We start from the raw sequence: 227,227 nt of genomic DNA, 5'->3' as shown, positions 1-227,227 counted from the left end.
ATTTCCTATATCCTGTGCTTACCAGTTATCACGCTATTATGCCTTTTTCTTTGAATTGGGAAAAAAATAATGATGCAATATATCAACCGATGCCCTAATTATCTTCATTTGTTAATACGAAGTATGCAAACATATATTAAAACTTGATGGACATTGAAATGTTCACACCACACACCGATCTTGGATGACTTCAACTGGCCCCATTTGTTTTGCGTTTTTCCTATTTTCACGGCAAACAAGAAAGTATGGTTTCCCGGTGAAGCCATACATGGAAGAAACATCTGCAGTGACTACAAGTGTTCTTTGAGACTCTGTGTATGACTGTATAGCCAGCAGTTGCCTTCATTTTATTCAAAATATTTTTTTATTAAATTTTCAAAATTACCATGGTAACTTGCAAAAAATTTAAAAAAATTAAAAAAAATAAAAAGTGTGAATAATTACTGGCTTCAAAATCTGATTTCTATTTTTTTTTTCTCTACTTTTTTTCTTAATATTTATAATAAAGCGTATTAATAAACAGTGATAATTGAATCAACAAGCTGATGTTTAAATTTTAATATAAATAATAGTATTGATACGAGGGTTACAAAATAAAAATCTCAAAAAATATTAGAAAATGATATAAGGCACATGGCTTCTTTAAGCCTCTGTATTTTTCTTTAAGAATGCTCAGCAAAACATTCAGTCACATGATTTTGATCATCATGAATTGTGAATTGAAATAGCGTTTGATGAAACTTTTTCGGTGGGCAAATATTTTTTTATGGCCTCAACATTATGACATATTTTTGTACCTTGTAGAAATACCTAAAATACCAACTTTTTTGCATTTACAAGTGCAAATGACCAGTGGAGCATTACGTGTTTCTAAGTTTTGGTCAAAGAAGAGGAGACTCTTTGCTTGGCAAATAAAACCACACAATTTTTGTCTAGGGACTGTTTACATCGCGCACAGAGAGGTAAAAGATTTGCCACGATATTAGGGACACCTCGAAAACAGGACCTCCTACGATAGACCAAATTTTTCCCTCCCGAGCATTAGATGTCTCGATCTCGGGAGATGAGATCTTTGCCTCAGAAAGATGAGATCTCAGCCTCAGACTTAGAGGTCCTAACTCTCAAAATCAGCAGTCAATGAAAAAGTGGATATCTGCTAAAAAGCAGAGATTTCACATGCCAGTCCAACACTGCCCTCCTCCACACCCTTAGGACACCAGCCCCACACCCTTTGGACACCAGCCCTGCACCCAAGTCTCGCTCCTTGTAAAAAGAAATTTGTATTTAAATGACACCGAAGAAAGATTTATCGACAAGGCTTTTTTTAAGGTGTTCTCCCACATGGTTTAATATTTAATCATGCCTGCAAATCATATTTACAATTATTTTAATCGACTTCCCATTCCAGAAAAAGAAAACAACGAAACATTCCTGAAGAAATCAGAACCAAGAAATACTTAAAAAAAGTTCTGCATCAGTACAGACTTCCAAAGTGCTTTGAACTTGGTTATCATCCCAGACAAAAAACATACAAAATTGTTGACACATTTGACACATGTATACAGTGCATTTGATGCCAATCTGTAAAATGACCAATTAACAGACATCAATCTATCAAAATTATTTACATTTTCCATATTATTCTTCTCAGTATTCCATTGTGTATGCAGAAAACTCAGTTTTATGGAAGATTAGAAATTCACTTTATGGAAGATTAGAAATTCACCCAAATTTCTTGTCTTCCACAATATACACATCTGATTAACATATACCCGTGTGGAATTATAATATCTCTGAAAATAGTTTTCAAATTGTTGACCCCCTTATTCTCATTTCGCATCAAATTGCCCAAAAAATAGTCTTCCTTGAAAAATACAAAGCTTATTTTACACCAGCCCCCAGAAACAAGCATTGAAGACATGGTGTAATATTTCATATTTTTGACTAGGTTTTTATCTTTTTAAGGGGGCAGTTCCTTGTAATGTATTTTCCTCAACCAATTTTGTTTGCTTTGTAGTTTTTAACTGCAAGTTCGCCCTAAGCAAGGCTTAAAGTAGCTGTTGTAAGGGGCTACAAGTAGAAAAATATTAAATATAAAAACAACTCCTGGGAGCTGAAGGTAGGAATTGATATTCACCAGGGAAACATCCACCAGGCAAGGAGTTCCAAAGAGATGCAGTAATGACTCTGTTTTACATTTCAGCAAAGCAGGAGATGAACATTCATTTTAACCAAAAGGCGAGTGTCCCTTTTCAAAAGATAATGAATAGACCTTATGCATTGACGTCATCCAGCGGCCATCTTAGTGGAAAAACGGTGACGAAACAATCGAAACGCACAGATTTGTACGCGCGGCGCACAGGGTTGGCCAATGAACAACCTCCTTTTGACCTCTAGGTGAGGGCGCCCTACTGAAATGAAGTCATGTGCATAAGGTCTATACTAAAATCTGAACCAAAAAATAAAATTACTTCCTCGTTGGGTTACAAAATGTATCAGTGGACCTGCATTCTTTAATGAAGACCAAATTCACAATCATTCCGTTGACGGAGGTTAAACCTCCCTACGTTAATTTTCTTCACAATTAAGTTTTATTTCTTCAAAATTATTTAACACAATTTTAAGTGAGTAGAAAAAGGAATCACAACAAAAATTACGAAAAGGCAAAACTAATTTAAGAAACCAACCCATCCGATGCGGATATTCTTTCACCTCACAAACCAATTGACCCAATTCAACAGAGTGCAATTTCATAATGCCTGTAAGCATATAAAAACCTTGCTAAGCGCACACAAATTTTGCTTAAAGAGAAACTGGTTACCAGTAAAAAATTCCATAAGGTTAACATTGATCTAATTCATGCCCCACTTATGATTTGCTCAGCAAAGCAATTTGCTAAGCAGTATTTTCTGCTTAACAGCTTTATGAAATTGGGCCCAGATGTCATCACCTGCGATAAATCTTTGAGTCTGCGAGTCAAATTACCAGTGTGTTACTGTGCAGTGCGCATTGCACGCAGTTAGACACACATCGTATCTTACCATGCAATTTGACTTCCAAAGCGTAACATCAGAGCATGGGGTTTATAGCAGGACAGATAAGCCATTTATAGACTACAAATTCCGATTTGACCATGAAATTAAATATGCGGGTCCAATCAGAATTCACGTACCATTACTTTTGGTCTGAAACTTCCAAATGAATATCTTGATTCTCTGCTCTTTACAAAAGGGGAAAGACCTTCACCTGAATTAAAACTAAGATCTGTGTTTTATATCATAATACTTACATAAACCTGTTACTTACTTGAAAGTCTATAAATTTATGGTAAATATATTTACAAATGTACAATTCTGGTGAAATTAAGAACAATTTTGTCCATGACTTCTATAAGCCGTTTAACAAAGTGTTTGAAGATATAGATCTAACTGAATAGTTTCAATTATACTAACAAAAAACATGTCATATTTAATTTGAACTTTGACCCTCATTTGTATGACAACTAAAGTAACTTTTATACAGTAATAACTTAATGTATTCACCTAAACAAACGAAAAAGAAAACAGCACATGCAAAATGACAAATAAATAATACACATCAGCAGTATCTTTTAGGACTTAGATTTTTGAAAGTTTTACGCATCTTATTTGAATTGCGACTAATCATAATTTACCTTCTCAATTCGAGTACCCTCACTCCACTGACCCCCCCCCCCACCCTTCCCACCTTACATTTCTTGAACTATTTGCACAAACTGAAATCCACCCAACTTTTGCCAATGTCCCAAACTGCCTCGCAGGGCGCCTTTACAAGGCTATTAAAAAATCTAATCAAGTACAAGTTTTTGGTTTTTACCTCATACATTCACCCACACCTCTGACCCCCACCACGTCCCTGACCCACCAAAACAAAAACCCCAAAACCATCCACATCATGATCCTCATTGTCTACTCGAGACACAGTTTCCAGTGTCATGCAAGTCTCCAGTTTAACATTACAAACCTTCCTCACATTTAACAGATGTTAAATTTTCGTTTTGCATCGTTGATAAAGAATATTAATTTTGGTTTTACCCTTACACAGATGTGTGTTGGCATGTATACTCAGTACTTTCCCAAAGTTCTGTGAAAAAAAAAACACTGTCATATTACTCGGGTGGGATTTGAACCCACAACCTTTGCATATCTAGAGCAGTGTCATACCAACTAGACATCTGAGATTGACACCTTCCTCTGGTCTCAACGAGTTGCAGCCAGCCTTAGGTGAGGTTTTCCTTTAAGGTTTTGGAGGCTTAAAACCTCTTGAGCCTCCTCCCAAACTATTCCTTAAATGTTTTCATCTTCTGCAGGAAAAACTTCTCCAAGACGTCCGCACATTGGTAGAAAGAGGAATCGGAGGGATTGTAGTAGCGACAATTGTCAAAGATCTTGCTGATGTCGGTGTTAAACTCATGCAGCTTGGTGTAAACTTTCTTGGTCAGGTTCTCGTGAACCGTGGCGAGGTCTGGATAAAGGAACAAAGAGTCAGATTTTAGTTTCTTTTTTCTTTACAAAGAGGGTCAGAACTTAACATTTTTTTTCTTTTCCAGGGATATATCAAAAAAGGATTTCTTAAAAAAAAAATATGGTAGTACATTGACATAAAGCCTGTTTCGAATCTCCTGTGGCTTTGAGGAAATTAAGTGGTTTCACTTTACCCATACACAAAGAAGACTAAAGGGCTTTGTAGCTCACCATTTTACTGGACCAACATTTATTTTACAAGACCTGCTGTCGATTTCACAAAACTCTTCTCAACTTAAGACTAATCTTAGGACTTAGGGCGAGTCCCAACCCTTCACTGTAGCATGCAGACCTTAAGATTAATCCAAAGTTAGGACGAGTTACTCGACCTAACTCGAGATAAGACGAGTCCTAACTCTTTGTGAAATCCACCCCAGATTCAAAATGAGTTGAACAAGCACATAGAGAAGATCTATCTAACTTGTCATGCTACTTCGATATTCAACATAACTGAAAGATATATCTGATTCCTTGCCAACATTTTTCACAGAGACACTATACAGTGAGGTTTTACTGTTATTAGTCAATTGAAACACACAAGACCGACGACCCTGTCCAGTTGTGATTTCACTGGCCCAAAACTAAAAGTACTTGCCTCTGGCATGCGGTCTAGTGTTAAGTACGAGCCCTGATAATGTAATTGTTTCCCTTTTGTATTAAAGGCAGTGGAAACTATTGGTAATTACTCAAAATAATTATTGGCATAAAACCTTACTTGGTAACGAGTAATGGGGAGAGGTTGGTAGTATAAAACATTGTGAGAAATGGCTCCCTCTGAAGTACCATAGTTTTTGAGAAAGAAGTAATTTTCCACGAATTTGATTTTGAGACCTTGGATTAAGAATTTTGAGGTCTCGAAATCAAGCATCTGAAAGCACACAACTTCGTGAGACAAGGGTGTTTTTTCTTTCATTGTTATCTTGCAACTTTGATGACCGATTGAGCTCAAATTTCCACAGGTTTGTGATTTTATGCATATGTTGAGCAAGTGAGAAGACTGGTCTTTGACAATTACCAATCCATTTTCTTTAAATCTACATCATGTCACAATAGCAGCTTCACAATAGCATGTTTGTGTAGATTCAAAGGGGTTTCATTGCAGCAATAATTCTCACAAAAACACACAAATATAATCATTTCGGAAAGGGGTGTGGGTTTCTGTTTGTCTTACCCATGGGTTCTTTGATGATGTCATAGTAGTCTGGTGCATCAAGCTCACTCACTGGGTCTAGGAATGGCCAACCCATCTTATGGCTCTGAAAACAAAACAATGCCAACAGGCTTGTATTAATACAGGGTACAAGACCAATCCATTGTGGATGTCCTGAACAATTATTTTACACACTTTATAGATAATGATGGTAAAAGGCTTCCCTTAGAATATTACTTGCTGAGGTGCTGTAGTTTTAGAGAAATGAGTAAAAATGTCATGAAAATAATGTTCGTCTCAGGAAACAAAAATAATTTAAACATGTACAATCAAATTTAAGCAACTCTCCTGAAACATTGCTCTGTGATTTTCACTTTTTTTTCTCTAAAAAACTTGACGAATGATGAAGCTGAAACTTCGACAGGTAAATTATATTACATACACATCTTCAATCACAGTGAGTAGGGGTTTATGTCATGGCCGAAAACTTGATCAACAAAAGGTATGGAACCCTTTAAGACTTAGTGTCTTACCTGTAGCTGGCGGACGACTCTTCTGAGCTGATCATAGTCCTTGCTCTCCAGGGTTCGCTGGTGGACCTTCTGGGACTTTGCCGACTTACAATTTGGACAGATGTAGTTCTCGATGACCTCTGCCTCTCGCTGGGAGATGTTGACACAACGACCGTGGAACCAGTCATTGCAGCGATCGCAACCGATGTAGAACCTGCAGATGATGACAGAGGGCAAATCATTTTGATTTGTCTAGATTTTAAGATATTGGTATTTCCTCAAAATAATTGTTAGCATAAAAACTTACTTAGAAACGAGCAATGGAAAGCTGTTAATATACAACATTGTGAGAAACGGTTCCCTCTGAATAACGTAGTTTTTGAAAAAGAGGTAATTTCACACTCAAAAAATTTAAAGGCTTCAGCTGAAGACCTTTATTATGCAACTGAAAGCACACAAATTTGTGCAACGTTTTTTTTTCTGCTTTCATTATTCTTTTGGTAAGACTAGTTCAAGATAAGACTAGTCTTAACTCTTTGTGAACTCCACCCCTGGTCAAACAGACGACAGTAAACACTCACTGTGATTCATCGTAAGGCTGTCTGCAGAGACAGTACAGGTCTTCTTCGTTCTCTTGCCGGCGTGTATTACACTCATCGCATATGTAGTCATTCAGGCCCTCAGCCATCTCTTCAGATATATTGACGCATGCTCCGTGGAACCAGTTCTGGCACATGTCGCAGCCGATGTAGAATCTTTGAAACAAAAATGCCACGGTTATTTTTTTCACAAGACCCAGAAAAAGTATACAATGGTTAACACACACATTGGTGTCTGGATTAGACCAATTAATAGTCTTCATCCCCATTGCAAATTTAATGTTTATTAATTCATTGCACCGGTGTATGGATAAAACCAATTGGAGAGTCTTAACCCTGATTCAAAACCTAACGTTTATTAAGTCGTTGCAGATTCTACTAACTTAAAACTGCCTCTAGCTACTAGGCAATACCTGTGTTCTAGTGGTAAGACATCTACTCCAGAATGTCCAAGGTTGTAGGTTCAAATCCCACTCAGGTAATATGCTTGGGAATGTAATGAGTACATCATGGCATCTTTAAAAGGCAGTGGACACTAATGGTATGGACTCAAAATAGTTATTAGCATAAAACCTTACTTGGTAACAACAAGTAATGGGGAGCAGTTGATAGTATACAAATATTGACTGCTTCGAGTGCTATGGTTAAAACTATGACTCCCGAGGTGATCCCCGTAGCGTTCTGTTTTCCCGAGGCGAAGCCGAGGGAAAATAGAACGCTCCGGGGATCACCGAGGGAGTCATAGTTTTTAATCATTGCACGAGTAGAAGCAGTCAGTATTTGTTTTATAACACCCCAAACATTTCTAAATACTGTACTATTATTATTAAGTTACAGACCTGAATGCTACAATCCACGGACGACGCGAATACAGATTGCAAACACTTTTGCTGAATGTGTTGCATGTCGTGTCGTGCAATCCGAAATGGTTACAGACTATTAATTTATCATACTCGTACACGCAACGGACGTCTGGGTACTGCACGCCGTGTGCTAGTCTGTCGGACTAGCGCACGGCGCCATGTGCTAGTCTTCGGACTAGCGCATGGCAAACCGACGCTCTATCACACGGCCGTCGTCTAGCAAAACTAAGATATGTCATGTGACGCGCTCTAAACCAATGAGCAGGCACAATACTTGCAAGGGGTGTTATAATATAAAACATTATGAGAAACGGCTCCCTCTGAAGTAACGTAGTTTTCGAGAAAGAAGTAATTCTCCAAGAATTTGATTTCAAGACCTCAGAATTAGATTTTGAGGTCTCGGAATCAAGCATCTGAAAGCACACAACTTCAAGGGTGTTTTTTCTCCTCATTATTTTCTCGCAACTTTGACGATCAATTGAGCTCAAATTTTCACAGGTTTGTTATTTTATGCATATGTTAAGATACACCAAGTGAGAAGACTGGTCTTTAACAATTACCAATAGTGTCCAGTGTCTTCAATACGATTTTAAGTATCTATAGCGGAAAAGGTCTGTGATCTAGTGGTAAGACATCTGCTTCAGAATTTAAAAGGTTGTAGGTTCGCATCCCACTCAAATAATATGCCCAGGAACATAATGAGTGTGTCAATGTAACTTTTAACATGATTTTTAATTATTTATGGTAGGATGCAATCAAGGAAGTTGTAGTCCGAGACGTTTGCATCTCACGGTTGCCCTCTCTGTGACTTGAACATCTCTCAAAATTGATAAGGCGCATTACAAATTCCTATTATTGTTATAAATGTTACTATTATAAATATTAGTATTATTATTAACTATCTTACTTTGCAGCATCATAGGGCTTCTTGCAGACGCAGTACAGCTTCTCCGGGTCTTCCTCTTCCATAACATCTTGTTGACGTCTATCCAGCTTTTCGTGTCTCTCCTCCTCCTCTACCACAATGGACTGTTCCATCTTCTCCTCCGGCACTCTGGCAATCTCTCGGACCACTTTCGCCTTCTCCTTGGTCGCTGATTTGCTCGTCTCTCGCTTGGTGTCCTTCTTGGAGCTGACTTTGGGCGTCGGTGAGGTGTGGATCAGCTTCTTCTTCTTGGGTTTGGTGACATCCGTAGGTGTTTTCTTGGGGGAGTCCTCCAAGAGTTTGCGTTTCTTAGTTGCCTTATTTGTTTGCTTGATGTCATCCTAGATTTGAAGAATAGTTTAAAGTGTGAACTCATTTGCAGTAAGGTGAAAACAAATTGTTGTTTTATCTTAAACACTTAAGACACAAGTGGTAGGACTAGATTGAAGGATTGAGGGAAACGTGCACCAGTCAAAGAGTTTCAAAGGGATATAGTACATGAAAAAGCGTTGTTGGAATGGCTCTTTGTTCTACATCTCGGCAAATGAAGAGTGTATGGGTAAAAAACAAGCCGAAAGTCTGGATTCACCCTCAACATCCTGTGTTTTTGTACAACAGCGCCTACGGTGGATATCGGCGCTTTAAAATTGTCCATTCTTATTATTAAAAACTAAGATGTTTCAGGAAAACTTTAAGTGATCTAAGTACCTGGGCTTCCTTCAACATGTTCTGTTCCAGCAGCTCTCGCTTGGCCAAGATCTCCCTCTTGAGGGCCTCCTTGTGTTTGTAGAGGAGACCCACCATCTTGGTTGAGGCAAGCCGCTGCTTCTTGTCTGCCTGGGTCTCCTCTTTGCGTTTGCGCTTGAGGTTCTGGCGTTCTTCCCTCTCGACACGATCCAGGAGACTCTTCATCACTTGCTGACAAGACAGCATTCTGACAAAAGAAAAATTACAACACTGAATAATCTCGGATAAATATTTTTCATTTCAAATGGTTTCAAATTCACTGATGATTCCCGACACAAAATTTAAATACATTGCAATAAATAATCTTATTAGTAGGAGGAAAACAGCTCTAAGAGAATGCGGGGTGTCATGACCCAGCAGATAAGAGCACCGAACTTAAAGTCTGGTATTTCTGTTCAGCTGAGTGTGGGTTTGAGTTCCGGTCTTGACACTAGTAACCCTGAGCAAGACACTATAATTGCTTCTCTCCACTCTGAGGTAAATGGGTACCTTTTAGGGCAAAGTTGGTTCTTGTGATTTATTTAGCTAAGTAGCGCATATTTATTGCACAGGCTGTACTACTCCCCAGGGAGCTGAGATGGTTTAAGGAATTAATTAATGGGCCAGAGAACAGGGGTAATAATGTTGGAAGCGCTTTGAGACGCCTTTTGGGTGTGATAAGTGCGATATAAAAAACAATTATTATTGTTAACATTACTGTTTGTTTTACCTCTGGTGGTCAGCCTTCTCCTGGGGGCTCATGAGGCGCTGCTTTGCTCGCAGCGTCTCAAGCTCAGCCGCCTCTCGGATCTGTTGCTGCTGCTTGGCCATCTCCCGCTGGAACTGCAACTGCAGGTGCTGGTCCTCCACTTGCATGTTAGCGATCTGCTTCAGCTGCTCCTGGCGTTGGGCAATAGTCTGCAGCTGCTGTTGCTGCTGCTGTTTCTTCTGCTGTTTCTGTTGCTGTGGGAAGAAGGGGAATAACAGTATGGTTTGAATAAAGCAGGTGACTTTCCGAAAGAGAAGCAAGATGCAAGATCCACTTTGTGCGATTAAAATTTCCCCTCAATCTGTCCCTCTGTTGCGAATTCTGTCGTCTGTTGAGGTCGGTGAGGGTATTGCAGTACTGATATACTTAGAAAAAGGGAAAACGCCGTTTTAAACTACTATATTTTAAATGTAAATACCTTTCTCTGTGAACTGGAGGACTTTTTGGACGGCGACTTCGGTGTCACAGGCTTGGGTGTCTGTGCTTTCAAAGACTGCTGCTGCTGCAGTTGTATCTGCTGCTGTTGAGCTACCAGTAACTTCTGCTGCTGCAGCGCCACCGCTGCCTGAGAAGTGAGCTGTGCTGCCGGCTGGACCTTGGTGGCCGGTGCTACTACCGGGGTGGTGGTGGCAGGGGCTACCTTGGCCTGGGGTAAACTGATCTGGTGGGCCTGGGTTTGTTGCTGTAGAGCTTGGATGGTGGCTTGGATGTTGACTGGCTGGGGAACCTGCGACTGTTGACCTGCAATGTGAATAATAATATAATAATTTATATTGATTTATATTTTTTTCCATGTCATTAAATGACACTAGTGCATAACAAAACAATTTGACAATGATTTAAAAACCTAACAACTGGTAAAAGCAAGGAAATACCACAGTCCCCCCCCCCCAAAAAAAATGAAAACACATGACCCCTACAGGACTTCTCAAACAAAAACAGTTTAGATTCTTCGAAATTAAAGAATCACTAGATTTGTAAAGAATGGCTACTGTTGGATTCATATTCTTACAAGCATCTATCAATTATTAATTTATGAGGGCATCAGGTTGACTCAGTGGATTTCACCTCTGTGGACCCCGATTGGAATCCTACCACAGAAGCCTTGTATGTGGATTAGATTTTCAGTCCCTACCTAATGGCGTGGATTTTCCCCCATTTACCTTTTTTTCTCCCAAATCTAAAACTTAATTTTCTTCTTTTATGTAATTAAAATCCTGTTATATTGTCGCTTCCGCTGTAAGATATGTAATCAAATTGGTAAACAAACATAACGAGTGCAAAGTTCTGTGTTGCGTTCCAAAGAAAGAGTCAACTGTAAAACTTAACATCAGAAAGTGATACTGATATGACCCTTTTGTAGATTTGACCCCAGTCTGTGTTGGCTCATGAATATTTATGAGGTATAGTAACTGAGCTGGGCCCAATTTCACAGCGCTCTTTTCAAAGCACAAAAATTAGCTAAACTTCTATGTCATGTTGACCCATTTCACCTGACGTCATCTTGAATGCGCCATACTGGTGGGCAATTTCACTGTGCGTTTTCATATATAACTCTATGCATAGAGTATGCTGTGCGTTATGCAGTGAAGTGCGCATTTTAAGCGACGCGGCGTGATAAACGTAAACCTAACTGCCCACCAACATGGTGAGCGTGGCATCAGTCGCCACGTGTGACGCGTGACAAGGGGTCAATATACAGTTTGTGACAAGTATCCTGCTCATTTCTGCTTAGCAGACAATTGTTAAGCAACATTCTCTGCTTAAGCAGCTCCATGTAATTGGGCCCTGATGGAAATCTTAAACTGACCTGGAACAGTTGCAGCGTTGGGCGTCAATACAAGTCTCTGCAGAGTGGTTCCCTGTCCCGTCGTTGTCTGAATCAACTGGGCAGCAATCATCTGCCCGGTACCCTGCACCTGAACCTGAGCTGGAGTGATCACAAAGCGCTGTCCCCCGACCATGACCGACTGTGCCTGGGCGGTGAAGACGTGTGCCTGCCCGGAGATCTGGGTCTGGGTGGGGGCGACTGCGGGGGTGGTGGTGGCTCCGGGCGTGGTCGTTGGGGTAGCCGTTCGGATGATCTGGGTGGAAGCCGGTACCTGGGTGGTTAGTTGGACTGCTGGTTTACTGCCGGAGACTACATTGACAGCCTTTTGTAAATTGGAAAAAAGGAAAATGAAACAAAATAGTTTCTGGGAATCTGCTTTGGAAAAAGACGATACGAAATGGAGCTTTTAAACTAAGTTTAAGTAAAGCAAATTGTATTAGATTTTTATTCCAATTTCCAATTGTTGTAACATTGCCTCTAGCCATCGGGCTAGCTCGCTGGTCTTGTTTTTCATCAATTTATGAGGGGAAAAAAGAAGAAAACTACAGCACATTGTTTTCAAGAGAGTCATGTAAATTATTTGTACATGCTAAAATATTGTTCATCAATTGTTTTACACATTTCTCAAAAACTACAGTACCTTAGCAAGTAATATTTTAACTAAAGCTTTCTAACATCATCTTCTTTAAACAATGTAGGTTTTATGCAAATCTGTGGAAGTTTGTGTTTTGTGCCATACAAAAAGTAAACAGAGCATACTGGCTACACACCTGCCCTTGTGCCATAGTAGTGACTTGACCGACACCAGCCTGGGTTGTCCGGACGTACAAGGTCCGCCCAGTAGTCCCAGCTATTTTGGGCGTGACCGCTGCAACCTTCGAGGTGGAACCTGCATAAGTAGGGAAGCGATTGGCATTGACCTGGAGACCTCCTGCTGTCATGATTGTAGGGGTGCCAACTAATACAAGAACAAGAAAGGCGTTTAGTTATAAATTTGACTGGCTAAGAGGAACAATTTGTAACTTCATAAACAAAAAACTATCTCATATAAACTATTTCCTTTTGGAAGAGTCACCAAGGCCAAGACCGGGGCAACAGATGTCATGCATGGCCTCCGTTGTAATTCCAGGCATGGATGGGATCATCTTTTTAAAACTCCAGAGACAAAGTATGTATAAATTTGTTTAAACAATCCATTTCTACATTTGAAATTACAAACAAATTGCTGATTGACAAACAAATTTAACATTATATATTTGATTTGCAGTAACACCATATGTGTATCTACTTGCCAAGTAGATTATGTTCTTTGGAGATCTTGTCTTGCTTTATATTCTAATAAAGCAGAGTAGACTTCTGGAATTCAGGAGACTTTTTTTAAAAACTACTACCTGGGCGGAAGGTTGAAAATTGACCGAGACTAAGACTTTAGCTTGACATTTAGCCAACACTGCTTTAACGTTTCCCGTTTCACTTACCCGTTGCTCCAGTAGAAGCGAAGACAAACTTGGTTGGGTTCGTCGTCACCTTGAGCTGACCCGGTTGAATCTGGAGGAGCTGGGGTCCAGACAGGCCGCCCCTTTGCACCTTGACCACATTTTGGGCAACGTCCTTGGCGCTGATCACCTTCTTAGGTGCCTGCTTGCCCGAAAGCATCGTGCCCCCTCTGCCCTTCCTACTGGGGGTGGAGGTGATTGAGGTTGTTGAGATCGTGATAGGCGCTAGGATACGCTGGGTGCCCTTGATGGTAGGTGTGGCCGAGATGATAGTTCCAGACGCTGGGGAAGGAGCAAGCTGTTGGAGTCTCTTCTATCAAAGACAAAACAAAACCCATAAATGTTATTTCTCAGTACAACCACTTGTTTTTTTTCTTGTGACATGTTTACCGTAATTTTCGGATTATAAACCGCGCGGCGTATAAACCGCACTTCCCCAAAATATACAAAAAAATATTTAGGTGTCGGCGTATATGCCGCGCGGCGTATAAACCGCGACCCAAAAAAAAAACGTGAAATAACTAACCTCAAAACACGAAAGTGAAGTACGCAAACCTGCCGCGTTACGGGTGATTTTTTTTATCTCACACTATCAGTCCTGAGTTATACTTTTTTCCATCAACAACCCTTTTCAAGAATTTGCGATTTGATGATCGGCTGTGTTGACCATGTTTTGTGAACTTCTTTGGCAACAAACTGTCCGTGAATCAAAGATCGGTCGACAACGCACACCGAGAAATAGTTGAACTTTGCCCTGCATTGCATCGCCCTCTGTTGACAAAAGTTGTCCACGTTTGATTAGACTGGGCCCCGAGCCTCGAAGCGTGGGTCAGACGTTCAAGCTATTTGTTGTACAATGGGCAGCCGCTCTACTCGATCCGTCCGAAGTCTAGCCAAGATTTTATGAATGGAACTATCACCGGCCAATCAACAACGGCCAATCATCAAACGGCCAATCACCGCATGCGTACACACAAAGGGGCCGTGCTTGTTTGCGGTCCTCTTTGTGGCGATGTACAGTGACAGGCGGGCGGCACATCAGTCAGTCTTGTATAGTTGCCGCAATGTGGGAGTTGCGTTGTAATTAGAGTAGAAATGTATTGAAGTTTACACTATTGATCGTATTTGAAATGATCTATTATAGGATAGTATTCTTTTTGTAAGCTGGCAGCACCCCCTTTGCGGGACCACATTATTGTTTGTGTTGGATAATTATTGATGAAAGTTACAACTGAAAATACGTTTATTACTGTGATACTGAAAAACCCCAATAACAATTTTAAAAATTGACAAAGTTAAATCTTACTTTATTTGTAGGTAAGTGAGATCGTGTTGCAATAAAAATTAACTTCAGACAGTGCGTTGACTATCGTTTCAACATAGGATTCGTCTGCAGAAGCAGTGATAAAGAAACAGTGCGAAGATTTATATCCAAGGAATCCTTTGCCTTCCGTTTTGTTTAAATAGAAAATAGACAAACAAAACCAAACAGTCCTTTTCAGGGCTACCACAACTCAAACGAGAGTTGTCTATGACTGTTGTTTCTGTTTACAATGTATAAAGGAAAAATTTTTAAACATGTAAACAGCTCCTAAAAAAATTCCTTTATAAAATATAAAAGAAATAATAATGGGGATGGCTAAAGTTGTTCCCTCACTTTTATTGTATAGCGGTAGTAATGAAACAAAATGCGCTACCTTATTGTTTGCGTAATCATAAGAACAGAGGATTCACTTTTATTAAACATCGGAGTAGACGGGAAATAAGGTTGAAATGGGTCTTTCAATAAGGGAATTAAAGAAAAGTGGTTGTTTCTCCCACAACGAGGATCCACAACAGATATTGCAACGACGGACGGGCGGACGGACGTAGCGTGTGTGTAGTAATGTATCCTGCAGCGTGCACATTAAGCACATGTACAATGCTAGCAATCTGTTAATTGCGCTGCTCAATCTCGAAATTGCACAACAGATGTTGGGGGCACCGTCTTGAGCGATGTTCGCCGACGGGTTGCGCTACGCCCTCATATTTGTGCCGCCTGGAAATAAAATTCCCATTGTTACTGGACTCAACAATCAGGGCGGTTTGAAAACGTTTTGTTTGACCCCCGGCGCGGCATAGTTCTTTGCGTACGTCCATTCACCATTCTGCTGTTGCGGTGTGCGTGGTTGACCTGAAGAAACCGCTGGCTGACACGAGTGTAGTCTGGATGTCTGACGTCAGTAAAGATCGTGGGATAAGTAGACAGGGGACGAGTCTATTTCGCTGAGACACGAGTATAGCTTGAATGTTTGACGTCAGCATGTAGAGATCGCTATGATAAATAGACGGGCACCAGTCTAGTCTAGCCCGAGTTGCGCTTAGAGGGGGAGCTGAGAGCGGTTGATAAACGTTTTACAAAGGAAACACGGAATACAATTGTGGTGGGATTTTCAACAGGATTTTGTCATCACACAGGCAGGTTTTTGTTCTCGTTGAAGAAAATAAACATTATTATTAGAATAGTTTACGAACGATCTTTCTTTTAAAAAATGGCGTTTTTTCTCTTAAATATTTATACGTCGGCTTACAAGCCGCCCGGAGAATAAACCGCAGGAGTTCAAAAAAATGTCAAAATCAACATATAAACCGCGGTTTATAATCCGAAAATTACGGTAGTAACGAGCGGTTGGGTTTGACTGGGCAAAATATTCAAGTAATAAACAACAAAGGAAACTAACAGGATAAATTTCGACTCCTGAAGACGAGTTTGTTATTGAAGACAAGCAGAATATACTGTTTGAAACGTTGAGACCAAACCGGCTCTTTTTAGAGCGAACACTTCCTCAAAAGAGAATTATTACATGGCTGTACCTTCACAAAAAATGCCTTCAGGCTTGAAGTCTTGAGAGAGAAATTTCCTCTCTCTCAAAAACTTTGTTACTTTTGGGGGAGCCGTTTCTCACAAAGTTTCATACTACCAACACTTCTCCATTGATCATTACCGAGTAAGTTTCTAGTTTTTTAAAGTAATTACCAAAAGAGTCCAGTGCCTTGAAATGGCATTGGGGGAGGTTTAATAAATGTGTGTACCTGCTGTCCAGATTGCCTGGTGTTTTTCAGCTGTTCTTCTAACTGTTCTTTGACCTGTTGTGGTGTACTGACCGTTGATGATCCCCTGGCGCTAGAGCTGTGCTTGGAATCCTTGGCCTTGTTCTGCTGCTGCTGTTTCTCACGAGCTAATTTTTTCATTCTGAGGAAAAAAAGTTATTGTACCACAGGTTTCAATAAAACAGACTTTAACCCCAAAATTGGCAAAACTAAGATTATTGTAAAAATAAACTATAGGTAATAGTAAACTTGCAGGTACAAACATGTCATATTTATCTTTTGAGGGAGTGATGGCTCTGAAAAGAACCATGTCATATTTATCTTTTGATGGAATGTTGGCTCTGAAAAGAGTCGGTTTGGTCTCGCATTTCGAACAGTGTACTCTACTTGTTTCCCTCGTAAAGATGAGCAGAGTATACTGTTCGAAACTTCAAGACCACACCAGCTCACCCTCAGAAAAAAATTATTACATGGTTGTACCTTGAAGTTTTTATTATTTATAGCTTATTCTTATCCTTCACACCATGCAAAGCTTCATACATCACTTAAGATCATAGTGATGATGAAGGTGGGTCAATAAACATAGTGAATTCATAATCTGAAGGACAAGTAATTTTGTATAGTTTGTGAGTTTTGCCATCGCAAAGGAGATCTTGCTCTAATATTCAATTTGTCTTGCTCTTTATCAGAATCGAGGTGGATTTCCTCTGGGTCCACGTGACGCATACTTTATTGCATATTTTATTGCATATAATGTGTATGTTTGTAATGCAATTTTTACTCCATTTGCTTCCTTTTTTAACTCTTGTGTATTTTAAATCAAATTGCTACTTCTGCTCATGTTTTTATTCTGTTTTTAATGCATTTAATTTAAGTAAAGTTCAGTTAAATAAGACTTATGACATCTGCTTTTAAATATACATATTCATAAATATACATATTCATGAGGACTACAAACCTCTCGCCATACTGGATAATCTCCCACAGTTCCATCTCTTCCTCCCTGACCCACGTCTCGATAACCTGAGGGCCCTTTGGCTTGATGGGCTCTGGGGGCTTCATTGGCGCCGAGCTGGAACGCAGACCCGAGCGCTGGGGTTTGTGAACAGCTGAAAGAATAAATGTTGGACAGGAAGAGTTTAGACCTCATTGGCAACTTCTGGAGTTAAACGCTTCAATAAGAGCCTCGGGGAACAGGGCTCAATTTCATAGAGCTGCTAAGCACACAAATTTGCTTAGCATGAAAATTCTTCCATGATAGAAACAGGATTACCAGCCAAATTTCCATTTGTTGTATGTTGCTTCTTACTGGTATTCAGCTGTCGCTTGCTTGTCCTAAATTCACATGGAAATTTGGTTGCCATTCCTGTTTTTTCGAAGGGAGAAATTTCATGCTAAGCAAATTGTTTTGCTTAGCAGCGCTATGAAATTGGGCCCTGTAGCCTCAGCCCAAGAGAAGTAGTTCAGAGAGGAACATTTCTTCATCAGGCATGATATTTGGTCCTTGGGGAAAAAAAGGAGAAACGTTATATCAAGTACAAGGGCTGAACTACATGCAATTATGGTGTGTTGTTTGTTGCTTCATGTTTATTCATTAGCAATAGTCATAGCCAAGGAACGCAGTACACTGGTTCCTGTGGGTCTTTTTTATAATCTTGATTCAGTTGTTCACAAGACACCATTCTGTAAGGAAATGTTTTTAAAGAGAGATAGTTTTGTACAGCGCTGGCTGCTCGCTTATCTTCATCACAATGTTGTTTCCAGACTTGATAAAGAACTCTGTGTGTCACACATGGAAACAACTAAAGTTCAGAGAAAAATTATCATAATCAGTGTTGTGGCCATGGTGGGCAGTGCCGGGCACGCCTGACCAGAACTAACAAATTTCCCCCAAGAGTCTGAGCAAAATAAACTGTGCCACCCAGCACAGGTTTCCTTAATATTGCACGTCAGCAATTATAGCCCCCATAACTAAACATGAACAATTTTGTTGAACCGCTTGCCCTTGGTCGACTTAATTGGATTTAGAGCCCACCCACCACTAAAATTGGTCTAGCAACAACACTGATCACAATAATCGCAATCAACTTACCTATTTCTTTGTCATCCTTGCCCATGGGAGAGAAGATCTGCCTGATGAGATACTCCGACCTCAGCCCAGACGGTTGGATGTCTCTCTTCTTGCAGATCTCCGTGGTTATCCTCTCCTCCTCCGTCTCTATAGAATGAGAGATCCCATGAAGAGGTTTCTGAGACATGTCCTCCCACCTGATGCTTGCCCACAGGATATGCAGCATCAGTCCCACGGCCGAGAAGGAGCTCACCGTCTGAAGACGATACCGCCAGCATATTCTGAAGGTTGGCCTTGGAGAGGGGTACGGCCAGTAGTCACCGCAGTTCTTGAAGTTGTAACTGAATCCCTCCACTTCGTAGCGACCCCCTCTGCGGCAAAGCTTCTTCAGCTCATGCGGGGGCAGTATAAGGATGCTCTTGAGCTTGCTGCGGGTCGCAAACTTGCGACACATTGGGAGAGGCTTGGCTATTTTCTTCTGGGCGGCTTTTCGAGCTGCGTTTTGAGGCGACTTGGTGGTGAGGTGGTAAGGGTCACAGACCCTGGGGCGTTTTGGCATATCCCTGGGATTCTTCAAGTTCTCTTCGATGAATTTGATTTTCTCGTTGATATCGGCGAATGAGATACTTATGCCGCCGACCGAGGCAGCCGAGACCGTTATAGTTGCATTGGATTTTGAACTGGATTCTTTGCCCATGAAAAGTGAGGAGGTTGCTTCGGATTTAGTTATGGTCCTGGTGAAAGTGGAGACCTTGGACTGTGTAGTTCTCATTACTGTACTTGTTGCCACTGGAACTCCATTATTAGCAGTTTGTACTTTTGTACTGTCTATGATCTCCTTAAGAGTCTTCAGGGGCTTTGGTACAGGCTTAGGTACAGGCTTAGGGACTAATGTTGGAAGGGAGGCACTGAGACTGTTCTTAGAGGGGATGGCGGTGGGCAGGGTCTTTTGCGGGATCGCTGTTGATGTGGTGGAACCTTTCTGCGCATTGGCACTTACAACACCTTGTTGGGAGATATACACCACCTTGGGTCCAGATGGGCCTTGCTGCATTATCCCAACCCTTTGCTGCTGCTGCAGCGGTGAAACTCCCTGCTGAGCGATCTTTGGTAAAATTGACACATTCCCCTTGCCGGACTGCACAAGGTTTGCCGGCACTGGCTGCACACCTTGGACTGATGAGGAAACAGTTTGTTTGGCAGTTGTTGCTACTGCGGTATTGACACTCTCCAAGGTCTTACTGCCTTGGGTAATGTGAACTGTCTTTTGTGGGATCTTTGATTGTTCCTTCGAAATGACCACGCCACTAGCAAGTTGGGATATCTTTTCACTTATCAACGAATTGCCCTTGGCGTTTGCTGGTTTCTCATTGAGCATCGAGTCTGTGGTGTTTTGAGCCCGAGCTGAATTTACCACTTCCACCTTTTGGGTGGTCACTGTTGGCGCACTGGTACGTGGGGTCTTACAGACAGTGGTGTTGGTTGAAACTGGAGCAGCTGGCACAGCCGCTACAACAGCCTGCAAGCTTGCGTCTTTTATCAGCGCCGTGTGCTGAAAATCTAGCGAGTTTGAGACTTGCTTAGGCTGTTGATAGGAATTAGTTATATCATGTGTTACTTCCCCCACAACTGTGTTTATCCTCTCTTGATTATTTGTTTCAACACTTGGTGTTGTTTCTTGCTTGACGGTAAGATTCTGATCACTACCAACTTTGACAGGAACCTGTGTGATTTCATTTGATGCAATTGGTTTTTCGCTCATTGGTGTTTCCTTCTGTTGTTGTGCGTCATTAGCTGCGGTGGTAGAAGGCATGACGGATGCCTCACTTACAGGGAGAGATGATTTGTTTGGGGATGTGGAAGAGTTTGTTGTCTCTAGGACTCTACTGCTCCATTCAACAGGAACTTTGCCCTCCACTGCCTTCGGGGTGCTGTTGTCAACAAGAGTTTCCTTATTACTATCAACTCTTTCAGCAGACTGGCCATCCTGTGTTAAAATTTTACGGGAACTCTCATCAGCAGCAATAGACTCGGAGGATGCCGCAGGATTTTCCTCTTGTTTGACTGCAACATTCATGCCACTGTCACCTCCGCCACTTAGTTGACTGGATGTGTGGATCTGCTGAGAAATGTTTTCCTCAACCGAGGGTTTGTGAGGAGTTTGTAGGTTCTCTTTCAGGGAAGAGAACAAGTTCCGTTCACTGTTGACGCTTTCTGGATGTGGAACTGAAGCTTCACAGGAGATTTCCTTTGATTCCTCGACATCCATAGGTACCACAGGATCACCTATCGATTGTCGCGTTGCATTTTGGACAGGTTCAATTTTAATCGAGGCTTCAACATTCGTAGGCACAAGTAAACTCTTTGGTTCTAAACCATCCAGAATGTTTGACTTCTTTTGCGATTCCAAACAGTTTACTTTGTCAGAGAGTCCTTTCTCCAAGTCTTTAAGATGGGAACTAGCGACAACAGTTTCACTTGTGGTGCCCGTGTTTTGGTCTGAGTTATTGGCAAGTGTCTGTGAGGGTTTGGTCACATGAGACTGTAATGCATTTTCTCCGACGTGGTTGATTTCCTTACTATCTCCAGCAGCAAGTGCATTTTGAGCAATTGTAGGTGACGAAGAAGTTACACCTTCTTTTGCAGCTTGATCAACGAGCTTTAATTTCCCTGTCTGACTTAACTTAAACACCTGGAGGTTTTTGTTGTCTGGCTTTTCAAATCCCTCTGTGAGAGTCGGTTTGGAGGAAGAAAAATCGCCCTCCGTGTCCTTCTTGGTAGACAGGACCGGCAAATTGTGCTGGGCATCGTTTATAACAGCTGCAGGAGGATCGTCAACCCTGGACAAACATTTCATTTGGCTGATCCCATCCTCCCCACAACTGTTGTTCACATTTTGAAGTGATGGATTTAAAATATTGCTTGAAGTAACTGAGCATGAAACTGGTGGTTTGTCTAGGGCGACAGACTTTTCATTTGTTTCTTGCGAAGGATCAGATTTTAGAGCTGCTGCTGTCGCAGGAAGTTTTTTAGGTGAGGAAGTCACATTCGGTATACTACTAACACTGGCCAACATATTCTCATAGACGGCCTGATATGAAGGAGGTACCTTGGAAGGACTTTGAGTCGGGGGCTTCTGTGACTGAGGAGAAGAGAGGGAAGCAGCCTTTGGTTTTGAATTATCCTGAGAAGACGATGGTATTGCTAGTGATGGTTGGTTTGTAACGGCAGTTGGTGCTGCTGGTAAGACAGGTGTATTCAGCTTGGTCTCACTCTTCTTTGCATCAATGTTATTAACAGAAACAATTTGACTTCCTGTTTCTGTCGGCTTACCTCCCTGTGATGGGGTAGGCCCGACTGCGATGCCACCCACTGTTGTAGTGGGTGTTCTCACTGGTGAAGACAATTGTGGCATGGGTTTCACAGCAGCTGAACTGCTGTCTACCGGTCCAACTATTGGCTTTGCATTGGCTAACTCAGAACATAACTGAGGTTGCTTAACAGAGGTTGCCTGGGGACCACTTTGAACTACAACTACTGTGCGTTTTACTTCAGAGCTCAGGTCTTTCATAATTGGTGCTCTGTTCTCCTGCTTGACTACTAAAGGTTCCGATTTGACCGCAGTAGACTTTGCCTTGATGTCCTCTTTCCTACTATCCAGAAGCACTTTCAGCCTGTCCTTCTCCTTCAAGATCCGCTGGTAGGTTTCATACTTCTGCACATGAGACTTGTGACGTTCAATGTCAGCAGCTTCCTGCTTGACCCTTCTGTCCAAGAACCCCTCTAGCCGTGAGCGGTAGGCGATCTTACGATACAGTGTGTGGTTCTTCAGGCCTTCGCTGATGTCAACGTTGTCCCAATTTGCCTTCAGAGCTGGTCTACCAGATGTTGTTGCTGTTTCCTTATCCCGTTTCTGAGACTCCACTGTTATTGTTTGCTCTGTTATCTTTTGCTCTGTTTTCTTCTGCTCTGTAACTTGAACCGGTTGGCTGGTTTTCGAAACCTCATCCAAGGCTCCTTCACCTGGGGTTTCTTTACTCGCTGTTACGTCCATTGGTTCTACTGCTTCTTTACTCTGTTCCACAGTGTCCGAGACACCTTCCTTCTTGCTGCTTGGCTGCTCTTTCTGCAGAGAATCCGAGGTCTCCTTAGTAGGTTCTGCTGTGCTTTCTCCTACCTCCATATATTCTGCAGTCTTGTCCTGATCAGCAGAAACCACTGGTTCCTCCCCTTTGACGATTGGAGGTTCCTTTGACGTCTCAACAGTAGGCTCTGATGAAGGTTGAACCGACTGCTCCTTTGCAGACTCCTTAGATACATCCATAGCTTCAGGCTCCTCAGCATTGCCAGAAACACCGAGATTGTCCTCCTTGGTTTTTAAAACGTCTGTAGGTGCTAGATCCTTAGCATCCTTTAATGATGGATCTGTTTGTTCCTCTGATGGAGCTTTCTGTTCTTCTGAGTGATTTTTCTGTTTGTCTGAGTGAGCTTTCTGTTCCTCTGGATGAATTGTTTGTTCTTCTGACTGCTCTGTTTGTTTCTCTGAGTCAACTGTTTGTTTTTCCGGTCCATCTTTTGGCTTTCCCGAGTCAACTATTGGTTCCGAGTTAACTGTTTGTTTTTCCAGTTCATCTTTTGGCTTTTCTAAGTCAACTGTTTGTTTTTCTGAGTCAACTATTTGTTTTTCTGAGTCATCTGTTTGTTTTTCCAAGTCAACTGTTTGTTTTTCCGAATCAACTTTTGGATTTTCCGAGTCAACTATTAGTTTTTCCAAGTCAACTTTTGGTGTTTCCGAGTAATCCATTTGTTTTTCAGAGTCAACTGTTTGCTTTTCCGATTCAACCATTTGTTCCTCTGAATCGGCTTGTTTAGCAGCAATTTCAGCTGATGATCTTTCTGCAGTATCCATGGGAACAGGCGAGTCCTCTCGCACTTTCTCTTCAACGTCCTCCAAAGATTCTTTGATTGGTTCTTCTTTCTTTTCTTTGTCCTTCAGATCATTGACCTCGTTCTCAGATTCCACACTAGCCTCTGTTTTGTCTGATGACTCTTTCATTTCAACTTCGGCTGTTGAAGCCGTTCTGTTCTTTCCCCTTGCTTTGCCGTAGGCGTGTTTTATGACTGTTGTTTTCTGTTGCGCCGAGTCTTTTTGTCCCTGGATGCCATGTTTGTAGTTTAGTTCCTCTCCAAGTACATGCTCTGGGTGAGGTAACAAAAAAGTGGGAAAGATGGATTAAAGACACATTTCTAATACAATATATACAGCTTTGTTGTCCGGTTTAAACCAGTAATCGCTGGAATTTGTTTTTGCAGGCAGAAGGACACCTGATAAACCAGGTTTTCAAAACTCTCCATGGATGCTTTCAGCATGTAACAGTTATGCAATTTTTTTGCTTATGCTATTCTATTACAGGCATCCTCCAGAGGCAGTCGGAGCATACTGATCAAAACCTTGAGTTGTCAATCAACGGTTCTTTTCAGAACCAACACTACTCAAAAGAGATTTACACATGGTGCCTCCGCAAACCTCATCTAATTTCAAATCCTACTTCAGTTACCTATATAAAATACTGTGTGTGCCTGTGAGAAGGGCGAGAGGATGTAGTTAAAAAGCAGGATAGTTCTTTTCAGAACTGAGAAGTCTCCCAAATTCCTGAAAAATCTATTCCGCGGTAGTATATTATAAAGTAAGACAGTCTGAAACACATGGTGTTACCACAAACCAAATATATACAACCAGCGAGTAAAGTAACAATTTGTGTACATACCTTCACCGTAGGCCTTGATGCTACGTATCAGACTGACTCTAGCTGGGCTAGGGGGTGGCAGAGTTCGATTTCTCCTGGTGGAGCTGACCCATGCCCATCCATCACCACCAACGATACGGTACTCTTCTCCTTTCATCTTCCACACCTGAAACAAAAAACAAATCACACTCCAGTTTTGAAATTTCATTATTTGTGGAATGCATCTGCGGGCCTGTATGCTTCGTTATTGAAAGTGCAAGGGCAGCAAGGCATTCTCTCCTTTGTAAACGGCACCCTATGAGGAAATTGTAGATTTCTACTGTGGCATTTCAAGGGCACCAAGGCGATGACCAGGGGGCATTGAGGCAATCGCCTTAGTTGAGTGAAGTATCAGGCCTGCTGCATGATTATAAAGGGCTAACTTTTGAAATAATTCTGTAGCTGCAGTCATTTCAGCATTCTCCCCAGACAGGATTCTGCCGGCCAAATGCTACTTAAAACACCAAGATGGTGGGGGTGGCTGGTTTAGAGTTGAAAAGCATGCAGTTTAATTTCCCCAGTGTGGGATAATAAAGTTCTTATCATATCTTATCTTATCTTATCTATCAACATAAATTATGAAAAAGCTGGGGCACTATTGAAATAATAAGATAACTGGTCCGGCTGGCAACTTATTGAAAACAACAAGGCCAAACCCTGGACTTGAAATCAAATTCACAAAAATCATCTCGTAACACCATTTTGAATGCTTCAGATTGCACAGTAGGGGGCTTTCATTTGCAGGAAGTATGAACCGGGCTTTAGCGAGATGAAAAAGTGAGAGACAGAGAGCTAGCGTACCAAGTGCTTGATGGGGAAGGTGTACTTGACCCAGCGATTGTTGGGATTCTTGTAGATGTCATCCTCCTCGTCCTTCCTCTTCTTCTCTTGCTTCTTCTTCTCCTCCTTCTCCAAAGCTGTGGTCCGGATCAGCCGGATGTGCCCCAGGCCGTCTGCCCAGACTGGGGTGTACAGGACAGGCTTCATGGCACACTCCAGGATGGAGAGGGCAAGGGCAAACTCCTGCGGCTTGTTGCACATGTGGACGGCCTTGATCCAGTTGTTGCGGTGGACGGCCCAGTTGGAGTGCATTAAGGGTGCCTGGAATAAAAATCAATGTTGAAAGATTTTCTTGTTAAAGTCAGTAAAACACTGATTCTGCAAGGCTGTTTTGCCACATGAACGGACAAGCTACAATTTCAGTAGTAGACCACACAAATTGCTCAAACAGCCTGGTTTTTCTAAGGAAGCTAGAATTGTATTAAGTATCATGCTTCATGCCACGAACAAGCATTTCCAACCAAAACTCAGAACTGGGTTTATTTGCTCATTAAAGGGAAGGTATATGTTCGGTAATCACTCTTAAAATTAATGGCAATAAAAAGGTTTGGTTAGAAGCCTACAGCAGCTTTAGATAGTATAAAGAATTTTGAAAACAATAATTGCCCTTTTAAGTAATGTGGTTATGTAAAAAGATGCTGTGACTGGTACCCTACTCAATTCTTTCTTGGCAAAGAAATTTTTAAGCAGAATTATCTGCTTAACAGCTTTATGAAATTGGGCGTAGGGGGGTTTGAAAAGTTACCTGGATTTGACTCTCAAGCTGTGTTATGGTGAGCCTCAGTGTGGATACGATCAGCTGCTTGTTCCCATACACCGTGCCGTTCCATCGCAGCTTCTCCGAGCTGTTCAGGCTGAACTTGTGGGCAATGTACCTACGTCGGTCGCGGTCCTCAGCGTGCTGGGGTTTGTTCAAGGCCAGGTTGTTACTGCTGTACTGGTTCTTGTAGAGTTTGTAGTTGCCCTCCAAGCCCAGACGGAACATCTTATCTGGGTTCATGCTGCGAGTCGTTACGGTGGAGACGGTCACCTGTAATTGACATTAGAAGTGGAACTTTTAATTAGTTTTAACATCCCCCTCCCAAAAAAAAAAGCCAAATATAAATTCATATTTCTCACAGGCTCAATGTAAAATTGTGATGTTTCAAGACAAAGAGGGTTATGCATCAACGTTTGCTGTTTCGATTCAAAGTATGCGTGTTAAACGTAGAGTACACACGCCACAAGCACAAATTCCCTACTTACTCGTAAAATCAACTTGAAGCTCGGAAATCCCTGTTTCCATAGCACCAATTATTTGCTTACGGTAAGCAGAGCCATGAAATTGGGCCCAGGTCTGAACAAATCAATTTATTTGTGTTATGGTTCTTAGCGAAGTAAAAAGATACCAAAAATTGATTGGATACTGATGACAAATAGGGGCCTTCAAAGATTCCTAAGAGTGCATTCAGAATTGAAAAAACGAGGAAAGAAAAAGACAAACCTCCTTTTGAGTTTCCTCCTTCTTGATTTCCACTTTCTTAATCTGCCCCTTAGCGTTGATCACAAGACAAGAGTCCTCTTTCATGGTCTTGCTGGTAAGGGTTATGCCCCCAGGTGACGTCTTGGTGGCGTAGGTCAAGAACGGAGTGGTCTTGGGCGGAGGTGGTTTGTAGTTGGGGTTGCGGGATCGAGTCATGATGCCTATCTTGGCAGGCGTCTTGCCAGAGGAATCCTCCTTCTCCTCACTGTCTTTGGCTTCACTCTCCATGGCTTCAGGGTCCTTGTCTTGATCTGATTGCGAGGAGTTTGTTCCCGCTTTGGTTTCCTCACCGTCCGCCTCTTTGCTGCTGCTGTTTTCACCAGTATCCATAGGTGTGCCTTGGCCATCACCTTCTTGACTCAACTTAGGGGTTTCCGTTGCAGAGGTTACTGCGATTGTTTTGACTTGGGTGACCGATGTTGTCGTTGTTGTTACAGCGGTCTCCGTGGTGACAGCTGTGACCTTCACACTGCTATTGCTGCTTTCAGTGTCTGATGTCGTTGCGACTTCCATCGTCTCAGTCACCATTTTACTTTGTGTCACCGTCGTGGATGAGTGAGTGGTCTGCTCTGTGATGGATACAGGGACCTCAGACTGATCGACATGAATGTCCTGACTAATTTCCTCTGAGCTTTCCTGTTTAACTTCACCTTCTGATCTCACGCCACTTTGTTTTACAGTGTCAACATCAAGTTCCATCGGAGAACCTTCAGAGTCGTTCTTAACAGTCTCTTTAAGGTCATCAACTTTTTCTTGATCTGTCTTTGTCTCAGAAGAAGCCTGGGAACCTTCAGGCAGTTGTGTCTCTTCAGCCCGACTGTCAGCCTGAACCAAACAAGCCTCCTCCTCAAACGGTTTTGCTTCCCTTTCAATCTCTGCCTCCTCACCCAGTCTCTTCTCTTCCGCTTTCCTCCTGTCACTTTCCTCTTCAGTTATTTGCTCCTTTTCTTGTGCGATTAGATTTTCTTCTTCCTTTTTCCTCTTTGCCTCTTCTTCCTCCTCAATCTTCTTACGCTCTTCCTCCTCCTTGGCAGTCCTCGCTGTAAGGATTTCATCTGTAAAATAAAACAATAAGATCAGTTTGAATGATATCCGTTTGTGTATTTGTTTTTCATTTTTAACTGTTTATTTTTATATTTCTTGTAATGCGCAGTAGAGTATATTGATATAGATGTTGCATAATATGAATGTGCGTTTTTTTGTTTTTTTTATCTGCTTCAGGGGCGAGAGTCACAAAAATGACAAAAAAAGTATGAAAGTCAGATCCAAATCTTTAGGAGATTTTAAATGTTCAGGTCTGGAATTTTATCCTTCAACACAATGAAATGGCCTTGCCCTTTTCATTTTGCAAAAGGCACTTCCAAAGGACTTTTGAAGGACACAAAGGCCAAAGCCAGGGGCAACAGAGGTCATGGCCTCCGTGGCCTGAGTGTAATTCCAAGCCTGAATGTTGGCTTTCCAAGTTTATGAGGACCCTAGAGTTAAAGATTCCAATGAGCTTTGGAACAGTATCCTCAGTGTTAGAGAAGTATATCAAAGTGCTGGATTTCTTTACATCTGAAGAAAATAACAGCTACTTTTTTCGCCAGGCAGAAAAACAAAACCATCCGACTTCAGATGAATATTTGAATTTTTTTTACAACCCTCCTGCATTTTTCTTAAATATATAGCAGATCACTGCACATACTATACAAAAAGGATTCAGTGCTAACAATTTACTCTGGACCACAGGCTCGATCGAGGCCAGTGATTTTAGAATCAGGCCAGTAAACTTGTAATTTTTTACTTCAATAATAATACCACAATGGGTAATTAAAATCTTTAACTAAAACAACATGAGAATTTTTGGGAATGAACAATTCTGGTGCAGTGAAACTTTTGAGCTACAAGCCAAGTGAGAATATTGGTCTTTGACAAAGGTGTCCAATGCCTTTAACAAGTAAATGTGCAAACTGTTACTTTCTTTTGTTTTACATACCTGCAGCTCTCTGTAGCTCTGACCGCTGGTTTCCACGAGCGCTATTGGTCAGCACTGCAGTCTTATCCACATGATCTGTGATCTCTGGCAGGGACTCCTGAATGGCTCGACACAATGCCCCTTCCCATTCCAGGGGGTCAAGGGTGGATATGAGCTCTTCTATCTGGGGCTTGCTGCTGTAGTACCATATCTGGTCCTCACCCTCCCTGTGGAAAATAAACACCAACAATCATAAATATCATGGTCACTTTTATTTCATTTAAAAATGTGTTTCAGAATTTTCTAAGTTTCATTCAACTCGACATAACCATGCCAAAAATGTTGTCAATGGGGAAAACAGGCCGACAGGGCCTGGAATTTCATCTTTGAGAGGGCAAGGCTATTTTCATTTTTGATATCTTTAAGTCTTTTACAAAGGTAAAAAGCCAGAATGAATAATTCACCAAGTTAAAAATTCAAAGATTTTGAAACAGTCTAGATAGCTATTTAAAGATACAATTAGCTTACACAATAATACGTCGACAGAGATGCCAGTACTTCCTTCCGTGTCTGTCATATCCAAGTGGCTCATGACGAATCAACATTCCACTCTTCTCCACATCTGAGATACAATCATAGACGCCGTCTACACGGTGCTCCTTACAGACAGAGCACAGCCAGTCATCCTCGGGGACCTCAGTGAGAGGTGGGTCGACACACTCCAAGTGGTACACCGCGGTGCAGGTCTCGCAACAAAGAAGATCTCCGAGCTTGTGGCAGGCCCGGCAGTGATCATCGTATGTGATAGCGCCCTCGCTCAATATCTCCTCCCGCACCTTGTTGGAGGCGAGGAACTGATCGCAGAGAAACTGGAGCACTTTTAGTTTGTCGGTTGCCATGGCGAAAGGGTAGTTCTCAGCCTCAACATGAGGCAATACATGAAGGAACTCTTTGTCACTCTCGATGTAGCATCGGACCAACTCTGGCCAGGTCATGCCGTCAAGGAAAATCATCTGAATGTTGATACTGTCACGGACATCGTGGGGTCCGAATGTTGTACTGTTGCCATCTTCCTCCCTCATGAGGGCCCGAAGGAGGCAGATGTGCGATTCAGCGAGCAGAGTGCACTGTTCCTCACTGCTTAAAGCCGCACAGAAATCCTCAAATCGAAACGGGGACAGCCTTAGCTGCTGGTGAAAGTGTCTCAACACCTCGTACACAGCAAACGCGATCATCAGATCATTCCTGTCAATTGTCAGGTCATCGGCACTCTTGGGCAATTCCAGAGGGGTAATGTCCTTCTCTTCTAGCCAGGATGGAGAGGGTGGGAGGCTCAGTCTCAACTTGGAGCGCCTGCTCGGAGCACTGCTTGCCTCGCTGTATGAACTCTCCTCAGAGAATTCAGAAATGTTTCCCTCATCGTTGGACCCTGAACCTGAAGAACGCGACTCAAGGTCACTGTCTTCTTCCTCGAGCTCAAGCTCATCTGGACTGCTGTCCCCCTCTTCGTCTGAGCTGAGTTTGGGCTTTTTAGCATGTTTTTGTTTTCGCCTCCCTGATCCTTTCTCACCCTTTGTTGATGGCACTTTTGCAACCCGTTCACTAGAAATCACCTCCTACATCACACAAAAGAAATAAAAGAAACAAATAAGTATTTTAAGCTCCAAGAACAAAGAAACAATTGACCAATTTAAATTGAACGCTCAACTTATTTGTTTACTAATTTTTTTACAGCTTTCAAAAACAAATGTGGATAAAGGGTCATGCCGTGTCAAATCACCCAATGGGTTAAACCCTACCCTCTTCAAATTTGCTCAAATTTGGTTAATGGGGTAATCGTGGCTCAACAAGCTCAAATTTCAAATTTCAGCTCCATCCGATAAACGGTTTTCGCGCTACGGCATGCTCTTTCTTGTTGATTTCGGTCAAAATGCGCCTGACCTCTGACATTCAAACGACCGTAAATCGGTAACCTTTGTGTCAAATTGGTTGAAATTGGTGTCTTTGGAAAGGAAATTGTGTAAGCTTTCTAAATATGTCTTCTTCTTTTTTGTAGGAACACGTTTAGGTATGATAACCTTTTGACCTCTACTTTGACCTTGAATTTGACCTTGTGGATCACGTGACCCGGCAACGCACTTCGGTGAAAGTTTACCCTTATACGTTTTCTCCACAATATAGAAAAATTAGAAATACAATAGTTTTGACTTGCCTTCAGGCTCCACTCAAAGTTGCCCTACTTGCCTATTCCTATGCAAAGTACATGTACATATACATACCTGTTCATACGCATGTATATCAAGCAAGGCTATGGTCCCCAAGCAAAATCATGACATACATACGTATGGACATGGTATCAAATTTACATGTACTTTTACAAATGCACAGGAAAAGTGAAGTAGGACAACTTTGAGTGGAGCTTGAAAGCAAGCCAAAAATATTATATCTCTAAATTTTTGATATTGTGGAGAAAACATATAAGGGTAAATTTTCACTGAAGTTCGTTGTCGGGTCACATGATCCACAAGGTCAAATTCAAGGTCAAAGTAGAGGTCAAAAGGTTATCATACCTAAACATGTTCCTACAAAAGAAATAAAGACATATTTGGAAAGCTTACACAATTTCCTTTCCAAAGACACCAATTTCAACCAATTTCACCCAAAGGTTACCGATTTATGGTCAGTTGAATGTCAGAGGTCAGGGGCATTTTGACCGAAATCAACAAGAAAGAGCATGGCGTAGTGCGAAAACCGTTTATCGGATGGAGCTGAAATTTAAAATTTGAGCTTGTTGAGCCACGATTACCCCATAAACCAAATATGAGCAAATTTGAAGTGGGTAGGGTTTAAAATTGCCTTTTTGGGGGGTGATTTGACACGGAATGACCCTAAACCAGCTGTAATTTTCATCTGAAAAACAGAACATGACACAATATTTGACGCTTGAAAGCAAAACTGCATCAAGTTCAATGTTTTATGTCAGGTACTATATATTCTAGAACCTAAAACAGAATAAATCCAAACGATGCAGTATTGTCTAGAAAATATGGCAAACCTCATTTGTTTGATGGAATATATGCAGGTTATTAAAAGATGGCCTTGATATTGTTACAGATTCAACACTTTCACTTGCTTTGCCCCCACCCCCAAAAAAGTCAATAAATAAAACAAATCAATCAATCACTCAAGTCGAGGCAAGACAGCGGTATATCAAGCCTGCCCAGTCAAGATGGCCCAAAAAAAGTTTCTCATTTTAGTAAATAATACTTTTTCTGTTCAACATGTAGCTGAACAGTGGAGGTGGAATTCGGCGTCTTTAATTTCTGTAATTTCAATGTCCTTGTTAAGTTTTCATAATAAACAAAATAATTTCTAAGTCAAATTAGTGCCAAGATACTAAGTTTTCTTTTATAATATATATATGGGTTACTAATTTGTTTAATACAACCTTGACAATATTAAAGATATAATAAATACGTTTAAGTTGTTTACATGTTGTCGTTATTCACCAAGTCGAGCTTAAGTTAAAAAGTGGAGGTGAAATTTGCAATCATGCATCTAATTAAATTAGGGCCTACCTCCATAAAAAAATACAATTATCCTTGTTATAAATATAAGTTTTTATATCAAAACAAAATTTAGTTTTCTTGTTTAATATCTGGATTACTAATTTTTGAAAACAACCTTGCAAACAAATAATAAATACGTTAATTAAGTCGTCCAATTGCTGTCGTTATCAAGTCGTGCTAAAGTTAAAAAATTTAATCACAATATTAATAAAATATGCGTAAACGAATAAATCTGCAAATTCTGTTTTATGGATTGTAATGATCACCCTATCACCAGCATGTCCCTGGATATATTTACCTGAATTAACCTTTTGCTTTTTCTGGCTGCCTCCCTTGGCGTTCTAGGTGATTTGGTCACAGAACTTGCACCTCTTCCTCTCCCCCTCCCACGGCCACGCCCACGACCTCTACCCCTGCCAGAAGTTGAAGATGGGGAGGACATGTAACTTGAGGCCCTACTCATCGGGGTACTGCACCTCGAGCTGGAGGGACTTCCACCGGGGTCCTCTTGATCACTGTCCCCGTTGCTGGCTGCTCCACCACGGCCAATGTTTCTTCGTTTGGCGGCAGGCGATGGTGTTCTTCCCGCTCCTCGACCAACGACACCGCTCATAATGGATTTCGGTGGTCTCCCGCGCCCTCGTTTCATCATTTTGCTCTGATTTTTTGGCACCGAACAGAGCAACAGTATATTACCCGTGCGTTGAGATGGTTTCAGGGTCTGGATGCTTTACGGAGTGGCGGTATTTTGGAGTTTATAATCCCGCTTGCATGTTAAATCTACGGTCATCCGCCATTTTCCAAAGATTGACCACGTGACCTCATTTTCTTCTATTCTTTTACACAGCATCCCGCACTATTTTTTAATGCAAGCAGCATGCATTCTTGTTTTTAATAACTCTTTCGAAAGTTCGCTCACTAAACAGCCTAGAAGAGTTTTCTGCCAGCCGCGAAAAACCACAAAAAGTGTAAAACAATCGCATAAGACGTATATTTTACATGAAAATATGCACCATACTATGATTGGTTGAAAAAAAAATATCCGGGCCGATTATAAAAAACAAAAACAACCCACTAGAAATAACCATTCTATATTCATTTTTGCATAAAACAAATAAGAAATCTATCCCGACAATATCGTTTCCTCTTCCTTTAGTTTGTGTCGGGTCTTGTAAGGAAATGCCGTATTGAAGCAAAACGTTAGAAAACACAAAATAAAAACAGCAACATAGCCTAGGAAATGTCGTCCAATCAAAAGCGAGGTTAGAAACAGCCGATTGCCTCGTATGTCAGAGTGTGGATAATTTTCTACGCATTACATGCTTGTTTTGTGTGTAGGAAACAGTTACGCGCGGTGCACACTAACACATGGGTTGGGGTTTTGTACACATACAGGACATGTGTACTTCCTTTCCGTACTTCTCTGCCATACTCGGGCCGTGTTGTAACTCAATCGCTTCTCGAAACGATGTTCCATATTTAGTTGTAGAACAATGAATGGACCAGCAATGTACAAAGTTGAGCCATATTACGACTTTGATAAAACTCCAGTTGAGCTTCCTACGTGCATGTTTAAGATGGAAAGTTATCACGGTGACAAAACAGGCGAAAATGAGGTAAGCCCCCTCGCCTCGAATACCCCTCGCCTCTCTGTCTGTCTCTGTGGTGCGATTGCTGACGAAACACCTTGAAATGCATGCTACATTCCGCCGGCCGGCCGCCTCTATACACGGCGACTGGGCGGGCAGGCACATAGTATAGAATTAGACCGGCTGGACGGTGTTCAGACAACTTCACGTTTATTCAAACATGACTTAGATTTTAGACCTTGATTAGTTCTTTGTTTTCCCCTATTTGTTACCGACCTTCATTAAGCAAACTTCAATGTTCAAACTGTTGCTTGTGCATGGGATATGTTCAGAGATTTACTTCATTTTCATTTGGCTTTGCTTTTTCGTTTCTTTATTTTTAGTAATTTTCAAACTGAAAGTGAAAATTGAGTTTGGTTTGTCGTTTTTTTTCTCTCTTTCTGTGCAAAATAGAACCTAGGTCTACCTAAAATTTCAAAAATGTTATCCAGTGAGAGAAAGGAAATGCCCCCCTCCCCCCCCCCCCCCCCATGGCTATCATTTAGTCGTTAATAATATTTTAACATTAATTAGTTATTTAACCTTATTAATGACTGAATAAATCTAATTCTAATCTGGGGTAATTAAATGCAAAACATTGTGTGACCTTTCAAACAATCAGTGATTAAAGTAAACTTGACATACACTTTGTACTCCCATTCTTTCCGCTACATATTAGCGGAACCATGGAGGAATAAATTAGTTTTATTCCTCCATGGCGGAACGGACCTCGTTTATTTGTTTTATAGTTCAATATGTAGAAGTATACTAATGGGATTATGGTTACATTTGTGGACATGATCATATTTTTTAATTCACACCGAGACCACAAATCTTAAGAATATATGAGTTTTGTTTATTTATAAGTGTTTTTCTTGTGGGGTTTTTTCATCAAGGTCACAGAGGATCCGAAGCTTGTTGAGCTGGAACGACGCCAAGAGCATATTCTACAAGAGCTGAGATCTCTCGAGGGTGAAGTCTCATCTCTTGCCATCAAGCTCAAACCAGCAGCACGTGCAGTTACACAACAATGCACAAATTTGGTAAATAAAACAACACTTGAATTCAGAAGAGTTCTCCACACACACACACCCTCACAATCACATCAATAACAAGAAAAACAAAATTATAACAATAACAACAAACAAACACCATCTCCCAGGGAAAGGTAACTCCTCACAGTGAAAAACAATGAAGATTATATATTCATTGAAGTTATGACTTATGTATGTACTTTTGAAGAACAAAATAATGATAAGGAACCAGAGAATATCACGCTAAAATGCTCAACATTTTCATATTGACTTGTTAGGTGATCATGACCCTCCTCTTGGCAGCCCCTGCTGACATTGGTATTTTTTATGAACCAGTTTTTATTTTAAAATACCTTTTTTTGATACTAATTTGATAGTTTTTGAAATGTTTATCTCAACTAAAATTCTGAGATCCCTCCATATTTCATTTCCAGATTTGTAGTTGTTACATTGGAAATTCAGTCTGTGTGAACTGTATCGTTCGCAAAGTTCCTAATCAAGATTTCAGGAATTCATGGATAACCCTCCAATTTATACACAAAAGTTGACATTTAACATCATAAAAAATTCTGTGTTACTTTTAGGGAGGGATAATCCACGATATCGTTGTCTACGCCAACCCAGCCCAGCCACCGCATTCACTGAGCGTACTCTTTGAAATGCTTAGAGAACGCTACAGGTGTCGATCTTCAGTGCATGTGCATTCATCTGTAAACTCGCTACCGGACAAGCTGTGGGGTTGCCTTGGAAATGGAGTTAAACAGTTGGACAGATCCGAAGCTCAAATATCACTCACGTTGATATGGAAAGATGGTAATTTTAATCTTGTTTTATTATTATTTTCTTTTTGGGGGATTAACGGTTTTAGAGTGTGTGTGTTTAAAAAACTGCTCTACAAAGATGTGCATGCAAAAACTTCGTAAAAGTTGTTCCTTCCCAACTAGTTAACAAAATGTGCAAGGTGCAGGTCTGGAATTTCATCTTTGAAAGGGAAAGGTCATGTTAATTTTGCAAACAGCACTTTCATTTGAAAGTTTTAAAGTCACTGGGGAACTTTCCAAGGAGCACCAAGGCCAAGACCAGGGGCAATTCCAGGCCTGAAGATGGATATAAAAAATTGTGCATTTAGATAACATTATCTTCCTCTTTATTTTGTAGTGTCCCATGGTCCTATCATGATGGTAGCTGCACCTTCCCAATCGCCCATCCATGGGGAGGCAAACATTGCCCGCTATGTCACCCGACTCCTCAACCCAGGTTTCGATACAACAGACATTGCCCTGGCGTCATCAGTCGACCAGTGGTTGGATCTAGCAACGGGGGCTCTGCTAAATGGTAGCTCCAAGGAGAAAGCCGCAGCCGTTCGCTCGATGAATTCACGCCTCGGAAAGAGGGACTGGCTGGTCGGGTCGTCAGTATCCGTCGCAGACGCTGTCTGTTGGAGTGCTGTACAAAGTGCAGGACAGGTGGCAGGGGCACCGGCTAATGTACAGAAGTGGTTAAAAGCATGTGCTACTCAGGATTTATTCAAAATGGCAGCTTGCTGTTGTTAATAATGAATACCTTTGTAGTACCAATACGTATAGGCCACTTAAGATACTATTACTTGTTTCTCTCAATGTCAAATCTTGAAAAAAAAATGTATAAAACAGTACAGCTGCAGGCTATAGTGTTACTGGCCTGGACTTACACGCAGGTGCAGGGAGTCCATGGCCTGTGTTGACAGTTGACACTGGTCTTGGCCTTGGTGCCCTTCAAAAGTTTACAAATGACTTAACGATTTTCCAATGGAAGTGCCCTTTGCAAAATGAAAATGGCCTTGCCCTTTCAACATATTCAAAATGAAATTCTGGGCCTGATGTTGAAGTGCATTATTTTGTTGTTTGTGCATAAAATGTTGTTTTAATCAATGCCACTTGTTTGATACATTTTGAATGCTCATTTTTGTTTTAAGTTGCTTTATTTTTAAAGGTTGAGTTAGTCATGGTAGGCTTGAAAAAAAACCAAATCGTTTGCAATTTAAAAAAAGATAATTCCTGTTATTGAATTTTTAAGACAAACATTGTATGTGTATTAAAGGCAGTGGACACTATTGGTAATCACTCAAAACAATTATTAGCATAAAACCTTTCTTGATTACGAGTAATGGGGAGAGGTTGATAGTATAAAACGTTGTGAGAAACAGCTCCCTCTGAAGTGACGTAGTTTTCAAGAAACAAGTAACTTTCCACAAATTTGATTTCAAGACCTCAGATTTAGAATTTGAGGTCTCGAAATCAAGCATCTGCAAGCACACAACTTCGTGTGACCATGGTGCGACGAGGGTATTTTTTATTTCATTAATATCTCGCAACTTCGACGACCGATTGAGCTCAAATTTTCACAGGTTTGTTATTTTATGCATATGTTAAGATACAACAAATGTGAAGACAAGTCTTTGGCAGTTACCAATAGTCTCCAGTGTCTTTAAGACAGTAATTGACATTATAAGTGGTAGCAATATGATAAAGTTTTCAATGACTGATTAAATGGAATGTTGTTGTAGAGAAACATATGTTAATAAATTAAATATAGTAAAACTTACTACATTTCGTTTGTCATTGAATCTTTTCCCAACAAGGAAGGGAAATTCCGTTTGTCTATAAATAACTTAAATGTTTAATGTAGGAAGTTCCCCACTCGATAATTTTCACTTTTGTTTGTTTTAGTGTTTTTGTTTACAATATTCACAGAGTTCTTTAAAATACAACATTGTACAATAAGCATGAAGACAGGAATCTGATAATATCATATGAGGAATTGTCGAGGATAGCACAAAACAACTAGAAAAGGCTCATTTCCATTGCGGTCCTCATAATAAATTGGTTCAACCAACTTCTGTGACCCAGCAATACGTAAGCGCTACAGTGCGCCCTCTTACGGCATGATTTAACCAACTTGGCTGCAGTTGGTTAAATCATGCCGTAGGAGGGCGCGCTGGAGCGAGCAAAGATGGCGCCATCCCAGAAGAACATTTATTTTGGTTTATCCTATCCTTTTTGTGAAGCATTTACAACCCGTGTATCACATTGAAAGGTTGCAGTTTTTATGAGAAACTGATTGAATCAGTTTCCTTTTATAAAAAAAAAAAGAAGCCTTACCATAAAATCAATACACAAATAGTACAATTTTTCTGTAATGAGGTGTTTCAACAGCGTCGTCTGCTCGGCATTTGTGGTTTGTTTATTTTGGTTACAAACCAGTTTTTGTCACCAAACAATAAACAATGAACAAACTTTGCCAGCTGAATTGAAGGAACAAATTGCTTTGGTTGGTAAGTATGAGGTTAAGTATTTACATTTTTCAAACCAACCACTTGACACATTTAATTAATGATTTATATATTAAAAATATTGTTAAATTTTAAAACTTTACTTTATTGTAACTAAACCTATTCTGAAACAAATTCTGCGTTCATTTTTCTTGCACGTCAAGGTAAAGAAGACATGAATGCAGATTGCTGTAGTGTAACTCCAACTGATATTCAATTGACAAGATCTACTATCAAAAAGGGCTTTCACAGGTAATTCATGGCATAGTAATTTTAGTTAATAGTTTGTTTACAACAATTCCTATCTTATTCTTAAGCATATCATGATCTTGTATTTTATTATTTAAATCACTATCAGTATCATATCACTTTTTATTTTACTTTTTAATCTAAGTTCTTTCAATTCTCAGGATTGATCTTGTTGTTTAATTTATTCTGTTTTTGTATCGGGCCTTAATTGGGCCATATTTAAGCCACTTATGGCAGCTCTAGCCTAGGGCTAAATCTACTCCTAGAACTATGAGGTTCATTTGGCTATGATCTTCACGAACAGAAACGATAGCCGAACGAACCTCATAGTTCTAGCCTAGGCTAAATCAACCTCTGAATTATCTGGCAAGAAAATCAAATACAGTAACCGAGTATGGGAATATACAGAAATATTCTCAATCTGTTTTCGCATAAATTTTTACCATAGGTCCTTTTGTTGGTTGGTAAACATTTAACAACAGCTAATTTTATATGAAAAGAAAACTCATCTCACTACAACAATATTTTTTCCCTTCTTCTAGGGACGTCCAAACCTCATTGCGAGTGCTTCTTGACCCCAGACACAGATGCACAACATGTCGGCTTCTGATTATAGAGAGTCTACCCAAGGGTCTGTTTGTTGATCTGTACCAGGCAGAAGCTTCTGCCCTGTTTGGCGGTCCTCAGGTACACAATCTCACTCCGACAGAAACAATAGACTAGTTTGCAGGGCCCAATTTCAAGCTGCTTAAGCAAAAAATTCTGCTTAGGCAAAATATTCCATGCTTGGTATAATCAGAATACCGGCCAAGACTCCACTCAATTGTTATGCTAAGTAAACAATATAGCTCAATACTAGTCACAAGCAATGTATATGGCATGACATTTTGGCCAGTAACCTGTGTAAAATTAGCAAGCTATTTCCGTGCTTAACCAAATTTTTTGCTTAAGCAGCTCTATGAAATGGCCCCTGGTAGTGCCCTAATAATCAGGCCTGGAGTTCAATGGGGGCCCTGACATTACGTTGCCCCTGGTTTCCATTGCCCTAATCTTTTTTGCCATTTTTACAGTTAAGAATCTTCAATGGAAGGACCCTTTGCAAAATGAACATGGCCTTGCCCTTTCGACATCTTCAAAAATTAAGGTTCAAGGCCATTCTCCTAAATTTGTTACTTATGGTTATGCAAAGAACTACATATAGATAAGTAAGGTAAGAAGAAGTCACTAACATACATCACAGAGATTCTCTCTTGTAAGATGTATTAATTTTTCATTTAATTTTCATTTCAAGACATTTATTTCCATTCTAACAGAGAATCAAAATAACAGTAACGGACAAAACCATAGTCATGGGGCTGGTTCCAAATGGTCAACCACAGTATAGGCAATCAATGGTTGACCAGCCTGGGTTTGAGTCAAATTAGTAAACCTTTTGTTAACCATGGATCACACCTGAACTTTCTTCTAGATGTTCTGTCTCAGAGCTGTCCCTAACCTATCAAACCACTTACTGAAACTCACCACAGAAATGTGGTGGACCTAAAGCAAAACCATATGTAGTGGATTATGTAGGATTTATGTTAGTTTGGGTTTAATTAAAATATCAACATATTATCCGATTTCTCTGTAGATTTTGGCATTTGAGGACATTGACCTTGAGAAACCAGCCTACCTCTCCAGAGCACACACCATCCTTGTGTATCCTCCTAAAGTATCCTATATAACACCTTCAAGTCCATCCCATCTACACAACGACAATGATATGGTAAATTTCACTAGTGAGATAACGGTCCATCTAAGGTACCACAGGCCATCAGACCAACCAGAAAACCAATCTGCCACAGTGACTTTGCAGGCTCCATATCTCTTAATGCGTTGCAGAGGTAAAATGCTTTCTTTTCAATTTGATTACAAAATGTTTTAGCCTTCCCTCATGAATTTTGTTTGTAAAAGCTCAGTATTAATTACAAGTAAACCCCATTTATTCATGCAGTTCAATTCATGTACATGCATGACAAGTGCATGTAAGTATTCTAGCATGGCTGCGATAAAATAGTGTCGATATCTGAGCAGGGTCTGATAAACATTCCAAGGATTTATCTTCAACAATTTAAAATCCGATCTTACAGAAGTACCAAGCGGGAGATCTTCTACAGCTACAGACAAGACTGGTGGCAAGACTACAGTACAGCTCTACAAAGCTCCTTGTGATGGAACAAACAAGACACTCTGCAACTGGCAACTTCTACCTCTGAATAACAGGGTGAGTGCATGTTTTCTTGGTGAACAAAATTAATAATTTCAAATGCCACAAAACTGCCAATGCCTCATGATTTTGAATTTTTGAGACTTTGGAACCACCTGTTAAAAAAACACTATATAGTTGGCTCAATACTACACAAAAGGTCACTAACTGCAGTTTCACATCCGCAATCATCATTGAAGGTCATTAAAAGAAAAAGCACATTTTATTATACACCACTTGAAAAAATCAAAATCAACAGATAAATACTTAACTTATACATTCAATTTTTCCATACAATAATACTTTGAAGACCATTTTTGATCAATAAACTCGATTTACCAGGAGCCCAAAAATGTATTTTAAAAAATGTCTGAGATCCATACAAATGGCACTAATGATTATTGTGACAGGCACCTTTGCATAGCATGTAAAAATTCAAATTAGTGTAAATGGTTTTGTGCTTAGAGGGATGAAATGTGGTTCATAAAAGCACATTCTTATAATAAAAAAAATAGAGACAACTTCAAATTTCGTTTTTTTTTTCTTCTACAGGAGAGCAAGGAGCTCTACTTTGATGTTGCAGTGGGGCAGACGAGTCACACATTTGTTGTCATCACAGTTACTATACTAGCCACTGTACTAGGCACAGTCAGTCTACTCTTTGTCATGAGCCGAAGTACTGAAAAGAGCAAGCCAGACTGAGCAAGCAGTGTGTGGTGGTGTACTCGATCGACAATACCACCATCTTTCTCCCTTATAACAGTGGTTCACTCTGGCACCATGCCAGTAAAAACACGTGAGGACCATTCCAAATTCATTTTAAGTGGTCTTTCTGGCAAATTCAATGTTGAAAAGCATTCCTTTTGCATTTGAAATAAGGACTAGTGAAAACGCTGGTGGACTAGTGACAAATTGGCCAATCACTAAAAAAATGTTTGGGGTAAACCCGAAAACAGATAAAACAACGTATTGGATCAAACCGTGATAAATGTGGTTAATATTCCAAGAGTAAACCATTTTGAACCCTGGCTCATTAATTGACTCCCATAAATGGCCGACCGTGTTAGTCGACGAGGTAAAAAAAAAACCATGCTATTTCGAGGCATATTTGTGTTGATCATTGTATTCTACTTTTACAGCATCTTACTACCCATATGCATTTTATAACAATTGGTTACAGAATGCTTTTCAAAGACCAACTCGACCGATCCGGGGCATTGTGTTCCTTTAAGTACATATTGGATGATCAGTTGGCCAGCGCCAAGGTTATGGAAATAGTTAATGGCCTGACTTGTCGACCCTAGGAGTCTTTCTCGAAGGCTAAATGACAACACAACAAACATGAACAAGTAATTCATGTTTGTTGTGTTGTCATTTAGCCTTTGATTAGTTTCCTGTTCATGTTTGTTATAGTTTTTTTTTTAAATGGGTAAAACAATTTTGTTGAGGTTGAAAGACCCAAACTTGATGTTTTTAAAAAGCGCGTATAATGGGGGTTTTTTTTACTTTTTTTTTTTTTTTTTTTTGGTGCGACTCCAAAAATCGCTTGAGCTTAACTTTCACAGACGTATTATTTCACGTGTATGTTGGGTTGGGTCACACTAGACACTGCACACCAGTAGTAAACGAAAACTTAAATCTTTCAGAACCTTTCTTCATAGAAGCGTAACATGTTTATTATTATTATGATCTATCTGTGCTTCATTAAAAGAAAAGAAATCACAAAATAAACAAAAGTATATTTGTCAGTCTATTCAATGTTAAAGTTTTAACAGCAATTTAAATTAGACCATTGTAACCACTGACTCTACTTGACATTGCAACTTCTTATTGTTTCCCTTAAATAAAAGTCCCATCCCATTGTGTTGGACACACACAAAAGTATTATTTCTTTCTTTTTTCGTATTGAAACACAATCAATTAGCAAAATCCAGAATTTTAATGGGTCCTTTGATGAACTAGAAAAATTAAATTGGCGAGGTAACTTTGAGTGCATCCTCAAGAAGGAAGTTCTTGAGCTCAATGAATGCAGGTCTTGAACTTTGTTCTTGAAAGGGCACAGCAATTTTCCTTTGGTAGGGTAAGGGGCACTTCAATGAGGAAAAACTTAATTGGAACTTTGCAGGAGGCACCAGGGCAAAAGAACAGGGCACCACGCCAACAAGCCATTTGCATGTTTACTACAATGATGCGCTTGAGCACAAGTTACCACTTCAATTTAAATCCTCAGACTACATGTATTTAGTCTCTATGTGTCACATGATTCAGGGCAAGCTTTTAGTTAGGACTTTGCGTTAGAGATGGTGAACACCCGTACACAATTCTGAATGAATGTGGATGGCACACAGGGTTTGCTCATCTGGAGGGTGCTATGCCAAGGTTTGCCCTGAATCATTTGAAATAGCAACTGTCTCTATTGTCTATGGAATTCAAATGTAAGCCGTAACTTATGACTGAAAAGTCATTGTACAAGACATAAGTCAAATCTAAATCGCAGATGGCTTAGTGTTGTGGGTACTGTGGGTTATCATGAGGCCCTGCATCAACAAGAGTCCTATCTATCATCCAAGGAAGAGGTGTCAGAAGTGTCTCCTGCATGAGTCTAGCAAGCTCATCTTTGTCAATATTAGCAAGGAGTTGTTCCCCGAGTTGCTCCCCGAGGTGACCCCTTTCATGTTCCTCAAACTCATCTATCCCGTCAAAACTCTCGCTGCAAATCTGGCAGATGTAAAGAGACTTGAGCATCTCTAAATGACCCTGACAATGTCCGTCCAAGGTAGCCTGGTCCTCGAATCTTTCATGGCAAGTGTCGCATTCAAAACTGGCTTCTTTGGCATGTAGGGCTTGATGGTTTTTAAGATTCACCTTCTGGGTGAAACGCTTACCGCATGTATCACACAGAAAAGGTTTTTCGTCCGCGTGGACTTTTCGGTGCGTTTTGACGGCGCTCTTTTGGGAAAAGGTCTTGTTGCAGATCTCACAGGTGAACGGTTTTTCTTTGGTGTGGACTCGGCTGTGTGCGAGAAGCTTGCTCTTGCTGACAAAGGCCTTTGGGCAAGAGTCACAGCCGAAAGGCTTGACGTTGTCGTGAATCTTCTGGTGGCCACGGAAACGGTCAACTGTCTTAAAAGATTTCCCGCAGTCTTTGCATAAGAAGGGATTCCTATGGACTCTTTGATGTTTCTGCATGTTGGTTTGATTACGGAAGCCAGCACCACACGTATGACATTTGAAGGGCGTTTCGTTAGTGTGTTGCAAATGATGAGTCTTCAAATTGCCGATCTGGGAAAAGGCCTTTCCACACCAATGGCAGAGAAACGGCTTCTCCCGAGTGTGAGTTCGCAAGTGTTGCTGTAGGCCACATTTTAGTGAAAACTCCTTGGAACACACATCACAGACAAACTGTTTCTCTTTCGTTGCAGACATTTTGGGTGGTTTCTGGTATCACCAGTTTATTCTGATTAAGTGAAGAGTTTCACTTTTAACAACAGGTTGATCTCTTATCCTACCTCCTTTAGTCAAAACTTTTCAGTCGGGTTTCTTTGTTCATTGTTGACACAGGTTGACATTACATCAAATAAATTTCTTATAAACTTAAGGGTTGATGGATACAAACTCATTGTCAATCAATTGTGAAGCAAGACATTGGTTTTATAGCTTTCTAGTTATCTAGCAGCCACAAATTGCAGACAAATCCATAATGAAATCAAAAGAGGTTCATGGATTTCACTTTAGACTGCTGCAGCTACTCCATCAAGAAGAAAGCCTGCAGGATAGTGGGAAAGAACATTTTAAAACAAATTTAAATAACTTTTTTTTGTGTTAAATCCATTGGACCCTTTTGGTTCAGAAAAAAAAAAAAGTTCACAGATTTACAAATAACTTACAGGGTTTACAGAAGGCAATGGTGAAAGGCCTGCTCTGCAGTGTGCACAGTTGAAGGTATTTGCATGACACCCGCCCTCTATTGCTCAATCCTTCTTACCCACATCATAATGGACTGTTCCAAACACGTTTTTTTTTAACCAAGATGGCGTCTGACCGCTTTCCATGTTAGTTAAGTTTTTTTCTTGTTAAAAATTCACACTTTTCCTGAAGTTTTTCCATTACATTTCAGTTTATATTATAAAGCACACATATAGTTCTAATTACATCTTTGGTTTATTTGCTGTTTTTTAGGTATTTGAAACTTGTTGTCGACGTGTTGTCGGCGCTCTGGACTTGTTGTCGGCGTTTTCGGCTTGTTGTCGGCTTTTATTTAGTAGGACCGTAAACATTCCATGGAGAGGACCATATCCTGCCAACATTTTTCATAATGATACGTAAACATTTCCAAGATGATCAATTGCATGTAGTGTGTCGAACAATGTGGTTTGGCCATATTTATGGAGCTGCTTATGCATTTATTTATTTATGCACTGCTGTGTGCAAATCCTATCAGTGGGAGATATCCCATCAATGTCATCTTGATGTATTGTCATTCTGCATACGTGCATGATGTGTGTTCTGTCACACTGTCAGTGTCACAACTTTGATTTTCATATTTGACTTGGCTTGGGAACGAGTTATGCCATTTTTATCTCCAAGAAAATAAAACATATTAAATACATGATATTAACAAAATCTTATCTGATACATTACTAACGGAATACAACTCGTAACTCACCTAATCGTTCGGCCCAAAAGGTAGTTTTCTGCAGCTCTGCTCACACAACTTTGGAACAACATCGATCATTACAAACATTTGAAACAGCGCCCTCAAGCGGCAGCTGTACTATGTAAATAAATAAGGGGGCGTGGGGGAAAAGGTTTGTTAGGGGTGGTATACAGAAAGTCGTGTCTACATAAAAAAAGATATGCAAACTACTTATAAACCACATCTTAGGGGCGTTTGCCAGAAAGTTGAAATTCGAAACCTTTTGACAGCACTTGATGTGAGAGTCAAATAAAAAATTAAAATAATAAAAAAGCAGGGGAGAAAAGAAAACAAAAACACAAAAAACAACAATATTTTGATAATTTCACATATATTGCAACAAATGTCACACATTTGTTTGTTCCTTTTAATAAATACTTGAGAGGTGTACTTCCTTTGAAGAGCTAATGTGGTAGTTTTCTTTGCATTTCTAACAAAACAAAACAAAAATTAAAAAAATTCCGAACAACCAATGTTAGAAAAAATCCGAGACAATTATACAATTGAATTATATGGAATTATCTGAAACATTGCATCAAAATGCAGAAGATTTTTTTTTTATGAATTAATTTAATTTCAGTAATTTAATTTCAAGTTTTTCAAAAATAATTAATTTTATCAAGTTAATTTTTATGAAATCTGTTAGAAATGTGTTTAGAAGCGAAAAGGGGACTAGCTCTGGCCAAACTTTTATCAAATTCTTCAAAGAGAAATTAGGGTATTTGTTTAGAAAGTGAATAGAATTCCAAGCGTGGAATTGTTTCTTTCAGAACACATGGAGACTAACAATAGTCCATTGGGTCTCTTTTCAGAACAAGTATAGTTTCCCTAATGCAAAAATATACTCAGCGAAAGTAGAATAAATTAAAAGAGCAAGACAAGTTCTCAAAGAACAAAAGTGTTCAGTTTTACAACCAATTCACAAGAAAAGTATGGTATACCAATGCAATCATAGTATTTATTTGCTTTTGTTGTCCCTTGCCCATCTCGGGGTATATTGTCTTGTATTTTGCTTTGTACTATTATGGTGAATAAAATAATAATAATAATAATAACAAATTAATGCTACAAAATCAATCAACACAAAGAAAAGCACAATTACATTTATGGCAAGACCATACCACCGCCAGGACTTTATGTAGAGGCTGCTTCAGAGTAAGTACACTTTAATGTAAGCCGCATCCGAGTTAGAAGTGGCTACTGCCGGATTGCTGAAAAGGCTTACTTTTCAACGTATTATCACTGAAGCCGACAGCCATAGCCGTAGTCACTTGATACGGACACAGCCTTATTTCTTGGTCAACTTGTCAGTCTGATGTCCTCCTCTTGAATCTCAATTTTAATACAAACCTCTTAGAATTTCGTTTAATAGAAATTAAAGAAAACAAACCAAAAATAACAAAAAATAAAGAGTGTTTACACTCTGAAGAAAAGCAAACAAACATTGACAAAAAACACCATAAACTTCAAAAGTTTTCATAAGAACAACAGTAGAGACTCCCCAATGAAACAAACACAATCTTTGTAACTCACTTCTTACAAATTGGCTCGACCGATTACCAGAAGCAACACTGAGCTAGAAAGTTTGAATAACTGGACTTGGCTGTTATCAAGTTCTTCAAAGACCATAGCGAAAGGACCACAACAAAGACCAAGGTCTTGTCAAAGCAAAACGTTTATGTCTAAAGTAATGACTGTGAAGTCAAACAAGTGTTTGGGGGCAAAATTTCATAGGTACTGTACACGTAAAGCCTGATTCATACTTCCTGCGAATGCGAAACCAATTATGACATCAGAAACTTGCAACAGTTGAACTGTGGTCAAGTTTTGCTTCGGGTTCGCATTTGCAGGAAGTATGAACCTGACTTAAGCGAGCTTTGGAACTAGCCTGTGTGTTGCAATGACGTACCAACACGACACTACAAGCTGGTTTCACAGTTAAGTCACACTGACCACATGTATCCAAATAGGGTTTTCTAAATGATTTTCATGATTCGATACATATATTTGTCAACAAAATCTGATCAGAAAATATCGAGATACAAAAATCATAAAGAAAAACATATTACTGATAACTATGGTCAAGGGAACTTGAGTAATATGAAATTCTGTACTCTTCGAGTACAATAGATTCTGTACAATGACATAAAGAAAAGTTTGGTTCCCCTTCCCTGCCCCCCCCCCCCCCCCCAGGCACAGGCTATCTTAAATCTCCACATGATTCTCTGGATCAATACACTCCCACCACAAATCTGAAAATCGAAACAGTTACACACACTGTAGATACACTCCAATGTAATACAATAATAGTTGACATGTGCAGACAAACGTGAATAAAGGAAATAAGTACTACTATCGGTTTACAGATTTTGTTTGTGTAAGGAGCCATTAAGGGGCCAATGTTTATAAAATAATTCTTCTAAATTGTGGGTGGGTCAAAAGAAATAACTGAAAACCTAAATTTCAGTTTTATTAAAAAAATATGTGTATTTTTTGTACAAATGGAAAGAAGACAAAATACCTAGAAGGCCAAGATTGTCATTAATCATTCCTGATTAAACTAAATAATTTTAACATTGACTCTTCTTAAAGGAACACGTTGCCTTGGAACGGACGACTTGGTCAAAACAAAGGCATTTGTAACCGTTTTTTATATAATGCATATGGTTGGAAAGATGTTTTAAAAGTAGAATACAATGATCCGCACAAGTTTGCCTCGAAATTGCATGGTTTTTCTTCTACTGTGCGAACTAACACGGTCGGCCATTTATGGGAGTCAAAATTTTGACCCCCATAAATGGCAGACGTGTTAGTCGACAAGGTAAAGGGAAAACCACGCAATTTCGAGGCATGTTTGTGTGGATCATTGTATTCTACTTTTACAAAATCTTTCTACCCATATGCATTTTATGAAAAAGGGTTACAAACGCTTTTCAAAGACCAACTCGACCGATCCAAGGCAATGTGTCCCTTTAATGGACCTTAAGGGTATTTGCCTTACAATGAATTACTTTGAAAAATAGTGAATACATAAATGGCGGAACCAATTTATCGTGAGGATGACTTGAGCCAATCGACCCAAATAAAAAATGCTTATACTGGGCCAGGATCAAAGTCCAAACACTTTGGTGTTGAGTTTAACCATAGAGTGGAGGATATTGGAGGACTTTAGAAGGGTCTCTGGCCAAATAAACTAAGAGCAAGTTCGAGTGTGCGTCGTGGTTAACTAAAGGTTGACTGTTTTGTCTCAAACCTAGGCTGGTTGACCATTGGTCGACTACTGTGGTTGACCATTTGGAACCAGCCCAAGGACCATGGTTTCTTCTGTGGTCCTGATAGCCTGCTCCATGCTAACATGCGTAAAGCGCTGAAGGGAACTAACGACAGTACAGCAAAAAGGCAGAAGGCAATGAAAGTGTTGTATAGCACTGTGGTACCGATGACTGACTAGACTTCCAAACAATTCGTTACAGTGAGTGCGTCATCACTGTGCATGTACGTTGGTGGTCAGTGGTCAACCACAGGTCGACTGAAATGTGCGCATTCGAACTTGTTCTAAGGGATAAGGGCTACTCAACAGCCTCTTGAGAACACACATTTAGGAACTCTCTCGCTACTAGTCTTCAACAGGAACGTTTTTGAAGAGATGCGACATCGACTCGCCGTAGTGGATGCGACGAATGGACTCAGCAATGACAAGACTGATGTCAACAGAGCGTACTTTGGTGCACTGGAAACGCTGGAGGTCGTGGGGTACTGTATTAGTGATCACAACCTGTAAAAAGAGACAGTTGAACCAAAAGGGGGAGCATTTTGTTTAACTTTTTTCCATCAAATGATTTATAAATTGTTAAACAAGGTGGAAGATACACCAAAGCCTATTAGTATTTTTGCTTTGAAAGACAACCACTAAAGTGAGCTGGTCTGTATTGTTGTGAAGCTAAAGGTGTTTGTTTATGAAAGTCCACATGAGTAGGATTTGAAACTTTGCATGGTGGAAATACGATACAGAAAGGTTTCGCGGTAACACCATGTAATGACTATCTCTAATGAGTTGGGGTGGTTCTGAAAAGAACAACTCGACGTTTCTATCAGTATGCTCTGATCGTCTTCTGGAGCAAGCTGGACTCTGATGCTCCATTTCCCTCCTCTATTTCCCGCCTTCGTGCATCACCAAGCTATCCGCCTCCACAGTACTTAAGCAGCGTGCAGCATCAGAGTCCAGCTTTCTCCAGAAGACGATCAGAGCATACTGATCGAACGTCGAGTTGAAACCAACGGTTCTTTTCAGAACCACCCCAACTCATTAGAGATAGTCATTACAGGGTGTTACCGCAAACCTTTCTATAAAATCCACATGAATAGAATCGTAAAATGATCATCAAATTATGTGAGAGTTGCACTTCAGTTACACAAGCAAAAGATATCTCTGAAAATATGAGTACCTTCTTGAATTTAAACAACGAAACAATCTATAACTTACCATTTACTTTATTTTATTTTAATCTAAATGCCTGTGAATAATTGTTAATGCTAAAAATAAAACTTGTACAGTTATTAGGGGCTTTTTCCTGTTTGTTTGTTCTGACACCAATGCACAAAACCAATACTGTAAGTGTAGTTAAATTGAATTGCACATGTTAAGCACAGAATTTGCCAAAACAAATGTTGAACCTCCAAAGATCGCATTCGGGCAAATTTTTGAAATTTGAGTTGTGTCTGTTTGTATGCTGCCCTCAACACAGCCAGAGATACAGTTGAGTTGTTACCCGCTAAACGCAGATGGATTTTGACGCCCTTGATGAACAAACCTGTCGTTTTTTCAGCCGTTTTCTCAACAAGTAGGAAAAGTATTTAACTGAAACTGTGACTTTTATTGTATCTTAATTTCTTGATAATTTTGCATATAATTCAGCAAAATATTAACCCCATCGTGACATGGTTATTGGGTTCTTTTGTGTGCTATGCTACACATTTCTGAGCCTTTCCGAACTGGGCCCAATTTCAAGGCTCTTCATACCGCTGAATTTTGCGCTTACGTTCACACGCACACTAGCCCAAATTCCCTACTAAACTGTGAAATACGCTTGACATAATAAGCACAGAATTCCCTGCTTCAGTAAGCACCAATTCTTTGCTTACCGTTAGCAGAGCCATGAAATTGGGCCCTGGTCAGATGAAGTCAGCTCAAACTAGCACCATTTTAAATGAGCATCAAAATTTATCTGAGTTTTTAAAACTTTTCCTCAAGAGAAAATGCTTCGTCCCATGAACCAATGAAAGACTAACAAGCACAAACATAAAAACAAGAACGTTCAAAATCGATCTGGTTATTGAAAGTTAAAACTAAAGCAAACTAAAGTATTATTGATAAAAAATATTAAATAAACGGGTGTTTTCATGATTTTTTTTTCCAAAAATTAAATTCCATGGAAGTCTGAATTGCAACTTTAGTAGGGCCACCAAACTTATGAGGAAATATAAAATATTTAACTTAAAAATGTATGGGCAATTGGAAGGAATTTTACTAGGACTACCAAAATTATGGAACAATAAAACACCTTTACTAAGCCACAAAATTGCAATCTGCAAAGTTGCAAGCCACAAAGTTGCAAGCCACAAAATTGCAAGCCACAAGTTGCTAGTTTCAAAAATGCTAGCCACAAAGTTGCAAGCTGCAACCAAAGCAATGTTGCAAGCCACCGAGTGGCCATAGAAAAACATTTATCACAAACTTTTTAAAGAGCAACGGAGGCGATTTCCTACTTGCCCCCCTGGTCATATGCCTAGGTGCCCTTGAAATGCTCCGGTAGAAATTTACAATTCCTGATAGGGTGCCATTTACAAAGGAGAAAATGCCTTGGTGCCCTTGCCCTTTCATAAAGAAGCATACAGGCCACACAGTAATTATGAGGTGATTATGGCTGACTGGAGTTGCCAACAGTGAGAGGGGTTAAATTACAGAAGTGAAAGATCAATTGGAACATGGATGAAGTTATGTCTATGTTTGTGAAGGGTTAGTCACAAAGTGTGGTGAGTGCTGTGAATGTAACGATGCGTGCCTGGAATATGACATAACTGTTACAGTTTGGTTGCTAGAATTAACCCCAATATTGCTTCCTATTCCCATGTAGACTTAAACCTTTCTTTAATGACTTATGAATGACAGAAACCCAATCAAACTTTCACACTCGGCTTTCTTGAAAAACAATTTTGCAAATTAATTGCTTATAAATGCCCTCTTTCTCTGGCTATTTGTTGTCCTTGTCGATAACTGATATGGTCTACACCTTGTGCAACTACTTAACAGATAACTAATATGCTTGTTTGAAGATGGTGTTTTTTACTACGCATACATCTCAGAGGGATTCTGGCATCAGCGTCTCAAAGAGAACATCAGATCGCCAGTGAAATATATAAAGCATTTCTCATCATCTGTATGCTCACAAAAACATCATTTAAACTTAATAACAAAAGTATGACGTGTGCCTCAAAATGACACTGTTGTGGCATAGTGTGGTACGGGGTGGTTGTGGTATGGGGTGGTTGTTGTGGCAAAGCGTGGTATGAGGTAGTTGGTTGTCTTGAGAAACACAGTGATATAATATCAGTTATATAATTGAGTAGACTTTTCCTTCACAAGAAGTTGGAATTATCCAGACATATAATGTGCAAATTAATCGTGTTAATCGTAAATGGAGGTTAGTCAAATACACACACACCCACCACACACATAAATTGCAGCAATATACCTAGACATGCCAACTAGTCCTCCATGGAAATATTGCGGAATAGATAGGACATAGATTCCTTGTGGAAGATCCGACGTACGGCTTCACACAGGGCCGGACTGATATCTATAGTACGGATTTTATCACTCTGTAATTTCTGTAGATCGTGTTGCACTGTGTTAGTGACAATAACCTAAGAAACGAGGCACAGTGTTAGAAACAAACCTTTCAGGAGAACTTTTATAAACCAAAAATAACCCTTTTTTAAAGGTTAAATAATGACTGTGCAACTTTTTCAAAATCTATGTTAAATAAAACCAACGCTATTAACTCTAATTCTCTAAACCATATACGAAGAAAGTTAACCAACACTTGGTGAGAAACGTTCTGTGACCTATTTGATTGGATAAGAATAAATAAGGCGGTTTTGCATAAAATTAGCATGTTAAAGAGCATAATCACAAGCTCATGAAGAAGGCCAATCTAAAAGGCAACATTGATGACGGAAGCTTGCTTGATTGGATGTTGAGACATAAGTGGGCGGGCCATGCATAAAATTAACATGTTAATAAGCATAATCACAAGCTTAAGAAGAAGGCCATCCTAAAAGGCAAAATTGATGAAGGAAGCTTGCTTTATTGGATGGTTGGATAAAAGTGGGCGAGACAATGATTAAAATCAGCATCTGATTCAACAAAATGAAACTGTATGACTACTGCAAGTCTAACTGAACCAGGGCTCAATGCAATGGCTGTGCTTAAGCAGAGGTCTCCACTTACAGAGTCTACACTGGCTGCCCTGACACACAATGAAAATTCTTCACTAGACTCTTCCAGGCAGAGTCCTGAATATTGGGCCCAGATTAACAGCTTAAATGTGGTTAGCCTTAATCAGACTTTGGCCCTTAGAAGCAGGAAAACTTGATTGGGCACAAGGGCTCGCCTACATGTCGGATTTCATGTTTCATAACAGAGTAATGCCAGGGCTGGGTTCTTATTTTGGTGGGGGGGGGGGAGGCACACAGAATTGGGGTCTGATTATTAAAAGTAGAAGAATATGATGCCTGTTTAATGGTTTAAGATAAGTACACAAGAGCAGGGCAACATAACTTTGACCAGAAGAAGGGTGTGGGTAAAGATTTAAGCATCAAGAATAGCATGAGGTATTTAACCCTTTTCTAAAAATATTTTTCATTAACAACAAGATTGTGGGTGTTTCCCTTTCTAGAGTTGCATCTTTAAATTACCTCATCAATACAGGATTCTTCGATTTTCTTTGGGGCGTCTGCCGACAGGATGCCGTGGGTGGCCATTACATAGATCTTGTAAGCTCCTCTTTCTTTCAAGACGTCGGCAGCGGCAACGAAAGACTCTGCCTCATCAATCATGTCATCCTAAGAAAGGAAGATGGTCGTTAATCTTGCAATTAGCTTAACATTAGGTGCTCAATAAATATAATTATTTATCAATGGGTCCTGCAAACAATTTAAATGAATGTAGTTGTTTTATCGGCAGGCCTAATGCTATACTATTGTAAGGGCTGGTTTCCCTTAGTAGAGGGCACCTCAGTGAGGGAAATTTGTACCGCAGCATTTCAAAGGGCACCAAGGCAATGATTGGGGGAATGAGGCAATTGCCTCCATTACTTCAGTGAAACAACAGGCCTGCATTGGGATATAAACTTAACACACAAAAGCAGTGAAAAATATAAGATTTCACCCTAAATGAGTTATGCAATGTCTACTCTGATGAGATGACAATAGATGACATAATTAAGAACTCACTCGGTGGTAGTGAAGTTAACATTCCATCCTCTAAAAGCTTAAGTATATTGGTCCTGGCCGATTTTCTATCTTCAGCCCAGGTGGTAGTTAAAAGCCCGGACAGTTCTTTTCAGAACAAATAAGTCCACTTAATTCCGAAAACCTGAAAATCTACTCCGCGGTAACAAAATATACAGCAGGACAGTTTTCTAAAGAACAAGTTTTCTAAAGAATAAAGTCTACCTGCAAGAAGATACACCATGGTGTTACTGCAAACAAAATTGCATACTGAAAATAGATGTTGACACCTCACCATGCATACCTCAAATCCCATAAGTACCGTACAAGATTTACAACATAAAGTCATCTTGTGTTAAACACTCACCACAATGATGGCAATACGACCTCCGACATCGCCAACGACATCAATAGGAGGTTTCTCTTTAGGGGTGAACACTGTGCACAAAGAAACGAAACACACGTATATCATTTTACTTTTATCCTAACACTTTGCTCAAATGTTATCCTTTTCAACAAGTGTATCATAATTAACTTCATGTAACTGTCTTGAGGTGCCTTTTTTTTGGAGGGGGAATTGTATTGATTGATTGATTGATTGATTGATTGATTTCAGGGTCTGAAGAACCTTATCTTTGTAGATAATAAATCGCTGCATCAGCGCGATTTTGTTTCTCAGTTTTGTACTGGCGTTATATTGAGTTCAAATTTTTGCAGATTCGCTATTTTATGCATATCTTGGGATACACCTAGTGAGAATAATTGTCTCTGACAATTACCAAGCATGTCCACTGCCTTTAAGGCAGACTCGCAGTGGAAGTGTTTTTTCTTCTTTGGATATTCCAAAAATGTACACAGACACAATATAGTCTACTTACATGGGAGCATATCGAGACTGTGCCCAGAGAATGTCCTGACTGTCGGCGGTGAGTGCCTCCCATCAACCTTGTCCTGCTCAGGGACCTTCTGCTCTCCATGGATCACAGCCAGACCGAGACGCAACCTCTCAGCAAACGACGTGGCCCTCTGGGCTGAAGCTGGGTTTCTGGCGACGATGACGGCATTCCTCCAGTCTGGTATCTGTAGGTTTTATTTTACATTACGTGTTTGTTTTATTTAATTGACTGAAAACGTTTGGTAATTGTCAAAGACCAGTATTCTCACTTGATGTATCCCAACATATGCATAAAATAACAAATCTGTGAACATTTTTGCATCAGTTGGTCCTTATAGTTGGAGAAAATAATGAAAGAAGAAACATCCTTGTTGCACAAATTTGTTTGCTTTCAGATGCTATTTCTCACAATGTTTTATACTATCAACAGCTCTCCATTGCTCGTTACCAAGTAAGTTTTATGCTAACAATTATTTTAAGGAAATACCATTAGTGTCCAGTGCATTAATGCAGTTTTATTTAATGATCTGCAACCCCCCCCCTCCCTTACTCACATGTTCCTGGATGTACTGTAAGATGAAGGGTGATGCTCGGAGATTATCAACAGGGACATCAAAGAATCCTTGGATCTCTTTATGATGCAAGTCCATCGTGATGATGTGGTCCAACCCTACAAAGAGAACAAGCAAATGAACTCTATAAGCAAACTTAATATGAACATTATTTAGTTCTGCAGGCATGATATTTGGTCATTGGAAAAAAGTAGAACAACTTTTTTTTTGAGGTACAACGGCCGACCTACATGTACACCTAGTGTAGGCTCTAAAAGGCTTTTAAGGCCTTATTAATAAAAAAAACTCTGATTTTTCAACGGGCAAACAAAAAATGAAATTAGACTAAAGTAGGAAGTATCTGTATGAGTAGATGTGGGAGGAACAGAACCTTTTTTTCAATTGGCCGACACATTTTTACAGACAACCGGCTGGGCTATTTTGAAATTGTCTTTGTTTTTTGTCTAGATCAATAAAATGTATCCACTTTTTTTAATTTTTAAGGGAGACGTCATCTAAAACAGAAGCGGGCAGGGACGCTAAACATTTTGTATTCCTTATTGTTTACCAATCCTAACCTGATTTACAGAGCATAGTGGCTAGGAGCTTGGCTACAATGGAGCCTCTTTTCCTCATTTGGCTCTGCTTGCTGTAGGGAAGGTATGGGATGACCCCGACAATCGAGTTAGCACTTGATGTTTTACAGGCGTACGCCATGATCAGGAGCTCCATTATGGCGTTGTTCACGTCCCTAGCAAAATAAAAAGTATTCATTTATTCAAGAAGGTTTTTTTACTGGCACAAAATTATATCACTTGCAAATATTTTGTTTACTAAAGGTACTTGTTTTTCAACGATACTAGACAATACAAAAATAGTTCCAGATTGGCAAGGAGAAACAAAAGCAAATTAATTACTGTGGTCCATAGACTTGCCTCCCCACATCTGGTTGTAATATAGGTAATAAACCGAATAATAAAAAATATATAACAATTTATCAACAAAAAAGGAAAATGAACTATAAATAAAAACATGTTCATGTACATCCAAGGTTAACGACTTACAATATGGTTGGTAACTTGTTTGCAACAGTTAAGTCTACAGTCTAACTTAAATATAACATATAAAGCATGATATTTGAAAGCAAAACCAGTTTTTGCCAGAGTGTAAAATGGAGAAAGGAGAAACAGAAAACTGAAGAAAATTGTAATGTGAAATTCAAATGCACAAGATATGAATGTGAAAGAATTGATGAAACACACAGGTATAAGCTTGAAAAACAATGAAATTATTAATTAGTATAATCAAATTCACTTAATAGGTAAATAAGCAAACAAATTTGCAAGTATAAAACAAAATTAATCAACGAGTGTTGTGTTGTCATTCAGGCTTCGAGAAAGACTCTGCTGGGTTCAAAAGCTCAGGCCAATAATGATTGTTTGCAAAACCAATTATCAATAACAAATAGTAAATAATTAAGATGAGTCAACTCACTTTGCTCCCGTCTGGATGACAAACACATCTTTGCCTCGAACAGATTCTCCAATGTCAACTTTGGTTTCTGCGTTAAGAAAGGAACATGAGTTATTACAGAAAGGAAATAAATAAAAAACTAATTCACACAACGTCAGAGGCTTGATTTCACTGAAGCCCTTTTTGAATCTACGGCTTTGGCTCCAGATTCGGCTCAGCCTAGCTTGGCCTTGGTCCCGCAATTGTTTTGAAAATTGCATTAAGGGCTTCAGACAAGAAGAAGGAGCACTTTGCTTTAAAACCATTATACACTTTCGGAACAGAAAAAAATATATATAAAAGTTCACAGATTTACAAACAACTTACAGGGTTTACAGAAGGTTATAGTGAAAGATTTCTCTTGAAATATTGTTCCATGAAATGCTTTACTTTTTGAGAAAACAATAAAACAATTATCAATTCTCAACATCGAGAATTACGGATTTATAGTAAACACATGTCAGGACACGGCGAAACGTGCGGAAACAGGGTGGGTTTTCCGTTATTTTCTCCCGACTCCGATGACCGATTGAGCCTAAATTTTCACAAGTTTGTTGTTTTATATATAAGTTGTGATACACGAAGTGTGGGCCTTTGGACAATACTGTTTACCGAAAGTGTCCAATGGCTTTAACAGTTCAGATTAATCTGCATTTAATACCAAACTTTGGCCCTTTGTGAAACTAGTTTCACAAAGAATGACTTCACATTGATATTTTAACTAAGCGAACACAATATTTAACCCTTGGCAAAAAGCAGGAAAACTTTTTTGAGGGTAGGACTCAATAACCTTTAAAAAAAATTCACAACTGTTTCAATTTTGAACAAACAAAAAAAGTCTCAAGAAAACAAATGGATAGTCTTTTGACAATAAGCACATATATACTGTACCTTTATTGTCCTGGAGGTATACATCTACATTGCCAAGTTCAACACCAAGACGTCTGAAATTAAACAACAAGAGAAATTACATAGAAGTTTGGTTAAATAACCCTTCAATACTAGGGTGCATAAAGTTCCACAAAGTACCGTCTCTTCTAAGCTAGCATTGGATGCATGAGTTTCTATTGATTGTACAGTCCAACCCAGTTACATACAGCTGCCTAAGCACAAAAAGTAACAGACCACAACAAAATTGTGCTTACCAGAATGAGGTAACCAGCCAACCGACTGTACAAATAACAATGTCACATGCACCATCTTTGACCGGTATCCTGCTGACTTTTGCTTAGCACAAAATTGTGTAAACATAATTGTCTGCTTAAGCAGTTAAGTACCTCTATGAAATTGGGCCCAGGTAACAACAAAATCTTTCAAGTTTTCACTTAATGACAAATAAATTAAAATGGAGATTTCTGTTTTTCTAATTGCTTGGTTTAACATTTGGATTTAGCATGGTATCAAATTTGCACAACTTTTTTCCAACACACTCTGTTCTGTCTGGCAGGTGCGCTAATCGCAGACAGCAATAAGTAATTTATTTGATGTTTTTCTGATAAACTATTTTTGCTTTTAAGATGTAAGTTAAGTTTTAGATTAACATTGACAGGTAAAATGTTAATTTAGGTAGGACAGGTCTGAACTCCTATAGAAAAGCAGGCCTTTTTAGTAAGTACTTATTGTGTTATTTGTAACTAAATTAACGCTCTGTAATTACACTTAAAACTTATTGTATATTGGCATTGCCTATTTATCTAACTAATTAAACTTTGTTTATTTTACAGAAATCTCACATCCTTGTTTGTTACATATTATTAATATTATTTAATGTAAATCAGTACTGAACTTCCTGAAGGTAGGCTAGCCGTTGGATCACGGAGCAGCATGGACTGAAGACTTCAAGAGTAAAAAATAAAGAAAATTTTAGTCAAATTTGTGTTCGCATTGAGAAGCTTTATAAGCCAGGCCGTCAGTGCAGTGGCATTGACTGACGTCCTACCAGGGCTAAGACGAAGGTAGAAATGTCATCGTCCAGATTTCAATCCGAACGTTTTCATTATGGGATTGGTTTGGCAACAATAAAACTTACTTAATTCAAATAAGAATGAAAGAAAGAAGAGAACATGTTCAACTTTATATATCAAATAATAAATAAGAAGAATATAAATTTATTTAAATTTTATATTTAAATTTAATAACTAAATTAAAACTTTACAAATGCCAAATGTGCAGGTCTTTTCTTTGCAACCATCCATAACGAACATGGGAACTCATATAAGATGTGCCTTTGGTGGATCGAAGGTACTGTTGCAGTGCAACTTGCACATACGAATAAGATCTAGAACTAAACAAAACAAAAACAATATTTATGCAGTCACTACAGTAGATATTGACTTGTAACATGTGCTCTGTCACTGTTCTGTGGCTATTCTATTTATTGAATTGATTGTTGACTATTGTTTAAAAAAAACTCACGCTGCAACGAGGCGCGACAACTCCGGGTGAGAGTTGCCAGAAATGACGAGCAATGCCCCACGAGACATATTGTTCATAGCATGGACAGCGCGACGGGATTTAACCTGCACCGTCTTCAACTGCTTAGCTCGGAGAGAAATCTTGACGACTCTTTTCACCTTTTCTTGACAGAAAAATGTTTCTCGACGCAACAAACTTCAACACCGACCTCAAGATTCAGCATTTGACCTCAAGTGTCAAAGTTCGATTGAACCGGATTTGTTTCCTAAACATAAGCAACCTCACATCTTAAGTAATATTCGTTTTACGTATTTTATTGTATTAATTACATTATTTAAAACATAATGCTATATTGTTAATTACATATTTCAATAATAAATTATTTTAAATATAATTTATAAACTTTAAATCTCTTAAATAGCAGAATACTTATATCAAGATTATCAGTTTTAGAAAGAGGTACCTGGTTAATTTCACAAGTAGCCAATCACGTTAGAGTAATGTTAATTACGTCATTTTCGCGCGAAAGAAACACATGGCACACACCTCCATCCACTGGATTTGAAGAAACAGCCCATCACCGATGGATGATGACTGACTGCCTGCTGAGCTATACTGTGTCACAATAATTCTACCTCCATGGTCACAACAAGCAAGATTTTGTAGTTGACAACACAACCCATGACACTAACAGATTACCAGAATCACAGCTTCAGTCTTACTCTTAGTCTTAGGGAAAGGGAGAGAGGATCTTGTCAGCTTATTGACTTTTGGGGCTAGTGTATGGATGTTTATATTATAGTTTCAAATAAAGCAAGAAGAGCTTTAATAGCTCTATGATATAGACTTAGCTATCTTACTATAAGTCAATCACATTCTTTCCTGACCAACTGACTAGGGACTAGTAATAATACCGTCTATAAATTAGATAGGTCGCCTTATTAACCTAATATAACTCTATTTTCTTAAATCAAAATATTCATCTCCGGATTGATTCAAAATGTTTCGTAAACAATGAAAATTTAATGTCTGTAATTTCTAGATTATTTAAAGCTGCATCGTTACAAATATCAAAAAGCAAACCTTGGGAAAAACTTAACATCTCAAATATGAGTTCTAAGGCCCGCCCTACGAAGGGTAGTTCAACATCACCATACTTTGAAGATAACCAAAAGAGGTTGACAAGGTCCCAACAAGCCAAACTCCTATTAAGCGGTGCAGACAAAAATGAAAGTCGATCAAAGAGTGCACCTGAAACTACAGGTTCTAAACCCCGCATCTCAAAACTTAAGAGGCCATACACATCTGTGAGATATGAATCAACTGTCCAAGCCCCGCCTCAAAAGACCAAACAGATTTCTGGCACAGCGTATCAGAAACACTCTAAAATCGAAGATGCTTCTGAGATGGACCAAAAAACAACTGATGGAGATGAGCTTCAAGATGAAGATGCAGGTGCAAAGATGAGAGCAGAATCTAAGAAGGCTGGATGGGAACCCAAGGACTGGATGGAGATGCTAGACAACATCCGAGAGATGAGGAAGGAGAAAGATGCCCCTGTGGATTCTATGGGAGCAGAGAAGATATGTGATCATGATGCACCACCTGAGGTAGTACCTATTCTAAGAGCTATGTGGTTCGTTCCGCTATCATCTCCGTTCGTGGAGACGCTAGCGGAACGAACCTTTTAGTTCTAGGAGTAAGGTAGCCCCATAATAAATAATGCTGTTGAGCACAAAGTTTAATGCAAGGTCAAAACAAGTCCGGGCAAGTTTCGCTTGCAAACTTGCATGGGTTACAACTTCATCAGTACCAAACTCCAGACTTGAGTTGGGTAGTCATGAGAATTTGACACTAGGCCTGCACCTGAGCTTTGAAAGACGAGAAAAGACCAAGATGAAATCTGTCATTCTTTTAATAATTTGTGCTAATGTGTTTTCTTTTTTAACCAAATTTGGTTACATATCTTACAGAAGAAATGGGCGGTCAGGTTGGTGTAGTGGTATCTTGCCCCGCCTTCCACCTCTGGGACCCCGGTTCGAACCCCGGGGGGGCACTGAATGCAGATTAGGTTTTTCAGTCCCTACTTGATTGTGTGGGTTTTCCCTGGAAAAATTCTCTGTGGGGAGTCCATCGGAGTTGTTGGGAGTCTGTCGGAGTTGTGGGAAGACAGTTAGAGCGCCACACAACCCTTGACGGACAACTCACAACTTTGAGGCAGGCTGTCCTTTATGAAACACCAGATGAAAATGATATATTTGTTGTGAACTGCAGGTGTTCCGTTACCATGTTTTACTCTCACTGCTGCTGTCAAGTCAAACCAAGGACCAAGTCACATCAGCCGCCCTGGCAGCTCTGAGGAGTCATGGATGCACGGTGGACAACATCCTCAAGACAACAGATGAGAAACTTGGAGAATTGATTTATCCAGTTGGCTTCTGGAAAGTGAGGATTCAAACTAAATCTCATCATTGTTTTTTATTAATCAAGTAAATCAATTAAAGGCACTAGACACCTTTGGCAACTGTCAAATACCATTTTTTTCACTTGATGCGTAAAATAAATCTGTGAAAATTTTGACTCAATTTGTCATCGTAGTTGCAAGAGAACGATGACAGAAAAAATACCCTTGTTGCACAAAATTGTGTGCTTTCAGATGCCTTAAAAAGGTTTCAGGCCTAAAGTCTCTAAAAATTTCAGTGAGAAATTATCTCTTTCTCAAAAACTACGTTACTTCAGAGGGAGCCGTTTCTCACAATGATTTATACTACAAAAAAGCTCTCCATTGCACGCTATCAAGTAAGTTTTTATGCTAACAATTATTTTGAGTAATTACCAATAGTGTCCAGTGCCTTTAAATTAATGTCTTGATCTGTTATTCAGAAAAAGATTTCCTACATCAAGAGAAGCTCACAGATCATGAAGGATCAATACAAGGGTGACATACCGACCACGCTTGAAGGTCTCGTCAAGTTGCCTGGCATCGGACCCAAGATGGCGCATATTATCATGGACATCGCGTGGAACCAGCTGACCGGGATTGGAGTGGACACCCACGTGCATCGGATCTCCAACCGGCTGAAGTGGGTCAAGAAACCAACGAGTTTGCCTGAAGAGACCCGCAAGGGGCTGGAAGAATGGTTGCCAAGGTGAGGAAAGGCTCCTCTTGTTCCCCGTCTTTGTGGAGTGTTAAACCCGGTTCATACTTCCTGCGAATGCGATATGAAATTTGACGTCACAAATTCGCAATGAATAATTCGCACCAGTTGACTTGTACTCAATCTCTGCGAAAACATTTGCTGCGAAAACAGCCATGTGGCGTCAAAGTTCGCTTCGCATTCACATTCACAGGAAGTATGAACCAGGCTCTAAAGTTAATTATTTTGGGTTGAACAAATAACCGTCTCAATGCGCTTTAGGTTAGTACCCTGGTCATTGGGCCAATAACATCTTTAATTATTCTCAGCTCGGTAGTATACAACCTGGGCAACCGTAGCGCTCCAAAGGCTTTTTCATACCCAATATCAACCTCTACCCTTGCAGGTACCCATCAATTATAGTAAAGTATCTTGCTCAAGGACACAAGGCTCACAACCGGGACCCGAACCCACACTCCGATGACTTAACCACTGGAACTTGAATTAGATGCTCTTAACCACTCATCCACGACATCCTACCTGTAACTCTAAATCTTTCTACGATTCTATCAATTGTCAAATGATGGTTTGTTTTTCTGTCATTCCCCATCCAGGGAGCTATGGAGTGAAGTTAATGTACTCCTTGTAGGTTTTGGACAGCAGACTTGTCTTCCAGTCAACCCAAAATGTTCCGAGTGCTTAAGTAAGAACATCTGCCCATATGGGAAATCTGCTCTTAGATACGGAAGCCCTAAAGGAAAGAATACCAGCCCAAAGAAGAAGTGATAAACTGAACTATAAGCAACAGTTGTAGCCGCAGCTGAAGCCGTAGCCGTAGCTGAAGCCACCAATTCTAGTACGGCCTTACTTGTGTTATGGAAACCAATGGAATCAGACATTGTGTATTGTGAGCGGTTTTCATGAACAACCAGATTTTTAAAATAAATATTTGTAGTCAATGAAACGTACTGACAAAATTTCCCTTTAAGGTAGAGCTGCTTAAGCTGACTTACTTGCAACGAAATGACACACCAAAAGGATATTGCTCAATAATTTTCTGCTAAGCGAAAAAGAAGTCACAAGAGGTACATGTGACATGGCATTTTGTCTGGTAAACGTATTCTGGTAAGCATAAGGGTTTAGTGGTTCCCCTACTTTTTGTGCTTAAAGGGACACGTTGCCTTGAATCGGTAAAGTTGGTCCATGAAAAGCATATATTTGTTTGTAACCAATCTTTCTAACCATATGCATTTTATAACAAACGATTTCAAATGCTTTTCAGACGAACTAGCCAAGTCATTGTGTTCCTTTAAGCAGTTTCATAAAAATGAGCACTGGACTTATAACTCCCAAGGCTCAGTAAGAATTAAACAAACTACACAGACACTTTTTTAAGCTTTACAAAATTTGCACTTTATTTTCTTATTTATCAGCAGAGAATATTATTTACAACCATAACTTATTCTACTTTTACTCGAACATCGCCACACATGCAGTTTCTTCAAATTTGCACAAATTCTTCTCTTTACAAAATTGTTCACAGTAGAAAACATTTCAGGGATTTTTAATTTTGTTGTAATAAAAGTGAGAAGAAAAAAAAGGAAACATAATTTACGATTGAATACAATTAGCTTGATATGTTATGAACTGATCTGTTTTATTGCCCAAGCAAAAAATAGTACTCGCGTTAGCTTTAACAACACACCAATTAATAATTACATAAAATTTGAAACTTATTTTGTCTCATTATTTCAAAGTAGTACTCACAAATATACAATAGATAGAATAAGTTAACCAGAACACACACAAAAAGTAAACAAAAAGAACAACAGAAGTAAGAACTGATTACTGCAAAAACACTTCTGTGTAAGAAAACAGACATTGGTGGTTCGAGTAATAGCACAACATCCTTAATTTGAAAGGTGTTGCACACCAAATATAAACAACTTTATAGTAGAAACGTTCCCAGTATTTAACGGTCACATTTTGTCCTGGTACATAACCCAAACTGATTATTTGGATTTTGTTTTCATCAGAAGAACTTTAAAAAATAATAGAGCAACAAATATATTTCGCCACAATGTTGTGACATACAACAAAATATATTTGTTATAGGAAAATGTTATGATATGTTGGGTAATATTGATGAAAATAGAGAATGTTTTGGATGCTGAGCTGCTAACATTTACCATCTTGCAATCCGGGATATTTTTACACTCGACATAAATAGGGAACAAGTTTGTTGATCAGAAAATGGAAAGATTGGTGTGGGTTTTTTTGGTGAAATTTCTGCAGAATCAGGGAAAGTTGGCAGCTCTGTGGATGGTACAACAGCATTTCAAGCAAAATCAATTCTTAAGTCAAGGAAAAGGGTGAAAATTTGACTAATTTGAAGCAAGCTTTACTACGAATGATGTAACGCTCCCTGTCAAAAAAACTGTGAACTTAGCTAGTTTCGTCTTACAATATTGCCTTTTCAATGATATGTACACATTTTTAAAAAGGTATCCTCGCATTGCATACAACTGATAGCCAGTACTGGATCAACCACGAAACAAAAAAGGAAAAAACACTACTGCATAAAGATTGATTTCAATCTGGAAGTTATCAAATTACACTTGAAGGAATTTCATATTAGTACTGCTGAGTCCAATATACATCAGTGTCTGTTACGGTCAAAACAGGGGTTCAGTGTAGAAGAACTCTTAGTTCCTTTCCTTCGTCCTGGTTCCATTGCTGTTCAGACTTTACTACTGTGCAACCAAACCGTTCTTTTAGTGCCTATATTATCTGAGGTCGTTTTCACAAAGAGTTATGATTGATCTTAACTGTGTATCAATCTTAAAGGCATTGGACACTATTGGTAATTACTCAAAATGTTTGTTATCATAAAACCTTTATTAATTCAGAGTAATGGGGAGAGGTTGATAGTATAAAACATTGTGAGAAACGGCTCCATCTGAAGAGACGTAGTTTTTGAGAAATAGGTAATTTTCCACGAATTTGATTTCGAGACCTCGGATTTAGATTTTAAGGTCTCGAAATCAAGCATCTCGAAATCAAAGCACACAAATTCGCGTGATATGGTGTGACAAGGGTGTTTTTTTTTCTTTCTTTCATTAATATCTCGCAACCGATTGAGCTCAATTACCAATAGTGTCTATTGCTTTAATTGCTAATCAAAATGTGATGTCACAATACAAATCCCTGTGGAAAACAACTCATCTTAAGTTAAGATGAATCTTAGAGCTTTGTGAAATTGAACCCATGTGCTGGAGTTTCAAGAATGTTGAGAGTTTTTGAAGAAAAATGGAATTCTGTCGGTGCTCCCAGGGTTTTAATCCCCACAGAGGCTACCACCTTAACAATGGTGGGGGTGTTTGTGTGCTTCAATAACCCAAAGAGCTATGCTGTCCAGGGTCTAGTACAATTTTTCAAGAAATCAACAGGAGTAAAATGAAAACTATATCCCTTCTTAAAACGGAAATTTAAAGGAACAATCAAAAGATATGTAACAATATACATTATATTTTGGTTCTACTTGGTAAGCCTACAGCAGCAACTGCTTTTGTAAAATAAATATTTACAGCAAAGTTAACGATATGTTCATCTCTTGGTAAAAACAAACAATGACAAAAACAAAAGGACAACAAACAACTCTCAAAAAAAAATGATAAACAATTTGAAAGAATGAAAAAAAGAGTTGCTTGTGCTTTAAATTTAAAAGTACCCACATATCTTATCTTCCACAGCAATGACAACAATTTTTCTCTTGTACTTCTACAAAAGAAGAGTAAATCTACAATGGAAATAAAAATGAGAAAAACTACAAAATAAATTTAACTTCTTGTCTTTAGTAATAAAAAATTGGTGGGTTTCAAAGAAGTTTTGTTGCTTTATTGGGTATACAAAACGTTAGGGAAGGGGAAGTCTAAAATGGACAACATTAAAGGGAAGGTACACGTTTGGTAATTACTCAAAACAAATATTAACTTAAAAACTGACTTGGTAACAAGCATTGGAGAGCTGTTGAAAATATAAAACATTGTGGGAAACGACTCCCTCTGACGTAACGTAATTTTTGAGAAAGAGGTAATTTCTCACTTAAATAATAAAAGACTTCTGGCTAGAAGTCTTTTATTCTTATCTGAAAGCACACAAATACGTCCAACAAGGGTGTTTTTTCTTTCATCATTTTCCCGCAACTTCGATGACCAATTGAGCCCAAACTTTCACAGGCTTGTTATTTTATGGTTATGATGGGATACACCAAGTCAGAAGACTGGTCTTTGACAATTGCCAAATGTGTACCTTCCCTTTAAATACAAGGTATTTATTAAAATATAAAGTTTCATTCTTCTATCTAAAATATGGAAAAAAGATGAGAACTTCTTGGTGTTTAAGATGCAAATGGTACGATTCGTAGAAAGATCTATGTGAACAAACAAAACAATGCAAGGGAAAATAAATTGGTTGACTCTAAATGGCAATCGGTACCTGCGACCTCACTTGACCTCAACTATGACAATCATCATGAAGGTAGAGTGAGGTCGCGTCTACTATTTACCCTTTAAGAGTTGACTAATGAATCAAATCTGATTTACATCAGTCAAAATTTGACCTTGGTCATCAAATCGATGAAAATTTGCCAACATCTCAAAAATTCCGACCAATGGCTAAACCTGATTCTGCTTCACAGGGAAAGACAATCAGTGGATTTGAAAAATTTGCATGGTGAAGATACAATCTTTGAAGAACCAGTGATGTTTACAAAACTCTTTTAAAAACTACGGTTGATTTAATTCTACGGGAACATTTAATTAGTCTTTCTTTGGAAGCACCTTGATTTAAAAACTGACGTTACTAAAAAAGTGCAACCCTTAAGATAAAAGTGTTTTGTTTGTATGTAAAAGACAGGCACTGGTGGGTAATCCAGAGGGAATTTGCAATCCAGTCGTACAAAATTTGTTTAGATGACTGTCTACAGGGGGCCTTAAAAATGGTTTTCTTGTCTTGCATATTGGTAGAAAAAAAAACCCATAGAATTCTGCAAAGTGGAAGTACGTCCAAATGCCTTAGGACTTGTTTGCCTAACATAATAATAATGTTGTTAATATACCCCCCCCCCCTTAAAAACTAACTTAGACCCCGCTCATCATATGAACTACCTAACAACCTCACAGCCATTGGTTTTGATGCAAGGACTCGCCGTGAGTCTCTGCCACTTAGTTTTAAAGCCAAGCACTGACCGCATACAAATCACGGCTCAAATTTGAGGGGGAAGTCTGCATAAACCACAGGGTTTCTAACCTGTTGAGGTCAGATGCAATAAAATCTCTGATCGCTTCCTTTAAAAAAAATACATGACCAAACCGAACGCCAAACGGTGCCCCAGTTACATGCAGTACCACTTTTAAAAAGTCTCATCACAATATTGATTTAAAACATGACATAAATATCTTTAAAAATCAGTAATATTCCAGTTTCATCAATTTTTCAATAAAAGTCAAATTAAAAAACAACTGAATATTACAATTTTTGAAGATTTATAAAAGTTTTGGCAAAAATTTGCTATACAAATGAGGAGAAGCCATGTAGGGGGGCGCGAGACCCGGCCGGCATCCCAGCAAGGCCGTTGACATGAATGCTGTGCATATCAGACTCACTATCGGTGTAGCTATAGGCTTTGGGTCCCTTCTGCCTTCTCCAGGAGTGACTAGGGAAGGTAGGCACGTTGGTGTAGTGGTTGACAAAGGAGTGGGGGTCTTCGGTGTACTCCACATCACTCTCAGAGGCCTGAAAGGAGGGGGGGGGGGGGGAAAGAATGTTTCAAAGTTTTACGATAGAATTTGAATTTTTTGACAAGGGCTTTATGGTTATGATTCGTTGAGATCACTAATTCAGGCAGTTAGAAGTGTGCAATGTAGCCATCATGCCACCATCTTCAAGGCACTGGATACTATTGGTAATTGTCAAAGACCAGTATAGACCTTATGCATTGACGTCATCCAGCGGCCATCTCAGTGGAAAAACGGTGACAAAACAATCGAAACGCACAGATTTGTACGCGCGGCGCACAGGATTGGCCAATGAACAACCTCCTTTTGACCTCTAGGTGAGGGCGTCCTACTGAAATGACGTCATGTGCATAAGGTCTATTCTCACTTGGTGTATCCCAACATGCACAAAATAACAAATCTGTGAAAATTTTCACTCAATTGTTCATTGAGTTGCGAGAGAATAATAAACAAAACAAAACAATCAAATGACAAGGATCGGTGAGTATACATAAAAGTATTTATGCACAGTACAAGCAGGTTTTGAACGAACATTGTGAACACTGAAAAATGTCCTTGATTGTTAAAGGCAGTGGGCACTATTGGTAATTACTCAAAACAATTATTATCATAAAACCTTTCTTGATTACGAGTAATGGGGAGAGGTTGATAGTATAAAACATTGTGAGAAACAGCTCCTTCTGAAGTGACGTAGTTTTCGAGAAAGAAGTAATTTTCTGAGAATTTGATTTCAAGACCTCAGATTTAGAATTTGAGATCTCAAAATCAAGCATCTGAAAGCGCACAACTACGAGTGACCATGGTGTGACAAGGTTTTTTTGGTTTTTTTTGTCATTAATATCTTGCAACTTCGAAGACCGATTGAGCTAAAATTTTCACAGGTTTGTTATTTTGTGCATATGTTGAGATACACCAACTGTGAAGAAGTCTTTGACTATTACCAACAGTGTCCAATGTCTTTAAACAAGTTGGATTTAACTGCATGCATTCATACTTGACATGACTTCACTGAAAGATGTATTAAATCAATCTAAAGGCCACGTCACACGAGGCAATATTTTCAGGCAACTTGGAAGCAACAAACTGCACTGCATGCACAAGGAACACTTTGGCAGCACAAGAAGCATTCTTCTTGATGAAAACCTCACTATCCTCAAAAAAATAAGGAGTCAACTAAAATGTGATTGACTTCCTTCTTGAAGATCGCCTAACTGGGCCCATTTTCATGACTCTGCTTACCGCCGAATTCTGAGCTTACAATCATGATTCCCCGCTTACGTGCAAGGGCCGAATTTCCGCGCTAGCCTTGTAAGCATAGAATGTCTAGTAACGCGGAGTACGCACGCGCAGAAGCCAAAATTCGCCGCTTACCCCTGAAATACGCTTGCCATAAGCACAGAATTCCCTGCTTCCGTAAGCGCCGATTCTGTGCTTATGGTAAGCAGAGCCATGAAATTGGGCCCTGGTTGCTTTTAAATAGTTTCGAGTGACATGGGCTTTAGAAATCAAACACTTCTCACTTTACAAACCATTGTCATCTAATTCTATGTATAATAATGGGTCAGGTTAACCATTTTATTTCTGATTTGTTTTGCAAGAGGGTCGAGTAGGAAGGGTGTTAAAAAATAGGGCAGGGCGAGGGGTAGAATTCGCAAAGAGCCAACCCCTGGAACCCACGACCTTCACATTGCTTGACGAACAAGTTTATGTTTATCTATCCATAACGCATGTGGCTGCCCAAGATGGCGCAACAAGTTCTATTGCAGGTGACGTCTGGGCCCAATTTCATGGCTCTGCTAACCGTAAGCAAAGAATTACGGAATCAGGGAATTCCGTGCTTACATCAAGCGTATTCAGAAGGTTAGCAGGGAATGTGATGCGTACTTAACGTTACTAGGCATTCTACAATTACAAAGCTAGTGCAAAAATTTTGCTTGGTCTTGCAAGCGAAGATGATCGTAAGCGCAGAATTCGGCAGAGCCATGAAATACGGCCCAGATTAGTTAGGTCATTAGAAAAGAAAGATAAATCCAAAATTACCTTTGAATCGTAAGATGACTGTAAGAGCAAACCGCGAAAGGGAGCGGAAATTTGAACATGTAGAGAAAACAAAATCAAACCAAACAGGGTTAGTTAGAAGGCATTAATAGTCAAAGTTATTCAGACACTTTTTGTACTTATTTTTTTCACAGCACACAGATGCGAGAAAAGCTTTTTTTTAAATGGTTTTCCCATAATCCAATTTCATTGACTAATCCATCCTTTATGAAAGCATCTAGCATCTAGCAAGACAAAGAGAAACTGAAGCTATTTTTAAATACTTTACCTTGTATTGTTTTGGGGTTTTAAAAAAAGGGTTTTCGGGAAAGAAGTGCTTATTTTTTAGCAAAGGTTAAAAAGCAAAATTTTAAAGAGTCAAATAGTTGGAGAAAAAAACAAATTGAAATAGAAACATAGGGTGCATTCGTTTAGCTTCCCTGGGTCTACCCCGCGGTGCTCACTCGGGTGAGCCCCTGACAAGAGCTAATCGAACGATCACACTCGCCCTCTCGTGGTGACAGCATCCACCTTGGCCACCCCAAGTGACCCACTCCACAAGCAGGGCACTGGTGCTGACCGGGGTGAGCCCCGTCAAAGTTATTTAAACGTACCGGCGCAGACCGGGGTCGACCCAGGGAAGCTAAACGAACGCACCCATTAAAGGGGACGGTCATCACATCAGGGCCCTGTGGTTTTACATGGAACTATTATTTCTAACCCAGTTACTTGCACGCTGCACAAACTGGCGCTGTCACAGCCAGCGTGAGTACGTATACACATTCAAACATTCGGGGACCTATAACAAAAGAGGACAATAGAGTCCACGGTTCGGAAAAGGTCCACAGTTCAAAAATGTGTACAAAAACCAATGGGAGCTGTTGTGAAACAATTAAGAGCATAAACAAAAGAGGGACAAAAGGAAGTCCACGGTTGCATGTGTATACAAGCTTTTGTATGCGCATGCAGTAACTGGGATAGAAATAATAAATTCCATTCACAGAAAAATCCAGAAAATGCCATGCATGGGTTGCTTAAAAACTGACCTGAGAATCCGTCTGTGATTGCAGATCTGCCTTCTCAGTAAGGCTAGATGTTTCTTCCTGGTCAGGTCTCATCTGTCGATGGACAGCCTCGTAGTGCTTACTTTCCTCTTCTTCTGAGTATTCTATACTTCCTGGACTAGGTCTTGGTGGTGGTCTAAAGAAGGAACGAGCGGGGCGAAAAAATAGTTGGAAAGATCAAACCACCTGATGTTTATAGTACCTGGGGTCGATTTCATGGAGAGCTTTAAAGGCCGAGGACACTATTGATATTTTTCAAAGTCTAGCCTTCACAGTTGGTGTATCTCAACAATGCATAAAATAAAAAACCTGTGAAAATTTGAGCTCAATTGGTCGTCAAACTTGCGAGATAATAATGAAAGAAAAAAACACCATTGTCACACGAAGTTGTGTGCGTTTAGATGGTTGATTTCGAGACCTCAAGTTCTAAATCTGAGGTCTCGAAATCAAATTCGTGGAAAATTACTTCTTTCTCGAAAACTATGGCACTTCAGAGGGAGCCGTTTCTCACAATGTTTTATACCATCAACCTCTCCCCATTACTTGTCACCAAAAAAGGTTTTATGCCAATAATTATTTTGAGTAATTACCAATAGTGTCCACTGCCTTTAATCTTGAACTGTGTATCAATCTAAAAAAGCTTAAGCATTCCCAGGTCAAAATTCTAGTTGAACCCAGAAACTGGGGTCAACTGGTTTCAACTGGGGTCAACTAGATAGTGTCCAATTTCCGTATAAAACCAACTGGTTTGAACTGTGTTCAACCAGGGTTCAACTATGTTTAATTGTATAAAACAACTGTTTTTGTACAAATTCCATATTAAACCACCTGGTTTTAACTGTATTTAACTAGTTGATCAACTGGTTCTAGTTAAACCCAGTTTAACTAGATCCACCTGGATTTTTGACCTGGGCTGTGCCATATTTCTCCTACACTACTAAACATACCTTGTGTATGAGTTAGTCCTTGAATATGCCCCGTTCCTGGATCCGCCCCTGGCCCTGCCCCTCCCGGCACCCCTTCCATTGGTTCCGCTGTTCTGCATCTCATAGGCGGCTGAGAATCCTGCATCATCTATACTCATTTGTTCCTCTTGGGTTACTCTCTTATGGGTTTTACGATCTGAAATTAAGAACACATTATCATAATGACTCGTCTTCATCCTTACTTACTGCACTGGACGCCTTTGGTAATTGTCAAAGACACGCATTCTCACTTGGTGTAACAAAAACTATGAAAATTTGGACTCAATTGGTTATCAAAGTTGCAAGAAAAAACACCCTTGTAGCACAAAAGAGTTTATGCTTTCAGATGCATACTTAAAGGCTTCAAGCCTGGAGTCTTTTAATATTTGAGTGAGAAATTACCTCTTTCTCAAAAACTACATTACTCCAGAGAGAGCCGTTTCTCACAATGTTTTATACTATCAACAGCTCCCATTGCTTGTTACCAAGTAAGGTTTTATGGTAACAATTTGTTAGAGTAATTACCAATAGTGTCCAGTGCCTTTAATATAGGTTTTCTCGGTCAAATTCGGCAAATCAGCAGTCAATTTCATTTTCGTGCGTTCGAATTAAAGCTGTTTTGCCTCTCCAGTTGTTACTGCGTTTCAAATTCAGAATTCGGCCACTCAGTTTCGTTTTGAGTCGAGTCAAATTCCTTTAGCACTCTGTTCAATTTAGCGTATCGTCATTCTTTTTCGTGACACACACGCCCCAAGAAGCGTCTGCGAATTTGAATGCTGCTTTAATGAATTGTTAAATTGAATGACTATTTTGTTAAGTCGAATGACACAACATTACATTTGACTAATCATAAAACGAAATCGAATGACCCTTTTCAGTTGCATTCGATTTCGCGCGAAATAGAATCGCTTGGAGGTTAAATTGGCTGCTCATTTTCCGAAACTGACCGAGAAAACCTATACTTGACTGGAGTAATAATTGACTCAAGCTGGACTTGAATCTGTGATCTCTGGATTAACATGCCGGTGTCGTAGGAAAATCTGTCCCCCGGCGATTCTGTCCCCCGGCGATTCTGTCCCAGCGGCCTTCTGTCCCCCCCCCCCCATATATGGGAAATTAACATGGAGGCGGTTGATTCAAGAGAGGGCGCTATCAGAACAAGTTTGTACCCATTTCGCCATATGGGGGGACCGAATCTCTGGGGGGACAGAATCTCCTGCCACACCGGGCGCTCTACTAACTGAGCTTCTCTAGCCCTAATGTTGGCAGTCTCCCTTGTGGTTTATTTACTGATAAAAGACAGTCAAATGATAACTGACCAATACATTTAGTGCAAGTTTAAGTGTGCACCATGGCTGGTCGCCCATTGGTTGACTACCGTGGTCGACCATTGGTTGACTACCTTGGTCGACCATTGGTTGACTACCGTGGTCGACCATTGGTCGACTACCGCGGTCGACCATTTGGAACCAGTTTTATGACCATGGTTTCTTCTGTGGTCCCGATAGCCTGTTGCATGCTAATATGCGTAAAGCACAGATATGTGAACCATTTAATTAATCTTATCAAACAACTATTTATTTCTTTATTTCCAACTAATACATTGCCTATGATTTGATACTGATTGTGGTTTTGAAACTGTGGAAATAAACTGATTGATTGATTGATTGATTGATTGATTGAGAGACACTACAGCGAAAATGCGAAATGAGATGGAGTGTTCCCGATGGTAGACAAGACTTTCATGTAGTCGTTCAAGTAAGTGCGTCACTGCGCATGTTCGCTGGTGGTCAGTAGTCAATAATGGATCAACTAAATACGCGCACTCGAACCTGCTCTTAGCTGTTGAAAAACTTAAAAGGGAAAATTGTTTCCCATACTGACCTTTATAGAGACGGCTTTTACCGAGCATACAGAGAGTTGCAGTGATGAGAATCAAGACAATGAGTACCACCAATCCAACAATGGCTAAGAACCACATCTCCTCATAAAACATCTTCTGGGCAACTCCGTTGGCTGATGGAGGTCAAGACACAGAAATAGAGGGAGATATAAATGATTATTAGAAAATGTCTCAACACTGGCTGAGAGTGGATTAGTCAATTAGACGAGTCTAAACCAGGCGGCTATGACTATGGCTATGACATCTTCCAGGGTTAGGTCTTTTCAGTTATCCCGCCATATCCACTACCAAAGCCATCAGATCAGATGCGGCCTCAGTCTACAATGAAACAATATGACTCTCCTGAAGAAGAGCAGAGTATACTGTCGAGACCACACCGGCTCTTTTCAGAGCCAACACTTCCACAAAAGAGATTTACGTACCCGCAAGTTTACTATTTATTTATAGTTTCTTCCTATTTATCCGCACCATGCAAAAACAATACTTAAGATAAGTAGGATTTAAAACTTTGCATGGTGGAAATACGATATGGAAAGGTTTGCGGTAACACCATGTAATGACAATCTCTAAATGAGTTGGGGTGGTTCTGAAAAGAAACATAAGTTTCAACTCGACGCTTCGATCAGTATGCTCTGATGACTTCTGGAGAAAATACTTAAAGGAACGTTACAGAATTGGTAAGAAACAAAAATCGTGAAGATCACTGATTTACATAAAACTTACAGGGTCTAATGATGATGATAGTAGAAAACATCCCTTGAAATATTTCTGTCTGAAAATTTATATTTGATGAGAAATAAATAAGCTAATGTTTCATTAGGAGTTTATCGCTCAGTGAGCGTTTTTCCATTTTTGTTTTGGCATCGATGCAATGCAAAATTTGTAATCGGTTTTCACAATTCTCTTGTGACCCAGATGGCCAATCGACCTCAAACTTCTACAGGTTTATGTACATGGTGGATACATAAAGTGTTTACACTGCCAGCAACTTTTTTGCTAGCAAAACTGATTCTGTACTGTTCCTTTAAGATGACTCTGCTTTATCTGTGCCTGCTTCTTCAGCATTCCTTTCACACCCTTCCGTTCATGAGAGAAGCTTCAAGACCTGGGCCCAATTTCATAGGGCTGCTTATAAGCAAAAACTATTGCTGAACAATTTTGTGCTTAGCAGAAATGAGAAAAACACCTGTGACATGGTAGTTAAGGTAGTATTCTTATTCTGGTAAACATAAATTTGATGTTCTTAGCTACCTTTTGTGATTGAGCAGCTCTATGAAAGCACCATAGCACCTTCCTGCAACTTGACACTTCCATGTATGTCTACTAACAATCTTATGAATATTTTCTTTGCATTAATATTAGTAATAACACATGATCCTATACCAATTCCATACAGCTGTCATGCAGATTAAATTACTGATGGAGCATTCAACTATGCTAAGCAGAGTGAAGTTGTAAGCAGCTAACTGTTCATGCTTAGCAAAACACATCTCCGCAAAGGCCAAATTCATAAAGCCATTTAACAGAAAATACTTCTTAGAAAATGTCCTTGCTGAGCAGAGAATGAGTGGGGCACCGGTCAAAATAACCTATACTTCATAGCATTTTGGCTGGTAACTATTTCCGCAAAGCAAGTTACTTCTGTGGGAAGCAGTTTTCTTTTCTGACAGCCTTTTTGAAGTTACATCCAGTTGCCCTGGTGGAAAAGCTCTGCATAGAAACTATATGAAATTGGTACTGGCTAATGTTATTCTCTGTACACAAAACATACTTTATTGGCCGAAGCCTTTCATATACAAAGTATCACAACATCGACGCTTCTTGTTATTGTGACACATTCGTATCAGCAATGTATATGTGTGTGCTAATATTTACTTCTAACTGAATATAAGCCAATTGGGCTACTGGGTAGATACAATACATGTATATTGTTAGTACACAACTTATCAATCGTTATTACTGGGTATAGTTATACACTTATATAACAGACAACGTATGCCAAACTCTACTCCAGTGTATACAGGAGAACCCTGTCTAAAAAATAAAATTTAATTCAAAGCCTGTTTTTACAATCTTCTTAAAACAATCTTATGTGCTCATTAATTGACGGACATGCACCATTCATATATGTCCAATGATGCAATGCAATGTTAAATATTATTTCAAGAAACAAGTGACATAAAAGCATACAATCCACGTGTATGTATATATCTATTAAAAAAATAGGGGAACACTTGATACATGCAGTGAGTGGATGGTTGCATGTATATACCTGGGTATGGCTCGTCTGTAGTGCCTGTGATAGAAATAAGTATCAGACAAGAGATGTCAGATCAAGGATCCGAGGAGGGGGTAAAGAGGGGGCAAAGGGGGATAAAGGGGGGTCATTGTCAAGATCAGGCATGATATTTGTGGATATGTAGGAAGAATTCATCAAGTACATGGGCTTGTACATGTACACATAATGTAGGCTCTAATAGACTTTTACGGCCTTATTAATGACTATTGTTCCTGGGCAAAAACATTGGAAGACAGACTAAAGTAGGAAGAATGTTGTGCCTGAAAGATATAAAGAGGTACCCCTTCTAGATTCTAGCATAGTTTTGGAATCTGGGCGTTGGGCTGAAGTGGACCTGGAGAGAGGCAACCGAGTATACACAGGTTATTTTTTGTTTTTATTACTATTTTGTGTTTTCTCACACAAAACTCAATATCCCAAAAAAAGCTTCAACTGATTTGATGGGTTCTGTTAGAACAAAACCCCAAATGGTTGATGGATTAGTTTTTATGTGCTTTTTGGCAAACATATGGTGCTTGAGAAGTGGAAGACAAAAATAACAAATTTTATCACACAGAAAGAAATCTATTGAAGCGAGAAAGTTTGTATTCACCTGTACATAAAAAATAAACAGAGCTTTGAAAATGTGCCTTTAAAAATGCCTGCCTGCTGTTGTACAAGACCCATATGCCTGGTCAAAAATACTTCTTAGCTGGGTCAGTCCTTGTGCTCACCGGGGCAATTGCCTCAATGCCCCTGGTCATAACCATGGGGCAATTCAACTATTCGAAATTAAAGCAACATCCCTAGCCGTGACACTTGTGTCCTTAAGCAAGACACATAACCATTGCTTCGTACTTCGGATGGGACGTTGGTCCCATGTGTTATGTAAACGCATGTAAAAGAACCCAGTGCACTTATCGAAAAGAGAAGGGGTTCGCCCGGCTGTTCCTGGCTGGATTGGCAGCATATTGCGCCACAGCACCTTGTAAACCATTACATGGTGCTTAAGGATTAGGTCTTATATCTCAAAATTCGCCCCACTCCTTGCAGTAATGATACCTGGCGCTTTGTATCCTTTGGCAAAAGGCGCATTATAAATACGGTTATTATTATTATTATTATTATCACCCAGAAGTATGACCTGTCTTACCTGGTGTAGCATAGAAGTCTACCGTAGCCTTAGGGAAGCTAATGCTGTGTGCATTCTCTGCCATGATGCGGAATTTATAGTTAGTCAGAGCCTTGAGGTTGATGTAAGAGACACTGAAGGACTCCACGGCGGGGCTCACTGAGTCCGTTAAGGTCTCCCACTCAGCAGAGCGATCTGGGTAACAGAAAGGAGAAAAAAATGCATTGGAGAGAGACTCTACCAGAGTTCAATATCATAGAGCTGCTTAAGCACAAAATACTGCTTAAAAACTGCTAAGTTTAACGATATAATATAATAAGGGAATCAATGTGTGGTGAAGAGGTTTTCAACTAGTGGTTTAAACACAACGAGGCCTAGTTCTTGATAGTTTTACCTAGACGAAGTGAGATCCACCCCGGTAAATAGTACATGATTCTATGAGCTACAAGAGCAAAATCCTCAGTAGGCAGTAACTATTTTATTCTTTTTAGTGGTGACTGTATTTTTATGTAAGCAATAAGGCCAAAGGAATTTCCCTTACAGGGACAATAAAGTTTTATTTTATTGTACTAATGTAAAAATTATAAAATGGGGCCATGGTTTTATCTTTCAAAGGAAGATCTTTGAAAAAATATGCAGATCCTGAAATCAGATTTAATCCTGATACACTACACTCTGACGGGTTCATGATAATTACCTTCTTCTTGGTATTCGATGATGTAACCGATGAGGTCAGAGGCACCAATGTCTGATGGACGAGACCAGGTCATTGTCAAGTATTCTGCTGATGGCTCTAGCTTCAACATCCCTGGTGGACCAGGAGCACCTGATGTGTGGAACAGAAACACGTAAAGCCATTGCACAGTGTCAACAGGTTCTTCTTGTCTATAAATACTCACTAGCGGGATGCCGTGCTTCGCGCGGCACCCCGCTAGGATATAAAAATCCTTTACACAAATATTTCGAACTGTGGGTGAGGGTGTTATACGCCTCTCTCAATATTTATGCATGGCGTCATAATTCTAACCCAAAATGAAGCTATTTCGCACGTCCACCACTACTTGCAGTGGCTGTACCCACCTCGTTTTGGGTTAGACAACGTACCTTATGCATCTAGAAACTATAAGGCTCCCCCGTGATCCTTATAGGGGTCTAATATGTTGGGCCTCCCTAACGTTACACGTTTTTCAAATCAGCGTTGATAGGTGAAACTGACCGTTAGCCAGCAATAACTAAAGTTTCTTTTGTACTACACTACCAAAACTTTCTCCACACACTCAATATACATTCATAATGCTTGCATTTCCTTTTTAAAAAACATCGTCAAAAATGACATTTTTACGTCCCACGATACATAGCGTTGCTACAGCACTATAAGTAAAGGGAGTTTTTGGAACATGCTGTGTGCCACAAATCTAATTTATCTACTGTTTTTTTTTTCGGGGGGGGGGGGGGCGGGGGTGGTAAGAGCGTAGGCCTCTTTTTAGTTTATTCTCATCTGAATTGGTCTTGTAAACTTTCTGGTCAATAGGCTGCATGTATAACGGGAGCACTTAACGTGAACGTCAAAAAAGTGTTTTGCAGGCAGAGATGCCAAGGCTAGCTATGTGTGAGATTTTTCAAAGCTCAACCCCCATCCCCCCGGAAAAAAATTGCCAGTTTAAGAAGGCCTTTTTAAATCGCCGCCCAACCTTTTTTTTTTTTTTTTTTTTACAAATTAATAAAACAATGTGAAATTTAATTGTGGACAAAAAGTGTTTCATAATGCATCAAAAGCCTCCTCAGAATAATTAAAACTCACTTGAGGTACACAGGAGATGTTGATGGTAATGTGGAGGTTCGATTGTGTCAGATTATATCCTTCCAAACTTGAAAAAAATAGACTAAAAATGATGTCCAAAATCAATCGCTCACTTCTTCTGCCTGTTGTGTCTTCGCTAGTGGAGCGCATTTCAACGAATTTGCTAAAAGAATCGGAACAAACTTGTGCGCAATAAGCGTTTTGCGCTCTGCCGAATTTGAGCTGAACCTACTGGATGAGCAAAAGCGTGCGCAATCTGCAAATTTGCGCTCTGTTTGTACAAATTTTGTACACAAAATGTCGTTAATTTTTTTTCCCGATCTCGCCCCAATAATGGTTGATGTGCGTGTGAGCGTGAGACAGAGCCCAAATGCGTGAGTCTCACGCCTAATGCGTGAGACTTGGCAGGTCTGGTTTTGTTTTATTGTCACTTTGGGCTTATTGCATCTCGCGAAATTTGAACGACAAACGACACAATTTCTGACCGCGTTCATGTTCACGCTGCTCTAGGAACAAACCTCCATACATCCCATATCTCTGGAACCCTATATCGTACAAACTAAATAAAAACGATACACTCGTCCCCACTCCTTAATTTTCTCTAACTTATTTCACTTTCAGAAAGCATGTCAAGTCATGTTTAGGGTTTGTTATGTCCAGTTTGGGTCAATAGACAAACTCCTAAAAATGTACCCCATTCAGCCGCACGAGGTCTCTTTTGTTAATATTATCTCCATCAGTAACCAACCCGACGGGCCGATGGCTAAATTAATCTTCATAATGGATTTGGCAAAATGTACATTCTGAGACCTGACCGACACACTGCTCTAACCAATTTTGTGAATGGACTTATTCAAAAGGAAACTTAATGTCGTTTTGCTTAACAACTTTGACCAAATGCAAAGCAAAGTTCTTTTTTTTACAGCTTCAAAACAGCCTTTGACGTGTGTGTGTAAGTTTCACCATAGAGTAAGGAATGGTTTCACAATTCTACCGCCATGGTTAAACTCTGAAACTGCAACATTATACCTCCATGAACAGACCGTATTCTAAAACGGTATTCATGTACCCATTTGAGTTTACTGGCAAAAGGTCCAAGGTCGCCACCCACTGTCAACCTAAAGTGGTCCCACGGCGACCTTCTTCACCAAGCAACAGGTGGCCTGTCTCAAACCAGACAACACACCACTCACAATACACTGACCAGAATGGCTCTTTGTGTAAGGCCCCCCCCCCACCCCCAAAATGTTATTAATTGTAAAGTTCCCTTAGACACCTTCCAACCTATAGCCGGCCCTACCCAATGTTTCCAAATTATTAAGCTTCCGTTTGATCCCATCCTTGTTCATCATGATAATTCTCATGCCGTTTGGAAGTGAATGCTTTTTTATAAATATTCTCCATTTAATCTTTTCAACAAATGAGTCACCCGCAGAAGGATTTCTAGGAAGTCTGATAACAACGTCGACCAGTGGTTGACACATGGTCACCTGCGAAACATCAATCTACGGTACTTAATCCATTCAATGCAAATTCGGTCAAATTCGTGAGATTGGTTTCGGATTTGTCCTGGCACCCAGCCTCTTCGACCCTTTCGACCCTGCGCGGCAATGAATGGACCAATCCGGAGAACCATGCTTAGTACAACACAAAAGTAACCTGACCAAAAAGGGCGGATCGAATGGCGGGTGGGCGTTCAAGGGGCAATGAATGAACCAATCCGGAGCACCATCTGCGAAACACTGTCCAATGAGTCGCCTGTCAGAAAGATTTCTAGGAAGTCTGGTAACAACATCGACCAGTGGTTGACGCACGGTCGCCGCCCAAACTTCCTCCAATCACATGACTTGTAAGTGCGAGTTTGGATCCGGGTTTTGCAGACTTGCAACCCGACGTCTGAAACCACACAAACGTATTGAATTCCACACAAACAACCGTGTTGGATTCCACAAGGATGCCATACCACTGGACCTTCTAATTTTCAATCCAAGATGGCGCAGGTTACGCTTTTAATAGTATAGATAGTGTCTTGTCTTTAAATACTCATAGTGAGAAACGCACCATAGAAACATATTCTGGTATGCGCAGTGGCTTCTTATATAAGTGCTCATATCCGTCACTCAGTGACGCCCAAGGCACTCCAACATTCAGTATGTTCCTGCAAGCTTTATGTGGGACTATGTTTGAATTATGAGACCTACTCCTTTTACATAGCACCATGTAATGGTTTACAAGGTGCTGGGGCCCAATATGCAGCCAATCAAACTGGGAACACGAAGGCGAACCCCTTTCTCTTTTCGATAAGTGCACTGGGTCCTTTTTCTGTGCGTTACAAAACACATGGGACCAACGGCTTTACGTCCCATCCAAAGGATGATGCATCATGGTTAAGTGTCCGGCTTAAGGAAACAGGTGTCACGACTGGGACTCGAACCCACACTTATCCCTACAAAGCTTATGTAGTTTACTACTTACCCACTTGAGGTCCAGTTGTAATGTTGGCCTCTGCATACGGACCGTAGCCTCTGGCATCGCTCTTTGCCTTGACTCGGAAGATGTACTTGGCAAATTCTCCCAGGTTGTCCACGCCATACATCAGCAGTGGTTCATTAATCTCAACCGTTATAGTTGATATCTCGCCTAAAATATAATAAGGAAAACATTATTTAAATAAAGATTTTTTTTTTTCTTTGCACAATTTCCATGCAAATTATTTTCCCCGAACCACAACTTAAAGCAGGGTATACTTTTGGTTATTGTCAAAGACAAGTAACCTCACTTGGTGTATCCAAACAGACTGTGGCATGTCTCAGACATTGTTTGAACTTCTGGAACCAAGTTGGTCCCAAACAAATTTAGTTTTAGGTGTGTCATTCTGCTTCTTAAACTACTTTGTTCAATGTACTATAAATGTCTATAAAAATCATATCAAATTTTTGGGAAAGTAAAATTTAGACATAAAATATAAAAACAGGAAAAAAGAATTTAAAAAAGACGACAAAGAAAACCAGAGAATAATACTTTTAGTTCAAACTGTTTACTCTTTTTCAAAAGACGTGAGACTTGCGGAGTCTATTTTGAAGTAAAATTTTTTTCAATTTACAGCCAACTTTGAGAGCCATTTTGTTCTGGCAACAACGTTTGGCTACAACATTTGACCCGTACCGTCTATTGGTGTGACACTCTCATAGTACACCTGATATCCGGTAATTCTGCCGCAAGGAAGCTCCGGGGTTTCCCAGGTGACGTTGAGAGAGGACATCCGGATCTGACGGAAACTGACCAAAGATGGTACGCCAGGAGCTGTAAAGAGGAGGAAATAATAAAGATGTGGTTCAAAAAACAGAAAGGACTTGTTTCAAATTTTTTTCTGGGCCTTCAGGTTTGGGCTCCCTTTGATATTGAAGTACATAACTTGTACAGGGAAACTGTAACTGTTTGATTATTTAAATATAGTTACATACAATAAAACTAAACTGTGAAAACTCCATATAAAAGGCGGTTGTATTTTGGGGGTATTGCCAACATTTTCGGAGCAGAAAGAATAAAACTGTGCTTAACTGTTTTACATAACCACATTACTTCAAAGTGTTCATTAATGTTCATATATACCTTCCATTTAAAGGCAGTGGACCAAATTTGAGCTCAATCGGTCATCGAACTTGCGAGGTATGAATGAAAGAAAAAACACCCTTGTCACACGAAGGTGTGTGCATTGAAATGGTTGATTTCGAGACCTCAAGTTCTAAATCTGAGGTCTCGAAATCAAATTCTTTGAAAAAAACTTCTTTCTCGGAAACTATGGCACTTCAGAGGGTGCCGTTTCTCACAATGTTTTATACCATCAACCCCTCCCTATTACTTGTCACCAAGTAAGGTTTTATGCTAATAATTATTTTGAGTAACTACCAATAGTGTCCACTGCCTTTAAAGGAATATCAACTACAAACATTTCTTGTGGTGTTTTGCATATCTTTCATCAGAACTTCAAGTTCATATCAGATCTCAAACAAACAAAAACGTTTGCATATATAAACGGCACTCACCACTTGTGGAAGTTGTGCCTGAGGTCTGCGCGCTATCTGGTCCATCGCCAGCCGAGTTGAATCCAATAACAGTCAGTGTGTAGTCTGTGTAGCAATTCAGACCCTCAAGGTTGGCTTGGGTCTCTTGGCTCGGGAAGGTCTTGGTGCGTTGTGTGCCGGACTTGTCCGATGTCTCCCAGTAGGTGATCTATCCAATACAGATTATAATTTAGGACTCAATCTCTACTCTTTCCTTGTAATATTAGTCTGGATAAAGTCTGAATAATAATTGGGAACAGCGAATGGCAAACGTATAGCTGTATGGAGACTTAGCTGATAAGATCAGGAACTAGGGAACAAGATTTGCTGGGCAATGTAGTAAGAGCAAGATTTCAAATTTAAGCAGTTACTTGTGGTCAAGCAAGTCATTTTATCAGGCATTAATCCAATCTAACTCGCAACTGGTTTATAGACCTAATGCATAGACGCCATCCAGCCGCCATCTTAGAGTTAAAGCGACAATGATATAATGGAAAAACACAGATTTGTACGCACAGCGCACAGGATTGGCCAATGAACAACCTCCTTTTGACCTCATGGCGAGGGCTCCCTACTGAAATTATGTAATATGCATAGGGTCTATTTTTCTAAAACAGTGAACTCTTACCCATCTTCACACAATTAGCCAATAATAAGACACATACACAGCTCATGGGTTTATGTTGGTGTATTTCGGCACAGCGGTGCCTGCCTGAGACCAGGCAGCCATGGTTGCTCAACCGAACATCAATAAGAGGCATAAACAGCTCATGGGTTTATGTTGGTGAATTTCGGCACAGCGGTGCCAGCCCGACACCCAGCACCAATGGTCGCTCAACCGAACACTATTTCAACTTCTCGTGCTTACCTTATATCCCTGTAGCCCTCCATTCTGTGAGTCTAAGGATAGGGCATCCCATGTGACCATCAATGAGGACGGGCCTGTTGCTGATGCACCAACATTACTTGGAGCTGCCGAGGGTACTGTAAGAGAAGGTTGGACAAAACACGCAAACGATTTATTAATTTATTAATTTATTAATAAACTTACAGTTTAAAGACAAAGTTGTGTGGTTTTTTTTCATTGTTTACCCCTTTATTTTTCTGTGTGCTTACTGACTCTCTCTCTCTCTACGAACTGTGTACCTCTAACCTTAAAGTGGCCGTCTGGCCTTGTGAGTTGAGTGATATCTCATTTTTATTATTATTAAAAGAACAAAACACTTACTTGCGACTCCAACATAATCAGTAACTGGTAGACTGTATGGCCCTGCTCCCCTGACATTGTAGGATCTAACTTTGAACTCATAGTCTTGGTATCGGACTAGATTGGTCAGGAGAAACTCCAGCAGGGCGGGGTCGGTCGTCACTCTCTCCAACGAGGCAGCGTCGTCATTCTGGAGCTCCTTGTAATAGATGCGGTAGCCAAGCAGAGGGCCGTTATGAGTGTCAGTGGGTGGAGCCTATGGAAATAAACACATGGTAGTTGATTTAATAGATGGAAATTTGCATCGGGGATAAAGAATATCAGTTTTGGTTTTACCCATATACACCGATATGTGTTAGCACTGAATACTCAGTACTTTCCCCAAGCTCTGTAAAAAAAACACCAGAGCAATATGACAGGATAGTTGCTTTAAATGATTTATACGCATGGTAAGTGGAACCCACTGCTGGTTTCAATCCTGCATAGTTGTAAAATTAACCTGTGAAAATTTCATGGTCACGTTTTTGAGATATTGCTAAAAATCTGGAGCAGTTATGCCTGCAATACACGATCTGAGAAACTCTGCTGTCAGTAACGATCTCAGATTTAAATTTTAAGGGATAAAAAGTGATATCTTTTTCTATAACCACAAAACTTCAAAATTCTTAAAAAGCTTTCTACTATCCAAAGCTGCTGTACTACTTACTAAGTAAGTTTTTATTGCCATAAATTGTCAGAGTCACTACCAAACGTCTACTGACCCTTTAACCCCAAAAAGAGACTTTGACAGATAGAGTTAATTTCCAGGATATATCTTGACAAATCCAAGGTCTGGAAATCAGGCTTGGACCTGTTCACTTACTGTCCAAGACACCATGACAGACGTTGGAGTAACTGGAATCACTTCTTGGATGGAGGGCTGCCCATCAGGAACTGTAATCATACAAGATACAAAATTACATTCTTAAAATTGATCGAAACAAAAGTTGAGAACAACAAAACCTTCCACCCAATCGTGGGCTCTCCTCATGCACAAGCTTACTTATCTTGCTGATTCCAGTGAATTTTAGGTCAATACGTACAAATTACGGCGGATATGCGAACATTTAGATTACACAGTAAGGTTTTATAAAACCAAACATAACTACCCAGTAAAAATCTTTAGGAGGACCTCGTTTCAAGTCAGCGGGCTGCGTCAAAATTTAGGTTAAAGATACACCCCCACTTCAGAATAATCCTAGGGAGAACCCTCTCATCCCAAGAAACTGATCATTAAAAAAGTAATAAACACTATCCCTTAACAACCCAAAGCCTGTACCCGTTGAGATGGACATGTGACTGACAAACCAGACAACTGGGAAAGGGGCAGGGGGATGGAAAGAGGAGAGAAGGAGCTAAATTATAGAGGGGAGGAGGATTGATCCACAAGGGGAGGGGATTGAGGGAGGGAAGGGGTACTGGGGAAAGGGGAGACACACACAAAACAGTCTTGATATTTTTACCATCTTGATCCGTCGAGATCTTGTCGGAGTCATCACTGTAGTCGCTAGGTCCAACATCATTATGTGCTCTAAGGCGAAACTGGTACTCTGTGTACGGTGATAACCTGTGCAGTAGGGAATAAGGGTTCGATGAAACTTTATATTAATAAAAATTATAACAATAACAACAAACGCTTTTCACACCCCAGGGCGTCTCAAAGCGCTTCAAACATTATTGTAACCCCCCTTGGTGTTCTGGGCCCTATTTCATAGCACTTCGTTGTCTAGCCTGTTTCACTCCACTGCAGGAGGAAAGCCTCTGCGCTGTCTGTTGCCAAGCCCCTATAGAGCGCTTAATGGTAAACCAATTCTTTTGCTAACTGTAACAGAATTTTTTTTAAAGTTTTTAAGCATAAACGTATTTCACAGGTTAGAAAGAAAATAGGGCGGTCATCTTGCGGACGTATTGTTACGTCATTCATTCACAAACAGTAAGCACAAGTTAGCATGGCTTTTTGTGTGTTAACGCTAAGCAGCACTATGAAATGGAAATCTTACAGTAAGCACAAAGTCAGCCAGTTAGCAGTGCTAATAAATTTGGCCCAGACCAGATACAGTTGCAAACCCACCAAAGTGTTACACTCTATGGAAGCACAACACCCAAATTCTTGGACTCTTACAAGATTGACACATGCATAGCCTATGGCTTTCTGTTGTTGCTTTGCATTTATGGCCTTTGATTGGCAAACCTAAGTCGGCAAAAAACACTTACTCATCCACAACATAAAATATGACTTCTGGATCTACGTCGATGGCATAATCTTGGAAGTCTGCATCGCCCTCTTTGACCTGGATGCTGTAAGACCGTAGAGGGCCATTACCGTCCGACCCGGGGGTCCATGAGATGCGAGCTTCTCGGCTTTGGATGTGATCCACGTTAGGCTGGGATGGGGCAGTAGGGATGGCTGAGGGTAAAAACCAAACATGGGAGACACAAGTTACAAATATGTCCCCCCTTTCAAGCCTTGTTTATAGGCAATGTGACATGTGACACCACATGTTTATACTAGAGCCATAGAGCAGGCACGATCAGGGCTCAATTTCATAGAGCTGTTTAGCAGAAAATAATGCTTGACAAATTTCTTTGCGGCAAACAAATGGGGCACCAGTCACCCAATTCATACTTTAAGTAGTTTTGGCTGGTAACCTGTTTCTACTAAGCGAGACTGTTGTGTGCTTAGCAAGTTTGTGTGCTTACAGTCTTCATGAAATGGAAGATTACATAAAATCATTTTGTAGAGATTTGCATTGTCTGATTTCATTAGACGTTTGACTTGAAGAAAGGTGGCACATCTCAAAACTTGTTCAGCTGGTTTTTTTTTATGACTCTTGAGTTAGTATGGCAATTATGACACAAAATGTATGACACTTATATGACAAAATGTATGACAATTATGACACTGTATGAAAACACAGCCTTTCTCTTCAGGCTTCATGAAATTTATACCAGATTTTGATCCTTCTTTGGAAACTTACTCCTATCATTGGTGGTGTACACGAGGGCTGTGGCATCCTCGCCCCAACCTAGCCTGGTCTTAGCCGTGACATTGAAGATGTAGAACATGTTTGGTAAGAGGCTTGATACGGTGAAGTCTTGGTCCATTCCTACCTCGTTGACCTGGCTAAAGCTATCCGGGTATCCCATCTCTAAGTGACTCACCTGGAATGAGACAAACGGACATTAATAAATAATAATAATAACAAGTTCTCATATAGCACATTTCACAATAATCAGCAGTTAGCTTGGTAGGATTCGAACCCGCAACCTTGTGATTGCTAGTCCAGCAGTCTAACCACTGGACCACACCGAGCTTATACATTCTGATTGGTCGAAATGTGATCATGTGTTTTACTGGTCTTAATTATTATTTTTAGTTTCTGGTATTAAGACCAAGCATGCCATAGGAATTGAAATTAATCACTGTAGGTCACAAACCTTAGGAAACCTGTTTGGCTGCTTGGAATGTGGTCCAGAAACACCAGGGTTAACCCCTACTCTTCCATGATAAGTCTTCTAGGTTTCATTAAAAATCAAACACTTTCGATCTTGGCTGTGCTGCGTGGTCATAATGGGTTGATGTGGCTGGCAGCTGAATGCGCCCTTGCATGCCTGCTTCTCGAACACGTTGTAGCCGCGTCCTTCGCAATTCAGCTCTTAGCTGCGAGTAAGGATGATTAGGCCCCCCAAGTTATTATTATTATTATTATTATCATTACACGCACTACAAGGGACCTACAGCTATATATCCCATCCAAAGGACAGAGCAACTATGGTGAAGGCTCTTGCTCAAGTGCCACAACCAGGACTTGAACCCACACTCTGCTGATCAGAAACACCAGAGCACGAGTCCCAAGCTCTCAATCAATCTGCCATGACACGCCACTAAATAAGAAAAGTTGTACCAACCCGATAGCCCACTATCTCTCCATTGGGCTGCATTGGAGACTGCCATGTGATCATCACCGACGTATCAGTTACCACTGGAAATAGGATACCAGTGGGTGGTCCCGGAACTGTTATGAAGAAGAAAAGCATGATACATGATAAAACAGGCCCCAAAAATTAACCACAGCAACTGCTGTAAGCACCAATGTCAGTTTCCTAACAAATCGCATACAACAAGCAGGACAAAGGTCCCCGGATCTGAAGTTCAGCCCCTCAAAAACGAAAACTACACAACTCTTGGGCCTGACCCTCTTCTTAGACATGTGAAAAAGTCCAGTCCAGGATATCAAGGACCACTGGACACGTTTGGTAATTATCCCAACATGCATAAAATAACAAACCTGTGTAAAATTTTGGCTCAATAAGGTCATCGAATTTGCCAGAGAATAAGGAAAGAAAAAACACCCTTGTTGCATTACTTTGTGTGCTTTTATTGTTTGCGTGAGAAATTACCTCTTTCTCAAAAACTGTGTTACTTCAGTGGGAGCCATTTCTCAAAATATTTTATATTATTTTGAGTAATTACCATTAGTGCCCAGTGCCCACTACCTTTAAAGCCTAGGCTTGGTATTAGAGGTTTTTATCCTCTCTGAACACCCCGACATTGAGGATTCTACTTGAAACCTACCAGATTCTTCAGTTTCCACAATCACTGCCTGGCTGGATGTACCGTCTCCCATGCGGGTGTACGCTAGTACAGTCAGAGTATAACTTGTATACCCACGCAGCCCTGTCACCATGCCCGTTGAGGCGTCTTCACCTGGTACGTCCAGGACCTCTGTGCCCGAATTACTCTGTTGGTACATGTACAGCACCTGCACAGTGGGGGAAAAAATACAGATATTATTTCTAGGCAAACTACTATGTCAGGTTTTAAACCACTTTAAGGCCCAATTTCACAGAGCTCCTTACGCAGAAAAAGTAGCTAAACACAACACACATTTGCTTACTAGAATAAGGTTACCAGGCAAACTACTATGTCATGCGTACAATTTGTTACTGGTGTCCTGCTCATTTCTGCCTATTAGCAGAAAATTGTGATGCAATATTTTCTGCTTAAGCAACTCTAATGGCACCCTCGGCATCGCCTCAGGTGTACTAAACAACATGGACCCCGTCACAGCGTGCAACAATTATATAATGTTGAAAATCAGCATATTCGCCAGACAACAACTGAAAGCATAACCTTGTAAGATAAGGTTTAAAGGCAGTGGACACTATTGGTAATTACTCAAAATAATTATTAGCAAAAAATCTTTCTTGGTAACGAGTAATGGGGAGAGGTTGATGGTATAAAACATTGTGAGAAACGACTCCCTCTGAAGTGACGTAGTTTTCGAGAAAGAAGTAATTTTCCACGAATTTGATTTCGAGACCTCAAGTTTAGAATTTGAGGTCTCGAAATCAAGCATTGGAAGCACACAAGTTTAGAATTTGAGGTCTCGAAATCAAGCATTGGAAGCACACAACTTCGTGTGACAAGGGTGTTTTTTCTTTCATTATTATCTCGCAACTTTGACGACCGATTGAGCTCAAATTTTCACAGGTTGGTTATTTTATGTATATGTTGAGATACACCAAGTGAGAAGACTGGTCTTTGACAATTACCAATAGTGTCCACTGTCTTTAAGGCTATGCATGGAGGAAAATACTAAGTAAGTAAGGTTAACGGTGACATGATGTAGTGGCTCTGAGAAGAGGCCGTTTGTTCTGTTTGACGTTTCAGTCAGTGTGCTTTGACCGTCTACTGGAGAATGCTTGTCTCTGCTGTGTATGTGAGCTTACGTAGGGTTGGTTTTTTTTTTTTTTTTTTTTTTACCTTGTATCCGAGAATAGCTCCATTCTGATCAATCTTAGGCACTGGTCCCCACGTGACTGTAATGGTTGTAGCACCGGTGGCCTGAGCAGCAACGTTAATCGGTCCAGAACTAGGCACTGCGTTGAGAAGGGGATAAGAGTAGACAGGAATCAAGGAGAATTAGACAATACTGTTTTCAAACAAAACTACACTGCAAAGTTAGTTAAATAAGTTATGTTGCTAAGCTATGATTCCACAATAAAACTATCTCAAATGAGGTATACCACAACAATGATAACATCTCAAATGAAGTTTTTTGTTAAATGTTTTAATTTTGTTAAATAGTCTAATTTTTTACTAACACAGATCGCGCAATGTTCTAAGTTCGCCTGAGTTACTACTACCTCTGTGCAAAATGTTTAAATTCGTGCAGGGGAACAAAATTTGCCATGAAAAATGGCTTTACTTCGACACTGATGATAACTTCCAAACTGATTTAGACCATCACCTCCCACAGTGGAAATATTTGTCTCAAGGTCAATTTACCCCAGGGCTCGCCCTGACACTAGCCAGGTCTACATTGTTGAGTAAAACCTGCTAGGGCCTAGTAAACACCACCTCTCCAACTGTCCCTGTGAGCTACTAGAAACTTTGCAACCTACTTGCTTAAAATGCTCAGATTTTTTTCATTCAGATTTGAATAATAAATGTTTTAAATGTGTTCATTAATACATCAGAAAGATACATTTATGACAACACATATTTAAAATCAGGGCTACTAAAACTTCCTGGGGGCAAGCTAAACCTAGACTTTTATTAAGCCTTACTGGCTACTTAACAAAAAGCTTAGAGCAAGGTCTATTTACCCGTATCGCTGGTTCTCTCAATAAGGGCGCTACTGGCTGGTCCCCTGCCCTCCTCGTTTCTAGCCTCGATCTGCACTGAGTATTCAGTCCACTCCTGGAGACCGGTGATGATGTACTCTCCAACGTAAGGGTCAGGGAAGTAATAGCTCCCGGATGGAGGGTCAGGGGTCATCGTGTTGACCTCAGTCCAGGATATGATGTAGCCGAGGGGTTCGCCACTCCATTGGCTGTCCAGAAGTGGCTACAGGGAGAACAAAAACACGATTCAAATTTCATTTGATTTACTTTAATCTGACTGTGAAGCTGAGGATTCTCAGAAAAAGCGAACTTAGACACTGTACTATTTCAAGAACTCATTGGCACAAGACAAGGAATTATCAGTTTCTGATGATTCAACACATTCTTCAATATCAACCTTCACATTGTTCTAAATTGTCAATCCATACAAATTTGATGTAGACTTGTGTCTAGATAGATTTCTCCAAAAACTTCATCTGGAACCATTTTTGACCAGGGGCCAGTTTCATAGAGCTGCTATAAGAAAAAGAAAAAATGGTTGACACAGTCCTCCTCGGCAAAATAAGCAGAATACCAAGTGGTACATTGATATGGCTTTTTGTTGTGCTTAATTATTTTTGTACATATAAGCAGACGCATGAAATTGAACCCAGAGAGATACAAAAGAAATAACTATAAGGTCAATCCTCATGAGCTTACCACCCAGCGCACTCTCAGAGTGGTCTCACTAGTGGCACGGACTGTCACCTCACGTGGGGCGATTTCCGGAACTGCAAACAAAAACAACAATTTTGACAATAACAGATGACGAACTCTTGATCAGTTTTTACAAATAAAATTTTCAACATGTACATGTATGACTGAATGCTTTCAAGTAGATGGGTATTCTGTGAGCATTTTCTTTTCTCCTGAAGACAAGCAGAGTTTACTGTTCGAAACGCTGAGACCAAACCAGCTCTTTTCAGAGCCAACACTCCCTCAAAAGAGAATTATTACATGGTTGTACCCTCAAGTTTACTATTATTTGTAGTTTATTCTTATCCGTCACACCATGAAAAGCTTCAAAAGTCAATAACATTTACCGTGTCAAAATATTACTTATTGGTCACTGAGGGTTTTCTTGTTCTTTTAGGTAATAGGGGTCGGTCAAATGAATAAAAAAAAAGTGAGGGGGTCAAAACACTTTGAATTAGAGAAGGAGAACTTTGAAAACTCACTATCTTGCTCAGTCTGTATCTGCTCAGTGCTCTCACTCGCTGGACTTTTCTCGACGACGTTCTGCGCCCGGAGCCTGAAGCTGTAATCCATGTACGGGATGAGCTCGGGTATTGTGAAGCCATCAGCGTCTGGGTCGTGGTGGTTGTAGATTACCAGCCAGTCTTGGCTGGTGCCCACCATGGCCTCAACGATCCATGTAGAGATGCTGGTGTGACCTGCGAAGCCCGGAGTGAACTTGATATCCACACTGCGGGACTTGATGTTGGAGAGGGTTAGCCTAGTGGGTGGGCCGGGTGGCACTGTGGAGAGAGAGACAAACAAAATAGTTTATTATTTATATATTTCTGGCAATGAAATCAAGGATGCCTCGTAAATGAACTTAAGCATTGTATCTTGCAAGCCTGAGAAAAACTGTACACAATGGTGCTTGCTATGTGAACCAGAAACATTGGGGTAAACCCCTACTCGTCCACGATAATTGTTTGTGGTTCTTTAACGTGCACTACGAAATACTAGTACACAGGACCTATGGCTTTGGGGGGCCTTGTCGAAATTCCCCATCTGAAGATCTGAAGGACAAAGCAACTAAAGACACTGGACACTATTGGTAATTGTCATAGACCAGTCTTCTCGCTTGGTGTATCTCAAAATGTACTTAAAATAACAAACCTGTGAAAACTTTGTGTGACGCTTGTCACACGAAGTTGTGTGCTTTCATCAGATGCTTGAATTACGAGACCTCAAAATCTAATTCTGAGGTCTTGAAATCAAATTCGTGGAAAATTACTTCTTTCTAGAAAACTCAGTACTTCAGAGGGAGCCGTTTCTCACAATGTTTTATACTATCAACAGCTCCCCATTAATTGTTACCAAGTAAGGTTTTATGCTAATAATTATTTTGAGTAATTATCAAGTGTCCACTGCCTTTAAAGTATCTTGCTCTAGGACACAAGTGCCACAACCGAGACTCAAACCCACAAACACTTACCTGTCTATTGAATTATGTGATCTTTAACGTTCAAAGAAAAGTGTGCAAAGGAACTGTGTACTGAGATTGTGTAAGTATTCTGAAAGCAAGACTTACATGGTGGTACACCAGAGCTGAAGACCAGTTCGGTGGGCGGGCCTGCTCCCACTGATGTCAATGCCCACATGGTTAAACTGTACATGGTTGTGGCTGTCAGGCCAGTCACCGTGTACTGGGTCTGCCCGGCTAGTAATCTGATTGGCTGAGCCGTGCTGTCAGTTATGTTGTACTCCTCCCACTGGATCTCATAGCCTGAATATATGAATAAATAATTCATTATTCAAAAAGTCCTTAATTCTGCTATTAGAGACACTCAAAAAATGCTTTCCACTAAAATTGAGCCGGGTAGTGAGCATTATCTTTATCTTATCTTTATTATATTATCTTTATCTTATCTTTATTATATTATCTTTATCTTATCTTTTTACAAACTACTGTCAACCAAGTTCCAGTAGGTTTCAAAACACTGCCCTTCAACATGACAGCTTCAAGTTTCTGTTCTGTAAAATTATTTTAAAACATTTTTTAGCTGATAATTTTAAGTTTATTAGTCCAGACATTCTCATATTATACAAAATGTTATACCAGAGGTTTTTGGTCCAAATCACGCTCTTGTCGAGTTTTTTTGTTCAGCCCCAAAATAATTTAAATTTTACCCAGTCGGTTTCCCTTGTGGTTTATACTTGAAATTATACAAAATGCATGCTTAAGATGGCTGTAGCCTTTTTTCAAGTAGTTTCAGTTTGTTGTATCTTTACCTGTAAGGATGCCATTGATTTCAGTAGGCTCTTTCCATTTCACCTTGAGAGACGTGTCTAAAACATCCTTCAATTCGAGACTACCAACCGGACCAGGAGCTGAAAAAAGGAAACATAGATGTGTTATTTTGTCTTGTTCATGTTTTTAGCTTTCTAATCATAGTCTTTTTTCCTATTGTTGATTATATTATTATTGTTGATTAATTTGTGCAACAAGGGTGTTGTTTCTTTTCCTTATTCTCTTGCCACTTGGATGACCAGTTGAGTCCAAATTTTCACAGACTTTCACAGGTGTCCAGCTGTCTATTTCACCAAACTCTTCCTAACTTAGGATTAATCTTAGGACAAGATCAGTTCCGTATCTGAAGACATTAGAAGGCATTGAACCCATCCTAAGTTAGGATGGGTTACTCGTCCTAACTCCTGGCGTTTCGTGAAATCGGCTGCCGTGCATTTAATGCAGTAACTGCTACGGTCAAAACTATTTTTTTCCAAACACTGTTGATAAATGTACTTTCTCAAAGATCCCCTAAGAAAAACAGAGTAAAAGAAAAATCAAATGAGAAAACTCACTGTCTTGTTGAGTCCAAAGAGTGACCGTCGGACTAGCTGGACCGTCTCCTGGTCCAGTGTAGCACAAGACACTGGTCATGTATTCAGTGTACTTCTTCAGACCGGTAATGGTACCTTCTTGGATGATGTTGGTTGGATCGGGAGCAAATCTCACCTCAGTCTTGGAATCCTCTTGTCCTGCTTCCCAGGCTTGCAGCTTATGACAGAAAGAATCGAGCACAGAATGTTAACTTTTGTTCTGTAAAACGCTACATCCAATCATAAAGATCAATCAAACGTTACCCCAGGGGATTTGTGAAGTTGAGTTTTAGCTGGACTGTTTTAAACATTTGAGCCTAAAATGATAATAATTTAATAATAATAATTAGTCCTTATATAGAGAATTTCACAAAAACCACCTCAATACGCTTTACATTGAGTCTGATTGGCTTTAAATAACAGGCCCAACTTCATAGAGTTGCTAAAGCACTAAATTAAGCCAAGCATAAAACAATGGACCCTTCCCATAAAATATGCTAATTACATTCACGCATGCGTACAGATCCTATTGGTTGGTAAACGCCATAGAGTTGTGCACTAGGCAGACGCGCAATCACATCTTCGTCACGCAGCCATTAGCTATTTACAAAACAGCGCAATGTTCCCTCGTTTTGCCAACCAAAATGTTAGTGCGCACGCGCTATGTGCAATTTACATATTTCATGGGAAGGGTCTATTGAACTTGCCATTAAATAGTTACCAGCCAAAATACCATGTCAAACGTGCACCAATACCAAATGTGACTGGTTTTCAACACAAGAACCTTCCTCTTGTAACCCAGCCCCAATTCAGGACAGATTTCTTTATGCTTACCTTATAACCTTGGTTGATGCCATTAATACTCTGAGGGTCCGGGGCTTCCCAGCGGAAAAGAATGGCCGTTGAGCTTATCACATTTATTCGTGCATTTCGGGGGGCTTCAGTTGGCACTGACAATTAAACAGCATTTGATGGGTATTATTAGCACAAGTTTTATCGTAAACTTATTAATAAGTTGGTTTTTAAGAGCACTGACTCTATTTAACTCTTGTAGACTGGTCGCTAGCAACTGGTTTAAACCCCTTCAAGAAAAAAAAGTTAAAAACGAAAGTTTCCAGAATGGGAAAAGAGCACTCTTGGTAAATAATTATCACTGTGGTACAGTGGTTAGACTGCAGAAATTGCAATCACAAGGTTGTGGGTTCAAATCCTATCAAGCTATTAGCTGATTTCACAATGGCTAGAATTATTATTGTCGTCTAGTTACTGAATCACAATTTCTTTGTTTGTTCAATCCATAATCATAGACATTAAACCAATGTTTATATGAGAGAGATTGGCTGTTTCCAGCTTGGTGTTTTATCCTGAATCACTGAATCACAATTTCTTGATTTGTGCAATTCATAACCATTGACTTCAAACCAATGTTTGTGTGAGAGAGATTGGCTGTGCCAGCTTGGTGTTTATATCCCCTTATAAGAGTTTGTCGAGTTACCTTGACAGGAAGAATCATCAAAACAAACAAACAAACAAACAAACAAATGATCGCTCAGAGCATCCAATATTAAAACATACCTCCCTCCTTGGTGCGTTGCCTGACTGAGGGACTGAACACCCCGACGCCGGCCCCATTGTACGCAGCCACTTGGATCTCATACCGGTCCCATGTTGAGAGTTCGGTCAGTGTGAACGAGGTCTGCCGGACGCTGGTAATGTTCCTGACCATAAAGGGTATAGTGTCGTAACCACTCAGCCTGAAGCGAAGGATGTAACCCTGGAGAACGCCGTTCCAACTATCCTCCGGAGGCTCCTGGAATTTTCATAATGAAATTTTATAGAAGTTTTATGCTTAATCTTTGGAGTATACTGCAGGAATTTCATAAACGAATGTGAAGAAATTCTGATTATTCTTTTTCTTCTTATTCATTTATAGTGCAGCCTTCATTTTTGAAAACAGTCGCACTGCCAGACACACCGGGCGAACCCTTTTTGTTGCGATAAGTGTGTACTGGGTCTTTATGTGCTTTGATACAACGCACGGGGCTTCAGCTTTACATGTACATCCCATCCGAAGGACGAAATAGTGGCTTAGTGTCTTCTTGCATTCGGTGCTCTTAACGGCTCGGCAACGACACTATTTTGGAGAATACCAAAGAACTTGGGAAAGTACAGAGTACATGCACACAGTGCTTTCTACACATCAGTTTAAGGGTCAAACAAAATAATAATGCTTAATCTGATGCAAATTAACATCTATCAAATTGTTGCAGTACCCACTGCTAAGATATAACATTTGATCACAGCAATTCAGTTGTAAGACATCTGTTCTAGTATGGTAAAGATTGTGGGTTCGAATCCCACCTAATAATGCCTGTGGATTTTTGTTTCACAGGACTCGGGAAAGTACCGGTGTAAGGGTAAAAACAAACAGTATTCAGGATAGACTCATTGCAGTACATTACCTGCCATTCCACAATGATGGTCGTTGTAGAGCTTGCACTGGTGACAATATTATCAGGAGCTTCATCTGGCGCTGTAAAAAGAAGAAAACGATCAATCACAACTTGTCTGATTTAATCACAAGTTGTCTGATTTTTTCCCAGCAGGACAACAATTTGTACATTACACTTATTAACAATGATTAAAGGAAGAATATCATCAGAGCCACCAACATATTGCATCTTGCAATCAGGGAGATTTGGTCCAACAATATTTAGAATCACATTCAATACTAGAATTATGTTCAATACAATAGGGAACAAGTTTCCATAATCCAGGGAGGTTGTCCAAATTGTTCAACAGAACATGGAACATGGTTTTCAGGGATTTCGAGGGAGAGTTGGCAGCTATCTTTCTGTAAAAATGTATATACTAAGCGCCTTGAGTACCTTGTTGGTAGATACGCCTGCTATAAAAGACTTTGATATCATTATTATTATTATTAGCTCTTTATCATGCCTGGGTATTCCAGAGGATTCTGGTCAGTTGGGGGCAAATCAAGACTCTTTCTCTCTTCCACACTTACGTTCCTCCGGAATATGAAGCACCGTTGTTACATCGCTGGTCTCTCCTCTACCGAGCCAGTTCTCAGCGGTCACTCTGAACTGATAGCTCCTGGATGGGATCACGCCCACTATTGGGGAAGTGGTCAAACTGGGATCAATGTTGGAATCAATCTCTCGGAAAGATGACTCTAAAACAAGATAAAAACCATTCAGAATTTAATTAGCCTTAGTTTTAAAAATTTGTTATTATTATTGTTAATATTTTTTGTATTACTGTTATGTATTTGGCATAACAATAAGAACGATACAAAATATCGGAATAATAAAGCAAAGCCGCAAGGACAATACACCAATGGCACATTACTGGAATTAAAAAAAGTTAACTAAATAACTGTGACTCGGAAGCCTTAAGGCCCAATGCCAGTGGCTACATTCAAATTCCATAACAAATCTAAGAAAGTCGAGATTACAAAATGCAGCATCAAACTGTTTACATGAGATATTATGAGATATTGCCTAAACAAGGCTGAATGGCCACTTCAGGGTTGGGCTTCACTTAACTGATTTGGGCTATTGACCCAAATCGTCACAAGACCCCTACTCCTGTGGCAGATACCCCCTTTACAGTCTGTTAGGATATAGGCCTGGGTATCCTCCATATATTTGTCCATGATGCAAAAATCTCAAATAATTTCAATCAGTAGCTCGGTCAGGAACACTTAATTTCCTTACCGTCCTCTTTCTGCTCGATGATGTAGCGTAGAAGCGGAGAGTTGCCGTCAAATGCAGGCACCCAGCTCAGCAGGATGGTACGGGAATCAGTAGGGCTGATTGTTGCCATGACATTAGTTGGCATCTGAGGAAGCTCTGCGAAATATTGGGGGGGGGGGGTTAAAAGTAACGTTAGAATAGCCAGCTTTGGAACTTGAAAAAGCGAAAAAAGGTCCAAGCTAGAAATATGTGATTTGTTTATGGTAAAATACCTTAAATATGGGCTCCATGGTTAAGTTCAGTTTTGCTCCATGGTTAAATTCAGTTTTGCTTTGCAGTCACTTTTTCATTTGATATTCTTTCAGAGTGAAATTTAAACATCCAAAACAAATATTTGGTCTGTACATTTCAAAGAGGAAATCTTTGACACCAGTCAAAAGGTCAAATTTAATTCTGCTTTGATCGAATGTCATCAAAATTCAGCTATCTAAAAATTATCCGTACAACAATGTACAGACAGTAAATGAGAAATGTGACATCATAGATTGGAATTTTTGGAAAATGGATTGGAAAATGCAAACAAAATATTAATAAATTTTGGGATATTTTTTTTTCGAGAAATACACAGTAAAATTCTCACCAAGTATCGTCAGCGTAGCACTCGCCGCATCGTCACCAGCCACTGAAGTGACCACGCACTCATACTCCCCCTTATCACTCCTCCTTGCCTGTGTGATCTCCAATGAGCCGGAAGGCAGGAGGTTGACTCTACTAGTTGAATCGGGATCAATAGGGACCGAGTTATGGTACCATATAACGCTGACGGTGACTGCAGGGTCACGGTGCACCACGCAGTCCATGATGGTCAGGAGGCTGAGCTGGACCTCGGTGTCCTCTGGACGAGTTTGGATGAACGTCGGCACTGGAATGTGATCAATAAGTTTAACGTTAAATTGTGTTAACACCCATGTGAAGATTTGGAATGGGTTTTCTTTTTTGCAAAAATGATGACTATTAATTTTACCCATACATCGATGTGTGTTAGCACTGTATACTCAGTACTTTCCCCGAGTCCTGTAAAAAAAAAATCAAAGGCATATTACCCGTGTGGGATTCAAACCCACAACCCTTGCAATTCTAGAGCAGAGTCTTACCAGAAATGATGAAATTCAAACACAAATCCTGAAGTGCGACCAAATTTAAACGAGTTAACAAATTTAACATTCAGAAATCCACCAACATTAGAGCTCAGTTGGTAGAGTGCTAGCATTTTAATATGGAGGTTACAGGTTCAAGTCCAACTCTAATAAATTTTTCTTGTTCAACCCAACATAATTTAAAATTTAATAAGTCAGTTTCCCTTGTGGTTGATTAGTTGAGAATTTACCTCAAGGCAGCCTTTGTATTTATCCAGGGATATTGGAGTGCTGGATAGACCAAAGATTAATGAGGATCGCACATTTCGACTGGGTGGAGGAGACTAATCTAACTAACTTACAGTAAACAGTGAGTCGCACAGTTGCATTGATGGTACCCACACCATTGTCTGCTAGACAAGTATAGTCCCCCGTGTCGCTTGCCTGTGTCTGAGTGAACACCAGATCACCAGACTCCTGTATGTAGTCATCTGGTACTGGCAGGGCGCCATCTGTAAATAATGAGAAGGACCAGTTGAATTTATTGTATGTGACTGGTGTTCACATCTGAACCTTACAGTACAGTAGGGCCTGGAGGATGCTGGGGGCTCCTTTCCTCATCCAGGCCCAATGTCATAGAGCTACTCAAGCACAAACAATTAAAAAATTATGCTTACCAGAATCAGGTTAACAGCTAAACTACCATGTCACTATGTACATGTACAATTTGTGACTGGTATATCCTGCTCAATTTTGCTTAGCAGACAATTGTTAAGCAATGTTTTCTGCTTAAGCGGCTCTATGAAATTGGCCACTGGTGTGGTAAGCAGTGCCAAGAACTTAGACCCAGGAGAATTGCGGTCAATACTCGAGGGGAACAAAACCCCAGGGGAACCTTTGGCAGGATTCAAACCCAGGACCTTCTGTATAAATCGGTTAAAGAATTAGTACATCATTCCTGATGTGCTTCAGAGTTTTCAGTCCCTACTTTATTATTATCTTACCTCTTAACCATGAGATGGTTGGTTTGGGTGCTCCGGTGGCCTGGCACTGAATGGTGGCCGGCTGGCCTTCAATCACGGTGGTGTCGTTGGGATGGCTGGTAAACGTAGGAGCAATTTCTTCAGAAAAAAATGGGATTGATTAGATAGAAATAACCAAGCGGTCATAAAAATCATATTCATCATCATATCCGTACTCTAAATCAACACCGTAATTCTAACTATTTCAATTGTTTTTTCATTCTACAATTTTTAGGGGATACTTTTCGCTTTAATTTAATTTAATTTCGGTTCTTCACAAATTGTTATAATTGAAACTATCCAAATCGTTGAGCTAAAAACACTGTATAAAGTTAACCCTCATCATAAAGAGCACTGTTATACAGAGGTTCTGCTTATAAAGAGTACATTCTGAATTCCTGGATCTCATTTCTGCTTTGTGTTTCTTTGTGTTGCAGTCCTCTTAAAGCATCATTCCTGTTATACAGAGGCAATTGTGCCAGTCACAGCGAGATTGTAATACAAAAATTTCAGCAGGTAAATACTGGCGAGGTTTATTTTAATAAAACAACATTGGAAGATTGTCGCCCAAAAGTATCGTTTGTGCAATTATTGGCATGATGTCAGTGGTGTTCCCTTCTTAATTACCCCATACCCTAGCAGTGGTGCTACTTTCTGATATATAGGTAGATAATGGTTTATTATTAAAAAAATACAAAAAAGACATCACAACCAGGAGATTGAATAGCATCTAAATTCTTTAACCACTGCTGCTTTTATGTAACTTTATAAATTTAACCCAAGGTCATGAAATGAACCCTCACCTCTGACCTGCAACCACGTGTCTTTGATGTCTTCCCCTGCCTCGTTATTTACCATGCACTGGTACATGCCAGCGTCTACTGCCTCGGTGCTTCGGATCTCCAGGGTACCGCTTTGTAATACCTGGTGGTGAAATATCATTTTTAAAATCCAAACCCTTTTCAAATAGGATTTAGGGTTTTCTCCCTACAATTTTTTTGCAAATTTGTTATAATTGTTATAGTTTGCATCGACCTAAATCTTTGGACTGAAAGCACTGTATTTAAATGAGTTAAGGTTTAGAGACCTCAGATTTAGAATTTGAGGTCTCGAAATCAAGCATCTGAAAGCACACAACTTCGTGTGACAATGGTGTTTTTTTTTTTTGCATTATTATCTCGCAACTTTGATGACCCATTGTGCTCAAATTTTCACAGGTTTGTTGTTTTATGTATATGTTGAGATACACCAAGTGAGAAGACTGGTCTTTGACAACTACCAATAGTGTCCATTGTCTTTAACCCTGGTGTTTCTGGTTCACATAGCAAGCACCCTGTTTACATATTTTCTCAGGCTTACAAGCTTCAGCTATTAAGTTCTTTTATGAGGCATCCTTGGTTTCATTACCAGAAATATACAAATAATCATAATAGTTTAGAAAATGATTTGAAACCAAAAAAAATATATAAAATTAAAAATCAAGAATTGAAAGTCTGTACCTGGAACCTGCTGTCACCGAGGGCGGTAACATCAACGGCATTACGGAACCATGTGACTGTCGGACGGGAGTTTCCTGTTGCTGCGCAGGGTATTGCGACATCACTGCCGACGGAACTAATTGTGATATCTTCAAATGTCGTGACGAATGTTGGAGGAACTGTAAATCAAGATACAAGTGCCAGCATGAAAGTCAAATCTATCTGGTGAAGACATCACATTCATACTTTCAACCTGTCCGACGTGCTCCAGTCAGCATACAAGCCTACCACTTAATTTTAGATCTTGTCTTTGTGCCACAAAATTCAAATCTCTTATCAAACTGATTTTATGTTTCAGGTTTTCAAGGACTAATTTAGTTGTGTCTGTTTTTTGGGTTGTTTTTTTCTGTGCCTTGAACACCCAGCAGGGTGGATATTTGCGCATTATAAGTCTTTATTATTATGTTGCACTATCATGACACACATTGCTATTTAGTGATAGTAGTAACTTTTTTCTTTTACTATTATATGCATGACTACTCAAATTGTAAAAGCTGTGCTTTACACTGCAAAATGATTGATTAAGAACTGTGCACTCGGTACTTTCCTGAGTCATGTGAAAAAAATCCACAAACATATTATTCAGGTGGATTCCAAACCTAACCTTTGCCATTCTAAAGCAGATATCTTACCACCAGACCAGCGAGCTTGCCTAGTAGCGAGAGGCACTTTGAGTACTATAGTTTAGCAGAGGGTACTGATTTGCCCTTTTTGTTTTGATTTTTTGGGGTTAACCTGTTTCAACAAACAACGTCTACAGAAGTTGAACAATTGCAGAATTCTCCACACGAGACCATCTCATATATTGAATTGATGCAAAATTCAATTCAGTACTCACATTTTCTTGTGAGACTAGTAAATGTGTGTCACATTCATGTTAAAGGTTCAATGGGTCGCTGAATTGTAGGAATTCTTTTAGGCGAGCCTTTTTTGAAATGGACCTCTCCAGGGTGTACTGTTTGTAAATTGCTCGTATTAAATGGCATCGAGACAGGGAGAAAGGTATCACTGCTTAATCGTCAATAAATGGCACTGATCCGAGAAAATATTTTTATTTCCAATAAATGCTGTTGTGAAAGTAAACGTCAACCCATAATACAACCTCCAAATTCAACAAACACAACAACAAACAATAAACAACAGTAGGAAATTCAAACTGATGGGGAAGCGTGTGGTTATGAGAAATGTAACAACGGATCACGAAAGAAGCCAACATGAGTAGTATCAACACAAAACAGCATGAACAAACTTGAATCCCTGATTGCGATCTAGAAACAGTTAGTGCTCGGAAATACCACTGAAAATTTCTGAAAGAATTTCTAAGTTGATACCAACTTTGTTCATCACTGTTTATTTATCCTGGCCCCCTTGAGTGATTTACTTGATTTCTTTTTTCATCAAACAAATTGGATTTTGATTATGGTGGTGTGCCTGATCACCATCTTAATCAGTTGCAGTCCTCTGTCCAACAAACTCATACAACAAACAAATTCATGCCGGGGGGGAATTCACATGGTATTTGGGAAATGGTATTTGTGAAAAAATTCAACACTCCACATTACTTTTCCTACCAAATTTAAGACTTATGTTGTTTTTTAAAGGCAGTGGACACTATTGGTAATTACTCAAAATAATTATTAGCATAAAACCTTTCTTGGTGACCAGTAATGGGGAGAGGTTGATGGTATAACAACATTGTGAGAAATGGCTCCCTCTGAAGTGCCATAGTTTTCGCGAAAGAAGCAACGTTCCATGAATTTGATTTCAAGACCTCAGATTTAGAACCCGAGGTCTCAAAATCAACCATCTAAACGCACAGAACTGTGTGTGACAATGGTGTTTTTTTCTTTCATTATTATCTAGCAACTTCGATGACCAATTGAGCTCAAATTTTCACAGGTTAGTTGTTTTATGCATATGTTGAGATACACCAACTGTGAAGGCTATTCTTTGACAATTACCAATAGTGTCCACTGCCTTTAATGGCAGTCTGTGATTATCCTTTATAAATACTAAGTTGTTGTTTTTTCTGCCAGGGAACAGAAGCAGGCCTGACATCCACAGCAGGACCCAATTTCATAGAGCTGCTTGAGCAGAAACAAATGCTAAGCAAAAGAAAAGAATACATTTTACCAGCAAAAATACTATGTCACATGAACCATTTGTGACTGGTATCCTGCAAATGTTAGCTCAGCAGAAAAGAGTTTAAGCAATAATGTCTGCTTATAAGCAGTTCAATGAAATTGTCCCAGATGTCCTTCAACAAATCTTCCTGAAAATTTATGTTATATATTCCTACAATACATGTATGCGTCCTTGCATCTTCACCAACAGATTCCAGGCCAAACTAACAACGTGCATGCAATATAAATCAAGTGCAATTTAAACCAAGTGCAATTTTAACCATCACACTGCAATGTGGTGAACCTTAAGAAACAAAACAAAACACAGTGATGCGTTCACACAAAAAAAAAAACCAAGCTCACAAAATTAAAACTTTAAAAAAAATGGCGGAAAAACCAATTTGAACAGCAGGTCACACAAGGTTTGGCAGCACGGCCACTTACCGGGATCTGAAGAGCATGAAGTGCATGCGGCGATGGATTGCGTTACATGCACAAGCAAAAAATATGTGAGCACAGCCAGGGGGAGGGGGGAGGGGTGGAAGCGTCAAGAAAGAGTAATCATAATGTTAAAGGTACATTCACACTAATGATTAAAAACTGTCTATAATACTTCCATGAACTATGTACTTAATAAGAAGCAACTAGCAAAAGAGTCCAGTCGTGGTTTTCACCAAACTCTTCCTAACTTAGGATTAATCTTAGGAATAAGGTCGAGTTGCGTTCAATATCCAAAGACATAGGACTCATTGAAACCATCCCAAGTTAGGACGAACTTGAGAAAGGATTAATCCTAGCGTTTTGTGAAATCAGCTGCAGCATCCTCCTGACGACGATCAGAGTATACTGATCCGAAAGTAGAGTTGTCAACCGCAGGTTCTTTTCAGAACCAACACGACTCAAAACAGATTTACACATGGTGAAACCTCACACAACTATGAACTTAGAAGAACACTACCAGGTACTTTCTATGATTCAAAACAAGATTGAAATGAGAGGATGTCTACATGTACATGTAAGGTGGAAGGTGGTGCTAGCCGGTTAAGACTAATTACATAGAAAAACAACTGCGTGAGTTTTCAGAGCAACAACTACTTCATCAGATGCAATTAAGGGGACAAGCCAAGTACATGCTATTAAATAGTCTATAGACCGTATCAAATAACCCCTTTGTTGCTATGAAAGCGGCCATTTTGTAGGGCAGGCCGTATGCACGTCTAAACGCGTACATCAATGAAGCACGCAGCACGCAGCATTCCCGATTTGATTTGATACATCCACCCGCACAAAGATGCCATGTTGTGGGCAGGTGTTTGAATGGTAACATCATATTCAAAACAGTCTATAGAAAGTGGCTGAGGCATTCATAGTCTGGTAACCCAGAAGCACTTACTGTATAGTGTAAGATTAGCTGAGGCACTACTGGTATGGTAACCATGAGGCACTTAATGCATAGTGATAATAGTCTGGTAACCCAGAAGCACTTACTGTATAGTGTGAGGTTAGCTGAGGCGCTAACGGGCTGGAACCCAGGAAGACTGGCTTCACATTCATAGATCCCCACGTCGCTCTGAGATGGACTTCTGATGAGTAGCTCAAACAGTTCACTACCGCCGGTGCTTATTACCACACTGTTATGCTTCCAGGTCATCTCAAGATCAGCGAGTGGCCTGCTCATACAATAAAGATATTTATATTAGTAATAAGTATACAGTGTTTAGCTTTGTGGACAATGTCTCATCTGCAATCCCATCAAAATTGAGAGGGGGTGGGGGAGAGAATGTTAGTTGTTAAAGGGGAAGGGAACAGGTAATGTTTATAGTCACGTTGCGTATGGGTGGCCTAAGCATTTTGGCCGGGATTGTAGAGAGCTGCCACCTACTTAGGGCTGAAACAGGGTTACCCCCTTCACAATCCTTAAAGAAGTTAATGTAGCCACGGGCATCATCCACTAGGAGCCTGGCTGGTAGAGCAGAGTGCACTTCCTTCCCAACTACTTTCCTTGGTTTCACTGCCATGAAAGGCTCTTGAGTGATGAGATTTAACGAATAATAAAATTCTTGAAGAGAGCTTCTGCGCCAGGGCTCCCCCTTTTGTCTAAACCATGTTAACACAGAACCTCCCTGATGTTACATTATCAGGTTTGCAGACTCTTTGCACCACTAGAAATACAAAACTACAGATTTACTTCTTTCTAGAAAAGCTAAAGGCTCAAGGAGATGTTGAGAAAATCATGAAAGCAGGAAAAAAATCCTGGCTCTTGTTGCACTTTTTTTCTTAACTGTGAAATGATTTATCATAACATGTTAAACTTCCATAAACTCCAACAATGGTTGTCTGAAGGTCAGCAAGTGGCTTTGTCCACAAAACACTCACAGTACCTGTTCAGATTCTGGCTGTAATCATTTAATTGCCCTTTCTAGTGCGTGATGCATACAGTTTTGTAATTTCCCAGTAGAAAGCATATTCCATTTTGACAAACAAACCTTGCATTGACGATACACTCCATCCTGGCTATTGTCTCTCCTTGGGTGACTATGATGTTGCTTGGTGGTACAACAATCGTAGGGGCTACAGTGGCTGGAGTTGACCCTGGCAAAAACACAAAAGTATCTGATGTTACTTAGGGGAATCAATAATAACTCATAAAAGGAAAATATTTCAGCAACTTTTCATGTTGGATATACAATCTGGCTGAAGGTGTACCACAGCAAGATGGACATAGGAATATTTTTAGGAGTAAAGCCCAGTTCTTACTTCCAGCAAATGCAAAAGCGAAGCGAATTTTGACGTCACATGGCTGTTTTTGCAGCGAAAGTTTTGCAGGAGTTGAACACAGTTCAAATTTATGGCGGTTTTGAATCAGTATGCCATAAAGGAGCCAATTTCGTAGAGCTGCTTAAAAACAGAAACTTTTGCTTAACAATTTTCTGCTCAGTGCAAACGAGCAGGACACCAGTCACAGATGGTACATGTGACATGGTAGATTGATTGGTAACCTCAATCTGGTTAGCAAAATTGTTTGGTGCTTAGCTCCTAAGCAGAAGTGAAAACTGTCTTATGGGCCTGTGTTTCATCACCATACCTTGGACTGCGAGAGTGATATCCGAGCTGACAGCAAAGTCTCCTGTGTCTATGCTCTCGGCTTTACAGGTGTACACCCCCTGGTCTGAAGTGGAAGAATCTAAGATGACCAGACGGTTGTCTATTGTAGTTTTCTTATTGGCGTCGTTGTAGATCTCCACACCATCTTTGCGCCATGTGACAGTGGGTAAAGGATAACTTTCTGTTTTGCAAAAAGGGATGAAAATAAAAGATGACAATTTGTTTAAAGCATTAAGCTAGATAAAACGCTAGATAAGACACACAAGGCCTGAAGGCCACTTCAAGGTGTGGGCTACAATTTTTTTTTTCCAGAGGCCGTTGCAACCTACTCCTAGGGCTGAAACAGGGTTACCCCTTTTACAGTCCATACGGATGTGAGCTTGGGTATCATAAGTCCGAAGCCTGGCACGTCTTTAAAGGCAATACTCAAAATCTTCAAACTTGAGATACATGTAGAGCGGGTACCCCTGGCATGGGTTAAAAGAATCTCTATGCTGTAAGAAGTAAAAGAAGTGAGATGGGTCTTATGAATAGTTCTTGCACAAACATAAGATGCAGCTTCTGGCTGCACGGTTGAGTTTAACTCCTTAAAAAAATTGCGGGCCTGGCCTCCCCTACATGTAATTCTAGACCCAGAACCTCTCAGATAGCTCAAGGAGATTTTGAGAAAATACTGAAATCAGGCAAACCCCTGAGAAATCATATAGCCTTGCTCAAGAAAAACGTGGTAAGCGTGTTAACGTGGCCTAAAATGCGCACTACACTGTAGAGCACACGGTGACAATGACTCCCCAACTGACACAACCAAGATTGTTGTGATGATGACGTCAGGTGATTTGGGTCAAATACAATGAGCAAAAAAACAAACAAAACAACAAACAGCAAGCATTGTGTTGTGGTGGCTTACCTATACTCGGGCAAGACAGAAGTGTGGCCTGGCCTGCTGTAGCCGTCTCTGTGGAAGGACCCCCAGAAAAACTCTCCAGATCTAATGGATAAATTAGAATTGGGAAACTGCCAACAATACTGTAATAGATAAATCCAATTCTATTATTACCCAGCTAGTTTTCCTTGTGCCTTATTAATTAATGCATGTATTTTACGATATTTTTCAGCTATTTTTAATTAGGTTGTAGCAATTTCATAATGTTATTATTTGTATAATTATGGTATGTTCAATCAAACTAAGAGCTGGTCAAATTTATATTAAGGCACACAGGCACCCATGTGAAATAAATCATTTAGAAAATGGCTGGTGCCTGCAAAAAAATGCTGCATACAACCAGGGGCCAATTTCATAGAGCTGCTTAAGCAAAATATTTGCTTAAGCACGAAAATAGCTCGCTTATTTTACACATGTATGTTACTGGCCAAAATTTCATGCCATATACATTGCTTATGACTAGTATTTAGCTGTTGTTTACTTAGCATAACAATTGAGTGGAGTCTTGGCCGGTAATCTGATTTTACTAAGCAAAGAATTTTTTGCTTAAGCAAAATGTTGTGCTTAAGCAGCTCTATGAAATTGGGCCCTGTCTAACCGAGCATCCCTCGATTGAAAGGACAGTTTATTGTGTATCTGGCGTCAATTGTTTGGGGTTACATTTAGTTGCCATCCCAAACAAAACCAACAATGTAACAGGCCTGGAAAGGAAAATTTTCATTTTGCAAAGGAAATTTTCATGAGACAATCTTAAAGTGTATTGGAAACTGTGAAGGGGCACCAAGGCCAAGACCAGGGGCAGCAGAGACCACGGCCTTGGTGGCCTCCATTTAATTCCAGGCCTGATGCAATTTGCCTATTCAAACCACTCATTTCTTACAAAATTTTGCTTGGCAAATACTTGTGTAAAGCATTTTTTTTTTTGTACACGTCACATTTTCTGCTTTGAAACAGCTCTCATAAAACACAATTGATTTTGTTGTGACACATCAAGAGATACACTGTGAGTGGTGTTTAAAGATTTGCATGGTGTGGACAGTAAGAACAATAAAAAAGTAAACTTGCCGATACAACCATGTGAAAAATCTCTAATGGAGGAGTGTTGGAAGCACTGGTGTGGTGTCACCTTGTGGTTGGGCTTTCTACTTACAAGTAGGTAAGGCCTGGGCGACTAGTGAATTTTACTTATCGACTAGTCGTGACTTATCTTTAAATTCCCAAGATGCATTGCGACATAATAATTGCCACAGGTGCAATAGTAAAATTCATGCTGAAACGATTGAAGGATTGTGTCACTGATGTCTATTTGTGTTTCGTCAAAAAATTATGTTGTCGTGAATAGCTTAGTCGTGAGCGCCACAATTGGTTTACCGAACAGGTAGTCGCAACTATTTTTGTAGTATCGCGACTATCTTGTAGTAGTCGTTGCGGCACGATTAACCGGGTAGTTGAAAAACTATAGTCGCGACTCGACTAAGCAATCAATAGTCACGACTACGACACTAGTAGTAAGGCCTACTTACAAGCGACGTAAAGATCAGCGCTCCGGCTCATGATGGTTCCCACTGGGTTCCTGACCAGACACCTGTACTCCCCAGCGTTCGTCCTCTGAATGTTTGTGAGTATGAGTGTCCTCATGTCTGAATCATAAGCACCAAGGGGCAGGTCGTCCTTCAGCCACTGGTACTCCAGAGGAGGGTCTCCGAGGGCACGACATTTGAGAGATTCACGGTTGTTCTCCACTGTTGTGTCGCCCTCTGGGTGCTCTGTGATGTAAGGCTGGACAGCTGTGATTCAAAAAGAAATAGACAGTTGTAAAGTTGGGTCAATGTGATATAATCTATCTTTGCTCTACCAGATGGGGGGAAACTGGCAAAAAGACAACCCCTTTTGACCAAGAGCAATCACCATCAGGAGGTTAACTACAGGATAAAGCATAACAGTTGAACCACAGTACAGGCCTTGCACTTGCTCTTGAAGGTGCACAGCAATTTCACATTGCTAAGGGCGATTCTATGAAGAAAATGTAAACTTGCACTTGAACTTTGCAAAGGGCACCACAGCAAAAACACAGGGCACCACACCAATTGCTGTGGGTGCCGTGGGTTATTTTGAGGCCTGGCACTAGCATGCACCTCATTCCAGAGCTAACATGTGCATCAAAAGTGAGGTACCGTATGTAGTAGGCCGATAAATGTATGCACCTGATGTCATTTGAGTAAGGCCCCTCACCTAGATGTCAAAAGCAGGTTGTTCATGGGCGGATCCTAGCTGCTGCGCATTTCCTTAGTTTTATCATCAGTTTACCTCTAAGATGGTGGCTGGACAACGCCAATTCATTAAGGTCTATTATCAAATCAACTATTTATTCTGTTATATTGGAAATGAAAAAGGGTAATGTTAATACCAGCACTCTAAAATTTATCTTCACTAAAAAATTTGTCTTAGTATCTTTTAAAAGTGGTGGCTTCTAAAAATTGTTTTAATCTCTTAATTGTCGGTTGGTGGTTAGTGCCAACAAAGAGGAAATACAGTATAATTTTCTCAATGTAAAGACAAAGTGGTGTAACAACTGATCAATGCACACGTCTATAAATATTTAATTTATAATGGAAGCAGGTGTGCACTGAATCCAAAGTGTTATGAAATTTCTAGGTGGAATCCATTAACAGGGAGGGTGTGAGCACTCTTCAACTAACTTAATAATTAAAGCATTAAAATAGGTTTACACACTGGTGATTCACACAGGCAAAACTAAGTAACGGCCTCACGTTTCAGACCTGTACATGTAGCTGAGTCTTTCTGGTTTAGCCTTTCAGAAAGACTCTACTAGGATCAAATGTGAGGCCATTCAATAACTCTTTTCCTTTTTTTCTTCCAATTATACCATACATTTTGGTTGGTGAGCAGTTTTCAACAGTTCAATATATTTTCTCCTTTAAATCTGCTGATCATTCTTAGTGTACAAAACAATTTATGCAGAAGGTAAACACAGTCAAAACTTTAATTTTACATACAAACCATTTTATTGATGCACATTACCTACGAATGGAAATCCCAACTTAACTTTTTAAACATTGTTCACAAACTAACTTTGATGAAACAATCACCACTCTACTTATCTACAATCAACTTATCTACTCAAATTAACTCTCTCTCTTATTAATATATTTTTTTTTTCATGAAATAAAAGCTTCACAGCCTTAAGGAGGCTGAATTGAGTTTTATTTTTAAAATGACAAATAGCATTTAACAACATGAAAGGTGGTTTTCCATGCAGAGGATACACAATTTGTAATAAACAAATCCCCCTAATGTTGTAATATTTGCCACTTCCACATTTATGTCTGGCACTCCCGCTACCACACCCTGCTCTCCACAATAGACTGTGCAAGTCTCGCGAGAAATTGAAATTCCGGGACCATTGTGGTCCCAACCTAATGGAGTTTTACGTTGGGGAGATTTTGTTCTGTCAATAATTTTAGTTTAACATAAGTTATATGACTCTAAAAAGTGAATATGTTCTTGGGAATGTAAAAATAAGTGATTAAAAACAGAAAAGTAAAATCAATTCAACAAATTAACGAAGAAAACTAAAGAAAAAAACTTGACCTCCAGTTTCCGGTTTACTCTAAACAATTAAGAATATTACCCAATTGACGTTCCCATTATCGCTGAACCTATGTGATGATCGCACCAATTGGACGTGATTCACAAACGGGGTTTGTTAGAAAAACCATCCAGGTCGATGTCGAACAGCGATCCTCGTCCCGATAAATGTATAATATTTACGTTAATTTAAACAAAACAATTATTATGTACACGAATTAAAATAATAATTATACAAAAAGTATGTTAAAAATAATAATCTTTAAGAATTTTTTTACAAATAACAATTTCAATACAATTTGGTTTTGTACAAAAATATACTTTTTTTCGAATTAAGTTCTCGTTTTCGCTACGTGCGAGACTTGCACAGTCTATACAATGAAAATATGGACTCCCTCCACTTAGACCCATAACTTGTGTATCAAAGTACCCACTCATGTTCAAACATTGCGTCAAAGAAACCCCAAAAAGTTGGAAAAGAGTTTTTGTCATTCCTTTATTCAAGAACTAAGGCACTTATCTCCTACAAAATTCCGATAACTCAACACAAATCACTATAATTTATTCTGTTAATACCAGCATGTACACAAAACGAAGTATTTACAGAGAACTGATCAAAATACGGTTATTTAAAAAGGGTTTTCAATGCAGAGGAGACACATTTTTTCACTAAACAAATTCCCCCTAATGTTGTAGTATTTGCCACTTCCACATTTATGTCTGGCACTCCCACTGCTACTCAGTGCTTGCCACACTATAATGTAGATGTAAACCCCCTCGGAGACCATTAATTTGTGTATCAAAGTCCCCCACTCATGTTCAAATATTCCATCAAAGAAACAGGTAATTGTAAAGTTGGGAAAAAGTGTCTGGAATTTCTTTATTCAAAACCTGAATGACTCTCACAAACACTCCTAAATTCCGGATTAGTGTACATACTGCAGACATAACTCAACACAAACTCTCTACTATTCTATTACCCAGTGTGTACACAAAATGAAGTATTTACCGCTTACTGATTAAAAACGATTATTAAAAAAACCCAGGCAGGACAAGAATAATAACCCATGGTTGGGTTTAGGAGTGATACCCGCTACACGTCCATAAAGCCCAAGGTTGATCTATCTTTCAACATGTACCAAGCACAAAAGACAGACAAGAATCTAGCTTGGACTCGTCACAAACACACCTGAACGGGTGCTTTCACGTTATCTACGTATGATACCAGGCTAAGTTGGAGTGACAAAAGAACAGTGGTATATCCAGCCTAAGCACTTGGCCTGCTAACCTGACACTAGAGAATTTATGAAAATTTTCCTGTTCAATGGCTGGCGGCGGCATATTTCGAGTGCCCGATCTAACGCACCGTATCATAATTTACCGCTTGGTATGAAATCGCACAGAATTGTTTGACGCAGTTAACAAATATCCGAGTTGCTAATTTTACACTAATAAGATTTTCCATTTTGCCGACACATTCAGGGTGATGGTCAGGTTGCCCTGTAACTTAATTTGGGTGGGTTTGGTGTCCAATTTGAAAGCGACTGATTGAAAAATAATTGTCTTGTAAATGAATGGATTTGTGAATAAGGGGGAAGGGGTTTAGAGAGGGCAGGGTATTAATGGTTTTGATTCACTCACCGTGTACTAATTATTATAGCACTAAGCCTGGTTCATATTTTCTGCGCATGCAGATGCAATACGAATTTTGACGTCACAAATTTGCACCAAAAAATTTGCATCAGTTGAAATGTGCTCAACTCGTGCGAAATATTTGCAGTGAAACCAGGGCTCCGGCTGTGATGTCAACATTCATATTCGCAGGAAGTATGAACAGGGCTTAACTTGCTGTTTTGTATGTTTTCTGTTAGGACTAAATGTAAAAACCCTTGCGTCATGACACAAAGTTTAAAGGCAGTAATTATGTGGAATATGGGGGTGTGTTATTCATTGCAAATACTGTACAAACAAACAATTTCACAGGTGTGTGGTTTTGACTGTTAGTTAAAGGTGTTGTACAAGATTGGTAGAGCTGACAAAATAGTCGCAGACTACATGTTTTGTGTGATCAACCATGAAATAACAAACCTGTAAAAATTTGGTAAGTCGGGGAAAACTAGTGAAAAAAACCACGTGCACAATGTTCAGCTTGTAAACAAATCCAGTCCTTAAATTTAGTTACACATGTAACAACCAACATCAGCTGTTTTAGGTTTTCAGATAGAGTTTTCTTGAATATGACTTTACTTCAGAGCGAAAAAATTCACACAAAAATTGTTACCAGTCCTAGTATGAACTAGTATGTTATGTTATAAATCGCTAATTAAACAATGATGTTTTTTATATCAACGAAATCATGTGTAATACTTTTACATTTTTATGTGATAACAAGAAAGCGAATTTCAAAATGAAAAAAAAAAATGAAAATCAAATTTGTCTGTGAATAATTCCACAGGGAACTAACTGCAAGTAGATTTTATTGGACACGGTCTAGAAATTATGCAAAAAAAGCTATCGAAAAGTAATATCAATTGTTCCCATGTGTGCTGAAGTTTATTGTAACAGACCTCGAAATAACGCACAGCACTATAGCACTTGATGTGACGCCCAGTGCTTTTAATTTAGTGCCCTGTGCAAGGTTCCATATAATACCTTGTACATAAATTTGTACATTTTGCTCATTCATAAAGAGAAGGAAATTGCTGTGCCCCTTCAAAAGTGAAGAGTGTTGTAACATTGTGATCTGAAACTGTTTAAACATGGGAACAATTAATATTACTTTTCCATAGTTTTTTTTGCATAATTTCTAGACTGTGTCCAATAGACTCATTTCAGACCACTTAATAGGAGATTTTTGCAGACACTAGTTGGCAGTAGACTCACCAGGTAAATCCGTTGATCCTGGAAATAAGCGCATGCTCAGAATTTTGAAAACAATATAAATTTACCAGGGGGCGATTTCACAAACAGTTAGGACTAGTCCTAAGAGATATCAAAAACGTACAGCTAGTCCTAAGTTAGGACTAGTAACTCGTCCTAACTCGAGATAAGACTAGTCCTAACTCTTTGTGAAATCTACCCCAGGCAATTTGGCTGCCACTATGCATTCTAACATCTCTAATTGTCATTTACATACCGTACAGAAATAACAAATGGAATTCTTGATCAAAATTTTAGTACTAATGTGATTTTGTAAACATTAGAAATTTACCTTGTAATTTTGCTGCCACTTAGCATGCTAACATCTCTAATTGTCATTTACATATGTACAAGTTGTAGTGTACAGAAATAACAAACAGAATTCTGGTTCAAAATTTTAGAAGAAGTACAACACCACAATCACACAGGCAATACTTTGCTCGACTGCTTAATTTAGTACGATGACTCTTTGTCTAAACACTCACTGTCTGGCACTTAAAAAAACATATCTGGGTTAAAACAATACTGAAATATTGGGTCATCAATTGGCAACAAAGGGATGGAAGATCTCACCCGTGGAAAAGTTCACTGGTAAATATTTACTGAGCAAGATGGATGGGCATTGTGTGTGACTGGTAGGCCGGGTGATTTTAATAATGGTGTCAAGTGGCACAATGTATACACAATATTTTTGGGATGCCAGCAACTGTTTTTGTTTTGTTTTACCCCATAAGTTCTGCAGTTAAATTATGTTACCCCCAAAAATTGTAATGATGAATTAAAACTGGCTGTCTGTGCTTTATAACAGAAATCTTCATAAGAATTATGTGATGAACTGTAATTTGAAATTACTAGAGAAGAGCCCAGTTCGTATGTTTTTCATGGGAAGCCAAATTTGAAACCACAAATTTGCAACTCACAATTTGTTAAAATTGAAACAAAATCAATTCATGTGAATTTTGAAATCTAAATTTTTCTTGCATTTGCATGCTATACGTATGTGTATCCGGTTTTAACAACTATATCTGAAATCTTACCGAACACAAGTCATTTAGCAATAAAGAAACTATGCCCTCTCAAATGCACAAACCCTGCAAGTCTCCTGCCACATACAATTGCTTCAACAAAATTGCAGTTTAACTGATACAAATGTTTGAATACACGCAAAACTTTCCCAGTCAATTAATTTATTTTATTAATTAGCTTCGGATTCAGTAGGCTACATCTTTATGAAGAGCTACTAGATTGACCTTGGTTTGAGGTCATCCGGAGTTCAGTCTGACCCAAACAGAAGAGAGACTGTGGCTGGCTTTATCTTGAGTGGGTTTGGATGATAAGGAGAATTGAAACAAACAAATTTAGTTCAGCTCACTGCACACTGCCCTACAGCATCCATACTTACATCTAATTATGCTTACACATGTACATCAAGCAATCAATAGTCTACTTGGATGAGAGAAATGTGCCAAAAAACACATCAACATTTCCATGCAGACCCCTCAAAGCTACCAGTGTGCTTCCCATGGGCCAAATTTCATAGAGATACATACATGTAGCAGTACATATTGCTGCTTAGCAGAACTAAGCAGGATACCAGTCATGGTAAATGGGACATAGTAGTTTAGCTTGTAACCTTTTTCTGGTAAGCATAATTTGTGGCCCATGACAGGTTTCTTCCCTTTGTTTCAAAGCAAAGGGGAGCCAAAAGTTCTTCTCTATCATGGTGCCTTCAAAAGAAATTTCTTCATCTGGTTTAATAGGCCTATATTTTGAAGACTATGAGTGGTAAATCTAAAGTTGAATCAAGTGAATTTGTACCTTAATCCGATCATGGAGGTAGGATTCCATGATCCGATAATGTAATTCAATTCACCAAATATCTTTGTGAATTGGCTTGACACACCACAGACCAAGGACCATGCTAAATATGGTTTGACACATTTCGAAAACCCTGGTCCGAACCGATCTAACGGTTGTTGTGCTTCTTTCTTTGTCCATAGAGCAAGTCTGTTCCTTGTTCTACGCTTTGTTCTGACAATGTCTTAGAAAATGATTAAAGATGACTTTGGTTCAGTAAAGGTCAATAAAGCTACCTCATCTAAAATACCTGAATGTTTCAAAGCAGCTCAGCATGAGCTAAATTTCCACCTTCTTCCACTACGTTTGATCAATTAGATGCGCTATATATACACAGTTGTTGCTTCGTCATTGATCCCTTGCCGTTCCAGGCCTACTTGAACTGTAGTGCCTTCCACTTTAGGCTAGAACCATGTGGTTTCTTTAATGCATCGCCTACTGTGTGTCCTCCTTATACATCATTCATTGGGTTTGAAATTCTGCACCGAGAAATATGCAGGTAACTTGCAGAGTAAACACAAAGGCTAATGGGGGCATTAGAGGTGGCACATGAAGGCTAACATTGGTAATGGAAAATTGCAAGTTGGTGAAATACAGTGCTAAAACTATTCTAAAATGTTACTTGAGGCACTTTCTTGAAAAATTCCTGTTTCAGAATGCCTATGTCTCTTTAGCTTCACTTAACAAAGAAATGGTATTAAAGAAGTCCACCGATTTACAAACCTCAAACCTTTTTTACAATCTAAGAATATGCTTGCTTCTTTTTACGACTTAATAATAGTTGTTGTTGTTGTTGTTGTTGTTGTTGTTTTTTGAGTCGTTAATACCTTTTCATTGTATTGATTAAGTTTCCATCGTAAATTTCACAATTTCCCTCCAACTTCCAGGTAATAAAAGATAGAAAATCCTTCCCCTAGCAATTTGGTTTTAATAATCTTGCACGGGTCTGCTCATTCACTTGCTTGCTCACTTTGCTTAGACCAAGGGGTGTCCTTGGATCACAATGGTTCTCCATGCCTTGTTTTGCCCCCCATTGCCAACACGAAATCTACTGAATCCAAACCCATGTCCATTTTAAGTAATATCACTATCAGTGCAACCTACATTTTACCTTTAAGTTTAAAAGAAAAAAAACACTGATGCAGAATCCCCCCCTCCAACTTCACTTGATACATTCCTCAAGCTGTAATTTCCCCCATATTTTTCACAGTGGAGTCCTAGAGCCTGGGCCTGAGGACAGAGATGACTGAAGAGAGGAAGAAGGAGAGCATTATTGCAGCCTTTTTCTTGTAAGGCCAAGTAAAAACAAAATCCAGTTAATCGTCCCCTCCCTCATACTTTTTTGAGGCTGCATCCGTTTGATTTTTTGTTACATCTTTTTTTTCTTCAAAAAGACAAATTTTCTGTGTATTTCTCATAACTAACTAATCTGTTTATGAACTTAACATTGTGACTTTAAACTAAAGAATGGGTGGCCAGTTTGAACTAAAATGCTTGACAGCCACCTTTGATAGAAATAAAATAATTGAAAAAATACGAAGGCCCTCATCCTCCTCTTTTTTGACAAACTTGGACGATCAACTTTTTTTGTTTTTGACTTGGCCTAGAGACAGTGTACTAATCAGATCAGGCAAGAAGAAAGCAATACCAGGCCAATGAGTTGATACCCAACACGCACTGTCTTTATGGCTGAGAGCCTGTAATTACCAGAAATTTCAAAGTGGCTTTTTCAATCAGTAGAAATGGGGCCAGACATGTGCAACGCCGATGACAAGTTTATTACTAATGGGAAATATCATAAATGAAAGGGCATGTTGTTGTCTACTTTTCTTGCTGAATAATTTAATGGTCATATTTTTTATTATTTCAGTGTCAAGTTTCTGCTCCAAACATGTTTTGTAAAACCACACAATGGTTTCAAACATCCGTTTGTTTTCTTTAGCTTTCAATTAAATGCAGTATTTCTTTCCACACTTTCAATTATTAAGGGTCAAGTAGTACACAAGCACAGTGTGGTAAGTGTTCATATTGAGTATATTTTTTATAGACAATAGTTAAACATAACTGTGTTTTCATAGAGTTTTTTCCATAAACCATAATTGTTGACAAGGTAGCGTTATTTCTATCATGCATATAAGCATGTTTGTGTTGCATTACTCATATTATACCACAGTACGGATATAATTCAAAATATTATATCCACAGTACACTAAGCCTGTGTACTTAAGCATAACAAGCAAAGCAATCAAATGCATGGAAATCCCAAAGACAAACCAAACATTGTGCATTGTGAACATGTAAAGCATACCACAGCCAGTTGTGAGTTAGATTTTAAAAGTGTCTGGTACAATTACTAGCTCTTAGTCAAAATTTGTTTTTAATTCCTCAGACTACAGGCAGTTGCTATGTCACAAGGTTTGAGCAAGCTTTTGCATAGTTATGTAAAAGAGACCGCCAACACTGATACACATTCTGAGTGAATGAGTGTGGCACAAAATGGTACCAGGCTTTGCCAACTAAAGGTTACAATAGAAAAAACTTTATCAATTAGAAAAACCTTGCAGCAACATTTTCTCTCTTTTTTCAGTGGAATCAAATTTGAGTGATCAGTTGGTAGTTCAATCAAGTCGTTGAACTACATGTAGACATTTATTTAAAATCTCGCTCACAAAATGACTAATTACAGTACAGCCCTGGGCCCAACTTCATAAAGCTGTTAAGCAGAAAGTACTACTTGACACATTTCATTGATAAGCAAAAATTAAGTGGGGCACCAGTTGCAGCAATGTAAACTTAAGGTAATTTTGGCTGGTAACCAGTTTCTGTTAGTAATAATTTCCTGTGCTTAACAGGTTTTTGTGCTTACAGGCTTTGTGAAATTGGGCCCTAGGTACAATGTTATAAAAGCGCAGACCTAATGTACATTAGTTCAAGGTGTTCTACCACAAAACAGGAGGTTAACCACAAACATCATCTACAAATAAACCAATTTCTGGAATTGCCTTGATTTGTACCTACCACGGCCATACCACGGCCATACCACGGCCATACCACGGCCATAGCCGTTAAAGTGCACCATGCACTTTAAAGGGACACGTTGCCTTGGATCGGGCGAGTTGGTCTCTGAAACGCCATGTTGTTGGGACAAGTTTTTTACTCCATAAATTTGCCGACCATGTTAGTTCGCAAAGTAAAAGGAAAAACATGCAATTTCGAGGCATAGTTGTGTGGATTATTATATTCTACTTTTAAAACATCTTTCTAACCACCTCGATTTCATAACAAACAGTTTCAAATGCTTTTCAAGGCTGAACCCGATCGATCCAAGGCAACATGTCCCTTTAAAGTGCCAGACATTATTCAAAATATCACTTGCAAATGGCTTATTACACCAAAAAAAGCCCTACATTACAATGGTTACAACTACTAGGGCAGACCCAGGGCTTACATAGTTCAGGAAGAGGTCTACCACAAAAAAACATGACCGCAAACAAAAACCCATAATAATTCAATTGCTGGAATTGATTGGTAGGTTAGGATCCACGCTTTGGTGAGCCAGTGGGTAGACACAAAGGAATTCTCAAGAAGGGAGAGGCGATTAATCCCATTCAGTCAGTGGCCCTCTACCTGGATGATTCATAGAGATTCTCTGTACTTCACAATGAAGAGGGATTTCCACTATGCTCCAGGGGAGGTTGGAGCCATGTAAACACTGTATTAATAGGATCTTAAAGATCTCAATGGGTGTTATTAGGTGGGGAGAAAAAAAACGAGTTTAGCGTACCGCCCGCTTCCTTTTTAACTATCGAGGCTGCGTCTTTTTTTCTTTTTCTTTTTTAAAACGAACAAAAAACAGGATATATTTTAACGAACGCAGACATCAACAAAATAAAAGTTTGAAAAATAGCCAAGCTGGTTGTCTTCAAAAATGTGTCAAACAGCCATTTTAAATTTAAAAAAAAAAATTAAGAAAAAAAACCTCCTTCCATTTTTCAAAAAAGGCAGGACGCCAAACATGTTTTTTTATTTTTGCCTTTTTAATTACAAACGTATTCTCCCTGAGCATCATTGTCTGGGTTGATGAGACCGAGACCATAGAGAAAGGACCACAGACCTTTCTCTGATGCCACTTGTCTGAATCCAAGGTGTTAGGGATCATACTCTTGTTTACTTTAATTTACCATCAAGTCCTTCATGTGATCTGAAGGATAATTAGATCACATAAATCAACAGGAATGATCTGTTTTGCTTGATTATTTCCACAAAAAAGTGACCACCGCCTGGTGGTACCAAGATCCTTTCTCTGCACAGGAAAACTATAGATTGTTCCGGATATACCCCAATGTTTGTGTTTTGGCTTTGAGCAGCATCAAGCAATGAAACTTTCCTATGCAGCGAAGTGCCTTCACCCTAGTTGGATATACATGTAGGTGATAGAAGCACTATGTTTTCGGTATTCCTCTTGTGCTTGTGTGATAACTTTTAGTACTTTTACTTTAAATTTTCACTTTTCGTATAACTTTAATTTTGGCTTAACTTTTACTTAATATATTTTTTCTGCTTTTATCTGTAAGTGCCTTTAGACCCCTTGTATAAAGGTGCTATACAAGTATTTCATTATTTGGCCTATTGCACAATATGTACATTATCTGATTATACTTATATATGTAATTTTCACTGTAAGTGTAAGTAGTTAGAAGTACCTTTATTTATTTTTTTAACCATGTATTATTTCTGTTTCATATTGAATCCAATTTGAGATTAAACGTGATCTTAAAATCGCTTAACACTTTGTGGTTATTTTGATCAGCCATCCGGTTTTAAATCTGAAACTATATTTCAAGTAGCCCTGCCCCGAAGCCAAGCGACTCAAATGAACTGAACGGACCTATACTTATTTCTATAAAAGGAAAAGGGAACTTTCTATCATTGACAACGAATACTAAAAGAGACATCATCCTTTTTCACAACTGTCATCACCTATCAGCAACAGCAATCGTAATCTATATTAACTGGTCTCCCCTGACACGTTTCTTAATTGCTAACTCTCTGATTCCATCCATCAAACACCAGGCCTGATACTTCACAGAGGCAACAAAGGCAATTGCCTCCATGCCCCCAGGCCATTGTGCTCTTGAAATGCTACAGTAGAAATTTGCCCTTTACCAATGAGAAAGTGCCTTGGTGTCCTTGCCCTTACAAAAACGAAGCATACAGGTCTGATATACCCCCCCCCCAACAAAAAAATGTCCTCAAGTGGTCTCCTGGTCTCCTGGTAAATCAGACCAATCTATTTGATCATTTGCAGTACTCCCTGCTAAAACATAGGATTCGAACTGCCTCTAGCTACCAGGCAATCTAGGTGGTCTAGTTGGTATGACACTGCTCTAGACTTGCAAAGTTCGTGGGTTCGAATCCCACCTGAGTAAAATGCCTGTGATTTTGTTCACAGGACTCGGGGAAAGTACTGAGTATACAGTGCTACACATATCGGTGTATATGGGTAAAAACCCAAAATTAATATTCTTTATCCCCATGCAAATTTAACGTCTTTCAGAACACTCTCATTTGAGACAATATTTATTGAGAATAAAATATTCCAAATACCCCCCTTCGATACATAGATCTTAAAAATCATAACGACATCACATGATTATTATTATTTATCACACCAAAGCGTCCCACTCCCGTGAGATTACGCGTGAGATTACGCGGCCACAAACCAACAAAAATGTGTACTATCCATTTTTCAATTCACTCGGGGATACGTATGGGTTGGTTTGGACTCTACGGATACAGTAAGTCTATTCATGTGAGCTCCAGCTTGGATCTGTAAATCAAGCTGAAATATCTTATTCTGGACATCTGTGGTCTAGCATAAAATGAGTTTAAAGGGACGATGCAAATGGGTGATTTGGACACACTCACTCAAAACTGTGTAGATAGCAAGAAACCTCATAAAACTGAACCTAGTTACTTTCGCATTGTTTGAAAAAAAAAGACAGCAAGAGGATCACATTTTTTAAAAGTGATATTATGCAGTAATGAGAGCACATGTACTTAGATGTCGTACTATGTACATGTAGGTCCAAACTTCAAAACACTGCCTCGTGAACATGTAATTTGTCTCTGCAAACAGGTAGAAACTTAACTAACAGAATAACAGGAATTTTTGTCTGTGATCGGAACATACATAGCCTGAAGGTCTATAAACAGTATAGCCATGTCTTTTTAAGTAAACATTTATCGTACAAAGTACAAGATACATTGTACTGTAAATATACTACAAGTACATCTTTAAAAGAGCCAAAAACCCACTCACAGCAGGTAGAAATTCTTTATACATGTGGTTGCCCAAGCACATGTTTGTTAATTACTATGAGCGATAGCCAAACCACAATTTCCAGGCAGTTTTCAGTCGCCACGGCACTACAAATCATCATAACCCAGAACATTCTCAGGTGGTAGTCCTCAGCTTGATATTATTTTTTATTACAGCCGTAATGTGAGGTCATATCTGGTGTTTTCAAAAACACAAGAAGGCAACTCTTAGACAGTAATTATAAGGATTGCTAGAAATGGTGAGAAAAAGGGGTGGAAATTTGTTGTTGACTTTCTCAGGAAGGTGTCGATGTGGTTAGGTAGAATCAGGCCTGATACGGAAGCAATGAAGGCAATTGCCTCCATGCCCACTGGTCATTGCCTCCGTGCCCTTGAAATGCACCATAATAAATTTACAATTTCCTCATCTGTAGGCTGCCCTTTACCAAGGAAAAGATGCCTGGGTGCCCTTGCCCATTCAAAAACCAAGCATGCCTGCAGAATATTGTGTTTCTAACAGGCATTGTGTGTACAAGACAACACGTTTACAAGTAAAATATATAGGAGAGTACATTCATCAACATATTTCGTACAACATATTGACATTTACAGGAAGAAAATGGAACTAGGCTAGGCATATCACTCTGCCACCAGATGGAGCGCAACAAGCAAGGCGTAACAAAATGGGGATGCCAACCGAAACAGATACATGTAAGGAGATGCAAGCCAAGTCCTAGGGCAGTGTACATTGGTAACATTGACAGTAGAAAACAAAGACCAATACAAAAAGTAAATCATGCCAAGGCATGGAACTGGAATGTGATGGATTCTGGCTCAGTATTCTTTGGCGTAAAATAATTATGCTAATTGAGTGCGGCCAGCCTGAGGGTGCAAATACATCAGGAGTCAATGCACGATACGGCAAATCAGCCAAGCCTGATGTCTCCATATAAGACCCAACCAGCAAGGTGAAAGCCAATAACAGCGCAGTATCCAGAGAGTTCACGATCTAATTAAGTTTGTTACCAAGTACCAGTATCTTGTGCTAGAGTGTATGGAGTGGGAGGTGCAAGGAATGTTCTTATTGAACGAAGATCAAGGCCCCATTTCAAAGAGGTGCTTTAACACGAAAAGTAGCTAAGCACAAACAAGTTTATGCTTACCACAGGTGTGATACTTCACAGAGACAACAAAGGCAGTTGCCTCAATGCCCCCTGGTCAATGCCTTCATGCCCTTAAAATGCTTTAATAGAAATTTACAATTTCCTCATAGGGTGCCCTTTACCAAGGAGAAAATGCCTTGGTGCCCTTGTCCTTTCAAAAACAAAGCATACAGGCCTGTTAACGGACAGGGTTACCTGCCAAAATACCATGTCACATGGACAATTTGTGACTGGTATCCTGCTCATTTCTACTAAGCAGAAAATTGTTAAGCAATGCTTAGTGTAAGCAAAGAATCGGTGCTTAAAGAAGCAGAGACTTCCGCGCTTACATCAAGCGTATTTCACAGGTTTGCAGGAAATTTTGCTTGTATGCATGCATTTCCCACATTACTAGGCATTAGGCCTATTTGCTTGACCCCCTTACACGGCTAGCGCATACATTCGGCGCTTGCACAGTAAGTGGAGAATGGTGATCATAAGGGCAGAATTCGATGAAATTGGGTCATGAAATTGTGCCCAGGAGGTTAGTTTCAAAAAGAGCTGCCACGCACATAAAATTGCTGAACAAAATCAGGCTATCCATTAAAGTCAATTTGCAACACAAAGTTGTTAGTCACAGCCAATTTTTCTTTCACACGTTCCTAGGATTCACGCCCTTAACTTTCAGTAACTAGCCATCAGGACCAGTTAGCTTGTCATGTCACTACAGTCCATCAGCTAGAAGGTATTATAACACCCCTTGCAAGTATTGTGCCTGCTCATTGGTTTAGAGCGCGTCACATGACATGTCTTAGTTTTGCTAGACGACGGCCGTGTGATAGAGCGTCGGTTTGCCATGCGCTAGTCCGAAGACTAGCACATGGCGCCGTGCGCTAGTCCGACAGACTAGCACACGGCGTGCAGTACCCAGACGTCCGTTGCGTGTATGAGGATGATAAATTAATAGTCTGTAACCATTTCGGATTGTCCGACACTACATGCAACACAGTAGGTAAAAGTGTTTGCAATCTGTGTTCGCTTCGTCCGTGGATTGTAGCATTCAGGTCTGTAACTTAATAATAATAATACAGGTTTTAGAAATGTTTGGGGTGTTATAAAACAAATATTGACTGCTTTTACTCGTGCAATGGTTAAAAACTATGACTCCCTCGGTGATCCCCGGAGCATTCTATTTTCCCTCGGCTTCGCCTCGGGAAAAAAGAACGCTCCGTGGATCACCTCGGGAGTCATAGTTTTAACCATAGCACTCGAAGCAGTCAATATTTGTATACCATGAAATGGCATGTCCATCTTTAGATCCATATAGAGTTACAGATGAAGCTTTTGGGAACAGTATCCCCAGCACTAACAAAGTAAAGAGCCTGACTTCTTTGAAGAAAAATACAGCATTATTGACCACGTAGATTTTAAAAATGCTAAATTCAGATTTAGAATATTTTGCTATGCAAAAAACGCTTGACGAAATAGAACAGATAGTAATTTAGAACAGTTTGTATCAATTACATGTTGTGTACCATCATCATCTTCATCAGCTATGTAATCAATCAGCATCATTCAGGCCGTGTCTACCACTGATCATAGAGTATAGAAACTACAGCCTTTTCATGTTTCTTCCGTTATTTCCTGTCTACTGCCAATCTAAACTACTGTAATGTCATCCCATCAATACTCCTCTATAATTTCTTGGTCATCGAAGTTGCAAGAGAATAATGAAAGAAAAAACACCCTTGTTGTACACATGTGTGTACTTTCAGATGCCTAAACAAGACTTCAGACCTGAAATATTTTTATATTTTAGTGAGAAATTACCTCTGCCACAAAAACTAAATTACATGTACTTCAGAGGGAGCAGTTTCTCACTATGATTTATACTATCTTGCTCATTACCAAGTAAGTTTTTTATGCTACCAACTATTTTGAGTAATTACCAATAGTGTCCAGTGCCTTTAAACACTCAGCGGTATATCATTAATTCCTGCTAAGACAGTAAACCATCTCTCAGGTCAAAGATGGGCTCCTTTGGTTTTGTCGTTAAATTACTCGATATGTTTCTTCAGCAGGTTTGGGCACGCGCATGAATGGACCAGTGTTGTTTCAAGCTGTCGTCCAGCCAGAGTAATGGCTGCTGAAATAATGTAACTTAGAACCCACATGGAGTGTGACATTTCAAAAAAGTGCATCACATCTTCAACATGTGCATTTTGAGAGCCTGGTTTAATATGTTTTCATGTTTCAAATTATATTTCACAGGGTAATAGCTTCTCAAGGCGGTACAAAGTAGATTGCACTGTGTTGTTATGAATGTTCTTTGAGTCTTAATCGTTTCCTAGAAACACAAGTTTATATCTGAGATTATAGTGGTTAGCCCCTAAAATAACAAGTACATGCTTTTAAATTAAAGGCACTGTGGACATGTTTGGTAATTGTCAAAGACCAGTATTCTCACTTGGTGTATCCTAACATCATGCACAAAATAACAAATCTGTGGAAATTTTGGCTCAATTAGTCATTGAAAACTCAAGAACATAATGGAAATAAAACCTTGTTGCACTCATCTGTGTGCTTTCAGATGCCTGGAAAAGGCTTTAGGCCTGAAGTCTCCCTCAGATTCAAATATTTTATTCAGAAAATGCCACTCTGTCAAAAACTACATATTTTAGAGGGAGTCATTTCTTACAATGTTTTATACTATCAATATCAACAGCTTTCAACTGCTTGTTACCACTAACACATAGTACATGTACATTTTATGCTAAATTATATTTTGAGTAATTACCAATCGTGTTCGGTGTCTTAAATCATTCATAAAAACACACGTTTACATCTGAGATTACAGTGGTTTGCCCCCCCCCCCCCAAAAAAAAAAAAAGAAAAAAAATAATAATAATAACAAGTGCATGCATTCAAGTTTAGTACTAGCCTTTTCAGCACAGTGAATGGGGTCACGGGTATACAATCTGGACCAAAATCTGAAGTCCCGAAGGCACAGGAACTGAACTTAACCCTAGATCAAATGAACAAGTCACAGACACTACGATATATGAAACCTCCCATAGGCAATGAAAATACACCTTACACCTCCGCTCAATGGCACTTGAAGACACATGAATATTTGTTTGTAGAAGTGTAAAGGTAGACTTATTCCAGTCCGATGAACTCTCCGTTTTTTAATTGAAGGATAAATTGATTATTAAATCACTGTATAACAATGCCATGAATGTACTCAATGTTTTCAAGTGATCCTTCTTCAACCGGCCTTTTTAGTTTATTGTGAAAACGAAAAATAAACCAAACCCCGAGAATCTACTTTTGTAAAAAAAAATTAGGCCTACTCCACGGAAGGTAGTACGGTAAAATAAAGTCAACTAGGCCTACCTGCATGTATATGCATGACAGATCCATGCGATTTTCATTAAAAAATCCGCATAAAGGGGCTTCCTAAATATGGAGGTCAAACCTATACTTTCAAAGCATTCCAGCATAAAAATACTTCAATCAACAGCATAGAAAATGCTTCCAAAATGTTGGTTATAAAAGGGGAGAGCAGTATCCATTCAGTAACCAAACTGATTAAAAGGGAAATCTGACATTTGAATAGAAGAGTGCTACAATAATTTAATAATTAAATATGTAAATTGCACATAGCGTGTGCGCACTAACGTTTTGGTTGGCAAAATGAGGGAAAATCGCGCTGTTTTGTACACGGCTAATGGGTGCGTGTCTGCTTAGTGCACAACCCTATGGTGTTTGCCAACCAACAGGGTCTGTACGCATGCGTGAATGTAATTAGCATGTTTCATGGGAAGGGTCCATTAGTTTGGCCTTCCTTGATTTCACTGCAAGTTGTATAACCAGTAAATCCTCTACGACAAGCCAAGAGTGTATTATTAAATCATGTATGTTTCTCCTAGTTCTTGCTCTTTTTCCCACAGAGCCCACAGCGACAAACAGGACAGAATTGGCGTTAATCGGGTCAACTGGGTAAGACTTCATCCCAGGATTCGTCCCTCTGTCAACGCTACAGCTGCCACACTATGAGCAAAGCCTGCAAACACCCAGGAGTATAGGGTCCAGGTCTGCATCAAACTCATTCATCAGACTCTTTGAGAAACAGAATCTCACCAACATAAAAAAGTAGGATCAGTCATATTAGAGCAAACAGGAAGTTTGGAAAAGCTTCAAAATCTTTTCTTTTTTTTTTTTTTGAAAATGGGTAGGGGTCACAATGAGTATGTTTAGCTGTATTATTAAACTGTTGAAGACTACCAGGTAATATACAACAAATGTACATTTATTTTACTAGTAGTTTGGCTCAAGACCTTTCATGTCAATGATTATTTTTCTGACTGGTGGCACCCCGAACAAAGATATTGACAATCTAGATAGCTCAGTTGGGTTTGGTTCAAATCCAGCTCTAGTCAACGATTATTTTAAATTGGGAATCTACATACAGTTGAAACTTATTGTAAACCAAGCCTAAGGGAAAATGTTTGTGAAATATGTATGACTTGCAAATTAAGGGATTTTTCAGGTTTTTTCCGGACTCGAACCATATTGTGACATTAAGGAAACAATCAGCTTTCCATGATGAAACAGGAATTACATTTACAACAAATATACAAAGTGAAAGTAGAACAAACTGTAAACATCCACAAGTTTTGAGTACGACAACGAAACACTAAGTCTATAAATGCATTGTTTATGATACACAGAAGCAAATATAGAGTTTCCATCTTTTAATTTCAAAAAGGAAATGACATGATGAAGCAGAAACAAACAGCGTATAAAGAAAATTAATAGAAAGCCAAAAGGAAATATCTCGAGTCATTCTCACGTGGTCGATCATTGAAACTTTCTATATCAATTTGGTAAAAATTAGTGTCTATAAGCGGAAACAGATTGTAGTGAACAACACAATAACCTGCTGATGAAGGCCTTACTTGCACTTTTTTTTTCTAAACCTGGGTCCAATTTCATAGAGCTGCTAAGCACAAGAAATTGCTAAGCATGAAATTTCTTCCCTGATAAAAACAGGATTACCAGCCAAATTTGTTACATAGTGCTTGTTACTGGTATTCAGCTGTTGTTTGCTTATCCTGAAAATCACATGGAAATTTGGTTGGTAAACCTGTTTTTATCAAGGAAGAAATTTCATGCTAAGCAAATTGTTGTGCTTAGTAGCTCTATGAAATTGGGCCCTGATCTATTCCACAGTAGGAGAAGTCTCCCAAATTCTAGCCTTGCTCAAGGCAGTCGCATTATTCGCTCCGAAAAGACGCAGCTGTAAACCCACCCGCCGTATACCCTGTGCATGGTGTGTGCGATCACACCGAATGACCAACCCGTATACACACTGTCACGTCGCACGAATACTGTTCACACAAGTCATCGCACTCGTACACCACTAACCGCATGCGGAGGCCGTCAGGCCGACAGCCTTGTCGGATCTGTATCTTCCCGTTTTAATGTGTTGTATTGAAAAAATTCCAATAGTGGACGAAATTGGGGGGGCTCGAGGATATGCTAGTATGCAGCTCATGAATATGTATATCGTTCGTCAGACCTATTAGACAACACAGGATGCGAGGCAAATGAATTATTCATTTTGACGTCCAATCACGCACTTCCCTTATCACGACCTTTGGACCCTATCATGCGTCCGTGGTGGTGGTGTGTGAGGTAAACATGTCTCGTCTTTCGCGGGCATTATGGTAATGAGCTGACCGTGGGAACTCTTCGCTTATTATAGTAATGAGGTCAGTGGCTTCATAACAGATCCTACAAGGCTGTCGGCCTGACGGCCTCCACATGCGGATAGTGTACGGGGGCATCGTGTCGTGCGATGTTACGCACAGTGAATACGGGTGGGTTTTACGCACAGTGAATACGGGTGGGTTTTTATACAGCGGCGGTCTTTTTTCGGAGTGAATAATTCGACTGCCTTGAGCAAGGCTACCCAAATTCCGAAAAAATCTACTCCGAGGTAGTAGAATAAACAAGACAAATTCTCAGATCAACATTTATCTACCCAGTGAGTAGATACTAAAAAAAAACGGTGTTATCACAAACCAAATATACCTTTATTCCTGGTGTTATAATTTGTGTGTAGGTTCTCAAACATTTACGCATCCTTTTTAATAAGTTAAATCTCCAGCATTTTGTACACTCCCACATCTGTTGAATTAATCTTAGTGTTATGTATAAAAAAGAGAGTAGCCAACCGTAATGAAGTCAACATTTAGGATTTGGCTTCGAACAGAAGGTTATTTCGTTATATCCGGTCTCCTTAGAGAATGGTCATAAAAAGCAATGCAACGTCCTCCCTCCATCATTTCATGTGCATTCAAGTTTGAATAACCCTGGTTTAGTGCTTGAAAGGTTTTTATCTATCCGTGCAACAGATTGAATTAAATTCCTTCAGATGTTTACTCGTCTATAAAAGGGAAATATCTTTATTAGGTACATTTTTGTGCAACAGTGCATTTTATGTTATTACCTTCCTTCTCGGCTATGATCTAATTTTAGGACAAGTCACCATTCCATTTAGGAGTTGGGTATTGATACAAAATAATGTAAAAGGAAAAATACGAAGCCACACCTTATTACGATATGTAACAGTAGGAAATTTTGATGGCTGGGAGAATGGAAAACTCACCGAACAACCCAAACACTACATTTGGATTGGAGGTCTAGCCAATATTCAGCCATAAGCGATGTGAATCTAGTGAGATTTGAGTTGTGATTTAAAGCTACGTAGAGAGGGGCAGTTGATCGGGAGCATAGAGAAAGGATCAGAGTGAGGATTGAAAGACTGTCTGTGGGGCAAGGACATTTTCATTTTGCAAAGGACACTTCCAATGAAAACCTTTAAAGTCCATGGAAAACATTTAAAGAGGCACCAAGGCCAAAACCAGGACAACAAAGGAACCAGGACAACAAAGGGACATGGCCTCCAAAAATACCCTTTCAAAATCGAAAAGGAGATTATTTTAAGAAATCAAAACAAAGCTTCTTTGACTAAGTATGACAGCAGTTTGCCTAGTCTATCCTGTAGAGAAATATGATTTGTGGTTCATGGTTCAATGAAGGGTCTAGACTAATGTGGCTCAACCCCCTGGTGTATAAACCATAGAGCTTTGGGTCCAACCACAGAGAAAGGAACCCTCCGACACAAACTCTCCACCTTGTACCAAGGGCTCTCCTCTAGTAAGTGCCCCTGGTCATCAATGAACAGATTCATCACATTTTGTTTGACAGAGGGATTTATCATCCACATTCAACATTCCCCACTGGTGAGTCAACAGCCAATGATGACAAAATGTGGGGTTTTTTCTAGGTGGGACAGCTGTATGATGAAGAAACATTTTTGAATGTTTCTTTATCACACTCTATATTTAATTTTTGTTTTACCCATATACATGTACATGTACACCTCTGTGAAAACAAAAACCATCATTGGTGTATGTATGGGAAAAAACAAAATTAATGATCTTTATCCTCGATCCAAATTTTCATCTATAGTATTAACCATTCTATGTTCAACAACTAACAGAACAATAGTACAATGCATCGATGAACATATGACGATGGTGTAATCTGATTACATATGGGTGAACACACACCAAAAGTACATTATGCATGTTTCAATGTGCCATGACAGAGTGTAATCTTCCCCTTGTTTGGGGGACACTGAACAGAGATTGTTGACACTCTACGAAGGTCGTTAAAAAACATCTGAAACGAACACTGACTAATGTACTGTGTTGGTGTTTGTTTTTGCATCATTGAACTATTTACTACATTGCAGGGGAAAATTAAGTAAAATTATAAAACGTCAAGACCATTGTGTGTTTTTCGGGGCAGAGTATTATGGTTATGTTTAGATTGTACTACATTTTTCCAACGTATTCCCATGTACAAATAAGTTGATTAACCCCATATTGTACAATGCTCTGCCTTCTTTTAAGAAAAGAAGAATTGGGGTTGAACAAAGGAAGAATACGTAAAATTACTGGCTACGGCCACAGAACACAGTCCAGATGGCAAGAATGTCACATCAGTAATTTTAGAAGCACTGTTCACAGTCACACACAAACACACTGTTTTTAATTAACCCCTGTTTTCACAATTTAGTCAAAAATATTAAATTATGTTGTTGAGATTCAGTGCAATTAGTGAAAAGTAAAATATAAACTTCTCAATCGGGCAGGACAAAGCGTTTTTACACGCTCAAGAAGTGATTTTCATTATTTCTACTCCCAAGATTTGACGCATTCAAGCTGAAGAATTAGCTGGTGATTGCCACACGTAGAAGATGAAGTGCCATCTGGTCTTAATTAACCAACATCAAATGGTCTTAAATGGTTCATTTACAACTGGATAAATAGAATCTTCCATGTGTATGTACACTGTACAATATCTGCCTCTTGGGCGCGAAGCAACAGGGTTGGCTGGCTGGCCATGGCCGCTTCACTTAAATTTCCATTGTGTTGGGCAGATTAACGAAATAAGACACAAAGAACATTCTCAAAGAACAGAAATGTATTGTAGGTAGAGATGGGAAATGTCATTAGTTTTGTAGACCTACAATGGAATTCTTATAAAATACTACATAAATGATACACAGCGATTGTACGTAAGTGTGGAATTTGATAACTTTGGGGAAACTTTGAAAGGGATAAAACAAAAATATGAACTAAGGGGAGTACACAATTCCACATAAAAATAAAATAAACTGAGCATACATTCTTTTGAAAAACAAATTAATTCCTTCATCAATTTTATTGACCATAAATCTTGGAGCAAATTATTGAGGTTACTGAGTAGGGATAGTGTCTCAAAGGAGAGCATATGATTCATGGATCTAGGAGAGTCGAACAAAAGGGGCTTTTGTGATTCCAGTCCATATGTTTTCATACATTATTTCATTTCCCAAACCACAAAGGGCTCTGTTGGCTGGCCAAGGGTGAGGTTCAACCAATATTTAGTGCATGTTATTTGTTGACATAAATTCACACTCTCTCTCTGGGTCTGTCATCAGGTCATTCCTTGTGGGACCATGATGGGGTGAAAAAGTGACTGTCTAGCCTACATCTGTACAATCCATGTATGTATGTAAGTGTGTAATTTGATGGTGGAGGAAAAATGTACCTACTACACAATGTGCTTCTGAAATGCCCTATATACACACTATCTTCAAGAGGATCTGTTTTAAAGTATTCATACATGTAAGGAACTGTACTTGTAGCTGAATGTCTCTTTATCTTTAAGTTAACTTGATTCTTTGATTCTGATTGGTCGATCCATGGCAACAACAGTGTGATATTAACCCATACTGCACGATCGATTTCACAAGCTCTTTTTGCATTGTTTTATATGTAACTCCACATATTAAGATACATGTATGGTGAGTGCAACCCAAAAAAAACACAGCCCAAACTTGATACTAACATATCTGTCAAAAATGAAAAACAAAACCTAGTGTATGTGAGATTGAGAAAATTTACTACTTGTTAAATGTTTAACCCTTAAAATGCCATGTGTAACCAAAATGTGTCTTGTGAACAGATTTTGCAAATTCCACAATCAGATCCATCTTGTACACATCATTCCCCATGGTATGCATTTGTGGTTGAGACTCAAGACTGCTCAAGATCAACCCCCGCACGCATCATACAAAACCGGAGTCCCAGGGTTAAGAGATGCGAAACAGGTGCAGCGTAAACCAAACCATGCCCAGGAAACCATCAATTCATAACCCTATTATCGTGACAGAAGTATGGTTATGATTTCCTCCCTCTTGGTATTCATGTTTCTACTAAAGACATTCATGATCCGTGGGAAGATGGGGAGCACTGTGAGGTAGCATTTTCTTCTCTGCTCTGGGTCGGACAGCCTGGAACAAATGAGACTTCTGGACCATGTGCACTTGGATTTTCTTACCATCTGCTACACTTACAAATCATAGAGCAAGGTCTGGTCCTTGCTATAACTTTTCAGAATGAAAATGGAATTGGTATCAGGACAGGGTCTAATTCCACGACGAAATTCATAATGCAATGCATTTATGAGGGCTATATTTTTTCTTTCTCCAAGCCAGACATGAGTTTTTACATCCAAATCGTTCTTCCATGTCAGTATTTTTCACAACTGGGGGGCATTCTGGACCTGAAGTTTGGCCTGAGCGAACTAAATTAAAACAAAATCTGCGGACTTGGTGCTTATCTTTTGAAACTTCCTTCCTTGTCTTCTCTCTATTTGGTTCTTGACTAGTTCATACATGTACAGTGATCAGGTTCACTTTTCTGAGAGTCCTTGGCTACACAACCAGAACAAATGAAATGTATCTTACAACACACTAGTCCAACTCTAAATCCATCAATCACTATTTAAAAGGAAATTTATGGTGCAATTCTATCAAAATAAAAACAATATTTTTACAACTGACAGGTTTGCAATCAACATCAGTAACACTATCCACCAAATTGATTTCAGGGTAAAACAATTATTTCATTAAATGCAAACACCCCACTAATCAAACCTACTACAGCCTAATTCTTCTTGTATTTTCACAAAATGACAGTTGTAATCAACATCACAGTGAAACAGTATCCATCTTAAAGTTATTGATTTCATAAAATACACACATTGTATGGATACATGATTAGATTGTAACTTGTCGTTAAAAAAAGCCATGTAACAGAATACAACATTTTGATTTCCCAGACTGTTTTTTATCACTAAACGCTTTTATTTCCCCTGCCAAAGCTTCATACATGTGTAATCTCCCTCATGACCAGATATGGCTGACCCTCGATAACCCTATGAAAGATGACCCCCAAAAAATAATAACTTTATTGATTTCATAAAATACACACATTGTATGGATACATGATTAGATTGTAACTTGTCGTTAAAAAAAGCCATGTAACAGAATACAACATTTTGATTTCCCAGACTGTTTTTTTATCACTAAACGCTTTTATTTCCCCTGCCAAAGCTTCATAATCTCCCTCATGACCAGATATGGCTGACCCTCGATAACCCTATGAAAGATGACCCCCAAAAAATAATGACTTCGGTATTCCCCTGAAGTCATTGTGTTTCACCTTGGATCCTAAAACACTTATAGATTTCACCATGTGGGCCTCCCACTGCAATAACCCAATGCCTCTGCGGCTAAACTACGATTGATAGTTTTCGATTTCAGTTTCTTCTGAGATTTAACAGCTTCAGGACTTTGTAGGTACAGTGTATGTATTATGTTACTGGATACACCTGTGCGTGTGCACAATGTATAGACTGAAGTCAATGACCTTAATTTGCAAGATGCTTTTTTCTCTTGAATTTTTGTTTGTGTCTGAAGATGCTATACCTACTTGATAATGAATGATGTGTGCAACATTTATAGATCATCATATTGGTGTATTTTCGATGATGTTCAACATGTACTGAATATGTTACTACTTCTAGCACTAGGCTGTATGCACGTATGTGCTGTGGGTTACACACAACTGTAAATTAACCCCTTGTGTCAAATGTACATTGACTAAAAGGAATTGACCCCAAAAATGGTGGAAAGTATATATTTTGCACATTTTACGGAGGTGCATTCGTCTTAGCAAGGGGTCAATACATAAATAAAAAATTTGCACAATGTATCATACATTATCCGCTGTACAGTTTTGTGAATTGTAAAAAGTCTCAAGACAAAATTAGAGCAAGTTTTCAAGAGTTGCTTCTGCCGGACACAACTGATGAACTTTTTAACAACACAGTTCAAATTGCGTTTTAGATTTAATTGAAACATTGTTACTTTGCACAATTACATTGGTCATGTAGCCCACTTCCCATTGGTAGAGTGTGCATTGCTCAAGATTGTCCTTATGATGTGTTATTTTATTTCCAGTACAGCCTTTTTGTTGACTTGTCCTATTGATATTACAGTGAATTTTGAAATAATATGACACACAAAGTTCAAACAGTTGAACATTGGTCTAAACTACAACAACGTGGGTGTATGCAATTATTGTGTACCTGGCTGTACACAAAGGAGATTGAAAATAAACAATGAGAGCAAAGACCGTGACAAAACCATGTTTTGTATGTCAAATGGCAGGAAGTCTAAAATGATTTGTTCAATTTCAATTGGAATTGTAGATTTTTTGAAAGACTACCGTCGCTGAACACAAAGGAGATTGAAAATAAACAGTAAGACCATGACAAAACCATATATTTCTTCTGTCAAATGGCTGGAAGTCTAACAAGATTTGTTAAATTTCAAGTGTTATTGTAGATTTTTCAATTTACGTGTACGTGTCAATAAACTTGAAAGATAATCGTAGACGATTGTGTCAAAAAATCTCTTAATGAAAGATGCTGTCAAACAAAGTATCCATTAGGCACACACATGACGTGTTAAATTAGTTTATCACTACATAAAAATCAATATCAACACGATGTTGGATATGTGGCCATCAACTATGATGCTCGGGGTGGTTTTTGCAATTAGGGGCCCGAGATGTACAGATGCGATCAACGATGCTCATCGTGCTGTGAAACTGAAAAGAAATCAATTGAAATTCTGTCTGGTCACACATGTGGGGAAAACTATGTGGTAATGACGAGTTGTTTATGAACTTGCACGCTTCAGCTTTTGTAGACTTGAGAGAAGGAATGTAAGGACATTAGGCTCAGAATGAAAAAAAACAACTGATGATTTGGATCATTGGATGACTTGGTGAAAAACAAAATATTTTGAAGCAGTATCAACAGACTTTGTCACGCTACAGTGGCAGCTGCCCATGGGATACATCCGTTCAACATTAACAAACATGTGTAATTCTGTACGTGTTCACATCAACACGGATAAAGGATTTTGATTACAAGTCTTCTGCCACGGGCACTGCCACATATACTACACACAAGAGGTTTCCATGATGTGAGCCCTACATTAAAGCTACAGAAACCCCTCAGCTGAAAAATCTTGATACAAATGTAATATTAAGCACATTTTTCAATTCAGGAATTTTTGTTTATCTGTAATTCAGAGTTCAATTCAGAGTTCAATTCAGACAGTTTAGCAAACCAATCTTAACCCATATGCCCACCGTTCAGAATGAGCCGAGACTAATTTAAATTGCAGGTTCAAAAATTGAAGCATACAGGTATTGTATTTTATCTCCATAAAACATGGGCATAAATTTAAAAGCAGAAATAAAAATGTCAGTTTAAGTATGCTGCCACCATGACAGACTATGACAATCGTGTTTTGAGAATTTCTAATGCAGGCCCTACCAGCAGAAGGATATAATTTTTCCAAGGCACTCATATACACAGAATGGACTGTCAGAGCTAATGTACAAGTTTTATAGAAGAGCCCTGCTAGGAATGAGTCATACAGGTTGACACACACACAACACAAGGCAACTCCCTTCATCACTATGTGAAGAGTAAAATTATGATTAGCAACAACACACACTTTACTCAAAACCACAAGAACCTCCCACACTTGTAAGAACAACAAAATATCTGTATTGATCAATGGAGGAGGAAGACGTCTTCTGCTCAACAAATCAAATCTGAATCAATCACACTTTCCACAACGCACGTTTCATCTTACACGAGACAAGGCGACTGCTGTCACACCCAACCCACTGAGAGAAGTATGTGCTGCCTTGGCAACCGAGATGCTCACTGGGAGTTCTACTCCCACTCAGCTTTGGAGCAAGAAGGAATCCCTTTGTCTGACGTTGTGTGGCATTGGATCATGACTGCTGGCTAGTGTTCAATACAAAGCATGGATACGGGGAAACTTGAACAAGGGCCAAGAAAATTGTATTCAATTTATTTTTTTAATAGGTCTATCTTGTTATAAAAATACAATGCCCAAATTTGGATATGATTTGTTCAGTTTTATACCCCAAACAAACAGGAGTTTGTTTTATAAGGGAAACAAAGGCAGCTTTGCAAACATTAAACACTACATTGTACCTACAACACTGATACAAGTTGTGCATACACTTACACTTACAGTTTCCCACAAATCTTAGAAACATTTACAATCCACATCACCATTTTACATTTATTCCAATTTCTATGAAAATGAAAACCTAACAAATTACAATAAAAATGTTGATGTGCAAAGGACTAATACTGCACCACTTGATTACAATTCAACCTCTGTGGGCCTACTATAAGCAATAGTTGGTCACTCCATACTGTGACTCCAACAATCCCATCCAATAAACAACGTTCTTCTTTATGAATCAAGTGCATTCTCCACACGGCATTGCAACTCCTAAACTAAAATATACACCTCGCATTCTTGTCTTACTCTAATTTGTTGACTGAAAGACTCTATTGGTGCCCTGAACAGTACTTGAACTCTTGTCCGCAGTGAAGGGCTGGCTGTATTATTTAAGCATGCATTCCTACAACACAATGCTATAAATTTGTAGTAATAATTCATACAATGTCTGATCCCTACATGTATACAGGCAGTGGCGGTTTATAAAATTTATAAGCTGATCTACATTTTATAGCACCACTGCAGATGTGTACAACAACTGGTAGTCTACCTTACGAAAAACAGTCTCTGTTGAACAAGATCCACAGTAAAACAGAACAATCTTTACACTAAAGTCTTGCAAACTCAGAAGTTTTACGAAAAAGGTGGGGGAAAAAATCATAGAAAAACAAAAATATGGCTCAATCTAATCAACAGTCAATACAGTTGAGGAAAGACAATAAATCTAATATTAACTCCAAACAATATTTTTTTATAAAACCAGAGTTTACAGAGTGCCCCCCCAACCCAACCCATAATAACAGGGGTGAGAAACTACATGTAGGATCAAAATGTTAAAGGTCTGTTGACATGATGGCATTTTCCCGCCTTATGAAACCCCTGGGGTTTAGATTTCAATGAGCTTTTAGGAATAGTGCCATCAACATTAGATTAGAGAAGAGCAGAATTTCTTTGAAAAGTGGAACAAATTATTGGCTGATTTTCTTCACCATGCTGACTTAAACAATTCTGAACTCAAATAAAAGTTTGAAATTTCTCATACGTGAAACAATAAAGATCTTTAAAAAAAAAATAACATTGTGTAGGCTAATCATTTTTATAACACAATATACAGTGTAGTGTAGTGCGTGTACTTTTTCTGAGTGTATATTTTTACTTTAGTCTGGTTCTTATTAATCATGTTGCTAACTGCATTGTATGCCACCAATGTATACTCAAGGGCAAAGTTGTCATCACTGATTTTTCAATGGCAGACCTTCAAATGTTCAATGTAAACAAGCATCCTGTGTCATTGAAAGAAATTCTACTAAGTACTCTATAGTGCAGATTACCCTTGTAAAAATGTATCTAGCTTTGAGTGACTGAAAAAAATTCTATAACAGTTAATTTTTGAAAATATTTGAATTTCATCGAAAGGTAACTTGGTTCAAAACAAACTCTATAAAACTCAGTTCCTTTTTTATTTTGTTTATTCTGGTTTTGAATTCCTTATCCTCAATTAATTAAGTGTGATTATTTTTTACAGGTTGAGTTTACAATCAATCCAAAAGGCAACTGTGAAACAGACAACATTAATCATTCAATCTGAAAAATAAATAAAACTTGTCTGTTTTCCCCCTGATCAGCTGATTTCTGAAAATTTGTAGGGATGAGTTATTTTATGTCCTTTGTATTTTAAACCAGTGCCTTGAAAATCTTAAGATCACAGAAGGACTAAGTTTCAATTTATTCAAGTTTTATAAGTGTGAATTTTTTGTGGGTTGGGGTAACTACAGGTGCTGAAACTGATTAACCTTAAAGGAACACGTTGCCTTGGATCGGACGAGTTGGTAAAAACAAAAGCGTTTGTAACCGTTTTTTATATAATGCATATGGTTGGAAAGATGTTTTAAAAGTAGAATACAATGATCCACACAAGTTTGCCTCGAAATTGCGTGGTTTTCCTTCTACTGTGCGAACTAACACGGTCGGCCATTTATGGGAGTCAAAATTTTGACCCCCATAAATGGCCGACGTGTTAGTCGACAAGGTAAAGGGAAAACCACGCAATTTCGAGGCATGTTTGTGTGGATCATTATATTCTACTTTTACAACATCTTTCCAGCCATATGCATTTTATAAAAAACGGTTACAAACGCTTTCCAAAGACCAACTCGACCGATCCAAGGCAATGTGTTCCTTTAAATGTTTGTAAAGCATTGTTTATGAATGGTCCACTACATTGTACACAAAATTATGTGACCTTTCTTTTGGGGTAAATTCTTATGTTAGAAATGATTGTCCATACAGCCGTGGATAACTCGTACAATGACAACTTAGTTTTGTTTGACATACAGTTCAATGTAATGCTAATTCAGTATTTCTTTTGTTTTCAAGCAATTTTCTTTTTAAACATTAAATTTTATATAATATGCATTGCAATGACCACTGGCAATGACCCACATGAACATGGGATGATTGGAACACAGGGTTTTTAATTAAGCCCCAACCCCTCCCCCATCCTTTTCCCTCTACTTCAACACTAACGATACCAGTTGCACTGATTGTAACCATTATCTAGGATTTTGACTTGTCTGTCAGATGTTTGCACCAGATTTTGGTTTCATACACTACTTCGGTTTGCTTTGACTCATGCACACCTTGCAGTGCAGCTCATCCTCACCTATATAGTGTGAGTCTGCACTCTAGAGGAAGTTGAGATGAAGAGAATCCTTGCCTCGATCCTCCAGACGATCCTAGACCAGTGGGTCGTATTATACGAGTCTAACGTTTAACTCTAAGGGTTGTGACCAAGAGCTACGATTATCACAGCTGCGGCAATGCTACTGACTACTACTAGTACTAGTTCTACTGGCTGTGATAATCAGAACTCCGACTTGAAGGTGCCCCTAATCTTAGAACTACTTCTTACATAGACCCAATAACTGGGGCCAAGTATTCTTTTTTAACAAATGTTTACATCTGCGTCCAGATGCAAAATGTTTTTAAACAGCGCCCCAGTTACTGACTGGGTCTATAATATTTTTATAATGCTCTGACAAAGCAAAGGGATGTGACCAGAACTATGTTTTTTTACAATGACCATAAATCAGATTAGTTGGGTCATATCTTTTATTTATTTATAAGTCTTATATTCGTGCAAATTTTTATGACATTTGTTTATCTACATTTAAATGCCCAATTGGATACATATTTGAATAATTAATGTTATGATAAAGGCAACCAACGTTTGCACAATCTTTACCCATGCTTTACCTATCTCATGGGCAATGCATTTTTTTGGTCTAACGTTAAGACTGTCGATAAACAAGAGGGATCTATCCTGCCACAAAATTGTTCACTCTTTTTTACAAAAAGAGAGGGTATTTCATTGAGGTCAATTACAATTGATACTATATTTCATATCAAATAAAAAAGTGGTGGCGTGATAAACAGAAACTTTTCCAACAAGAGGACACAATTTTAGTCAAACAATTAATTGATTGAACTAAACAGATTATCTGTGTCAATTTGGAATAGCTACAACAAACCACTAAAATTTAACTATTTAGATTTTTAATAGAATATAGCCCCATATATAGGTTCAGGACTTTATTAATATTATTACTATTATTAATTAGAATACACTATTCCTGATACAGGAAATATACAATACTTTGAACAGGATGCAATAGATTTTATCATAACAATATGACACTGGTGGTGTTGTTAGTGGTGAAGTTGACTTAAAAAGTTGATTGTCAATACTTACCACACGAGGAAATCCAAATGCAACTGTGTAAAAACCAAGCAGCGAGCATCCATGACCACAAGTTACTACTCCCGTAAATCCTTGCATTCAAATTCGAGTCCAGTTTTTTGCAGAGAAAGTTTTTATTAGTTCTCCGAATACAGTTTCTATCACTTGCCATGTTCTGTTTAGTGTCAGTCCCAAACACCAGTTGATGTTTTACAGGGAACATCATGTTCCTTCTATAAAAAGGAATTCATGTAGATATTGCAAAATAACTGTTGTATGATTGATTCAACAACCAACCAACGAAGTGACCGTGAAGGGCGACAGGTCGTATACCGTGAATTCGTTCAACAACACCCGTTGCAAAGTGAGCGTCGACCACTGCTCTGAAAATTCTGTTCGTCAAATCATCAAAATGGACAGTCCGTGGTGTGGTGGTGGAAAGAAGAATCACACTCACAAAATCACTGATTCTTTTCAACTACATAGTCTACTTTCAGTAACTGGCAATAACAAACTAACAACTCACGACACTTTACAGCAAAACGTCTATCTCTTCTTCTCCCAACAGTTTGACTCATGCATGAGTTATTTTGACAAAAAATACCGTCTGCAAAATCCACAATAAATTACACAATGCATATCCATACAACACACACGGACGGCCGGCAGATCGCGTATTTAACGCACGGAACGAACGCATCAATTACCACTGTTATTTTTTTGTACACGATTTGCCCAATAGGTTTCACTGGTTCCTGAAAACCGGTGCCCGCTGTGTGATGAATATTCATTAGTTTTAAAGTTCGGCAAACACCACCAGAAAAACACCTGTAACCTGTGAGGAGACCAAAGAAACTTATAAAACTGTTCAAGAATCTCAACCTTTTACACACAAATGAGATACTTCATCTGTTTTGTTTCAGAACAGACTAATTCGTTTTATCGTTGTGAGGACATGCATTACAAGTTGGAGCTTTGAATAAAGTGGAAACATTTGTTTTTATGAGTCCGAATGGTGGCGCTATTTACAGCGGCTTTAATAACATTGAAGGTGTTGAAAACGCAGTCTTTTGCCTATGAAATTTCATTTTCTTTGCGAATGTATTGCTAATATCATCAAAAATACAATTTAACACTCGTTTTGAAAGAGTAAATTCCTCCTAGTTTTCAATAAACACATAATTATTTCAACCTGTTAAAATGTCGCAATCAGAAATATTGCTTAAAACGATTGCAGCAATCGATATAAGCGCTCTATTTGATTCTTAAAGAAGTAAAATGCTTTCCCAAATTTGACAGTGCCAGGCATGCGCCTACATGTGTAAGCACTAGGGTCTCAAAACGATTTTACAAACAATATTTTTGTGATCTGCGGTTGGAAACCCAACTAGCGATCCTGCATAATTATTTTTGGATAAAATTGTTTGAACTCGATTGTATTCAATGATCCCCCCCCCCCATGCAACCTCTCGTCGTGAGAATATAATTAAATTAAGGTATAATATAATTAAGGTATTCAAAACTATAATATTCAAAACTATAATATCATTAAGGTATTCAAAACTATCACTCTCGGACATTAATTATTTGTGCTTACAAACTATTTTGTTTGCGGTAATTGGTATCTGAAAATTACATAAAATTAATGAGACAATAAAAACAAAGCTTCCCATCCTGTTCGTGTGACAATCAATAAAATAAGCAAAGTATTTTGGTACGATCATTCTGAGGTCTCAAATCTTACTGTAATTTTCAGTATTTATTTATTTTTCAGTCTTAGAGGAAAATGTTTAGATGTCTGAGCGATTAAAGTAGCGAGTTTTCATATTATAACTATACGACATTAAATCAAAGAAAGCCTACATGATCCTTTTGGTGTTTGTTATTGAATTGAGAAAAAATTGTGAGATAATTTTAATTTGCGAGTATTCATCAGATTGTAATTAATAACATAATTTTGAGGCAATAAATCAAAGAAAGTCTATCTCCAATTCACCAAGGACACTAAATTTATATTGGTTTTTATTATTGGGAAATGAAAAATTAAACAATGTAAGACTATCTTTTTCATCATCGTTGAACGTGATCAGAAATACTCTTCAAATAAATTGCTTTCAAAAAAAATGTGTTATCTTCATTAGAAACCCCATACTATTAGTATACTTACTGAATACGATATTTCATGAAAAGGAAATGGAGTGTAGCGATTAGTCTCTTTAATTGCACAATTTTTTTTTTTTTAAGTTGATGTAATTGTAAGCTATAGTGGTGGGGTAACTTTATACCAAAGCGCAACCGGCGAGGGCGGCGCATAATCAAAACTAAATGAAAGTAGACTATTACAAACTTAATTGTCCACTTTTGAATGAAACCCAATCAGATCCACCATTGAGGTAGAATTAATTCTTCCTGGATCCACTTATATGCAATGATTCACGTTTGCTATTTTGTTTTATTTTGCATATGCATAAATGTCCTCCGGAAAGTATTGCATAGAGGACATAATTGAAGCGTGAAGTAGAAGTAGTAAGCAGGTTGAAGATTTCGAACGTTATTTTATGATCCTCTAGCACTCGAGGGAGGCCACCAGGCATTGCTGATCTATTTAAAAGGGGCCGCAAGCCAAAACCATTTTTGGATTGATGTTCTTAATGCTTGGTGCAGCTTTGTTAAGTGTCATGTACCTGCCAGTCAAATTGACGCTTTGAAAAATGTGTTGTGGCATAATCAGAATATTATGGTCGGTAACAAGCACATTAACTATAAACACTGGGCCAAAAAGGGTGTGAACTTCGTGTGTGACCGTTTTGACTCGCAAGGTGTGGCTCTTTCTCTTGTGGTATTTCAAAGGAAATTCAGGGTCAGAACAAATTTTTTAGAGTACGGGGCGTGGTCAATGCAATCAAACATTCCTTCCGTAATGTACTGAATGGAGAAACCTCAGAAATTGCTCGCCCTTTTTTACCATTTAATTTTGAGACTTTGTTGATGGGCATAAAGGGCTCCACCCGTCTGTACAGTGTTTTCACCTCCAGCAAAAAAGTTGTGCACAAGTTTATTGTTAAATGGGAAGAAAAAATGTGCGTGATTTTTCCGATTCCTAAATGGCACATTTTCTGTGGTTTACCCTTTAACTGCACATGTGACACCAAGTTACGTTGGTTCCAGTTTAGATTGGGTGTAAACTCCTTTCTTTCTAAAATTGGTCGGAAGAATTTTAATCTGTGTACTTTTTGTAAAATGGGAGAAGAGACACTAGTCAACTTGTTTTGTAATTGTAAGGTGTCTCTGTATTTTTGGCGTCAGATAAAACACTGGTTGACTAATACACTGAACATTGACATTAATTTTGACAACACGACCAAGCTGTTTGGTGTCCTTAATAGACAATTTTTAATGGTCTGCTCTCAATTTAATTCTCATTCTTTGCCGTTTTCATATTTATCGGATGAAGATGAATGACAGAAAGCCCTCATTTGTTCTTATCAACAAGGAAATAAATCATTATTTTGTAATGGAAAAAAAGATCTTTGTTAAGAATAACATTACAAATAGTGCAGTCTCATTTACGCATAGCGCGTCGCACGTCGATCACACCCGGCCCGAAACTGTTGCGCACAACGTATAGGGTTTCAAACTTTACAGACAGTTGGCGAAGAAGTTGTACATTTTAAAATTATTGCTACTTCATATTCTGTTGAAGGCATTATTAGTCAATCATTTCGTGGTGTTTTGATGTTCATATCTTAAAAGAATCCACCCGCTGTAATCAAAATTCAAGTTCATGTCACTTCATGACCCGTGTTACGTTGTAAGTAATGAGGGCGCGCTAGAATGCTTGCTCTATCGTCCCCGATGCGTTGTGTATAAACAACCGTCATGTTCTTCACGAGCACCAGTGAATTTTTGCCACACAAGTACCAGGTACTTCAGATCACACAGAAGATGGTGCCAGCTTTTTTTTCTTCTTTCGTTCAACTAATGCACCCGCTACCCGAAGTTTCAGTACAGGTACCATACACATGACCTACTTGCAATGTGGCGTACGCAAAATGGACCTGCTCCACTCTGCGTGTGGGGGGTTTCAACTGAAGTAACATACCGGAGGGGCGGAAACGCGTGCATCAATCCGCTTCATTATTGTATCATTTTGTAATAAAATATTATAATGTCACCAAATTTAGAGGCTGGGGTGTTGTGAGTGACAGTCTTATTTAGCATTTTTTTTAGTCTACATGTTTATCATTATGTTCTGGGGTAAAACAAAATGTACACTAGATATTAAAGAATCACACAATAAATTATATCAATTTCTCCTTTCTTAGAACATGTAAAAATTGGTTTAATCAAGCATCTCTGAAAGTTCATCAAATGGAATTGCTGTAAATAACAAATTTAAAACACTTAAAAAAACTGTACACTATTAAAGAATCCAAAATAAATTTTATTTCAATCAATTTCTCCTTTCTTAGAACATTTAAATTGGTTAAAAAATCAAGCATCTCTGAAAGTTCATTAAATGGAATTGCTGTAAATAACATATTTTTAAAACACTTAAATTCAATTCATGTAATGAAACTGAAACAATAACCTTAATTTACAAATACATGTACTTATACTCACATAGAACACAAGTAATGATGCTTTTATGTTACACCTTGTTATTTTTACTTATTCAGTTGGACACAAATAATTTTGCGCATTCCTGGTTATTTTTTACATGATTTATCTTCTTTTAAAAAAATTTTTTTTGAAGTTCACTTAGTCAGCTAGGTCACTTGCTGGATTACTTGAGTTTCTATACACAAACTACTACATATGCATTGTACCGGTGTATCTTTTGGCGTCTCCTCGTACAAAACCGAAGGTCAAAAAGTGGCCACGATGGATCTGATGCTCATGAAGCTCACCATCCCATCCTTTTACGAACTCCAGCAGTGGACGATGTTTTGTCAAACTTAACTCAATTGTATTGTCAGTCACAAAACAATAATCGCCTAGCTTGTTCAGGCAACGAGTATCCCAGTCCTTGTCGAATATACCACTTAAAACAGTATTTGAAATTCGAATTCTTCTGCGTTTCTCTCCAAACAAATGCTCAAACACATCAGGATCACAATCCACGTACAAAACTACCTTTGGATCGTTCTTTCGGCTTGAGTCCAACTTGTGCTTGATTTCCACTTGAAGATTTTTGCAGAACACAGATGCTTTGATGTCAACAGGAGTTTCTGCCACTCTCTGGGAACTTCGAAGAACGACGTCAGATTTGCCAATCCACTGGTCCCAAGCCTTTGAGTAACCAATGAAGTGAATACGGTACTCTGTTGCGCTTTCTTCTGTGATCTGAAATAAATTCATGTCAATATGAAAAATGAGGTATTTGTTACATGAAGTTTATAGTAAAGAAAACACTGATCTGGCCTCCTTACTACTTTTGTTGTGCCTGGGCCTGAGTAAGGCTAAGTGTTTTCAAAATTTATCTTAATTTCAGATATTTCAGAAAAAAAGAGAGAAAAAACAATAGGCCTAATTAATAATAAACAACAAACATATGAAATAAAAGCATAATAACACTAACAGTAGATTCTAAAGATTTGAACATTTTGTCCAACAGATAATTATTAAATCTGCTTTTTTTTTGCTTAAATTAAAAACAAAACAAGTCACAACAACCCACATGCAACTGCTTACACAGCCGGCAGCCAGTCACACACACAACGTCCCTCTCTTTCTGAACAACCTACCCCTGTGCAAAAATGGTCCGTTCCACAAACTTTTGAGCGTTGTCAAGCTTGCTGTGTGTGTGTATTAAGCGTGCCCTGAAACCATAATTTCTAGCAATTTTTAACGAAAGAAATACACAAAATTACAAACCTCTATATCAAAAACTTCTGTTGGCCGCCACTTCACTGTATTCCTCTGCCGTCGAAATCCTTTTAATTCAGGTAAACTGTTCAAGTTTCGATAAAAACCCGGATAGTATTTAGACCGAATTTTGCGAGTGCTTCGCGGCATGTACGCCATTGGAGAGAAGCGCGGTTTCGAGCACTCATAAACTTGCCACTGACACACACTGGGTTTCTGCCCTCGCGCGCTTATCAGAAGTCACGCTGCACGCGCACCGTGCGAAATTGAGAAGCGACTTAGTAAAGTTGAATACTGACGGTCAATGTGAGACTCGGCGTGTGCAAACAATTTGTAATGACAACTTAGATAAGTTCAATACCAAATGGGAGCATTTTGTGTTGCTATGTACCAACTAAATGCCTTGCATAATCATCAAACTTCCTGTTTTTGCAATTTGCCATTTCTCTCTTAGTATCGTTCTATAAGTAGTTGGTTTTACCAGTAGTTTGTATAGCTTTGTACATTGAAGAAACTTGAATAAATTTCCCCCTCCAGGAAAAAAAGAAAAAAAAAAGAAAAGAAAAAAAAAAGAAGTAGTAAGCAGAGCCGTTAAGACATAAATAGCGCCCCCATTTGACTTGACCTGGACGAGCATGTACCTGGACGACTATGTAGATAAATTGAATTGGATACCGATGAGCACCCGTCTATTTATCTTACGCAACTTCGATGCGGACTTCTGCTTTTAGCCAAATCTTTCCGTTCACAGTTATAAGAAAATAATACGGAAATAATCCAACATTTTAATGGTGTATGTGTTTGAAAGAAACATGACTTCATAAGACCAGTAAACTGTTGTGAACCACGTCCAGTAGCACATGGAAAAGTAAGTAACCAGCAGCACCCATCTCGTCGTAAATATAAAATCGTATGTCCGCAGTATTTACTTCTAGAATTAGAAACTATGTAGTTTCTAGAAAGTAGAAGTATTGAACTTCTAAAAACATGCATGAACAGTATTACTATATTAGTTGTATTGTAAGTGTATTGTCTAAAAATAATATTGTTGTATTGTATGTAATATTATGTAATTTTGTTGTAAACAGTTGTAAGATTTTTTTTATGTATGTCTTGTGTTGATCAATTCATTCGATGACGATTAAGGTAGACCGGAAAAGTTTCCGTATGGCACCACCACTTTTTCATTCGATATGAAATAATTTTAGTATCTACTGATTTTGATGTGTGATTAGGCCTATTTACCTCAATGCGATTGTGATATCCCTTTTTGTGAAAAAGTGGTGGCGCCATGCGGAAAGTTATCCGACTGACTTACATTGGTTTACTTTGGTGTTGAGCCTGGAAGCTACAGCTTATGTGCCCCTCTATACTGCATTCCCATTGGGATCACGTTGAAGGCGGTATTTCAACGGGTGGCGCTTCCAATGATTTCGCTTCCAATGACTTAAATTTAATGAATGGCTGTTCCCATTTATTCCATCAATTATCATAAATTCATTAATCATTAGTGCTGAGTTTTAGATGGCATGCAATACTTGAACAAGGTGATGCATATCTGTAAAGTAGCCCTTGCACGCCAGTTTCCTTTACTGCTTATTTATAAAATTATGAATATATTATATGCAGTTACATTTTCAATCTCAAAATAAGCTTATCATGCCTATTAATTGATAATTCTTTTGTGTGTACACCTTTTCAACAGATGACAACAATGGCTAATTTTGCAGGTCAACTGGGTCGTCTCTGGACTGTCAATGCCCCCTTTACCATCACAAGATGTCTGACACAGCTGAATGCACGCAATCTATCTGGACTCTGCAACACTGGAATGGCACCTTCATGTTCGCATAATGCAGCTACTACCAGAACTAAAATGTGTCAAAACCTTAGCAAATCAAGTTTACTTTCTACTACACGAAGCAATGAACCTCTTCGTTTCTGTCACACATTACGGAACATGCACCCAAAAGGTCCCACACCCAGCTTGCTGTTTGCATCTGAGTTGAGATATTCAAGGACGGTGCATAGAAATGGATTTTTGGCTTTGTTTGGAATGAGAACAGCATCTTTGCAGTGTCGACGTTTGATTTCCAGCGGGCAGAGGGATGCTTGGAAACGACGCAATCGTTCAGGGATGCTCTATGCAACAGCTATGGTTGTTTTGGTTGTTGGTTTCTCCTATGCTGCTGTACCTCTCTATTCTGTTTTCTGTCAGGTAACGTCCCCCTAAATACTTGTTCCTCCCTCGCCCCCTCATTCCTTTTTATTTTAGTCTATTAGGGATCTATGCAAAAAGCATATAGTCGATGGAGTGCACATTAAGTAATTGACTGCCATCGTTAATGAAAAAAATTGAAAAGTGCATGCTTATTTACTATAAAAATCGTTTAATTTGTGGCGTTTTTGTGTAGTTTCATGACAGACCTTCTCATTTGTAGGACCATATTTTTCGCTGGTTTTATTTCTTGAGACAAATTTACATTTGTTCAATCACTACTCTTTTACAACCGACTTTAGATGTTTTTTGCATGCCAAACCCTTGAAAAAGGACAGGAGCAAATAAAAATAAAGTTGAAGACCTAAAATTTACTAAATCGATAAACTGTTTTTATTTTACTTTTATTTTTCTGACACAGGCTACTGGTCTAGGTGGTCAGATCACACAGGGTCATAACATTGACCTAGTTGAAGACATGGTACCCGTCCGTGGTCGGCCGATATCCATCCGATTCAATGCAGACACAGCAGCCAGTATGCAGTGGAACTTTAGACCACAGCAGTTGGAAATCAAGGTAAATTTGTCCTGTCCATTAAAAAAGTTCCTGTTCATTTGATAATGGCGGCTTTTCATTTCCCAAGCAAATTAGTGTAGAGTGTCCAATAGACTTTACGCGTATGACATAATCTGTGTAGGGTGCTCTCATCTACAAGTCAAAAGGAGGTGGCTCATTGGCCAATCTTGTGTTTCCGTTGTTTCAACATAATTTTACTTGATGAAGATGGGATGCCGTCAATGCAATCGTCAGGTTGAATTTGAACAACATCTGGTCAAGAAAATGCACAAATTGAATTTCTCTGACTAAATCCTCTGTTGGATCGCGGGGACATCTTTTGATTAACTTTGATTAGTCTCAACATTTCAATATTCCATACATCGTCTCATCTTTTTTGGTTTGCAGGTTGTGCCTGGAGAAACAGCCCTCGCCTTCTACTCTGCACTCAACCCCATGGACAAACCAATCACAGGCATCTCTACTTATAACGTGGTGCCATTTGAAGCGGGACAATATTTCAACAAGATACAATGCTTCTGCTTTGAAGAACAGAGATTGAACCCACATGAGCAGGTACAAAGTTTTTTTAATGGTATTGAGCGAGGCTCAATGGCCTAGAGTTCCTTTTGCAGATTCTTTGGTTTTATTACCAAAGGATAAGTAAAAGATTTAAAGGCAAAGTATAAATAAAGGAATCAATGTGTGGTGAAGAGGTTTTCAACTAGTGGTTTAATCCCAACGAGGCCTGGTTCTTGATAATTTTACCGAGATGAAGTCGAGGTAAATAATCAAGAACCAGGCCTCGGCGGGTTTAAACCACTAGCTGAAAACCAATTCAACACACTTTGATTCCTATTCATAAATACCTTTTCGGTCAAAAACATCAACACTTTTTGGTCAAAAAGTAAAATAAATGCAAACAAAAATTATAATTGTTCAATGATTTCTTTCAACACAACACCCCTCCAGCTATGAAATGGTAAAGCCCTCCGCCGCCCTCGGGTAAACAACTCCTTATAAGGGAATGCTGTGCGTGTCGCGCGTATCGCGTGATGTGGCACAGCTGTTTCAGCCGTTGCTCTCGACCAATTGGAATGAAGAAACTGTCTTATAAGAACAGGTGCAAGCTCACGTGTCACGCCCATGTTTCAACACTTTGTACTGGTCATAAACAAAGGTTTATACACACCCACGTGACGCGCTCTCCACCAATAGGAATAGCGAAACTTTCTGAGGTATGAGATATTGCTGACAATCCGGAGCAAATAATGTCCAGGCAGGAAGAATATTCCCTATAGGTAAACACAATCTGAGAAACAATACTGACAGTAACGCTTCTCAGGTTCGAAAACATACAACAGCATTACTTAAAAGTGGTGGAATGTTTTTTCAGAATGATTTAAACTATTGAAAGCTGCTGTAGGCTTGTAACCAAAAGTTTTTATTGCCATTAATTTTCAAGAGTGATTTATACCAAACTGTTAACTTTCTCTTGAAAACAAGCATTTCAGTGCAAATTAAAAAGATAACGAAAGTTTTTTTTATGCAACCTTATATTCGTTTTCTTTTCTTCCCTTAAATTAATAGACAGATAGTTATACCGTTTTAAAAATTGTGGCCCTTTGCATTTGCTATCTCTCCCTCAATCTGTTTAAAAGAAAGTGTAATAGTTGTATTAACCTATCCTTCTACATTTCTTTGATACTTACTTTTCCAGGTTGACATGCCAGTGTTTTTCTACATTGATCCTGAATTTGCTGAGGATCCCAAGATGGCCAAGGTTGACACTATCACTCTCTCCTATACATTCTTTGAGGCAAAGGAAGGACTTGTCTTGCCCGATCCATTCACCAAGCCAAATGAAGTGTCAACATGATGCCCACACAACCCAGCCACAACACAATATTAGATTATTAAACAAGCCCTTTATGGTTGAACAAAGAAAACATTTACTCGAGCGGGCTTTGAAGCTGCAACCTTTGGATTAAATTGAACATGCAGGCGCTCTACCAACTGAGCTATCTAGCCCTATGTTGGTGGTCTCCCTATTTTGTCAATATCTTTGTTCGGGGTGCCAGTCAGAAGCCATTAAACCTGTAACTACAGTATAGCCAGGGATCACACTCAAGCTTACAATACGACCGGGAAGCAGCAAACAGAGGGAAATTTCTAGGGCTAAACAGCTCACTTGGTAGAGTGTTGGCACGTTAATCTAGAGGCCACAGGTTCAAGTCTTGCCTATAGTAATTTTGTCTTTGTTCAATGACAAATTATTAGATAACAAACAAATTTGGACATGGTCAGAGTGGTGAGACAATCTCCAGATATGACTTTGGGTAGAGCTGTGGCATAAAAAGAAAATGTATACATGTACAGATGGGCTGTGTAGTGTGGAAGATCCTCCTTTACCGGAGTGAATGTAACTAATGTAGGATAAACTTTTTTTAAGTGATAAAGATTTTTACAAATGTAGGGGTACAAATTATAAGACCTTTATGACCTTGTGAATTAAAAAAATATATTCAAATTAATACCCGGATTAGCTCATGATTTTCTACATTTTCAAGCAGACATCTGAATCAACGGTGCACAGTGCTTCAAATCAAACTCCAAGTTGATTTAATATTTTCCTGATGCTAGAGTTGCATTTCATTTGATTGAATGTGTGGGCCAAATTTCACAGAGCTGCTTACATGTAAGCACAAGATGCTAAGCCCAAATAATTTTTGCTTACAAGAATAATTACCAGCAAAATTATAATATCTGAACATACTGTCTTTGACTGGTTTCCTGCTTAGTTTTCTTAGCAGAAAATCATCAAGCAAAATGTTCTGCTTGTTAAGCAGCTATAGGAAAGTGGGCTCTGGTATATTGATACTTGCAACTCGCCATGCTACTTGGATAGTTTATGCATTTCACATGTGATTTTATAGAAATAAAGTTGTTTGCAAATGAAGACCTAGACTACCCGTTTGCTTTTGGAGTTTGACTTTATAGCTTGTACTTGCATTACTGTAGGTTGAATAGTTTTTGTGTTTGTATTCTTTCAGTTTTGAACAATAAAGCAGTAATTAGGAGGGGGTGGTAAGATTGGTGCAGTGGTGTCTTGCTTCGCCTTCCACCTCTGGGACCCCGGTTCGAATCCCACCGGGGCACTATGTGGATGGGGTTTTCAGTCCCTATTTGACTGTGTGGGTTTTCCCTGAAATAACTCTCTTGGGTTTTCCTCCCACATCTTAAACTGAAATTACTTCAGTGTCTTCTCTCTTGGCTCTAATGAGCGTTGAGAATAGATATCTAAATCCAAATTATTAACAGCCAGAGATGTCTCTCTCAATTTCCACTATCTATTCTGCCTGGATTTGAAGAGGTTCCATGCAGCACATGAAACCAATCATCTGTGATTCAGTGGCATAACCAGACATTTACAATTGGGTTGGGGGAAGGGGGTATTGTGTATTAATTTGTACATTATTTGATCTCATGTGGGGGTGGGGGGTTGGAGGGGCAAAGAGCATGAGTGTGTTCATATTACTAGGATAAATGGGGGGGGGGGGGGGGTTGTACTTCAAGATGGGAAGCAATGAACATTTGTTAAGATTACAGTTTCCATGATTGAAATCGTTATCAACCATCAACTTTGCTCTCTAAGTTTCACTTTCTCATTTAATAAGCTAGGGGAAATGTTGCATTCTGATTCAATTATTTTTTTTCTCTGCCAATAAAGCTGTTTGCTCGTAAGATTAGAAGTCTGGTACATTACTTGCTTATACTACAAAGTTGCAAAGTTTCGTAAGCGCAGCAGATGCACAATTTTGTATGGATGTGTAAGGCACAATGGTACCAGGGTTCGCACATCTGGAGGTTGGCATTATAATTAAAAGCTTGCCCCAAACCATTTGACATAGCATTCGACTCTATGGTCCAAGGAATTCATATTTTATCGGTAACTTGTGACTGTGCAAGTCTTGTACAAGACTTTATTAAAATGTAACCTTGTTTAAAGGCAGTGGACACTATTGGTAATCACTCAAAACAATTATTAGCATAAAACCTTACTTGGTAACGAGTAATGGAGAGCTGTTGATAGTATAAAACCTTGTGAGAAACGGCTCCCTCTGAAGTGACGTAGTTTTAGAGAAAGAAGTAATTTTACACAAATTTGATTTTGAAACCTCAGATTTAGCAAGCATCTGAAACTTTGTGTGACAAGGGTGTTTTTCTTCCATTTTTATCTCGCAACTTCGACGACCAATTGAGCTAAAATTTTCACAGGTTTGTTATTTACTGCATATGTTGAGATACACCTAGTGAGAAGACTGGTCTTTGACAATTACCAATAGTGTCCAGTGTCTTCAGAGAAACTTGGGAAACAACAAAAAGTACTTTACAAGATCATATTTTATTCTTAAACTTTTATTCACAATTCCATGTCGTACTATGTACAAGATAACACAAATTCAATTACATGTAGTACACTTTACCAGAAACAGCTAGTACTTACATGCCTTGCATGATTCCAACTTAAAAAACAAAACTATACCAAACAAAAAAACAATCAGACTTTTAAAATATCGTACATGTAATCAGCAAAATAATAGAAGTCCAAAATGCTGGCAGTAATATCTTTTTCTGAATTCCAACAGGAACACAAAGTAAATTAATGGTGTACATTGTAAAAACATAGGCAGCAACAAAATATTAGAACTCTAGGTTTCTTGTAGGCATTAAACATCAAGGGTTGGTAAATTAAAGGACAAAATCAGTTTCATAATCATTCGTGAGTATTCAACAAAACTTCACCGAGTGTAAAGTTATTACCAAAAGTTAAGTTCAGCGAGAGATGTTTCAACTACAACAGACAGGGTCCAATTTCATTGAGTTGCTTATTAAGCACAAATAGTAGCTCAGCACAACAAAATTATGCTTATCAGAATAAGGTTACCAGCCAAACTACCATGACGCATGTACAATTTGCGACTGGTATCCTGCTCTATTCTGCTTAGCAGACAATTCTTTAGCTGTATGATATTGGGCCCTGGTTGTTCCTTGCATATGCTTGGAATGCATGGACCCAATGTACACCAATGGGTCCTTATTGTAGGGTTTGTGGCACCTGGGGGTATTGGTACACAACTGCTTCTCCCTCATCTCAATTTGTCTTTGAAATTCTCAGCATAATTTTTAATACCAATAGCAGCCGAAACCCACACATACCAACTACTAAAACACCTCACCAAAACATGATGATACCTTTCTTAAGCCTTGTTCAGAATTCCTGCGAATGCGAAATGAATTTTGACATTAAAATTTTGCAATGAATCATTCGCAGCAGTCCAGTTGTGCTCAACTCTCTCGCAAATTCGGAGCGAGGGCAGAGTTGTGATGTCAAATTCACGTCAATTCGCTTCACATTCACTCAATGGCAAGAGGGGAAAGAGCCTCACCTGCAATCCACATCCCCTGCTATTCTTTTAGACACAGTAAATCTTATGATTATGATGATAAAAACAAAAGCTTTACATATAACATAAATTTGACAATAATGATCTCCTTGAAAATTATATTGCAACTTCAACTGTGCAGCTATTCTTCATTGTGTATTCCTTACTATGAAGTTGAAAAGAACAACTTTCCACAACATACACATATTGCAAATAATACCAATCAACGCAACAAACTAACAAACAAACAAAACCCATGACACTTTATCCGGAAATTGCCAAAACAACCTCGAGATTCTTGGAACCCCAGTGTTTTTAATTTTCCCTGTGTGGAATAACAAAGTTCTTATCTTATCTTATCTGAACACAAGGGGACAATTTCCATTTTTAGTCAAAGAAATCTGCTAGTCTTCAATACACACCGTGAGTCATGTTCAAATTTCAACATAAAACTTGGTGAAAAGAAAGAAAATCCAGTTAGGCTAGTTTGTGCATTTTAGGCTGAATAAATTGCGTCAATGAAAACAAAATTTTGTTCATCTTGAAATTATATTTCAGCTCGCACAACTTCTCTGAAAGTTAGTAATGCTTTTAACTTTTTAATCAATGAGCTTTCATACAAAAATAACATCATTTTCCTCTGAACAAGTTTTTACAGATGCTGTTTCAAAATGAAAAACAAACAAAACTTTCATAAAAAAGTTAAACAACAAACATGGCACAACAAATATAACATGCAAAAGTGTACATTGCCGATGGTGGCGGGATGTCAACAACGGCTCTTTTTAGTTTTTAGCTAACTACCACTTATCTTTGGTGGATCTTTTTTTCTGTGCAATACCTCAAATGAAATATGAAACTTTCTTAAATCTATAAAAATAGCCATTTCAAATTTAAATCAAAAATCAGACCAAGCACCTTAAAGTTTTAAGGACAAACTTATGATCCTTGTTAAAACATTCCAGCTCTGACTTCTATATCAAATCAACTACAGCGAAAGAAAAGTAAAGTAGCAAATTAGATTGAATTAGGAACAACATTGTCTTTCCATTCTTGATTTTTGTCAAATTAATATTACTAAAGTCAAAACAAAAATCTTGATTTAATTTCTTGATTAAAAACAAAAAGTCTTTATGTTTAATACCAAATTATAAACCCAAGATCATAAAAAATACCTCATTTTCAGCTTTTGTAAAATTTCATAATGTGCCCAGCTTTTTAAGCAAAGTAGGGTGAAAAGCACAGATTGATACAAACATAAAATCTCCAGAACATATATTTTGAAATTAACACCAACTGTAAAGTGCCATTATTATGTCATTCGGTAATTATCTATTCCTTTTTTGTAAAACATTTTTGACTTCTCTCAATTCTGGTCACATTTTTATTTTTTGGGGGCTGATAATCTTTTTTGTACACACAAAACAATGAATGCTCTTTTTAAACATATCGGCTACTTTTTTGATAAGTCAGGAGGACTGTTGGCTTGACATTTCTTTTTTAAATTTGCTAGAAAAAAGAAAAGAAAAAGAAGAAGAAAACTTCTGGTTTTATTATACTTCTTAGACAGGTCAGGAGGGGTTACCTACTAGTCGGTAAGAAATAAGACTAGAGTGAGAGTCAACAAACCAGATAATTTTTTCTTTTTAAATGCAATTCCTTACTCCTTTTGTTTACTCTTCTTCTTCTTGCTCTTTTTGTGTTTGTGTTTATGCGAAGATACCTTTTTGGACTTCTTACTAGTCTTCTTATGTTTCTTGTGCTTTCGGTGTTTCTTGTGTTTCTTCTTTGAGCTCCTTTCCTTGCTGGGGCTTCGGCTTGGGCTACTCTCCTCGCTGGAGCTGCTTGAACTCTCTTCTTCCTCGCTGCTACTGCTGCTGCTTGAGCTCTTGCTAGGACTCCTCGCCTTCCGGCTCTTGGATTCCTTCTTCTCTACAACTGGACTGACTCTCCTACGCCGCTCTGGGCTCTGCTTCCGATCCCTTGAAGGGCTTAATCTTGCCTCTCGCTTGGGACTTGAATACCGTTCCCTAGAAGGACTGTTTCTACGATCTCTTCCCGGACTTGCCCTTCTTTCTCTGGTGTTTATCTCCCGAACAGGACTATGTCGTCTCTCCTGTACTGGACTTCGCCGTCTTTCTCTACTTGGGCTGCCTCTTCTGTCTCTGATAGGGATATGGGTTCTCTCTCTGGTTGGACTTGGTCTTCTGTCTCGAGGTGGGCTATCTCTGCGATCTCTAACTTGACTCACCCTGTCACGAGGTGGGCTTTCTCTGCGATCTCTAACTTGACTTCCCCTTTCTCGAGGTGGGCTATCTCTGCGATCTCTAACTTGACTTCCCCTGTCACGAGGTAGGCTTTCTCTGCGATCTCTAACTTGACTTCCCCTGTCACGAGGTGGGCTTTCTCTGCGATCTCTAATTTGACTTCCCCTTTCTCGGGGTGGGCTTTCTCTGCGATCTCTAACTTGACTTCCCCTTTCTCGGGGTGGGCTTTCTCTGCGATCTCTACCCTGACTCCCCCTTTCTCGAGGTGGACTTTCTCTGCGATCTCTACCTTGACTCCCTTTTTCTCGGTTTGTTGGAACCCATCTCTCCCTCACTGGGCTTCCATGTCGTCTGTTTCTAGCAGGACTGATTCTAACTTCTCTACTGGGGCTACGCATCCTTGTCTGTTCCCTTGATGGGCTCCTGTGTCTTTCTCGGCTTGGACTGCTTCTTTTGATATGTGCAGGACTGCTCTTTCTGTCTCTTGTTGGGCTTCGTTTCTTAGCCGGCACTGGACTGTGTTTTCTGTCTTTTGCCTTAGGACTCGATGAAGTTCTAACAGGGCTGGTCTTTTTCGGTCGAGGGCTTGATGGAGCTCTGATAGGGCTAATTCTTCTTTTTCTTGGTGGACTTGTTTTGTTTTCCTTCACCTTTTTGTCCTTTTTGTCCTTTGCTGGACTTCGACTTCTTCGGTCCTTGCTTGAGCTGGGTTTCCTTTCTTTAACAGGGCCCTTCTTCACATCTGAGAGACTTTCAGATTTCTTTTCGCCTTCAACTGGTTTTGTAGTCTCTTTCTCTATGTCCAATTCTTCTTCATAATCAGGCTCAAAGGTTTCTTCGCTGTGTTCCAAGTCGAGCAGCGTTTTTGGTGTCTGGGCAGCTGATGGTCCTGGTGATGGCTCTGATTCATACTCGTCCTTGTCCCACCGTGATACAGGGACTGTCACAGTGATTAGATCACTGTTAGCGTCATCTGATTGCATGCTGATATTCCTCTCAAGTTTAGGTGTCACTAACTTTTTATCGTCACTTTCCTGAGGAGTGTTTTCAGTTTTGTGAACTGGGCTTTGAGCCTCTGATTTTATATCTTTTGATTCTGTGTCCATGTCTTTACTTGGAGTCGATTCCCCTGTCTCCATGGGCTCTTCCTTTGGTTTCATAGATCCGTCAGAAAGTTTACCAGGAGGCAATTTACTTTCGAGCTGATCAGAAGGATTTCCCCAATCGGTTGAGGCTCTGTGCCCTCTTGCTTGGACGACAAGCCTCTCATCTTCAACTGGTTCTTCTTTGATTTCTGTCTTTATCAAGTCAGTGGTTGAGGAATCCAGACCAGTTTTTAGCGGGGCAGGGCTACCGCCCACTGAGCTTGTGCTCGAGTAATCTGCTATGATGGCTGATTTTTTTGAAATATCCATCTCTAATTGGTTCTCCTTATTTAGAGTCTTAGGCAACTTAGTTTTCTTAGTCTTCTTGCCCTCCTTCTTTGATTTTTTTATTTGTTCCTTGTCACCATCAATCTTGGCTTTCTTTGCTTTGGGTTCGTCCAAGTTTGATGGTTGCTCCGTACCGGATTCTGATTTGGCACCAACCTTTCTTTTCTTCTTTTTCTTTTCATCCTTATTCTTCTTCTCCTTCTTAACCTTAGTGCCATCTTTGTCCTCGCCAACATTCTTGGCTTCGGAGTCCGATTTCTTACTCTTCTTTGTTTTTTTGTGCTTTGGAGATTTCATCATTTTGAGAGCGTCCGAGTTTTCCTCCACGACGTTGGCATTCTCTTTATCAACTGTCTCACCCTTGTCATCATTTTTGTCTTCAATCTTAGCAGTCTGTTTGTCATCTGGTTTATCCTCTTTGTGCTTGTGCTTCCGTTTGTGTTTTGAGCTTGAATGTTTTCGCTCACGTCCCTTTTCCTTAGCTTTGCTCCTCTCTCTGTCTTTGTCTTTCCTTTCCTCTCTTTCCTTGGATTTCTCCGTCTCTCTACTCTTGTCTCTTTCATGCTTGTCTCTTTCCCTGCTCCTGTCTCTTTCATGCTTGTCTCTTTCCCTGCTCCGATCTCGACTTTTACCTTTTTCTTGGCTCCTCCTCTTATCAACATTTTCCTTATTTCTATCTCTTTCTTTGACCTCCTTATCCTTCGATCTCTCCCCATCACCTCTTCTATGCCTGTCTCTTTCTCGGCTTGTTCGATGAGGTCTGGAATCTGATTCTCGAAACGGTGAGTGGTTTTGACGCTCCCACGATTGTCTGTCAAATGGTGCATCATGTGGATCGCCTGGGGCAAGAGGTGGCATATCTGAATAGCCGTCGGGGTACTGGTTTCTATATATATTATATTGTTCATCATGAGCATCTGGGTACTGTGCATGTGGTCTCATATCAGGTCTCATGTCAGGTCTAAAATCTGGTCGGAAGTCAGGTCTGAAATCCGGTCTTCCATTAAAGTCTGGGTTGTAAGAAGGTTGATCATATCTCGGGAATCTTTCCTCCGGGAAACGCTGAGGAGGAAAGTGCTCCTCAGGATGGGCTGGTAGCATAAGTGGTGGCGGGTAGGAATGCATAGCAGGAGGTTGTTGGGGGTCAAATCGTTGATCGAAGCGTGGGTCGTAACGAGGAAATGGAGAATGGTCTCGTTCGTAACGAGGAGATCTCTGATTGAAAAATGGACGGGGTGATCTGGGTCTATTAGGAGACCGTCTCTGCACGTATGGCTTGGGTCTGAGTGGAGCTCGTATTCTAGGAAAGGAGCGTGATCTTGATCGCCGCTGTCTACGAGGAGACAGAGAACGGTGCCGGGAGCGAGATCTTTGCCGCGGCGACCGAGATCTCTGCACTGGCTGCCTTCGCTTGTTGTCTCTTGACCTGGACCGCGTTCTTCGACGTTGTCTTGGTTTTGATATCGAGCGCGATCGAGATCTTCGTTTGACTTTGTTCCGAGATCGCGATCTGGACCTAGACCTGGATCTGCCCCTAGAGCCGGATGGAGATGAGGACCTTGATCTTGAGCTTGAGAAGCTTGACCAGGAGGAGTGGCTACTGGAACGAGATGACCTACTGCGTGACGGGGAAGGCTTTCTCTGTTTTGGGTTGCGTTTGTACTCCATCAGCTCTTGTGCAAATGCATCCATGGGGTCCAGTTTTTTAGGTTCTTCATGTCTGTAAAAAAAAAAAAAAAAAAAACAAGAACAAAGATAAGTACAATGGCTATGTGTTTTATTCTATACACTAACACACCTTTGTCCTGTTGTTGTACAAATATGGCAAACAAGACTGAAACGGCTGTCATCATTATTTGTCATTAAATGCAGCTCGATGTGAGGCAAGTCTGAGTGTCCTGAGATTCAACCATACCATTACAGTTTTTGGTATAAATGCAAATACAAATGCATTGAGTATTCAATGCAAACACACATTGGTGTAAGGGTTAAACTAAAACTCAATTTTCTAACGTGACAACATGAAACTACGGAGCAAACTATGAGAACCTTTTTTTGCTTTTTGGGGGTCAAGCCATGGTTTTTTATTGTAGCAACAATATTTTCAAAGGAAAACGATTACTCAAGAAGTTTTGTCTTCCCCAGAATAGCAATGTGAAGCGATTAAACAGCAATTTTTGGATACAAGGCTAAATTTCATGCTTAAGCAGAAAATTTTGCTTACAACTTATGTGCTTCACAAAAACTAGCAGGAAACCAGTCAGAAATGGTGCATGTCAAAGGGTATTTTTGGCTGGTAAACGTATTCTGGTAAGCAGGATTTTGTTATGCTTAGCTACTTTGTCTGCTTTAACAGCAACTCTATGAAATCGGGCCCTGGTTGTTTGTAAGTTCTACTTACTTAAGTCTCATTTTCTCCTCATAGAATTCCTGCTCCGTCAGGGGCCTAGTTCCAGGTCCAGCTGGTACAAAAGGAGGTACAGTCGGAGGTAGTGCAAGGTCAGGAGGTGGAATCCCTTCAATGATTGGAGAACCTTGTAGTGGATGTGGACCAGGAACCATGGGTGGTACAGGTCCTGTTGCAGTAGCAGGAGGCATGTTTGGAGGCGGTGCACCAGGTGGTGGTCCCTGGTTTGGTGGTCCCTGGTGCGATGGTGGCGGCCCTTGTTGGTGAGGCGGAGGCAAGGGTTGAGGCGGTCCCTGGTAGTTTGGTTGCGATGCCGATGAGGGACCTTGAGGTGGTGGTGGGCCTCCATGTTGTGGTGGGGGACCAGGGTGACGCTGTGGAGGGCCTTGGGGGCGAGGTGGTGGGAGACCTGGCCCAGGGGTTCCTTGGAAAGGAGGGTGCTGGTGAGTATAAGGAGGTCTTGGGGGCGGCGGGCCTCGAGGTAATGGACCATGTGGGGGACCTTGCTGTGGAGGTCCTTGGAATCGTGGCTGCTGTTGTGATGGGCCTCTTGGATGAGGGCCTCTTGGATGGGGCCCTCTAGGAGGGGGGCCTTGGTGTGGGGGACCTTGGTGTGGGGGACCTTGATGAGGGGGACCTTGATGTGGGGGGCCTTGATGAGGCGGGCCTTGATGAGGTGGGCCCTGACGAGGTGGGCCCTGATTGGGTGGGCCTTGGTGTGGAGGCCCTTGGTGTGGGGGGCCTGGATGTGGAGGGCCTTGGTGTGGGGGACCTGATGGAGGTCCTTGATGGGGAGGGCCTTGATGAGGTGGGCCTTGGTGTGGAGGGCCTTGGTGCCGAGGACCTTGGTGTCGAGGTCCTTGATGTGGGGGTCCTTGGTGCGGAGGTCCTTGATGCGGGGGTCCTTGCTGCGGAGGGCCTTGGTGAGGGGGTCCTTGGTGTGAAGGTGGAGGGGGACCATGTGGTCCCATGTTTGGAGGGGGTCCACCATGGTGTCCAGGAGGTGGCCTGTTATCATAGCTGGGCCTTGGGCCTTGATGATTAGATGGTGGACCTTGGTATCTGGGGCTGGGGTATCTTGGACCACCGCCATGACCATCCATTGGATGTCTTGGCTGATTGTTCATGCTGTGTCTAGGTTGGTAGTCCGACTGAGGTCTTGGGCCATTCATTCTTGGCGCACTCAATCTTGGTGTGTATGGTCTTCTCTCAAGTACAGGTACTTGTTGCTTGGGCTGTCAAAGAAAAATAAGCACAAGGTACAGATTTAGTTTTCATTTCTAAAGACATTGTCACACGAGACAACTTTTAAGGGCAACTTGGAGGCAAAAACTGCAGTGCATGCCACAAGAACACTTTTGTACCACATGAGTAAAAGAGAAAGTGTCAATGGCTAAAAAAGACATTCTTAAACAGTCTTTTCCAGGGGCTTATTTGGTTTAATTGGCTGGTTATTGCACCACAACACCTTGTAAACCTTTACACGGTGCTATGTTAAATGAGTATATCTCATAATTCAAACATAGTCCCACATAACCTGCAGGAAAAACTGTATGTTTTGAGCGTCACTGAGTGACAGATATGTGCGCTCTATAAAAAGCCACTGCTACTATTTTAAATTATTAGAATCAAGAGTCTAAAATTTTAATAGAAATAATAATAATAACCCTATTTATAACGCGCCACAACACTTCCACAAATATTTCCCTTGAAATAGCTTACCTGGTCTACATCCGGCTTGGAGTTTGTCACAACTGTGGACACTGATGACACAGGTGCAGGCTTTGGCTGGGTACGTGGGGGAGGGGGAGGGGGCGGTGGCGGGGACACAGGCTTCACTGGACGACGTCGAGGTTTCTGAACAATCTTCTTGACGAAACCCGTCTCGTTTTGGAAATCCATGGCATTCTGTGCAGGGTGGAAACAAAACGTACATACAAAATATAATTTGTGCCTTATTTCTCAGATTTATCATATTTATATTACTTTATATTCCAGCTTTCAAAAGTTAACCTATTCACACCAGCAATGATGATATAAATATCTCACCTGTCTGAGAGCTTTGTTGGGGATGAGGGAGTTTGGTGACACATCAGTCTCTTTGCAGGTCGGACATTCATGGTCGTCAGTCTCCAGCAGATAGTTCCTGATACCTTAAGTCATCAAAGAATGGATACAGGTTAAAACACCATCTCAGTGGTCTGGTGGTCAGACATTTCGGCCCAATTTCATGGCTTTCCTTACCGCCACATTCTGAACTTACAATCACCATTCTCCACTTAATAATAATAATACTAATAATAATAATATTAATAATAATAACCCGTTTTTATATAGCGCTTAACACACCCGGAGGGCGTCCCAAGTGTGCAAGCGCTGGATGAGTACACTAACCAAGCTTCAAGCGCAAAGCCTGGTTATACTAGGAACCAGTTTTTTTTATGGCTCTGCATACCATAAGCAACTAATCAGTGATTAGGCAAGCAGGGAATTCAGCGTATACATCAAGTATATGTCACTGGTTAGCAGAGAATTTTTGCTTGCGTGTTTGCATACTCCACATTACTAGGCATAATCCCCCGACACAGCTAGCGCAGAAATTTGGCGCTCACCATGCAAGCCAAAAGTACTGATTGTAAGCGTACAATTCAGTGGTAACCACAGCCATGAAGTTGGCCCCTGATCATTTTATAGTGTGTTCCTTGAAATATACAAGGATTCTTCAATCAAGTTCCATACTTCTCCTCATTGAACCCAGGTCTCGACACTCCTGGGGTGACAGGTATTTTTCTTCACGCATCTGGAACTCTCTATCATTTAATCTTAGATCTTGTCTTTGTACCACAAAATTCCAATCTCTTTTCAAAACTTATCGTATGTCTCAGATTTTCAATTCTGTTTTCTTTTCTTTTGTTTTTAGTTTTTGCTGTCTCCAGCGTAGTCACATTCCTTGTATCAAATAACATTAATGAATGCTAATAATCATTATGCAAATAGGAACCAGACTATTTTGTTCTTCCAGCCTCCGAATGGGTACATTGATATCCAATGGGGAAATTTCAAGATGGCTGCACCAAGATTAAGGTCTATAGTACACCATCCCCCTTGAAGACTTCTCAACTTACATTCATCACAGAAGCTTTCTCCACAGCATGGAATCAGCACTGAGTCAGTCATGAGATTACTGCATAGAGGACACAATAACTGCTCGGGGATTTCAACCTTTTCCTCCTCATGCTCTGGGGAGTTGCTCTTCAAGAAAGGATGTTTCTCCTTCTTGATGGTCTGGTAGGCGTTGCTGTGGATTCAAAGAAGATGGATGATAACAACAATACTTGTATAGCCCAGGCCTCTATGATTCATTTTTTGAAAGGGCAAGAGCACCAAGGCATTTTCTCCTCGGTAAGAGCACCCTTGAGGAAATTGTAAATTTCTACTGGAGCATTCCAAGGACACCATGGCAATGATGACCAGGGGGCATGGCAACAATTGCCTCCGTGAAATATCAGGCCTGATAGCCCCTAACACCTCCAGAGGAAAGTCTCTAAGTGCTCAAATGGAGTTTTTAATATATCTACCGATTTCAGATTTGCAATCATGATTGGAAAACTTTGGGAGTGGAAAATTTTGGGAGTGGGAAGGGGACACTCTTTGCATGATCATTGCAGGCCTGAGGCTGAACATGGAGTCATGAACTTGAAACCAGTAACCGCATGTGCGCACGGTCACCCGCAACAGAATGAGGGCGTCCTCTGCGATATTCAGCAAGCATGCGCGCCTGTGCAGTAACTGGGTTAGTGTTAATAAGTCCATGTTAAGCCACAGGACTGCCATAATCATGACGATAGTACCCCTTATCACACAACACGTGTCCCCCCCCCCCCACCCCAAAAAAACCACAAAAAAAACCCCATCATTTCTCAAAGTTTGCGAATTAAATCGAACTGCTTTCCTTGTAAAAGAACAGTTATTCCCAATTATTCCTTACAAAATGTTCACAAACATTGAACAATTTTGTCGTAGGTCCTGACCAACTACAAAAATATTGTTGAGCAAGCAGAACTTTTTCGTGAAACCTTGTACACTCTTTAGCGTGAAATGATTTTACCGACCTTCCATGAGTCATCGGACTAATAAAGAAGCATGAGGACATGAATGTGCGACCGTGGCTACTTCTAGTTCTGTTTGCTATTTCTAGGGGCAACTTATGATACAATGCATGTTTATAAGCAACAGCCACTAAATCAGAGGCAGCAAGTTAAGCAACTTACTAGTCTATTTTGGGCACGGCATAGTGACCCGAGCTTGTGAGCTTGGCTCCTTTGGTGGAGGGGTCCTGAACAGTTTGCATAAACTCTCTTGGGATTCCTGTGCTGACTCTGGGGAAGCGTGGGTTGGAGTAAGCTGGACGTCCAGGTTCCTATACAAATAATTAGTTTAAAAAAAAAGAAAAAAAAGAAAAAAGATTTTAATTAAAATTTTCCCGCTGCTAAAATATTGGATTCGAACTGCCTCTAGCTATCAGGCAATCTCGATGGTCTAGTTTGTGAAACACTGCTGTAGAATTGCAAAGGTCGTGGGTTTGAATACCATCCGAGTAATATGCTTGTGATTTCTTTTCACAGAGCTCGGGAAAGTACGGAGTATTCTGTGCTAACACACATCAGTGTATATGGGTAAAACCAAAATTAATCTATTTAATTTTTGTGTAATCCCGGATGCAAATTTCCATCTACTAATAATTACTGCTTTAACATCACGTTCAGGCAAAAGTGACAGGTTGATTAATTTGTTTTGAGGTTTTATATTGTGGTAGGGCAGTCTACTACAAAGATGATAGAGCTATACAATGGCTCAAGATGGGGAACTGGAGCTCTATCTATTGTTTGAACGTGATATACTCATGAGCGCCATTTCAGCAAGCAAAAGTTTTTCGACTCATTGAAAGCAATGTTCATTATTGTTTCATAAAAAGAGTTGCTTGCTAAAATGGTGTCCAGCAAACACTTCACATTTGATTTTGAGTTCCATTTTGAGCTCTGCCAACTGAGCTTAACAAAATGTATAGGGAGGCTGCCAATAATAGGGCTAGATATCACAATTTGGAAGAGCTCTGACACTTTAATCTGGAGGTCACAAGTTCCAAGTCCCAATCAAGTCCGTCTTTCTTTGTTCAATCCAAAAAAGTTTCAAATGATACATAAGATTTATTATTATTATTATTATTTATTCGGCATAAAAACACATACAAAGTACAAACATATACAGAACAAAACAAAAGCCAAGGACATATGCCTGGAATTAAAAAAGTTTACCTAAAAACTGTAGCCCGAAGGCCTTCAATTCCAATATCAATGGCCATCTATTAAAAATCTATAATTATTTACAATAAATCTATAAAGACATTAAGAACATTAAGACAAAAACTAAAAGCAGGGACGCAGAATGAGTAAAAATGCAAAAAAAGCCCCACCCCCTCCCATCAGGCAAATAATAAACTTAACCAGCAATAAAGAAACATTAAAAAAAAATTGTAAAATTTGATACAATTCAGAATAATTCAAGACACACTCCATGGTAGTGCAGTTAATTACGATCTTATATAAGCTAAAGTCCTAGTCCCAGCCAATTTTCTATACCTTCCGCCCGGGTGGTAGTTAAAAAGCAAGACAGTTCTTTTCAGAACTGAGGTCTCCCGAACATCCGCAGTAGTAGAATAAAGAAAGACAGTTGTTTAAGAACAAACTTTACCTGGCAAGTAGATACACACATGGTGTTACCGCAAGCCAAATATATATATAATTCAGCATAACTTTTGAGACAATCTTACCGATGGTGGCCCTCTGACTGGACAGTCCCGGATGAAGTGACCTGGCTTACGACATCGATTACATGTGTAGTTCTGGCTGGGACGGATATTACCTCCACCACCATATCTACCATATCGCTCAAATCTGTGGAAATATAAAATGTGAAAGATAGCATTGAAAATTAAGCACTTTACAAAGTTATATAATTTGTTTTTACCCATCCACCAAAGTGTATTGAGCACGCCGCATTCAGTTCTTTTGCAAGTTCTGTAAAACTTTTTTTTTACAGAGGCAATCACTTGGGTGGGATTCGAACCCACCACCTTTGCATCGCTATAGCAGATGTCTTACCACCAAAGTCATTTGCCTGTGGATTGTTTTCACAGAACTCCAGATTACAGTGCTGAATACACATTGGTGTAAGGGAAAATGAAAAACTATATTCTTTATCCTGATGTAAAACTAACGCCTATTATACAAACAAAAAATATCAGGACCAGCATTGGTTGCATTATCAAAATCCATTCAAACTCCAAAGCTTACTCCCCATGAATTTTGACTAGCTACAGTATTGGTAGAATATTTTTAATTGATGTTAAATTTGTATCTGGGTTTAAGAAAATTAATTTTGAATATTATCGCCAAAGTCTTGTTCCCTGTCTCCTACTTACTTTGAAGGGTCGTAGTCATGATAAGACTGGTATAGGGCAGCCTGGATTTTGTCAGCTTCAGAGGCGTTAGCATTGGCAATATCATGAGTCTGGTGAGTAAAACAAATCATTTGAAGTCTCTTAATTTAGTCATCACATTACATTTACATATAGTGCAGTCTGTATGGATTTAATAAAATTGCTTATAAGCATTTTTCACTTAACGACCCAATCTCATAAAGCTGTTAAGCAGAAAGTACTGCATGACAAATTTCTTCGCCAAGCAAAAATGAGTGGGGTACCTGTCACAACAATGTAAACTTCATGTAATTTTGGATGTAAATCTGTTTCTGTTAAGCATTTCTTTTCTGTGCTAAGCAAGATTTTGTGCTTTATACAGGCTTGATGAAATTGGGCCCAAGCCTTTACACACCCCTATCTTGTCCGCCATTTTTTTGAGTCAAAACATACACAAAGGAATTGACTCACAAGAGATTGCAAACAGTGGATGTGCATTGTTCGTAGGCTTGTTACGCAATGCTAGGGCTCAATAGACCCTACTCACTGATGTTACATTTCTATGGCAATGCAGGAGGTCTGCCATGCTGGAACGTTTCGAATTACGTAGGACATGAACAAATAGTGCCATCTAGCATTGTGTTTCAGAGTACATGATTGCGCAGTTTTAGTTATGTTATGTGAGTGTGCAAATACTTCAGCATGGCAAGCGATAAATAGTGGGTCATCTAAGAAGTTTTTTTTTTATGAAAGGCCCAAAGATTATGCATTTGGCTATTTTTTCTTTTAGCATCCACGCTCCACACTCCATTTTACGATCATAGAATTACTCATAAAAATTAAAAATGCATAGCAACAAAATATTGTGTTAACAATTTAAGCTTGGAGCTGAAAGGAACATTGACTCAGTGACTCCTTAGGGTTTTTGCGCTTAATAATTTTAAACACGGAATACATTAAGTTCAAAGCATTGCTTACAGGCTCAAGAAATAAAACTTGGTGTCAATAAATAATAATAAAAACATTCTATAAAAATAATGTCTACCTTCTTGAGTTGGTCAACCGTCAATCTAGTAGCATCTTCACCCTGCACAAAGTGAGTTCAAATTGAGAGAGATACATGGTTTTGCAAAGATAAAACACACCAGAAAAACAAGGGGGAATTATTTTATTTCAAATTGGTTGGGAGAAAGATTGTTAGAACTAACTAAATTAAAAAAATTATAACAGGAAAAAGTTTGCTCTGGTCGACTCTTAATGGTAACTAGTAGCATCGACTTTGCTAGCATAATATTAATAGCGTAATACGTACTAATTAAAGTGAACAATATATCTTCAATGATGAAGGCATGCAAGGTGTCTGCTACTAGTTACCATTTTAGAGTCTACTATTTATACCCATATAACATGTATAAACTAATACCACTGTACTGATGATGTCATCGTCATGGTTTGTTAACCGTATTACTTCAAGGGTGTACATAACATTGGTAAGAGTACAAATATGAATGTTCATACAAATTTGCACACAAGTCCTTGGTATACAGTTGATCATAGTGGGAAACTACCTTAGAAATATTTTTGCTTGAAATGCGGGTAGGTTTTGAGAAGTTAGTAAAACAAATAGTTTTGATCTTGCAAGTCCAAAACTGAATGTTTGTAATCTGTGAAAATATCTAAGGTTTTGTCATGCTTTTTCCTTGTTACTTCAAAGATTGACTATCAAAGGTTAGTAGTAAGTTGTTCATGTGTAATGTAAGGTCATCTCTAGTGTGGGTACTGGTCTTTGACAATTACTGATGTTACATTTGTGTTTCAAGTGCTCTAATACTGGGAACTGCATTTCAAACAAATGTTTAGAAACACTATGGTTTTCCATTATTCTGCTAAATGGTATTAAACTCTGCTGCCATCAGTACAGAGTCTAATGGTTTCATGATTGCTAGAAATATTCAGTAATGAAAAACAGACTATCTTGTGGCTTTTAAAAAAGGCAGCGCACCAATTCCCAAATTGCGAAATGGAATTTCATGTTGAAAAACTGGGTTGTTAGCTTTGGGCGTCTTTTAATGACAATGATAGTACTAAGCTCGAATACAGCGCTTTGTAACACCCGATGGCCATCTCTAAGCGCTCATTATTTTTAGAACAATTATGCATAACTATGTTTGAATTATGAGAACCATTTATACAGCACCTTGTATCGGTTTTACATTACAAGGTAATGTGGTGCAATCCGCGACACATTAGTGGCATTCACCAAAAGAAATAAATGCACTGGCTTGAACTGGTGAAAGTTGCGAAACCAAAACCTAATAAGAAATTTTATCTGTGTTTAAATGTCTGAGGAAATACAATACAGTGGCATCTTGCAACTCTTGAACAGTGACGTGAATATATGACAATCTCTACAGTGTCTTGTTAATGTGTGCTCAGCTGAATTCTGCGGCCCACTGCTCCACTTACAAGCTACCTGTAAATAATCTTAAAAGTTAAGACTTCTTTGTTTCATCAAAAGGAGCTTACAATACAATTAAGTACTACATTCGTATGGTAAAAACAACATAAACATGGTTATGGATTTATTTTTTGCAGTAGTTTACAATTATTGTCAAGGTTCCATACAATTTTTCTTCCTTTTGCCTATGGACACTTTGAGGTGTTCAATTTTTACACCACAAATTTTTGGTTAGTAGAACCTTAACTCTATTTGCAGTCATTGTTTTCTGGTTTTACCGCAACCCGAACTACATCTTTTTTTTAAATCCAAGATTTGTTAGTGTTAAGTATTTAGCTATTTTTAAAACTTCTGGCATTTGCACTATCTGCAGAAAGATCTAGTTTAAGATAACTGACACGTTTTCTAGTAAGTTTAAAAATACCCTTGAATTGAGATGCTCGTAAGTTTTATCCGAGTACACATCGCTGAAATCGTATTTTAAAATTCAATGACGTAATAGGGGCCATTCAGATAGGCTAATCAATGTTTGAAAATTCTATTAAATTTAAAATAAAAAAATTCCCTCAAAAAAGCAGAGTACGGATAACCTGAAACTCAAACTAAATTTCATCACAAATTAAATTTTGATTAAAATGATAAAGAACTTTCTACACACATTATCAAATTTAAATGGTCTCACAAAAGGTTCTGAAGTACAACAAATTTCTGAACAATGTTAGCGTGAATCGATCCACACTCTCAGGTTCTTGCTCTTCCATATGTTGTCTGACACATCTGCTCAGGAAAATTTCACGCGTATAAAATATTTATTTTCTTTGTTGAGGCTCTTTGTGTTCTTGGCTGCGGCACTTCTGTCCTTAGACACGACACTAGGCCTGAGCTGCTCCGTTTCTTCAACTGAACCTCATGTTAGGTTTCAAAAAAGAGATCCCAAAACCATAAGACACGAATTGTTTCAAGACACGAAAAAGTTTTATCCAGGTATGAATTTTGCACCTATGAAAAAAGCCTATTTCGAAGTCCAATACTGAGTTCATCTCTCAAGCCACTGTGGTCCAAATTCCAAGCCATAGAAATTCACAGATCTCCTGCCCTCATCCATCTGCACCAATGTGCTGCCCTCAAATTCAAAAGACATTGTTTGCCAGAGTCAATCTTGATGGCACTGCAGGTCGTCAACGAAAAAGTTGCCTAAAACACAAAATATCTTCTCCATCAAGAAACTTGCAACAAGTGACACACCCCATCATTCCAAGATTCATGCTTCAAGAATCAAATCCAGAATCAATAAGAAAAGGCCAGCTGAATTGCTCTCCACAACCGTTTTGCATTCATTTTGATGTCAGAAACCATCAAACATTGAACAACCACCAAAATACAATCGAACCATCACACATCAGGATACTCCAACTCATCAAATTGAATGTCTGCAAGCTCCGTATTCCATCAACAGGCAAATTAACTAATTTCACTGCATATTTCAGAACAATACTTCCCAGCCTTGCTACCATGGGCAGCGTCTCTTCACTAAGCCCTGGAAGGATGTACGTGAATCAACACTGATTGGCTCTGAACAAGGGTGACTGCTTGCGAGCAACCTTGCTAAAAACATTCGAGCGCTTGTATGACGCGCATGTTGAAATGCAAGGATTTTGACCAATTCCATTTCAATTGAATCACGTTTTTACATGGTCACCCTAAACTGCATACAGTTGGACATGACGATACCAGAATTGAGCGTGCGCGTAGAGTTGATCGGCCACAGGTCTGAGCAAATTCTAGCACATTTCATTTAATGACTTCCAGGGATTATGAGCGGGCAAGTCATGTTTGGAAAAATGGCGCGGTGAGATCGATCAAGCCTTGGAATGAGGTTTGTGTGCCATGATCCATCAAGCCATCTCACTATACTTTAAGTGTCAATTATGCGAAAGCCGTTTGATTATGATCAATAATCATTTGGCCTTGCAAGTGTCATCTTGATTGACAGTAAAAAATAAAGTAGATAGCAGAAATAAGGGTTGACAATAAAGGGATGGGTTCAGGGATTTCAGATGTTAGAAAGGAAAGAACAAGGAATTAAGGGAACTTCTTTTGAATCACTAGTACATGTGCATGTACTGACATATTTGTGGTAGTAATCAGAATTGCATTTGGTTTGAATGTGATCAAGGATAGATTCAGACACTAGCCTGGCAATTTTAAGTCAATAGTGCTGCAGGATAGTAAACTTGCATCTAAGGCAGCTACATGTAAGAGGTACCAGGTCAAAGATTTGTAGCCAAAAGTACCTGTTCTAGCAACTGACTTCACCACTTACGACCAGAGAACTAGCATGCAGCTCAACTATTCAGGTCAGGTAAAACGTCTTTTGTCTACACTCGGAATTCTGGAACGATATTCCTTTGTGTAGCAGGCACAGTGCATACACTCAGCTTTCAACGTTAGTTTTCCCAATATAAAAAGGGACAAAGGGTACTGGAACATGCATAAAATCTCCCTTTTCTAGGGGTTATTGTGCAAATCCTATTCCAGACTGTTGTCATTTCTATATACAAACAAGTATTGGGAGAAATAGATAGGCTGCCACCATTGTTTATCACTGTATTTGGCACAAGGGAAGGGAAGGCGGAGATTCAATTATACCACAACAGCAGCGGCTTATGGCCAGGGTTTTGCGATTCGTAGTCTTCGCATCTAATACCTTTTCAAACAAGAACAATAAATTCCAGTGCAGTTTAAAAATCAAAATTATTTTGGGAGTTACAACAAATTACTGCGGTCTCGAAAGGAATGTTACATGCACAGGTACATGTAACAAGGATCATATTGACAGTTAAATCTTGCTGCCCCAGAGAAAAATGATTCAATCTTTAGTTTCAGGTCCCAATTGTCATTACCTGAGTTTGTGGATTAAAAACAGAAAAACTTAACCCAAGAGTAGTTCAAAAAGACTTTTCTTTCTGAACAGTTTTTCTTTCTGAAGGTCTGGGCGAAAAACATTTTCTGTACATCGGTAAAAGAGGATCACAAAAAAAATGCACAATATATTCAGGAGAATCCAGTATTTTCCTCCTGCAATTTATTTCTCATTTTTCAAACTTTCATTACAAATACTCACAATAATCAAGTAAGATCTTCTACATCAATAAAATGAATCCAAAACTTGAAAACAAAACATATGTTTTGTTGTTTGTGCACAACAAAGCCAGCAAAGTAGTGACAAGCAGAACTGAAAGTGTTTATGAGTAAGTATTTTGTATGCGTCTATTGACCCAAGTCACCTGACGTCATCATCACAACAACCTTAGTTGCGCCATTTTGGGAGTCATCTTGGGAGTCAAAGTCCCTGTGCCATGTACAGCAAAGTTTGCATACAGCATAGTGCGCATTTGAGGCATTAAGCCGTTTCCAAATTACGAGCTGATTCCCACAATGGCAAGGATGTCTAAAGACTGTAGCCGGATGTGACGTTGGTGTAAGGGCTAGAAGTTGTAAATATCTCAATCTTGTATAATATATAAAACAATCAATGACAACAACAGACTTGCTTAACTCAAATCAACGCAGTGCAAAAACTGTTATCACATTGATCTTTATCTTTGATGCAAGAATTACACCATATTAAGTACGACTTCCTTACATACATATTTTAAAAGTAAACTTCACAGAACTGACACAGTGAATAAATTAAACCCAGGAATTTATATTGCTCTTTGTGATACAGAAAAGTGCAGGACAATAATAAGAGTGTTTATAACAGCCTCCCTGCAACAAAGTCATTTCTGTATTTGCTTAAGAACGTCCAAATCCATCACATTCAAATTTCAGAGTTTCATTAACTCCAGCAGTTATGTATGTAAAAATGAATAACAGAACTCTAGATTATTTTAGTGGATTCAAAAAACTGATAACAGTTAGGTTACCATGGGGTGTATACAACTCATACAATAGTTAACAAATTGGTAAAAAAGATATAAGAGAAGATTCAAGTAAAATGGACATAGGTCATGCAGCCCACAGATTTAAACACTTTTACTTTAAACAAGCAGTCACCAAGGATAAACCTTCCCTTGATTAAATTGTTTTTGGAAAAGTCACATTGACTCAATAATTTTGTGCATCACAAAACACAGAAGTTTGAGTACATGTACATTTACTTTGCCCTTAGTTAAAGTTAAATCGATGAAATTAAAAACAAAACCAAACAAACAAAACAACACAAAATAAATTGTTCAATTCATCCTGATTAAACAAATCAAAGTGAAAATTGATATCCTTATTCAAGCAATATTAACCTTGTCAAACCTTCCAGACCAATTGCTACCATAGTATAACCTTGTCAAACCTTCCAGACCAAATACTACCATATTAACAAGATGCGGACTGAAAACCATGGATTTCAAGGGTCAATAAACACACACATTTACATATTTTGGGGCAACAAATGCTATTTTAACTCTTTCAGTGCAAAGGTAGTTCATGTTACCATCCATTTTATGTATTATTAAAGTGTCACTATAGTACATGTAGAATATTTTTATGAACTCAACAAAAGTCGTCAACCGTGCATGTTTGACCCATAATTTTATCACAAGAGGGCATTATCACTCAAAAAATGTTATTGCATTTGGGATGTACAAAGGCAAGAGAAATACGCAAGATTCATAATTAGTCATTAATAACAATGTTTTGCATGATACTCCTACTTATAGGCAGTTTTGCTTTTGTAAATGCGCCCCTTAAAGGCAGTGGACACTATTGGTAATTACTCAAAATAATTATCAGCATCAAACCTTACATGGTAACGAGTAATGGGGAGAGGTTGGTGGTACAAAACCTTGTGATGAAACGGCTCCCTCTGAAGTGACGTAGTTTTCGAGAAACAAGTAATTTTCAACGAATTTGATTTCGAGACCTCAAGTCTAGAATTTGACGTCTCGAAACCAAGCATCTGAAAGCACACAACTTCGTGTGACAAGGGTGTTTTTTTCCTTTCATTATTATCACGCAACTTCGATGACCAATTGAGCTCAAATTTTCACAGGTTGGTTATTTTATGCATATGTTGAGATATACCAAGTGAGAAGACTTGTCTTTGACAATTACCAATAGTGTCCACTGCCTCTAAAATTTATACTGGAGCATTTCAGAGCACCAACGCATCGACTGTGTTGCCTCTAAGAAGTATCAGGCCTGCAATAGGTCCAGTACACATGTAAGTTAATTAACTTTACATTAACAGCTTCATACTAGGCAAGAGTAGTCTCTAAACTAGTTACTGCGAAATCAAGGACATCAATGGTAATAACCTGGGTCCATGTTGAATGCATTTGTAGCTTTGCATGGAGTGAAGAATAAGAAGAAACCAGAAATACTAAATTGTAAACTTGCATGTTATAACCATGTATAACATCTCTTCTGAGGGATTGTTGGTTCTTGGGACCACACCGGCTCTTTTCAGAGCCAACACTCCCCTCAAAAGAGACATTGTACATGGTTTACCTGCAAAATTACTGTTTGTGACCCACTCTGTGAAAACGAGTCAGATGTCACCCAATGCATTATTGAGTAATGGACAAAAGAGGAAAATTTTTCGAAGGCACAACGCAAGTGTGATCGGCAGCCGAAACCCCATGGGACACAAGACCCACAATGGTACCCTAGAAAATGTTGAGGTTTATTATGTTGTTTATAATTATTATTATGTTGCCAGGCATTGTATTATTTTAGCACCAATCATTTTGTTTTAATCGCGGAAATCCGCGGACGAGTTACATGCCTGAATAAAGCTATGAATACAACAATTTTGTGATCATATACATATACTTTAATCTAATTTGTATCCTTTTGTGCGAAACGGTAGTTTAAAACATCACTTTACTTGTGATTCGTTTTTAACAAAAAATGATATACTGGCTAATATAAAATGGGAGTAACTCAGCAACGCGTACACCCCAAAGCTTAGACATAATATACCAAATAAATGCTGCTGGTGTGTTCTTTCCAGTCATGCATGTCTATTTATCAACATCTGACTCATTTTCACAGTGGGGTCACATTTAGTATTTCTAGTTGCTTCTAAAGGTCCATGTTGTTCAACACTGAAAGGCCAGCAAGCATACATATTATTACTATAAGGCCACATTTCTTAAAGCCATCTAGCACAGTATACCTTTCTACAGCCACTTTCACACTTCACAAATACCCTGGGAAACTCAGATGACCTTTTCACATTTGAATTGCTACCCTGGTAGGTTGCCGGAAATAGCCATTTTCAAGGAAACAGCTACAGTCCCTGGGCCATGCAGCAATAGACATACCCTCCCCCATAGACCCATTGCATATGCCGTCACTCTCAAAAAGGAGGCAGATCATTGGACAATAGCTGTTCTCTGTGCGTAAAAACCTGCACATGACTTCTCGCATTTCACGTTATGCAAGGGGGAGCTATTGATTTCTTACACAACACAGAATGCACCTCCGAACAATACGCATAATTTTGGGCGTCAACTGTCTTTTGTGCATGTTTGTACATGTATACGATTTTGACACCCAAAATGACACACAGGATAGGTACATGTGAGTGCGCTGCGGGTATTGCAAGGGGTCTATAGATAGGGGCAATACGCGTCATCGACCGCCATCTTTGATGTATTAATAAGCGCGTGACTCTAAGCCAATGGTAGCTCTTCACGCATGCACAGTTCATCAAATATGGTGGTCTATTCGATGTTGTTAAACCCAGCTGGAGTACAGGCCATGCGATGCATGCCAACATTGATTGGGAGCTGGGATATGGCCGGTGTTGTAGCTCTGCTTGGCAGTAGAGTTACGCAAGATAACTCTGTGGTAGCATTCCAAGTGTTCATTTCCCCCATTGGCCATATGTGAATTACATTTAATGTGAAGTAAACATGGTCGAAAATTTCCTGAGGAATTTAACTTCAGTAGTGTGAAAAGGGCTTTAGCAGAGATAAGTTACCACCCAAAATAAATTATAAAATAGACTATTTGTGGCTGGAATCTGTGATACAGCATACAATTGTGCCTACAAGTATGAAAGTAAAGACTATGAAATGTTAATAATGTAAAACAATGGGAACGTGCATGTGTGTGTGCACGCAATGCATAACTCTCGACCCAAAATTTTAGCTAAATATAAAGTCAAATGCAATTGTTTTAGATAAAACATTTCAAGGTTCTGTGCAAATGAAATGGGCTAACAATAAAATAACATGACTATTAGATATATACCTTGGCCGAACGTACGTGTATAGCTTCGTGGAACGCAATTATGAAGAAATCTGCCGATTATGATGATATCTGCATCCATCCATCCATATCAAATGATGTTGTTTTGAAGAAGCCACAGAGTTCAAAATTGTTCATTGGTGACAAAAATGCACACTTCGTATTCAGAACAGAGCAATTCCATCGATAAAGATTTAGATTCTCGCGATTCAAGTAAAACAATTGCAGGATTCCGTCCGAGTGTGATGTAACTAGTATGATGGTACATTCCGGTTAACACGCAGTGGTCGTCTCCGTTTCATGAGCATGCAAGTTAACACCGATAAAAACATGCAGCCTTAACTACATGTCGTATTTATTTTCAAGCATTCTTAACATCCAATGAAGTAACAATGTAGCACCTTGTCTTAACTTTAAAGCAAATCTTTTAAATAACAAACTTTAGTCCGAAAAACCTATCAGTTTCTAAAGAATCAAGCAAATCTTTCCCCATAAAAAAAAACCCTAAAATGTTGACAAATAATTGGAAACAAAATAATGTACTGCTTATACTTTTATTGTTCACATGACTGAACTTAAAAACTCACGATGCATTGAACATGGCCATATTAATTATTGTATAAAAAGAACAGGACATACTCATCTGCAACTATGCAACTCAGGTCAGGGAATAGGGAAATAAAGCAGAAATGTGAACTTGTGTGTATTTTTTAACAAGATATAGTGGGCAATTGTTAACATTATTTCAATCAAGTACAGCTCGACACAAAAGCATATTACCATCATAAACTAACCGTTACATCTGCATAAATTGTACAATATTGTTATTCAGTACTATATTTTGTTCCACGTGCAACAAATAATGGATGTCCACCACCACTTATCCCACCACCAAAGAAAATAAAAATAAACTCTCCGTGTTTGTATCATGCTTAATCAGAATGAGAGCACTTTCTAAATGCAATTCTTTCATGGACATTTTCATAATAAAAAACCTGACGTTTGTTACATTAGTGCAAAAGAGGAGCGAGTATATGTAACTCATTATTTACAAAAATATATAAATAAAATCTTTCAAAATGTAAAAAGAACTTTTAAAAAAATTTGAAGAGATTTCAAAGCCAATTTCGTAACTTTTTTTGTGGTGCAGACCAAGGTGGGTCTTTATATTGTAGCTTACTTTGATCATAACAGTTTAAAGCATACTCATTTTAAAACAGCAATAATGGGTTTCTTCCACATTTGCCCTTACCACCAGTTTTGATGTATTTACCAGAAAATGCCATAGATGTAAGATTACGATTGAGAAACCATGTAAAAATGTACTGTATGATTGTCATAAAATACGAACTATTCACAAGTTTTAATATAAAACTTGCCATTAATAATTATTTCTTAAAAGTCTGTGTCAACAACATTGCATAGAAATAACAACTTGACAACAGTTTTGTACAAATGTATTTAAATTAGGTATTTTTCAAATACTTCTTTTTAAAGCTCAATATGAGCTACTACTCCTGGTGTCCAAACTGACACAAAGTTTGTTACACAGGCTGTCAAGTTTTAAGTAATTTATAAAATTACTAAAAAACCCAGACTTAAATAGCCTCAGTTGTTAAATACCACGACTGTTTCAGCCAATTATGCACACAATGGCACAGTAAGCAATGTCAGAAGGCATATAAAAAACACAGTAAAAAAAAAAAAAAAAAACAAAACAAATCCTTTCTTCAATCTAAAATTGTACAAAAATAGCAACAGAAACACTTCTCTAATAATCATGTTGTAAAATAATAGTATGTATACAGGAGAAAATTTGGCGTAAAAAAAGAAAACACCATTTGAAATAAATATTAGTACAATCAGAAACAAATTCAGTTTCACTGTACGACTCCAAGCAGTCTTTTGGCAAAAAAATAATAAAGCAATTTTAATAAATTTATTTATTTATATATATATTTATGTTTGGGGTAGGGGGTCTGGGAAAAGTAAGATTATATTAAAGTGAATATGTTACAGAGCAGGCCTACCTTTAAGTGAGATATAGCAACGGATACCTACTTGTTTTCTTGGGGGCAACATAATAACACTTAGACAATGAGAAGGGAAAGTGAGCGTCATCACGACTAATACGTACTGGTTTCTGCTGGCCGTCGGTCCTCGTAGGCTCCCTGCCAAGAAAACACAAACATTTATTTAGAATTTAATTCAGAGATATTTGAAAGACATCATCATCCAAAACTAGGCAGTGGCAACCCTCATCCTATAACGCTGTCTTGTAATTTACCCCTTTGCATATGACGACACACTCACAAAAATTGCCCTCACTGAGGTCAGAGGAGGCAAATCTTTGGATGATAACGATTCAGCCTCTCTGTAGCATTTCAAGTTATGTAAGGGGTCTATTCAGTCTATGCCTAGTTAGTCCCTATGCAAGTTCTTCATTGATAACTTTATTGCTCAAATACGTTCCAGCTTTGATAAAATTGGTTAACTCAAACAAGTGCGCCTTTTTGCGAATGTTTTTATGACTTCAAAAGTTTTAAAGACTGAAGTTCTCATCTTTTTGTAAGTAATGAGAGCATGCTTACTCAAAAAACAAGAGATGCAAAATTTGTTTCTTATTTCTAAGCAGAAATGGAGAAAAGTTGAAAGAAAATATTGTAACTTACGCTGTGATGTTGGCCCGCAGTCCACCGATGGGCACTCGCACTACCACTACTGAGGCATTCTTTGGGATCAAGTCATCATTACTGATATACTCTGTAATTGGAAAAAAGAACACATTGGAAAATCATGAAGTGTTTTTCAATTCCAAAATTATTACTCAGAAATAAGGATTCTTTGAAATCAACAAGGTGTCAGTGGGAAGTTTTTAAAAATACTTCTAGCGTAAAAGTTGGTTTAATCCAAGAAAAAGTTTGCCGAGCAAATACAGATATTTTTTGTTTTAAGAAGCTGTACCCTAAAAATTCTTAAAGACCATACAAAATGGTACCAAAAACTTTCACCATTTTAAACAATGTATATTTATAAGTAGAAATAACCAAAATTTAGTCATGTAAAAATTTTTATGTTCCCGAAAAAATTTTATGAAAAAGTGCTTCGGGTCTGCTTGCGCGCAGCCGAAACTCAAACAAAAGCCGTCGGGTGCATTTTGAGAAAGGCTGGAAAGGTGATGTCACTGGACGTGGTAGATAACCAAACGACTGTTTACTGCGCCGCATATAAGCCTTGTAGTACATGGTGTACATGTGACGATCACGCACCACACATCATGCACACACACAACATCAACACACAGCCACAGTAAAAAAATAAAGCCAACAAGGTCTGAAAGCGAACTTGATAATGAAGAAGTATTAAATGCAAGCTGTGAACAGTTGTACTGTTAATCATCTCCATTCGATGAAGATGACTCTGAAGTGGAATCTGAGGAAATTTGGGGGTTGGAACCCTATCAGTTTGAGCAAGAATTAGCCGACGGCGATGAAGCTGCGGGCCCGAAGACACATGATAATAAATGTCGAAGATCTTGAACACTGGCGGGACAATACAGAATGGTATACACAGGCCTGATACTTCACTGAAGGCAACAGAGGCGATTGCCTCCGTTGCCCCTTGTCATTGCCTTGGTGCCCTTGAAATGCTCTAGTAGAAATTTACAAAGGGCTATGGTAAATTTCAAAACTGTAAAGACTACAAGCATGTAAAGTGAAAATGTACATGTGCATGTCGCACAGGGTCATGCATTGTGTGTACTGTGTGCCAGAAATGTGGTTAGCGTTTTGCTGCACCTTCAAGTGAATTTATTTTATCCAGAGTCGTAAAAGTATAAACAGCGTGTAACTTAATGATCAGTCGGGCACAGGCTTACATGTGATGCAAAACATTTCAAAAATTGTTCACAGGAAAAGTTCTCTCAGCTTGCAAAACAAACTCCGGCCATCTGGCTTGGTTACAATGGTGTGAAAGCCAGGAAAGAAAGATGACTTTTCCCACGATAAAAGTAAATCTGTATTTTTACCTTCTCTATTCTGAGCGTTTGTGATCTGAAGGTCAAACTCTGCCCTGGTTATTTTCTTCTGGGCACATATAGCCTTCTTGAGATCCGCCAGAGAAATGCTCAGCCCATCAAACGTGACCGTGTCATACTCGATGCTACTCTTGAACTTGTAGTGAACAGACGACATCTTTCACTAATTCGTGCTGCTGAGGCTCGATGTTCTCCCTGTGAATTAATCATTTAAAAAATCCATGCATTACTCCTAAATGCAATTCTCATCTCATTCAGTTGTCAAATACCAGGGTTCTCCTAGGAAGTTTTCAAAACTATGGGTCATTCTGGACCCACATTTTGGAAGTTGGGATTAAGTATACTGAATTGAAACAAGTTCAACAGGCCTGGAATATGGCACCCAATGCCCTTGTATTAGAACCCCTTCAACAGTTCCCTATAGACTTTATAATTTTCCGATGGAAGTTCCCTTTTGCAAAATGGTCTTGAATTTACCTTGAGCAAGTTCGAGTGAGGTACTATTGGTTGATTTTGCCTGGTTACCTATGCATTCAATACATCCTGGGTACCAGGCAAAATAAACCAATGGTCGACTATAGTGCCTCACTCAAACTTGCTCCTTATTGTTTTTAACTTGGGTGCAGGGATGGAATTTCACTACGAACAAGACATTCATTGCCATCATTGAGTTTCATGCGCCTGTGATGGCCCGTACAATATATTTCCACCATTTTTACTCCCCATTTTTGCACCATAAAAGGACTGCAAATCTAAGAACAAAATTGCGATTCTAATCTAAAAGATAATGGATGCTTAAATAAAGTCTAGACACAGACTCGTTGCACATTATACATGTTTTTCTAAGACTTTACTTGTGGGAAGGCAGCAGCAAACAGACTGTGAGAATTCATCCAGCACTTTTGCATAGCAAAGACTGAACATGTTTTGTGCACACTGAATGAGAACAAATTTGTGGCAAAGTTGTGATTGTTGAGAAGCAACTGATAGCATTTTGCTCTGCTATACAAGGATTTGTTTGTAATTTCAACCCCAAAAGTTGCCTCCATAACCTTTTTGTCTTTTTCAATTTTTTTTAAGTGTCCTTCAAAATTACAAGGGCAAAGTGGCTTACAGGTGTGATGGGGGGTTTTAATTTTTTAAAAGCCCTACTTTTGCAATCTGGGCATTATATGGTTCAATATTTATGTATTTTTGTGATCTTCCCGGTCCAAATCTTCACAACAAGTATTTTCAAGTTTACACCAAGAGGAGAAAAATTAAGTTCGTTCACAAAATTCCTTACGTCTCACTTTGATTTCAAACTGTTAATTTTATCTTAGGATTTAACAATAAAAAAAGAAAAAAAAAAAGAAGAAAAAAAAAAAAAAGGGATTTTTTTTACTCACTTAGGGTTTTCTCACTGGATATTTTTATTACAAAACTTACAATTGGAAACAAATTCTTTATCCTGCCATCACTTGTTCACTAATTTTTATTTTTACAAAAAGAAATATCTCATTTTATTCGTGTCAGGACACTTCATCCCTTTGCCACTTCGTACCCTGGACACTTCGTGGTGACTTTGGACACTTCGTACCTTGGACACTGCGTACCTTCTTACAAGACACTTCGTACCTTCTCACGAGACACTTCCTACCTTCCTTCCGTACTAATTCGGGATTTCTGCATCGTCGTTTATGATTATTTTGTGCTTTGTGATCAGATTATAATGAAATAAGAGCAAATCAAACCAATTGTTACTATTGTGTTGGGACCAAGGAGCCATTTTGACGATTGCGTGATTGTTTGACTTTAAAATATTTGTAAAAAATATTGGCGGAAGATGTTGTCCTTGGCCTAATTAACTTATACAAAATATTAATTTCACATTAAAAATGACATTCACATATTCAAACAAAAATAACAATTCATAAACCCTATAGGGCCCAACTCCTTCAATATCCTCATTGCTGAAGTGTATGACAAAGAAGGATTTGGGTTGTTAGTGATCTGCAGCACAGGAGGATTTTGAAGGCTTTGGGACACTATGAGTTTGTATGAGGATGAGATTAAGAAGGACTTGGGCTATTAGGCCATTTTTATAAAGGAGGATTTTGAAGGTATTAGGTCTCATGTAGCTTGGCCAAAATAGGATTGTGAAGGTTTTGGGCTCTTACCATTGGAGACCTAATATCAAATATAATACACCAAGGGCCCCAACAAAGTCCTAAACTAAATCATAAACACATAAGGATTTAGAAGGATTTGGGATAGTATGTTCATTTACAATAAGGAGGATATTGAAGGATTTGGACACTTAAGGTTTATGACAACTTCAAACTGAAGGATATTGAAGGATTTGGGCAGTATGTTTCTGAAGGGTTTGGTCTGTTAGGGTTAAGTATTATTACCTTTTATCTCAACGAACACTGAATTATTGAGGAATCCACATTTTAATGAAGGTACGAAGTGACTCAGCTGATGGTCACTTCGTACCCCACCTACGGTACGAAGTGACCAATTTAGTTACGGTACAAAGTGTCACAAAGGTACGAAGTGTCCAGGGTACGAAGTGGCAAAGGTACAAAGTGTCCGACATCCCATTTTATTTAATAATATGAGATACTATTTTATTTAATAACTTATGAAAAAGTGGTGGCAGGATACAGAAACTTATCTGAAAAAGTCCAACAATTAATAACAAAAAAAGGTGTTTGTTTAGTCTTCAGTTTTTTAGAGATACTTGGACTTTTTGAAAGATTTAAAACAAAGACAAGAGGCCAAACATATTAAAAGAGACAAAGAAAAATGAACAAATAAAAAATAAACAAATTAAAAATTATTTAAAACAAATTCAAACATTGTTTGAGTAATGAGTGGTGCAGGAACACCCAAAAGAGAAACAGAAAAAGCATCTGCTTTACAATTTATTTGACGTCACAATTGACCTATGACCTCCTGCATCAGTACACAGAATGAACACAGAATCATGTCCAATATTATGTTCACCTTGCTTGGCCTTTTCGAAAAGTTAGAATTTGGGAAAACGGCAAACCATTCAAAATCCTCAGTGTTAAATTCTGTGAATACAGTCCCTACGATCAGCAGGCCTAACGCAGCAAACAAACAAACCATCAAAATCATAGATAAAAGTAAAACACAGACAAAAATGCGAATCATGAAAATAGGACTCGCTCGACTCCGTTTTTGTTTGTGCCTTCATTTCCCTGTGTGTTGTAAATGGGCCATCTTGCGTCATATTTATTGAATGAAAAGTAAAAACAATTTGAATTTTGCAGTTTACTTACCCACTATTGAATTATAACTGAAACGTTACTGAAGCGTAGAACCCAGTGGTATATCAGCCATTCCTTTTTGGAGCCATTTTCTTGTTCCAAAAGGTATATTTTTTGTAGTAAAATGTCGAAAAACTGTTGTCCCTTGATCTGCTTTTGCAAGACGTCGAAACTTCGCTGCAGATGGAGTAACGGATTTCATGATCTCAAAACGCAGGGCGAATTGGATCATTCCATTGCTGTTTCAAGGGGGTTGATTTTTATCGATTTAAACGCCTTTGTTAAATTGTTGTTTTTTTAATAAAAGCAAAGGGATACGCTTAAGCTATTAAATTTTTCGAGTTATGTTCGAATTGAGTCTGCAAATCATTTGTTTAAGTATTGTTTGCAACAAATATAATCTAGTTATGGTATTATTATGTTAACGAAAAAGATCTGAAATAGTAGAGACCATTATTTGACTCGCAAGGGAGCCCTCGCGCGGTTTCCCGCGAACATTCTGTCCGTCACCCAAAATGGCGGACGAAGAAAAGGAGTTGTGATGACGAAGAGCCAAGTGCAATTTTTAGGTGAGTATTGTTTGAGAGACATCTGTTCGACGTTCACTTTCGTTATAGCTAAACACTCAGTGGACATTTGGCAATGGGGCAGTGTTAAAAGCGCTTGTTATTGAGGTCAAGTGATGGTGCAAACCCAAGATTTGATGATGTAAATATTGCAAAGTTTTAACAATACAAATAATGTGCGTCACGTACACACAGTGGAATCCACTAAGTGACACACACAGTCAATCAACAGTGCATTGACAGCTGTGCAGTGCATTCAGTTGTTACAACATCGCAATAGTGTGTGGGTGTATTTTGATGCATAAAGGCTGAAGAATGACTAGGGGCAGGGACTAAGTAACTGAAAGGAGTGAAGGAGGTGGAATTATTGAAAGGAAATTTTTCTGGGAAATTTCCCTGCCCTGTCAATTTTTATTATTTTATCGGACTGGCTGAGAAAGCATTATTTTCCCTTGCTTTGCCACTTTTTTGGAACCTTGTTTTTTCAAGATTGCTATTTTAATATGTTGAATGAAATGATAACAATAATAATAGTATCAAAGTATTATATCAAAGTTTTATAAGTGTCTTGCTTATATAAACGTAAGGACACAAAGTCACAAGTGTCACGGCTGGGGATTCGAACCCACACTAAGCTGATCAGAAACACCAGAGTTTGAATTCGATGCTCTTGTTTGAACTTAACCGCCACGACACTTCTGCACAATTGAATGATAATGTACAAAATTGTGTTTACTTAAAATGTCTAAAGGTGTTTCTAGGCCTGGGCGAATTATTTGAATATCCGGTTAATGGCGAATAGGTTTTCCTATCCGTAACCGCGAATGCCTTTTTTTTCTGAACCGGATATCCGCATAGAGCGCGAATACCTATTTACAAACTGGATAATTCTGTAATTACAACTGAGTAACCGGATATTCTTTAATATCCGAATATCGGAATCCTTATGAAACTTCTATTAAAAGTATTTAACTCTGCTCACCTCCGTGAAGAGTTAAAACAATGACATTTCTGATGTAATTTGTTGAAAGATTACAAAGTTTTCCTTCACGTAGAGTCAATCACGATCAAAAGAAAAAGCAAATCGCCATCTTTAAATTAGATCCGGTCATTTTTATGAATGAACCGAGTGACACTGTCTAAAACTAATATCAATCCGCCCATAAGATCTCATTCACAATTTTTTTTTAATAGCGGCCTCTAGCGGCAAAAAAAATATTTGAATATCCGGTTAATTTCAGATAGTTGGCCAGCGGTATCCAAATAACAAAATTTCACTATTCGCCCAGCACTAGTGTTTACCCTATTTCTGTAGGTACAAAGCTAACTTTTTTAATGTAAATGTTTTGAAACTAATGCGGGAGGGGGTTATACTAGTAATAATATATTCATGACGAAAAGTTAAGATGTTTAAATGAGGTGGGCGGTTGGTTGATTAAATATTGCTGAAATCATGATTACTTACTGGGCTTCGCAAGAAATAGTTTTAACAGCCAGATAGCAATGCTATGACTGGTCCAGCACCCCACCCCATTCATTTCTTACTTGGCCAAGAAATGTTTACAAACAACGGCTCATGAAAAGGCATGCTAACCTTTTGTTGGTGCTAACTTCCTAGAATGCAAGCATCTGAAAGCACACAACTTGTGCAACAGGGGTGTGTTTTCTTCCATTATTCCATCTCAACTTCGACGACCAATCGAGCTCAAACTTTTAGGAATCATGGGTCAGTTTTTTTATGCATGTTTAAAACTGTTCAGATACTCCAATTGAGGAGTACCAAGTGCCTTTTAAGCTGACACGCTCATGTTGTCGAAGAACCCCCAAATATACATTTTAACCTGAAACAGAGCTTTGTTCGGGGGGGGGGGGGGGGGGGACACACACTTTTGCTATCTTTGAAATGTTTTACAGTACAAATATTATTTTAGATTTGTTCAGATAAGGCAATGTACTACAACAAACCTGTGGGTTTGTAGATTTAATTATTTGCACAATGATTTAGGATATTTCTTTGGGCCAGTGATTGGTGATGGTTTAACCTTTACATACAGTGAGCTTTTGGAAAAACTTGTTTAAAGGTTGCTTCAAAGGTCCACTAAATATTCTCACTAGAACTTGCTCTAAGTTTGCAAACATTAATTCGTAGGAGGTGAATATTTGTTTTAGTTGTATTTTATTTTAACAACCAACTTCTGTAATTGCCAATGATAGGAAGGGATCAAACATTTTAAATATTACAAGACTTTACAATTAATGATAATATTACATCAATACATTTTACTAAAAAAGGTTAAAAACTGCTCAATGGAAATCATGATTGAAAACAAAGGTACAATTTAAGTAAAACCCCTCCCTCAAATAAACAAAAAACAAACAGCAAACGAAAAAGTGAACAAACAAACAAAACATTCACAAATATATATAAATTAGACTGGACTACTACTTTAGCTTATAGGATCATATTAACTGTACTGCCGCGGAGTCAGTTCTGAATTGGTCTCAACTCTACCTAGCAAGTAGATACACACATGGTGTTACCGCAAACCAAATATACATTGATACCCCACCATGCAATTCCTCAAATCCTATATACTGGTTGTATAGTTATGTATCTGCTTTTATTATTTATTATTGCTTTGTGTTCTATTTTATGTTCAATCTATATTAATTTTATTGTGTACCCCAGATGTGGAGCAACAGATGTGGATCATCTGTATACAAACAATTGTAAAAAAGACAAATTAACTCAACAAAACAAAATGAAACTAAGATTTCCAACAAGTGGGTATAAACAAATGAATTTAAAAGGTCACCAATAAAATTTCTCCAACACTGAATCATCATCCCAAAAATGCATTGCCTAAAAAAAAAAAAAAACCTTATGGCCTTTCAATAAAATCTGCCACAGCAGTATAATAAATCTATTTTTTGTTTTAAAGTTCTAATACATACAGTGCCAACCATATACCAAACATTGTTTGTTAAGTGTATGCTTCCAAACATCTAACACATTTACTGCACTTTTCTTTGAATTTATCATAATTTAAACTATTTTAAATACAATACAATCCTATGTTACAACATAACCTTCTTTGAAAATAATATATTACATGTATTTAGTCCAACCAATGCATTGTTGAAGTATTCATACAATACAGTAAGTCTAGATTGTGGTTTGTGTTTGATACACAACATTTTCTTGATCTATCTGTGCAGAATTATCAGCACAGAGGTAATGGTTGTAGTATCAATATCTCTCAGCTGGGGAGAGGTCAAAGGTGAACTGCATTGTTCCATTCTTCTTGGTTGGCCCGAACTAGTGGTGGTGGTGTTCTGAGTGAGGTAGTTCCTGGAATTGAGCAAGCCACAACATGTTTTCGTGATAGAAACCTGTGTTGGATTCAACCACACTCACACTAGGCAGGCATTGTGTAGACTGTAGGAGAGTTGTTTGTTTCAGATACAAACAAATCTTGTGCACTAGTGGAGCAAGTACATTGTACACTCCTTATGGTGGTAGCATACTGACTATGTAACCTGTGACATAACTTGTTTACACAACGGCAACAGAGCCTGGACTTCTTCCAGTCATGATTGGTGCAAAACACAAGGGAAGAACACTCATAAAATCGTGTATTTTAAATTACACTGTGATTTGTATCTTGCAATATGAAGAAAACATATTTATATTAAATATCAGACTGCTGTTATGCAATTATTACACAATATGTAGAATTTCCCATAATGTTCAGTGGAATGTGCAAGGCCACTCTTTTTTGTGTTGTAAACAAATGTAAAATTGTCTATGGCAGGGTTGAAGTCATGTGGAAGTCTTTCACCATTACCTTCTGTAAACCCTGTAAGTTATTTGTAAATCTGTGATATATATATTTTTTTTCTGTTCCGAAAGTGTATAATGGCTTTAACACAATACATTGTATTTGTTGTTTCGCCGAATCACCATACATTTATATGTGTATTTTTTTTTCCTGTAACAATTGATACTCCTTATCATTAGCTGTATCTCATATCAATGCATAGTGGACAATGTTTTGATTTATTCTAGGGGAAATCGGTGCTGGGTGGCATAATGTATAGCTTTAGAGTGCTTGGCAAACATTGTGAGTCGTGGGCAGGCCCACCCAGCATCGCCCACCCTGGCTACAACACTGGTATATGGGTCTTCCTTATGGGTGCAAATACTAAACATCAGCTTTTATCATTTACATATTTTCTTGTGTGCTTGTATGGTAAACTAAAGAAGGATGAATATGTTATGAAGTTGCATCACCTATTCTTTTTCGCTCTGAAAAGCCCCCCATGTTAAAAAAAAAAATTCTCAAAATGCATTTTGACAGATGATGATGTTAAAAAAGAAAATGTTGCATTTAAAATCTATATCGCTATTAAATACACAGTGCTTATGCTTCGGAAGGCAAGGCCTTTTTCATTTTTCAAAGAGCACCTCCGTTGGGAAATTTTAAAGTATATTGGACACTTTTGAAGGGACACCAAGGCCAAAACAGTGTAATTTCAGGCCTGTTGTTTGAAGAGTTCAGTGCAGTTCAATAAACTTTGACCTTTTTTGTATTCCCTGCGCAGGTTAAGGTGGCATACTATGGATAGCAGGCACAAGCAGATCCATGACAAGGCAAATGACCGCTACCTAAGGCAGCAGTACCATGAGGCAGCCGAGCTGTTCTCCCAGGCGCTGGGGTGCATCCGGCCGTCAGCCTCCAACCAGCACCGGGAGCTCCAACTCTCATACCTCAACAAACGCTCAATGTGCTACCTCAAATTGGTAAGGGACCTCACGGTGTATAATCAAAATAACAATGCCACTGTTACTATTAATTTTGGTTTTAATATACCCACACACCGATGTGTGTTAGCACTGTATAATCAGTACTTTCTGTGAAAATTTTTACAGACATATTACTCAGGGGAGATGCAAACCCATTGACATATTTTGTTGTAAGGTAAACCAACATTAACATTCTTTATCACTGATGCAAATTGAACATCTATTAAATTGTTGCCGTACCCTGCCTGCTAAAATATAGGATAAGAACTGCCTCTAGCTACCAGGCAATCTTGAGGGTCTAGTTGGTATGACACTCCTCTAGAATTGCATAGGTCGTGGTATGACGTAGTCAAAATGGTAACTGTGGAGATGACGTCATCAAAATGGCGCTCATTGGTATATGACGTCATTGGACGTGAAAGCAATTTATATTTTATTTGTCATTTTACCCTACCCCCTTCTCCTGTTTACACAGGAGCAGTATGAGGAAACCCTTACAGACTGCAACCAGCTCCTGTCCCTATCACAGAACCGCAGCGGTACCGCGAAGGCCCTCACCCGCAAGACTCAGGCCCTGTCCAAACTGGGACGGATCAAGGAGGGGTATGAGGCGGCCAAAGCCTGGACCATCGCTGAGCCAAAGGTTTGTACTAGTTGACTAGAGTAAATTGTAAACACCCAAGCAGATTTGTGTCATTTTGAAACTGGGCCCTTTTGGCATTTCACCATGCCTCGTACTTTGCTTTGGGTAGGCAGCATTTATGAAATCAAAATATTGGTTGCTCTGTTTAACAAAAACCGTCTGCTTACATGTTTTTATTAATGGGTCCCCTTGTAATTTGAATCTTGTAAAGAAAAAGCGGTTACCGCCTGAAATGCTATGCAATGTACATCTCTTGACTGGTTCTCTGCAAGTTAATGCTTATAGCATTTACTGGCTTTATTAAATTGGACTCTGCAATGTTACGATATGCGTGTACTTTGTTTGAACTGTTTAAAGACTCTGGACACTATTGGTAATTTTCAGAGACTAGTCTTCACAGTAAGTGTATCTCAACATATGCATAAAATAACAAACCTGTGAAAGTTTGAGCTCAATTGGTCGCCGAAGTTGCGAGATAATAATGAAAGAAAAAACATCCTTGTCACACGAAATTGTGCACTTTCAGATGCTTGATTTCGAGATCTCAAATTCTAAATCTGAGGTCTCAAAATCAAATTTGTGGAAAATTGTTTCTTCCTCAAAAACTATGGCACTTCAGAGGGGGGCCGTTTCTCACAATGTTTTATACCATCAACCTCTCCCCATTACTCGTCACCAAATAAGGTTTTATGCTAAAAATTATTTTGAGTAATTACCAATAGTGTCCACTGCCTTTAAAGTAGCTGGTGAAATAAAAAATGCTTTAATGAGTCTTTAATTGTTATGAGTGATGTTGCTCAGATTCTAATGGGCATTTCCTGCCTTGTGTGTTAATAGCAAAGCCTTGTTTTCTTGCTATACATAGGACCATGAGTAATTGGAACTCGGAATGCCCCCCCCCTCCCCCTCCCCCCCCTCACCCGCAACCCTTTTAATGCTCTCCTGTCTCTCTGGTTTGCAGAACCCACAAGCATCCAAAGAAATGAACAGACTTAAAAAAGCATGGCAACACATGGGGGTAAGCCATTTCCTTCTATAAGAGTGCTCCAGTAACAGAAACTCAATGCGATTATTCTCGGTGTAATGCATATTTTGTTTTACCGTTACCAGAGCTGTCAGCTCTCCCTGATCTTTCAGAAAATTTCCTGTAAATAAACCAATCTTTCCCTGTTCTGTCGAACAAATTTTCAAATCTCCCTGAGATTAAAATCTTCCAATAATGTTGGAAGCGTTTTGAGATGCCCCTCTTGTGTGTAAAGCGCTATATATTTCTATTATTATTATTATTATTATTTGGGAAACTTTGTTCCTGTAGATGGATTGCACATAACACCATCAACTGCCATCTTTGATGACAACTAATGGATAAGTGTAATGTGTTGGTGCTGCACATGACTCTCAGCCTATGATAGCCTTTCACTTGACACATTTCAGTGGGGCCAATGGAAGGGGTCTATTGTGTTGAATGTATCACCTCGACTGTTGTACACAATCTCCCTGATTGCAAGATTTAAATGTTGGTAGTTCTGCCTCACATTGATATGTAAACAGCACTGTAAATTTTTTTATTTTACTCTTTCAGGGGGCTGTAGAAAAAACTGTAAATAATGTAGGAAGCACACACACCACAACCACCAGACCCCTACCAGGGAAGAGTAGGACAGTCCACACTAGTGCTAGCAATATGGGGACAGGGGCAGCACCATCGCAAAATAGGGAGAGGAATGCCAGCGGGGAGGGGAAACAGAAATTAAGGACCTCAAAATCAGCAGGTAAGTGTAGGGTTCAGGTAATTGCAAATTAGTTGTAAATTTAGCGTTCATCCCAACATCCAATGTTGTTGGTCTCATTTGTTGTGTAATGCACCTAAAACACTTACTAAAAAGAAGATCGATTCCCCTGGTGTTCCTGGTTTGATTGGCAGCATATTGCGCCACAGCACCTTGTAAACCATTACATGGTGCTATGTAAAAGGAATAGGCCTCTTACTTCAAAAGCGTAACTCCACAATACCTTGCAGGAAAATACAAAGTATTGAAGCGCCTTCAGCATGACTGATGTATGGATACAATCGCTGTATAAGAAGCCACAACTATTTCCTACTCAATGTTTATAAACCATCTCACAACCTTCGATCTTGAAAATAGTTATCTTCTTCAAGAAGTAAAATCTTATCGCACCTGCAGCCGGTTTTAAGAAAATTTACGCAACTGCGTAAGTCCACTTGCGCAACGTTTATGGGACGCCATAAACGTTGCGCAAGTGGACTTACGCAGTTGCGTAAAGTTTCGTGAAATCGGCCCCTGGAGAGACAGATCATTTTCACATTAAAACTTCCAATACTATTCGATTGTTCTTAAAGTCTCTCAGAAACACACCTCATTTCAAAAGCATTACGTCCTTCTTAACTGAGGTTTCTCTTGATGCCCTTCCCCCTTTTTGGTCTCTTCCTTTGTTTCAGTGCCATGTCCTTCTGGTGGACTTGTGCACCTTATAAAGATCGTTATTATTATTAATATTATCATTGTCATTCCTGTGCAGATTCAAAGTTTTATTGTTCATACTGTGATGTCCAATGTGCCACTGACGTCGACCTTCATCTTCACTGCATGGGGCAATCACACCAGGCCATTATCATGTCTGATGATGGGAGGGACTGGAAATATCGGCCCCCACCCAGGGGCATCACGGGGGTAGACTACATTCTATGCTTAGAGTAAGTCATGATCTTTGGTTCTGTCTTGACTCCAACGGGAGACAAGTGGATATACTAGGTGGCAGCAAGCGCTATTCAATAAATGAGGTGCATGCTGGTCTACAAAAGTAGCTAGCGATCGGACTTGGTCACTAGCTAGACCAGCATGCACCTCATTCCTTGCCCAATGGGCGTGTACCGAGTATTTGCGATAAGGTCTATGGAAGTTTATACCTTAATTATATCTGCTGCCATGAAGTCTCAATCCTATGAAAGAATAGAAATTGTATAAGGGTAAGATAAATTGCACTGTTGACAGTGACTTGAACTTTAGCATTATACTTTAGTCACCCATTACCATTTAGTCCAGGGCTCAATTACATAGAGCTGCTTTAAAAGCACAAAAAGTGGCTAAGAACAACAAAATAATGCTTACCAGAATAAGGTTACCAGCCAAACTACCATGTCACATGTACAATTTGTGACAGGTATCCTGCTATTTTCTGCTTAGCCGACAATTCTTAAGCAATATTTTGTGAGTAAGCAGCTGTATGAAATTGCCCAAGTGAAACTTGTTACTAAAGAGTTTGTATGTTTTTTGTATGTAGCCGCAACAAATGCCGCTTCGGGGATCAGTGCACAGCGGCGCACTCCGACGACGAACTCGGGGAGTGGAGAGAAAGATACAAGTACAGGGAGATGAAACTGAAGAGAGCTAAAGAGAAACAGCTTCATGGCATCAGCTACGCCGATCAACTCTTAGAGAAGTGGATGACCTCAACTGTACCTCTAGACGTGGTGGGTGTTGAATGCTCTATTATTTATGTATAGGCGATGTGACCTCTGCCGTCACTTGAAAACCGTAATATGATTCGCTCGCATACTGCCGAGCAAAACTTTGTGTTTTGGCAGTCGGCTAGAAAGTGTATGCAATCTTACCATGACTACGCGTCTTTTTGCCCAGCGAAACATGATGTATACAGTGTTTTTATCAACAGAGGGCGGTTTGAATGTAAACATAGGTCACATTTCTATTTATTCTCTTTACTGTGAGTATTCACTCCTGTGCGCTTATTATTTATCTTTCTGGTAGCGCCTAAATCTTGCTTAGCAGAAACTGGATGCCAGCCAAAATTCTATAAAGTTTACACTGTTGCAACTGGTGCCCCACTCATTTTTTGTTTTATAGCAAAGAAATTTGTTGGTCTTGTGTTTTTCAGTTGAGTGATAGTACGTTAAGCCCAGATCATACTTCACTCGAAAGCGGATGTGAAGTGCATTACGAGACGCAAACAATTGGGTACATGCTACTTTCCTAATTGTAGGAAAATTCATTAAGCTTTTGCAATTTGTGCGAAGAATGAACCAGGCTTCACTGTATTTAATTTTTTTTTTTAAGTTACTCTATGGAGTCTACTTCTAGATTAGTTTGTTTGACATTCTACCTGGTCTTCTTCATGTTTGTTTTAGGTTACGGAGGCTTTAGATGATGTGAAAGTGACTGTCAACTCAGGCCTGAACGTCTCTGTTACTTCAAAATCTTCTGTACACTCATGGGTTTTCACCCTTCACTCTAAGGTGAGCTTTTCAAATGTTTTTTTTGTTTTAAAGGTATATTTTAAAGTTTATTTTCATATGTTTATTTATTATACATTTTTATTTATTTTAGTTCTATATAATTTTAAAATGTTATACATATTTTATTTTTTATGGTTTCCTTAAATATTTATATATTTATTTTATTGAATGTTTTCATTACTTTCTTATTCCTTATTTGATGATGCCTGTTAGTAGCAGTTAACAGCAGCTGTTGGTTATCAATAAATAAATAAATAAATCCAGGGGTTATTAAACTGTGGGAGTGCCATCATTTCAATGTACCTCATAAGATCTGGATCCCAGTTATAACTTTTTGTCAGCAATGACTCCCCTGCCAAACAAGGCCCGATAGGTCTAGAGTGATGGACTCAAGCTCTGTAGTAATTTGTACAGAATTTGGGTTCGAATCTTGACTTGGTCAGTTGGGACACCTGTGTCCTCGAGCAAGGCACTTACATGGTTTTACTCTATGGTACATACTTAACTAACTATTGTTAATTGATTTAATGGTTAAAGGCAGTGGACACTATTGGTAATACTCAAAATATTTATTAGCTTAAAACCTTACTTGGTAACGATTAATGGGGAGAGGTTGGTAGTATAAAACATTGTGAAGCGGTGTAGTTTTTTTTGTTTTGAAAAAGAAGTAATTCTCCACGAATTTGATTTCGAGACCTCAGATTTAGAATTTGAGCTCTCGAAATCAAGCATCTGAAAGCACACAACTTTGTGTGACAAGGGTGTTTAAAAAAAATATTATTATCTAGCAACTTCGATGACCGATTGAGCTCAAATTTTCAGAGGTTTGTTATTTTATGCATATGTTGAGATACACCAAGTGAGAAGACTGGTCTTCGCCAATTACCAATAGTGTCCAGTGTCTTTAACTGTGTATTTTGTTGTGATTTCCTGTACAGTGTTTTGAGATTTTTTATAGAAAGCTATATGAAGAATATATTGTTCTTATTAGTATTATTTAAATATTTGATTATTTCTTGCGATTGTAGCCGTCCAAGATGCTTCATAGGATAGCTCTCTTGTATGACATTCACCGGCCTCATTTTAGCATCTCCAGCGTGTCCCTCGGTGATGCCAAGCGTCAGGTTCCTCAACAGTTGTCGGATAACTGCCAGGAATGGACCAATCTGAATAATAACAACCAATTTGCGGGTGAGTAACATCGTGTATGAGAAATCCATTTGTTTGTTTGTTTGTTTGTTTGGATGATTCTTTCTGTCGCAGGAACCTGGCAAACTTCCACAAGGGGATATAAAGGCCAAGCTGGCAACAGCGAATCGTTCTCATACAACATTAATTGATTGTCTATGATTGTGAATAGCGCAAGTCATTGTGAAATCAGCGGTTAGCTTGGTAGAATGCGAACCTACAACCTTGTAATTGCAAGTCGTGCAGTCTTACCACTGGATTACTGTGACCATAACAGAAGCAGTCAAGTGGAATGAGAAAACCACACAGAAAAAGCAAGGGATGAACAAAGAAGAGGGTTACAAAGGCGAGGGGGTAGAGGGAAGGGACTGATTGGATCACGAGGTTGGGAACACAAAAGTCAAAATCAACATTGGGGTTTATAATTCTTGTAATTTCCCCCTTTTTGCATGGTTCAGGTAAATCTAAGGAGAGACTGTATCGCATCAAGCTGCAGTTCACGTCTCAGATCTTCGGCACATTCCGTCAGTCTATCGTATTTGACTTTGGCAGCGAGCCGGCGCTGATGCAACGCATCTCCGTGGACGCCGTCTCCATGGCTTGCCAGAAGGAGCTGGAAGACGTACGGGCGACGCTGACGTGCGTGAGCGAACGCTGGGACGCGAGCAACAAAAGCATCGAGGAGTTCTCACCGAAGGTCCCGTACGGGATGGAGGAAGACAAGGGCTTGCTCAGCTTCTACGTAGCACCTCATTCTGCCGAGGAACTGTTTCACAACTCTGTGCTGAATAAGACGCTGACGAAGAACAACTACAGGGCTAAGATGCATGACTTATTGAACATTGAAGAAGTGGCACGCTTTAAGGACCTCAGCAAGTGAGTGCAGTTTTCAATATTTACTTATACTCATTTTATATGTTTGTATGTCACAAAGAAAACATCACTAATCATTTCCCAATCTCCTTAATTTTAGTTACCTGATTTAAGTAGCCACTAAGATCAGGCAAGCAACTTTTCAGCTGAACGGGGTTCATTTCACGGTCTTGCTTACCGCACAGGGTTCCCCTGGGATTTTTTAAGTTTTGAAAGTTTGTTCCTCTGGTAGTTTTTATTTATTTTTGTGTTTATTTTGGCTTTAAAAGCCCTACTGTGCTATCTGGGGTATTCTAAAAGGTTTATCTCAATGTTTTTGTGAACTTGATCTGAAGTAAAAGAAAATACATATTAAATGTTTGGTTTACAGATTCAACATCCGAACAACCCTCCAGCTCAGCTCCAGTTTTCACCTCGTCCCCTCCCGCAATGTCGGCGCCCGCTACTCAGTCGATGGGCAACTCTTCGCCCTCCTACGCCTGAACGACGAGCTCTCCGAAGACACCAGAGGGGGCAAGCTCATCCTGAATAGCTGCAGCTCAGTTCTCTTAGCGCCCACGCAGGAAGGAAAAAGCCCCAGGGGGAAGGGGGCTGAGAAGGCAGTCCCTGAGGTGGTGTATGAGTGTGCGATAGCGGAGAAGGGGAAGGGCGAGATCTACCTGACGATTCCGAAGAAGTGCGTAGATGAGTTGAAGCTGACGACGGATATGGAGATGAAGGTGGAACTACAGTTCCAGCTCAATAGGTACTGGATATTAAGTCTTTTTTTCTTCTCATTTTAGGCATAAAATGCTCAACTTTGTGAGGTTTTTAACATTCTGTATGAGGGAAACCAAGGCCAAGACCAAGACCGTGTTGGCCTCGCTGTTATTGGAGGCCTGCTTCGTTCATCCTGTAGCTGCAGAGCTTGGATGTGTGTGGGGGGGGGGAATCCAAATAACCTAAATGCTTGTAGCTAAACATGTTAACTGGGGCCTTTCTCAAACCTCGGCTTAGGCTCCGGCTCAGGCTCCGCGTGCAGGTACAAGCAGCAATACGCGCTTTAAATGCAGGCTAAAGGCCGAGCTGCGCACACAGCGCGCGGAGCCTAAGCCTGAGCCAGAGCCCAAGCCGTGGTTTGAGAAAGACCCCTGGCCAATAATCACTTGTTCAAGACAACAAGCAAACTTCCTGACACAGTTTAACACGCTGTTTTATCTCATTTCTCGAGTGTGTGATATTGAATGGTCAGACAGAGTTAGGGTTGAATACATACTGTGCAGATAATATCATATTGCAGGCCGGCATAGCATGATATGAAAATATGGTCAAACAGTAGGAGAGTTATATATTTGGTTTACGGTAACACCATGTGTGTATCTACTTGCCTTGTCTTTCTTGATTCTACTACCGTGGAGTAGATTTATCGGATGTCCTGGAGACTTCTCAGTTCTGAAAAGAACTGTCCTGCTTTTTAACTACTTCCTGGGCGGAAGGTATAGAAAATTGGCTGGGACTACTATTTTAGCTTATAGGATCATGAATAACTGCACTACTGTGAGGTCAGTTTTTGAATTGGTCTCAGATAAGTAGGAGGGTTAATCATTTGAATAATTCACACTCTTCTGTTGACAGGTTACCCCTATGTGAGATGCACTATGCAGTGGACAAGCAGCCGGACATGACTCTTCTGTTTCCCAATGTGAGGAACGCTCCCAACATTCCGTGGACACCAAGCAAGTAAGCCCAAAACAGTCCAAAACAAATGAGCATAATTCCGTGCAGTAACAAGTTTTTTATATATCAAGTAATAAACCTCAAGGTAAACTGACTGGGTAAAAGCCCGGTCCCATTGCAGCGATAACGAAAACGATACCGGCGCAAAGAAAACGCATTCCATTGGTCGAATTGCTTCTCGCAGAATACGCACGCGCTCATTCAACCAATGGAATGTATTCTCTTTGCGTCGTTATCGTTCTCGTTATTGCTGCAGTGGGACCGGGCCTTTAGTTTTAAATAGTTTGCGTTTGAGCAGAGATACTTTACTGGAGCGGGACTTCCTGCCAACCATCTCCGGATTAACTTACTGGCGTTTACTAACTGAGCTCACCAGCCCTTTTTTGGCAGTCTCTCAAGTTTCATATGAAACTAATTAACTTTATACATCCTTGATGTTTTAGTGAACAAAATTATTTCAATATTTTAGCCAGTTAGTTTCCATTGTGGTTTGTTTACTTGACTCAGAAATCATGTTAGATTTTGACGGGAATGCATTCAAACGATTAACTATTTTCTAATTACAGGCAGTGGGACCAAAGCATGGACCCTCGTCTTAATGCCAAACAACGAGAGGCCATCATCGCCATGACGTCCCCGCTCAACAACCATTTGCCACCTATATTCCTGGTCGGGCCGTACGGGACGGGGAAAACGTTCACGCTAGCCCACGCCACCAAGCTGATCCTGCAGCAGAAAAATACCAGAATTCTCATCTGCACACATTCAAACAGGTAATTTTGCTGTCATATATATTTGTATGTTTTTGTGGTCATTTCGTTTTGTTTGTTACTGTATTTATTCATGTATGGTTGTATGCATTTATGATTTAGTTATTTGTTTGTTTTTTAATTTATCTTTATCTAAATTCAATTCTTAAACATTTACGAATTTAGTGTTATATCTGTAAGTAGCAGCTTAATTTACTAGTTTTGTATTTCCCTTTCCTGAATAAATTGGCTGTTCGTTCGCAAAAAAGGTTTGTAGGTACTTACAAGTTTCATCATCTAAACAATATATACTCTTTGTAGGTGTTTCCAGTTTGTGAGCTTTCTTATGCAGTTTCATTTCCTTTTAAAATATATTTCTTGAGTTAGTATTGATTGGAAATGTTGTCAATATTTAAACAGTGCTGCTGATCTGTACATCAAAGACTACCTCCATTCTTACGTTGAATCTGGGTTCAATGCTGCGCGCCCTCTCCGCATCTACTTCAAGAACCGCTGGGTACCAACGGTCCATCCCCTGGTCAGACTCTACTGCATCATGTCCGAGGCCGGGGATAAGTTTCTAATGCCGTCCAAGGAGGAGGTGATGAAGTCCAGGGTTGTCGTGGCAACGCTCAGCACCTCGCGGTTTCTGAGTCATCTGGACCTTGGCCAAGGTAGAGACAGTCATTTCTCATTTCTGAAAATCTTGGGGCTATTTCTGAAAATCTTGGGGCTATTAAATTTTCTTTGTATTAAGGATGAGTGCTGTCCTTAAAAAAAAAAAAAAAATCACCAGTCTGCCAAAATCCCTCTGCGAGGTAGAAATATACAAAAAAATTATAACGATAAAAACATATACCCAAGATGCACCTTTTCACCTTGTAAACCTTTCAAGGGGTTGTATTATCTGTTTGTTTGTTTGTTTATATGATCTTCCCATCAAGGGAACTCAGAAAACTCTCACAAGGGGATATAAACACCAAGCTAGCAACAGCCAAACTCTCCATCATACAAACATTGGTTTAACGTCTATGATTATGAATGGCACAAATCAAGAAATTGTGATACAGCACTTTATTATAGTCATTGTAAAAAAAGTTGTTAGCTTGGTAGGATTCAAACCTGCAACCTTTTAATTGCAAGTCCTCAGTCTAATCACTGGACCACAGTGACCATGGTTGGTTTGTCTCATGAAATCATTCTTAAGAGCCCCTGCCTGTAAGAGTGTACCAAGTGGTGATTCATGGGTTCTCAGATCTTCTTCTAAACAATTAGAGTGATACATCATCATACCAAACGAATAAATCCAAAATTTTAGTTTGCTGACGCTTTCGGTTTTGGAGTTACCAGTTATCAAAGTTTGGGCCAAAAAGCCCTCGAGAAACGAATAGTACATTCCCTGTAAACACAAAAATGTGCGCCAAGGTCATCCCAACAAAAGTAAAACATTTTTTGAAACCTCCAGTTGGGCTCATAACAAAAGTAAAAAAAAAATTGGGATCTCGTTGGCGCATCATGTTACGCGCACCTGAACCTTTGACGAACAGTGCCCTCGTGCCATTTTCAACGCCTCATAACTCAGCGCGCCTATAAGATCCCATGAATTAAACAAGTTCAAATGAAAGAGCTTGCATCCCTTAAACAAACTTAAGTGCAAAGTGCGTGGGATGTCGTTGGCGCAGAGAGATAATAGAGGTCAAAGTTCAAATTTTACCAATATATTGCGTTTTCGCACCTCCGTCACTTCGCGCGCCAACAACAAAAAATTGTTTTTATGGCAACTGGGTATTGGAACAGTTTTCATCTAATGACAAATGAAAAAAGAATCTTGGGATCTCTGCAACTTGCATGTCAAAAGATTTTTTGAAAATTTTCTAAAGTATTGTCATTCCACACATTTTGGCCTAAATTGGCACAACATTCACTTTTTTCATCACTGTAAGCATCTATGCCAATAAGATCCCATCAATATTTTCTTGTATTTGGTTAAGTTGAGTGTTCCTTAACAGATTTCAATTGAAAAATAATTGGGATCATGTTGGCCCACCAATATACCAAAGGTCAAAGGTCATATGAAACTACACTACTGCCTATTTCGGGCGATTTTGCGTCGTCTAGAAATCCACGCGCCAATATGATCCCATTAAGTTGTCTGTGTTTTATGATTATATAGATTCTCAGCAACACATAAAAAGCAAAAACCAAATGGGATTTGAGTGGCGCTAACAAATATTACAGATCAAAAGTTCACAATACATGCCTATACACATTGTACTTATGCATTGCTGTGGCAACCGAAAGTGAGAAATATCCCCCAATTTCAAAATGTTGGCAAACCATGAAGGGGATAGGTCTCCAAAATGAATTTTGGTCAAGATATAGACTGGACTTGTCTTTACAAATGGTTTTAGTTTAATGTTGGTTGGTAACTGTTGCTAAGGTCAAAGGTTACAAAGAATATGGATGTTTTTTATATTTCCGTCAAGAGCCAACTTCAGAGCCTTTTCAAGATTTTATTTAAAGAACAAGGGCTCTATCATTTCAGTTTGGGACAGCCACTTATAATATCTAGGCACATATGGTTGTCCCAAATTAATTATAGAGCCCATCCTTTTTTGATAAAATGTTGACAGGGCTTCGAAGTTGGTTCTTGACAGAAAATGTATTACAAAACACCAATATTTTCTGTGGAGAGCCAACTTCAAAGCCATGTCATCATTTTATCAAATGAACAAGGGCTCTATAATTAATTTGGGACAATCACATGTGCCTAGATATTATAAGTGGTTTTCCCCAACATAAAGGAAAGAGCCCTTGTTCATTAAATAAAATCTTGAAAAGGCTCTGAAGTTGGCTCCTGACAGAAAATATAAAAAAAACAACATATTCTTTGTAACCTTTGACCTTGGCAACAGTTACCAACCAACATTAAACTAACACCATTTGTAAAAACAAGTCCAGTCTATCTTGTTTTGGAGACCTATCCCCTTCATGGTTTGCCAACATTTTGAAATTGGGGGATATTTCTCACTTTCGGTTGCCACAGCAATGCATAAGTATAGGCATGTATTGTGAACTTTTGATCTGTAATATTTGTTAGCGCCACTCAAATCCCATTTGGTTTTTGCTTTTTATGTGTTGCTGAGAATCTATATAATCATAAAACGCAGACAACTTAATGGGATCATATTGGCGCGTGGATTTCTAGACGACGCAAAATCGCCCGAAATAGGCAGTAGTGTAGTTTCATATGACCTTTGACCTTTGTTATATTGGCGGGGCCAACATGATCCCAATTATTTTTCAATTGATATCTGTTTAGGAACACTCAACTTAACCAAATACAAGAAAACATTGATGGGATCTTGTTGGCACAGATACTTACAGTGATGAAAAAAGTGAATGTTGTGCCAATTTAGGCCAAAATGTGTGGAATGACAATACTTTAGAAAATTTTCAAAAAATCTTTTGACATGCAAGTTGCAGAGATCCCAAGATTCTTTTTTCATTTGTCATTAGATGAAAACTGTTCCAATACCCAGTTGCCATAAAAACAATTTTTTGTTGTTGGCGCGCGAAGTTATGGAGGTGCAAAAACGCAATATATTGGTAAAATTTGAACTTTGACCTCTATTATCTCTCTGCGCCAACGAGATCCCACTCACTCTGCACTTAAATTTGTTTTAGGGATGCAAGCTCTTTCATTTGAACTTGTTCAATTTATGGGATCTTATAGGCGCGCTGAGTTATGAGGCGTTGAAAATGGCACGAGGGCACTGTTCGTCAAAGGTTCAGGTGCGCGTAACATGATGCGCCAACGAGATCCCAATTTTTTTTTTATACTTTTGTTATAAGCCCAACTGGAGGTTTCAAAAAATGTTTTACTTTTTCTGGGATGACCTTGGCGCACGTTTTTGTGTTTACAGGGAATGTACTATTCGTTTCTTGAGGGCTTTTTGGCCCAAACTTTGATAACTGGTAACTCCAAAACCGAAAGCGTCAGCAAACTAAAATTTTGGATTTATTCGTTTGGTATGATGGTGTATCACTCTAATTTTTTGGAAGAAGATCTGCGAACCCATGAATCACACCCCCCCCTAATTTGGTACATTCTTACAGGCAGGGACTCTTAACAAGCTCCACCGGATTTGATAATTTGGTGGTCGGAGTGTCTATGGTCCGCATGGAGAACTCTACATGTTTGCTATTCTTCTTCTTTGTTTTACTGCAGATTTCTTCACACACATCCTGATCGATGAGGCAGCGCAGGCCATGGAATGCGAGACCATCATGCCGATGGCTCTAGCCAATCAAAACACTCGTATCGTGCTCGCTGGAGACTACATGCAGGTGAGGGTGTATGATTGGCTAGCCTCTGGATTGCAGCAAACTTTGTTAAACACACATATTCAAATCCTACACATGCCATCTTTTGTAAAGTGTGCTTTAGTAGGAATGTGAAACTTAGCACTCCTTAAAATTTAGAGCAGACTTTTAAGATGGGGGTCAAAGGGGGTCAAAGTAATGCTGATTTATAGTAAAATTTAGGAAGAGATATAAGAATCACATGTTATATGATTATGTCATATGATTTGAGGCAGGCTACAAAAGAGACGGCAACAGATCCAAACACAGTTTTGAATGAATGTATATGGCTCAATGGTACCAGGCGTTGCTCATCTGGAGGTTGCCACCCAGAACCATTTGACAGAGCAATTGTCTCTGTAGCCTAAGGAGTTCATATTTAAGCTGTAACTTGTGACTAACAAAGTGAGTCATTGTACAAGACTTGATGCAAATCTAACTCGCAAATAGCTTATTGAATTGAAGTATCCATTTCTAATTTGCTCATACCATCCACTCCCGTCTTGATCCCGTCGACAGATCAGTCCCGAGGTCCACTCATCCTTTGCCAGGGAGCGCAACCTCCACATCTCCCTCTTGGAGCGTCTCTACGATCTCTACCCCGCCCAGCATCCTTGCAAGATCCTCCTGTGTGAGAACTACCGCTCCCACGAGGCCATCGTGCAGTACACCTCCAAGCTGTTCTATGACAACAAGCTGCTGTGCAGCGGCAAACAGCTGCCCCACAAGACGTGGCATCCGCTCACATTCTTCACGGCGAGGGGAGAGGACGTACAGGAGAAGAACAGCACTTCATTTTATAACAATGCTGAGGTGAGTAAGAAGTTATCTTTATAAAAAATTATTATAATTTGGGGTTGACAAACAAAAAATTTACTAGAGCGGGATTTGAACCAACGACCATTAATGTGCCTGCCGTCTACCAACTGAGCTATCTAGCCGTATGTTGGCGGTCTCCCTATTTTGTCAATATCTTTATTATATTAGTAATAAAAATGTACATTTATATAACACTGGTATCCAGTACTTTTAACGCCCATGGTGCATGAACATTACTACCGCGATCTTTGGGCAACTTATTCCTTACACCCCCCTCACTGGGAAGTGTATAGTTGTGCTGCTAACTAGGTAGTGACCAAGCTAAATCAATCACAAGGACCATCTCTGTCCCAACAACCAGGGTTACAATGTTCTGGCACTGTGAGCGCCAAAAGATGCAGAGACCAGCACTTTAAAACATGTATATTATAATGCGCGTTGGAACATCTTGATATGAAATGTGCGCAGTGTAAATAAGGGAATCAATGTGTGGTGAAGAGGTTTTCAACTAGTGGTTTAATCCCAACGAGGCCTGGTTCTTGATAATTTACCGAGACGAAGTTGAGGTAAATTATAAAGAACCAGGCCTCGGCGGGTTTAAACCACTAGTTGAAAACTGATTCAACACACTTTGATTCCCATTCATAAATACTTTTTCGGTCAAAAACTTCATCACTTTTGGGTCAAAAAGTAAAATAAATGCAAAATTTTAATTGTTAAATGATTTCTTTCAACACAACACCCCTCCAGCCATGAAATGGTAGAGCCCTCCGCTGCCCTTATGAGGGAATGCTGTGGGCGTCGCGCGTATCCTGTGATGTGGCACAACTGTTTCAGCCGTTGCTCTTGACCAATAGGAATGAAGAAACTGTCTTATAAGAACAGGTGCAAGGTTGCGTGTCACGCTTGTGAATTAACACTTTTTACCGGTCATTAACAAAAGGTTTATGCACACCCACGTGACGCGCTCTCCACCAATAGGAGTAGAGAAACTGTCTGGGGTATTTATAAATAAATGATTTAACATAAATTTGTCTCTCCTTCCGTAGGTATTTGAGATCTCTGAGAGGGTTTCAGAGCTTCAGAAGTCCTGGCCGGTCGACGACTGGGGTAACTTAGACGAGATGAGCATCGGAGTAGTGAGTCACTACTCAGATCAGGTGTTTCGTATCAGGTCCGAGTTACGCAAACGTCGTCTGCACAATGTGTCCGTGGAGAGAGTGATGAACGTACAGGGTAAGATGGTGGCGCTGATATCTTAAGATTGGTTCCGGGCGGTTAAGAGCACTGAATTCAAACTCTGGTGTTTCCTGATCAGCAGAGTGTGGGTTCAAATCCCCAGCCGTGACACTTGTGCCCTTAAGCAAGACACTTAACCATTGCTTCTTCCTTCGGATGGTACGCTAAGGCGTTGGTCCCATGTGTTATATAACGCATGTAAAAGAACCCAGTGCACTTATCGAAAAGAGAAGGGGTTCGCCCCGGTGTTCCTGGTCCGATCGGCAGCAAAATTGTGCCACAGCACCTTGTAAAGCCTTACATGGTGCTATCAGAATTAGGTCTCATAATTCAAATCTTAGTCCTACATCTGGCAGGAAATACTGTATGTAACAGCGCCAGGAGCGTCACTGAGTGACGGACGTGTAGGCTATATAAGAAGCCACAATTATTATTATTATTATTGTTTTTCTGTAATAATCCATTTGCTGGTGGCTGTTGTGGCTGAGCGTTTAAAAACACTGGACTCAAGCAGAGTTGTTTTAGCAGAGAGTGAGTTCGAGTCCAGGGCCCAATTTCATAGAGCTGCTAAGTACAAAAATTAGCTTAGCATGAAATTTTTGCCGAGATAAAAACAGGATTACCAACCAAATTTCCATGTGATTTTCAGGAACAGCTGAATACCAGTAACAAGCAATATGCAACAAATGTAAATTTGGTTGGCAATCCTGTTTTTATCTAGGAAGAAATCTCATGCTAAGCAAATTTTGGTGCTTCCAAACTCTATGAAATTAGGCCCTGCTCATTACACTCGTTTCCTTTATAAAGCAAAGCATTATTTTTGCTCTGCCTTCAGATGGGAAGTAAAGCCGTAGGTCCTGTGTGTTGTGTATTGCATGTAAAAGAACCCAGTGCACTTATCAAAATAAGAATTGGGGTTTGCCCTGGAGTTTCTGGTTTGATTGGCTGCATATTGCGACACAGCACCTTGTAAACCATTACATGGTGCTATTTAAAATGAGTAGGTCTCATACTTCATTGTAGAATTTTTAAAACTGAACTGTTGGAAGTACACAGTTATCATGTTCAGCGACTTGTTGTGTTTATTCCAGTGCCTTTTGAACCCGGCCAATGACTGACATTCAAAATTAACATCAATAGTCGGTTCAGTTGTATTTTTTAATTGACTGTTGTGTTTTGGGCATCCAAAGCAAATTGGATGTAAAAGTAATTTAAGATTTGGATTTTACAAGAATTCCTAAACTGAATTTTTTTTTATACATCGCAATTCTAGGCAAGCAGTTTCGAGTCCTGTTCATCAGTACAGTACGCACCCGCAACACGTGCAAAGCCACCACCAAGACAAAGTCACCCAAGTCCAAGAAGAGGGGAGAGATGAGCACATCGGAAGATGAAGAGGATGCTGATTACGGGTTCTTGTCCAATGACAAGCTTCTGAACACTGCCATTACTAGGGCACAGTCCCTGGTTGCGGTAGTGGGAGACCCGGTGTCACTCTGCTCCATTGGGAAGTGCAGGTAATAAAGGTTTTTAGGATTTCTTTTTACAAAGATACAGACAGTCGGCCCTTCTACAATCTGTAACTTAATGATGCAGCTGGTTCTTGCATGGATTGCTGATAATTTAAGTTTTTTATAGTTCTGATTTTGGGCTGATTTGATCCTAGTTTAGATTTACAGCTATTTTAATAGATTTGGAATCTATCAAACAAATTTTAGAAAAAAAAGGTTTTTTCATTTTGCAACTTTACTAGTAATTTTGTTTTCAATTTAAACCACCTAACAAAAATATGTATTTGCATATTTAATTGTTTTTTTTAATATAATTTTTCTGTAGAATCCTTTGGGAGAATTTCATCAAAGCTGCCCATGAGAGTGATAGTCTCTTCGGCATCACCTATGAGGAGATCCGAGCCCAGCTCTCTGGTGTTGAGATGAAGAAGACCTACAATCTGAACCCTCTCGCTAAGGAGTTCATTCCACAAGCATTACGGAACCAGATGACTGGTGCCCCCATGATCCAAGGAGCTGGACTCCATGGAGCGGGACTACCAGGCCATGGACTCCCAAGAGGAATGCTCTCACCAAACCAGTCTGCAATCCCAACGTCACTCACAGCTGGAATGAATGCATCCTTCCGAGCAATTACTGGAATGCCCTACGGGCCTGGAATGGTCCGTCCAGGTAGTCCCATCCCGACCTTCGATCCAGTGACCGGTAGGATGTTCATGATGCCTATGTCGTACATGATGCCCATGCATCCACTACGTATGCTCCCAGGCCACCAGCTATACCATCAGGGTGCTTACATCGACCCCAGCACGGGGTTACCCATGGTCATGCCACCGTACGGATTCCCACACATGATGCGCCACTCACCAACGCACCTGGCCAGTGGTTCCTCACCTCAACTCTCCCCGAAGCAGCAGTCTGACAAGTCATCCCACCCGGGCTCTCCGAAGGAATCGCCCAATGCAAACTCTAACTGGCAAGCTGGGGCATCCCACGCGCGGGAGAGGAAATCCAGCGGCTCGGAGGCAAGCAGCACTAAATCGACGCTGAGCGAGCAGCAGGAAACTGTGGCCAAGTTGCAGGAGTTGAGAATCAATGAGGAGTATAACTACTACCTGAGGACGATGGGACCTGATTATGCAAGTAAGTTCCTGTCAAAGCATTCTCCCAAGCAGCAGCAGCAACAGCAGCAGCAGCAGCAGCAGCAGCAGCAACAGCAGCAACACCAGCAGCAGCAAAATGTGCATCATCAAACTGGAGCAGAACAACCTGGACAGCCTCCACCACTTGCAGTAGCAGCTGAGGCGCTGCACAGGATGACACATTCTGGTCGGCCGAATCATCCTGCCCATCATCCACTAAGTCCACAATCCTTGCATCAACACCATCTTCAGCAAATGCGTCTTCATCAGCAGCAGCAACAACATCAGCAGCAGCAACACCAACAACAGCAACAGCAGCAACAGCAGCAACAGCAGCAGCAGCGCTCTGGTGGCTTGCATCCTGTGCCGACAGGTGCAACTAACGCACAACAACATGCACCGCGACCTGCTGTGCAACGACAGCTCTTCGAGAACAGCCATCCACGCAATACTGAGCCATGGAGTGAATTCAACGGCACTTTCAAAGGAAATGCTGCCGGTCAGGAAATCTTGAACATGCTGCAGCAGGGAAATAGAAACAAGATCCCAGAGGAGTATGAGAGGGAAGTGTTACAAATGAGCAATGTCAAACCTCAGAAGGAACAAATGGGGGGCTACGGGTTGGGTCAACACCAACAGCAGCAGCAGCCGTTCCCCCAGAGCAACAACGATATGCAGTATGGCATCAACAAGCAACCAGAACAGAGTGTGTCGGGTCAGCCCATAGCATTAAGGGCCAGTGGAGTTCACATGCCTAGATCGATCTATGCCCAGCAAAATAGCCACCCACCTATGAGCAATCCACGGCAGAGCCAACAACCCCCGGTTAGTCCCAATCTGAACCACATGGTCAACAACACAGACCGGTCCAGAAACCCTTCAGGTCAGAACGCTGGATTCTTCTCAACCGAATCCAGCTTCCCACGGCTTGGGGTGCAGCGGGACCTCTACCACGAGACCTCCCAGGAGGACCAGCCAAACTTCGCCTTCAGGAATGAGATCCCGGCGAATCACCAGGCGGAGGACCTAGGCCTAGACAGAGAAGAACCAGAATGGGTAAGATCTAATTCAGTTGTTAATAGCAGGATGTATATGAACCAGGGCGGGGATTACGATTACACACCAGCAGAGTCTCAGCAGCTGGTGTCGGCACTGCCGCCACCGCAGCATGACGACCACATGGGGCTCAACCCGAATCCAGGTAGCCGCTTCAGCCCGATCGGCACTGGTGCTCACCTGGACAGCAACTCAAAGGATGACATGCAGCCTTTAGCAGCATCAATGTCGTACGCCAGCGCTCTGCGTGCCACGCCGAAGCCCAAGCTCAGCAAGACGGGATTCCCTCTCGAGGACAGAGGCAAGACGGCCTCCCCCTTGATGCTAATCAAAGACCTCGGTAATCGGCAAAACAAAGATGGGTATTATTCCTACTTTAACTGACTAGATTTCAGAATCCCTCTTGTTTCTTGGTCCTTATCATGTGATGCTTTTTCACAATCTTGATTGCACATGCACTTGTTCTTGAAGAGTGGGTGCTTATGCCTATAATTTGATAAACCCCAGTGTTGTTCATAGTTGGGCCCAATTTTATGGCTCTGCCTACTGCCACATTATGCGCTTGCGATAACCATTCTTAGCCTAAAGGGCAAGCGCCACATTTCTGTGCTAGCTGTGTAAGCAAATGATTCCTAGTAGGGTTGAGTTTACACATGCACAAAAAAAAAGACTTCTGCTAACCTGTAAAATATGCTTGGTGTAAGTATGAATTTTCCCGTTATTTGCTGACAGTAAGCAGAGTCATGATATTGGACCCTGATGTCTTTTGGATGATCTATAAAAGATTGCCCTTTGGTATCAGTTACTCTGAAGCCTTCGTTGAAATAAGTAGTTTTGTATTTTTGCGCTCAGGATTCAGTGAATATCGTGGCAAGATTGTGTCAAAACCTTTATCATATGAAACTGTCTTTGGAGCAAATATAAATAGCATATGAATAATTCTCAATTCGTTGTGGAAGCTGCTATTAATAGAGAGTTTCTCGCTTTCGACGACGGATGGTTCTGCGACAGTTAGTAGTTTTCAGCCAAATCTTGTTTTCAGCACAATGCAGATTCATCCCAAATACTGTCGTAGACATTGAGGGACAACCATCCTCAAAGCTGATGCATGTGCAGATGACGCCAAATGTCATTATTACCGTCGCAAAACCATTCGTTTCATATATCACATGAAACAGACAGAGTATGACAGGGTTTTGAGCAGACTGGCCGATTCAGTGTCCGAGTGTACGTCATGTCCAGCATTTATAACTGTGGCTAACTGCAAATTTTTAACTGAAGAATCTGTATATTGGGTACAGTTGTACTTATGTATTACTACAGCTGGACAGTTTGTACATTGGAACAACAGGAAGCTTTTTATAAAACAAAATAATCAAGTATGTACATGTTCATGTATTCTATACAGTGTGGTTTGGGTTGCATTGTAATACCATATCTGTACCAGGTTGTTTGCTGTGGCTCTTGAAGAAACTGTACAGGAATTAATTTTCAAGGTGAGATATACCAGATATAAAAATATAGAAACTTGTTTTCTCAAATCTTGCGGAGAAAATACTTTTGAGAAGCTGTGTCTGAATTTGCAGCTACGGCTATGGCTGGATCCCCAAGACAACATGCATTGAAGCATAGGCTGCCCTTAGCAAAACCCCTTAGCGAAAGTTGCAGCCAGAGCTGCCATTTCAATCTTAGCCATAAACTGCTACGGCTATGGCTGGATCCCCAAGACAACATGCATTGAAGCATAGGCTTGCCCTTAGCAAAACCCCTTAGCAACAGTCACAGCCACAGCTGCCATTTCAGTTAAAGCCATAGACTGCTACGGCTATGGCTGGATCCCTAAGTCAACATGCATTGAAGCATAGGCTTGCCCTTAGCAAAACCCCTTAGCAACAGTCACAGCCACAGCTGCCATTTCAGACACGGCCATGAACCGATATGAAGTATCATTATGCCTCTCTGAGTATTATCATGTTGTGGAACCAGGGGTTGATTTCATAGAGTTAAGACTAGTCTAATCACTAACTTTGCACTAGCCTTGAAATCGACCCCAGGCCCAACTTCATAAAGCTGTTTAGCAGGAAATACCTCTTAGCTCAGCAAGAAAATGAATAAGGCACCAGTCGCAACAATGTAAACCTTATGGAATGTTGGCTGGTAATCAGTTTCTGCTGAGCAAGATTGTTTGTGTGCTTAACAGGTTGTTGTGCTAATCATCGGCTCTATGAGAATGGGTTCTGATATGTATAGATTATTCCTGGTGTGATTTGCAGGAAATGTTTGCTTCAGTTAAGAGTACTTTAAGGGACCAAGTAATTGTTGAAAAGCGTAATATATGAAACCATGTATAACTGCTGCATAGGAATAGGAACACAGTGCTTTATGTCATTGTTTGTAGGGTTTCAAACAAGAACGGCTGCTTTTCTGTGTATAATGGCAACCTATTATGGACATTTTAGTATCAAGTGTACTTGTTGTATGAAGTTTTTCTGACTTCAATTTTATAAAAACGGTTTGGGTATCAACAAGTTAGTCAGTCTAGTGAAAAAATATGTACTTGTTAAAAGCCGGTGCATTATTTGTAAATATTGTATATCTTAAAGCAGGATTGAATATGTGTTTGGTTTTTTCGCGGTACAGTGATGCAAAAGCAAGAATTATTTTACTTTGGCTAATTAAGAGGACAAGACGAGTTAAGAAGCGATGAGCAAGGTTTGTATTTTGAGGAGAAAAACTGTAGCATTTTGTAAATAACGCTTTGTTTGTGAATAATAATTTATTTTAAATATATTCTCAGATTTTTTTTGTTTATGTGGAGGGAAAAAAAAAAAAATGAAAAAAATGAAAAATAATAAAAAACAAAAATAGCTTTGCTGTCGTGAATATACTCGGAAAGTACTTGGGTAAAAAGGATTTTGTAGTTGTGTATGTAGGGAAGGGGAAAATTGTTGATGTGGAAGTGTCAGTATTTTGTATAGTAGAATATAGTTCTGTTCTAGCTTGATGCCTGCTTTATTGAATTACAAATTTTGGTTCTACTTTTATATGTATTTCTATAAAAATTAGTTCTTCAATTGAATGATAAAAAAAAAAAAAAAGATTAAGGATGAAAAAAAAAAAAAAACATCTTTTTGGTAGTTAATAAAGAATTAATGCTGTCGCTGATGGAGAGATGAGATTGAAGCCATCATGTTTGTTGATATTGTAACTAGAAGAGTTTCTAATGCATGATATATATTTTCAGATACTTGTTGAACTGTATAATTATTACACCAAAGGGGTGGATTGTACAATACACCAAAGGGGAAAACAACAGCTCAATATTTACTAACAATTTCTTTACTGCTTCTTTAAATTTACAGCTTTTCTTTTTCATGTACTGTCACGCAACAGGATAAAAATATTTTATGTAATGTCTGTTAAATAGTGGATTAAGAAAGATTTTGGAAAAAGGTTTTGTTTCTTGTTGGTCTGGCACAGGTAATTAGAAATTTTCAGATGTTTTTTTTATTTGGGTTGAAGTGTGGTTTTCGTCAGAAGAAATGTTACATGTTTCAGTAGGTGTATATATGGCAACAGGTTGCATTTATTGTGTATCCCAAACTTCTGTACCTGTCTTACTTGACGGCAATTTGAATGTTAGCTGTGTTAATTTAATTATGCATTTGTCGATGTATATTATGTGGATCAAAAAATAGATATGTCATGCAAAATCATATGCAATAAAGACGCATAAATTTGCATAAATTAAATCCACTGATTTCAACAACCCCATAAGAGACTTACTTTTTGATAATAATACACGACACCCTAGAAGCAAATGGTAGGAGCAAGGGTCAAAGGTCATCTCTTGGGACATCACAAATGACCAGGATAAAGACTTCAACTAAAAATTGCAGGGTTGAGGTTGATGTATATTATAAAAGATAAATAATAAAAATAATATAAAAATAAAAATAGCGTATGGAAACTTGGTCCTCGATTAAGGTTAGTAAGGGTTTATCTTTATTAATGACCTTTTAATATGAAGGAAAGCATTTTTTTCTGGAGGACTCTAACCAGTAGATTTAGAACAGATGTAATCATAGGCTTTTCCAATTTCCGATTTATTGTAAAAAGTGTATTTTCATTTTTTGCTTCTTAAAAGTCTAATCGGGCTAGTCAAACTCGGCTCGTAGGTAATGAAAAAAAGGTAGCCCAATGGGCTAATCAACATTGCTCCAGGCAGCTTGGTAGGCTAGTCAAACTTGGCTCTAAGGTAGCTTGGCATGCTAGTCAATTTGGCTCATGGGTATTCCCGCCGGTCTATTAATTCTTGGCTCTTAAGTATTAACTAGTCAAACTTGGCTCTTAGGTGGCCCGATTGGTCTAGGCAAACGTGGCTTTCTGGTCGCCCTTTCGGGCTAGTCAAACTCAGGGACTAAGTAACATGGCAGTCTAGTCAAACCTGATCAACCTACCTCTTAGAAATTGTGATATATAGTTGTCATCTGATTTGCTGTTCAAAATTGATGCAGGCTCTAGTCAAATGCACGACTGACCAGACCAAGGGACTAGTACAAATTTAAAGTGAGCACAAGAGGTGATGAAACTGTAAAAAATAAGAATGCAAACTTTTAAAATACGGGACTTGTTTAAAGTTAGTAACTTGCTCGGAAACATTCAATAGGAAAGCAAGTTGAAATGACTAAGCACCTAAAAGAAACTTGCTTTAGCAGAATTAGCATATCGGCCAAATTAAAGGTTGTTGCAACTGGTATCCCACTGTATCTTGCTTAGCATAGACACTTTGTATAAAGCAGTATAATAAAACTGGGCCCAGAGCTTTAGTGAGAGAGCCTGTTATTATTACACAATAGGATTTCAGTATAGCTATACTTAAAAAACACTTTGGTATCCCTAAAAATCATCAAAAGAAAAAGTTGTATTTCCATAGTTGTAAAGTGTGTTTTTGTTTTGTGAGAATGTTGTGGTCTTGTGAGATAAAATAGCAGACCCCCAGGATTTCATGTGCTTTTTGATTGGGGGGGGGGGAGGGGAGGGGTAGGGGTAGGGTAATTTCCCGTTGATACTTCTAGAATTTGCACACATAATATGCATGTACAAAAATATGTAAATATTCTATATAAATATGTAAAGATGTAACGTGTAATTTGTAAGAAAAGAAATAACAAACAAACAAAATATATACAAGGACAGTATTAATTGGAAAGTGGGAAAGGTGTTTAAAGTGGCTTTAAAGTAAGGCTCACTGTCTGTTTCAAACGACTGTTCTGCATTATTGAGATGGTTACAAACGTATTATCAGGCGTGATATTCTCTCTACTTTCGTCTGATTTTCATTTTTTTGGCCCTTGGAAAAGGTTAGAAAATTGTGATTAAATAGCCTGAAAAGTCTATTAAAGGCAGTGGAAACTATTGGTAATTACTCAAAATAATTATTAGCATAAAACCTTACTTTGTAACAAGTAATGGGGAGCTATTGATAGTATAATACACTGTGAGAAACGGCTCCCTCTGAAGTAACGTGGTTTTCGAGAAAGAAGTAATTTTCCACGAATTTGATTTCGAGACCTCAGATTTAGAATTTGAGGTCTCGAAATCAAGCATCTTAAAGCACACAACAACGTGTGACAAGGGTGTTTTTCTTTCATTATTATCTCGCAACTTCGACGACCGATTGAGCTCAAATTTTCACAGGTTTGTTATTTTATGCATATGTTGAGATACACCAAGTAAGAAAACTAGTCTTTGGAAATTACCAATAGTGTCCAGTGTTTTTATTGCCTACACCTGACTGTAGAGTAAGTCAACCTATTAATAAATACAATTTTCCTACTTTTTTTTCCAACGACCAGATATCATGCCTGTTTAATGTTCCCACAACCTTGTGTTCCCACAACACTTGTATGTCCCTAATCCTAACCCTGGCCCTCACCCTAACCCTTACGTGTAGATTATAAGGGTTTATCAGAACATAGGGGTGTCGGAGCATAGGGGTGACAGGTTATAGAGCAGTCATCATTCAGATAGAGGTGTACGGAGCCAGTGGTTGGCCATTTTGGAACTCCAGGATTGTAGAACGACAGGATTTTATGTTCATAGGATTTCTATGTTCACAACTTGTTGTTGGCAATGGGGTCGATAGGGAGCTCCAAAATCAGTGTATGGCCGTATCTGAATTGGTGTTAGTTATGGCTGCGGCTGTTGTTAAGGGTGTTGCTAAGGCTGGCCTATATTTCAACGTATATTGATGCAGAAATTTAGATGTAGCCCTAGCTGTAGCCGCCCATTTGGACTTGGCTATACACTTCATTGGCACACATGTAAGCATCATTTCAATGGGTCACGGCAACAAATCACAAAGTATGTAAAACAGCTGGCATAATACAAAAAATAAATATTTATATATTGTAAAAAAAAAAAAAAAAAAATAGATTAAAAAATAAAGCTGCTGTTTATATCTGCGCTATGGTTATACAAAAGTAAGACGATATGTATCATACAACCATCTTTGTGAAATTTCCACATTTACTTTAAAATTTCATCTTCACACTTTCATTTTGAGATAATTTTGTTGGATTTAGGTGTACCCTTTAATTTCATTTAGAGATGACGGTTCTGTCAATAAATGTATAGGGTTCCCCAGCCCCATTAATATTTAAAGAGGTCGGTAGTTGACCCTGGTTTTACACAGAAAAATGATGCAATAAGAATTTAACAGAACCATCTGTAGTTTTTGGGTAACAAACCGTATAGATTTTGTAAAGTTGTCATTGGACCATTTAATATGTTAATTTCCCTCTGAACCCCCCCCCCCCTCATTTTCAATTCTTACTCCTTTACCCTATTTTACTTAGATTGGTGGTGTCTCATTTAAAAGGACTTATAGATGCAAACAAAAATATGTAAACAATAATAGGTTACTCAGGACTAAAGCATAATTTGCCTTTTTCTGAATGATCTTTGAACTTTACTCTTTGTACATTATGCTAATTGGCTGTGTACAAAAATTAATCACTGACAATGTAGAAGGGTTTTAGATATTCCCTATTGTGATTGTAGTTTTAGGCATCTCTTTTTTGTTGTTACTGACATTCTGTCCAATTAATTGAAAACCATATACTGAGTTAGATTCTATGTATTACATATGAACAAAAATTATATTTAAAAAAAAAAGGGAGAGGAAAAAAAAAAAAAAAAAAATGGAAAATAGATCAAAACGTTGACTCGGCAAAAAATCAACCTTAAAAAAAAAACAATAAAAAAACGCCCTAATTTACATATGATTTCCCTTCAAATTTATATCTTCAGTGTAAAAATGAAAGAAATTTCTTTGAATGTTTGAGAGATTATTATTATTTTTTTTGTAGGGACAAAAATGTAAATATAGCAAAAACAAATTATTTGGGTTGGATGTCTGAGTTAGTATTCAAATAGTATTAGAGAAAATTAGTATTACAATTTATTTTTGCAGATAACTCCGTAAATTATAATGATGTTTTGTTCTGGTGGGCAAGTTTAAAGGAAAAATACAAAGAAGTTTAATTAACTCGGAGGTATACATCCAAAGGTTATCACCCATTTTGTTGAAAAGGTTTTCTCTATTTGAGAAAGTGTATGTGTAAATATCTTCTGTTTTGTGTGCTCTGTGTTTCTAGATGAATAATATATAAATGTATATAAAGCCCCATTTTCTTTTGGAAAGGTAAACAAAAATGTCTTACTTATTTTACTAATTTACTTGTTGTTAGTAGTTTGAATTCTTGCATTTGGGTTTTTTTGATTGAAGAAATCAGTTTAAAACTAGAAAAGCTTTCTATTTCAAGCCTTAATGTAGAAGTAAAACGCAGCTTGTAAATCCAGCTGAAAAAGTCTTGATATTAATCTCTTCGCGTTTTAATGTGTGTTGTTTAACCTATTTATATGTATCAGTGATTTTATTAGCTTATAATTGTGCTTAGATAAGTTGGGTTGCAAAGATGTTCACGAAAAGAACTTCACATTTTATTAGAGTTTTTTTGTTTTCTTCTTTGACAGCATAACGTTGCTTTCTTAATGACCATCGGCTGTTTCCAGCTTCTAACGGGGACTTTGTTTGCCCCAAAGCTGTTGTTGTGTGATATTGACACCAAAGAGGTGATGTACACAAAATAGCCGTAGGCTTTTTGAAGCAAACCATCCTTTTTGGGGAAAAGTGTACAGAAAAACCCAATTGTATATAAACCTCAAAATCATAGATGTAGATAGATTGTAGATGGACATTTCTAGAAATGTACGTTGTATATATGTTCTAGTTTCTTATACAACTTAATTGTGTAAATTGTAAATGTATAATTAAGACTTATCTGAAGCGGATCGTGTGCCACACTTGACTGCAATGTTGCACTGTCATTTTTCCGGACATCAATCGAATTTGACTTTTAAAAATGGCGTTCGATTTAGCTTTGGAGTTTTTGTTGGCATTTTTTGTTTGTATTATTGCAGTGTGGCGATTAAGTTTTAGATTTGTTTAGTATAATAATGAACAGGTTTTATTTTGGAATTTGTATATTTACATGTAGTTTAGTGAAAAAAGAAGTTTTTAGGTTTTTTCTTTAAAGAGTATTATACGAAGCTCTGTTGCAAAGGGTGATACAAACTAATTCAATTGGTGTTGGTTATATGGACAGTGACAAGTATAAGTTGAACGAAACAGTTTCATCATTTCATGTTCTCAAAAGATTAATGCAGGAAGAAGGCAATTCAGGTGATTAAGACGAAGCCTGCCATTGGCTAAAAGAGTATGCTCAAAAGAGATTAAGCCAATCAAAACAAGCTTGACATTTTTAGATCATGGGTTTTGACCCCAAACTCTTAAACACCCGTATATGCACGTTTTCATTATCAACCACAGGGCCAAATATACTGCCAAATATGCTACTGTTTCAATGCGTGAACTTTGAAGAAATTAATGACTAGATATTGAAAAAGTATAAAAATCAAGTTTATACTAACTTTGGTTGCAAGGTGTTTATTTGTTCGTGGTGATGAAATTGAAAAGTTTGTGGCATCGTGGCAATATTTTGGCATGGTTAATGCAATTGAGAGACTGTCCAATTGAGTGATCTTTGTGTAGCATGATTATAGCTTCTTCATGGAGACTGCATAGCCCCCTTGCATGTGACATTACACGCTCCCTGGGGTAAAAAAGCGCCCTCACTTGGGTAAAAAATGCGTCCTCACTGGGGTCAAAAACCCGCCCTCACTAGGGGTGAAAAAGCGCCTTCAATGAGGCAAGTGATTGGACAATAGCTGTTCTTTGTGCGTAAAAAACGTGCGCTAGAGTTCAGCGTCCATGTAGCGTTGTGCGTAATGCAAGGGTTTTATTTCAGCTAGACTTGATTTATTTGTACATAAATGGGCCTATTTTGGGATACAGTCCTATACATTGTTGATGACTGCTGTGTATTAAAAGTAAATGCATTCAAAGCATTTTTAATAATCAGCATTTTAACTGTACAGTGTATCGGTTTTTCACCCTTTTTCGGGGGAGTTTTGAGGGGGTGTGTATTAAAAGGTGTAGCTTTAATGGCGCTTGTATTTAATGGTTCCCTGCATAGGTGATGCCGCGTAAGAAACTGGCTGAACGCCTGACCGCAAAAAACGCGGAATTTCTGAAACGGTAATGTTTGACCAGGTTGACATGGAGGACTGGTTGTGAGTGGGCCTACCAACATTGATATTGTGCCCAAAATGCTGTAAGAACAAATTATTGTCTATGAACATTCAGCACATTTTGATCAGTTGGAGAGAAGAGAGGTACCTTGACCCACTTTCAAAAAGCTGTTTAGCAGAGAATACTGCTTGAGCAAAAATTGAGTGGGGTACCAGCCGCAACAATGCAAGCTTATGTCATTTTGGCCGGTAACCTGTTTCTGCTTAAGCGTTACTATTCTGTGCTCAGCAAGTTTTGTGCTTACAGGCATTATAAAATTCGGCCATTGGCCCACTTTCATATTAAGCAGAAACTACTGCTTATAAAGTATCTTGGCTTAGCAAACAATGAGTGGGGCACCAGTCGCAACAATGTAAATTTCATGGAGTGTTGGCTGGTAACCTGTTTTTGCTACGCAATGATTTTCTGTGCTTGGCAAGTTTTTTTGCTCGTAGGCTTTATTGAATTGGGCCCTGTGAAGTGAACATATTGTTTCTGATGAACACTTCTTGAAGCCAGTTCCTGCTAAACACAAAATAGTTGCTGGATTATTTTCTCAGAATTAACTCAAAATATTGAGGGTTGGCAGGTTGACTCGGTCACGGCACAATTTCATAGAAATGCTTAAGCACATAAAGTAGCTAATCACAACAAAACTATGCTTACCAGAATAAAGGTTACCAACAAAAGTTTCAGTGACTGGTATCCCCTCATTTTTGCTTAGCAGAACATTGTTACACAATATTTGAGTGCTTAAGCAGCTTGCCCCAATTTCATCAAGTTGTTAAGCAGGTAACTTGTTTTTGCTGAGCAATATTTTCCTGTGCTTAGCAAGTTTCTGTGCTTACATGCTTTATGTAATTTGCCCAGGGCCATGAAGGTGGTCCCTGGCTGAGATTGACCTTTGAACTCTATGTCATTCTGAACCCTATGTCCAGTGGCCATATGCAGTGAAGCGCAAACTTCTTACTTATTTTCGTGTGTGTGTGTGTTGTGGTGTACATAAGACATGTAGAACCAAACTAGTAAGTCATGATGGATTAATATGCAGCATTTTCAAAGTGAAACTCTTGACATTTGTCAAATGTTATTTTTTAAACTTTGGGAATAAAAAAGGTTTGTCTGATTCACATAATTGTTAACTTTTGTATTGTGCTTTATTCCTTTATCGAATTTGCTTTATTAAATCACAAACCCATCATTTTTCAATTTTGTGTGATCACTATCAATTGGTAATTACTCAAATAAGTTGTTAGCCTAAAAACTTACTTGATAACTAGCAATGGAGAGATGTTGACTGTATAAAACATTGTGAGAAACGACTCCCTCTGAAGTTAAAGGTAGTTTTGCGGAAAGAGGTAAAATTTCACTCAAATAATAGAAGACCGCGCCTGTGTGACAGGATATTCTGCCCCCATATGGCAAACTGTGTACAAACTTGTTATGATAGCGCCCTCTTCTGAATCTTCCTCATTTCCCGACCTAGGACACCTGACATGAAGCCCTCTTTTATTAGACATCTGAAAGCACACACATTAATTTGCGCAACAGGTGTCTTTTTACTTTCATTATTCTCTTGCAACTTCGTTGACCAGTCGAGTCCTAAATTTCCCAGATTTGTTATTTTATGCATATGTTGGGATACACCATGCCACCAAGTGAGAATACTGTTCTTTGACAATGCTAAAGGTGTCCAGGGGTGGATTTCACAAAGAGTTAGGACTAGTCCTAACTCTATGTGAAATCCACCCGGTGCCTTTAAAGAGCAAAATGACATTTGAAAGGATCGCATGATGATGGTACACTGTGCTCTTTACTGTAAACCGGAATTCCACATCGTTAAAGACACTGTACACCTTTAAGAATTGTCAAAGAACAGTCTTCTCACTTGGTGTATCTTAACATATGCACAAAATAACAATTCTGTACAAACTTGAACTCAATTGGTCGTCGAAATTGCGATAATAATGGAAGACAAAACACCCTTGTCACACAAAGTGGTGTGCTTTCAGATGCTTGACTTCGAGACCTCAAATTCTAATTTAGGTGAAGTCTCGATATCAAATTCGTGGAAAATTACTTTTATCTCGAAAATCACGTCACTTTAGAGAGGGAGCCGTTTCTCACAATGTTTGATACTATCAACAGCTATCCATTGCTCGTTAACAAGTATGTTTTTGTGCTAACAAAGATTACCAACAATGTCCAGTGCCTTTAATTGAGCGGTTATTATGGTCAGAACTTCTTGCTCCGTCCTCCGTGGTCCCATTGAGCAGAAGGTGATGAGGTCTGAATGGGGTGTAAATGATGACCCCCACAATTAGCCAAAAGTCTCTCCATGAAAAGCAAGATTGTTTCCATTGAGATGGATGTCAACCCTGGAATGTTATTTTAAGAAGCTTCTTTAGTCAACGGAACAAAACAGGGCGACATTTGTTCGGCTTCAGATGGCTAAATGTTTCGGGGGATGGGGGACGGACATAATTCTCTGTTGAACATGTTCACCCATTCGTGAAAACAAGAAAAAGATGTTCCAGTTCTCCTGGCTGTACATACCAAAATATGTAAGGTTTGCGGTGACCTTATGTAAGAAATCTCTTATTGTGAGTAGTGGTGGCTTTGAGAAGTGCCTATTTATCGACAGTGTTTTCTCTGACCGTTTTCTAGAATAGTGTATTACATGGTGATACCGAAAATCCGCCTAACATCGTATTTTGTCCACCAAATGCGCACCAAAATATGCCGACCTGGCTCTCACCCAATCTAGGGTGAGGCAAATCGCCTTGGTTACGCCGCATAAACAGTAGTCAAATTTACTCTCGTTTTGTTTTTGTTGTGTTTCTGTTGATTCAATTTGGTGTGTTTGGAGTTATGTGGACAACAATTGCACACAACATAAGAATCCATTACCTGAGCGGACTATCACGCGGCCATTGTAGTCTATTATTTGGGCAACACTTATTTTGAAGCACCAGAAGTGGTTTATTGTAAACCAAAAGACCTTTTCAATACATCTCTGATGCCAAGCTGAATAAATAGTGACGGACACATGCTCGAATGTTGTGTGGTGGTGGGGTGGTGTTCACAAACAGAAAGATGATCCCAAACAACGGCCCGAGTATTTTGAAACCATAGAAAAATGGCTGCCAAAGGGAGCGATAACTTTCTTAAACTTCCACCGGTTGATGGTGCCTGCGGTGGTACGTACGCCTCGGGCCCCAGCAGGCCCCTAACCAAGTCGGTACCGGACATCCTGCCGGACTTACCTGATGGGAGACGGCCGTCTAACGTCTCCAACCCCTCTGGAGATGGCCAGGGTCCACGGAGAAGAAGCAGCGACGGGAAGGCTCTTGCCCCCCGTGCGACCAGCAAGCACCGGGCAAAGACAGAGTCCCTCCCCCGTGTTAATGAGACGACCGCTTCGAAGCTCGTGCCGAGGTTTGCACGATTTTCACGGCGAGTGGCAATTGCTAGGAAGTTGTTCAAGTCACTTCGTCCAATGGAAAATCCGACGGACACGAAACAAAAGGTGATATTTTCCCCCAGTTTTAAAATAGTATAGTATCTAATTTACCTCAATGAGATACCACTTTAGTAAAAAAGAGTGAAAAGGTGGTGGCAATATTATCCAATCTTGTTTATTATTCTAAAAAAGCTGCCTTTAAAAAAAATGCAGGATAACTTTCTGTACGGCGCCACCACTTTTTCACTAATTTGTACAAAAAAGGATATCTCAATGAGGTAAATTAGATACTATATTATTTCATATCAAATGAAAAAGTGGTGGCGCCATACGGAAACTTTTCCAAAATGCATTAATACCGGTTTTACATTTTCAACCTATGTTTGTATATTTATTTATAATTTATTCATTACTTTGCATCTTCAACCGTCTCACAATCCTGTCTAAGATTTTTAATTAATGTTGTTTGTTTAATTTAACTTTGCCTTCGGCAGCCAAATTGAATTGTTCTAATAAACCACAATTTATAATTAATAACGTGCTTGGTCCTATGGCAACACACTAGAAAGACGGACACTTCAGTATTTAGATGCAAACCGTTGACATTGATTTTATTCCAAATGTTCCATTTATTAATCTGTGATACTCTCAAACAACTACAAACAATGGTTCAAAGAGAGATAAAATTTAGAGCGCATCTGTGATTTTTTTATTTTTTATGGAAAGTTTATTTAAAAGATATGGGTACTTTTTGTAACCCAAACTATAATGTCCACAGATTTATATTAAACTGACACCATTTGAAGATAATGATAGTAAAAAGCGTACCTTAAGATATGAGGTGATGTAGTTTTTGAGAAATTGGTAAAACAATAAAGTATATTTTTGCATGCTGAAATAATTTTCGTGACTTGTTTTACTCATTTCTCAAAACTACAGCACCTCAGCAAGTAAGATTTTTTAGGGAAGCGACTTTTAACGACCTAATTTAGAAAACCTCAAAAGTTTAAAACGTTCAATACACAAAAAAAGACAATTTAGTCACGAATGATTTGCCTTGATCAAAGACCCGTGGGTCATAAATGGTGGCGTAAACGGGGTTCGAACCCACAATTAATGCAAATGGCAGAATTGTAAATTTGTATCTCTCGCTCGATGGATGGAGAAAAACTATGATAAATATAATTTTTTAACAATTAAATCCTAACAATGAAGCTGAATGAAATTATAGAAAACGTTAAATAGTTTGAAACCAAACATTGAACAAATCCACCACAACGATGGAATCTAATAAAATTTAAACGACATGAAAATTTCTGTTTTTCAGTTCAGGATTTTAAATTATCGTTTTATGAGTGCCGCGAAAAGAAAATGTATTAGTTGCCCGAACGCTTTTTCAATTAATCATTTTATTTGTTTACAGTTTTCATCTTAGCACAATAAAAACATATTGACCAGGAGTAGCGCAGGGATTATAAAAGTATAAAACTGTCGTCAAAATAATATGTGTCTTCCACAAATTTCGTTAAATTATTTTGTTCTTCTCTCTAAAAAGTATCTTAGGGAAAAATAATCTATGTGAAAAGGTATGTCCATTAAAGCTTATTTAAAAATCGTTTTTCTACATATTTGCGTAAAATATGTTGAAGTATTGAAATGAGTTGAACTGACTTGTTTTATTCATTAGTATAAAAAGCACTTGAAATTTAAATTCCAATTTGGTGGATTCTATGGTATGGCCGCCAAATCTGATACGGCTTAAAGACCTTGGACACTATTGGTAATTGTCAAAGACCAGTCTTCTCAATTAGTTTATTCGAACATTATGCATAAAATTACAAACCTGTGAAAACTTGAGCTCAATTAGTCATCAACGTTTGGAGATAATAATGAAAGAGAAAACACCCTTGTCACACGAACTTGTGTGCTTTCATATGCTTGATTTCGAGACCTCAAATTCTAAATCTGAGGTCTCGAAATCAAATTCGTGGATTTTTTTTTTCTCGAAAATTACGTCACTTCAGAGGGAGCCTTTTCTCACAATGTTTTGTACCATCAACATCTCCCCATTACTCGTCACCAAGTAAGGTTTTATGCTAATAATTATGTTGAGTAATTACCAATAGTGTCCATCTCCACTGCCTTTAAAGACAAAATAATGTGAAACATGGTTGTATATATGATAATCTCTCCTGAAAGTGGAAAGCCTGCCCCTAAAAAACACAGCGGCAGTGCGTAACTCTTCAAACCTTTACGTGTAATGATGGCGCTTTTTAATGAAGTCTGTTTGTTTTACTCCCCGCTTGCTGTTCATCAACTAACAGTGAAATCAGCCTCTCACTCTCAGCTCTGGTCCTTTTTTGATAGATGTGTATTTACTGATCGGATAATACTCGTACGGGTGGTTATTTGCTCTTGTCAGGTTGAGCAGAGTGGAGACAAACTGCTTGGCAAACTCAAGGAGATGGGCAGTACGTCACCATGGCCATCAGCAGGGCTTATAGAACTTTATGATTGGATATTTTGTATTGGTCCTATTTGACTGAGTGTATGCATTTTGTAGTGTGCCATTTTCAGTCAGCGTTCTATCAAAGATTTAGATAGTTAATATGAACAAGTTTTCAGCGCGTCTACTATACCCGCAATTTTATAAATTAACTTTTGGCATTATTACCAAAGGTGTCCAGTTTGACATTATTACCAAAGGTGTCCAGTGCCTTCAAGATCACTCTTGATTGCCTCTTTGTCAAATCGTACCCTGGTTTGTTGAGCAGAAACCGAGGGTGTGTCCTCGGCTGGATTGTGTGTACAAAACAATATGAAGAACAAAGGGGAGGACAAAGTCTTCTCGGAGAATTGAAGAAATGGGAGTCTGCGTGTCGGGCGTTGCTTGTTGTGGATGTTATTTTGTTTTTATCCTTTCGTTTTATAGTGCGCCCTACGAAACCCATTACAAAAGCTTAATAGCCCAAATGCCTGACGGGACATTAGTGATTCATAGTGATTCAAACAATTATTGCCCCTCCCATGTTATGCCTATAACAAGACACATTAACTACCAGCCATTTAAAGAAGTAATTTTCCCACATGCTGTTACAATTGTCATGTTGTTTTGGGGTGCTTCAAATAAAACTTTCTTACAATATTCAAATAAAACTGTCTTACAATATTTGATCTGTTATAGTTTGCCAACACTTGTTATGCTACGAATTTTCCAATAAACTGCAACAATGA

At 39.1% G+C, this 227,227-nt stretch overlaps 10 protein-coding genes across 13 annotated transcripts; 5 read left to right on the top strand and 5 right to left on the bottom strand.

The window, feature by feature from the left end:
• Positions 1 to 3,727: 3,727 nt before the first annotated feature.
• Positions 3,728 to 33,491, bottom strand: LOC139943724 (nucleosome-remodeling factor subunit BPTF-like). Its single transcript, XM_071940476.1, has 21 exons — positions 32,567 to 33,491; positions 29,228 to 30,315; positions 28,721 to 28,926; positions 26,704 to 27,797; positions 25,966 to 26,250; positions 25,182 to 25,481; positions 24,363 to 24,507; positions 18,616 to 23,793; positions 17,482 to 17,632; positions 16,506 to 16,665; positions 13,416 to 13,746; positions 12,708 to 12,895; positions 11,917 to 12,259; positions 10,525 to 10,847; positions 10,068 to 10,300; positions 9,320 to 9,545; positions 8,594 to 8,952; positions 6,806 to 6,979; positions 6,246 to 6,438; positions 5,734 to 5,818; positions 3,728 to 4,503 (listed from the first exon to the last, which is right to left on the bottom strand). Exons 1-21 carry the CDS (start codon positions 32,918 to 32,920, stop codon positions 4,319 to 4,321), a joined length of 11,601 nt encoding a protein of 3,866 aa, XP_071796577.1. The 5' UTR covers positions 32,921 to 33,491; the 3' UTR covers positions 3,728 to 4,318.
• Positions 33,492 to 33,608: 117 nt separating this feature from the next.
• LOC139943979 (aminoacyl tRNA synthase complex-interacting multifunctional protein 2-like) lies at positions 33,609 to 37,511 on the top strand. The gene is made up of 4 exons (XM_071940903.1): positions 33,609 to 33,884; positions 34,793 to 34,939; positions 35,515 to 35,743; positions 36,089 to 37,511. The coding sequence occupies exons 1-4, from the start codon at positions 33,762 to 33,764 to the stop codon at positions 36,481 to 36,483; spliced, it is 894 nt and encodes a 297-aa protein (XP_071797004.1). The 5' UTR covers positions 33,609 to 33,761; the 3' UTR covers positions 36,484 to 37,511.
• Positions 37,512 to 37,928: 417 nt separating this feature from the next.
• On the top strand, positions 37,929 to 41,440 carry LOC139944467 (phosphatidylinositol-glycan biosynthesis class X protein-like). Its single transcript, XM_071941489.1, has 6 exons — positions 37,929 to 38,243; positions 38,405 to 38,492; positions 39,032 to 39,176; positions 40,120 to 40,372; positions 40,619 to 40,752; positions 41,287 to 41,440. Exons 1-6 carry the CDS (start codon positions 38,108 to 38,110, stop codon positions 41,434 to 41,436), a joined length of 906 nt encoding a protein of 301 aa, XP_071797590.1. The 5' UTR covers positions 37,929 to 38,107; the 3' UTR covers positions 41,437 to 41,440.
• Positions 41,441 to 43,236: 1,796 nt separating this feature from the next.
• On the bottom strand, positions 43,237 to 45,561 carry LOC139944466 (uncharacterized). The gene is made up of 2 exons (XM_071941488.1): positions 45,401 to 45,561; positions 43,237 to 44,500 (listed from the first exon to the last, which is right to left on the bottom strand). The coding sequence occupies exon 2, from the start codon at positions 44,158 to 44,160 to the stop codon at positions 43,237 to 43,239; it is 924 nt and encodes a 307-aa protein (XP_071797589.1). The 5' UTR covers positions 44,161 to 44,500; positions 45,401 to 45,561.
• Positions 45,562 to 45,760: 199 nt separating this feature from the next.
• LOC139944182 (phosphoribosyl pyrophosphate synthase-associated protein 2-like) lies at positions 45,761 to 59,533 on the bottom strand. 2 transcript variants are annotated; one of them, XM_071941148.1, is made up of 10 exons: positions 59,315 to 59,533; positions 57,791 to 57,843; positions 56,882 to 56,948; positions 55,966 to 56,138; positions 55,391 to 55,506; positions 54,820 to 55,021; positions 54,309 to 54,379; positions 53,408 to 53,554; positions 52,183 to 52,354; positions 49,078 to 49,205 (listed from the first exon to the last, which is right to left on the bottom strand). In XM_071941148.1, the coding sequence occupies exons 1-9, from the start codon at positions 59,389 to 59,391 to the stop codon at positions 52,196 to 52,198; spliced, it is 1,065 nt and encodes a 354-aa protein (XP_071797249.1). In that variant the 5' UTR covers positions 59,392 to 59,533; the 3' UTR covers positions 49,078 to 49,205; positions 52,183 to 52,195. The 2 variants fall into 2 exon arrangements, with proteins under 2 accessions (XP_071797248.1, XP_071797249.1); XM_071941147.1 differs by lacking the exon at positions 52,183 to 52,354 and having other exon boundaries at positions 45,761 to 49,205.
• A 312-nt stretch (positions 59,534 to 59,845) lies between these two features.
• LOC139943759 (endonuclease III-like protein 1) lies at positions 59,846 to 67,919 on the top strand. Its single transcript, XM_071940543.1, has 4 exons — positions 59,846 to 60,924; positions 61,589 to 61,759; positions 62,198 to 62,463; positions 63,066 to 67,919. The coding sequence occupies exons 1-4, from the start codon at positions 60,340 to 60,342 to the stop codon at positions 63,235 to 63,237; spliced, it is 1,194 nt and encodes a 397-aa protein (XP_071796644.1). The 5' UTR covers positions 59,846 to 60,339; the 3' UTR covers positions 63,238 to 67,919.
• On the bottom strand, positions 65,546 to 142,807 carry LOC139943757 (protein sidekick-2-like). 2 transcript variants are annotated; one of them, XM_071940539.1, is made up of 41 exons: positions 142,196 to 142,807; positions 110,070 to 110,333; positions 108,511 to 108,591; positions 107,584 to 107,784; positions 106,985 to 107,090; positions 105,987 to 106,168; positions 102,337 to 102,494; positions 101,641 to 101,761; positions 100,820 to 100,936; positions 100,178 to 100,327; positions 99,320 to 99,601; positions 98,701 to 98,835; positions 97,989 to 98,156; positions 97,426 to 97,496; positions 96,539 to 96,773; positions 95,798 to 95,913; positions 94,946 to 95,141; positions 94,373 to 94,471; positions 93,672 to 93,866; positions 92,587 to 92,886; positions 92,069 to 92,139; positions 91,352 to 91,592; positions 90,507 to 90,622; positions 89,316 to 89,502; positions 88,649 to 88,755; positions 87,718 to 87,901; positions 86,954 to 87,146; positions 86,203 to 86,306; positions 85,563 to 85,633; positions 84,722 to 84,956; positions 84,362 to 84,477; positions 83,476 to 83,662; positions 82,595 to 82,732; positions 81,905 to 82,069; positions 78,326 to 78,454; positions 77,650 to 77,823; positions 74,200 to 74,331; positions 72,298 to 72,472; positions 71,333 to 71,486; positions 70,290 to 70,307; positions 65,546 to 68,247 (listed from the first exon to the last, which is right to left on the bottom strand). In XM_071940539.1, exons 1-41 carry the CDS (start codon positions 142,407 to 142,409, stop codon positions 68,023 to 68,025), a joined length of 6,513 nt encoding a protein of 2,170 aa, XP_071796640.1. In that variant the 5' UTR covers positions 142,410 to 142,807; the 3' UTR covers positions 65,546 to 68,022. The 2 variants fall into 2 exon arrangements, with proteins under 2 accessions (XP_071796640.1, XP_071796641.1); XM_071940540.1 differs by lacking the exon at positions 70,290 to 70,307.
• Positions 142,808 to 148,763: 5,956 nt separating this feature from the next.
• LOC139943760 (cytochrome c oxidase assembly protein ctaG-like) lies at positions 148,764 to 153,784 on the top strand. Its single transcript, XM_071940544.1, has 5 exons — positions 148,764 to 148,919; positions 149,757 to 150,269; positions 150,691 to 150,846; positions 151,234 to 151,401; positions 152,546 to 153,784. The coding sequence occupies exons 2-5, from the start codon at positions 149,757 to 149,759 to the stop codon at positions 152,702 to 152,704; spliced, it is 996 nt and encodes a 331-aa protein (XP_071796645.1). The 5' UTR covers positions 148,764 to 148,919; the 3' UTR covers positions 152,705 to 153,784.
• A 1,266-nt stretch (positions 153,785 to 155,050) lies between these two features.
• Positions 155,051 to 186,058, bottom strand: LOC139943758 (uncharacterized). Of its 2 annotated transcripts, XM_071940541.1 has the most exons (13): positions 185,899 to 186,058; positions 182,600 to 182,803; positions 181,245 to 181,335; positions 180,710 to 180,743; positions 169,903 to 169,944; positions 168,861 to 168,949; positions 168,210 to 168,333; positions 166,651 to 166,799; positions 165,505 to 165,677; positions 164,429 to 164,532; positions 164,102 to 164,287; positions 162,374 to 163,614; positions 155,051 to 161,692 (listed from the first exon to the last, which is right to left on the bottom strand). In XM_071940541.1, exons 2-13 carry the CDS (start codon positions 182,763 to 182,765, stop codon positions 157,933 to 157,935), a joined length of 6,159 nt encoding a protein of 2,052 aa, XP_071796642.1. In that variant the 5' UTR covers positions 182,766 to 182,803; positions 185,899 to 186,058; the 3' UTR covers positions 155,051 to 157,932. The 2 variants fall into 2 exon arrangements, with proteins under 2 accessions (XP_071796642.1, XP_071796643.1); XM_071940542.1 differs by lacking the exon at positions 169,903 to 169,944.
• A 343-nt stretch (positions 186,059 to 186,401) lies between these two features.
• LOC139943632 (probable helicase with zinc finger domain) lies at positions 186,402 to 221,679 on the top strand. The gene is made up of 19 exons (XM_071940344.1): positions 186,402 to 186,455; positions 191,058 to 191,256; positions 191,735 to 191,902; positions 192,864 to 192,920; positions 193,485 to 193,674; positions 194,444 to 194,618; positions 195,206 to 195,395; positions 196,068 to 196,175; positions 197,204 to 197,366; positions 197,822 to 198,239; positions 198,607 to 198,981; positions 199,851 to 199,955; positions 200,519 to 200,725; positions 201,122 to 201,375; positions 204,933 to 205,051; positions 205,586 to 205,879; positions 206,935 to 207,121; positions 208,398 to 208,641; positions 208,961 to 221,679. The coding sequence occupies exons 2-19, from the start codon at positions 191,074 to 191,076 to the stop codon at positions 211,215 to 211,217; spliced, it is 5,694 nt and encodes a 1,897-aa protein (XP_071796445.1). The 5' UTR covers positions 186,402 to 186,455; positions 191,058 to 191,073; the 3' UTR covers positions 211,218 to 221,679.
• Positions 221,680 to 227,227: the final 5,548 nt, after the last annotated feature.

Source organism: Asterias amurensis, chromosome 11 (genome assembly GCF_032118995.1).
Source record: "Asterias amurensis chromosome 11, ASM3211899v1".
Classification (NCBI taxonomy): domain Eukaryota; kingdom Metazoa; phylum Echinodermata; class Asteroidea; order Forcipulatida; family Asteriidae; genus Asterias; species Asterias amurensis.
This window is presented reverse-complemented; position numbering and strand designations above follow the sequence as displayed.

Bases quoted from the DNA above. Each gene is read 5' to 3' on its own strand.
- LOC139943724 (XM_071940476.1), bottom strand. From the start codon at position 32,920: ATGATGAAACGAGGGCGCGGGAGACCACCGAAATCCATTATGAGCGGT. The intron at 8,953-9,319 runs GTACTTAGATCA...CTTCAAATCTAG, and splicing joins ACATGTTGAAGGAAGCCCAG to GATGACATCAAGCAAACAAA. The intron at 6,439-6,805 runs GTGAGTGTTTAC...CATCATCTGCAG, and splicing joins CAGCCTTACGATGAATCACA to GTTCTACATCGGTTGCGATC.
- LOC139943979 (XM_071940903.1), top strand. From the start codon at position 33,762: ATGAATGGACCAGCAATGTACAAAGTTGAGCCATATTACGACTTTGAT. The intron at 34,940-35,514 runs GTAAATAAAACA...TGTTACTTTTAG, and splicing joins CACAACAATGCACAAATTTG to GGAGGGATAATCCACGATAT. The intron at 35,744-36,088 runs GTAATTTTAATC...TTTATTTTGTAG, and splicing joins CACGTTGATATGGAAAGATG to TGTCCCATGGTCCTATCATG.
- LOC139944467 (XM_071941489.1), top strand. From the start codon at position 38,108: ATGAGGTGTTTCAACAGCGTCGTCTGCTCGGCATTTGTGGTTTGTTTA. The intron at 39,177-40,119 runs GTACACAATCTC...ATTTCTCTGTAG, and splicing joins CCCTGTTTGGCGGTCCTCAG to ATTTTGGCATTTGAGGACAT. The intron at 40,753-41,286 runs GTGAGTGCATGT...TTTCTTCTACAG, and splicing joins TTCTACCTCTGAATAACAGG to GAGAGCAAGGAGCTCTACTT.
- LOC139944466 (XM_071941488.1), bottom strand. From the start codon at position 44,160: ATGTCTGCAACGAAAGAGAAACAGTTTGTCTGTGATGTGTGTTCCAAG.
- LOC139944182 (XM_071941147.1), bottom strand. From the start codon at position 59,391: ATGAACAATATGTCTCGTGGGGCATTGCTCGTCATTTCTGGCAACTCT. The intron at 56,949-57,790 runs GTACAGTATATA...TTCTTAACGCAG, and splicing joins ATACCTCCAGGACAATAAAG to AAACCAAAGTTGACATTGGA. The intron at 54,380-54,819 runs GTAAGTAGACTA...CTTTGTGCACAG, and splicing joins CAGTCTCGATATGCTCCCAT to TGTTCACCCCTAAAGAGAAA.
- LOC139943759 (XM_071940543.1), top strand. From the start codon at position 60,340: ATGTCTGTAATTTCTAGATTATTTAAAGCTGCATCGTTACAAATATCA. The intron at 60,925-61,588 runs GTAGTACCTATT...TGTGAACTGCAG, and splicing joins ATCATGATGCACCACCTGAG to GTGTTCCGTTACCATGTTTT. The intron at 62,464-63,065 runs GTGAGGAAAGGC...TTCCCCATCCAG, and splicing joins CTGGAAGAATGGTTGCCAAG to GGAGCTATGGAGTGAAGTTA.
- LOC139943757 (XM_071940539.1), bottom strand. From the start codon at position 142,409: ATGATGTTCCCTGTAAAACATCAACTGGTGTTTGGGACTGACACTAAA. The intron at 92,140-92,586 runs GTGAGTTTTCAA...TTTTGTTTGCAG, and splicing joins GATACAGACTGAGCAAGATA to TTCCGGAAATCGCCCCACGT. The intron at 84,957-85,562 runs GTAAGTGAACAG...TTATTTCCATAG, and splicing joins CTGTCATGGTGTCTTGGACA to GCTCCACCCACTGACACTCA.
- LOC139943760 (XM_071940544.1), top strand. From the start codon at position 149,757: ATGACAACAATGGCTAATTTTGCAGGTCAACTGGGTCGTCTCTGGACT. The intron at 150,847-151,233 runs GTAAATTTGTCC...TTTGGTTTGCAG, and splicing joins CACAGCAGTTGGAAATCAAG to GTTGTGCCTGGAGAAACAGC. The intron at 151,402-152,545 runs GTACAAAGTTTT...TTACTTTTCCAG, and splicing joins GATTGAACCCACATGAGCAG to GTTGACATGCCAGTGTTTTT.
- LOC139943758 (XM_071940541.1), bottom strand. From the start codon at position 182,765: ATGTCGTCTGTTCACTACAAGTTCAAGAGTAGCATCGAGTATGACACG. The intron at 168,950-169,902 runs GTAGACATTATT...TTTACTCACCAG, and splicing joins CGGTTGACCAACTCAAGAAG to ACTCATGATATTGCCAATGC. The intron at 164,533-165,504 runs GTAAGTTGAGAA...TGATGACTTAAG, and splicing joins AGAAAGCTTCTGTGATGAAT to GTATCAGGAACTATCTGCTG.
- LOC139943632 (XM_071940344.1), top strand. From the start codon at position 191,074: ATGGATAGCAGGCACAAGCAGATCCATGACAAGGCAAATGACCGCTAC. The intron at 193,675-194,443 runs GTAAGTGTAGGG...ATTCCTGTGCAG, and splicing joins AAGGACCTCAAAATCAGCAG to ATTCAAAGTTTTATTGTTCA. The intron at 195,396-196,067 runs GTGGGTGTTGAA...TGTTTGTTTTAG, and splicing joins CAACTGTACCTCTAGACGTG to GTTACGGAGGCTTTAGATGA.